Source organism: Aptenodytes patagonicus, chromosome 6 (genome assembly GCF_965638725.1).
Source record: "Aptenodytes patagonicus chromosome 6, bAptPat1.pri.cur, whole genome shotgun sequence".
NCBI classification, from domain to species: Eukaryota; Metazoa; Chordata; class Aves; order Sphenisciformes; family Spheniscidae; genus Aptenodytes; species Aptenodytes patagonicus.
This window is the reverse complement of record NC_134954.1, coordinates 30,281,691-30,556,617: the sequence shown is the minus strand read 5'-3', so window position 1 is coordinate 30,556,617 and position 274,927 is coordinate 30,281,691. Positions and strand designations below refer to the sequence as shown.

The window sequence follows — 274,927 nt, the reverse complement described above, 5'->3', positions numbered from 1 at the left end:
AGAGCAGGGTTTTCTGTGTATCATCGGGGTGACAGAGATTGGTGTGGGGTGGGCTCAGCCCTGTGGACATGCAGCACCTTCCTCAGCTGGCCACGGACGGGCCACCTCACCTGCCTCTCTGCTTGCTTCATCCCCAGTGCCCTGGACTGGGAGTTCTTCTCAGTGGGAGATGACTCTTTTCTGGTGGTAGCAAACTCCTTTGATGGCTTCACCTTCTCCGTTAACAGTATTATCTACAGGTACTGCTGTGGGAGGAGGGCAGGGTTGGGTGGTTGGGTGGTTGTTCCCAGCAGGAATGACCCTGCTGGGAGCCCAGCGCAGGGGCAACCTCTGCAGATACGGGTGCATCTGCCCAGGAGGACAGATAGGACTGCTCCCTGTTTCTGGAGAGGTTTCTGGGCAGGAATGAGAAGCCCCAGTGAGGGACATCCCACCCTGAACCACAGTGGGGAGGTGGGAGATGCCAGCCCCATGGCTCGGCTTTCCTGCCCCCTTTCAGGTGCCCAGCTTGTGCCCCAAGAGCTAACTGCCCTCCCCGTGCAGGTGGCAAGGCTATGAAGGCTTCGTAGCAGCTCACCACCTCCCCACTGTTGGCTGTAGAGACTGGGAGGCATTTCACACCGCCGAGGGCTCCTACCTCCTCTACTCTAGTGCCAAGGAGCCGCTTTCCAAGGTGCTCAAGCTGAAAACGACCTGAGGTGGCTGAGACACGCTCAGCTCATCACCAGGATTGGGGTGAGCTGGGCATCGAAGTGAAGATGGACCACAGAGCCCAGGAACGGCTGCAGCATCAGCCCTGCAGCTGGCTGGTTGTGCGGTCCACAGGAGGGGGAGGAGGAGGAGGGGAGCTCCAGGGCTCCCTGCAGCCTTGTCTGGGGGCTGGCAAAGGGGCTGCGACCCTGCTTTAGTGCTGTTTCTCCTGGGCAAGCTCTCCTGCCACGCTCCAGAGCCACATCCTACCCAGGGTGCCTGGCGCCCAAGCGCTTCCCTGGGCTCACTGGGACTGCAGCGCTTGGCAGTCTCCAGCCAGGAAGGACCCAGAGCTGCCACTGGTTGTGGCCAGAGCTTGCACAAAGCCAGGGAAGAAAGAGACTGAGCAGACCGTGTGCTGCCAGGGTGGGTACGTGGCAGGGGCAGGAAATGGTATGTGAGAAATTGGGGAAAAAGATTACTTCAGGCTTGGGTCTGGCTGCCCAGCGCCTGGGGCTGCGATGCTGAGGACCCATCTGGTCTGACATTGCATGCCATGCTTCGTGTCCGTCTTTGGTGGCCTCGCCACCCCATCCCACTGCTGTAGGTGCCTGCCCACCCTCCCACTCCGCCGTGGATGGTTTTGATCATCCTTGCCAAGTGACGTGTATATTGTACAAATCCATAGATGTGCACAAGGACCAATGCTGGTCCTTGCACCCCGTTGCATGAGGTTAGTGACTCCCAAGCAAACCTGCTGTGCATTGGGACCAATCCAGCTACCATGGGCATTGGAAAGACCCAAAACTGCTCCAGGTGAAACTGTGGCCTCTTTTCTTTTTCTTGCCTTTGTCTGGGGGACTCTTTTGCTTAACTAGACCTCTAATAAACTGTGCACCCAGCCTTCGTCCCATGTGCAAGCTGCAGGTACCTGAGCTGCTCTGCCCATGGCAGAGGCTTCCCTCCACTCAACAAGTCACCCCCGAGCGAGACGGGGCCATGTCCGTGGCCATAGGTGGCCCACGAGGACGAGGTGGCCCTGAGCACAGCTGGGTGCTGGAGTGAGGGTGCCTCTCCACCTCCCCCCACCTGGGACCCTCTGCCTCTCCCGACTGGCCCAGAGCATCGCTCAGCCTTCCCTGGCCCTGGGTTTCTTGCTGGAGCTGGGCCACCCACCCTCGCACTGGGGAGCCCACAGGAGATGCCAGCCCCCCAAGAAGGGGGGGACATGGCCTGAGCCTCCCCGGGGTCCAGGTCCAGGAGAGCCACCGCAGGCAGCCCCTGCAGACCTCCCTCCTCCCCCGGCCCAGACGTGGCTGCAGCTGGCTCTGCCGGGAAGGACCATTTCTTGCTTGTGAAACAAGGCAGAACTCAATTTGCTTCTGTCGCTGAGCCACAAGCACCATCTCTAATTTGGCCCCGAGGAAAGGCAAGATAAGGTGAGACATACCAGACAAGATGCGGAGGCACCATTTGGCCAGCTGGCCTCTGCTCGAGGCAGGCTGGGGTGAGGATGGAGGGGATGTAACCTAATGGGAGTTGCGCTGGTACATTGAATTTAGGCTTGTCTGGTTTGGGAGAGATTGAATTAGGACAAGCGCAACCCCCTTGAGCACCACCACCCTCCCCGGACGCCCGGCTCCTAGTGCAGTGCAAACCCTGAGGGCTTTTCCTACATGCAGGGCTTTATTGAGAAATCAAAGGTTTGGGAGATCACCCCCAGGTTGCTGGTGGCAGGAAGAAGCTGCTGCGATACCGCACGGGGGCTGGGGCCGATGTCCTGCTCTCTGCAAGACCAGTCCCTCACTGGAGCCAGGGTGGGGTGACCCGGCTTGCACAGAGCGACCCATCCCTCTGCACCCCAGGCTCCAGGGACCTCCTGGCCCCACAAGAGCCCCCACCCTCATCTGTCTCCCCCCCAGGGGTTTGCTCTCTCCAAACCACGTGGACTGAGAGCATGTGGCTGGGGCTGCTTTCCCTGCGAGCCCAGCTCTGGCAGGGGAGAAGAGGTCTGGGGGGGGGGTTCCTCCCCGGGAACCTGGGCTCCATAGACAAGTCTGCGTGGGATGTCCCCGGCATCCCTTCCCCATGTCGTTTGCTCACACTCAGTCCAGCATCGCTGGGGAGGGGTGAAGTCAGTGCCACTCATTTGCAGGACCAGAGCAAGCACTGGAAAATCCCATGAAGAAGCTTTGAAGCCCACCAGGTTGCCACTGGCTCCCTGCAAAGAAGCTGGGAACAGGATGCCCCAATCCTGCACTACAGGGCAGTGCTGGTGGTCTCTGCATGGCCCTGGGTGCTCGGCAGTGACTTCAGGTACTCCACGTGCTTGCAAGTGTCCTCTCGATTGTGCCGGACATAGCAGATCACGTAGACAATGACCATGGCGAACCAGCCGAACATGGTGATGAACATGGCCACGTCTGTGGTCCTCTGACGCACGCTGCAGAAGTTGACGCCAGCATCCAGGACCTGGAGCAGTGGCTTGCCCACGTACTCCTCGCGCGGGGCTGTGTGGCAGGTGATGTCCTGGACGGAATCAGGGTCCAGCCGTGCCTCCCACAACACCTCCTGCAAGGCACACTCACAGTGCCAGGGGTTGTTGGCCAGGCGGAGCTTGGCATTGAGCGCCAGCAAGGCCTCCTTGGGGATGCTGCGGATGCGGTTGCTGGAGAGGTCGAGGGTACGCAGCCCGGCAGCCACCCCTTTGAAAGCTGCCCTGTCGATCTTCTCAATGGCATTCCTGGAGAGATCGAGTTCCTCCAGGTGGGAGAGGTGCCTGAAGGCATTGCTTGGGATCCTGGTGATGCTGTTGGCATCCAGCTTGAGGAATACTGCATCTTTGGGGATGTCCTTGGGGATCTCCTCCAAGTGCCGGGAGCTGCAGAGGACGGCCTTCGCCCCTGCCCGCTCTGTGCACTGGCAGCTCGGGGGGCAGGAGCTGCCCCAGGGGACACACAGCAGGAGGCAAAAGAAAGCCTGGGCGACGCTGGCTGCCGGTGTGGTCGTGAGGGTCATCTTGCACCTGGCCAGCTCGGCATGGCTGCTGGTGATTCCCCGGTGGCTGCAGCAGCTCCTGGGCAGCAGGGCGGCTCCTCTGCACTCCTGCAGAGCCGCTCCCATTGCTGGAGGAAAGTGGTGGGTGGAAGGGATATGACACAGCATTATTTCCTGGAACGCCACTTTTGTGTAATGTGCCCTGGCGAAGTGGTGAGAGGCTCGGCTCAGGAGCCCGGAAAACAAGGGCAGAATGATACTGGCTACCATCTTTTCCAGGACAGCTTAATTTGTCTTAAGATTAATTACACATAGACATAGAGCTGCAGAGGTTAAAAACCCTTCCCCCTGCCCCCATCTCTGCACAGACCACCCAGGCAGGCAAAGGGTGCTGCAGGATGAGGGTGTCGCGCCGGGTGCGGCCCAGGAGCCTCTGCCCCAGCCTGCTGCCAATTTCCATGTGGGATGTGGTGATTTGCTGCTGGAGAACAGCAGCAGTAAATTCCTATCTCACTAACCCCGAGTGTTAAAAAAAATGATGAGTCAGACTCCCCGGATCATCAGAGTGGCTTAATCACCACCGGGTTTTTAAATAACAAGATGTGGAGTTCTTTTGCTTTCCCCATCTGGTCCATGAGCTGATATAAGTCACGTTTCCAAGGGTTTTGCCAAAGCAGGGGTTTGGAGGTGACTTCATTTTTTAAAGTAAACAAAGAGTATGGTTTAATAGCCTGACTCTGGAAGCTGGAGCTTAGAAGAGGAGCCACTGACTATCACAGTAAAGGAGGTGATCTGGAAACCCCAAGGGCCACCCCAGCCTTGCTGGGGATGAGACAGGAGGTGAAGCAGGTGGGACTTCTTTCTTCTGCCCTTGGTACTACTCACACCTCTCCTGCTGCCTTGGTTAGGCTCGGGGGGGAGATATGCCCATGGAGGGGAAAGTTGGGGGGTTGGGCCCTGGCAGGCCCGGGCACCCTTTCACCCGGGAATGAAATTGTCCATGGTGATCTCATTAGAAGACCAGCTGGGCACCAAGTCATTATCCCTCTGGTACCAGCATCCTTCTGATAATGGCATCCCTCTGGTAACAGCATCCTTTAAGTACCAGCATCTCTCAGGTATGAGCATCCTCAGGGTACCCCCCGGGGGATGCTCATACCTGAGGGATACTGCCAGTGGACCTGCCCATGGACCTGCCCAGGGGTGTGGGACTGTGCAGTGGACTCTTCCAGGGGAGATTAAGTCACACTGCCCGGGAATCCCTCTGGCCCTACAAATGCTACCAGGGTCTGCCAGCCCTGTCTCTCCGGGGGTCTCCAAGGATGCACTTTGCGATGCTGGTTGCTACTGCTTACCCGAGCCTGCTCCCGTACCTAGAAGGGCTCTGAGGGGCCGCAGCCGCCCCGTCCCGCTGCCCCAGCCGGACCCACCGCTGATGCCCAGCCCCGACCAGCGGTCATGCCCTGGCCAGGGGCCAGGGAGCCGGACCTGCCCGGGCGAGGGGCTTGGGGAGCCGGGGCCCTGCCGAGCTCTGCGCAGCAGAACTGCCTCCCGCCGCCCCCCGCCGCCACGGAGTCCCGGGGGTCCCTTACCGGCTCGGCCGGAGACGGCTCTGCTTCGGTTCGGCTCCGGCTCCAGCTGCGGCTGCGGCTGCGGTGCGCGGCGGCTCGGCCGCGATCGGGCTCCGCTGCGGCCCCGGCGCCGGCAGCGGGCGAAGCGCCGTCCCCACCTGTTGCTGCGGCTGCTCCCGCCGGGGCCTCCGGGATGGACGGTCCCCGCCTCGGTGGCACCGGGTGGTGGCAGGGGCGGTGCGGGTGGGGGGGGCCGGGGCGGTGCGGGGGAGGCGGGGGGGATTGGGGGGATCGGGGAGTGCCCTGTGGCAGCGCGGGGGGTCCGGACAAGGAGACTGATGGACCAGGGTGGTGAGGACACCCAGGCAGCACAGCCACGGGTGCTGTGGGTGAGTGGCTGCGTGGAGCCCTTTTGTGCTGTAATTGAGTGATGCTAATTAGGTTTCAGCAATTCTTCTTAGGCTGTGGTTGCTGCTCGCCAGTTTGGGGCTGCGGGTCTAGAAGCTTTATCAGCTGCTGTAAGGCACGATTGCCTCTTCCCTCTCCAGCCATGCCCCCGGCCTGGCCCTCCCTTGCGCCTGCGCTGGCTCTTGGCAGAGCAGAGTGATGGGAGACCACAAGCAGACATCGAGCGGGCCAAGAGCAATGGGAGAAGGTATTGTGCCACCGCCTTGGCACACAGCTTCCTTTCCAGCAGCTCCCCACACTGACTCCAAATGTGTCGTCATCACTGCAGCCAGCATTGGGGGGAGAGTCTGCAAGCAAAGTGAGTTTGTGCAACAAGATTGGGGGTGGGAACGCTCAAACTGGGCTCATCCTGGAAGTGCGCTCCAAGCATGGCCTCCAGGAATGGCCCCTGGCTAAATAGCCATAACAGACCACCAGCCTTTAGTTATTTAATACATGGTTTATTGAGCTGGGTTGACTAAATTGCCAGTCTGACCCACTCCCCCTCGCCAAGCCCCAATGCATCACTGGTGAAACTGCAGTTGTGCTGTAGTGGCCACCAGTGTGGGAAGAGTAGCCCTGGCTGGCCAGCGTCTGATCCATCGAGAGAGGGTGGGGGAACTGAAATCCCTCCTTGAGCAGTCCCAGGCATAATAAGCCACCATGGGGTGTTCTGGGCTATCGAGAAATGGCTCCACTGTGCCTTGTTCTCCCCATGGCAGGCAACAGAAAAGGTGCATGAAGGACCCCGTAAGAGCAGAGATGTCTGGGATGGACACACTGATGTCCTCTCTCTTGTCCCTACCTGCCCAAGGGACCACAGAGCATGGATCACCTGGGTCCCAGCAAGCTGCCCCTTTCCGTCCATGTGCATAAGGGGATGGGGGCAGCCAGGTAACATTTAGCTGGTGCCTTGGCTCAGAGGGAAGGAGGTCAGCTACAAGATGGTGCTCAGCATACACACGCAGGATCACATAACAGTATGGGACATGGGGGGGTGGACCTGGGCGGAGCTATGAAACCATAGGTATATAAGCTAAGAGCTGCTCACAACTTCAGAAGTGCTGGATCACAGCTCAGGACCATGTTGTTGGGTCTGAGGCAACCAGAGATATGGGGACAGCTGCCATAGGAGCGACTTGCAAGACAGTCAGGAGCTTTAGGTGCAAAAGACCCCAAGCCTTCTCCAGAGCAATCCTCTGGGAACTGTGGCAGTGGAGCTGCCAGGGCTCAGGGCAGGAGTTGTGGAGCAGAGGTGCCTGATGGATATCCTGGGTGGAGAGGTGGCTGGGGCTGGCAAGTCCCCAGTGTCCACACCAAAGCAAAGAGCAGGTGGGAGCTGAGAGAAGGAACACCTTGCAGGAACAGCCCTGTGGCTCTGCTTGGCCCAAGCCCTGGCCTAGTGCTGCGGCTGATGTGGAAGCACTGAGAGACAAGGTGGAGTTGAGCTTGGTGGCTCAGGTGACCAGGCAGCCCCTGCCCCCGGCTGCTGGGGAGGGGACAGTTTTCCTCCCAGAGACCTGCAATGTACATTCACAGAGGCAACCAAAGTACCTAGTCTCTAGTAGCTGCCCATGGTCTCACAGGTGAGCTGTGGTAGAGCTGCAGGTCCCAACCAGTAGCTGGTCTGGTGCAGCAGGAGCCCTGGCCTGTGATTGAGGACTCAGTAGTAGGTGCTGAGGAGGGTTGAGACCTTGTGCAGGAGCTCCTTGTGGTTGGCATGCAGGGGGATTCTCCTGTCCAGCACCTGCCAGCGGATGCACAGCTCCGGATCGCAGCCCTGGAGGAACTGGAAGGGGACCAGAGACATCATGTACGTGCTGCTGGCGAGGCGCCGTGCCAGCCATGCTCAACAGCACCTCCAGTCCCCAGCCTCCTGCCCTTTCTTTTTGGGGCCCCCGGCGCAGTGCCACCCCATGTTCATCCCCATGTTCTTCCTCCACTGCATGCAGCTGGAGAAACCCACTCCTGATGAGGGCAAGATCTGGGTCTGGAGATCTGGCTCCCCTGCCCCATGCCCGCTGAGAGCCAGGTCAGGGAGCTGTGGAGGCAGGGGGCCCATACCGAATTCAGCCGCTTCATCTCCACATCGTTCTGGTTGTCGAAGTGCACGTTGATGGCGACCGTCTCGACCCAGGCGTTATCTGTGTTGCGGGGATCATCAAGGTACCCCTTGTGTATCTGTGTATGGTGAAGGAATGCCACATTAGCAGAGCCCTCACCACCTCTGAGGGCACTGAGAGGCCCCGGGGGTGGTGGGGCATCACCCCACAGCTCCTCTGCCCCGCTGGAGACCAGCGCCCTGTTCCCACTGCAGCTGGAGCCATAGAGAGCAATCGCAGTAGGCACAGACACCGGTGTGTGCAGCCCACCCCAGGTCCCTGGGCTGCCTCCCAGACCCCTGCACGGTGCAAGGCCATTATGGCGTCTCCATCTCCCCTAGCCATTTCTCCCCAGTGGGAGTAGTGACCAAGGGGTATGACCACCATGCACCCTGCCTCTGTACCCTGGGGACACCCACGTGCCCCTGTGCCACCATGATGTCCACATGTCCCTGTACTGTGGTGATGCCCCCATGTGCCTGTACTGCCGTGACACCTGTGTGCCCCTGTACTGGGGTGATGCCTGCATGCCCCTGTACTGCTGTAACACCCGCATGCCCCTGTACCACTGGGACACCTGTGTGCCCCCCACCTCAGTGCCTTGTTTCAGCAAGTTCTGGAACTGGGGCCAGAACTCTCGGCGCAGGATCCACTTGAGCTTCAGTGGCAGCATCTCACCCGGCTCCAGTGACCCCTGCGCCAAAGCAGATATCAGCCATGGGGCCTGCCATCAGCCCAGCCCAGCCTCCGTCACTGCCACCAGCTTGGCCCTTGGGCAGTTGCCACCACTGCAGAAGATGCCACAAGCTCTGGTGGGGGGAGCAAGCAGTGGTGGTACCTCCCTCCCTCCCTCCCTCCCTCTCCTGCCAGAAGTTGTCAGCTGTGCCCAAGCATGTATCTGAGTTTGCCTGATTCAATGTCTGGACCTCTCTGTCAAAGGACGCTATGCCAATGGTTTATGTCATGAAAGACATGTGAGAACTGAAGATGTGGAGGAGGAAGAGGAGGAGGAGGAGGAGGAGGGAGAAGCAGGAGACAGGGAGTAAGGGTGGGTGGGGGTATGTAACCTCACCACTGCTCCCCCAGCAGTCTTGGCAGCAGAGCCCCCACCCCCAGATGCTCTGTGGGAGGGGGCAGAGGTACCTCCTTGGAGAAGGCTGTGACACCCATCTGTGTTTCTCCCTTTTCTGCAGGGCATCCAGCCATTGGGTTGGGCCAGCCCTGCCTCCCCAGACCCTTCTGCGCCAGCTGGTTTCCACCAGCTCTTACCCCGGGCAGAGCCCAGACATCCGACAGCGGGTACTGGGCTACTAGGACTTCCAACATCTTCTTCAGGTTCTTCCTTATAATGGACCCATCCAAATTCCTCCTCCAGCTGTGAGAGAGGCCCCTGTTATGCTGCAGCTGGACTCAGCTCCCCCCTACCCAGCAGTGGTTGAATGGGCAGGGGTGGGTTTTGCCAGGTCCCAGTGTCTCTGAGATGGCTTCGTGCCCCCTTTTCCATTCCACCTCCCCAGCCCCGTCCTGGAGGAAGGACATCTGTCTGTCCCCACACACTCACCGGGTCACAATGGGGTGCAGGGCATGGTTGGGCCCAAAGCAGTGCAGCCTCCCACGGCCTCGCAGCCCTGTCCTGCCCATCGGGTTCCTGGCAGGAAAAGAGCAAGCAGGCTGGGATGGTGCCAGGGTCCCTCTGCGCACCCCATCATGCTGATCAAAGCCCTATACTGCTTCCCCAGATTTTCCACCACTGCACTGCACCTCTTCTGGGGTTATGGATTTTTGGAGGGAGGACAGCTCTGAGGACGATGTGTGCCATTATCCCTGCCCCACCATTAGCCGCAGGGAAGTGGGAAGGGGATGGATGCACCCAGGCCCCCCTGGATTCTCTGTCTCCATGGTGCTTTGCCTACAGCCAGGCACCCCAGCTCCCACTGAGCCCGTCTGCCCCTGTGGCAGATGCACTCACAGCGGTAGCCCGTCCTGCACGGCATAGAGGCCGTGGAAGCTCTGCCGGTTGATCAGCCCATCCATGGTGTTGTAGTTGATCTTCAGGAGAGACTCCAAGGAGCTGAGGGGTGGGAGGCAGCCCAGCAGGGAGGCTTGGCTGTGCCACCCAGGGGAAGGGGCAGAGGAGTGGGGAACCACAGGGAGACACTCACGGGCTGAACGGGTCCTGCACAGCCATGTCCTTGTGGTCGGCCGAGTAGGCAGGAGGGTCGTAGAGTGGGAAGTCCACCTGCCGAGCACATAGCCATGTCAGGCCCCGCCTTGCATCCCTGCTCTCGCAGCAGGCAGGGACTGGGACCCCCGGGGACAGTTTCTGCCCCAGTCCCTTCCTCTGCCCAGCTCATAGCATCATTCCCCAAGGCACGTAGGGCTCCGGGCCCTGCTCGGGGGCTGAGCTCAGGGTCTCGGCTGGAGGGTTGGTGTCTCTCACTCATGCCCCCATGGAAGCCAGTGCCAGATCCTGTCCCTGACCCTGAGCCAGCCCTGATTCAGGAAATGCGGAGGCGGGTGTTTGTTCCCTCTGTCTCCCAACCGAGCATCCCCAGGCATTCCTAGCACTGCAGATCCTAGCAAGAACAATGCCTGTTCACCTCTCCTTGTCCCTGGGAGGGCCTCGGAGCAGCTGCTCCAGGAAGCCACTTGTCCGAGGGCTGGGAAAAACAGGAGCTCCCAAGTGTGACATGGGTGCGATGATGGGTCTGTTCCTCTTCCCACTGCCATCGGGATCTGCCCCACGGCCCCCCTCCCAGCCCTGCTGCCCAGGATCACAGCTCCTACCTCCCAGGGCACCTTCTCATCCGGCACAGGGAAGCGGAGGGTGTGAGACCCTGGGTACAGGAGGTTTCGGGCAAGTACGTGGTACGGAGGCTGGCTCTCCTCGGGTTTCCCCTCCAGGTCAACCTCCTTCATCTCTGAGGCTTTGCTGGAGCCTGTGAGGCAGACACAGACAGCGAGGCCCCACAAAGCAGGGTGCTGAGTCCGGTGCTGCGGACCGTGGCTCTGCTGAGGGGGCTGGCTGGGTCTCTCCATGGGGATGCTGATGTCCCCTGGGGGCCTGGCCCCCGGCATCCCTTCCAGCAGGCCATGGAGGAACTCCCCCAGGGATGCTGCAGTGGAAAGCCTCAGCCATGGGCTCCAGGGAGGGCTCTGGAGTGGAGGGTGGGAATGGCTGCAGGAGTGGCTGGACGGCCTCTCAGAGCCCCCAGACCTCCCGGGGCCAAAGGGGCCTCTGCCTCTGTCTTGCTGCTTAACAAAGGGGTGCGAGGGGCTGCTCAGCCCTGGTCTGCAGCCCTGCGGGTGCCAGTGTAGGGCTCCAGGTTTCCCAGGTGCTGCTGGGGTGGAGTTGGGCTCCGCTTACCCATGGGTGGCATGTCCTCTCCTGAGCTGAAGCCATTGCCCTGCAGTGCCTCCATTATCCACCTCAGGGCCTGGGCACTCTGATGCACCTGTGTGGGACAGGAGAGGGTCAGCCCTGCCGGACCCCAGCTGCCCCCTGGGCTGCCTTGCTCAAGTACTGCAGGATACAGCCCTGGCAGGAGGCACTGCTGCCCTTGGCTCCTGGCTGCTCACCCCCCAGGGCAGCAGCAATCCTTGCTTGGAAAACCATCTCCAGGGAAACATTTTTTCAAAGTGGGTGGAAATAGAAGTGGAAACAGCAGCCATGCTGCAGCCGTCTCAGAGAGGAGATGCCAGGGCCCGGTCTGGCTCCCCGGGCACCCCACTGCTCATGCAGGATGTGGAACAGCTTCACGGGGAGGGGGCGGAGAGTCCCCCATCTCCAGAAGGTCTGGAGGGTTCTCTTGGGCCAAGGAGAAGAGCTGGGTCAGACCTAACTGCTTGGGTGACCAGTGGAGGCAGGGACTCATCCCGCCACTTCCCATCTTCATCCTATTCACTTTGGAGTCAAACAGAACATTTCCCATAAACCTTTTCCTCTCGGATGCTATTGTTTTGACAAGGAAACTCAAACTGTTTGAGGGGGGATTGATTCAGAGGGGCTTTCTCTTGTGCTCTGGTTCCGTTGACTCAGCCCCTGGAAAACCTCATCTTTCTTAGGTAGTTGCTCAGCTTTTGTCTCACCTGGTCTTCCAGAGAGGCCAGCCTCTGCTCCACCAGCCTTGTCCTCTTCACCCTGTCCAAGTCCAGCAGCTCTGCCAGTACATCAACCCTGGAGGGACAGTGCAGAGAGGAACCCCCTCAGCAGCCACCCCTGCACTAATCCCAACTCTTCGCCACCCAGGACACTGGAGGACAGAAGGATGTCCCTGTCTCAGGAGTGCTGGTACCTCTGTGCAATGTCTCGGATCTGCTGCTCCGTGTTCTGCTTCTGCTGGCACTGCTGGTGCTGCAGGTAGTTCTCCTTCAGGTACGTCTCCCAAGAGAGGAGGGCAGCTTCTTCATTCTTCTCCAGCTTCTCTTCTGCCAGAGGAAGGGGATGGCAATGCTGTCAGATCCTTGAGCATCCCAAACCCTGGTACTGCAGCCCAGATGCCAAGCCTCGTGTCTCGGTGCACAGTGCCATGCCCCGGGGAGGGGGCAAAGGGCAGGAGGGGAAATGCTGGTCCTCACTGAGCTGTTTGTGGTGTGTGGCCGGCCTGCGGAGCAAGCCTCGACGGACCAGGATCTGCAGGTGGTTGAGGAGGATGAAGGGTGGAGGTGCAGGTGGGCGGCCGTGGTACTCCTCGATCAGGTCGTGACGCTGGAACTTCCAGATCTGGTCTGTGTGCTCCTGGACCTGCTGGAAGGTGTAGCTGGGGCAGAGCCCAGGTGTCAGCTGCGCCGTGGGGATGAGGGAGCACATCATGTCTGTATGGTGCCTCAGCTCCTACCCATCTCCCTGCTCAGCCCTGGCCTGCACCCGCTACTTCCACCATATCTATAACCCCCCCCAAAGCGCCCCTGTGGTCTGGTCAGCATGTGTCCCAGGACCCTCCTTGCACTTTCTCAGTGTGGGGTGCCCTGGCCACGGCCAAGCCTGCAAGCAAAGCCAGCTTGATTCACTCTCAGGACCATGGGGCTAGATCAAACTCACTTGAACATGGCAATGAGGAGGTTGAGGAGGAGGATGTTGGTGAAGAGCAGGTACAGGCACAGTAAGATAACTGTCAGCCACTCTGGGAAGATGGGTTTCTTGTTGTCCTCATTTGTCTCTGGGCACTTGGGCTTGTAGGGGTCAGTCCCATTGGGGCTACACTGGTCGATGTTGAAGTTGACCCCTGCAAGAAGGCACGGCATGACTCCACTGCAGCCAAACCTCGCCCGTGTCTCAGGGAGCACGTTGTGCTCTCTGAAAGCAGCCAGCAACAAGGGAGCTTAGCACCGGGCAGGGATTTGACCTTAATCTGTATCATCCCAGGTGCTCTGCTCACTGCCACCAGCTTTGCAGCTGTGGCACTGAGCTGGATCGACTCATGCTCCTATGCCTTTGCTAATGTGCTTTCTTGACTACTTGGGCAGGTGCAGTCCCTAGGTTTGCATTGGTGGCAACGCTCCCAATGTGCCAGAGCAGGGTTCCATCCCCATGCCCTGTCATTGCTCACTCCTGGCCTTACGCTGTGCTTGGAGAGGAGCCCTGTGCGGGACTTCCACAGGCCAACATGACAGGAGCTAGGCAAACTATGGCATGAGCTTGGCACCCCTCAGCCTTGTCACAGCCACTCTGATCATGCCACGCGCTGTCACAGGCCAGTGTCCCTTACCATCGATGTAGGAGGGAATCTGCCCAAAGATGGTCAGGTAGGAGTGGTAGACCACACCACGGAAAAGCCACTCCACACGTTCCTCGTTGTGGATCAGGATGGCCTGCTTGGCAACCCCAAAGGACACCACCCACACTGCTAGCAGGAAGAGGAAGAAGAAGACATCCTTCATCTGCAAAGAGAGAGGGGAAGCAAAATTGTGTCCTGGAGGCGACCCCACTCCAGGATAGGATAACACGGGTGGCACATCCATCCCATGCAGGCATCTGGCTGCTCTAGCTGATCATCCTGGCAGGATGGAGGGGAGCTCTCACCATGCGCTTCACAATGATGATCTTGGGCCCCAGCGTTTTACTGACTGTGAAAATGTGCATCAGACGCAGGCAGAAAATTATAAAAGCCAGTGACAGTATGATGCGCCCAGGATATAAAGTTGACGGGATCAGCCTGGGCACAGAAGAGAGGAAAAGAAATATCTCAGTGCCACCAGTGTGGGTTTTTTTCTGACCTTGCAGCATTACATTTCTGCAATATCAGTGAGCTTCCTCAGAGTGCTGTGTGAGAGTTGCGGCATGAAAAACATCTCTCCTAAAAGCAGCTGAAAGCAGAGGCAAATTGGTCAGAATTAATCACATGACCACAAAAATCTTCATTGGCCTTTGGAAGAAAAAATTGCAATTAAAAAACCTGCACAATTCTCACACTAGTTTTGTAGCCTACAGCTGTGGCTTGAGCCAGCACAGTGCCAGGCAAGTGGCTCTGCAACTCACCTGCAAGTCAGCCCTGTGATAAAGACTAGGATGGCACAGATATCCAACTTATTCCAGAAGTCCTTGAAGTACAGGGAAGCCATTTTCACAACCCCAAACCCATCTGGATCATACAACAGCTGTTGGGAAGAGAAGAGGGGTTGTTATTTCAGTGAAAGCCTTGTAAGATACTCATGTGCCTTGTAGAAGGCGGGGACCGCACAGACCTGCTGGCCATCACTGGACCCTCTTGCTTACCCAAAGTTAACCTGAGCCTACAGGGCATGGAAGGAGCATGGGGAGAGATACCTGAGACATGGGGCTCTTTGGTGAAGAAAGGTGCTGAGATGTTGAAGCAAAAGCTGAAAAAAATCAAATGTCAAGCAAAGCCTAGAAATGCTTCTGGGAATAAATGCCCAAGGAAGGAGGTGGTCCCTCCATCTCCTGATGTTTTCAGCTCAAAACAGCATGTCTTTCTGCAAGTACCTGGGGCCAGGCCAGACACAACCAAGAAGGTTCTCCGGCCTCAGAGGCAGGGGGATCTGGCAGTCCCTTGTGCTGGGACCTCTCCAAATGGACGGTGACGTGAGAAGCAGCATGGGAACGTGAGCTATGCAGGACCTTCCAGGAGCACCCAGAAGGGTGTCTCTCCCTCCTCTCACCTCCTCCCAGCTTCTGCTCTGCCTGCCCCGTACCTGGCGGGTCTCCTCGCACACCAGGGAGAAGAGCCAGAAGTAGATGAGGTACTCCCGCCAGGACGGCAATGGCTGGAAGTCAACCATCAGGACGTAGGCGAAGAGCAGGAGGAAGGTGAAGTAAGAGAGGATGTTCATGTGGAAGATGACAACAGGTGCTGTGAAGAAGGCTTGGAGGCGCGTCAGGCAGCCCACAGGCTGCAGCCTCTTCTCCCTGCAGGGAGCAGGGGTGGAAGCAGGGCTCAGCTGCCCAGGGAGATACAACGGCAGCTTCTCCCAGCCAGCCTAGGTGCATACATGCCCCAGCTGCAAGAAATACCTGAAGGTGATGAGGCTGGTGTAAAGAAGTGGGAAGAACAGCATGCACACGATCACCCGCCAAAGCCCATTGTCCACGCACATCTTCCCCCACCAGACTTTGGTTAGAAAGGCCTGTGAGGAAGGAGGAAGAGGAGCACTGGTTACAGAAGACCCCCCCCATCAGAGCGGGGCTGCAGGGCAGAGCTGCACTGCTGCCAACAAGGAACCCTGCATCTGGGGCAGGGGACACTTGGGCACTTCCCCTCCAAGCACCACTGCTGGGAACCCACCTGGACACCCCCATGGGACACAAAATTCATGTTCTTGGCCTCCAACGCCAACTGCAGACAGGTTGTCTTCCCCCAGGCCTCAGAGACACGGGTGAGGAGCTTCTGGGCTCTCTCTTCATCCTTGCGATAGCAGTCTGTGAACACACCTGGCCAGACAGGGACCAGGGAGATAAGGCTGAACTCCGGGGCCAGCTTGGTGCTCAGCAAGGCGCCTGCAGAGTCACCCTTTGCAGCAGGATCTGGACATTGCACCATGCAGTGGCACCCTCTGCACTCCCACCACCACCCGGGCAGTCCTTGCAGCACCATGACCCCAACTGTGACAAGAGGACCCCTGTTTGGCCCCACCCATCACCCCCCAGACACCTCCTGGGCAAAGCTAGCCAGCCCTGCAGGGTGTGAGAGCAGTTCTGGGTTGCTGGTCCCCTCCCACTCACCGATCGCCTTGTGCTCGTACTGCTCAGCCAGCGCCAGCATGTCATCAGTGGTGTCGGTGTCGTCCTCCTCCTTGGCGAGCTCCTTCAGGATTTTGCTGCAGGCCAGCGCAGCTGCCATGCAATCCTGGCTCTGGAGCAGAAGAGGTCAGAGAGAGCATGGGGCTCTGCGCCTTATCCTGCAAGTCCCGGCAGTCCTGCCAAGCCCTCCATGGCTCTCATGGGAGGGAAGGAGGGTGTCCCAAGCAGACTGCTGCTCAGGATGAACAGCTTGCTGTGACAAGGGCTGAGCTGTGCTGCTCTCTGGGTGCAGGGGCAGTAGGTAACCCACTGCCATGGGGAATCCAGGGGCACCCCTGCTCTTCTACTGGGAAGCCTTGGGTGGCAGGACGGTGTGACTCCACGGCTCTGCATGGCATGCTGACCATGCTGACAGCCACACTGTCTCTTGCCCTGGAGATGCTGTTTATGGGTGGAAGCCTTCTCCACCACAGCTGCCATGCCCCTGTGTCCTGCCTGTGGTGTGCTGAGCCGCCTCTCAGCCTTTGCAAGGAAGAGCACACTTCTGACCCAGCACATCATCTCTGCCTGCAGCATGCATTTTGGCTGGGAAGGGAGGGATCTGGCATGATGGTGCATGTCTGGGGATGAACATCAAGTGTCCACAGGCTCACTAGCTGGCTCCCATTTGGCTGGGGGTCAGGTTCAGGCACTGCCATGGGCCAGATTGCCTGCTGTCCCAAATGACAGCAGGTGCAATCTTTCCTCTTGGGGCTGGGAGGTTTGGCTCCATCTGAGCCTCTCAGCTGGGACTAATACCTCTGGGCTGTGATACCTGGGCCCAGATGATTTCTGCCAGCTCCTTGCGGTTCTGGACCACAGCCCAGATAAGCAGGTCGCGGACTGGGTCCATGGTGAAGGTGGCTCGGCCAGCAGAGCGCTTGTAGAGGGACCGGAGACTTGACCCCTGAACCTGCAAGGCATGTGATGGTCAGACCCATTCCCCTGCCAAGATGCTGCAGAAAGCAGACAGCCCCTCAGCACAAAGCCACCCCCGAACCCTGGGTGCCTGCCTCCACCACACATGGAAGGGCTTTTGCTGCAGATAGCGGGGTGGCCAAGACAGGACTCATCCTGGAAATGCTACTTTTTCTAGGGCCAGGATCATGTGGGGATGTGCCCATCCTGCCTAGTGCACCCACCCTGGGTCCTGCCCACCAGAGTCACGCAACCATGTGGTGCTGTGGGTGTAGGATGGTGGCAGTCACACCTTGAATGTGTGGCAGATGACTTGGGCAGGTCTTTAAGGGACTTTAAGTGGGATTCTTGAACAGGCAAGAGGACAGAGACCCAGCTGCAACCTCCAGGAGGGTTTTTTGAGCCAGCATCCCCATCCCTAATGCAACCCTACCACCACATAACCTGGAGATGCGTACATTCAGCTTGATGTGAGGGACGGGGATGGAGAGCCGGGGCCGCTCCGTGTGCTTGGGCTTGGGGTAGAGAGGCTGTGTGGAGCAGCCCAGGAGCTCTCGCAGCACCTGGGAGACGTGGTGCAGTTGGGTTCTTGGCATTTTGGAGCCAGCTGTGTGCTCTCTCTCCTCCAGCAGGACCTTCTGCAGCTTGCTGTGGAACAGGCAGGATGGTGCCATGTTGTCGTAGAGGTAAACCAGAGTGTCCCAGGTGACAAACTCCTTGAGACGTACTCCCTGCTCCAGGAACAGCTTCACAAACTCTGGCTTGTTAGAGATCAGGGCGGCTGCCATCACAGGGTGGAGATCTGTGGGCTGGCAGGCCAGAGGCAGATGTGAGGGGCTCTATGGCCCCGGAGCAGGGCCCCACCATGCTCCTCACTCAGATGGGGGGAAGATTTTATCCCTGAGCACACAAGGAGTTTCTGGGTGTGAGAGAGAAGCTGGGAGGTACTGGGACTTGTGGGACATCCCCCAGAGACACACTTCTGGGTTAGTATGCCCTCTCCTCTGGCAATGAAGCCCTCTGCTCCCTTGGCTGCTGGGTGGAGGGATAGGGTAGGGTAAAGGGTAGACCCTCTTTCCTCAGCTCACAAGGATGCACCATACTAATGAACAGGACCTCACAGGCTTGTTCTCTGTGCACAACTCTTCAACTGAAGGATCATGGTGCTGTCAGCTGGATCTCAGCCATGGGGAGACTGGCTGCTCCTGATGGCCACCCAGTTCAGCCTTTGTGGGGTTTTCCTTTCCAAGGCAATCTTTACATGTGCTCAGAAGTGAAAACAAAGCCCGTGGGTAAGGGGGTACATGTCTGTCCTGGCAGGAAGGTACCTGCTGACCCTTCTGCCACAGCTTGCTTTCAGCCTCAGTTTTTCATACCAGCCACATTGGTCCAGGGCTGCAGCACCTTGTTACAGCCCTGGCCTGCACTGGCTAATCTGAGAGCCTGCCTCATCCTCCCTTCCCAACAAAGGTGTAGATCTTGTTCAGGCTGTGCATTTTCACACCATCAAATATTTCTTCTTCGGGATCCTGGTTCCCACCAGCCCTTCCCAGTCCCATGAAAGGTATGTGAGCTGGGGGAATCCAAACTGTCAAACGAAATCAGAAAATCCTTTCCAAGTCCCACAGCCCCAGCAGAAAGGACAGAGAACCCTGCTCAGCTTCGACTCCTCAACAGCTGGATCAGGCATGGGACAGCAGAGCTGGCTTGTGCTGCTCCCTGCCCCACTCTGCAGTAAAGTTTAAGCAGGGAAGTGCCAGGCTGGGTGAGGTGAGTTTAGAGACAAGTTGCCATTTGACAACGTGGCATGAGCAGTGACCACAGGGCGGAGCTGGCAAGAGGTATTTTTGGCTCTAGGTTGGTGGATTGTCTTTAAAAGACATATTGGTTTTGAACAAAATACCAATCAATCACCTTTGTAAACAATTATAAGCCAAACAGGACCTTTACAAGCAATGAATTGCAGGGTGTGCTCGCCTCTGCTCTGGGTGTTTGAGTGCACTTTTGAAAGGCAGGACAGATGAAGAGCCCCTGGCAATGTGGTGGGAGTTTAAGGTCCAAGAGAAATGTCCTCAAAAACTCTCCCTAAGCACAGTCGAGGTGAACAGTGCCCTCAATATCCACAGTCTTCAAGTGGGACCTGACAAGCAGTAAGCCTGACCAGACAAGCAGCACAGGTACTCCCTTACCTTCCACTCGTGGTCGTCTGTGAAGATCTCACTCCGAGCAATGTCCACCCTGTTCCAGGCCACAGCTAACTTCAGCTGGTGGTCCCAGTTCTCACGACCAAAGTGGTCCTGGTTTCGGGATGCTGGATGCAAAGTGCATGTGTTAGAATAGAGGACCATTTATGTGGCGAGAAGATACCACCTGGAAGCCCACTTGGAGGCCTGGCCCTTTGGGAGAAACATCTCTCCCTGATCAGCTCAGCATCATGAGGTTTAGGGACCCCTTTGGTGACCCCATAAGTCAAGCAGCTGCAGGAGGTAACTTGTGACCCCCATCCCATTCATCTCTCCCCATCCTCCCAAGCAGCTCCCCACCCCTCACCTTTGAACAGGGCCTGGAGGATGGCCACATCCACGTCCTGCTGGCCATATTTGCCCTCTCTGAAAATGGTCAGGAGCTGCCGGCTCCGCACTATGTCTTGGATCTACAAGGAGAGCCGTGGGCAAGCAATCAGCAGCAGCATCTCCTCCCTGCCACTTCCTGCAGCCCCCTGTCCTGTGTGGGGTAATTCCTTGCTCCCCTTGGGTTGCCTGCAGACCCCCTGTGCTGTGTCTCCCAGCCCAGCTGGGGTTGGTCCCAAATGGTACCTCTCTGCCCAAAGGGAGCAGGCAGTGGAGAAGCAGAGCTCAAGCCCTCGGGGTGCCTACCAGGACAATGCTGAGCATGCTGGGAGGGAGATGGACGGTTGGCAGAAGATAAGCCTTAATCTTGATGCTGGGAGCCTTGCTGCTCATGGGCAAGGACCCCTGGGGACCCCTTTGGTCTCCACAAGCTCAGTGCGAGGAGCTGTCTGCCTGCAAAAGGCTCACCTTCTTGGTCCACTCCACCAGCTTGCCCTCAGTGAAGAGCTCATAGGTGTCATGGAAGAACACGCTCAGCTTCTTCTGGATCAAGGCAATGGTTATCTTGGGCACAGACAGGCTGGCCACCTGTGCAATTACATCAGCCACACGCCCAGACCCTTCCACAATCACACAGGGGATCCCGTTGGTGATGGCGTTGTAGATGGTCTGCAACAGAGCAGAGAGGCTGGTCCTAATCCCACCCAGAGGCCAGCAGACCCTCTCTGAGCCTGAGACCCACACCGCTGCTCCGCGGTGCTTCCATTCGGCTGCATTTCAGCTAGTGTGGCACAATGCTTACACCGACACCAGAGGGCAGCACCCCGGGCAAGGAACTGTTCCCTCCCACCACCACCCCCTCTCAGCTCTACTGGGAATTGGTAGGAGCACTTCCTTACGTCGAGTGTCCCGGGGCCTCCTTCTAGCACCACACATACGATGGGGATCTTGATGGCGACACCTGTGGGGAAGCAGAGCCCAGGGTCACCTCCCTGTGGGGCAGCGCCCCCCCTCCATGCAGCTGAATGCGGACCCCTCTGAGCGGTGGGGTGTGAAAAGCAAGGTGGGACCACTGCCCCTGACATGCCAGGCTCTAGGAGAGAGGGGAGACGATCTCCTGGCAGTCATGCTGCTGGAGCATGTGTGTGCATGTGTTAGAATAGAAGATCATTTGCACAGTGAGAAGATACCACCTGGAAGCCCACTTGGAGGCCTGGCCCTTTGGGAGAAACAACTCTCCCTGATCAGCTCAGCATCACAAGGTTTGGGGACCCCTTTGGTGACCAGTCAAGCAGCTGGCAGAGAAAGGTTCTTTGATTTGTGTCACTGAGGAACCAGGTTCCACATTTATCATGATAATCCTCTCAAACCCGTTGCCTGGATCCTCCAGGGAAGCCACAGCCTCCCCTCTCACCAGAGGCCAGGATGGGCACCCCTTATCAATGGATGGTCCATCCTGCCTTGTGCCCTCCCCTGCCTCAGGCCTGGCTATGTGTTGCCATTACCTCCTTTCACCTTGGTCTGCTCCGAAATGAACTTCTCCAGTCTGGTCCTCAGGGGGATTTCCACCCCATACCTCCCGTGGGTCCCATCGTCCACCAGGATGAAGTGGGAGTGGTTGCTGTCCAGGCATGACAGGCTGCCTTGGTTCTCCTCATCCAGTATGTACTCAGCTGGAAAGCCACCCTGTAACATGCGGGAGGACAGACTCTGGGAAAAGCCTGGCAGGTTTGCAGAGGAGCACCAGATGCCCAAAGCAACCAGCATGCAGGACAGGAACAGGCCAGCCAAAGAACAGTCTGGCCAAAGAGCCATCCCTGCCCCCCCTGCAGTCCTCATGTCAGCCTTGCCCCATGCTCCTCTGTCTCTGCTCCACCTGCCCTCACACCCACAAGGGTCCTCCCAGAAGAAGCACAGCACCTACGCAAGACACTGGGTAGCACAGAGGGGCTTCTCAGCAAACATCAGCCTGGGACCATCACTCCTTCTGGTGCAGCTGGGTTTTACCAGGCCTGCCAGCCACAGGCATGTCTTGAAGCACCCATTCCCACCACGGTCCTTGGCAGGACTTCCCCAGCAGTCCAGGCATAGGCAAAGCAAACGCATCTCCAACTCTGCCTGGCTCACCATGGGGCAGATGAGGCTCTCCCGGTTGTACACGGTCCCCCAGGTGGCTATACCAATGGTGACAATCTCACTCTCCTTGTGGCTGCAGCTCAGGATGAAGTCTCGCACTGCCTCTCCCACCTGTTTCATCACACCAGTGTGGGATCCCCCTGTGATGATCCAGGCCCCTGGGGGTCAGAGAAGGGCTTGGGAAGGGAGAGGATCTGTTCACAGCAATCTCCTAGCATCCCCCTATACGGCTGCAGGAACACCTGGTCCTCGGAGGTGCTCCATCCCCCCAAAGATGTCTTCCCTGCCCACTACATCAAGCCCTGGCAGCACAGGAGATGCCTTCTTCAGCACAGTGTTGCATCTCTCAGTCCAGCTCCCCATGAGCCTGTTTGCAGTGATTGAGCAAGAACAGTCCATCCCTGGTGGTGGTAGTCCAGACAGGGACCTACAGGCCTTCTGGGCCAGCTCGGCATCTCCACAGCAGCCCAACTCACTAAACCTGGCATGGGCAGATGACAGGCCCCTCTCCCACTGCAATCACAGGGAGAGCCTCTGCATCTCTTACCAGTGGTCTGGGCCACTTTGACTAGCCCTTGCCGGAAGATGTTCTTCAGCCTTGGCTTCATGATGAAGTTTTTGGCTCCCCCAGTGACTGAGATGAGCAGGTTGGGTGCATCGAGGCCCCAGTGCTGTGTCATGAGGTGGTAGATGACCCGTGGAGGAGTATCCGAGGAAACGCGCACATACTGCAAAAAAGGGAGCATACATGCATTTTGGGTAAAAACAACAGGGTCAGGGTAACAGGGCACCTCCACCACAATTTGTCCTGTCCCAGCAAAGAACCAGGGGCTTCCCATGCCATTTCCCAGCAGAGTCCTGTTGCTGCTGCCCCAGGTCTTTGTGCATGACTCTGTTCCCATTCACTTCCCTGGGACCGAGCATTCCCAAGACGAACCTAAGGATGAGGACACGGAACAGCCACTCCTTGAAGCATGGGCCTCACAGCATGAAGATCAGTCTCGTGGTTTCAGAAAGGGACTAGGTACAGGGCTGGGAGAGAGGAGGGATCCTGTCCCACCCACCTTCCTCTGCTTGGGTCAGTGTTGCCTTTGGGACATTTCCACGCTTTCCTAACCTCCTCTCATTCAGGAGGGAAATACTCGTATTTCATCTGCTATGGCAAGACCTGAACACTGGCTCCTTGTGCACCACAGATGGGAAAACCAGATCACCTTCCCCATCTTCTGTCCCAGGCCCGTGAAGTGGATATCACCGAAGGCATCTGTTGGCATTTCCTGGATGTGCCTGCTGGGATCCCATTCCTTCCCCAGGAAGATGGGAGGTTTGGCAGCATCTTCCAGGTGCTGTTCCCTGATATAGCCGCACTTGCACACAATCCTCCTGAAACACACACCACCAACTTTGCCGAAAACAATCTAAACCCAAAAGGCAAAACCCAGCTGGCCCACTTGCCTCAGCCCAGGCAGGAGATGTTGGCATTCTTATTAAGAACACCACAAGCACTGGCATCTCCCACCCAGCTCACCCTCCAGCTCAGAACTTGTGCAGAAACAAAGGCACTGTTTGGGGGAAAATTTAGCAAAAATTTGGTATTTCCAACTGTAGAGGTTTAGGACAAAAATGTTAAAGTTGCTCTGGATGAAGTACAGATGGAAATGACTGCATACGAAAGCATTGGAAAGGTTCCTCACTGGCACATAGGACATCAGCCATGTGGTGACACACAGCAGGGTGAAGAACCAGTCAAAAAGGAATTTGTGAATCCCCTTGACACCAGCTCCCTTGACGGAAAGGTGGGATTTTCTGGTGCTGTAGCTTTGTCAACAAACACCCCTTCTGCTTTCCTGGCAGGGGAGGGGAATGAGGGACTGTCTGACTTACCCAGAATCTGATGTCTGGGAGCTTTCAACAAAGTAGGTGCACTCTTTCTTCCGGATGTTTTCAGGAATCCATGAGATGAGATTTTCCTGAGGGAGCAGGAAAAGCAGCAAGGGGTCAGGGTTTCTGCAAAGGGCCAGAAGTTATGCCAGGGACCAGACACCCTGGTACTTGGAGCATATCTGGGTGCTTCTTCTGATGCAAAGGAAGAAAGCGCCATGGCTATCTGCAAGGACAAAGCCAGGTGTACTCCAAGGAGAGGAGATATGAATGCTGGACATGACCTCAGATGTTTGGGGTTTTTCTGTCTGTCCCTAAAACTAAAGTGATCTGTTATTAATACTCCCGTTAATGAGTCACCGGATAACTCATTAACACTCTTCCATCGTGTGTGGCCCTCTTCCAGCACCTCCTGAACTTGCCTTTTCATTGCTGCCAGTGGGGAAATGTGCCTTCCGCCTGCTCTTCGAGACACTGCTACTGCTCTGCTGGAGGTTGGGGACCACCTCGAAGTCGCTCATCTTCCTGGGGTGCGTGGTGAGGTCGTCTCGTCTCTCGGGGCACACCTTGTTCAGTTCAGAGGGGAGCACCTTGGTGTGCTGGCCACGCATGGCCATGGCTGCTGTGTCTTGCCTCGCTTGGTCTCTTCTCTCCTGTTCCTAGGCTGGGAGGTCCTGAACATCTCCATCCTGAGTGCAGCAGAAAAGAAGAAGGATGCCCATGGACTTAAAGCACTGGGGCGTCCTGTCCATCATTCCCTGGGTTGAGAGATGTCCACAGGAAACCTGCTGGACCCTCACCACGGTCCACGGACCCACCAGGGGCCATGTGGGTGGTGAACCAGCTTCAGCATGCACCATGCTGCCCCAGGCAGCCTGTTAGCCTCCGAAAATTGACCCTGCCACACTCTGCCTGCCAGCACAGCTGCTGGCCTGCCTGCTCTGCTGCCTGGCCGTCCACCAGCCCACAGCTCTCCTCACTTGCTCTCCCACTGCAGGCAGCTGGGATATTTCTGGCAGCAGGGAGAGGAGAAACCAGGTCTCTTGTGCAAGCAGCCCAAGCATGGCCCTGCATGGAAAACCTGTATCAACACACTGGCTGCAGAGACAGGTCACTCCTCCGTAGGGGGGGGGTCTCGTGCCCCCTGCAAAAGTCCCCTGAAAGCCCAGAGCTAAAACTGAGGTGCATACAGGCATGCGGCACAGCAGGGTCTGCAAAACTCCTGAGTCCTCCCAAACACTCACAGGCCCCATTGCTGAGCTCCTGAACTGCTGAGACTGGAGAGCTGCTGGAGCAAGGATGGAAAAGCTCCTGGGTGTCTCTGGAGCCCAAAGGGGGAATGGTGTCCTCTCAGGGGAGCTGTGATTAGGTAATGGAGGAAGCACAGCACTCAGGTAAGGCACTAGCGAAGCTGTGGGGACAGCAGGCCTGTGTTTAAGGAGGATTTTGACTGCCTTTCTGCAAGCCAAACACTGCATTACACCCAAGGGTGGGGGAACCCTTAGGGGGGACAAGGAGTGATGGAGTAAAATCATGGCTACCACTGTATTTCCTTCACTGTGTCTCCTTCCCCAGGCTCAGTGCTGCTGCAGGCAGGGAGCAGCGAGGAAAAGCCTTTTTGTCAGTCTCATAGAATCATAGAATCAGAATCATTTAGGTTGGAAAAGACCTTTAAGATCATCCCTCCCAGGCTCCCTCTGGCAAGTACACAGCCCCACCGACCTGACCTTAGGAGCCAGATTTTTGACAGCCCGGCTTTCTGCATCAGAAAAACCTATGGCAGATCTAATTGCTTGAGAAAGAGCTGTCTAAATAAGGTCAAACACACCCTTAATTCTTGTTCCTGGCCCCCAAAGGGCAGGCAGGCTGGTGGGGGTTTGGGGCATGGCCACAAGCAGCTCATGCAGGAAGGGCTCTCACACCGGGTCCTCCATGGGCACCCCTGCAGTGAACAACCATGCTGAGAAAACACCCAGAATACCTGTCCTTAAGGGTGCTGGGGCCAAGGGCAGAGCCTCTCCGGCAACACAAGCTGCCTGCCCCCCCCAGCTTGGCAAGTACCGCGGGAGGGGGGCTGCACCCCCAAGGGGCATGCCTGGCAGCCTGCCCCACTGCAGGCAGCAAAGGACCCCTCACCCCGGGGGTAAGGTCACCTCTCGGCTGCACAATGTGGTCACAGCACCCATTGGGACAGGGGTGCAAAGCCCTGACTGCAGGCACTGAACACTACCTATGAACCATGCCCACACACCCTGCCCCTTCACCAGCATGACCATACCTTCCCTCCAGCATCCTCTGGCCGCATCACTGGCTCCTCTGCTCCGTGCCTGTCATAGGGATTCAGCCCCACGTCCCTCTCCTCCGGCGGGTCATTTTGTTACTCATTGGAGACACAGACAATGAGCACAGAATAGGGCAGAGCTGCCTGCGAGCTGCCTGCAGAGAGGAGGAGATGGCAGGGTGGCTGGCAGCCTCCCAGCAAATCAGGCTGCGGAAGAGGTCCCTGCCGAGAAGCTGCAGCGCCCAGGCAAGCCCCGAGTTTGCTCGAGCGGCTGAGTCACGCTCCCCGCTGCCCGCAGCAGCGATTTCCACCTGCAGCCTCTAAGTGCACAGCCTCCTGCTGCCGTCAGCCCCACGCAGGGTGAGACACTCGCACCTGAGCCCCTCTTGGCAGATGTCATGAGCAGGGGCTGCTCGGGGGACAGTGGGGCCCCGGCACACAGATGCTGCCAGAAAGGAGTGGCAGCCTGAAGGCTCTGATGGAGGCTTGGATGCATCACAGGCTTGGCAAGTGTGATGAAAAATCATTTCCCTAACTATCAATTCAATCGTTCTTTATAGTATGAAAGTGTATTAACTTTATTTATATATACATATATATAATATACATATTAGTTATACACCGTGATGTGATGAGGTAGTGGAATTTTACTGGAGGCTTTGGAATTGTTCATGCTTAAGTAAAACAAACTAAAGGACAGCCCGGCCCTGAAAAGAAGGACTTTGCTTCTGGGAAGCTTAGAGTGGTCCATGAAGGATAAAGAACAGCTTTATCCCTGGGACAACCATGATAACGCCAGCATCCCAGCACCTCTGACACATCTTTGAAACCCTCCCAGCATCGTCTGACATCACAGATCAGTAACTCGAGCAAGACTGACTCCAGGGACGCCTGGATCAATAGACAAGCAGCAAGAATGCTGCAGAAATAGAGTGGCTTTGCAAAGTTTTACTGTGATTAGCAATTGGTAGCGTGGGTGTTAGTGATTAGTCCAATCGTGTTGTACCTGAACGTTTGAAGGGTGTAAGAACCCTGTGTAAAACCACATTCGGGGTGCCCCGGTTTGGCTGGGACACTGCATACACATGAATAAATATTCATCGTTGTAATTCTATGCTTTGCATCCCAGCCTCTCTCCTCGGTCAGCACAAGCCAGGTGCAAATTTTCATAACACAAGCCCTGGGTGGGGAACCTCACTGTCACACCACAGGCGCCAAATACCTTTTGGCTGGTGCTTCCCACCTCCCTGTTTCAGATGGTCTCCTCCTCCTGTTATGCTCCATGCCCTAAATGAACTGGCTTCTCCACTGGATTTACAGCCACTTAGCTTGCATTTGCCACAAAATTTGCTTAACAAAACCATCATTCATCTTCCTCAGGAAATGTGCTAAGCAGCAAAGCAAGGCCAGGAAGGCAGCCAAGGCAGTGGATGCTGCAGCACTGAGCAATTTGGCCTGCAGCACCAGGACCCACCTATCCCCTACGGCTTTTGCTGGAGAAGACTGTAAAAGATCATGGGGCAGTGCCAGGAGACAGCTGGGAAGAGAGATGTTGCTGGTTCTCAAATGCAGGCAGGTCCTTCAAGTATGGGGCTAGAGCCCTGTGGCCTCCTTCCTGTTGTGATGGGCTCAGGTGCTGGGGCAATGCATTAAACAAACAAGTAGGGGTCCAAAGGAAAACACAGTGGTGTGATCAAGGCCTTTAGCTTGCTTTCCGGACAAAGCATGTAAGTTAGCTTGGGCCATCTATGCAATGAGTTCTTCTAGTTTCCTTGAACAAGAGCAAACAGCTGAGACATTTCGCTGGGAGAACAGATGCCACTAATAAGGCAGTAAATAAAATCCATGTGCAATGCTTTACAGTTCAGTTGTAATTAACTCTGCACTGCCAAAAGAACTGAAGCCAGAACTGCATATTAATTACACATTAATGTGAACGTTCATCCGCTCTCAGCTGGCTAGCTCTCTGGAGACCATGGCTTTTATTTCACTTTTGCATGTGCCAAAACCACCGTGGCCTGGTGGGACCTGCGTGGAGCCAGCACGCTGGGGCGGTTCCCACTGCTCCTCCTAAAAGCCCAGATAAAATCCAGCAAGGCTGAAAGCAAATCCTGGCAAGTTAAAATCCATTTCCAACAGCAGGAGGAATGAGGTGAGAGCATGAAGGACCCTGGCCACTCTCTGAGGGCTGTGCCTGCACACATGTCCATACCCCAGGTCAAGTTCAGCCAGATTGGTGTTTGTGAACTGGAATGCTTTTTCCTGCCAAAGAGCAGCAAACCTCCAGCCAGCACCGCGGAGCCTCTGCTGGGATCAGCCCCTTACTCTGGCTCTCCCCCAGTGGTGACTCCTGCTCAGCGGGAGCTCCCTCTCCTGCCGGGGCTTGGTCCTCCCAGAAGCCATCGTGGTGCTGCCCTGGCGTGGCTGCTGCTGCTGCAGGTGCCGGAGGCTGTCCCGTGCCGGCTCGCTGCAGAGCGGGGAGGATGCCTCCCTCCTTGGGTGGGAAGGCATTCAAATGACCTGGCGAGGGAGGACACGTGCCCTGGTCTGCCAGGCAAAGGGGGTCCCTCCCGCATCTTCCCCCCACGCCCCAAAAGCATCGTTTGGGCCCGTTTCTCCAAGGAGTTCCCGTGAAGGATGCCTCCTTCCAAGGGCCTTTCCTGAAGCGATGCCTCTTGCCCGGTGGAGACAGAGGCCAGCAGCAGCTGGGAGGGAGGGAGCATCTGTGGTGGAGGCACTGCAGCCACCAGCCCTTCCCTGGGCAGGGCCGGGAGCGCATCCCCGCAGGGGCGAGCAAACTGGCACGGAAGAAACCAGGCATGGCCCCTCTCAGCATCCCCGGTGCTTTTATTTCAGAGGGAGTCCGGGGCCCCGCTCAGAAGCGGAGCCAGGGGAGGCGGTTCGCGTGGTCCCCTGAGCCCGGCTCTTCCTCCCGGACCCTCCGCAGCCACGATGGATCTTCACTGGTCTCTGGCGGGTAGCGGAGCCGGCTGCGCCCGTCACTGTCCCACTGCCAGGACAGGCTCCGGACACGCTGGCGGGGCATGGGGGGGCTGCGCTCCCCACCCTCAGCGGAGAGTCTCTGGCGCTGGGGACCTCTGGGGCCCCGCTGCTGCTGCTGCCGCCGCCCCTGCCGCCACGGCCCCATGTAGGGACAGAAGCGGCCGCGGCGACGGCGGGCCACCCCAGCACGCTCATCCTCTACCTGCAGGCGGCGGATGGCCATGATGGGCCCCCGGCAGAGCGGGCAGGTGGCAGCGACGGCGGTGGCAGCCCAGCGCTGGATGCAGGCATGGCAGAACGCATGCCAGCACGGGTCCACGCCAGCGGGGCCTTCGAGGGGACCCAAGCAGATGGGGCAGGTGTCCCCCCACGGGGAGCTCCTGGCGGCTCCCGGCGCTGCCGGCTCATGCCTGGACGCCTCCAGTGCTGCTGCTGGGACTTGGTGTCCTCTCAGCTGCTGGTGGGTCTTGATGTCTTGTCTGCTGCTGGCAGGACTTGATGGGTGCCGCTGGCAGGACTCGGTGGCTCCTTGGCTGCTGGCAGGTCACAACGTCTGGCGTGCCGTTGGCAGGACTCGATGGCTCGGGTGCTGCCCACAGGACTCGACGTCTCGTGTGCCGCTGGCAGTACGTGGCACTGGCATATAGAGCTGCCCATCGCAAGTGACATCATGAGGTGACTGTGACTCTCTGGTGACATCACAAGGCTCTCGGGGGCACACCCGGGGGCACACCTGGGGGCACACCCAGCCTCAGAGACAGACCCTGTGATGCAAAGCCCATCTGGCAGCGTGCTTCACACCTCCGCGTTTCCTCAGGCCCCTTCCAAGTGGTCCCTGTTGCTGTTGGTTGTTGTGCTAGCATCACACACTCACAGTGTTGGGGTTGGCAGGGACCTCCGGAGGTCATCTGGTGCAAGGCCCTGCTGAAGGACCCTTCCTGGTTAACGGGGGAGGTCCCAGACAACTGGAGGCTTGCCAACGTGACACCCATCTACAAGAAGGGCCGGAAGGAGGATCCGGGGAACTACAGGCCTGTCAGCCTGACCTGGGTGCCGGGGAAGATTATGGAGCAGTTCATCTTGAGGGCGCTCACAAGGCATGAGCGGGACAACCAGGGAATCAGGCCCAGCCAGCACGGGTTCATGAGAGGCAGGTCCTGCTTGACCAACCTGATCTCCTTCTATAACCAGGTGACCCGCCTAGTGGATGAGGGAAAGGCTGTGGATGTGGTCTACCTGGACTTCAGTAGGGCCTTTGACGCTGTCTCCCACAGCATTCTCCTAGAGAAGCTGGTGGCTCACGGCTTAGACAGGTGTACTCTGCACTGGGTAAAAAACTGGCTGGACGGCTGGGCCCAGAGAGTTGTGGTGAATGGAGTTAGATCCAGTTGGCGGCCGGTCACGAGCAGTGTTCCCCAGGGCTGTTTTGGGGCTGGTCTTGTTCAATATCAATGATCTGGATGAGGGGATTGAGTGCACCCTCAGTAAGTTTGCAGACGACACCAAGTTGGGCAGGAGTGTTGATCTGCTCGAGGGTAGGAAGGCTCTGCAGAGGGACCTGGGCCGAGGCCAACTGTATGAGATTTAACAAAGCCAAGTGCCAGGTCCTGCACTTCGGCCACAACAACCCCATGCAGCACTACAGGCTTGGGGAAGAGTGGCTGGAAAGCTGCCTGTCGGAAAAGGACCTGGGGGTGCTGGTCGACAGCCGGCTGAACATGAGCCGGCAGTGTGCCCAGGCGGCCAAGAAGGCCAATGGCATCCTGGCCTGTATCAGAAATAGCGTGGCCAGCAGGAGTAGGGAAGTGATCGTGCCCCTGTACTCGGCACTGGTGAGGCCGCACCTCGAATACTGTGTTCAGTTTTGGGCCCCTCACTACAAGAAGGACATCGAGGTGCTGGAGCGTGTCCAGAGAAGGGCAACGAAGCTGGTGAAGGGTCTGGAGAACAAGTCCGGTGTGGAGCAGATGAGGGAACTGGGGTTGTTTAGCCTGGGGAAAAGGAGGCTGAGGGGAGACCTCATCGCTCTCTACAACTACCTGAAAGGAGGTTGTAGCGAGGTGGGTGTCGGTCTCTTTTCCCAAGTAACTAGCGATAGGACAAGAGGAAATGGCCTCAAATTGCGCCAGGGGAGGTTTAGATTGGACGTGAGGAAAAATTTCTTTACTGAAGGAGTGGTTAAACATTGGAACAGGCTGCCCAGGGAAGTGGTTGAGTCCCCATCCCTGGAAGTATTTAAAAGACGTGTAGATGTGGTGCTTAGGGACATGGTTTAGTAGGCATGGTGGTGTTGGATTGACGGTTGGACTTGATGATCTTAGAGGTCTTTTCCAACGTTAATGATTCTATGATTCTAAGGAGGGCCAGCCTCAGCCGGACGGACCCTGGGCACCACTGAAAAGAGCTAGGCTCCATCTTCTTTGCACCCTCCCTTCAGATAGTTATATATATGGAGAAGATCCCCCGAGCCTTCTCTTCTCCAGGCTGAACAGTCCCAGCTCTCTCAGCCCCTCCTCACTGGAGAGACGTTCCAGCCCCTTCCCCATCTCAGTGGCCCTTCACTGGACTCTCTCCAGCCTGTCCTTGTCTCTCTTGTCCTGGGGAGCGCAGTACTGGACACAGCCCTCCAGGGGTGGCCTCACCAGTGCTGAGCAGAGGGGAAGGATCTCCTCCCTCGCCCTGCTGGCAACGCTCCTCCTCGTGCAGCCCAGGACACCGTTGGCCGCCTTTGCTGGCTCAGCTTCAACGTGGTGTCCACCAGGACCTTCTCTGCAGAGCTGCTTTCCAGACGGGCGCCCCCAGCGTGTCCTGGTGCCTGGGGCTGTTCCTCCCCAGGGGCAGGACTTTGCGTGTCCCTTGGTTGAACTTCAGGAGGTTCCCATCAGCTCATTTCTCCAGCCTGTCGAGGTCCCTCTGGGTGGCAGCGCGATCTCCTGGTGTCTCAGCCACTCCTCCCACTGTGGGATTGCCAGCAAACTTGCCGAGGGTGCACTGTGCCCCATCATCCGGATCACTAGTGAAGAGGAAGAGGATCAGACCCAGTACTGACCCTTGGGTTACACCGCAAATGATCGGCCTCCACCTAGGCTTCGTGCCACTGACCAACACCCTTTACTTAAAGACCTAGAGCATCAACTTTCAAAATCACTTCTTCACAGAGCAGAGACTATTTGCAAAGTTCTGCCTCCCCCAAGCCTTCTGCTGTCTCCAAAACCATGAGAAGTTTCCGTGCTATCGTTCATTGGCCCCAGTTAGCATTTTCATCTTCAAATACAGGACCTCTGGAATATAACGTAGGATCTGTTGAATTGTTTGCCGCCTCCTCCACTTTTCCTGAAAATACCGTTGCAGCACTACGTGCTGAAACCGCCTGTCTGAATCATTTTGCGCTCCCTGCAAACACACTGAGGACGCCGCCGCGAAGCTCAGAGAAGCTTGGGGAGCCACCAGAGCAGAGATTTCCAAAGCCGCAAAGGTTTTAAATCCCTTTGGCCGAGGTGGGTCTTGGGTCCCAAAGGAAGCTACAGGTGCAAACCAGAGCCATCGTGCCATCACGCAGTTTCTGCACAATGGTTGGCGTCAGAAAGCTTGTGAGAAAGAAATGTCACCGCCAAGGCCTTCCCTAGAGCCGCACACCCACCACAGAAAGCCTTTGGAGACAATCGATGGAGAAACGCAGCCACAACCGTCGCTCCTGCCTCTGCTGTAGACCAGAAGCAGAGACCTTTGCCTCCCTCACCGCGGAGGGACTCGATGACAGATTTCATGAAGGTCAAAGACTGCATCATGACTCCCGAGTCAGAAAAAAGAACTGCCGAGAGCGATCCCCACTGTTCGCAGTGTCTCTTGCTGCCCGTTGGCTCACAGTTGTCACCCAAACTCTTGTGGTACTCTGCACTGAAGCTAGGTGAGGTCTGGTCCTGACCTCCAGGACTGCCCCAAATGCTTTCAGGTCAGCTGGACGGCACCATCAGGATTGGGTCCTGCGACAGTTCTCTCCGTCCCACCACAAGAGGTAGGTGCTCGCTCCAAATATCTAAGCTGAGTTTCATTAGGCGGGAGCTGGAGTTCTCGGGGTCTGTCCCTGCCGTGCAAATCCATTCCTGATCCTGCTGCTTCCGCGGCATTATTCAGGCTGCAGAGAAGGGTCCAGGAGGTTGGATCTGCAACCCAACGCCTGCTAAGAAACAGGCATCAAAAAGCCCCTCTCTAAACACTGCCAGAGCAGAGGGACGCGCTGACCACTCTGCAATCACGCCCAAAGACACAGCCATAAAAATAAAAGCTATTTATTTATTTATTAATATACCATTACAGAAACATCTGAGTAACATTCTCACAACAGGACGGGCAGCTCCGCGGCCCTGGGGGCGAGCGCAGGCAGCCAGCTCCGGGGTCTGCCATGCCGTGCTCCCGAGCTGCCGTTGCTCTCGGTGCACGACGCCCCGCTCCTCACCCTCGGCGGGGAGACCCAGCCCTCCCGGTGTCAGGGCGTCACCTTTTTGTAGGTAATGTGGAGGTGTTGAGTCATGGGCTGCGTAGTGGTTGCCATCGAGACAGTTTGTTCGAGTTTCCCATCGGAATTGAGCCTGAATTTTCTGGTAGTCTAAAAAGGAGGGGAAGAAAAGAAATAACAAAATCAAGCAAACAGCAACCACAGGCTAAATTCCTTACCCGCGCTTTCTACCTTCCCATGCCATCCTTCTGTTTGCTGTCAATGCACCGCAGATGGAAGGGTATGCTCACTACAGCCATGCGAGTAAACGAGGAGAAATTTTCTCTCCTAAAGAAGTCAGCCCTTTCCAAGCCCCAAGACCATTATCCACAGAGCAATGCAGTGTCCTGGCACTACTACTGACATCACCTCAGCACGGACAGGCCAACACCCCTCCACCAGAAGAGCGGCTCCTGGCTGGCGGCTCAGGGAGTTGCTCTGCGCTGGACGACATCCCCAAGGCAGCTCTCAAAACCACTCGGGCTCTCTGCAGGTCACCACACCGTGCCAGACTAAGGCCTTGCTCACGCTACATAGGGAGATGGGAGCCTGCCGAGCCTCGGCTTGCACCTGCAGCCAGGCAGGGGTTCAGCCCCGGGGCAGGAGGGAAGAGCACTGCCATCCTTCAAGAGGGTTCGACAGGCAACATCGTCCCCATCCCTCCTCCCGAGCAGGCTGCAAGTCTCTCTGTGCTGCACCAAACCTCAGGAGAGGCAATCAGGGGTTGCCCTGTGGAGCTGGACCACTTAGGTCCCGTGCAAGCAGACGCTTGAACCCAGGCTTCAGCGGCTTCCAAACCGGAGGAGGGAGTGGCTAAGCGTCCACAGTGTTCAGCCCAGGTTGTAGGTCTGCTCCTCGGTGTTGCCAAAAGAAAGGAGAAAAGTGGGACCATCCTTTTTGAACCTCAGCTCCTGTTCCGGAGTAACGCTCTGGCGGGCGTCACTCCAGCTGCCCGGCCCGGCAGAAGAAGGGCCACGTAACCGTGTGGATGACACCAGGGCACGGGCAGCCCCCCGAGTGGGCGCTGCTGTAAGGAGGCAGCTTGGCACAGACCCCGCGCACCCAGCACTTTGGCCCTTTGCGCGATTTCAGCACAGAAGTTGCTCCACATCATCCAGAAGAGCTGTTTATACTGCCTGGTGGCCACTTGCTGCTTCCCATGCCAAACACAACCCCAGGGGTGAACAGAAACAAAGTCCTGGGGACAGCAGGATAACCTGCAAGCACGATTAATGTGCAGTCACTTAAACCAGCCCCATTTAGAAATTCCTAAAATGCAGAGGCTTTTGCAAATGCATTCGTTTCCAGTGAAGGTCACTCAACGGCACGTCCACGAGCTAGCGCCAGTCTGCGTGCTCTGAGACAGCGTCCTCGCCGTTAACACATCTGTTCCTACGCCGCAGTGTGCCCTTAATGCCAATATCCAACACGTCCTCCTTCCGGGAGGTTATTGCCAGCTGAGAGCGAAGCTACGCAGGGCTGTGGGGGACGCACCGCTGTTCTGACGTTCACGGGGGCAGCAGCAGGAACAGGGTCATAAGCAAATGATGTTTTGACTGATATCTGCTGATCGGATGGGGCTTTCTTTGTAATGCATGACAGTGTTCCTCAAATACCCTAAGCAGGAAAAGGCAATTAAAAGGAATACGGCAGACGCTCATCTTTAACAAGAAATTATCTCACAACGTGTGACCTTAGCTCAAGGTTCCTGAACGGCCCATTTTCTTCTGAATGGACCACTGCAGGTCAGGCAACGAAGTCTGAATGCCAAGAGGAGGAAACGAAATGAACTGGGCAAAAAGAAGAGGGGGAGTTTCCCTTAAAAGCGAGCTTCAGCCAAAGGCTGGCTGATGGTACCGTGGGAGGGCAAGCTCTGTGTACACCTGAGACGCACAGGCAGCCTGCCACTTCCCACACAGGAGAAGAAACATGAAGCACTGGGAAAGGGCTGTGGGAAATTGCTGAATTCAAGGTAAGTGACATCCACGGCTCGCCCCTCCTCCACAAATCCAGTCATTTTATCACAGAAGACAACGAGGTCCACCAGGCACCATTTACCCATAGTAAAACCATACTGACTGTGCCTAATCACCTTCTCCTTCATATGTGCAGAAATCTCCAGGTGCTGAAGTGAGGCTGACCAGCTTGTAGGTCTCCAGGCTGACCTTCAGGCACTTTCTGAAGACGGGTGACCCACCTGCCACGGGTCTCCAGTCACCGGGAAATTCCGCTGATCTCCATCACCTTTCAAATATAACACAGCAGCCTTGCAGCCACATCAGCCAGTTCCCTCAGTAACCACATACTGCGAGGACAGTCTTGAAGTCTAAAAGTATTTTAAAACGTGCCTGTTCTCCAGACACTCACAGGGGAACATGAGCAGGGTGTTTGAAAACAAACCCGGTCTAAGAGTGCTCCTCCGCTCCCTGCAGAGCATCTCTTATCTATACACACAGAGTGGGAGCTGAGAGCCACTCGCTCCTCAGAGAGGTAAACAGAGTCTGCTTTATGCTGCAATTGTGCCTTACGTCCCACCAGCATCGCCTCTAGCAGGGACAGACCCCCAGGGACTGCTCCTCTCTGTCCATGCGGGGAGCTCCTCCCATCTCAGCAGGGCCACGCCAGTGAGTGCCTGCAACACAGCCCTGACCCAGGGAACAGGTCTTCCTGCCTGAATTATGGCCTGGCCAAGCCACAGCCATCCCAAATAACTTTTCAGCGGGAACACAACATTATGGTGAAGTTTTCTCAGAATGAGCAACTAAAGCAGCAGCACATGTGCCCGTCTCACAACACTTGTAGTCTCTTCATTTCCATGGGCAATTTACGCTGTTCTTGGTGAAGGTGAAAACGCGCTGGGAGTTGGTTACTTGCCATACCCTCCCATTCCACATCCTCCTTCACCAGCAAGGGCCTCCCAGATACTATGACCAGTACCTGGACCTGAACTGCCCTCAGGTGCCAGATGAGCATGGTCCTTCTGCTCGGAAAGTTCCCTCTTCCAGCCCTCAGCCAAAGCCAGCCTTGCAGCCATCAACCAGTAAGACATCCGCTCGCTTTCTGTTGCTTTCCCCCTCTCCTCCTGCCAGTATATCTGCTCACGTTTCAGGCAGTGACTCTGAGAGGGCAGTCCATTTTATTTAAATGTTTGTAATTAAGAGCTCCGCTGCCTTGGTGATATCCATAGTATTTAATGGCTTTATTTCCCCTGCTATAGAAAGGAGGCAATACAGCTGTTCCTGGGAAAGGAGAAACCCAACAACTTATAACATGCATCTGAAGGCAGGGGAGTTAGGACTGCCTTTCCGGAGTTAGAACATTGTTTGTGTAGGCACATACAGTTTTTGGCACATCGGTGAATTTAGGGAGCACTCTTATGACACTGGCTGCATCTGCATAAAGTTGTGCTCTCAGTTATCTATGGGTCGGTTTTATAGCGCATAAAAACTAGGTTGCAAAATTAAGCCTTAAAGTCCAGAAGAAGACAATACTGTATTTGCTGCAAAGTAGCGTCTTCTCTCCCGAGAGCCACACCTCACTTGTCACCCTTCAAAAATTGCACTCGGTCACTTGGTTCACATGTTATCAGAGAAAACAAAACAGATGCAAGAACATGCCAGTATCTACTCTTCCTGAGAGCTTGTTCAACCTCGCTGTCTTTCTCAGCTGCTAGTCAACCAAGACAACTTCATATGTGACAGCTAGGATTCCAGCGGTGACCTCAGTATGCCACACTAACTCCAGCAGTGCCATCTTACTCAGAGCTGGTTGTACCCCATCCAGCTGTGTCAACAACAAATCGCCGCTACACAAAAAAAAAAAACCCAACAGTCTAAAACCAAGAAGCAGTCAACCAAGACTGGAGCTGACAGCAAGTGCCAGCCCTGCCAAGCAGCCACAGATGGCAAGAGAGCCCACAGCAACTTGTGAATGCCCTGAAAAGCAAGCAAGCAAGATTTGCAAAGACAAGGTGGAGCTCCAGTGAAAGGCAGGCGTTCCTAAAATATCCTGATGAGGCCTAATACCGGCCATACCTTACGTGTGCACCCTCATACTGTAAGTAATCCAGAAGACCAGCATTAAGAAGTAAAGGTGCAATACCCTGCCGTGCAAGGGTATTTAGGCAAGACTTTCCTGTTCTCTTCCCTAAGTACCTGCTACTGGCCACTGCTGGAGACAGGATTCTGGGTTGGCTAGTCTGATTCAGCACATCAGTTCTTATCTTAACAATCCCTCTGAGTCTTGTAATGTACGAAATATCTTCTGAAGGCCGTTACAGAAAGGATAAGCCAGGATGCCATGCAATATTTCCAAGAACTCCTGATGGCAGTCTGTAATTAAAGCATGCTAATCAACCTATCCTCCCAACTAGACGCCTTCTGGGGCTAGCAATACTATGTGAATTGCTCACCCCATGTGCACTCACCTGCTCTACGTGGGGCTTCTTGGCAAAGGAGATCCTGGCTATGGAGTGAGAAGCTATAGACAGCTCTTGTCCATTCACCTCCCCTTCCTCCACCTCCACCAGACCTAGTGAGAAGCAAGGTCATATATATTATTAGGCTACAAAGGTTACTTAATGATGTCACAGTTATTAGGCTATGTAATAAACCACCACTCTCCCTGAAGAACGATTCTATTTGACCTAGCACATATCGACAACTGTAAATCCACGCAACCTCAGGCATGTAATGCTGCTGAGAAAAATCTAGCCAGACTGACTGACTTACCCGTGTGGGATGACTATCACATTGCAACTGGCAGTTTTCCCTTCAGCACCTGCTCTGGAGTTTTACATGCAAATTTAAGCATCAACTGGGTTTTAACACTCTTTCACTTACAATAATTTAGATGGGGTTCTCTCTCTCATTCAGTCCCTGTAAGGTGTGTAACAAGTGCCAAGGCACATCCAAACAGTGGGAGATTCTCCTAGTTTAGGAGCTAAGAAAGAAGACTGCACTGAGATTACTCTCCAAGATTGTTAAGGGAACAGCAGGAGAGAAGCTCCCCTGCTACAGTGCTGCAGAGGCTCTTGGTAGTGCCACAGCCCGGGCAGGGTCTCTAACAGGGAACCTGCTGTATCGGTCACACCAAACACTCCTGGACGGAGGGGCTGCAAAGCACCACAGCCCCACCTTGCCAGGGCCACAAGCTCTACCCTGCACTGCAGAATCAAATACAGCGAGCGTTGACATTGGTAACAGTTTAAGTGGGTTGTTAAATCCGACCCTCTTTAGAAGGAGCAGCTGGCCAAATATGACACTACCAATAGAAGGAGGACTCTAGACACAGGAGCTCATGAACCAAGGCATGCACCTCTCTACTGCTACCACAGGGTCAACTGTGGCCAATCCACAGGAGCAGCGGGAACTGAAGCATCTTATCTGTACACGTTCCCCCTGCCTCCCCACAAAAAAAAAAGACTAGGATGCTACAAAGGCATCAAGAATGTCGCTGGCCACTTATCACCTGCCATCGTTAAGGCTCAGACTGCAATTCTTGTTACAGAGGCAGGGGTTCTTTTGGTTTACAAAGCTACGTCTGCAAATACCAACATATCATTTGAGGAAAGGATACCCCTCGAGTCTCCTGCATGAGCGGTATTTCGACTTGCAGTCCTTTCCTGTCACAGAGAGCTAGAAAGCCACGCCGTCTGGGCAAAGCCACATGGCCAGTCCTAGAAACTCAGTGCTTTTGACACAAGCTCATTTATTAATTTGTTTTCACTGCGGGTTCAGCGCCAAAGAGCAGTGATGCTGCTCTTTGGCGCTGAACCCGCAGTGAAAATAAATTAAATGAAACTGTGAGAGGTGCAATAATTTTCTGGAAAAGTGATGAAATGGCACAGCAGGGTAAGGACCTCTTCTTTTCCCCAGCGTGGCTATCAGGTGTGTACCTGTGTTCTGGGCACTGATGAAGGCCACCTTATTAGTGTCAGGTTTGAGGCGGATGAATCCACATTCTCGGTGCATGGGCTTCCTAGTGTCCGGATGAAAGGCGTTGAACCTGAGGGGAAATCAGAATACAAAAGCTGCTGTTTGTTGCACTGAAAATACAGTGTTTGGCCTGGTATCGTCTCAGAGGAAACGGTATTTTATCTAACCACATGATTGCCTGCAGCATTATTTGAAGAGTAAAAGACTGACAACGCTTCACGGTTGGGAGATGTAAACGTGTAAAAATATAGTTACTTTACGGGCACAGCTTTTTCTCAGAGCTTCAGTTAGTTATTTAAGTTCAAGCTTCAGATTTTCCACAGCTCCAGGGTCTTTCTAAGAGCTAGCTCAGAAACCCCCTCAGGAAGTCAGACATTTCACAGATGCTGAAGCCATACTCTGTCTCAGATAGTTCCTTTTCTCAAATAAATATCTGAAATTACAGTATAATCTTTATTTAGCTTTTAAACCTGGCAAGTTGGGTTTTTTGTGTATTACATGCTGCAGGCAGTAACAGAGCAGACTTATTTCTCCCACCACCCCCTTCAAAAAGAAAAAAGTTCAGCTCAGATTCTTCTTTATTCTTCATGAGGTCTTAGAGTTGTATGTTTGGTCACCCATAATGTGGGTGCTTACATATATCATGCACATTCATATGTTGTGTTAGTGCTACAGCATTCCTGAGTCTACACAGGTAAGTGAATTAAACAGCAGCTTAAATACAATGGCAAGCTAGGTATCTATATAATGTAGTGGACTATCCTATTGGTGTTTCTTTATTCTAGACTAATCTCTTTCTTTTCATACTCTTTTTCATAGGATTTCCCATTCTGCATCCTTCTACAGGAAAGGAGACAGAGGCAACCTGGGAGCTGCTGCTGCTAAGTCTGCACCCAGAACTCCCTCACACGACAGCAGTTTCCACACGTGCCTCTGCTGTGCAACTGGGATGTGCCTGCTGGGAACGGCCAACACCAGTCGCCTCGGCCACCATGACCTGTCCTGGGACTGGAGACATGCTGTATCACCAGCTGCCACCCCAAAGGTAACAGGGCAAGTATGCAAGAAGAGCTTGACCAAGGGGCTTGTCCAGGCACTGGCACGTGGCAAGCTGGAATAGTTATTTATTAAAGAAGCACTGAGAGCTGAAAAGTCCAAAGCAAGAGTTTCCTATGTGAAGTAAAATATAATTAATCACGCAGAGTCGACATTTCCTAGAAGACCAGCAGCACAAGGTGCAGCACATGGCACCCCTACACATGGTACAAGAAATCTGTGGGCTTCAAGGAACTGGAGACGAGGACAGGGGAGCACAGCTAAGACATGCAGTTAGGGAGGAGTTTGGGTGCCTTGCAGCTGCTTCTGGCTCCCCGGTGTCCTCTGGGTACAAATACACAAATTACTCCTCTTGTTTGGCTTTGTCTCTGTATAAAGGATGTCTCCTTTTAACCATGTCATTATAGGAGGAACCAGGAATGACTTCTATTGGTGGTGCAGGGCTGCATCCCTGCTGAGGCATGTGCTAGCATCACAGCCCCTGTGCTCTGCAGCCAGGAAGCCAGGTACCCTACACAATCGTGCCTCATGGTGGGATTATCTACAATCAAAGGAGGAACGAACTTAAATCAGGCTTCTTTCAGTGCTTGGAGTATTGAAGAGACATATGGACTGCCTTGTAACAGTCAAGTGGCACTGCTCCAGGAGCCAGGGAGGCACAGGGTCTCTGTCCTCCAAGCCTGCTGCCTATTTTCCTGACACTTCCCAGAGCTCAACAGCTCTGAGCTGTTTATCTCCTTGGCAAAAAAAAAAAAAAAAAAAAAAGGGACTCAAATCAGCAACTGTTCAAAAGTTGGAGAGGGAGATGTAGACAGAGCATGACTGTTGGAGCTTTGTTTCTTTTGGAAACTGGACTAAAAATGCCACATGCTGAGCTGGCAGCTCTATCACAATGAATGGCCATCGTGGTGCTGCCCTGGCGTGGCTGCTGCTGCTGCAGGTGCCGGAGGCTGTCCCGTGCCGGCTCGCTGCAGAGCGGGGAGGATGCCTCCCTCCTTGGGTGGGAAGGCATTCAAATGACCTGGCGAGGGAGGACACGTGCCCTGGTCTGCCAGGCAAAGGGAGTCCCTCCCGCATCTTCCCCCCACGCCCCAAAAGCATCGTTTGGGCCCGTTTCTCCAAGGAGTTCCCGTGAAGGATGCCTCCTTCCAAGGGGCCTTTCCTGAAGCGATGCCTCTTGCCCGGTGGAGACAGAGGCCAGCAGCAGCTGGGAGGGAGGGAGCATCTGTGGTGGAGGCACTGCAGCCACCAGCCCTTCCCTGGGCAGGGCCGGGAGCGCATCCCCGCAGGGGCGAGCAAACTGGCACGGAAGAAACCAGGCATGGCCCCTCTCAGCATCCCCGGTGCTTTTATTTCAGAGGGAGTCCGGGGCCCCGCTCAGAAGCGGAGCCAGGGGAGGCGGTTCGCGTGGTCCCCTGAGCCCGGCTCTTCCTCCCGGACCCTCCGCAGCCACGATGGATCTTCACTGGTCTCTGGCGGGTAGCGGAGCCGGCTGCGCCCGTCACTGTCCCACTGCCAGGACAGGCTCCGGACACGCTGGCGGGGCATGGGGGGGCTGCGCTCCCCACCCTCAGCGGAGAGTCTCTGGCGCTGGGGACCTCTGGGGCCCCGCTGCTGCTGCTGCCGCCGCCCCTGCCGCCACGGCCCCATGTAGGGACAGAAGCGGCCGCGGCGACGGCGGGCCACCCCAGCACGCTCATCCTCTACCTGCAGGCGGCGGATGGCCATGATGGGCCCCCGGCAGAGCGGGCAGGTGGCAGCGACGGCGGTGGCAGCCCAGCGCTGGATGCAGGCATGGCAGAACGCATGCCAGCACGGGTCCACGCCAGCGGGGCCTTCGAGGGGACCCAAGCAGATGGGGCAGGTGTCCCCCCACGGGGAGCTCCTGGCGGCTCCCGGCGCTGCCGGCTCATGCCTGGACGCCTCCAGTGCTGCTGCTGGGACTTGGTGTCCTCTCAGCTGCTGGTGGGTCTTGATGTCTTGTCTGCTGCTGGCAGGACTTGATGGGTGCCGCTGGCAGGACTCGGTGGCTCCTTGGCTGCTGGCAGGTCACAACGTCTGGCGTGCCGTTGGCAGGACTCGATGGCTCGGGTGCTGCCCACAGGACTCGACGTCTCGTGTGCCGCTGGCAGTACGTGGCACTGGCATATAGAGCTGCCCATCGCAAGTGACATCATGAGGTGACTGTGACTCTCTGGTGACATCACAAGGCTCTCGGGGGCACACCCGGGGGCACACCTGGGGGCACACCCAGCCTCAGAGACAGACCCTGTGATGCAAAGCCCATCTGGCAGTGTGCTTCACACCTCCGCGTTTCCTCAGGCCCCTTCCAAGTGGTCCCTGTTGCTGTTGGTTGTTGTGCCAGCATCACACACTCACAGTGTTGGGGTTGGCAGGGACCTCCGGAGGTCATCTGGTGCAAGGCCCTGCTGAAGGAGGGCCACCCTCAGCCGGACGGACCCTGGGCACCACTGAAAAGAGTGCCTTCAGATAGTTATATATATGGAGAAGATCCCCCGAGCCTTCTCTTCTCCAGGCTGAACAGTCCCAGCTCTCTCAGCCCCTCCTCACTGGAGAGACGTTCCAGCCCCTTCCCCATCTCAGTGGCCCTTCACTGGACTCTCTCCAGCCTGTCCTTGTCTCTCTTGTCCTGGGGAGCGCAGTACTGGACACAGCCCTCCAGGGGTGGCCTCACCAGTGCTGAGCAGAGGGGAAGGATCTCCTCCCTCGCCCTGCTGGCAACGCTCCTCCTCGTGCAGCCCAGGACACCGTTGGCCGCCTTTGCTGGCTCAGCTTCAACGTGGTGTCCACCAGGACCTTCTCTGCAGAGCTGCTTTCCAGACGGGCGCCCCCAGCGTGTCCTGGTGCCTGGGGCTGTTCCTCCCCAGGGGCAGGACTTTGCGTGTCCCTTGGTTGAACTTCAGGAGGTTCCCATCAGCTCATTTCTCCAGCCTGTCGAGGTCCCTCTGGGTGGCAGCGCGATCTCCTGGTGTCTCAGCCACTCCTCCCACTGTGGGATTGCCAGCAAACTTGCCGAGGGTGCACTGTGCCCCATCATCCGGATCACTAGTGAAGAGGAAGAGGATCAGACCCAGTACTGACCCTTGGGTTACACCGCAAATGATCGGCCTCCACCTAGGCTTCGTGCCACTGACCAACACCCTTTACTTAAAGACCTAGAGCATCAACTTTCAAAATCACTTCTTCACAGAGCAGAGACTATTTGCAAAGTTCTGCCTCCCCCAAGCCTTCTGCTGTCTCCAAAACCATGAGAAGTTTCCGTGCTATCGTTCATTGGCCCCAGTTAGCATTTTCATCTTCAAATACAGGACCTCTGGAATATAACGTAGGATCTGTTGAATTGTTTGCCGCCTCCTCCACTTTTCCTGAAAATACCGTTGCAGCACTACGTGCTGAAACCGCCTGTCTGAATCATTTTGCGCTCCCTGCAAACACACTGAGGACGCCGCCGCGAAGCTCAGAGAAGCTTGGGGAGCCACCAGAGCAGAGATTTCCAAAGCCGCAAAGGTTTTAAATCCCTTTGGCCGAGGTGGGTCTTGGGTCCCAAAGGAAGCTACAGGTGCAAACCAGAGCCATCGTGCCATCACGCAGTTTCTGCACAATGGTTGGCGTCAGAAAGCTTGTGAGAAAGAAATGTCACCGCCAAGGCCTTCCCTAGAGCCGCACACCCACCACAGAAAGCCTTTGGAGACAATCGATGGAGAAACGCAGCCACAACCGTCGCTCCTGCCTCTGCTGTAGACCAGAAGCAGTGCTAGACCTTTGCCTCCCTCACCGCGGAGGGACTCGATGACAGATTTCATGAAGGTCAAAGACTGCATCATGACTCCCGAGTCAGAAAAAAGAACTGCCGAGAGCGATCCCCACTGTTCGCAGTGTCTCTTGCTGCCCGTTGGCTCACAGTTGTCACCCAAACTCTTGTGGTACTCTGCACTGAAGCTAGGTGAGGTCTGGTCCTGACCTCCAGGACTGCCCCAAATGCTTTCAGGTCAGCTGGACGGCACCATCAGGATTGGGTCCTGCGACAGTTCTCTCCGTCCCACCGCAAGAGGTAGGTGCTCGCTCCAAATATCTAAGCTGAGTTTCATTAGGCGGGAGCTGGAGTTCTCGGGGTCTGTCCCTGCCGTGCAAATCCATTCCTGATCCTGCTGCTTCCGCGGCATTATTCAGGCTGCAGAGAAGGGTCCAGGAGGTTGGATCTGCAACCCAACGCCTGCTAAGAAACAGGCATCAAAAAGCCCCTCTCTAAACACTGCCAGAGCAGAGGGACGCGCTGACCACTCTGCAATCACGCCCAAAGACACAGCCATAAAAATAAAAGCTATTTATTTATTTTTTAATATACCATTACAGAAACATCTGAGTAACATTCTCACAACAGGACGGGCAGCTCCGCGGCCCTGGGGGCGAGCGCAGGCAGCCAGCTCCGGGGTCTGCCATGCCGTGCTCCCGAGCTGCCGTTGCTCTCGGTGCACGACGCCCCGCTCCTCACCCTCGGCGGGGAGACCCAGCCCTCCCGGTGTCAGGGCGTCACCTTTTTGTAGGTAATGTGGAGGTGTTGAGTCATGGGCTGCGTAGTGGTTGCCATCGAGACAGTTTGTTCGAGTTTCCCATCGGAATTGAGCCTGAATTTTCTGGTAATCTAAAAAGGAGGGGAAGAAAAGAAATAACAAAATCAAGCAAACAGCAACCACAGGCTAAATTCCTTACCCGCGCTTTCTACCTTCCCATGCCATCCTTCTGTTTGCTGTCAATGCACCGCAGATGGAAGGGTATGCTCACTACAGCCATGCGAGTAAACGAGGAGAAATTTTCTCTCCTAAAGAAGTCAGCCCTTTCCAAGCCCCAAGACCATTATCCACAGAGCAATGCAGTGTCCTGGCACTACTACTGACATCACCTCAGCACGGACAGGCCAACACCCCTCCACCAGAAGAGCGGCTCCTGGCTGGCGGCTCAGGGAGTTGCTCTGCGCTGGACGACATCCCCAAGGCAGCTCTCAAAACCACTCGGGCTCTCTGCAGGTCACCACACCGTGCCAGACTAAGGCCTTGCTCACGCTACATAGGGAGATGGGAGCCTGCCGAGCCTCGGCTTGCACCTGCAGCCAGGCAGGGGTTCAGCCCCGGGGCAGGAGGGAAGAGCACTGCCATCCTTCAAGAGGGTTCGACAGGCAACATCGTCCCCATCCCTCCTCCCGAGCAGGCTGCAAGTCTCTCTGTGCTGCACCAAACCTCAGGAGAGGCAATCAGGGGTTGCCCTGTGGAGCTGGACCACTTAGGTCCCGTGCAAGCAGACGCTTGAACCCAGGCTTCAGCGGCTTCCAAACCGGAGGAGGGAGTGGCTAAGCGTCCACAGTGTTCAGCCCAGGTTGTAGGTCTGCTCCTCGGTGTTGCCAAAAGAAAGGAGAAAAGTGGGACCATCCTTTTTGAACCTCAGCTCCTGTTCCGGAGTAACGCTCTGGCGGGCGTCACTCCAGCTGCCCGGCCCGGCAGAAGAAGGGCCACGTAACCGTGTGGATGACACCAGGGCACGGGCAGCCCCCCGAGTGGGCGCTGCTGTAAGGAGGCAGCTTGGCACAGACCCCGCGCACCCAGCACTTTGGCCCTTTGCGCGATTTCAGCACAGAAGTTGCTCCACATCATCCAGAAGAGCTGTTTATACTGCCTGGTGGCCACTTGCTGCTTCCCATGCCAAACACAACCCCAGGGGTGAACAGAAACAAAGTCCTGGGGACAGCAGGATAACCTGCAAGCACGATTAATGTGCAGTCACTTAAACCAGCCCCATTTAGAAATTCCTAAAATGCAGAGGCTTTTGCAAATGCATTCGTTTCCAGTGAAGGTCACTCAACGGCACGTCCACGAGCTAGCGCCAGTCTGCGTGCTCTGAGACAGCGTCCTCGCCGTTAACACATCTGTTCCTACGCCGCAGTGTGCCCTTAATGCCAATATCCAACACGTCCTCCTTCCGGGAGGTTATTGCCAGCTGAGAGCGAAGCTACGCAGGGCTGTGGGGGACGCACCGCTGTTCTGACGTTCACGGGGGCAGCAGCAGGAACAGGGTCATAAGCAAATGATGTTTTGACTGATATCTGCTGATCGGATGGGGCTTTCTTTGTAATGCATGACAGTGTTCCTCAAATACCCTAAGCAGGAAAAGGCAATTAAAAGGAATACGGCAGACGCTCATCTTTAACAAGAAATTATCTCACAACGTGTGACCTTAGCTCAAGGTTCCTGAACGGCCCATTTTCTTCTGAATGGACCACTGCAGGTCAGGCAACGAAGTCTGAATGCCAAGAGGAGGAAACGAAATGAACTGGGCAAAAAGAAGAGGGGGAGTTTCCCTTAAAAGCGAGCTTCAGCCAAAGGCTGGCTGATGGTACCGTGGGAGGGCAAGCTCTGTGTACACCTGAGACGCACAGGCAGCCTGCCACTTCCCACACAGGAGAAGAAACATGAAGCACTGGGAAAGGGCTGTGGGAAATTGCTGAATTCAAGGTAAGTGACATCCACGGCTCGCCCCTCCTCCACAAATCCAGTCATTTTATCACAGAAGACAACGAGGTCCACCAGGCACCATTTACCCATAGTAAAACCATACTGACTGTGCCTAATCACCTTCTCCTTCATATGTGCAGAAATCTCCAGGTGCTGAAGTGAGGCTGACCAGCTTGTAGGTCTCCAGGCTGACCTTCAGGCACTTTCTGAAGACGGGTGACCCACCTGCCACGGGTCTCCAGTCACCGGGAAATTCCGCTGATCTCCATCACCTTTCAAATATAACACAGCAGCCTTGCAGCCACATCAGCCAGTTCCCTCAGTAACCACATACTGCGAGGACAGTCTTGAAGTCTAAAAGTATTTTAAAACGTGCCTGTTCTCCAGACACTCACAGGGGAACATGAGCAGGGTGTTTGAAAACAAACCCGGTCTAAGAGTGCTCCTCCGCTCCCTGCAGAGCATCTCTTATCTATACACACAGAGTGGGAGCTGAGAGCCACTCGCTCCTCAGAGAGGTAAACAGAGTCTGCTTTATGCTGCAATTGTGCCTTACGTCCCACCAGCATCGCCTCTAGCAGGGACAGACCCCCAGGGACTGCTCCTCTCTGTCCATGCGGGGAGCTCCTCCCATCTCAGCAGGGCCACGCCAGTGAGTGCCTGCAACACAGCCCTGACCCAGGGAACAGGTCTTCCTGCCTGAATTATGGCCTGGCCAAGCCACAGCCATCCCAAATAACTTTTCAGCGGGAACACAACATTATGGTGAAGTTTTCTCAGAATGAGCAACTAAAGCAGCAGCACATGTGCCCGTCTCACAACACTTGTAGTCTCTTCATTTCCATGGGCAATTTACGCTGTTCTTGGTGAAGGTGAAAACGCGCTGGGAGTTGGTTACTTGCCATACCCTCCCATTCCACATCCTCCTTCACCAGCAAGGGCCTCCCAGATACTATGACCAGTACCTGGACCTGAACTGCCCTCAGGTGCCAGATGAGCATGGTCCTTCTGCTCGGAAAGTTCCCTCTTCCAGCCCTCAGCCAAAGCCAGCCTTGCAGCCATCAACCAGTAAGACATCCGCTCGCTTTCTGTTGCTTTCCCCCTCTCCTCCTGCCAGTATATCTGCTCACGTTTCAGGCAGTGACTCTGAGAGGGCAGTCCATTTTATTTAAATGTTTGTAATTAAGAGCTCCGCTGCCTTGGTGATATCCATAGTATTTAATGGCTTTATTTCCCCTGCTATAGAAAGGAGGCAATACAGCTGTTCCTGGGAAAGGAGAAACCCAACAACTTATAACATGCATCTGAAGGCAGGGGAGTTAGGACTGCCTTTCCGGAGTTAGAACATTGTTTGTGTAGGCACATACAGTTTTTGGCACATCGGTGAATTTAGGGAGCACTCTTATGACACTGGCTGCATCTGCATAAAGTTGTGCTCTCAGTTATCTATGGGTCGGTTTTATAGCGCATAAAAACTAGGTTGCAAAATTAAGCCTTAAAGTCCAGAAGAAGACAATACTGTATTTGCTGCAAAGTAGCGTCTTCTCTCCCGAGAGCCACACCTCACTTGTCACCCTTCAAAAATTGCACTCGGTCACTTGGTTCACATGTTATCAGAGAAAACAAAACAGATGCAAGAACATGCCAGTATCTACTCTTCCTGAGAGCTTGTTCAACCTCGCTGTCTTTCTCAGCTGCTAGTCAACCAAGACAACTTCATATGTGACAGCTAGGATTCCAGCGGTGACCTCAGTATGCCACACTAACTCCAGCAGTGCCATCTTACTCAGAGCTGGTTGTACCCCATCCAGCTGTGTCAACAACAAATCGCCGCTACACAAAAAAAAAAAACCCAACAGTCTAAAACCAAGAAGCAGTCAACCAAGACTGGAGCTGACAGCAAGTGCCAGCCCTGCCAAGCAGCCACAGATGGCAAGAGAGCCCACAGCAACTTGTGAATGCCCTGAAAAGCAAGCAAGCAAGATTTGCAAAGACAAGGTGGAGCTCCAGTGAAAGGCAGGCGTTCCTAAAATATCCTGATGAGGCCTAATACCGGCCATACCTTACGTGTGCACCCTCATACTGTAAGTAATCCAGAAGACCAGCATTAAGAAGTAAAGGTGCAATACCCTGCCGTGCAAGGGTATTTAGGCAAGACTTTCCTGTTCTCTTCCCTAAGTACCTGCTACTGGCCACTGCTGGAGACAGGATTCTGGGTTGGCTAGTCTGATTCAGCACATCAGTTCTTATCTTAACAATCCCTCTGAGTCTTGTAATGTACGAAATATCTTCTGAAGGCCGTTACAGAAAGGATAAGCCAGGATGCCATGCAATATTTCCAAGAACTCCTGATGGCAGTCTGTAATTAAAGCATGCTAATCAACCTATCCTCCCAACTAGACGCCTTCTGGGGCTAGCAATACTATGTGAATTGCTCACCCCATGTGCACTCACCTGCTCTACGTGGGGCTTCTTGGCAAAGGAGATCCTGGCTATGGAGTGAGAAGCTATAGACAGCTCTTGTCCATTCACCTCCCCTTCCTCCACCTCCACCAGACCTAGTGAGAAGCAAGGTCATATATATTATTAGGCTACAAAGGTTACTTAATGATGTCACAGTTATTAGGCTATGTAATAAACCACCACTCTCCCTGAAGAACGATTCTATTTGACCTAGCACATATCGACAACTGTAAATCCACGCAACCTCAGGCATGTAATGCTGCTGAGAAAAATCTAGCCAGACTGACTGACTTACCCGTGTGGGATGACTATCACATTGCAACTGGCAGTTTTCCCTTCAGCACCTGCTCTGGAGTTTTACATGCAAATTTAAGCATCAACTGGGTTTTAACACTCTTTCACTTACAATAATTTAGATGGGGTTCTCTCTCTCATTCAGTCCCTGTAAGGTGTGTAACAAGTGCCAAGGCACATCCAAACAGTGGGAGATTCTCCTAGTTTAGGAGCTAAGAAAGAAGACTGCACTGAGATTACTCTCCAAGATTGTTAAGGGAACAGCAGGAGAGAAGCTCCCCTGCTACAGTGCTGCAGAGGCTCTTGGTAGTGCCACAGCCCGGGCAGGGTCTCTAACAGGGAACCTGCTGTATCGGTCACACCAAACACTCCTGGACGGAGGGGCTGCAAAGCACCACAGCCCCACCTTGCCAGGGCCACAAGCTCTACCCTGCACTGCAGAATCAAATACAGCGAGCGTTGACATTGGTAACAGTTTAAGTGGGTTGTTAAATCCGACCCTCTTTAGAAGGAGCAGCTGGCCAAATATGACACTACCAATAGAAGGAGGACTCTAGACACAGGAGCTCATGAACCAAGGCATGCACCTCTCTACTGCTACCACAGGGTCAACTGTGGCCAATCCACAGGAGCAGCGGGAACTGAAGCATCTTATCTGTACACGTTCCCTCTGCCTCCCCACAAAAAAAAAAGACTAGGATGCTACAAAGGCATCAAGAATGTCGCTGGCCACTTATCACCTGCCATCGTTAAGGCTCAGACTGCAATTCTTGTTACAGAGGCAGGGGTTCTTTTGGTTTACAAAGCTACGTCTGCAAATACCAACATATCATTTGAGGAAAGGATACCCCTCGAGTCTCCTGCATGAGCGGTATTTCGACTTGCAGTCCTTTCCTGTCACAGAGAGCTAGAAAGCCACGCCGTCTGGGCAAAGCCACATGGCCAGTCCTAGAAACTCAGTGCTTTTGACACAAGCTCATTTATTAATTTGTTTTCACTGCGGGTTCAGCGCCAAAGAGCAGTGATGCTGCTCTTTGGCGCTGAACCCGCAGTGAAAATAAATTAAATGAAACTGTGAGAGGTGCAATAATTTTCTGGAAAAGTGATGAAATGGCACAGCAGGGTAAGGACCTCTTCTTTTCCCCAGCGTGGCTATCAGGTGTGTACCTGTGTTCTGGGCACTGATGAAGGCCACCTTATTAGTGTCAGGTTTGAGGCGGATGAATCCACATTCTCGGTGCATGGGCTTCCTAGTGTCCGGATGAAAGGCGTTGAACCTGAGGGGAAATCAGAATACAAAAGCTGCTGTTTGTTGCACTGAAAATACAGTGTTTGGCCTGGTATCGTCTCAGAGGAAACGGTATTTTATCTAACCACATGATTGCCTGCAGCATTATTTGAAGAGTAAAAGACTGACAACGCTTCACGGTTGGGAGATGTAAACGTGTAAAAATATAGTTACTTTACGGGCACAGCTTTTTCTCAGAGCTTCAGTTAGTTATTTAAGTTCAAGCTTCAGATTTTCCACAGCTCCAGGGTCTTTCTAAGAGCTAGCTCAGAAACCCCCTCAGGAAGTCAGACATTTCACAGATGCTGAAGCCATACTCTGTCTCAGATAGTTCCTTTTCTCAAATAAATATCTGAAATTACAGTATAATCTTTATTTAGCTTTTAAACCTGGCAAGTTGGGTTTTTTGTGTATTACATGCTGCAGGCAGTAACAGAGCAGACTTATTTCTCCCACCACCCCCTTCAAAAAGAAAAAAGTTCAGCTCAGATTCTTCTTTATTCTTCATGAGGTCTTAGAGTTGTATGTTTGGTCACCCATAATGTGGGTGCTTACATATATCATGCACATTCATATGTTGTGTTAGTGCTACAGCATTCCTGAGTCTACACAGGTAAGTGAATTAAACAGCAGCTTAAATACAATGGCAAGCTAGGTATCTATATAATGTAGTGGACTATCCTATTGGTGTTTCTTTATTCTAGACTAATCTCTTTCTTTTCATACTCTTTTTCATAGGATTTCCCATTCTGCATCCTTCTACAGGAAAGGAGACAGAGGCAACCTGGGAGCTGCTGCTGCTAAGTCTGCACCCAGAACTCCCTCACACGACAGCAGTTTCCACACGTGCCTCTGCTGTGCAACTGGGATGTGCCTGCTGGGAACGGCCAACACCAGTCGCCTCGGCCACCATGACCTGTCCTGGGACTGGAGACATGCTGTATCACCAGCTGCCACCCCAAAGGTAACAGGGCAAGTATGCAAGAAGAGCTTGACCAAGGGGCTTGTCCAGGCACTGGCACGTGGCAAGCTGGAATAGTTATTTATTAAAGAAGCACTGAGAGCTGAAAAGTCCAAAGCAAGAGTTTCCTATGTGAAGTAAAATATAATTAATCACGCAGAGTCGACATTTCCTAGAAGACCAGCAGCACAAGGTGCAGCACATGGCACCCCTACACATGGTACAAGAAATCTGTGGGCTTCAAGGAACTGGAGACGAGGACAGGGGAGCACAGCTAAGACATGCAGTTAGGGAGGAGTTTGGGTGCCTTGCAGCTGCTTCTGGCTCCCCAGTGTCCTCTGGGTACAAATACACAAATTACTCCTCTTGTTTGGCTTTGTCTCTATATAAAGGATGTCTCCTTTTAACCATGTCATTATAGGAGGAACCAGGAATGACTTCTATTGGTGGTGCAGGGCTGCATCCCTGCTGAGGCATGTGCTAGCATCACAGCCCCTGTGCTCTGCAGCCAGGAAGCCAGGTACCCTACACAATCGTGCCTCATGGTGGGATTATCTACAATCAAAGGAGGAACGAACTTAAATCAGGCTTCTTTCAGTGCTTGGAGTATTGAAGAGACATATGGACTGCCTTGTAACAGTCAAGTGGCACTGCTCCAGGAGCCAGGGAGGCACAGGGTCTCTGTCCTCCAAGCCTGCTGCCTATTTTCCTGACACTTCCCAGAGCTCAACAGCTCTGAGCTGTTTATCTCCTTGGCAAAAAAAAAAAAAAAAAAAAAAGGGACTCAAATCAGCAACTGTTCAAAAGTTGGAGAGGGAGATGTAGACAGAGCATGACTGTTGGAGCTTTGTTTCTTTTGGAAACTGGACTAAAAATGCCACATGCTGAGCTGGCAGCTCTATCACAATGAATGGCCATCGTGGTGCTGCCCTGGCGTGGCTGCTGCTGCTGCAGGTGCCGGAGGCTGTCCCGTGCCGGCTCGCTGCAGAGCGGGGAGGATGCCTCCCTCCTTGGGTGGGAAGGCATTCAAATGACCTGGCGAGGGAGGACACGTGCCCTGGTCTGCCAGGCAAAGGGGGTCCCTCCCGCATCTTCCCCCCACGCCCCAAAAGCATCGTTTGGGCCCGTTTCTCCAAGGAGTTCCCGTGAAGGATGCCTCCTTCCAAGGGGCCTTTCCTGAAGCGATGCCTCTTGCCCGGTGGAGACAGAGGCCAGCAGCAGCTGGGAGGGAGGGAGCATCTGTGGTGGAGGCACTGCAGCCACCAGCCCTTCCCTGGGCAGGGCCGGGAGCGCATCCCCGCAGGGGCGAGCAAACTGGCACGGAAGAAACCAGGCATGGCCCCTCTCAGCATCCCCGGTGCTTTTATTTCAGAGGGAGTCCGGGGCCCCGCTCAGAAGCGGAGCCAGGGGAGGCGGTTCGCGTGGTCCCCTGAGCCCGGCTCTTCCTCCCGGACCCTCCGCAGCCACGATGGATCTTCACTGGTCTCTGGCGGGTAGCGGAGCCGGCTGCGCCCGTCACTGTCCCACTGCCAGGACAGGCTCCGGACACGCTGGCGGGGCATGGGGGGGCTGCGCTCCCCACCCTCAGCGGAGAGTCTCTGGCGCTGGGGACCTCTGGGGCCCCGCTGCTGCTGCTGCCGCCGCCCCTGCCGCCACGGCCCCATGTAGGGACAGAAGCGGCCGCGGCGACGGCGGGCCACCCCAGCACGCTCATCCTCTACCTGCAGGCGGCGGATGGCCATGATGGGCCCCCGGCAGAGCGGGCAGGTGGCAGCGACGGCGGTGGCAGCCCAGCGCTGGATGCAGGCATGGCAGAACGCATGCCAGCACGGGTCCACGCCAGCGGGGCCTTCGAGGGGACCCAAGCAGATGGGGCAGGTGTCCCCCCACGGGGAGCTCCTGGCGGCTCCCGGCGCTGCCGGCTCATGCCTGGACGCCTCCAGTGCTGCTGCTGGGACTTGGTGTCCTCTCAGCTGCTGGTGGGTCTTGATGTCTTGTCTGCTGCTGGCAGGACTTGATGGGTGCCGCTGGCAGGACTCGGTGGCTCCTTGGCTGCTGGCAGGTCACAACGTCTGGCGTGCCGTTGGCAGGACTCGATGGCTCGGGTGCTGCCCACAGGACTCGACGTCTCGTGTGCCGCTGGCAGTACGTGGCACTGGCATATAGAGCTGCCCATCGCAAGTGACATCATGAGGTGACTGTGACTCTCTGGTGACATCACAAGGCTCTCGGGGGCACACCCGGGGGCACACCTGGGGGCACACCCAGCCTCAGAGACAGACCCTGTGATGCAAAGCCCATCTGGCAGCGTGCTTCACACCTCCGCGTTTCCTCAGGCCCCTTCCAAGTGGTCCCTGTTGCTGTTGGTTGTTGTGCTAGCATCACACACTCACAGTGTTGGGGTTGGCAGGGACCTCCGGAGGTCATCTGGTGCAAGGCCCTGCTGAAGGACCCTTCCTGGTTAACGGGGGAGGTCCCAGACAACTGGAGGCTTGCCAACGTGACACCCATCTACAAGAAGGGCCGGAAGGAGGATCCGGGGAACTACAGGCCTGTCAGCCTGACCTGGGTGCCGGGGAAGATTATGGAGCAGTTCATCTTGAGGGCGCTCACAAGGCATGAGCGGGACAACCAGGGAATCAGGCCCAGCCAGCACGGGTTCATGAGAGGCAGGTCCTGCTTGACCAACCTGATCTCCTTCTATAACCAGGTGACCCGCCTAGTGGATGAGGGAAAGGCTGTGGATGTGGTCTACCTGGACTTCAGTAGGGCCTTTGACGCTGTCTCCCACAGCATTCTCCTAGAGAAGCTGGTGGCTCACGGCTTAGACAGGTGTACTCTGCACTGGGTAAAAAACTGGCTGGACGGCTGGGCCCAGAGAGTTGTGGTGAATGGAGTTAGATCCAGTTGGCGGCCGGTCACGAGCAGTGTTCCCCAGGGCTGTTTTGGGGCTGGTCTTGTTCAATATCAATGATCTGGATGAGGGGATTGAGTGCACCCTCAGTAAGTTTGCAGACGACACCAAGTTGGGCAGGAGTGTTGATCTGCTCGAGGGTAGGAAGGCTCTGCAGAGGGACCTGGGCCGAGGCCAACTGTATGAGATTTAACAAAGCCAAGTGCCAGGTCCTGCACTTCGGCCACAACAACCCCATGCAGCACTACAGGCTTGGGGAAGAGTGGCTGGAAAGCTGCCTGTCGGAAAAGGACCTGGGGGTGCTGGTCGACAGCCGGCTGAACATGAGCCGGCAGTGTGCCCAGGCGGCCAAGAAGGCCAATGGCATCCTGGCCTGTATCAGAAATAGCGTGGCCAGCAGGAGTAGGGAAGTGATCGTGCCCCTGTACTCGGCACTGGTGAGGCCGCACCTCGAATACTGTGTTCAGTTTTGGGCCCCTCACTACAAGAAGGACATCGAGGTGCTGGAGCGTGTCCAGAGAAGGGCAACGAAGCTGGTGAAGGGTCTGGAGAACAAGTCCGGTGTGGAGCAGATGAGGGAACTGGGGTTGTTTAGCCTGGGGAAAAGGAGGCTGAGGGGAGACCTCATCGCTCTCTACAACTACCTGAAAGGAGGTTGTAGCGAGGTGGGTGTCGGTCTCTTTTCCCAAGTAACTAGCGATAGGACAAGAGGAAATGGCCTCAAATTGCGCCAGGGGAGGTTTAGATTGGACGTGAGGAAAAATTTCTTTACTGAAGGAGTGGTTAAACATTGGAACAGGCTGCCCAGGGAAGTGGTTGAGTCCCCATCCCTGGAAGTATTTAAAAGACGTGTAGATGTGGTGCTTAGGGACATGGTTTAGTAGGCATGGTGGTGTTGGATTGACGGTTGGACTTGATGATCTTAGAGGTCTTTTCCAACGTTAATGATTCTATGATTCTAAGGAGGGCCAGCCTCAGCCGGACGGACCCTGGGCACCACTGAAAAGAGCTAGGCTCCATCTTCTTTGCACCCTCCCTTCAGATAGTTATATATATGGAGAAGATCCCCCGAGCCTTCTCTTCTCCAGGCTGAACAGTCCCAGCTCTCTCAGCCCCTCCTCACTGGAGAGACGTTCCAGCCCCTTCCCCATCTCAGTGGCCCTTCACTGGACTCTCTCCAGCCTGTCCTTGTCTCTCTTGTCCTGGGGAGCGCAGTACTGGACACAGCCCTCCAGGGGTGGCCTCACCAGTGCTGAGCAGAGGGGAAGGATCTCCTCCCTCGCCCTGCTGGCAACGCTCCTCCTCGTGCAGCCCAGGACACCGTTGGCCGCCTTTGCTGGCTCAGCTTCAACGTGGTGTCCACCAGGACCTTCTCTGCAGAGCTGCTTTCCAGACGGGCGCCCCCAGCGTGTCCTGGTGCCTGGGGCTGTTCCTCCCCAGGGGCAGGACTTTGCGTGTCCCTTGGTTGAACTTCAGGAGGTTCCCATCAGCTCATTTCTCCAGCCTGTCGAGGTCCCTCTGGGTGGCAGCGCGATCTCCTGGTGTCTCAGCCACTCCTCCCACTGTGGGATTGCCAGCAAACTTGCCGAGGGTGCACTGTGCCCCATCATCCGGATCACTAGTGAAGAGGAAGAGGATCAGACCCAGTACTGACCCTTGGGTTACACCGCAAATGATCGGCCTCCACCTAGGCTTCGTGCCACTGACCAACACCCTTTACTTAAAGACCTAGAGCATCAACTTTCAAAATCACTTCTTCACAGAGCAGAGACTATTTGCAAAGTTCTGCCTCCCCCAAGCCTTCTGCTGTCTCCAAAACCATGAGAAGTTTCCGTGCTATCGTTCATTGGCCCCAGTTAGCATTTTCATCTTCAAATACAGGACCTCTGGAATATAACGTAGGATCTGTTGAATTGTTTGCCGCCTCCTCCACTTTTCCTGAAAATACCGTTGCAGCACTACGTGCTGAAACCGCCTGTCTGAATCATTTTGCGCTCCCTGCAAACACACTGAGGACGCCGCCGCGAAGCTCAGAGAAGCTTGGGGAGCCACCAGAGCAGAGATTTCCAAAGCCGCAAAGGTTTTAAATCCCTTTGGCCGAGGTGGGTCTTGGGTCCCAAAGGAAGCTACAGGTGCAAACCAGAGCCATCGTGCCATCACGCAGTTTCTGCACAATGGTTGGCGTCAGAAAGCTTGTGAGAAAGAAATGTCACCGCCAAGGCCTTCCCTAGAGCCGCACACCCACCACAGAAAGCCTTTGGAGACAATCGATGGAGAAACGCAGCCACAACCGTCGCTCCTGCCTCTGCTGTAGACCAGAAGCAGTGCTAGACCTTTGCCTCCCTCACCGCGGAGGGACTCGATGACAGATTTCATGAAGGTCAAAGACTGCATCATGACTCCCGAGTCAGAAAAAAGAACTGCCGAGAGCGATCCCCACTGTTCGCAGTGTCTCTTGCTGCCCGTTGGCTCACAGTTGTCACCCAAACTCTTGTGGTACTCTGCACTGAAGCTAGGTGAGGTCTGGTCCTGACCTCCAGGACTGCCCCAAATGCTTTCAGGTCAGCTGGACGGCACCATCAGGATTGGGTCCTGCGACAGTTCTCTCCGTCCCACCACAAGAGGTAGGTGCTCGCTCCAAATATCTAAGCTGAGTTTCATTAGGCGGGAGCTGGAGTTCTCGGGGTCTGTCCCTGCCGTGCAAATCCATTCCTGATCCTGCTGCTTCCGCGGCATTATTCAGGCTGCAGAGAAGGGTCCAGGAGGTTGGATCTGCAACCCAACGCCTGCTAAGAAACAGGCATCAAAAAGCCCCTCTCTAAACACTGCCAGAGCAGAGGGACGCGCTGACCACTCTGCAATCACGCCCAAAGACACAGCCATAAAAATAAAAGCTATTTATTTATTTATTAATATACCATTACAGAAACATCTGAGTAACATTCTCACAACAGGACGGGCAGCTCCGCGGCCCTGGGGGCGAGCGCAGGCAGCCAGCTCCGGGGTCTGCCATGCCGTGCTCCCGAGCTGCCGTTGCTCTCGGTGCACGACGCCCCGCTCCTCACCCTCGGCGGGGAGACCCAGCCCTCCCGGTGTCAGGGCGTCACCTTTTTGTAGGTAATGTGGAGGTGTTGAGTCATGGGCTGCGTAGTGGTTGCCATCGAGACAGTTTGTTCGAGTTTCCCATCGGAATTGAGCCTGAATTTTCTGGTAATCTAAAAAGGAGGGGAAGAAAAGAAATAACAAAATCAAGCAAACAGCAACCACAGGCTAAATTCCTTACCCGCGCTTTCTACCTTCCCATGCCATCCTTCTGTTTGCTGTCAATGCACCGCAGATGGAAGGGTATGCTCACTACAGCCATGCGAGTAAACGAGGAGAAATTTTCTCTCCTAAAGAAGTCAGCCCTTTCCAAGCCCCAAGACCATTATCCACAGAGCAATGCAGTGTCCTGGCACTACTACTGACATCACCTCAGCACGGACAGGCCAACACCCCTCCACCAGAAGAGCGGCTCCTGGCTGGCGGCTCAGGGAGTTGCTCTGCGCTGGACGACATCCCCAAGGCAGCTCTCAAAACCACTCGGGCTCTCTGCAGGTCACCACACCGTGCCAGACTAAGGCCTTGCTCACGCTACATAGGGAGATGGGAGCCTGCCGAGCCTCGGCTTGCACCTGCAGCCAGGCAGGGGTTCAGCCCCGGGGCAGGAGGGAAGAGCACTGCCATCCTTCAAGAGGGTTCGACAGGCAACATCGTCCCCATCCCTCCTCCCGAGCAGGCTGCAAGTCTCTCTGTGCTGCACCAAACCTCAGGAGAGGCAATCAGGGGTTGCCCTGTGGAGCTGGACCACTTAGGTCCCGTGCAAGCAGACGCTTGAACCCAGGCTTCAGCGGCTTCCAAACCGGAGGAGGGAGTGGCTAAGCGTCCACAGTGTTCAGCCCAGGTTGTAGGTCTGCTCCTCGGTGTTGCCAAAAGAAAGGAGAAAAGTGGGACCATCCTTTTTGAACCTCAGCTCCTGTTCCGGAGTAACGCTCTGGCGGGCGTCACTCCAGCTGCCCGGCCCGGCAGAAGAAGGGCCACGTAACCGTGTGGATGACACCAGGGCACGGGCAGCCCCCCGAGTGGGCGCTGCTGTAAGGAGGCAGCTTGGCACAGACCCCGCGCACCCAGCACTTTGGCCCTTTGCGCGATTTCAGCACAGAAGTTGCTCCACATCATCCAGAAGAGCTGTTTATACTGCCTGGTGGCCACTTGCTGCTTCCCATGCCAAACACAACCCCAGGGGTGAACAGAAACAAAGTCCTGGGGACAGCAGGATAACCTGCAAGCACGATTAATGTGCAGTCACTTAAACCAGCCCCATTTAGAAATTCCTAAAATGCAGAGGCTTTTGCAAATGCATTCGTTTCCAGTGAAGGTCACTCAACGGCACGTCCACGAGCTAGCGCCAGTCTGCGTGCTCTGAGACAGCGTCCTCGCCGTTAACACATCTGTTCCTACGCCGCAGTGTGCCCTTAATGCCAATATCCAACACGTCCTCCTTCCGGGAGGTTATTGCCAGCTGAGAGCGAAGCTACACAGGGCTGTGGGGGACGCACCGCTGTTCTGACGTTCACGGGGGCAGCAGCAGGAACAGGGTCATAAGCAAATGATGTTTTGACTGATATCTGCTGATCGGATGGGGCTTTCTTTGTAATGCATGACAGTGTTCCTCAAATACCCTAAGCAGGAAAAGGCAATTAAAAGGAATACGGCAGACGCTCATCTTTAACAAGAAATTATCTCACAACGTGTGACCTTAGCTCAAGGTTCCTGAACGGCCCATTTTCTTCTGAATGGACCACTGCAGGTCAGGCAACGAAGTCTGAATGCCAAGAGGAGGAAACGAAATGAACTGGGCAAAAAGAAGAGGGGGAGTTTCCCTTAAAAGCGAGCTTCAGCCAAAGGCTGGCTGATGGTACCGTGGGAGGGCAAGCTCTGTGTACACCTGAGACGCACAGGCAGCCTGCCACTTCCCACACAGGAGAAGAAACATGAAGCACTGGGAAAGGGCTGTGGGAAATTGCTGAATTCAAGGTAAGTGACATCCACGGCTCGCCCCTCCTCCACAAATCCAGTCATTTTATCACAGAAGACAACGAGGTCCACCAGGCACCATTTACCCATAGTAAAACCATACTGACTGTGCCTAATCACCTTCTCCTTCATATGTGCAGAAATCTCCAGGTGCTGAAGTGAGGCTGACCAGCTTGTAGGTCTCCAGGCTGACCTTCAGGCACTTTCTGAAGACGGGTGACCCACCTGCCACGGGTCTCCAGTCACCGGGAAATTCCGCTGATCTCCATCACCTTTCAAATATAACACAGCAGCCTTGCAGCCACATCAGCCAGTTCCCTCAGTAACCACATACTGCGAGGACAGTCTTGAAGTCTAAAAGTATTTTAAAACGTGCCTGTTCTCCAGACACTCACAGGGGAACATGAGCAGGGTGTTTGAAAACAAACCCGGTCTAAGAGTGCTCCTCCGCTCCCTGCAGAGCATCTCTTATCTATACACACAGAGTGGGAGCTGAGAGCCACTCGCTCCTCAGAGAGGTAAACAGAGTCTGCTTTATGCTGCAATTGTGCCTTACGTCCCACCAGCATCGCCTCTAGCAGGGACAGACCCCCAGGGACTGCTCCTCTCTGTCCATGCGGGGAGCTCCTCCCATCTCAGCAGGGCCACGCCAGTGAGTGCCTGCAACACAGCCCTGACCCAGGGAACAGGTCTTCCTGCCTGAATTATGGCCTGGCCAAGCCACAGCCATCCCAAATAACTTTTCAGCGGGAACACAACATTATGGTGAAGTTTTCTCAGAATGAGCAACTAAAGCAGCAGCACATGTGCCCGTCTCACAACACTTGTAGTCTCTTCATTTCCATGGGCAATTTACGCTGTTCTTGGTGAAGGTGAAAACGCGCTGGGAGTTGGTTACTTGCCATACCCTCCCATTCCACATCCTCCTTCACCAGCAAGGGCCTCCCAGATACTATGACCAGTACCTGGACCTGAACTGCCCTCAGGTGCCAGATGAGCATGGTCCTTCTGCTCGGAAAGTTCCCTCTTCCAGCCCTCAGCCAAAGCCAGCCTTGCAGCCATCAACCAGTAAGACATCCGCTCGCTTTCTGTTGCTTTCCCCCTCTCCTCCTGCCAGTATATCTGCTCACGTTTCAGGCAGTGACTCTGAGAGGGCAGTCCATTTTATTTAAATGTTTGTAATTAAGAGCTCCGCTGCCTTGGTGATATCCATAGTATTTAATGGCTTTATTTCCCCTGCTATAGAAAGGAGGCAATACAGCTGTTCCTGGGAAAGGAGAAACCCAACAACTTATAACATGCATCTGAAGGCAGGGGAGTTAGGACTGCCTTTCCGGAGTTAGAACATTGTTTGTGTAGGCACATACAGTTTTTGGCACATCGGTGAATTTAGGGAGCACTCTTATGACACTGGCTGCATCTGCATAAAGTTGTGCTCTCAGTTATCTATGGGTCGGTTTTATAGCGCATAAAAACTAGGTTGCAAAATTAAGCCTTAAAGTCCAGAAGAAGACAATACTGTATTTGCTGCAAAGTAGCGTCTTCTCTCCCGAGAGCCACACCTCACTTGTCACCCTTCAAAAATTGCACTCGGTCACTTGGTTCACATGTTATCAGAGAAAACAAAACAGATGCAAGAACATGCCAGTATCTACTCTTCCTGAGAGCTTGTTCAACCTCGCTGTCTTTCTCAGCTGCTAGTCAACCAAGACAACTTCATATGTGACAGCTAGGATTCCAGCGGTGACCTCAGTATGCCACACTAACTCCAGCAGTGCCATCTTACTCAGAGCTGGTTGTACCCCATCCAGCTGTGTCAACAACAAATCGCCGCTACACAAAAAAAAAAAACCCAACAGTCTAAAACCAAGAAGCAGTCAACCAAGACTGGAGCTGACAGCAAGTGCCAGCCCTGCCAAGCAGCCACAGATGGCAAGAGAGCCCACAGCAACTTGTGAATGCCCTGAAAAGCAAGCAAGCAAGATTTGCAAAGACAAGGTGGAGCTCCAGTGAAAGGCAGGCGTTCCTAAAATATCCTGATGAGGCCTAATACCGGCCATACCTTACGTGTGCACCCTCATACTGTAAGTAATCCAGAAGACCAGCATTAAGAAGTAAAGGTGCAATACCCTGCCGTGCAAGGGTATTTAGGCAAGACTTTCCTGTTCTCTTCCCTAAGTACCTGCTACTGGCCACTGCTGGAGACAGGATTCTGGGTTGGCTAGTCTGATTCAGCACATCAGTTCTTATCTTAACAATCCCTCTGAGTCTTGTAATGTACGAAATATCTTCTGAAGGCCGTTACAGAAAGGATAAGCCAGGATGCCATGCAATATTTCCAAGAACTCCTGATGGCAGTCTGTAATTAAAGCATGCTAATCAACCTATCCTCCCAACTAGACGCCTTCTGGGGCTAGCAATACTATGTGAATTGCTCACCCCATGTGCACTCACCTGCTCTACGTGGGGCTTCTTGGCAAAGGAGATCCTGGCTATGGAGTGAGAAGCTATAGACAGCTCTTGTCCATTCACCTCCCCTTCCTCCACCTCCACCAGACCTAGTGAGAAGCAAGGTCATATATATTATTAGGCTACAAAGGTTACTTAATGATGTCACAGTTATTAGGCTATGTAATAAACCACCACTCTCCCTGAAGAACGATTCTATTTGACCTAGCACATATCGACAACTGTAAATCCACGCAACCTCAGGCATGTAATGCTGCTGAGAAAAATCTAGCCAGACTGACTGACTTACCCGTGTGGGATGACTATCACATTGCAACTGGCAGTTTTCCCTTCAGCACCTGCTCTGGAGTTTTACATGCAAATTTAAGCATCAACTGGGTTTTAACACTCTTTCACTTACAATAATTTAGATGGGGTTCTCTCTCTCATTCAGTCCCTGTAAGGTGTGTAACAAGTGCCAAGGCACATCCAAACAGTGGGAGATTCTCCTAGTTTAGGAGCTAAGAAAGAAGACTGCACTGAGATTACTCTCCAAGATTGTTAAGGGAACAGCAGGAGAGAAGCTCCCCTGCTACAGTGCTGCAGAGGCTCTTGGTAGTGCCACAGCCCGGGCAGGGTCTCTAACAGGGAACCTGCTGTATCGGTCACACCAAACACTCCTGGACGGAGGGGCTGCAAAGCACCACAGCCCCACCTTGCCAGGGCCACAAGCTCTACCCTGCACTGCAGAATCAAATACAGCGAGCGTTGACATTGGTAACAGTTTAAGTGGGTTGTTAAATCCGACCCTCTTTAGAAGGAGCAGCTGGCCAAATATGACACTACCAATAGAAGGAGGACTCTAGACACAGGAGCTCATGAACCAAGGCATGCACCTCTCTACTGCTACCACAGGGTCAACTGTGGCCAATCCACAGGAGCAGCGGGAACTGAAGCATCTTATCTGTACACGTTCCCCCTGCCTCCCCACAAAAAAAAAAGACTAGGATGCTACAAAGGCATCAAGAATGTCGCTGGCCACTTATCACCTGCCATCGTTAAGGCTCAGACTGCAATTCTTGTTACAGAGGCAGGGGTTCTTTTGGTTTACAAAGCTACGTCTGCAAATACCAACATATCATTTGAGGAAAGGATACCCCTCGAGTCTCCTGCATGAGCGGTATTTCGACTTGCAGTCCTTTCCTGTCACAGAGAGCTAGAAAGCCACGCCGTCTGGGCAAAGCCACATGGCCAGTCCTAGAAACTCAGTGCTTTTGACACAAGCTCATTTATTAATTTGTTTTCACTGCGGGTTCAGCGCCAAAGAGCAGTGATGCTGCTCTTTGGCGCTGAACCCGCAGTGAAAATAAATTAAATGAAACTGTGAGAGGTGCAATAATTTTCTGGAAAAGTGATGAAATGGCACAGCAGGGTAAGGACCTCTTCTTTTCCCCAGCGTGGCTATCAGGTGTGTACCTGTGTTCTGGGCACTGATGAAGGCCACCTTATTAGTGTCAGGTTTGAGGCGGATGAATCCACATTCTCGGTGCATGGGCTTCCTAGTGTCCGGATGAAAGGCGTTGAACCTGAGGGGAAATCAGAATACAAAAGCTGCTGTTTGTTGCACTGAAAATACAGTGTTTGGCCTGGTATCGTCTCAGAGGAAACGGTATTTTATCTAACCACATGATTGCCTGCAGCATTATTTGAAGAGTAAAAGACTGACAACGCTTCACGGTTGGGAGATGTAAACGTGTAAAAATATAGTTACTTTACGGGCACAGCTTTTTCTCAGAGCTTCAGTTAGTTATTTAAGTTCAAGCTTCAGATTTTCCACAGCTCCAGGGTCTTTCTAAGAGCTAGCTCAGAAACCCCCTCAGGAAGTCAGACATTTCACAGATGCTGAAGCCATACTCTGTCTCAGATAGTTCCTTTTCTCAAATAAATATCTGAAATTACAGTATAATCTTTATTTAGCTTTTAAACCTGGCAAGTTGGGTTTTTTGTGTATTACATGCTGCAGGCAGTAACAGAGCAGACTTATTTCTCCCACCACCCCCTTCAAAAAGAAAAAAGTTCAGCTCAGATTCTTCTTTATTCTTCATGAGGTCTTAGAGTTGTATGTTTGGTCACCCATAATGTGGGTGCTTACATATATCATGCACATTCATATGTTGTGTTAGTGCTACAGCATTCCTGAGTCTACACAGGTAAGTGAATTAAACAGCAGCTTAAATACAATGGCAAGCTAGGTATCTATATAATGTAGTGGACTATCCTATTGGTGTTTCTTTATTCTAGACTAATCTCTTTCTTTTCATACTCTTTTTCATAGGATTTCCCATTCTGCATCCTTCTACAGGAAAGGAGACAGAGGCAACCTGGGAGCTGCTGCTGCTAAGTCTGCACCCAGAACTCCCTCACACGACAGCAGTTTCCACACGTGCCTCTGCTGTGCAACTGGGATGTGCCTGCTGGGAACGGCCAACACCAGTCGCCTCGGCCACCATGACCTGTCCTGGGACTGGAGACATGCTGTATCACCAGCTGCCACCCCAAAGGTAACAGGGCAAGTATGCAAGAAGAGCTTGACCAAGGGGCTTGTCCAGGCACTGGCACGTGGCAAGCTGGAATAGTTATTTATTAAAGAAGCACTGAGAGCTGAAAAGTCCAAAGCAAGAGTTTCCTATGTGAAGTAAAATATAATTAATCACGCAGAGTCGACATTTCCTAGAAGACCAGCAGCACAAGGTGCAGCACATGGCACCCCTACACATGGTACAAGAAATCTGTGGGCTTCAAGGAACTGGAGACGAGGACAGGGGAGCACAGCTAAGACATGCAGTTAGGGAGGAGTTTGGGTGCCTTGCAGCTGCTTCTGGCTCCCCGGTGTCCTCTGGGTACAAATACACAAATTACTCCTCTTGTTTGGCTTTGTCTCTGTATAAAGGATGTCTCCTTTTAACCATGTCATTATAGGAGGAACCAGGAATGACTTCTATTGGTGGTGCAGGGCTGCATCCCTGCTGAGGCATGTGCTAGCATCACAGCCCCTGTGCTCTGCAGCCAGGAAGCCAGGTACCCTACACAATCGTGCCTCATGGTGGGATTATCTACAATCAAAGGAGGAACGAACTTAAATCAGGCTTCTTTCAGTGCTTGGAGTATTGAAGAGACATATGGACTGCCTTGTAACAGTCAAGTGGCACTGCTCCAGGAGCCAGGGAGGCACAGGGTCTCTGTCCTCCAAGCCTGCTGCCTATTTTCCTGACACTTCCCAGAGCTCAACAGCTCTGAGCTGTTTATCTCCTTGGCAAAAAAAAAAAAAAAAAAAAAAAGGGACTCAAATCAGCAACTGTTCAAAAGTTGGAGAGGGAGATGTAGACAGAGCATGACTGTTGGAGCTTTGTTTCTTTTGGAAACTGGACTAAAAATGCCACATGCTGAGCTGGCAGCTCTATCACAATGAATGGCCATCGTGGTGCTGCCCTGGCGTGGCTGCTGCTGCTGCAGGTGCCGGAGGCTGTCCCGTGCCGGCTCGCTGCAGAGCGGGGAGGATGCCTCCCTCCTTGGGTGGGAAGGCATTCAAATGACCTGGCGAGGGAGGACACGTGCCCTGGTCTGCCAGGCAAAGGGAGTCCCTCCCGCATCTTCCCCCCACGCCCCAAAAGCATCGTTTGGGCCCGTTTCTCCAAGGAGTTCCCGTGAAGGATGCCTCCTTCCAAGGGGCCTTTCCTGAAGCGATGCCTCTTGCCCGGTGGAGACAGAGGCCAGCAGCAGCTGGGAGGGAGGGAGCATCTGTGGTGGAGGCACTGCAGCCACCAGCCCTTCCCTGGGCAGGGCCGGGAGCGCATCCCCGCAGGGGCGAGCAAACTGGCACGGAAGAAACCAGGCATGGCCCCTCTCAGCATCCCCGGTGCTTTTATTTCAGAGGGAGTCCGGGGCCCCGCTCAGAAGCGGAGCCAGGGGAGGCGGTTCGCGTGGTCCCCTGAGCCCGGCTCTTCCTCCCGGACCCTCCGCAGCCACGATGGATCTTCACTGGTCTCTGGCGGGTAGCGGAGCCGGCTGCGCCCGTCACTGTCCCACTGCCAGGACAGGCTCCGGACACGCTGGCGGGGCATGGGGGGGCTGCGCTCCCCACCCTCAGCGGAGAGTCTCTGGCGCTGGGGACCTCTGGGGCCCCGCTGCTGCTGCTGCCGCCGCCCCTGCCGCCACGGCCCCATGTAGGGACAGAAGCGGCCGCGGCGACGGCGGGCCACCCCAGCACGCTCATCCTCTACCTGCAGGCGGCGGATGGCCATGATGGGCCCCCGGCAGAGCGGGCAGGTGGCAGCGACGGCGGTGGCAGCCCAGCGCTGGATGCAGGCATGGCAGAACGCATGCCAGCACGGGTCCACGCCAGCGGGGCCTTCGAGGGGACCCAAGCAGATGGGGCAGGTGTCCCCCCACGGGGAGCTCCTGGCGGCTCCCGGCGCTGCCGGCTCATGCCTGGACGCCTCCAGTGCTGCTGCTGGGACTTGGTGTCCTCTCAGCTGCTGGTGGGTCTTGATGTCTTGTCTGCTGCTGGCAGGACTTGATGGGTGCCGCTGGCAGGACTCGGTGGCTCCTTGGCTGCTGGCAGGTCACAACGTCTGGCGTGCCGTTGGCAGGACTCGATGGCTCGGGTGCTGCCCACAGGACTCGACGTCTCGTGTGCCGCTGGCAGTACGTGGCACTGGCATATAGAGCTGCCCATCGCAAGTGACATCATGAGGTGACTGTGACTCTCTGGTGACATCACAAGGCTCTCGGGGGCACACCCGGGGGCACACCTGGGGGCACACCCAGCCTCAGAGACAGACCCTGTGATGCAAAGCCCATCTGGCAGTGTGCTTCACACCTCCGCGTTTGCTCAGGCCCCTTCCAAGTGGTCCCTGTTGCTGTTGGTTGTTGTGCCAGCATCACACACTCACAGTGTTGGGGTTGGCAGGGACCTCCGGAGGTCATCTGGTGCAAGGCCCTGCTGAAGGAGGGCCACCCTCAGCCGGACGGACCCTGGGCACCACTGAAAAGAGTGCCTTCAGATAGTTATATATATGGAGAAGATCCCCCGAGCCTTCTCTTCTCCAGGCTGAACAGTCCCAGCTCTCTCAGCCCCTCCTCACTGGAGAGACGTTCCAGCCCCTTCCCCATCTCAGTGGCCCTTCACTGGACTCTCTCCAGCCTGTCCTTGTCTCTCTTGTCCTGGGGAGCGCAGTACTGGACACAGCCCTCCAGGGGTGGCCTCACCAGTGCTGAGCAGAGGGGAAGGATCTCCTCCCTCGCCCTGCTGGCAACGCTCCTCCTCGTGCAGCCCAGGACACCGTTGGCCGCCTTTGCTGGCTCAGCTTCAACGTGGTGTCCACCAGGACCTTCTCTGCAGAGCTGCTTTCCAGACGGGCGCCCCCAGCGTGTCCTGGTGCCTGGGGCTGTTCCTCCCCAGGGGCAGGACTTTGCGTGTCCCTTGGTTGAACTTCAGGAGGTTCCCATCAGCTCATTTCTCCAGCCTGTCGAGGTCCCTCTGGGTGGCAGCGCGATCTCCTGGTGTCTCAGCCACTCCTCCCACTGTGGGATTGCCAGCAAACTTGCCGAGGGTGCACTGTGCCCCATCATCCGGATCACTAGTGAAGAGGAAGAGGATCAGACCCAGTACTGACCCTTGGGTTACACCGCAAATGATCGGCCTCCACCTAGGCTTCGTGCCACTGACCAACACCCTTTACTTAAAGACCTAGAGCATCAACTTTCAAAATCACTTCTTCACAGAGCAGAGACTATTTGCAAAGTTCTGCCTCCCCCAAGCCTTCTGCTGTCTCCAAAACCATGAGAAGTTTCCGTGCTATCGTTCATTGGCCCCAGTTAGCATTTTCATCTTCAAATACAGGACCTCTGGAATATAACATAGGATCTGTTGAATTGTTTGCCGCCTCCTCCACTTTTCCTGAAAATACCGTTGCAGCACTACGTGCTGAAACCGCCTGTCTGAATCATTTTGCGCTCCCTGCAAACACACTGAGGACGCCGCCGCGAAGCTCAGAGAAGCTCGGGGAGCCACCAGAGCAGAGATTTCCAAAGCCGCAAAGGTTTTAAATCCCTTTGGCCGAGGTGGGTCTTGGGTCCCAAAGGAAGCTACAGGTGCAAACCAGAGCCATCGTGCCATCACGCAGTTTCTGCACAATGGTTGGCGTCAGAAAGCTTGTGAGAAAGAAATGTCACCGCCAAGGCCTTCCCTAGAGCCGCACACCCACCACAGAAAGCCTTTGGAGACAATCGATGGAGAAACGCAGCCACAACCGTCGCTCCTGCCTCTGCTGTAGACCAGAAGCAGTGCTAGACCTTTGCCTCCCTCACCGCGGAGGGACTCGATGACAGATTTCATGAAGGTCAAAGACTGCATCATGACTCCCGAGTCAGAAAAAAGAACTGCCGAGAGCGATCCCCACTGTTCGCAGTGTCTCTTGCTGCCCGTTGGCTCACAGTTGTCACCCAAACTCTTGTGGTACTCTGCACTGAAGCTAGGTGAGGTCTGGTCCTGACCTCCAGGACTGCCCCAAATGCTTTCAGGTCAGCTGGACGGCACCATCAGGATTGGGTCCTGCGACAGTTCTCTCCGTCCCACCGCAAGAGGTAGGTGCTCGCTCCAAATATCTAAGCTGAGTTTCATTAGGCGGGAGCTGGAGTTCTCGGGGTCTGTCCCTGCCGTGCAAATCCATTCCTGATCCTGCTGCTTCCGCGGCATTATTCAGGCTGCAGAGAAGGGTCCAGGAGGTTGGATCTGCAACCCAACGCCTGCTAAGAAACAGGCATCAAAAAGCCCCTCTCTAAACACTGCCAGAGCAGAGGGACGCGCTGACCACTCTGCAATCACGCCCAAAGACACAGCCATAAAAATAAAAGCTATTTATTTATTTTTTAATATACCATTACAGAAACATCTGAGTAACATTCTCACAACAGGACGGGCAGCTCCGCGGCCCTGGGGGCGAGCGCAGGCAGCCAGCTCCGGGGTCTGCCATGCCGTGCTCCCGAGCTGCCGTTGCTCTCGGTGCACGACGCCCCGCTCCTCACCCTCGGCGGGGAGACCCAGCCCTCCCGGTGTCAGGGCGTCACCTTTTTGTAGGTAATGTGGAGGTGTTGAGTCATGGGCTGCGTAGTGGTTGCCATCGAGACAGTTTGTTCGAGTTTCCCATCGGAATTGAGCCTGAATTTTCTGGTAATCTAAAAAGGAGGGGAAGAAAAGAAATAACAAAATCAAGCAAACAGCAACCACAGGCTAAATTCCTTACCCGCGCTTTCTACCTTCCCATGCCATCCTTCTGTTTGCTGTCAATGCACCGCAGATGGAAGGGTATGCTCACTACAGCCATGCGAGTAAACGAGGAGAAATTTTCTCTCCTAAAGAAGTCAGCCCTTTCCAAGCCCCAAGACCATTATCCACAGAGCAATGCAGTGTCCTGGCACTACTACTGACATCACCTCAGCACGGACAGGCCAACACCCCTCCACCAGAAGAGCGGCTCCTGGCTGGCGGCTCAGGGAGTTGCTCTGCGCTGGACGACATCCCCAAGGCAGCTCTCAAAACCACTCGGGCTCTCTGCAGGTCACCACACCGTGCCAGACTAAGGCCTTGCTCACGCTACATAGGGAGATGGGAGCCTGCCGAGCCTCGGCTTGCACCTGCAGCCAGGCAGGGGTTCAGCCCCGGGGCAGGAGGGAAGAGCACTGCCATCCTTCAAGAGGGTTCGACAGGCAACATCGTCCCCATCCCTCCTCCCGAGCAGGCTGCAAGTCTCTCTGTGCTGCACCAAACCTCAGGAGAGGCAATCAGGGGTTGCCCTGTGGAGCTGGACCACTTAGGTCCCGTGCAAGCAGACGCTTGAACCCAGGCTTCAGCGGCTTCCAAACCGGAGGAGGGAGTGGCTAAGCGTCCACAGTGTTCAGCCCAGGTTGTAGGTCTGCTCCTCGGTGTTGCCAAAAGAAAGGAGAAAAGTGGGACCATCCTTTTTGAACCTCAGCTCCTGTTCCGGAGTAACGCTCTGGCGGGCGTCACTCCAGCTGCCCGGCCCGGCAGAAGAAGGGCCACGTAACCGTGTGGATGACACCAGGGCACGGGCAGCCCCCCAAGTGGGCGCTGCTGTAAGGAGGCAGCTTGGCACAGACCCCGCGCACCCAGCACTTTGGCCCTTTGCGCGATTTCAGCACAGAAGTTGCTCCACATCATCCAGAAGAGCTGTTTATACTGCCTGGTGGCCACTTGCTGCTTCCCATGCCAAACACAACCCCAGGGGTGAACAGAAACAAAGTCCTGGGGACAGCAGGATAACCTGCAAGCACGATTAATGTGCAGTCACTTAAACCAGCCCCATTTAGAAATTCCTAAAATGCAGAGGCTTTTGCAAATGCATTCGTTTCCAGTGAAGGTCACTCAACGGCACGTCCACGAGCTAGCGCCAGTCTGCGTGCTCTGAGACAGCGTCCTCGCCGTTAACACATCTGTTCCTACGCCGCAGTGTGCCCTTAATGCCAATATCCAACACGTCCTCCTTCCGGGAGGTTATTGCCAGCTGAGAGCGAAGCTACGCAGGGCTGTGGGGGACGCACCGCTGTTCTGACGTTCACGGGGGCAGCAGCAGGAACAGGGTCATAAGCAAATGATGTTTTGACTGATATCTGCTGATCGGATGGGGCTTTCTTTGTAATGCATGACAGTGTTCCTCAAATACCCTAAGCAGGAAAAGGCAATTAAAAGGAATACGGCAGACGCTCATCTTTAACAAGAAATTATCTCACAACGTGTGACCTTAGCTCAAGGTTCCTGAACGGCCCATTTTCTTCTGAATGGACCACTGCAGGTCAGGCAATGAAGTCTGAATGCCAAGAGGAGGAAACGAAATGAACTGGGCAAAAAGAAGAGGGGGAGTTTCCCTTAAAAGCGAGCTTCAGCCAAAGGCTGGCTGATGGTACCGTGGGAGGGCAAGCTCTGTGTACACCTGAGACACACAGGCAGCCTGCCACTTCCCACACAGGAGAAGAAACATGAAGCACTGGGAAAGGGCTGTGGGAAATTGCTGAATTCAAGGTAAGTGACATCCACGGCTCGCCCCTCCTCCACAAATCCAGTCATTTTATCACAGAAGACAACGAGGTCCACCAGGCACCATTTACCCATAGTAAAACCATACTGACTGTGCCTAATCACCTTCTCCTTCATATGTGCAGAAATCTCCAGGTGCTGAAGTGAGGCTGACCAGCTTGTAGGTCTCCAGGCTGACCTTCAGGCACTTTCTGAAGACGGGTGACCCACCTGCCACGGGTCTCCAGTCACCGGGAAATTCCGCTGATCTCCATCACCTTTCAAATATAACACAGCAGCCTTGCAGCCACATCAGCCAGTTCCCTCAGTAACCACATACTGCGAGGACAGTCTTGAAGTCTAAAAGTATTTTAAAACGTGCCTGTTCTCCAGACACTCACAGGGGAACATGAGCAGGGTGTTTGAAAACAAACCCGGTCTAAGAGTGCTCCTCCGCTCCCTGCAGAGCATCTCTTATCTATACACACAGAGTGGGAGCTGAGAGCCACTCGCTCCTCAGAGAGGTAAACAGAGTCTGCTTTATGCTGCAATTGTGCCTTACGTCCCACCAGCATCGCCTCTAGCAGGGACAGACCCCCAGGGACTGCTCCTCTCTGTCCATGCGGGGAGCTCCTCCCATCTCAGCAGGGCCACGCCAGTGAGTGCCTGCAACACAGCCCTGACCCAGGGAACAGGTCTTCCTGCCTGAATTATGGCCTGGCCAAGCCACAGCCATCCCAAATAACTTTTCAGCGGGAACACAACATTATGGTGAAGTTTTCTCAGAATGAGCAACTAAAGCAGCAGCACATGTGCCCGTCTCACAACACTTGTAGTCTCTTCATTTCCATGGGCAATTTACGCTGTTCTTGGTGAAGGTGAAAACGCGCTGGGAGTTGGTTACTTGCCATACCCTCCCATTCCACATCCTCCTTCACCAGCAAGGGCCTCCCAGATACTATGACCAGTACCTGGACCTGAACTGCCCTCAGGTGCCAGATGAGCATGGTCCTTCTGCTCGGAAAGTTCCCTCTTCCAGCCCTCAGCCAAAGCCAGCCTTGCAGCCATCAACCAGTAAGACATCCGCTCGCTTTCTGTTGCTTTCCCCCTCTCCTCCTGCCAGTATATCTGCTCACGTTTCAGGCAGTGACTCTGAGAGGGCAGTCCATTTTATTTAAATGTTTGTAATTAAGAGCTCCGCTGCCTTGGTGATATCCATAGTATTTAATGGCTTTATTTCCCCTGCTATAGAAAGGAGGCAATACAGCTGTTCCTGGGAAAGGAGAAACCCAACAACTTATAACATGCATCTGAAGGCAGGGGAGTTAGGACTGCCTTTCCGGAGTTAGAACATTGTTTGTGTAGGCACATACAGTTTTTGGCACATCGGTGAATTTAGGGAGCACTCTTATGACACTGGCTGCATCTGCATAAAGTTGTGCTCTCAGTTATCTATGGGTCGGTTTTATAGCGCATAAAAACTAGGTTGCAAAATTAAGCCTTAAAGTCCAGAAGAAGACAATACTGTATTTGCTGCAAAGTAGCGTCTTCTCTCCCGAGAGCCACACCTCACTTGTCACCCTTCAAAAATTGCACTCGGTCACTTGGTTCACATGTTATCAGAGAAAACAAAACAGATGCAAGAACATGCCAGTATCTACTCTTCCTGAGAGCTTGTTCAACCTCGCTGTCTTTCTCAGCTGCTAGTCAACCAAGACAACTTCATATGTGACAGCTAGGATTCCAGCGGTGACCTCAGTATGCCACACTAACTCCAGCAGTGCCATCTTACTCAGAGCTGGTTGTACCCCATCCAGCTGTGTCAACAACAAATCGCCGCTACACAAAAAAAAAAAACCCAACAGTCTAAAACCAAGAAGCAGTCAACCAAGACTGGAGCTGACAGCAAGTGCCAGCCCTGCCAAGCAGCCACAGATGGCAAGAGAGCCCACAGCAACTTGTGAATGCCCTGAAAAGCAAGCAAGCAAGATTTGCAAAGACAAGGTGGAGCTCCAGTGAAAGGCAGGCGTTCCTAAAATATCCTGATGAGGCCTAATACCGGCCATACCTTACGTGTGCACCCTCATACTGTAAGTAATCCAGAAGACCAGCATTAAGAAGTAAAGGTGCAATACCCTGCCGTGCAAGGGTATTTAGGCAAGACTTTCCTGTTCTCTTCCCTAAGTACCTGCTACTGGCCACTGCTGGAGACAGGATTCTGGGTTGGCTAGTCTGATTCAGCACATCAGTTCTTATCTTAACAATCCCTCTGAGTCTTGTAATGTACGAAATATCTTCTGAAGGCCGTTACAGAAAGGATAAGCCAGGATGCCATGCAATATTTCCAAGAACTCCTGATGGCAGTCTGTAATTAAAGCATGCTAATCAACCTATCCTCCCAACTAGACGCCTTCTGGGGCTAGCAATACTATGTGAATTGCTCACCCCATGTGCACTCACCTGCTCTACGTGGGGCTTCTTGGCAAAGGAGATCCTGGCTATGGAGTGAGAAGCTATAGACAGCTCTTGTCCATTCACCTCCCCTTCCTCCACCTCCACCAGACCTAGTGAGAAGCAAGGTCATATATATTATTAGGCTACAAAGGTTACTTAATGATGTCACAGTTATTAGGCTATGTAATAAACCACCACTCTCCCTGAAGAACGATTCTATTTGACCTAGCACATATCGACAACTGTAAATCCACGCAACCTCAGGCATGTAATGCTGCTGAGAAAAATCTAGCCAGACTGACTGACTTACCCGTGTGGGATGACTATCACATTGCAACTGGCAGTTTTCCCTTCAGCACCTGCTCTGGAGTTTTACATGCAAATTTAAGCATCAACTGGGTTTTAACACTCTTTCACTTACAATAATTTAGATGGGGTTCTCTCTCTCATTCAGTCCCTGTAAGGTGTGTAACAAGTGCCAAGGCACATCCAAACAGTGGGAGATTCTCCTAGTTTAGGAGCTAAGAAAGAAGACTGCACTGAGATTACTCTCCAAGATTGTTAAGGGAACAGCAGGAGAGAAGCTCCCCTGCTACAGTGCTGCAGAGGCTCTTGGTAGTGCCACAGCCCGGGCAGGGTCTCTAACAGGGAACCTGCTGTATCGGTCACACCAAACACTCCTGGACGGAGGGGCTGCAAAGCACCACAGCCCCACCTTGCCAGGGCCACAAGCTCTACCCTGCACTGCAGAATCAAATACAGCGAGCGTTGACATTGGTAACAGTTTAAGTGGGTTGTTAAATCCGACCCTCTTTAGAAGGAGCAGCTGGCCAAATATGACACTACCAATAGAAGGAGGACTCTAGACACAGGAGCTCATGAACCAAGGCATGCACCTCTCTACTGCTACCACAGGGTCAACTGTGGCCAATCCACAGGAGCAGCGGGAACTGAAGCATCTTATCTGTACACGTTCCCCCTGCCTCCCCACAAAAAAAAAAGACTAGGATGCTACAAAGGCATCAAGAATGTCGCTGGCCACTTATCACCTGCCATCGTTAAGGCTCAGACTGCAATTCTTGTTACAGAGGCAGGGGTTCTTTTGGTTTACAAAGCTACGTCTGCAAATACCAACATATCATTTGAGGAAAGGATACCCCTCGAGTCTCCTGCATGAGCGGTATTTCGACTTGCAGTCCTTTCCTGTCACAGAGAGCTAGAAAGCCACGCCGTCTGGGCAAAGCCACATGGCCAGTCCTAGAAACTCAGTGCTTTTGACACAAGCTCATTTATTAATTTGTTTTCACTGCGGGTTCAGCGCCAAAGAGCAGTGATGCTGCTCTTTGGCGCTGAACCCGCAGTGAAAATAAATTAAATGAAACTGTGAGAGGTGCAATAATTTTCTGGAAAAGTGATGAAATGGCACAGCAGGGTAAGGACCTCTTCTTTTCCCCAGCGTGGCTATCAGGTGTGTACCTGTGTTCTGGGCACTGATGAAGGCCACCTTATTAGTGTCAGGTTTGAGGCGGATGAATCCACATTCTCGGTGCATGGGCTTCCTAGTGTCCGGATGAAAGGCGTTGAACCTGAGGGGAAATCAGAATACAAAAGCTGCTGTTTGTTGCACTGAAAATACAGTGTTTGGCCTGGTATCGTCTCAGAGGAAACGGTATTTTATCTAACCACATGATTGCCTGCAGCATTATTTGAAGAGTAAAAGACTGACAACGCTTCACGGTTGGGAGATGTAAACGTGTAAAAATATAGTTACTTTACGGGCACAGCTTTTTCTCAGAGCTTCAGTTAGTTATTTAAGTTCAAGCTTCAGATTTTCCACAGCTCCAGGGTCTTTCTAAGAGCTAGCTCAGAAACCCCCTCAGGAAGTCAGACATTTCACAGATGCTGAAGCCATACTCTGTCTCAGATAGTTCCTTTTCTCAAATAAATATCTGAAATTACAGTATAATCTTTATTTAGCTTTTAAACCTGGCAAGTTGGGTTTTTTGTGTATTACATGCTGCAGGCAGTAACAGAGCAGACTTATTTCTCCCACCACCCCCTTCAAAAAGAAAAAAGTTCAGCTCAGATTCTTCTTTATTCTTCATGAGGTCTTAGAGTTGTATGTTTGGTCACCCATAATGTGGGTGCTTACATATATCATGCACATTCATATGTTGTGTTAGTGCTACAGCATTCCTGAGTCTACACAGGTAAGTGAATTAAACAGCAGCTTAAATACAATGGCAAGCTAGGTATCTATATAATGTAGTGGACTATCCTATTGGTGTTTCTTTATTCTAGACTAATCTCTTTCTTTTCATACTCTTTTTCATAGGATTTCCCATTCTGCATCCTTCTACAGGAAAGGAGACAGAGGCAACCTGGGAGCTGCTGCTGCTAAGTCTGCACCCAGAACTCCCTCACACGACAGCAGTTTCCACACGTGCCTCTGCTGTGCAACTGGGATGTGCCTGCTGGGAACGGCCAACACCAGTCGCCTCGGCCACCATGACCTGTCCTGGGACTGGAGACATGCTGTATCACCAGCTGCCACCCCAAAGGTAACAGGGCAAGTATGCAAGAAGAGCTTGACCAAGGGGCTTGTCCAGGCACTGGCACGTGGCAAGCTGGAATAGTTATTTATTAAAGAAGCACTGAGAGCTGAAAAGTCCAAAGCAAGAGTTTCCTATGTGAAGTAAAATATAATTAATCACGCAGAGTCGACATTTCCTAGAAGACCAGCAGCACAAGGTGCAGCACATGGCACCCCTACACATGGTACAAGAAATCTGTGGGCTTCAAGGAACTGGAGACGAGGACAGGGGAGCACAGCTAAGACATGCAGTTAGGGAGGAGTTTGGGTGCCTTGCAGCTGCTTCTGGCTCCCCAGTGTCCTCTGGGTACAAATACACAAATTACTCCTCTTGTTTGGCTTTGTCTCTATATAAAGGATGTCTCCTTTTAACCATGTCATTATAGGAGGAACCAGGAATGACTTCTATTGGTGGTGCAGGGCTGCATCCCTGCTGAGGCATGTGCTAGCATCACAGCCCCTGTGCTCTGCAGCCAGGAAGCCAGGTACCCTACACAATCGTGCCTCATGGTGGGATTATCTACAATCAAAGGAGGAACGAACTTAAATCAGGCTTCTTTCAGTGCTTGGAGTATTGAAGAGACATATGGACTGCCTTGTAACAGTCAAGTGGCACTGCTCCAGGAGCCAGGGAGGCACAGGGTCTCTGTCCTCCAAGCCTGCTGCCTATTTTCCTGACACTTCCCAGAGCTCAACAGCTCTGAGCTGTTTATCTCCTTGGCAAAAAAAAAAAAAAAAAAAAAAGGGACTCAAATCAGCAACTGTTCAAAAGTTGGAGAGGGAGATGTAGACAGAGCATGACTGTTGGAGCTTTGTTTCTTTTGGAAACTGGACTAAAAATGCCACATGCTGAGCTGGCAGCTCTATCACAATGAATGGCCATCGTGGTGCTGCCCTGGCGTGGCTGCTGCTGCTGCAGGTGCCGGAGGCTGTCCCGTGCCGGCTCGCTGCAGAGCGGGGAGGATGCCTCCCTCCTTGGGTGGGAAGGCATTCAAATGACCTGGCGAGGGAGGACACGTGCCCTGGTCTGCCAGGCAAAGGGAGTCCCTCCCGCATCTTCCCCCCACGCCCCAAAAGCATCGTTTGGGCCCGTTTCTCCAAGGAGTTCCCGTGAAGGATGCCTCCTTCCAAGGGGCCTTTCCTGAAGCGATGCCTCTTGCCCGGTGGAGACAGAGGCCAGCAGCAGCTGGGAGGGAGGGAGCATCTGTGGTGGAGGCACTGCAGCCACCAGCCCTTCCCTGGGCAGGGCCGGGAGCGCATCCCCGCAGGGGCGAGCAAACTGGCACGGAAGAAACCAGGCATGGCCCCTCTCAGCATCCCCGGTGCTTTTATTTCAGAGGGAGTCCGGGGCCCCGCTCAGAAGCGGAGCCAGGGGAGGCGGTTCGCGTGGTCCCCTGAGCCCGGCTCTTCCTCCCGGACCCTCCGCAGCCACGATGGATCTTCACTGGTCTCTGGCGGGTAGCGGAGCCGGCTGCGCCCGTCACTGTCCCACTGCCAGGACAGGCTCCGGACACGCTGGCGGGGCATGGGGGGGCTGCGCTCCCCACCCTCAGCGGAGAGTCTCTGGCGCTGGGGACCTCTGGGGCCCCGCTGCTGCTGCTGCTGCCGCCCCTGCCGCCACGGCCCCATGTAGGGACAGAAGCGGCCGCGGCGACGGCGGGCCACCCCAGCACGCTCATCCTCTACCTGCAGGCGGCGGATGGCCATGATGGGCCCCCGGCAGAGCGGGCAGGTGGCAGCGACGGCGGTGGCAGCCCAGCGCTGGATGCAGGCATGGCAGAACGCATGCCAGCACGGGTCCACGCCAGCGGGGCCTTCGAGGGGACCCAAGCAGATGGGGCAGGTGTCCCCCCACGGGGAGCTCCTGGCGGCTCCCGGCGCTGCCGGCTCATGCCTGGACGCCTCCAGTGCTGCTGCTGGGACTTGGTGTCCTCTCAGCTGCTGGTGGGTCTTGATGTCTTGTCTGCTGCTGGCAGGACTTGATGGGTGCCGCTGGCAGGACTCGGTGGCTCCTTGGCTGCTGGCAGGTCACAACGTCTGGCGTGCCGTTGGCAGGACTCGATGGCTCGGGTGCTGCCCACAGGACTCGACGTCTCGTGTGCCGCTGGCAGTACGTGGCACTGGCATATAGAGCTGCCCATCGCAAGTGACATCATGAGGTGACTGTGACTCTCTGGTGACATCACAAGGCTCTCGGGGGCACACCCAGCCTCAGAGACAGACCCTGTGATGCAAAGCCCATCTGGCAGTGTGCTTCACACCTCCGCGTTTGCTCAGGCCCCTTCCAAGTGGTCCCTGTTGCTGTTGGTTGTTGTGCCAGCATCACACACTCACAGTGTTGGGGTTGGCAGGGACCTCCGGAGGTCATCTGGTGCAAGGCCCTGCTGAAGGAGGGCCACCCTCAGCCGGACGGACCCTGGGCACCACTGAAAAGAGCTAGGCTCCATCTTCTTTGCACCCTCCCTTCAGATAGTTATATATATGGAGAAGATCCCCCGAGCCTTCTCTTCTCCAGGCTGAACAGTCCCAGCTCTCTCAGCCCCTCCTCACTGGAGAGACGTTCCAGCCCCTTCCCCATCTCAGTGGCCCTTCACTGGACTCTCTCCAGCCTGTCCTTGTCTCTCTTGTCCTGGGGAGCGCAGTACTGGACACAGCCCTCCAGGGGTGGCCTCACCAGTGCTGAGCAGAGGGGAAGGATCTCCTCCCTCGCCCTGCTGGCAACGCTCCTCCTCGTGCAGCCCAGGACACCGTTGGCCGCCTTTGCTGGCTCAGCTTCAACGTGGTGTCCACCAGGACCTTCTCTGCAGAGCTGCTTTCCAGACGGGTGCCCCCAGCGTGTCCTGGTGCCTGGGGCTGTTCCTCCCCAGGGGCAGGACTTTGCGTGTCCCTTGGTTGAACTTCAGGAGGTTCCCATCAGCTCATTTCTCCAGCCTGTCGAGGTCCCTCTGGGTGGCAGCGCGATCTCCTGGTGTCTCAGCCACTCCTCCCACTGTGGGATTGCCAGCAAACTTGCCGAGGGTGCACTGTGCCCCATCATCCGGATCACTAGTGAAGAGGAAGAGGATCAGACCCAGTACTGACCCTTGGGTTACACCGCAAATGATCGGCCTCCACCTAGGCTTCGTGCCACTGACCAACACCCTTTACTTAAAGACCTAGAGCATCAACTTTCAAAATCACTTCTTCACAGAGCAGAGACTATTTGCAAAGTTCTGCCTCCCCCAAGCCTTCTGCTGTCTCCAAAACCATGAGAAGTTTCCGTGCTATCGTTCATTGGCCCCAGTTAGCATTTTCATCTTCAAATACAGGACCTCTGGAATATAACGTAGGATCTGTTGAATTGTTTGCCGCCTCCTCCACTTTTCCTGAAAATACCGTTGCAGCACTACGTGCTGAAACCGCCTGTCTGAATCATTTTGCGCTCCCTGCAAACACACTGAGGACGCCGCCGCGAAGCTCAGAGAAGCTCGGGGAGCCACCAGAGCAGAGATTTCCAAAGCCGCAAAGGTTTTAAATCCCTTTGGCCGAGGTGGGTCTTGGGTCCCAAAGGAAGCTACAGGTGCAAACCAGAGCCATCGTGCCATCACGCAGTTTCTGCACAATGGTTGGCGTCAGAAAGCTTGTGAGAAAGAAATGTCACCGCCAAGGCCTTCCCTAGAGCCGCACACCCACCACAGAAAGCCTTTGGAGACAATCGATGGAGAAACGCAGCCACAACCGTCGCTCCTGCCTCTGCTGTAGACCAGAAGCAGTGCTAGACCTTTGCCTCCCTCACCGCGGAGGGACTCGATGACAGATTTCATGAAGGTCAAAGACTGCATCATGACTCCTGAGTCAGAAAAAAGAACTGCCGAGAGCGATCCCCACTGTTCGCAGTGTCTCTTGCTGCCCGTTGGCTCACAGTTGTCACCCAAACTCTTGTGGTACTCTGCACTGAAGCTAGGTGAGGTCTGGTCCTGACCTCCAGGACTGCCCCAAATGCTTTCAGGTCAGCTGGACGGCACCATCAGGATTGGGTCCTGCGACAGTTCTCTCCGTCCCACCACAAGAGGTAGGTGCTCGCTCCAAATATCTAAGCTGAGTTTCATTAGGCGGGAGCTGGAGTTCTCGGGGTCTGTCCCTGCCGTGCAAATCCATTCCTGATCCTGCTGCTTCCGCGGCATTATTCAGGCTGCAGAGAAGGGTCCAGGAGGTTGGATCTGCAACCCAACGCCTGCTAAGAAACAGGCATCAAAAAGCCCCTCTCTAAACACTGCCAGAGCAGAGGGACGCGCTGACCACTCTGCAATCACGCCCAAAGACACAGCCATAAAAATAAAAGCTATTTATTTATTTTTTAATATACCATTACAGAAACATCTGAGTAACATTCTCACAACAGGACGGGCAGCTCCGCGGCCCTGGGGGCGAGCGCAGGCAGCCAGCTCCGGGGTCTGCCATGCCGTGCTCCCGAGCTGCCGTTGCTCTCGGTGCACGACGCCCCGCTCCTCACCCTCGGCGGGGAGACCCAGCCCTCCCGGTGTCAGGGCGTCACCTTTTTGTAGGTAATGTGGAGGTGTTGAGTCATGGGCTGCGTAGTGGTTGCCATCGAGACAGTTTGTTCGAGTTTCCCATCGGAATTGAGCCTGAATTTTCTGGTAATCTAAAAAGGAGGGGAAGAAAAGAAATAACAAAATCAAGCAAACAGCAACCACAGGCTAAATTCCTTACCCGCGCTTTCTACCTTCCCATGCCATCCTTCTGTTTGCTGTCAATGCACCGCAGATGGAAGGGTATGCTCACTACAGCCATGCGAGTAAACGAGGAGAAATTTTCTCTCCTAAAGAAGTCAGCCCTTTCCAAGCCCCAAGACCATTATCCACAGAGCAATGCAGTGTCCTGGCACTACTACTGACATCACCTCAGCACGGACAGGCCAACACCCCTCCACCAGAAGAGCGGCTCCTGGCTGGCGGCTCAGGGAGTTGCTCTGCGCTGGACGACATCCCCAAGGCAGCTCTCAAAACCACTCGGGCTCTCTGCAGGTCACCACACCGTGCCAGACTAAGGCCTTGCTCACGCTACATAGGGAGATGGGAGCCTGCCGAGCCTCGGCTTGCACCTGCAGCCAGGCAGGGGTTCAGCCCCGGGGCAGGAGGGAAGAGCACTGCCATCCTTCAAGAGGGTTCGACAGGCAACATCGTCCCCATCCCTCCTCCCGAGCAGGCTGCAAGTCTCTCTGTGCTGCACCAAACCTCAGGAGAGGCAATCAGGGGTTGCCCTGTGGAGCTGGACCACTTAGGTCCCGTGCAAGCAGACGCTTGAACCCAGGCTTCAGCGGCTTCCAAACCGGAGGAGGGAGTGGCTAAGCGTCCACAGTGTTCAGCCCAGGTTGTAGGTCTGCTCCTCGGTGTTGCCAAAAGAAAGGAGAAAAGTGGGACCATCCTTTTTGAACCTCAGCTCCTGTTCCGGAGTAACGCTCTGGCGGGCGTCACTCCAGCTGCCCGGCCCGGCAGAAGAAGGGCCACGTAACCGTGTGGATGACACCAGGGCACGGGCAGCCCCCCGAGTGGGCGCTGCTGTAAGGAGGCAGCTTGGCACAGACCCCGCGCACCCAGCACTTTGGCCCTTTGCGCGATTTCAGCACAGAAGTTGCTCCACATCATCCAGAAGAGCTGTTTATACTGCCTGGTGGCCACTTGCTGCTTCCCATGCCAAACACAACCCCAGGGGTGAACAGAAACAAAGTCCTGGGGACAGCAGGATAACCTGCAAGCACGATTAATGTGCAGTCACTTAAACCAGCCCCATTTAGAAATTCCTAAAATGCAGAGGCTTTTGCAAATGCATTCGTTTCCAGTGAAGGTCACTCAACGGCACGTCCACGAGCTAGCGCCAGTCTGCGTGCTCTGAGACAGCGTCCTCGCCGTTAACACATCTGTTCCTACGCCGCAGTGTGCCCTTAATGCCAATATCCAACACGTCCTCCTTCCGGGAGGTTATTGCCAGCTGAGAGCGAAGCTACGCAGGGCTGTGGGGGACGCACCGCTGTTCTGACGTTCACGGGGGCAGCAGCAGGAACAGGGTCATAAGCAAATGATGTTTTGACTGATATCTGCTGATCAGATGGGGCTTTCTTTGTAATGCATGACAGTGTTCCTCAAATACCCTAAGCAGGAAAAGGCAATTAAAAGGAATACGGCAGACGCTCATCTTTAACAAGAAATTATCTCACAACGTGTGACCTTAGCTCAAGGTTCCTGAACGGCCCATTTTCTTCTGAATGGACCACTGCAGGTCAGGCAACGAAGTCTGAATGCCAAGAGGAGGAAACGAAATGAACTGGGCAAAAAGAAGAGGGGGAGTTTCCCTTAAAAGCGAGCTTCAGCCAAAGGCTGGCTGATGGTACCGTGGGAGGGCAAGCTCTGTGTACACCTGAGACGCACAGGCAGCCTGCCACTTCCCACACAGGAGAAGAAACATGAAGCACTGGGAAAGGGCTGTGGGAAATTGCTGAATTCAAGGTAAGTGACATCCACGGCTCGCCCCTCCTCCACAAATCCAGTCATTTTATCACAGAAGACAACGAGGTCCACCAGGCACCATTTACCCATAGTAAAACCATACTGACTGTGCCTAATCACCTTCTCCTTCATATGTGCAGAAATCTCCAGGTGCTGAAGTGAGGCTGACCAGCTTGTAGGTCTCCAGGCTGACCTTCAGGCACTTTCTGAAGACGGGTGACCCACCTGCCACGGGTCTCCAGTCACCGGGAAATTCTACTGATCTCCATCACCTTTCAAATATAACACAGCAGCCTTGCAGCCGCATCAGCCAGTTCCCTCAGTAACCACATACTGCGAGGACAGTCTTGAAGTCTAAAAGTATTTTAAAACGTGCCTGTTCTCCAGACACTCACAGGGGAACATGAGCAGGGTGTTTGAAAACAAACCCGGTCTAAGAGTGCTCCTCCGCTCCCTGCAGAGCATCTCTTATCTATACACACAGAGTGGGAGCTGAGAGCCACTCGCTCCTCAGAGAGGTAAACAGAGTCTGCTTTATGCTGCAATTGTGCCTTACGTCCCACCAGCATCGCCTCTAGCAGGGACAGACCCCCAGGGACTGCTCCTCTCTGTCCATGCGGGGAGCTCCTCCCATCTCAGCAGGGCCACGCCAGTGAGTGCCTGCAACACAGCCCTGACCCAGGGAACAGGTCTTCCTGCCTGAATTATGGCCTGGCCAAGCCACAGCCATCCCAAATAACTTTTCAGCGGGAACACAACATTATGGTGAAGTTTTCTCAGAATGAGCAACTAAAGCAGCAGCACATGTGCCCGTCTCACAACACTTGTAGTCTCTTCATTTCCATGGGCAATTTACGCTGTTCTTGGTGAAGGTGAAAACGCGCTGGGAGTTGGTTACTTGCCATACCCTCCCATTCCACATCCTCCTTCACCAGCAAGGGCCTCCCAGATACTATGACCAGTACCTGGACCTGAACTGCCCTCAGGTGCCAGATGAGCATGGTCCTTCTGCTCGGAAAGTTCCCTCTTCCAGCCCTCAGCCAAAGCCAGCCTTGCAGCCATCAACCAGTAAGACATCCGCTCGCTTTCTGTTGCTTTCCCCCTCTCCTCCTGCCAGTATATCTGCTCACGTTTCAGGCAGTGACTCTGAGAGGGCAGTCCATTTTATTTAAATGTTTGTAATTAAGAGCTCCGCTGCCTTGGTGATATCCATAGTATTTAATGGCTTTATTTCCCCTGCTATAGAAAGGAGGCAATACAGCTGTTCCTGGGAAAGGAGAAACCCAACAACTTATAACATGCATCTGAAGGCAGGGGAGTTAGGACTGCCTTTCCGGAGTTAGAACATTGTTTGTGTAGGCACATACAGTTTTTGGCACATCGGTGAATTTAGGGAGCACTCTTATGACACTGGCTGCATCTGCATAAAGTTGTGCTCTCAGTTATCTATGGGTCGGTTTTATAGCGCATAAAAACTAGGTTGCAAAATTAAGCCTTAAAGTCCAGAAGAAGACAATACTGTATTTGCTGCAAAGTAGCGTCTTCTCTCCCGAGAGCCACACCTCACTTGTCACCCTTCAAAAATTGCACTCGGTCACTTGGTTCACATGTTATCAGAGAAAACAAAACAGATGCAAGAACATGCCAGTATCTACTCTTCCTGAGAGCTTGTTCAACCTCGCTGTCTTTCTCAGCTGCTAGTCAACCAAGACAACTTCATATGTGACAGCTAGGATTCCAGCGGTGACCTCAGTATGCCACACTAACTCCAGCAGTGCCATCTTACTCAGAGCTGGTTGTACCCCATCCAGCTGTGTCAACAACAAATCGCCGCTACACAAAAAAAAAAAACCCAACAGTCTAAAACCAAGAAGCAGTCAACCAAGACTGGAGCTGACAGCAAGTGCCAGCCCTGCCAAGCAGCCACAGATGGCAAGAGAGCCCACAGCAACTTGTGAATGCCCTGAAAAGCAAGCAAGCAAGATTTGCAAAGACAAGGTGGAGCTCCAGTGAAAGGCAGGCGTTCCTAAAATATCCTGATGAGGCCTAATACCGGCCATACCTTACGTGTGCACCCTCATACTGTAAGTAATCCAGAAGACCAGCATTAAGAAGTAAAGGTGCAATACCCTGCCGTGCAAGGGTATTTAGGCAAGACTTTCCTGTTCTCTTCCCTAAGTACCTGCTACTGGCCACTGCTGGAGACAGGATTCTGGGTTGGCTAGTCTGATTCAGCACATCAGTTCTTATCTTAACAATCCCTCTGAGTCTTGTAATGTACGAAATATCTTCTGAAGGCCGTTACAGAAAGGATAAGCCAGGATGCCATGCAATATTTCCAAGAACTCCTGATGGCAGTCTGTAATTAAAGCATGCTAATCAACCTATCCTCCCAACTAGACGCCTTCTGGGGCTAGCAATACTATGTGAATTGCTCACCCCATGTGCACTCACCTGCTCTACGTGGGGCTTCTTGGCAAAGGAGATCCTGGCTATGGAGTGAGAAGCTATAGACAGCTCTTGTCCATTCACCTCCCCTTCCTCCACCTCCACCAGACCTAGTGAGAAGCAAGGTCATATATATTATTAGGCTACAAAGGTTACTTAATGATGTCACAGTTATTAGGCTATGTAATAAACCACCACTCTCCCTGAAGAACGATTCTATTTGACCTAGCACATATCGACAACTGTAAATCCACGCAACCTCAGGCATGTAATGCTGCTGAGAAAAATCTAGCCAGACTGACTGACTTACCCGTGTGGGATGACTATCACATTGCAACTGGCAGTTTTCCCTTCAGCACCTGCTCTGGAGTTTTACATGCAAATTTAAGCATCAACTGGGTTTTAACACTCTTTCACTTACAATAATTTAGATGGGGTTCTCTCTCTCATTCAGTCCCTGTAAGGTGTGTAACAAGTGCCAAGGCACATCCAAACAGTGGGAGATTCTCCTAGTTTAGGAGCTAAGAAAGAAGACTGCACTGAGATTACTCTCCAAGATTGTTAAGGGAACAGCAGGAGAGAAGCTCCCCTGCTACAGTGCTGCAGAGGCTCTTGGTAGTGCCACAGCCCGGGCAGGGTCTCTAACAGGGAACCTGCTGTATCGGTCACACCAAACACTCCTGGACGGAGGGGCTGCAAAGCACCACAGCCCCACCTTGCCAGGGCCACAAGCTCTACCCTGCACTGCAGAATCAAATACAGCGAGCGTTGACATTGGTAACAGTTTAAGTGGGTTGTTAAATCCGACCCTCTTTAGAAGGAGCAGCTGGCCAAATATGACACTACCAATAGAAGGAGGACTCTAGACACAGGAGCTCATGAACCAAGGCATGCACCTCTCTACTGCTACCACAGGGTCAACTGTGGCCAATCCACAGGAGCAGCGGGAACTGAAGCATCTTATCTGTACACGTTCCCCCTGCCTCCCCACAAAAAAAAAAGACTAGGATGCTACAAAGGCATCAAGAATGTCGCTGGCCACTTATCACCTGCCATCGTTAAGGCTCAGACTGCAATTCTTGTTACAGAGGCAGGGGTTCTTTTGGTTTACAAAGCTACGTCTGCAAATACCAACATATCATTTGAGGAAAGGATACCCCTCGAGTCTCCTGCATGAGCGGTATTTCGACTTGCAGTCCTTTCCTGTCACAGAGAGCTAGAAAGCCACGCCGTCTGGGCAAAGCCACATGGCCAGTCCTAGAAACTCAGTGCTTTTGACACAAGCTCATTTATTAATTTGTTTTCACTGCGGGTTCAGCGCCAAAGAGCAGTGATGCTGCTCTTTGGCGCTGAACCCGCAGTGAAAATAAATTAAATGAAACTGTGAGAGGTGCAATAATTTTCTGGAAAAGTGATGAAATGGCACAGCAGGGTAAGGACCTCTTCTTTTCCCCAGCGTGGCTATCAGGTGTGTACCTGTGTTCTGGGCACTGATGAAGGCCACCTTATTAGTGTCAGGTTTGAGGCGGATGAATCCACATTCTCGGTGCATGGGCTTCCTAGTGTCCGGATGAAAGGCGTTGAACCTGAGGGGAAATCAGAATACAAAAGCTGCTGTTTGTTGCACTGAAAATACAGTGTTTGGCCTGGTATCGTCTCAGAGGAAACGGTATTTTATCTAACCACATGATTGCCTGCAGCATTATTTGAAGAGTAAAAGACTGACAACGCTTCACGGTTGGGAGATGTAAACGTGTAAAAATATAGTTACTTTACGGGCACAGCTTTTTCTCAGAGCTTCAGTTAGTTATTTAAGTTCAAGCTTCAGATTTTCCACAGCTCCAGGGTCTTTCTAAGAGCTAGCTCAGAAACCCCCTCAGGAAGTCAGACATTTCACAGATGCTGAAGCCATACTCTGTCTCAGATAGTTCCTTTTCTCAAATAAATATCTGAAATTACAGTATAATCTTTATTTAGCTTTTAAACCTGGCAAGTTGGGTTTTTTGTGTATTACATGCTGCAGGCAGTAACAGAGCAGACTTATTTCTCCCACCACCCCCTTCAAAAAGAAAAAAGTTCAGCTCAGATTCTTCTTTATTCTTCATGAGGTCTTAGAGTTGTATGTTTGGTCACCCATAATGTGGGTGCTTACATATATCATGCACATTCATATGTTGTGTTAGTGCTACAGCATTCCTGAGTCTACACAGGTAAGTGAATTAAACAGCAGCTTAAATACAATGGCAAGCTAGGTATCTATATAATGTAGTGGACTATCCTATTGGTGTTTCTTTATTCTAGACTAATCTCTTTCTTTTCATACTCTTTTTCATAGGATTTCCCATTCTGCATCCTTCTACAGGAAAGGAGACAGAGGCAACCTGGGAGCTGCTGCTGCTAAGTCTGCACCCAGAACTCCCTCACACGACAGCAGTTTCCACACGTGCCTCTGCTGTGCAACTGGGATGTGCCTGCTGGGAACGGCCAACACCAGTCGCCTCGGCCACCATGACCTGTCCTGGGACTGGAGACATGCTGTATCACCAGCTGCCACCCCAAAGGTAACAGGGCAAGTATGCAAGAAGAGCTTGACCAAGGGGCTTGTCCAGGCACTGGCACGTGGCAAGCTGGAATAGTTATTTATTAAAGAAGCACTGAGAGCTGAAAAGTCCAAAGCAAGAGTTTCCTATGTGAAGTAAAATATAATTAATCACGCAGAGTCGACATTTCCTAGAAGACCAGCAGCACAAGGTGCAGCACATGGCACCCCTACACATGGTACAAGAAATCTGTGGGCTTCAAGGAACTGGAGACGAGGACAGGGGAGCACAGCTAAGACATGCAGTTAGGGAGGAGTTTGGGTGCCTTGCAGCTGCTTCTGGCTCCCCAGTGTCCTCTGGGTACAAATACACAAATTACTCCTCTTGTTTGGCTTTGTCTCTATATAAAGGATGTCTCCTTTTAACCATGTCATTATAGGAGGAACCAGGAATGACTTCTATTGGTGGTGCAGGGCTGCATCCCTGCTGAGGCATGTGCTAGCATCACAGCCCCTGTGCTCTGCAGCCAGGAAGCCAGGTACCCTACACAATCGTGCCTCATGGTGGGATTATCTACAATCAAAGGAGGAACGAACTTAAATCAGGCTTCTTTCAGTGCTTGGAGTATTGAAGAGACATATGGACTGCCTTGTAACAGTCAAGTGGCACTGCTCCAGGAGCCAGGGAGGCACAGGGTCTCTGTCCTCCAAGCCTGCTGCCTATTTTCCTGACACTTCCCAGAGCTCAACAGCTCTGAGCTGTTTATCTCCTTGGCAAAAAAAAAAAAAAAAAAAAAAGGGACTCAAATCAGCAACTGTTCAAAAGTTGGAGAGGGAGATGTAGACAGAGCATGACTGTTGGAGCTTTGTTTCTTTTGGAAACTGGACTAAAAATGCCACATGCTGAGCTGGCAGCTCTATCACAATGAATGGCCATCGTGGTGCTGCCCTGGCGTGGCTGCTGCTGCTGCAGGTGCCGGAGGCTGTCCCGTGCCGGCTCGCTGCAGAGCGGGGAGGATGCCTCCCTCCTTGGGTGGGAAGGCATTCAAATGACCTGGCGAGGGAGGACACGTGCCCTGGTCTGCCAGGCAAAGGGGGTCCCTCCCGCATCTTCCCCCCACGCCCCAAAAGCATCGTTTGGGCCCGTTTCTCCAAGGAGTTCCCGTGAAGGATGCCTCCTTCCAAGGGGCCTTTCCTGAAGCGATGCCTCTTGCCCGGTGGAGACAGAGGCCAGCAGCAGCTGGGAGGGAGGGAGCATCTGTGGTGGAGGCACTGCAGCCACCAGCCCTTCCCTGGGCAGGGCCGGGAGCGCATCCCCGCAGGGGCGAGCAAACTGGCACGGAAGAAACCAGGCATGGCCCCTCTCAGCATCCCCGGTGCTTTTATTTCAGAGGGAGTCCGGGGCCCCGCTCAGAAGCGGAGCCAGGGGAGGCGGTTCGCGTGGTCCCCTGAGCCCGGCTCTTCCTCCCGGACCCTCCGCAGCCACGATGGATCTTCACTGGTCTCTGGCGGGTAGCGGAGCCGGCTGCGCCCGTCACTGTCCCACTGCCAGGACAGGCTCCGGACACGCTGGCGGGGCATGGGGGGGCTGCGCTCCCCACCCTCAGCGGAGAGTCTCTGGCGCTGGGGACCTCTGGGGCCCCGCTGCTGCTGCTGCTGCCGCCCCTGCCGCCACGGCCCCATGTAGGGACAGAAGCGGCCGCGGCGACGGCGGGCCACCCCAGCACGCTCATCCTCTACCTGCAGGCGGCGGATGGCCATGATGGGCCCCCGGCAGAGCGGGCAGGTGGCAGCGACGGCGGTGGCAGCCCAGCGCTGGATGCAGGCATGGCAGAACGCATGCCAGCACGGGTCCACGCCAGCGGGGCCTTCGAGGGGACCCAAGCAGATGGGGCAGGTGTCCCCCCACGGGGAGCTCCTGGCGGCTCCCGGCGCTGCCGGCTCATGCCTGGACGCCTCCAGTGCTGCTGCTGGGACTTGGTGTCCTCTCAGCTGCTGGTGGGTCTTGATGTCTTGTCTGCTGCTGGCAGGACTTGATGGGTGCCGCTGGCAGGACTCGGTGGCTCCTTGGCTGCTGGCAGGTCACAACGTCTGGCGTGCCGTTGGCAGGACTCGATGGCTCGGGTGCTGCCCACAGGACTCGACGTCTCGTGTGCCGCTGGCAGTACGTGGCACTGGCATATAGAGCTGCCCATCGCAAGTGACATCATGAGGTGACTGTGACTCTCTGGTGACATCACAAGGCTCTCGGGGGCACACCCAGCCTCAGAGACAGACCCTGTGATGCAAAGCCCATCTGGCAGTGTGCTTCACACCTCCGCGTTTGCTCAGGCCCCTTCCAAGTGGTCCCTGTTGCTGTTGGTTGTTGTGCCAGCATCACACACTCACAGTGTTGGGGTTGGCAGGGACCTCCGGAGGTCATCTGGTGCAAGGCCCTGCTGAAGGAGGGCCACCCTCAGCCGGACGGACCCTGGGCACCACTGAAAAGAGCTAGGCTCCATCTTCTTTGCACCCTCCCTTCAGATAGTTATATATATGGAGAAGATCCCCCGAGCCTTCTCTTCTCCAGGCTGAACAGTCCCAGCTCTCTCAGCCCCTCCTCACTGGAGAGACGTTCCAGCCCCTTCCCCATCTCAGTGGCCCTTCACTGGACTCTCTCCAGCCTGTCCTTGTCTCTCTTGTCCTGGGGAGCGCAGTACTGGACACAGCCCTCCAGGGGTGGCCTCACCAGTGCTGAGCAGAGGGGAAGGATCTCCTCCCTCGCCCTGCTGGCAACGCTCCTCCTCGTGCAGCCCAGGACACCGTTGGCCGCCTTTGCTGGCTCAGCTTCAACGTGGTGTCCACCAGGACCTTCTCTGCAGAGCTGCTTTCCAGACGGGTGCCCCCAGCGTGTCCTGGTGCCTGGGGCTGTTCCTCCCCAGGGGCAGGACTTTGCGTGTCCCTTGGTTGAACTTCAGGAGGTTCCCATCAGCTCATTTCTCCAGCCTGTCGAGGTCCCTCTGGGTGGCAGCGCGATCTCCTGGTGTCTCAGCCACTCCTCCCACTGTGGGATTGCCAGCAAACTTGCCGAGGGTGCACTGTGCCCCATCATCCGGATCACTAGTGAAGAGGAAGAGGATCAGACCCAGTACTGACCCTTGGGTTACACCGCAAATGATCGGCCTCCACCTAGGCTTCGTGCCACTGACCAACACCCTTTACTTAAAGACCTAGAGCATCAACTTTCAAAATCACTTCTTCACAGAGCAGAGACTATTTGCAAAGTTCTGCCTCCCCCAAGCCTTCTGCTGTCTCCAAAACCATGAGAAGTTTCCGTGCTATCGTTCATTGGCCCCAGTTAGCATTTTCATCTTCAAATACAGGACCTCTGGAATATAACGTAGGATCTGTTGAATTGTTTGCCGCCTCCTCCACTTTTCCTGAAAATACCGTTGCAGCACTACGTGCTGAAACCGCCTGTCTGAATCATTTTGCGCTCCCTGCAAACACACTGAGGACGCCGCCGCGAAGCTCAGAGAAGCTCGGGGAGCCACCAGAGCAGAGATTTCCAAAGCCGCAAAGGTTTTAAATCCCTTTGGCCGAGGTGGGTCTTGGGTCCCAAAGGAAGCTACAGGTGCAAACCAGAGCCATCGTGCCATCACGCAGTTTCTGCACAATGGTTGGCGTCAGAAAGCTTGTGAGAAAGAAATGTCACCGCCAAGGCCTTCCCTAGAGCCGCACACCCACCACAGAAAGCCTTTGGAGACAATCGATGGAGAAACGCAGCCACAACCGTCGCTCCTGCCTCTGCTGTAGACCAGAAGCAGTGCTAGACCTTTGCCTCCCTCACCGCGGAGGGACTCGATGACAGATTTCATGAAGGTCAAAGACTGCATCATGACTCCTGAGTCAGAAAAAAGAACTGCCGAGAGCGATCCCCACTGTTCGCAGTGTCTCTTGCTGCCCGTTGGCTCACAGTTGTCACCCAAACTCTTGTGGTACTCTGCACTGAAGCTAGGTGAGGTCTGGTCCTGACCTCCAGGACTGCCCCAAATGCTTTCAGGTCAGCTGGACGGCACCATCAGGATTGGGTCCTGCGACAGTTCTCTCCGTCCCACCACAAGAGGTAGGTGCTCGCTCCAAATATCTAAGCTGAGTTTCATTAGGCGGGAGCTGGAGTTCTCGGGGTCTGTCCCTGCCGTGCAAATCCATTCCTGATCCTGCTGCTTCCGCGGCATTATTCAGGCTGCAGAGAAGGGTCCAGGAGGTTGGATCTGCAACCCAACGCCTGCTAAGAAACAGGCATCAAAAAGCCCCTCTCTAAACACTGCCAGAGCAGAGGGACGCGCTGACCACTCTGCAATCACGCCCAAAGACACAGCCATAAAAATAAAAGCTATTTATTTATTTTTTAATATACCATTACAGAAACATCTGAGTAACATTCTCACAACAGGACGGGCAGCTCCGCGGCCCTGGGGGCGAGCGCAGGCAGCCAGCTCCGGGGTCTGCCATGCCGTGCTCCCGAGCTGCCGTTGCTCTCGGTGCACGACGCCCCGCTCCTCACCCTCGGCGGGGAGACCCAGCCCTCCCGGTGTCAGGGCGTCACCTTTTTGTAGGTAATGTGGAGGTGTTGAGTCATGGGCTGCGTAGTGGTTGCCATCGAGACAGTTTGTTCGAGTTTCCCATCGGAATTGAGCCTGAATTTTCTGGTAATCTAAAAAGGAGGGGAAGAAAAGAAATAACAAAATCAAGCAAACAGCAACCACAGGCTAAATTCCTTACCCGCGCTTTCTACCTTCCCATGCCATCCTTCTGTTTGCTGTCAATGCACCGCAGATGGAAGGGTATGCTCACTACAGCCATGCGAGTAAACGAGGAGAAATTTTCTCTCCTAAAGAAGTCAGCCCTTTCCAAGCCCCAAGACCATTATCCACAGAGCAATGCAGTGTCCTGGCACTACTACTGACATCACCTCAGCACAGACAGGCCAACACCCCTCCACCAGAAGAGCGGCTCCTGGCTGGCGGCTCAGGGAGTTGCTCTGCGCTGGACGACATCCCCAAGGCAGCTCTCAAAACCACTCGGGCTCTCTGCAGGTCACCACACCGTGCCAGACTAAGGCCTTGCTCACGCTACATAGGGAGATGGGAGCCTGCCGAGCCTCGGCTTGCACCTGCAGCCAGGCAGGGGTTCAGCCCCGGGGCAGGAGGGAAGAGCACTGCCATCCTTCAAGAGGGTTCGACAGGCAACATCGTCCCCATCCCTCCTCCCGAGCAGGCTGCAAGTCTCTCTGTGCTGCACCAAACCTCAGGAGAGGCAATCAGGGGTTGCCCTGTGGAGCTGGACCACTTAGGTCCCGTGCAAGCAGACGCTTGAACCCAGGCTTCAGCGGCTTCCAAACCGGAGGAGGGAGTGGCTAAGCGTCCACAGTGTTCAGCCCAGGTTGTAGGTCTGCTCCTCGGTGTTGCCAAAAGAAAGGAGAAAAGTGGGACCATCCTTTTTGAACCTCAGCTCCTGTTCCGGAGTAACGCTCTGGCGGGCGTCACTCCAGCTGCCCGGCCCGGCAGAAGAAGGGCCACGTAACCGTGTGGATGACACCAGGGCACGGGCAGCCCCCCGAGTGGGCGCTGCTGTAAGGAGGCAGCTTGGCACAGACCCCGCGCACCCAGCACTTTGGCCCTTTGCGCGATTTCAGCACAGAAGTTGCTCCACATCATCCAGAAGAGCTGTTTATACTGCCTGGTGGCCACTTGCTGCTTCCCATGCCAAACACAACCCCAGGGGTGAACAGAAACAAAGTCCTGGGGACAGCAGGATAACCTGCAAGCACGATTAATGTGCAGTCACTTAAACCAGCCCCATTTAGAAATTCCTAAAATGCAGAGGCTTTTGCAAATGCATTCGTTTCCAGTGAAGGTCACTCAACGGCACGTCCACGAGCTAGCGCCAGTCTGCGTGCTCTGAGACAGCGTCCTCGCCGTTAACACATCTGTTCCTACGCCGCAGTGTGCCCTTAATGCCAATATCCAACACGTCCTCCTTCCGGGAGGTTATTGCCAGCTGAGAGCGAAGCTACGCAGGGCTGTGGGGGACGCACCGCTGTTCTGACGTTCACGGGGGCAGCAGCAGGAACAGGGTCATAAGCAAATGATGTTTTGACTGATATCTGCTGATCAGATGGGGCTTTCTTTGTAATGCATGACAGTGTTCCTCAAATACCCTAAGCAGGAAAAGGCAATTAAAAGGAATACGGCAGACGCTCATCTTTAACAAGAAATTATCTCACAACGTGTGACCTTAGCTCAAGGTTCCTGAACGGCCCATTTTCTTCTGAATGGACCACTGCAGGTCAGGCAACGAAGTCTGAATGCCAAGAGGAGGAAACGAAATGAACTGGGCAAAAAGAAGAGGGGGAGTTTCCCTTAAAAGCGAGCTTCAGCCAAAGGCTGGCTGATGGTACCGTGGGAGGGCAAGCTCTGTGTACACCTGAGACGCACAGGCAGCCTGCCACTTCCCACACAGGAGAAGAAACATGAAGCACTGGGAAAGGGCTGTGGGAAATTGCTGAATTCAAGGTAAGTGACATCCACGGCTCGCCCCTCCTCCACAAATCCAGTCATTTTATCACAGAAGACAACGAGGTCCACCAGGCACCATTTACCCATAGTAAAACCATACTGACTGTGCCTAATCACCTTCTCCTTCATATGTGCAGAAATCTCCAGGTGCTGAAGTGAGGCTGACCAGCTTGTAGGTCTCCAGGCTGACCTTCAGGCACTTTCTGAAGACGGGTGACCCACCTGCCACGGGTCTCCAGTCACCGGGAAATTCTACTGATCTCCATCACCTTTCAAATATAACACAGCAGCCTTGCAGCCGCATCAGCCAGTTCCCTCAGTAACCACATACTGCGAGGACAGTCTTGAAGTCTAAAAGTATTTTAAAACGTGCCTGTTCTCCAGACACTCACAGGGGAACATGAGCAGGGTGTTTGAAAACAAACCCGGTCTAAGAGTGCTCCTCCGCTCCCTGCAGAGCATCTCTTATCTATACACACACAGTGGGAGCTGAGAGCCACTCGCTCCTCAGAGAGGTAAACAGAGTCTGCTTTATGCTGCAATTGTGCCTTACGTCCCACCAGCATCGCCTCTAGCAGGGACAGACCCCCAGGGACTGCTCCTCTCTGTCCATGCGGGGAGCTCCTCCCATCTCAGCAGGGCCACGCCAGTGAGTGCCTGCAACACAGCCCTGACCCAGGGAACAGGTCTTCCTGCCTGAATTATGGCCTGGCCAAGCCACAGCCATCCCAAATAACTTTTCAGCGGGAACACAACATTATGGTGAAGTTTTCTCAGAATGAGCAACTAAAGCAGCAGCACATGTGCCCGTCTCACAACACTTGTAGTCTCTTCATTTCCATGGGCAATTTACGCTGTTCTTGGTGAAGGTGAAAACGCGCTGGGAGTTGGTTACTTGCCATACCCTCCCATTCCACATCCTCCTTCACCAGCAAGGGCCTCCCAGATACTATGACCAGTACCTGGACCTGAACTGCCCTCAGGTGCCAGATGAGCATGGTCCTTCTGCTCGGAAAGTTCCCTCTTCCAGCCCTCAGCCAAAGCCAGCCTTGCAGCCATCAACCAGTAAGACATCCGCTCGCTTTCTGTTGCTTTCCCCCTCTCCTCCTGCCAGTATATCTGCTCACGTTTCAGGCAGTGACTCTGAGAGGGCAGTCCATTTTATTTAAATGTTTGTAATTAAGAGCTCCGCTGCCTTGGTGATATCCATAGTATTTAATGGCTTTATTTCCCCTGCTATAGAAAGGAGGCAATACAGCTGTTCCTGGGAAAGGAGAAACCCAACAACTTATAACATGCATCTGAAGGCAGGGGAGTTAGGACTGCCTTTCCGGAGTTAGAACATTGTTTGTGTAGGCACATACAGTTTTTGGCACATCGGTGAATTTAGGGAGCACTCTTATGACACTGGCTGCATCTGCATAAAGTTGTGCTCTCAGTTATCTATGGGTCGGTTTTATAGCGCATAAAAACTAGGTTGCAAAATTAAGCCTTAAAGTCCAGAAGAAGACAATACTGTATTTGCTGCAAAGTAGCGTCTTCTCTCCCGAGAGCCACACCTCACTTGTCACCCTTCAAAAATTGCACTCGGTCACTTGGTTCACATGTTATCAGAGAAAACAAAACAGATGCAAGAACATGCCAGTATCTACTCTTCCTGAGAGCTTGTTCAACCTCGCTGTCTTTCTCAGCTGCTAGTCAACCAAGACAACTTCATATGTGACAGCTAGGATTCCAGCGGTGACCTCAGTATGCCACACTAACTCCAGCAGTGCCATCTTACTCAGAGCTGGTTGTACCCCATCCAGCTGTGTCAACAACAAATCGCCGCTACACAAAAAAAAAAAACCCAACAGTCTAAAACCAAGAAGCAGTCAACCAAGACTGGAGCTGACAGCAAGTGCCAGCCCTGCCAAGCAGCCACAGATGGCAAGAGAGCCCACAGCAACTTGTGAATGCCCTGAAAAGCAAGCAAGCAAGATTTGCAAAGACAAGGTGGAGCTCCAGTGAAAGGCAGGCGTTCCTAAAATATCCTGATGAGGCCTAATACCGGCCATACCTTACGTGTGCACCCTCATACTGTAAGTAATCCAGAAGACCAGCATTAAGAAGTAAAGGTGCAATACCCTGCCGTGCAAGGGTATTTAGGCAAGACTTTCCTGTTCTCTTCCCTAAGTACCTGCTACTGGCCACTGCTGGAGACAGGATTCTGGGTTGGCTAGTCTGATTCAGCACATCAGTTCTTATCTTAACAATCCCTCTGAGTCTTGTAATGTACGAAATATCTTCTGAAGGCCGTTACAGAAAGGATAAGCCAGGATGCCATGCAATATTTCCAAGAACTCCTGATGGCAGTCTGTAATTAAAGCATGCTAATCAACCTATCCTCCCAACTAGACGCCTTCTGGGGCTAGCAATACTATGTGAATTGCTCACCCCATGTGCACTCACCTGCTCTACGTGGGGCTTCTTGGCAAAGGAGATCCTGGCTATGGAGTGAGAAGCTATAGACAGCTCTTGTCCATTCACCTCCCCTTCCTCCACCTCCACCAGACCTAGTGAGAAGCAAGGTCATATATATTATTAGGCTACAAAGGTTACTTAATGATGTCACAGTTATTAGGCTATGTAATAAACCACCACTCTCCCTGAAGAACGATTCTATTTGACCTAGCACATATCGACAACTGTAAATCCACGCAACCTCAGGCATGTAATGCTGCTGAGAAAAATCTAGCCAGACTGACTGACTTACCCGTGTGGGATGACTATCACATTGCAACTGGCAGTTTTCCCTTCAGCACCTGCTCTGGAGTTTTACATGCAAATTTAAGCATCAACTGGGTTTTAACACTCTTTCACTTACAATAATTTAGATGGGGTTCTCTCTCTCATTCAGTCCCTGTAAGGTGTGTAACAAGTGCCAAGGCACATCCAAACAGTGGGAGATTCTCCTAGTTTAGGAGCTAAGAAAGAAGACTGCACTGAGATTACTCTCCAAGATTGTTAAGGGAACAGCAGGAGAGAAGCTCCCCTGCTACAGTGCTGCAGAGGCTCTTGGTAGTGCCACAGCCCGGGCAGGGTCTCTAACAGGGAACCTGCTGTATCGGTCACACCAAACACTCCTGGACGGAGGGGCTGCAAAGCACCACAGCCCCACCTTGCCAGGGCCACAAGCTCTACCCTGCACTGCAGAATCAAATACAGCGAGCGTTGACATTGGTAACAGTTTAAGTGGGTTGTTAAATCCGACCCTCTTTAGAAGGAGCAGCTGGCCAAATATGACACTACCAATAGAAGGAGGACTCTAGACACAGGAGCTCATGAACCAAGGCATGCACCTCTCTACTGCTACCACAGGGTCAACTGTGGCCAATCCACAGGAGCAGCGGGAACTGAAGCATCTTATCTGTACACGTTCCCCCTGCCTCCCCACAAAAAAAAAAGACTAGGATGCTACAAAGGCATCAAGAATGTCGCTGGCCACTTATCACCTGCCATCGTTAAGGCTCAGACTGCAATTCTTGTTACAGAGGCAGGGGTTCTTTTGGTTTACAAAGCTACGTCTGCAAATACCAACATATCATTTGAGGAAAGGATACCCCTCGAGTCTCCTGCATGAGCGGTATTTCGACTTGCAGTCCTTTCCTGTCACAGAGAGCTAGAAAGCCACGCCGTCTGGGCAAAGCCACATGGCCAGTCCTAGAAACTCAGTGCTTTTGACACAAGCTCATTTATTAATTTGTTTTCACTGCGGGTTCAGCGCCAAAGAGCAGTGATGCTGCTCTTTGGCGCTGAACCCGCAGTGAAAATAAATTAAATGAAACTGTGAGAGGTGCAATAATTTTCTGGAAAAGTGATGAAATGGCACAGCAGGGTAAGGACCTCTTCTTTTCCCCAGCGTGGCTATCAGGTGTGTACCTGTGTTCTGGGCACTGATGAAGGCCACCTTATTAGTGTCAGGTTTGAGGCGGATGAATCCACATTCTCGGTGCATGGGCTTCCTAGTGTCCGGATGAAAGGCGTTGAACCTGAGGGGAAATCAGAATACAAAAGCTGCTGTTTGTTGCACTGAAAATACAGTGTTTGGCCTGGTATCGTCTCAGAGGAAACGGTATTTTATCTAACCACATGATTGCCTGCAGCATTATTTGAAGAGTAAAAGACTGACAACGCTTCACGGTTGGGAGATGTAAACGTGTAAAAATATAGTTACTTTACGGGCACAGCTTTTTCTCAGAGCTTCAGTTAGTTATTTAAGTTCAAGCTTCAGATTTTCCACAGCTCCAGGGTCTTTCTAAGAGCTAGCTCAGAAACCCCCTCAGGAAGTCAGACATTTCACAGATGCTGAAGCCATACTCTGTCTCAGATAGTTCCTTTTCTCAAATAAATATCTGAAATTACAGTATAATCTTTATTTAGCTTTTAAACCTGGCAAGTTGGGTTTTTTGTGTATTACATGCTGCAGGCAGTAACAGAGCAGACTTATTTCTCCCACCACCCCCTTCAAAAAGAAAAAAGTTCAGCTCAGATTCTTCTTTATTCTTCATGAGGTCTTAGAGTTGTATGTTTGGTCACCCATAATGTGGGTGCTTACATATATCATGCACATTCATATGTTGTGTTAGTGCTACAGCATTCCTGAGTCTACACAGGTAAGTGAATTAAACAGCAGCTTAAATACAATGGCAAGCTAGGTATCTATATAATGTAGTGGACTATCCTATTGGTGTTTCTTTATTCTAGACTAATCTCTTTCTTTTCATACTCTTTTTCATAGGATTTCCCATTCTGCATCCTTCTACAGGAAAGGAGACAGAGGCAACCTGGGAGCTGCTGCTGCTAAGTCTGCACCCAGAACTCCCTCACACGACAGCAGTTTCCACACGTGCCTCTGCTGTGCAACTGGGATGTGCCTGCTGGGAACGGCCAACACCAGTCGCCTCGGCCACCATGACCTGTCCTGGGACTGGAGACATGCTGTATCACCAGCTGCCACCCCAAAGGTAACAGGGCAAGTATGCAAGAAGAGCTTGACCAAGGGGCTTGTCCAGGCACTGGCACGTGGCAAGCTGGAATAGTTATTTATTAAAGAAGCACTGAGAGCTGAAAAGTCCAAAGCAAGAGTTTCCTATGTGAAGTAAAATATAATTAATCACGCAGAGTCGACATTTCCTAGAAGACCAGCAGCACAAGGTGCAGCACATGGCACCCCTACACATGGTACAAGAAATCTGTGGGCTTCAAGGAACTGGAGACGAGGACAGGGGAGCACAGCTAAGACATGCAGTTAGGGAGGAGTTTGGGTGCCTTGCAGCTGCTTCTGGCTCCCCGGTGTCCTCTGGGTACAAATACACAAATTACTCCTCTTGTTTGGCTTTGTCTCTGTATAAAGGATGTCTCCTTTTAACCATGTCATTATAGGAGGAACCAGGAATGACTTCTATTGGTGGTGCAGGGCTGCATCCCTGCTGAGGCATGTGCTAGCATCACAGCCCCTGTGCTCTGCAGCCAGGAAGCCAGGTACCCTACACAATCGTGCCTCATGGTGGGATTATCTACAATCAAAGGAGGAACGAACTTAAATCAGGCTTCTTTCAGTGCTTGGAGTATTGAAGAGACATATGGACTGCCTTGTAACAGTCAAGTGGCACTGCTCCAGGAGCCAGGGAGGCACAGGGTCTCTGTCCTCCAAGCCTGCTGCCTATTTTCCTGACACTTCCCAGAGCTCAACAGCTCTGAGCTGTTTATCTCCTTGGCAAAAAAAAAAAAAAAAAAAAAAGGGACTCAAATCAGCAACTGTTCAAAAGTTGGAGAGGGAGATGTAGACAGAGCATGACTGTTGGAGCTTTGTTTCTTTTGGAAACTGGACTAAAAATGCCACATGCTGAGCTGGCAGCTCTATCACAATGAATGGCCATCGTGGTGCTGCCCTGGCGTGGCTGCTGCTGCTGCAGGTGCCGGAGGCTGTCCCGTGCCGGCTCGCTGCAGAGCGGGGAGGATGCCTCCCTCCTTGGGTGGGAAGGCATTCAAATGACCTGGCGAGGGAGGACACGTGCCCTGGTCTGCCAGGCAAAGGGAGTCCCTCCCGCATCTTCCCCCCACGCCCCAAAAGCATCGTTTGGGCCCGTTTCTCCAAGGAGTTCCCGTGAAGGATGCCTCCTTCCAAGGGGCCTTTCCTGAAGCGATGCCTCTTGCCCGGTGGAGACAGAGGCCAGCAGCAGCTGGGAGGGAGGGAGCATCTGTGGTGGAGGCACTGCAGCCACCAGCCCTTCCCTGGGCAGGGCCGGGAGCGCATCCCCGCAGGGGCGAGCAAACTGGCACGGAAGAAACCAGGCATGGCCCCTCTCAGCATCCCCGGTGCTTTTATTTCAGAGGGAGTCCGGGGCCCCGCTCAGAAGCGGAGCCAGGGGAGGCGGTTCGCGTGGTCCCCTGAGCCCGGCTCTTCCTCCCGGACCCTCCGCAGCCACGATGGATCTTCACTGGTCTCTGGCGGGTAGCGGAGCCGGCTGCGCCCGTCACTGTCCCACTGCCAGGACAGGCTCCGGACACGCTGGCGGGGCATGGGGGGGCTGCGCTCCCCACCCTCAGCGGAGAGTCTCTGGCGCTGGGGACCTCTGGGGCCCCGCTGCTGCTGCTGCCGCCGCCCCTGCCGCCACGGCCCCATGTAGGGACAGAAGCGGCCGCGGCGACGGCGGGCCACCCCAGCACGCTCATCCTCTACCTGCAGGCGGCGGATGGCCATGATGGGCCCCCGGCAGAGCGGGCAGGTGGCAGCGACGGCGGTGGCAGCCCAGCGCTGGATGCAGGCATGGCAGAACGCATGCCAGCACGGGTCCACGCCAGCGGGGCCTTCGAGGGGACCCAAGCAGATGGGGCAGGTGTCCCCCCACGGGGAGCTCCTGGCGGCTCCCGGCGCTGCCGGCTCATGCCTGGACGCCTCCAGTGCTGCTGCTGGGACTTGGTGTCCTCTCAGCTGCTGGTGGGTCTTGATGTCTTGTCTGCTGCTGGCAGGACTTGATGGGTGCCGCTGGCAGGACTCGGTGGCTCCTTGGCTGCTGGCAGGTCACAACGTCTGGCGTGCCGTTGGCAGGACTCGATGGCTCGGGTGCTGCCCACAGGACTCGACGTCTCGTGTGCCGCTGGCAGTACGTGGCACTGGCATATAGAGCTGCCCATCGCAAGTGACATCATGAGGTGACTGTGACTCTCTGGTGACATCACAAGGCTCTCGGGGGCACACCCGGGGGCACACCTGGGGGCACACCCAGCCTCAGAGACAGACCCTGTGATGCAAAGCCCATCTGGCAGCGTGCTTCACACCTCCGCGTTTGCTCAGGCCCCTTCCAAGTGGTCCCTGTTGCTGTTGGTTGTTGTGCCAGCATCACACACTCACAGTGTTGGGGTTGGCAGGGACCTCCGGAGGTCATCTGGTGCAAGGCCCTGCTGAAGGAGGGCCACCCTCAGCCGGACGGACCCTGGGCACCACTGAAAAGAGTGCCTTCAGATAGTTATATATATGGAGAAGATCCCCCGAGCCTTCTCTTCTCCAGGCTGAACAGTCCCAGCTCTCTCAGCCCCTCCTCACTGGAGAGACGTTCCAGCCCCTTCCCCATCTCAGTGGCCCTTCACTGGACTCTCTCCAGCCTGTCCTTGTCTCTCTTGTCCTGGGGAGCGCAGTACTGGACACAGCCCTCCAGGGGTGGCCTCACCAGTGCTGAGCAGAGGGGAAGGATCTCCTCCCTCGCCCTGCTGGCAACGCTCCTCCTCGTGCAACCCAGGACACCGTTGGCCGCCTTTGCTGGCTCAGCTTCAACGTGGTGTCCACCAGGACCTTCTCTGCAGAGCTGCTTTCCAGACGGGCGCCCCCAGCGTGTCCTGGTGCCTGGGGCTGTTCCTCCCCAGGGGCAGGACTTTGCGTGTCCCTTGGTTGAACTTCAGGAGGTTCCCATCAGCTCATTTCTCCAGCCTGTCGAGGTCCCTCTGGGTGGCAGCGCGATCTCCTGGTGTCTCAGCCACTCCTCCCACTGTGGGATTGCCAGCAAACTTGCCGAGGGTGCACTGTGCCCCATCATCCGGATCACTAGTGAAGAGGAAGAGGATCAGACCCAGTACTGACCCTTGGGTTACACCGCAAATGATCGGCCTCCACCTAGGCTTCGTGCCACTGACCAACACCCTTTACTTAAAGACCTAGAGCATCAACTTTCAAAATCACTTCTTCACAGAGCAGAGACTATTTGCAAAGTTCTGCCTCCCCCAAGCCTTCTGCTGTCTCCAAAACCATGAGAAGTTTCCGTGCTATCGTTCATTGGCCCCAGTTAGCATTTTCATCTTCAAATACAGGACCTCTGGAATATAACGTAGGATCTGTTGAATTGTTTGCCGCCTCCTCCACTTTTCCTGAAAATACCGTTGCAGCACTACGTGCTGAAACCGCCTGTCTGAATCATTTTGCGCTCCCTGCAAACACACTGAGGACGCCGCCGCGAAGCTCAGAGAAGCTCGGGGAGCCACCAGAGCAGAGATTTCCAAAGCCGCAAAGGTTTTAAATCCCTTTGGCCGAGGTGGGTCTTGGGTCCCAAAGGAAGCTACAGGTGCAAACCAGAGCCATCGTGCCATCACGCAGTTTCTGCACAATGGTTGGCGTCAGAAAGCTTGTGAGAAAGAAATGTCACCGCCAAGGCCTTCCCTAGAGCCGCACACCCACCACAGAAAGCCTTTGGAGACAATCGATGGAGAAACGCAGCCACAACCGTCGCTCCTGCCTCTGCTGTAGACCAGAAGCAGTGCTAGACCTTTGCCTCCCTCACCGCGGAGGGACTCGATGACAGATTTCATGAAGGTCAAAGACTGCATCATGACTCCCGAGTCAGAAAAAAGAACTGCCGAGAGCGATCCCCACTGTTCGCAGTGTCTCTTGCTGCCCGTTGGCTCACAGTTGTCACCCAAACTCTTGTGGTACTCTGCACTGAAGCTAGGTGAGGTCTGGTCCTGACCTCCAGGACTGCCCCAAATGCTTTCAGGTCAGCTGGACGGCACCATCAGGATTGGGTCCTGCGACAGTTCTCTCCGTCCCACCGCAAGAGGTAGGTGCTCGCTCCAAATATCTAAGCTGAGTTTCATTAGGCGGGAGCTGGAGTTCTCGGGGTCTGTCCCTGCCGTGCAAATCCATTCCTGATCCTGCTGCTTCCGCGGCATTATTCAGGCTGCAGAGAAGGGTCCAGGAGGTTGGATCTGCAACCCAACGCCTGCTAAGAAACAGGCATCAAAAAGCCCCTCTCTAAACACTGCCAGAGCAGAGGGACGCGCTGACCACTCTGCAATCACGCCCAAAGACACAGCCATAAAAATAAAAGCTATTTATTTATTTTTTAATATACCATTACAGAAACATCTGAGTAACATTCTCACAACAGGACGGGCAGCTCCGCGGCCCTGGGGGCGAGCGCAGGCAGCCAGCTCCGGGGTCTGCCATGCCGTGCTCCCGAGCTGCCGTTGCTCTCGGTGCACGACGCCCCGCTCCTCACCCTCGGCGGGGAGACCCAGCCCTCCCGGTGTCAGGGCGTCACCTTTTTGTAGGTAATGTGGAGGTGTTGAGTCATGGGCTGCGTAGTGGTTGCCATCGAGACAGTTTGTTCGAGTTTCCCATCGGAATTGAGCCTGAATTTTCTGGTAATCTAAAAAGGAGGGGAAGAAAAGAAATAACAAAATCAAGCAAACAGCAACCACAGGCTAAATTCCTTACCCGCGCTTTCTACCTTCCCATGCCATCCTTCTGTTTGCTGTCAATGCACCGCAGATGGAAGGGTATGCTCACTACAGCCATGCGAGTAAACGAGGAGAAATTTTCTCTCCTAAAGAAGTCAGCCCTTTCCAAGCCCCAAGACCATTATCCACAGAGCAATGCAGTGTCCTGGCACTACTACTGACATCACCTCAGCACGGACAGGCCAACACCCCTCCACCAGAAGAGCGGCTCCTGGCTGGCGGCTCAGGGAGTTGCTCTGCGCTGGACGACATCCCCAAGGCAGCTCTCAAAACCACTCGGGCTCTCTGCAGGTCACCACACCGTGCCAGACTAAGGCCTTGCTCACGCTACATAGGGAGATGGGAGCCTGCCGAGCCTCAGCTTGCACCTGCAGCCAGGCAGGGGTTCAGCCCCGGGGCAGGAGGGAAGAGCACTGCCATCCTTCAAGAGGGTTCGACAGGCAACATCGTCCCCATCCCTCCTCCCGAGCAGGCTGCAAGTCTCTCTGTGCTGCACCAAACCTCAGGAGAGGCAATCAGGGGTTGCCCTGTGGAGCTGGACCACTTAGGTCCCGTGCAAGCAGACGCTTGAACCCAGGCTTCAGCGGCTTCCAAACCGGAGGAGGGAGTGGCTAAGCGTCCACAGTGTTCAGCCCAGGTTGTAGGTCTGCTCCTCGGTGTTGCCGAAAGAAAGGAGAAAAGTGGGACCATCCTTTTTGAACCTCAGCTCCTGTTCCGGAGTAACGCTCTGGCGGGCGTCACTCCAGCTGCCCGGCCCGGCAGAAGAAGGGCCACGTAACCGTGTGGATGACACCAGGGCACGGGCAGCCCCCCGAGTGGGCGCTGCTGTAAGGAGGCAGCTTGGCACAGACCCCGCGCACCCAGCACTTTGGCCCTTTGCGCGATTTCAGCACAGAAGTTGCTCCACATCATCCAGAAGAGCTGTTTATACTGCCTGGTGGCCACTTGCTGCTTCCCATGCCAAACACAACCCCAGGGGTGAACAGAAACAAAGTCCTGGGGACAGCAGGATAACCTGCAAGCACGATTAATGTGCAGTCACTTAAACCAGCCCCATTTAGAAATTCCTAAAATGCAGAGGCTTTTGCAAATGCATTCGTTTCCAGTGAAGGTCACTCAACGGCACGTCCACGAGCTAGCGCCAGTCTGCGTGCTCTGAGACAGCGTCCTCGCCGTTAACACATCTGTTCCTACGCCGCAGTGTGCCCTTAATGCCAATATCCAACACGTCCTCCTTCCGGGAGGTTATTGCCAGCTGAGAGCGAAGCTACGCAGGGCTGTGGGGGACGCACCGCTGTTCTGACGTTCACGGGGGCAGCAGCAGGAACAGGGTCATAAGCAAATGATGTTTTGACTGATATCTGCTGATCGGATGGGGCTTTCTTTGTAATGCATGACAGTGTTCCTCAAATACCCTAAGCAGGAAAAGGCAATTAAAAGGAATACGGCAGACGCTCATCTTTAACAAGAAATTATCTCACAACGTGTGACCTTAGCTCAAGGTTCCTGAACGGCCCATTTTCTTCTGAATGGACCACTGCAGGTCAGGCAACGAGGTCTGAATGCCAAGAGGAGGAAACGAAATGAACTGGGCAAAAAGAAGAGGGGGAGTTTCCCTTAAAAGCGAGCTTCAGCCAAAGGCTGGCTGATGGTACCGTGGGAGGGCAAGCTCTGTGTACACCTGAGACGCACAGGCAGCCTGCCACTTCCCACACAGGAGAAGAAACATGAAGCACTGGGAAAGGGCTGTGGGAAATTGCTGAATTCAAGGTAAGTGACATCCACGGCTCGCCCCTCCTCCACAAATCCAGTCATTTTATCACAGAAGACAACGAGGTCCACCAGGCACCATTTACCCATAGTAAAACCATACTGACTGTGCCTAATCACCTTCTCCTTCATATGTGCAGAAATCTCCAGGTGCTGAAGTGAGGCTGACCAGCTTGTAGGTCTCCAGGCTGACCTTCAGGCACTTTCTGAAGACGGGTGACCCACCTGCCACGGGTCTCCAGTCACCGGGAAATTCCGCTGATCTCCATCACCTTTCAAATATAACACAGCAGCCTTGCAGCCGCATCAGCCAGTTCCCTCAGTAACCACATACTGCGAGGACAGTCTTGAAGTCTAAAAGTATTTTAAAACGTGCCTGTTCTCCAGACACTCACAGGGGAACATGAGCAGGGTGTTTGAAAACAAACCCGGTCTAAGAGTGCTCCTCCGCTCCCTGCAGAGCATCTCTTATCTATACACACAGAGTGGGAGCTGAGAGCCACTCGCTCCTCAGAGAGGTAAACAGAGTCTGCTTTATGCTGCAATTGTGCCTTACGTCCCACCAGCATCGCCTCTAGCAGGGACAGACCCCCAGGGACTGCTCCTCTCTGTCCATGCGGGGAGCTCCTCCCATCTCAGCAGGGCCACGCCAGTGAGTGCCTGCAACACAGCCCTGACCCAGGGAACAGGTCTTCCTGCCTGAATTATGGCCTGGCCAAGCCACAGCCATCCCAAATAACTTTTCAGCGGGAACACAACATTATGGTGAAGTTTTCTCAGAATGAGCAACTAAAGCAGCAGCACATGTGCCCGTCTCACAACACTTGTAGTCTCTTCATTTCCATGGGCAATTTACGCTGTTCTTGGTGAAGGTGAAAACGCGCTGGGAGTTGGTTACTTGCCATACCCTCCCATTCCACATCCTCCTTCACCAGCAAGGGCCTCCCAGATACTATGACCAGTACCTGGACCTGAACTGCCCTCAGGTGCCAGATGAGCATGGTCCTTCTGCTCGGAAAGTTCCCTCTTCCAGCCCTCAGCCAAAGCCAGCCTTGCAGCCATCAACCAGTAAGACATCCGCTCGCTTTCTGTTGCTTTCCCCCTCTCCTCCTGCCAGTATATCTGCTCACGTTTCAGGCAGTGACTCTGAGAGGGCAGTCCATTTTATTTAAATGTTTGTAATTAAGAGCTCCGCTGCCTTGGTGATATCCATAGTATTTAATGGCTTTATTTCCCCTGCTATAGAAAGGAGGCAATACAGCTGTTCCTGGGAAAGGAGAAACCCAACAACTTATAACATGCATCTGAAGGCAGGGGAGTTAGGACTGCCTTTCCGGAGTTAGAACATTGTTTGTGTAGGCACATACAGTTTTTGGCACATCGGTGAATTTAGGGAGCACTCTTATGACACTGGCTGCATCTGCATAAAGTTGTGCTCTCAGTTATCTATGGGTCGGTTTTATAGCGCATAAAAACTAGGTTGCAAAATTAAGCCTTAAAGTCCAGAAGAAGACAATACTGTATTTGCTGCAAAGTAGCGTCTTCTCTCCCGAGAGCCACACCTCACTTGTCACCCTTCAAAAATTGCACTCGGTCACTTGGTTCACATGTTATCAGAGAAAACAAAACAGATGCAAGAACATGCCAGTATCTACTCTTCCTGAGAGCTTGTTCAACCTCGCTGTCTTTCTCAGCTGCTAGTCAACCAAGACAACTTCATATGTGACAGCTAGGATTCCAGCGGTGACCTCAGTATGCCACACTAACTCCAGCAGTGCCATCTTACTCAGAGCTGGTTGTACCCCATCCAGCTGTGTCAACAACAAATCGCCGCTACACAAAAAAAAAAAACCCAACAGTCTAAAACCAAGAAGCAGTCAACCAAGACTGGAGCTGACAGCAAGTGCCAGCCCTGCCAAGCAGCCACAGATGGCAAGAGAGCCCACAGCAACTTGTGAATGCCCTGAAAAGCAAGCAAGCAAGATTTGCAAAGACAAGGTGGAGCTCCAGTGAAAGGCAGGCGTTCCTAAAATATCCTGATGAGGCCTAATACCGGCCATACCTTACGTGTGCACCCTCATACTGTAAGTAATCCAGAAGACCAGCATTAAGAAGTAAAGGTGCAATACCCTGCCGTGCAAGGGTATTTAGGCAAGACTTTCCTGTTCTCTTCCCTAAGTACCTGCTACTGGCCACTGCTGGAGACAGGATTCTGGGTTGGCTAGTCTGATTCAGCACATCAGTTCTTATCTTAACAATCCCTCTGAGTCTTGTAATGTACGAAATATCTTCTGAAGGCCGTTACAGAAAGGATAAGCCAGGATGCCATGCAATATTTCCAAGAACTCCTGATGGCAGTCTGTAATTAAAGCATGCTAATCAACCTATCCTCCCAACTAGACGCCTTCTGGGGCTAGCAATACTATGTGAATTGCTCACCCCATGTGCACTCACCTGCTCTACGTGGGGCTTCTTGGCAAAGGAGATCCTGGCTATGGAGTGAGAAGCTATAGACAGCTCTTGTCCATTCACCTCCCCTTCCTCCACCTCCACCAGACCTAGTGAGAAGCAAGGTCATATATATTATTAGGCTACAAAGGTTACTTAATGATGTCACAGTTATTAGGCTATGTAATAAACCACCACTCTCCCTGAAGAACGATTCTATTTGACCTAGCACATATCGACAACTGTAAATCCACGCAACCTCAGGCATGTAATGCTGCTGAGAAAAATCTAGCCAGACTGACTGACTTACCCGTGTGGGATGACTATCACATTGCAACTGGCAGTTTTCCCTTCAGCACCTGCTCTGGAGTTTTACATGCAAATTTAAGCATCAACTGGGTTTTAACACTCTTTCACTTACAATAATTTAGATGGGGTTCTCTCTCTCATTCAGTCCCTGTAAGGTGTGTAACAAGTGCCAAGGCACATCCAAACAGTGGGAGATTCTCCTAGTTTAGGAGCTAAGAAAGAAGACTGCACTGAGATTACTCTCCAAGATTGTTAAGGGAACAGCAGGAGAGAAGCTCCCCTGCTACAGTGCTGCAGAGGCTCTTGGTAGTGCCACAGCCCGGGCAGGGTCTCTAACAGGGAACCTGCTGTATCGGTCACACCAAACACTCCTGGACGGAGGGGCTGCAAAGCACCACAGCCCCACCTTGCCAGGGCCACAAGCTCTACCCTGCACTGCAGAATCAAATACAGCGAGCGTTGACATTGGTAACAGTTTAAGTGGGTTGTTAAATCCGACCCTCTTTAGAAGGAGCAGCTGGCCAAATATGACACTACCAATAGAAGGAGGACTCTAGACACAGGAGCTCATGAACCAAGGCATGCACCTCTCTACTGCTACCACAGGGTCAACTGTGGCCAATCCACAGGAGCAGCGGGAACTGAAGCATCTTATCTGTACACGTTCCCCCTGCCTCCCCACAAAAAAAAAAAGACTAGGATGCTACAAAGGCATCAAGAATGTCGCTGGCCACTTATCACCTGCCATCGTTAAGGCTCAGACTGCAATTCTTGTTACAGAGGCAGGGGTTCTTTTGGTTTACAAAGCTACGTCTGCAAATACCAACATATCATTTGAGGAAAGGATACCCCTCGAGTCTCCTGCATGAGCGGTATTTCGACTTGCAGTCCTTTCCTGTCACAGAGAGCTAGAAAGCCACGCCGTCTGGGCAAAGCCACATGGCCAGTCCTAGAAACTCAGTGCTTTTGACACAAGCTCATTTATTAATTTGTTTTCACTGCGGGTTCAGCGCCAAAGAGCAGTGATGCTGCTCTTTGGCGCTGAACCCGCAGTGAAAATAAATTAAATGAAACTGTGAGAGGTGCAATAATTTTCTGGAAAAGTGATGAAATGGCACAGCAGGGTAAGGACCTCTTCTTTTCCCCAGCGTGGCTATCAGGTGTGTACCTGTGTTCTGGGCACTGATGAAGGCCACCTTATTAGTGTCAGGTTTGAGGCGGATGAATCCACATTCTCGGTGCATGGGCTTCCTAGTGTCCGGATGAAAGGCGTTGAACCTGAGGGGAAATCAGAATACAAAAGCTGCTGTTTGTTGCACTGAAAATACAGTGTTTGGCCTGGTATCGTCTCAGAGGAAACGGTATTTTATCTAACCACATGATTGCCTGCAGCATTATTTGAAGAGTAAAAGACTGACAACGCTTCACGGTTGGGAGATGTAAACGTGTAAAAATATAGTTACTTTACGGGCACAGCTTTTTCTCAGAGCTTCAGTTAGTTATTTAAGTTCAAGCTTCAGATTTTCCACAGCTCCAGGGTCTTTCTAAGAGCTAGCTCAGAAACCCCCTCAGGAAGTCAGACATTTCACAGATGCTGAAGCCATACTCTGTCTCAGATAGTTCCTTTTCTCAAATAAATATCTGAAATTACAGTATAATCTTTATTTAGCTTTTAAACCTGGCAAGTTGGGTTTTTTGTGTATTACATGCTGCAGGCAGTAACAGAGCAGACTTATTTCTCCCACCACCCCCTTCAAAAAGAAAAAAGTTCAGCTCAGATTCTTCTTTATTCTTCATGAGGTCTTAGAGTTGTATGTTTGGTCACCCATAATGTGGGTGCTTACATATATCATGCACATTCATATGTTGTGTTAGTGCTACAGCATTCCTGAGTCTACACAGGTAAGTGAATTAAACAGCAGCTTATTACAATGGCAAGCTAGGTATCTATATAATGTAGTGGACTATCCTATTGGTGTTTCTTTATTCTAGACTAATCTCTTTCTTTTCATACTCTTTTTCATAGGATTTCCCATTCTGCATCCTTCTACAGGAAAGGAGACAGAGGCAACCTGGGAGCTGCTGCTGCTAAGTCTGCACCCAGAACTCCCTCACACGACAGCAGTTTCCACACGTGCCTCTGCTGTGCAACTGGGATGTGCCTGCTGGGAACGGCCAACACCAGTCGCCTCGGCCACCATGACCTGTCCTGGGACTGGAGACATGCTGTATCACCAGCTGCCACCCCAAAGGTAACAGGGCAAGTATGCAAGAAGAGCTTGACCAAGGGGCTTGTCCAGGCACTGGCACGTGGCAAGCTGGAATAGTTATTTATTAAAGAAGCACTGAGAGCTGAAAAGTCCAAAGCAAGAGTTTCCTATGTGAAGTAAAATATAATTAATCACGCAGAGTCGACATTTCCTAGAAGACCAGCAGCACAAGGTGCAGCACATGGCACCCCTACACATGGTACAAGAAATCTGTGGGCTTCAAGGAACTGGAGACGAGGACAGGGGAGCACAGCTAAGACATGCAGTTAGGGAGGAGTTTGGGTGCCTTGCAGCTGCTTCTGGCTCCCCGGTGTCCTCTGGGTACAAATACACAAATTACTCCTCTTGTTTGGCTTTGTCTCTGTATAAAGGATGTCTCCTTTTAACCATGTCATTATAGGAGGAACCAGGAATGACTTCTATTGGTGGTGCAGGGCTGCATCCCTGCTGAGGCATGTGCTAGCATCACAGCCCCTGTGCTCTGCAGTCAGGAAGCCAGGTACCCTACACAATCGTGCCTTATGGTGGGATTATCTACAATCAAAGGAGGAACGAACTTAAATCAGGCTTCTTTCAGTGCTTGGAGTATTGAAGAGACATATGGACTGCCTTGTAACAGTCAAGTGGCACTGCTCCAGGAGCCAGGGAGGCACAGGGTCTCTGTCCTCCAAGCCTGCTGCCTATTTTCCTGACACTTCCCAGAGCTCAACAGCTCTGAGCTGTTTATCTCCTTGGCAAAAAAAAAAAAAAAAAAAAAAAAGGGACTCAAATCAGCAACTGTTCAAAAGTTGGAGAGGGAGATGTAGACAGAGCATGACTGTTGGAGCTTTGTTTCTTTTGGAAACTGGACTAAAAATGCCACATGCTGAGCTGGCAGCTCTATCACAATGAATGGCGTACACCAGGAACACAGGACATCTTTCACACAGCATTGGCATCTTGTAATTATTCTTGTCTCTGGTTTTCAAAGCGACAAACTTTCCAGCTCACCCCTCCTAAATGAGTATTGGAGCAGCACTGAACAGTTAGCTAACATGTTAGGGAAGTGATCGTGCCCCTGTACTCGGCGCTGGTGAGGCCGCACCTCGAATACTGTGTTCAGTTTTGGGCCCCTCACTACAAGAAGGACATCGAGGTGCTGGAGCGTGTCCAGAGAAGGGCAACGAGGCTGGTGAGGGGTCTGGAGAACAAGTCTTATGAGGAGCGGCTGAGGGAACTGGGGTTGTTTAGCCTGGGGAAAAGGAGGCTGAGGGGAGACCTCATCGCTCTCTACAACTACCTGAAAGGAGGTTGTAGCGAGGTGGGTGTCGGTCTCTTCTCCCAAGTAACTAGCGATAGGACGAGAGGAAATGGCCTCAAGTTGCACCAGGGGAGGTTTAGATTGGACGTGAGGAAAAATTTCTTTACTGAAAGAGTGGTGAAACATTGGAACAGGCTGCCCAGGGAAGTGGTGGAGTCCCCATCCCTGGAGGTATTTAAAAGACGAGTAGATGAGGCACTTAGGGACACGGTTTAGTGGGCATGGTGGTGTTGGGTCGATGGTTGGACTCGATGATCTTAGAGGTCTTTTCCAACCTCAATGATGCTATGATTCTATGTCACTTCTCTTCTTCCAGATTTCTTTTTGATTTCTTAGAATAATTACTTGCAGCCAACGCAGCTAAGCTATCTGCCTCCTACCCCATATAGTTTGTTAAACACTTGAATTTTTCTCAGATTTTCACAGTGGTGAAGACTAAAGACCACAGTTTAAAATGGACAAACTTGGCAGCTGTGCCATAGCTCCTTCATTTATTATATCTGTAAGTGGGAATTTCACAAAGCAGAACGATAGCAGTTGTAACGCTATTACCTCAAGATTCGTGTCTAATTAGACAGCTACTGCCAGCAAGAAGAATGGTGGGGTTTTTTCTGGCCATGAGGACAGTACATCTTTTGGCTAACATATATACCCAGTGCACATCACGTTAAAGTGGAAGGATCACTGGTCTTTCAAAGGCAGGTACAGAAATTGCACAAACAATAGTGATGTCCATGCTGGGGCCATTCTTGGTACCCTAAGTTACTCTCACTATTCTAAGTTACAGTCACATTCGCAGTACCCTGAGTTACTTCTCACTATGTAACCCTCAAGACTGGTGGGCCACAAGAACTGTACACTGCACCATGGCCACAGTCCTGATCCTGTACATGTGTGCTTCTGCACGAGTTCACAGCTGTGAACTCACTTTTGAAAAGCTCTGTAGAAGTGCACTGTACTCTTGGGCTAGTGAATCTTCAGTGATTGCAGGTGTGCAGCTCTGCGTATGTTGCAACAGCATGCCAATTATCACAAGTTTTAAAGGAAAACGAAGTCAGACCATGCAGTCACATATCATTACATCGTCTCATTTGGTAGGTGAAAAATTGTTTACTTTGCCACTGGAAAAGAAACAAAACCAACAAATCTCACTGGAGCCATGCCTGCTCCGATCCAAAAGCTGCTGCAAACACAGATAAACCCCTAGACTTACGAGAAGTTGAGCATGGGCTGCCCCACGTGAGAGATGTGCACTTCTTCCAGGTACTGGAAGGGCTTCATTGTAGGGAAGGTGCCATCTCCTGGCGGATCTGAGAGCCAGGTGCCCAGCATCCAGGACAGGGGCTCCATCACAGGATTCAGCTGGGGAGTCTCTGTGGAGGAAGAAGAAAGAATGAAGAAAGAAAATTCAGGGATCTGTGCTCTGCAGCTTGCTGTAAGCTGCTTACAGCTGAGTGGAGGTGAACACCAAACACCTCAGAAATGGTCCAACGCAGCAGCAATGCTTTTCTCTAGAGCAGCGTCAGCTCCAAGGTGCAAGCGGAGACAGGGAACAACGAACAGTCACGGAAAGTACATCTGTTTTCAAACCTGCTCTTGGCCTTACATAGAGCACTCTTCCAGGTGGTCCATTTCTGACTCCTCTCTGTAGCTTGATCTGAAGAGAAAGCCCCCTCCCATCTACACGCAAGGAAGGAGAAGACTGAAATCTCAGTGTAAAGAATTATCACCAAATGATAATTAAATCTCTAATGACCTGGCCTGATTTTTCTCAAGCACTGAGTACGTACCATTCCTGTTTGTTTCAGAGACCAAGGAAATGAGTCCTCACTTCAGAGGAAAAAGGCTGCATACGTATTCAAAATCAAAGACTGGCTGTAATTTTTTTTGAAGAGGTTAACAACGACCTGCACTTGTACAAAGAGACAGGGATCGTTCAGAAGTTGTTCTGCTTAGGCTCTGGACTAAGGCTAAGGTTTTAAAAAGACCAGGGTGCCTGCAAGTTAAAGCATAAATGGAAGAGAAAGCTACTTTCCTTTGTCATTGCATTTATTAAGAAGCAACCAAGGTCTGTTTCACAAAGTTAAAACTTCTTTAACAAACCACTTTAGAGTACCTTTGATAAACAACAGTTTTGCATTTTGCTGTGATTTCAGAGGGTGTGACCTGAAAAAAAAAATAAATCGGAGAAATGCAGACAGACAATTTAAAGCCACGTGAACAGCAAAGCAGATCCATTCCTAAGGTGCAAGCATGGAAAGTGATACGGCACCCACATGACCTCAGGAAAGACCAATACCAATAGAAATTAGGTGCCCACTACTCTAGGTTAGCTATGTTATGCAGACAAGTATGACTGAAGTATACTTAAAGCATGTCCTCCTCCCACTCACATGATAAATGACTCATACTGGCAGGGTGGGAGTTGAAGGGGGTTCTCTTCCACACCTAGTGATACTGCCTAATACAAGAACAAGCTACCTGTCCGGCTGGTCTAAAAGGCACGGACTCTGCTGCAGGGAGAAATTATGATCTAAAAATTGATGCTGTGGGTAAAAATTTGCTTGATCAGTCTGAGTTTCACTGTGCTCAGTCCCAAACGTCAGGCTAAAAAGACTGAGTGAGGAAGAAGAATGGAGTGTCCACACCTGGAATGTCAAAGCAGGGGGAACAGAAAGTTTCCCGGGTAAAAGAGAATTACCACTTTTGTTATTTATTCTCCCACACATAGCAGGTTTAGAAAGCCAGCCGGCATGTCAGCAAGATGTTGCTAATTACTCTTCTTTATCCTGAAGTATTTTGCAAGTGAAGCAACATGAGAAAACATGAGAGCTCACTATGAAGTGATAAAAATCTACGGCATCAGAGCCAGCCTTTGCAAAGACCGTCCTGCCAGCCTGTGCATTCTCACCACCAGCTTACCAAAGGTGTTAAAAAGGGGTCCCCACAATACATACAGCAGTGTTAGTGTACCAGACAGTATTTCATTGTACTTACCTTCCACCAGCAACCAAAGCAACAGAACATTATTTTCTGGTGCAGCAAAGACCTTAATACAGTGATGACTGATAACAAAAGTCCAAAATTATTGCTACAAGAAACTCCATACTTCTACACTGCTTCTTAGGAACCAGTTTCCCTCTCTACTTTCATGTTGAGAGCAAGCATTTTTGCAAGTAAGGAGAGTATCGCTACCTCATCCAACTCGTATTTGCTTTTCACTTGCTACTGCATACACTGCATTTCTTTCCAAGCTTTTTGCAGGCTCAAATTCCCACCATGGAAGGGAAGAGCAAAGCTTTGGAAAGGCTAGAAGAGACTGCAGCCTGGGCTGCTGCTGCCCTCTCCTGGATCAGGAGGTGGCAACAAAGCCTAGGAGTGGGATGCTTTCTGTCACTAGAGTGCTTGTAATAGAGCACTTCATTTTCCTCTGCTTATGAACCTTGCAGCATTTCAGGAAAAAGCATCAAAATGACAGATGAAAGAAATTGCTTTAGCTATTTCCACTCTTTAGACTCGGTTATAAACCAAAAGAAGCCAACCGATCATTTCCAGCACCCACAGCTTGACCCCACTGCCTTGCTGTGCAGCGTCCAGCGTGGCTGGAGGTGCTTGACCAGGCAAGCTAGTCTCACTTCCAAAGAGCTGGACTTCTCATCCAGCTGAAAAGTGAAGATGTAACCGTATATCCTGAAGTCTACGGCATCTGGGCAAATAACATGGCCAAGCGACCAGTATTATTACTTTTCCAAACTACCTGGATGGCAGCGAAGCCAACATGAGTTTTTTAGTTCTTATGTCGCTTGGAAAAGCCAGGAGCAACAGAAGTGCTGGTGGGAATAAGGACCAGAGACTCAGTGAAGTGCAGAAGATTAAACACATCCTGATCACATCCTATGCAGTGCTCTTCTTACTTTCGGTATTGGTCTCTGACTAGTGGACTAAGTCCTTTTTTCTCCCTGGCAGCCTTCTGTACCAGAAGGCTGAGCTGAGAGAGTGGAAAAGCAAGAGTGGGGAGGCAGACAGGAAAGAGGCTGATTGAGTCCATCAGAAAAAAAAAGTGGTGATTCGAAAAGAAATTTGCTTCTTATGTTGTGGTTGGGATGGGTAAATGGAAGAGTATCGTAGCAACAAAAAGTAGAGTTTAAAGAGGAAAATATTTTTTTCTGCTGAGCTGCTTTGTTTCAAACAGGTTTATAGACGCAGTCACTGTCAAGATGAATTTCACTGATGAAGGAGCATGTACTTCCCTTTTTAAAGATCTAAACTCTTGGCGCATCACTTTTACAAAAAACCTGCTACTATGGATTAAAAAGTAAGTGTGTGACGAAATCAAGAATACGAACCTCATCTGAGAATTTGCAGTGCAAGAGATACTGGCCACCCTTCTGCATGTTTAAAGCTTCAGACTCAGATGAGGTCCTCTTAATGCCAGTTCTCTTGCATCCACATGCAGAGTTTCTCTTTTATCTAATAACAGGGAAGCTCACACTACAGCCTCTTTCTTAACAAGGACATTCCTGGAGTCACTTTCCCTTACCAGATGATACACTTTTTTGAAGCCATTAGGGACCCAGCATCTTTGAGACCTCCATTCCTCTACAAAACCCAGCTGAAATCAGCCACAACGCTCACAAGTTGCAACAACTTGGGAAACAAAAGCCACAGGCACATAAGCAACCTGACAACCTAGATCTCTTTTCCTCAGGAAGCCACTCAGGCCGAAACTGCTGTGCCCAGGTGCTGGGCACACAAGTCAGCTCTGTTTCACCATCTGACCCCGCTTCATCCCTCTCAACTGGCAGATGTGTTTCCACATCTTTCCCATCCACAGAGGGTTTAGAATTCAAATCCCTCCCTGTGCTGTAACAAAGTCAGACTGTAATCGGCTGTCCACGCTTTGCAGTGGGAGACGGCACGCTCTCCCTGCCATGAGACAAACCAGACAAAGCAGCTGGGCAGCCCCCTCGGGCCATGTCTACACAGGCTTCAGCCAGCATGGCTCTCAAGTGGGATCCCTGGCACAGAAAGCTACGCTGGCACAAATTCCTACGCAGCTTTATCAGCAAAACTGTGGCATAAGCAGCCAGCTGGTTGCTAACAAGACAGCTAACCTATTTCCCCTAAGCTGGAGAATACTTGCAGCAGGAAACTTAAGGAAAAAAAAAAAAACCACAAACCAAAACCCCAAACAAAAACCAAACCAACTCACACAGCACCTTCTCAGTCTTCAAAGGGCAGGGTCTACAGCAACAGCTGGGCAGCCTCCTGCAGTCCTTTCTTCAGCTGAGTTGCTTACTGGATTTAAATCATCATCATCAAGGTTCTGGCAATTAAGGAGCAGCCTTGTTCAGCATACTTTTTCCATCTCTAAGTACAGAAGGTGGCTTTGTACTCTGCTGCCCTTCCCTGAGTGTTGCACCACTTTATGCACTTTGCTGATGCTCCCCCCAGTAAACCAGTAAAGCATTCCTAGCACTGACATGCTCTAGTTCCATCTCTGCTCTAAAAGCTGGGAACGTGGTTATATTCACAAATTTTCATCTTACAGCCTATTCTAGTAATTAATTTCATGACCAAGCACCAATGTGTTGTTGCCTCTATTTCTAACCTCTATGGTAAAATGCTCCAGTGCCTGTAGTCACTGTCAAGAGTTCTCCTGCACTACAAAATACAGAGAAAACATTCTTAAAATGATACACTATTATGAGAAACCCGAACATCCTACCTGAGCTTACCTCAATATGTTTTACTTTCTCTCAAGTTTTCCTTAGTTAGTGTTTTCATTGCTTCCTAGTTGCAAGCTGTTTTTTTGTTGTGAGTCATTGCCGACTCACTGCAGAATTAAGTTTAATGCACAAGCTGTATAGGCTATTAGGAAAAAACCCTAGAAAAAAAAAGACCATTCCACTGAAAAAAGAAGCAACAGCAGAGCAAAAAGTCTTGTTTCCCCCCTTCCAACCACCCTTCTCTCCAAGGGGGCAGTAAAAGAGCCATCTCCCTGATCAACCAAGTCCCAAACCTGCTGCATGTCAGGTCGGTGCCTGCACACTGGTTGCTCCCATGCAGAGCACGAGGCAGCTTACAGCACGTGCTCGGGCCATAGGTGCTGTGAAGTCTCACCTAGCTTCTCTCATGATGCCTTCTGCCACAGATTCAGCCCCACTCTTAACCTATGCACACATATTCCTACTCCTTATCTCGCTCTTAGCTTACTTTATAGCTCCCTTGTTCTTTGTAACACCCACTTACCCTATTCACCAGCCTTCTACCCTGGCCATTCCCATCCCAGACAAGGAAGAAAAGTGACAAGCAGCATCTGCCATCTCAGAATAAAAGCATTTTTCTTCCAAAATCTAGCTCCAAGGTAACGTACAGCCGCCAGATTAGCAGTGCCTGCCCTGGTAGAGGCAATTTTTCTGACAGCAGATCTCTGCAATCCATTATAAGTGTTTCATTTTCAAGCTAAACTGGACAGGGACCCATTGCTGTTCAAGTCCTGCTCAGACAGATGAAAGTAAAACATCTCGCATCCTTGCACAACCACACTTCTCTTCTCACTGCCACTGAGGAACATGATTTTGCTATTTGTTTCTGCAACACAAACGAAAACCTTTTTGGGAAACACCACCTCAGGCCCCACAGACCAGGCATCAGGACTCCATCTCGGCACAAAACCAGACATTTAATGTTCAGGTCCTTCTGCCTGTCCCCAAAGTTCACCAACTATGCTTCATTCACATGTAAAAAGTATTATAAACGACCTCATTTCTATGCTGGCGTTGTACAAATATTTAAAGACAAATCTAAGCTGGAAGGAAATATTATTTCCTACCAATTCCTAGCAAAATTCTAACCATTTTTCACATGGACTTATTTTGCAAACTCTCCTGCCTTTAATATGACCTTCATGAAAGCAGACATGCAGTGTGGAAGAGGCTCCACACACGCTCAAATGTCTGAATTCTAACAGCTTTACCTTTCTGATAAATAGACACTTCAATCCCATTGAATCATACCTGCTTTTGCTCCATTGCCAGCCATAGTTTGCAAAGTTATTTTTCTATTGCTTGGTCTAGCTCTCTAACCACCTTTGCTCACCAGCAAGCGTTTTGCGCAGGGTTGGTAAGATGGCTATAAGGGAAGTGAGCTCATGATTATGTACGAGAGTTATCCCGGTGCCTGCTGGGAGATGTAGTTTTACAAAATGACCAAACCTGAGCACGTAAGATGAGGTGATCTTGTGAAAGGAGCATTTCAGATCTCCTGTCTGTGCTAGCATTGGGGGAGTATGATGCAGCAGAGCTCCGAAACCTTCAAGCAGAACAAGATGGCCAGATAGTACTTGTGTATCAGAGGACAGTGCTGTTAGAATAGTCTCCCCTTCCCCAGGACACTGGATCCGTATTTGCTCGCTGGCTCTCCCTAATTTCTCCCAGTGTATCCTGTTGTTCTCCAGAAGACGCATCTAACCTCGTTCTGCCTGGTGCACTGTGCCTAACTGCACTCCTCTGCTGGAAGTATTCCTCAACCTTTGGTCCGTGGACCTCAGAAGTGGCCCACGAAACAGAAGGAAACATTTTCCTACCGAACAAGCAAGCAAATTCAAAGTTTAGGTGGAAAAGGTCACTGTGGCAGCTGTGCAGGAAACAGCCCAGGGCTTCTCCTAAAACCAGTCAGTCAATCCCCCTGTTAAGACAGGTTGGGAAACACCACTTGAGCACATCGTGACAGTTCGATGTGTGACACTGTGAGCCAAACTCACCCAGACTGAGTCACCAATCCTCAAGTGTGGCTGGCAGGGACTGCGTGTGCAGCAGTTTTGCAGAAATCTGCTCTTTCCAGCCAGTTGTAGTTTGGATACAGTCAGCAGAAATTTCTTTGTCTCATTGGAGGAAAATATCAGTTGAGAACTAGTACCAAAATGAAGATCTGCTTAATGGGTGCGGGCCTAAAGCTTGTTTTTCTGCTCACGATTTTGTGGAAGCGGCTGAACGTCAGGCAGCAGCAAAGAGAGGTCCCGCAGCGTGTGGAGCTGGGATGCAGACGCGTAACAACCTGCACGGTCAGTCCAGTCGGTTACTTTACTTACACTCCCCATCCCCAAGGCACTGCCTTTAGAAGAAAAAAATATGCAGGCTCAGATTCACAGCTAATAACATCACCTCAACTACACATCAGATGATTTAGGACAACTGAAATGTAGCTACTAACAAAGACTACAATTATTATTAACCTAATATGTTACCTGACTGTATTTTTATGAATACCAAAAAGCCCTTCTTCAATTCAGCTTTGCATTACAGTAAGACTTAGTGTCTAGGCATAAACCAGACTACCCAGCAGCAGTCAGCTGCACTTAATCAGGTATTTTGACTGCCATAAACTACTACTATGAGCACAAAAAAAACCAATGCAAGGCAGATGAGCACCAAGATTAAACTAAAAAAAAAAAAAAAAAAAAGCCAGCTAGCCCCCAATAAGCACTTTAAAAAAATCACTAGCCAAAGGATTCCGTAAGAACTTCCCATTGCACTGAGCTGTAATAGCTGAAGTAATTCATTTTCACATACTGATCTCCAGTTTTTTTGGTAAGAGACAGCAGAACAGATAAGAATAAAGAAAAACATCCTTCAGGACACTCTTTTTGCAATTAGTATCTCACTGAAGGTATTCCAACAAAGCTAGACACCCTTTTTTCATATATATATTTTATATTTTTTTTTTATATATATATATAAAATATATATATATATATGAAAAAATGACAATTATGGAACCTTAAAATTGTATTTAGTTATTTTCTTTAGTTTGACACCAAAACAATACAAAAATACAGACCAGAATGTACAAATAAGACTATGTTGATTTCCCATGGGGGAAAAAAATTCTTTTCCCCCCTCTACCCAAACCAAAGTGTGAGTTTCCCCACACTTCAGAAAATTAAAAACACATGGAAAAAGTAACATTAGGTATCAACCTTCAAGAATTTTGTCGGGATTTATTTTCTTGCACTTGAATGAGGAAACAGGCCATGCTATAATAGTCTGGAGAATGTGTCTTTCTCTGCCAGTATCATGTTTCTGACCGTGTCTAATACTACATGGCTCTAGAAGACAACATTTTTTTCTTCTCCTAAAGAAGAAACCTCATAATGGGTGCAAGAATTACCATGAGGCAATACCTAACCATCCATGGGTGACGACTTCTTCAAGAAAGCCTCAAGTCATGCATCCTTCACAAAGCAACCCAACATTTTCTCAGCATCCACACGAACATAAAACATCATTAGATGCTCCTAAACTCTTCCCCCAAATTGTATCTTGCAACTAGAATCATTGTGCGAAAGTTTTATCAGCTATATATTAAAGCACTCTTTTTCTTGGAAGAGAAAGGGTTATGGCCCAATTTGACTTCTCCACAACAACCTTTTTACACAATCTCGTCTCTCACTGAGTTTCTCTACGTTTTCAGGTGTCTCAAACTGTTTTTTAATTTATAGAGAAGTCATTCTCCATCTCTTCCCACTTTATTATCCGTTTCCTGACTTCTTCTGTCTTCCAAGGGAGGAAATGATCAAACCAAACACAGACATTCAGTCATTAAAAGTAACCTCACTGTGTATCATGACATTGTCATATTTGATACCTACCACCTCACTTAGATTTCATGTATCCCGAGTACTGAGCACAGTATATGGAATCTAAGATCAGAGGTACTTCTTACATCACTGGAGAAGACTACAACAGCTTTCCCAGATACCTGCTGCCCGTGACAGCTCATTAACACACCAAAAAAAATTCACAGGCACACTCCAAAGGAAGGCAAATCCTAACAGGTGCTACTGAGTCACAAACAAGTTAAAATAATCCAGGAAGGGAAAAAAAAAAATTAATTAAGAGAGCTGTCTGCAACACCATGACCTAACTTCCCACTCCACACCAGGAATCACCTCGGAAACTTTTGGGATATAAGAAATAGCTCATGTGCCCAAAAACCTAATTCTTTCACTTCTATCTGTTGGTCTAACACAAGCTGATACTTCTCCTTCCAAAAATGTACCTCTCATATTTTTTTCCTATCACATCTTTAGGACCTCTAACTCAAACAGCCTCTTATTGCTAAGAAAATGGTGAATTCTGCCTCAACACAAAACCACTGGGAATACTGACCACAGTCCTGGGATAGCAGGCTGTTCAAGTAAGGGAAACTGATCCTCTTCAGCTCATCTAGCTTCTCCTTCAGCTTCCTGACTTGACTGTCAGAGCGACTGATCCTTTGCCTCAAAAGTTTCAACTCTCCGTTCTTCTTTTCTACCTGCTCACGCAAGCAGCACACCTGACTTTTGCTCTGCCTGGAGGAGAAGCAGTATGAGTGGAGGGAGTCGATGAGCTTGCAAGCTCCCGAGGCCGACATGATGACCTCGTTGATTGACATAGGGTTAGCATCTGTGTCACCCTTCCGCCCCACCACAGCCTCAGCAGCAGGCTGAGGGGTAAGGTCTGCTGGGGATGCCGACAAACCCTGGGAAGGTTTCTGAGGGGTTGCAGTGAGGGATGAAGTAGGGGAGCCTTCCGCTACAGCCTTATTGTGTCCCATAAGATGGCTGCTGCAGCTTGGTTCCACGTCTCTCTTTGGCCTTTTCCTTTCTAGCTGCTCTTTTGGGAAAGACGGCCTCTCTCTGGCATGCTTAGAGGAAAAGCTGTAAGAATGAAGGGAGCCGATGAACTTGCAAGCACCAGAGGCAGGAGGCGTGAAGTCGTCAACTGACACACCACTTCTGTCTGCTACCCAGCTCCCCATCCAGGTGGCTTCAGGACAGTCCTCCACAGAAGATCTCTCAGGCTTTTTCTGAGGTCCAGGCTTTGCAACCAAATTATCACCTAACATCCTTCTCCGAGGGCCGTCCAGCTGGCTCTGGAGGAGGTTCTCTTCCTCCTCGGACATCGATCCGATTTCCGCTTGCAAAGTCGCCTCCTCCATCTCTTTCGTCCCTTGCATCACCATGAAGTCCTGGCCAGAAGACGAGGTCCTCTGAACTACCTCACAGCCTCCTTCCCTTGGGTCTTCTCCATCCTGCAGTGGCACCTGGCTTGCTATTTTTCTTCTGCTTCTGACATAATCCAGGTTGTCGTGTTTTTTCTCTGCAAGCTGGAAGATAGTAGGGACAGCAGTGGGCTTCAGCAACCGGTGCTGGTCTTCCAGACGCTTAGAAAAACTGTCTTTGGTGAAATGCTCGCTGCAAAGAAATGAATACTTGGTGGGAGTCCAGTTGTCTCTCTGAACAGCTTTTAGCCACTGGATCAGACGCTTTGAATCCTTCAGAGGGAATCTAAAAAACAAACAGATAAAAACCATGAAAAAATAAGTTGCATTTTGGAAACCAGGAAAGTTGGTACTCTTAGGTTTAGGAAATTCTCGTGAAAGCTGTATTTTAACAGGTTACACACGTTTGAGGATTATTTCACTTTGGGCCTAAACACTTAATATTCATTCCCTCTGTTAACAGCCCCACTTCACAAACAGCACAGAACTAAAAAGCGCTGTTTCCCTTTTCATCAGCAACTGACCAATTATTTAGCTGCTCATCTACCCTACAACAAATGCAGCAGCCTGTCCACAAATGAGGAGAAACAGAAAACGCGATAAACATCGAAACACCCTGGCTCGGCCAACGCGTTGTCCACCTGCTGCCTCTGCAACCCTGTTGATGTTTACACCAGGTATATTTAATAAGGTGTAAAAATGCCCGGACTGAAAAAAGACCCAGAGTAGTTGAACAAGGTGCCTTTTCTAAACGGGCTCGCATCGGTCGCCTGAGATAACGACCTTCCCTTGGGGACTCACCTATGGCAGCATCCCCAACGAGGCTCCTGGTGCGGGCAGAGGCAGGGGGACAGGCCGAGGCGGGGCGGGGGACAGGCCAAGGCGTGAACCTAGGGCCCAGGCCCTGCGGCGGCGAGGGGCAGGGGAGAACTCCCGGCTGCCAAGCCGATTTCTGGAGCCGTTGAGGAGCCCAAAACCGGTCCCCGGCACTGAGGGAAACAAAGGGCGGCCGCCGCCGCTCGGGCCCGGAGGCGCCGAGGAGGGACGGGCAGGCACGGCGGGGGAAGCGCCGCGGGGGCACGCAGCCGCCCCCAGCCCGGCGGCCAGGCCGGAGCGGAGCCGGGGGATGGAGGAGGCCCGGCCGCGGCACCTGCGGAGGGCCGGGGGCGGCAGGGCTGAAGCGGGCCGGGCGGCCGCCCTTACCTATGGAAGGAGACGGCGCCCCGGTGCGCCTTCCCCTGCCGGTTGGAGCAGTTGGCGGCGGCGCAGCAGATCACCATCTCCGGCCGCCACCGGCCGGGTCCGCCCCGGCCCCCGCCCGCCGGCCCGGGTCGCCGCCAGCCGTACAGCAAGATGGCGGATCCAGGTCACCCCGGCCGCCCCTCCGCCGTTGGGGAAGGGGTTTCTGTACGGCACTGCCGTCAACCAAGATGGCGGCCGCCACACGGCCGCCGCCATTTTGGCCGAGGAGCCGCCGTACAGCGTCAATGCTTGGGGCGGGTGGGGAAGGGGGAGAATCGCTCCCGGCGCCGCTCGCTTGCCTCCTCGGCGCTGCAGGGCGTCCGCCTCCCAACGAGACGCTCGGTCCGCGGCGGCCGAGCTGCCAAAGGCGTTCCTGAGAGGGGCGGGCGTGGGGGGTTACCCTTCTGGGGAAAGAGGGGCGGGGCTCAGCCGGCTCCGTACAGCACGATGGTCGCGCCCGTATGTCAGAACTTTCCCGGGCGTACGTGTCATGGGCTGCTCCCGCCGGCGTCGTGCGGAACGAGCGCAGCCCTTAGGCGCCGCCGCGCCGCCTCCCCTCGGCCCCAGCTCCGCGGCCGACCTGGAGCCTCTCCGCGCCGCCTCTCCGTACGGCAAAATGGCAGCTCCCAGTGCGCGGAGGAAGCCTCGCGGCGCACCGAACCATGACGAGCTCCACCGCCAGCCAGCCAACCGCCGCGGAGGCCGGCGGCGACCGGCGCTCCTATTGGGCGGGCGCCGCGCCCGCGCCAGCAGCCGCGCAGGGCTGTGCCGGGGCGTATGTGTCGGCGGGGACGGCAGCGGCCGCAGCCCTCGGCGGGGCCGCCGCCATGGACGCAGGTGGGTGGCGGCGGGGCGGGCCCCTTCCCGCGCCGCGGCGGGGTGAGAGCGGCTGTTTTCCCCCTCAGGAGCCCGCGGCCCGGTCCGGCGGCCGTTTGAGGCCTGCGGCTTCCTGGGGCGGCCCAGGCTTGGGCGGCCTGGAGCGGTGCGGCCTCCCCCGGCGCTCTGAGGTGCGGCTCCTGCCCGGCTGCTGGCGGCAGAAGTCACCGCTCCCCGGCCCGGTCGCCGCCCCGGAGCACGGCCCTGGAAACGGCGTCCCCCGCCCTGCGGGGCCCTAAGGGGCCCGGCCGCCTCCCCTGCGGGGGAAGGCGGTGGCTCAGGGCGGCCCAGCGATGGCTCCGATACCGCCGGTGTCCGCCGCCGGTAGGCCAGAGCCGAGAAGGAGCCCTCTCAGCAGGGAGGTGAATCCCTCCTGCTCTTCCTAGCCTGGCTTTTGCCGTCGTTCCTAAAAAGCATTGAGCTCTTCTGCGTTGTTTGGCGGCGTGGCCTGGATGGGACTGCCCGGGAAGGGAACCGGAGGGCGAAAGTGGTGGCAGGGCAGGTGTCCCTGTGCTCCGCTCCTGAGGCGCTGCAGCCACCTTCTGCTGCGTTGAGGGGTAAGGTGACTCGGCCACTTGTCATGACCACTCATCACCTTTGCTGAGAGTGCCGGCAAAGCCGTTTGTGATAGGGATTTTGTTTTCATACAGGGGGAGAAAAAAAGAATTGTGTTGGCACTTGGGTTGAGACTCACTTCCTTCCAGCCTTCATGTAGTAACAGCTTTCATCCACCCTCTGCAGAGATAAGTGTTGTTCCACAACAACGAACACTTTCCTGTGCGGTGTGGGCTCCTCCTCCATGTTGGGTGAGCGTGTGTATGCAGAGGGAATCCGTAGCTCTCGTCCCTCCGGACTGCTGTCTTGACTTGTTTTTGTCCTTGATGCAGGCGCTGCTGTTGTCAGTGTAGTCTGGTTGATAGCATCCCGACGTTATGCCTGGTGCATCCTTGCACGTCATTGCATCCAGTCTCTCGTGCCTGGGAACAAAACACATTCCAGCAAGTGAAATTACACAACCTGAGCCGGGAGATATGTTTGCTTTTCCTTTGTGTAAGCGTTACAAGGCTTGTCAAGAGAAGGAAAATGTCGCTGTGATAGACAGTAGGGCTGGTTCTCCTCTATGCAAAGAGGAGGTCGGTCTCTGGGCTTTGGAGCAATGAGAGCTTAAGCCCCTTCATGTCCAGTCCTGCTCCCGAGACAATCAGGGACCTGACGGGCAGACTTTGAACTGTTTGCTCTGGGCCTCCAAGAAGGCATCGCTCTCCAGTTGACTGACTTTCCTCCCTGGCTGTCTCTTAACTCCTCATTGTTGCTTAGACAATTGGGATTTGTCTTGTCTGAAAGAGCTTAGGGGAAAGAAAATCTTTCTTTTGCAAAGGCCAGAAATAAGGGTTCAGGCTGTTCTTCAGTTTTCTGTTTTCTAGGCATTTTTCAGCAATGAGCTTTACTACCAAAACAATTACCTTCTCTTCTTAACTCTCTTTTTGAAACATCCTACATCCAGTAGCATTCCTCCTCTCCACTGTCTTAGGTGATGTACCTTTATCAGCTGAGGGAGATGATAGTCCACCCCATTTCTGACTTGTTTGTGGCAGTGTTACTTGGAGGCTGAAGGACTCAGGGAAAATGTCTCTAAGCTGTTGCAGGTGCTGCCTGAGGAGCGTTACTGTGTCAGAGGGAGAGGCCTCACTAGAGACTGGTGGGAAGCCCAAGAAGCAATTTGGGACGGGAGGTATTGCAAAGCCTGGTTTTCCTTCAGTGTGCTGCTCCATATCTCTGCTTCAGTATTTTGTATAAAAGTTTTTTGATAAAACATCTAAGCTGTGCAGGCAAACTGTAACCAAGATGATTGATGCTGGAGTGAACCTCAGCTGTTTTGCTGTGCAAACCACAGGGAAAATCACTTGCCATATTTCTATTTGAGTCATCAAAGTTTTGACTTGTTATTTGTTCCCAAAGTTGATAGAAAAACAAATAGTTTTGGTAAAGCAGCTAGAGTAAGTGGCTGTCAAGGACTTGATACTTGCTGTAAGCACATGTCTTGCCTTCAGCACCTTTGCAAACTGACATAACCAGTCAGGGTCTGTTCCCCGGTGCCTGGATGTGCTTCTGTGTTTGTATATGTGGGAGCTTATTACAAGTTGGGATAACATTTTTAGCTCGGCTTTTTCGTTGTACAGCTTAAGAATCTAAGAAAGGAGGTAAGATTTCACCCTCTGCCCTAATTCTATGTATTGATACAGTTTTTCTTGGTCTATGTCAAGATCATAGAATAGAATCATTGAGGTTGGAAAAGACCTCTAAGATCATCAAGTCCAACCGTCAACCCAACACCACCATGCCCACTAAACCATGTCCCTAAGCGCCTCATCTACACGTCTTTTAAATACCTCCAGGGATGGGGACTCCACCACTTCCCTGGGCAGCCTGTTCCAATGTTTCACCACTCTTTCAGTAAAGAAATTTTTCCTCACGTCCAATCTAAACCTCCCCTGCCACAACTTGAGGCCATTTCCTCTCGTCCTATCGCTTGTTACTTCGGAGAAAAGACCAACACCCACCTCGCTACAACCTCCTTTCAGGTATTGTAGAGAGCGATGAGGTCTCCCCTCAGCCTCCTTTTCTCCAGGCTGAACAACCCCAGTTCCCTCAGCCGCTCCTCATAAGACTTGTTCTCCAGACCCCTCACCAGCCTCGTTGCCCTTCTCTGGACACGCTCCAGCTTCTTGTAGTGAGGGGCCCAAAACTGAACACAGTATTCGAGGTGCGGCCTCACCAGTGCCGAGTACAGGGGCACGATCACTTCCCTACTCCTACTGGCCACACTATTTCTGATACAGGCCAGGATGCCATTGGCCTTCTTGGCCGCCTGGGCACACTGCTGGCTCATGTTCAGCCGGCTGTCGACCAACACCCCCAGGTCCTTCTCTGCTGGGCAGCTTTCCAGCCACTCTTCCCCAAGCCTGTAGCGCTGCATGGGGTTGTTGTGGCCGAAGTGCAGGACCCGGCACTTGTCCTTGTTGAACCTCATACAGTTGGCCTGGGCCCATCGATCCAGCCTGTCCAGGTCCCTCTGCAGAGCCTTCCTACCCTCGAGCAGATCAACACTCCCACCCAACTTGGTGTCGTCTGCAAACTTACTGAGGGTGCACTCAATCCCCTCATCCAGATCATCGATAAAGATATTAAACAAGACCGGCCCCAGTACTGAGCCCTGGGGAACACTGCTCGTGACCGGCCGCCAACTGGATTTAACTCCATTCACCACAACTCTCTGGGCCCGGCCATCCAGCCAGTTTTCGACCCAGCGCAGAGTCCACCTGTCTAAGCCGTGAGCCGCCAGCTTCTCGAGGAGAATGCTGTGGGAGACAGTGTCAAAGGCCTTGCTGAAGTCCAGGTAGACCACATCCACAGCCTTTCCCTCATCCACTAAGTGGGTCACCTGGTCATAGAAGGAGATCAGGTTGGTCAAGCAGGACCTGCCTTTCATGAATCCGTGCTGGCTAGGCCGGATCCCCTGGTTGTCCCGCTCATGCCTTGTGAGCGCCCTCAAGATGAACCGCTCCATAATCTTCCCCGGCACCCATGTCAGGCTGACAGGCCTGTAGTTCCCCGGATCCTCCTTCCGGCCCTTCTTGTGGATGGGCGTCACATTGGCAAGCCTCCAGTCTTCCGGGACCTCCCCCGTTAACCAGGACTGCTGATAAATGATGGAGAGCGGCTTGGCGAGCACCTCTGCCAGCTCCCTCAGCACTCTTGGGTGGATCCCATCCGGCCCCATAGACTTGTGAGCATCCAGGTGGCATAGCAGGTCATTGACTGCTTCCTCCTGGATTACGGGGGGTTCATCCTGCTCGCCGTCCCCGTCTTCCAGCTCGGGGGGCCGAGTACCCTGAGGATAACTGGTCTGCCTGTTAAAGACTGAGGCAAAGAAGGCATTGAGTACCTCAGCCTTTTCCTCATCCTCAGTGACAATGTTCCCCCTTGCATCCAATAAAGGATGGAGATTCTCCTTGGCTCTCTTCTTGTCATTAATATATTTGTAAAAACTTTTTTTGTTGTCTTTAACGACAGCGGCCAGATTGCATTCTAGCTGGGCTTTTGCCTTTCTCATTTCTTCTCTGCACGACCTAACAAGATCCCTGTACTCTTCTTGAGTCGCCTGCCCCTTCTTCCACAAGCGGTAAACTCTCCTTTTTTTCCTGAGTCCCAGCAAGAGCTCCCCGTTCAGCCAGGCCGGTCGTCTTCCCCGCCCATTCTTCTTACGGCGTACAGGGAATGATGATGCTGTATAGCTTTTCAATAACCTTGCACATACTCATGTTTAGTAAAGTGATATTGAAAGTCGCTGATACTGCAGGCACGTGCTGGGTGTGTCAAGGGTTGGTTCCTTGCACTTCATACAAGGCAGGCTCTTGTGATGTGGCCTGTTATCTTTTAACTAAGTAGATCTAACCATGTGCACAAAAGTGGAAGAGAACTCAAACGTTCACACTTAATGCTGGTATTTAATGTGGTTTTAGTTTGAATGCCTTTACCTAGGTTGTTTAATATAGGTGTTTTCTGTAGTGGCATGTACAAAGCTTTGCCTTTTCTGTCAGGGCTTTCTAGGGAGGGTGTGGGATGAGAAGGTGTTCTGGGACACTACAGCAGACCCCGTGGAAGGTGTGCCCATGGGGCAGAGATCCAGCCAACCTAGCATGCCTGAGGCTCCTGGAAAGCGAGGCCGCCTTTCTGAGGGTGTGCTTTGCAGGGCTGACACTCTTGGCTTTTTAGCTATAAATCCACTGGGCACGGAAAGAAGTTGAACTATCGTATTTGATGTGCACTCAGATTTTCTGCAGAGGCTGCTGCTCTGCTGTCCTGGATGCTCAGAGGTTGGTATTTAAAATAGATTGAGGGCTTCTTGAAGGTGAAGTTTTGGAGTGCTGACTGAGAAATTTGCTGATCTCACCTGTCTTTTGCAGCTCTGAAAGGAGCATCTTCAAATGGGATTTCTGCTTGGTGAATTTCCAGTTTTATTTGTTTTCAGACTCTTTGCCTCTAACTCTAAGGGGGAGAGAAAGGCTCCTGTGCAAGCTGTGACACTCTTTGTACCCCTGCCTGAATTGTTTGGGTCCCACCTGCCCAGATGAGCTAAATATGAGCAACAGCACAATGGATGTAGTTTTGAAAAAGTGCCAGAGTGTATGAAGGTAGGTGTTTGTAAAGGAAACACTTAGTGGCTTCAAACCTTGTGGGGAGTTCATTGCTCCCATTATAAAATTGTTGATACTAACTCAGAGCAATCACTTGAATTTTCTTCCCTGTGAAGATGAAACCTTAACTCCTGCATTTAGCGGTTGTGCCTTTTCAGATGGTGGCAAGTGTTTTCTTCCAGAAAATCAATGTACGCACTAATGTCTGACCGCATCTTTCAGATGCGCAGTTGGACCTACAGGACCTTTGCACAGAGCCCAGATGTCGGGCATTCAGCTGAAGGACTGCAAGTCTGGGACTCTCCCCCCGAATGCGCAGTGTCATGGCACTTGCAGTTTGCATGTGCTGCGTTCTTTGAATCAGGGAGGGAATCCTTCCTGCCTGCTGACCCCTTCCTCTCCTAGCTTTGATCAAAGGGGAAAGACTCCAGCAGCCCCTTTCCAGCAGATCCTTGCCGTGAAGCTGCCAGTTGCAAATCCTGTGCTTGCTAAGGACCTGGTGCCCTGTGAAATGTGGAGCTGCAGACGGTGTGACATTTGAGAAGGCAAGGAATTGCTGCTAGGAAGGGGAGAGAGGGATGGTGGGTAGCTTGATAGTTTAGTTTCTGTGTAGCATCCTTGTTTCAGTCATTTTATTTAAGCTATTTGAGACTCTTTGACAGAGAGCTGGATTCATGGCAAGCTTGAGAACTGACAAAATAAACTACAAAATATTCCTTAGAGCTTTAAAACCTATCTGAGAACTTCAGTTTTTATGTTAAGATCGTATCTGGTAACGCACTGAATTTTAAAAAATCCTAACGACTAGCCTCCTTTTGAGCTGTCAGAATAAACTTGTAATGTCTCATCCCAAAGGGAAACTTCTGAAAATTAAGAGAGAAGTAGAAAGTGATGCACGCTTGAAAACATTTGCAGAAGTCACGTTGCTTTCTTCCCTGGAAAGAAATCTCCAATATTGAGCAAGAAAGGGGTGAAAGCAAGCCAAGCTATTAAGATAGACACAGAAAGCATGGACTGCTGGACTTTTGTAAAGTTTGGCTAGTATACAATAAAGAAATTCTTAATATCCCTGCTAAAGTTTGTTAGAGGAAAAGACTACGTTAGTTTGCTGGTACTTTTCTGCGCAAGCAGAATTGCTTTGCTTAGCTTGCTGTTGAGAAGTCGCATCACGGGATGGGAATAGGAACGTGTGGCCCATGCTATCCTAAATGTGCCTGAAACAGTCTATAGACTAATTCACACAAGGAACATGCTTTAAATCTTTTGGGCTAGGTTAGGTCCAGAGCCTAATTCAAAATTTGATTTAGGAGCCTATTTTCATCTTTATTGACAGGGTTCCTGTTTAAACAGTAGTTGGTCTTGGTGATGGTGTCTTGCTGCTGCTACGTACTTTGACATTTGGAATTGGAATTTCAGGTCAGAGAGCCCAGGGGCAGAAGGCTGATGAGGTACCTACAGGAGGCCAAAATGTCTTGCATAGCTTGTTTGCCCAAGCACAACATGGAATATCCTAGATGTCTGGAAGGAGGGGGAACGGAACCTTGTGGTGACTTTCTGGAGCTATCGTTGATGCAAATCAGCCAAGTTGTTATTTACTGGTGCTCCAGATGATGCTTTGGGAAGCTAAGCAGGGAATGATTGGGAGGAAAGCTCATCTATGAACGTTTTCTACTTGTGAGAAGGATGAGGTCTGCTACATAGGCAGCACCAGAGAAAAGCAGCAGGTGACTCTCCTGGGAAGCAAGAAGTGAGGTGTGCACCACGGAGGGTAGTGGCTTTCACAGAAAACAGCGCTGAGAGGAGCTTGTGGTCATTTAGTCCGTTGCCCTGTTTTAAACTCATGTCACGTTATTTCAGATTTTATTGCATTTGCTGTGAGAGATATTTTCAATAATCACTTTAACAGTTACAGAACAGTCTGGCTTAGTTCTGCTTTAAATTTTACAGGCAGTTTCTTAAAGAATTGACACCTACAAAATTAGATGGTACATTTCCAGGGTTCCAAGACTATTTGAAAGTGCCTTATTTCCAAATACAGACCTAGTGGAGCACAGTTCATCCAACTCTCCTTTTTTTTTCCTCCCCATTGTCTGTGTCTTTTGCATGAAAGTTTAAGCTGCCCTGATCCAAGGGCAGCCTGTGCTGCTGAGTTGTTCTGTAGTGGTCGTGTAAGAGGAGGTGGATATCTAGGCACTGATGGATGCTATGCTGTGAAGGGAGGCAGTAAAATAGACATAAGGTTTGCCTATCGCCTGTGAACGAGTACATCTCTACACAGCTCTGTGCTCCTCAGATTTTAGCGTGACATCTGTAAAGGCAGTGCTGCTCCCTAAGCTGTTTTCGCTGCAGGTGATGACTTCTGCTGGATTCATTGCCTCTTGAGGAGGGACTGACTTGCGGACCAAGGTTTAGTTCCCATCTTAATGCAATCTGTGCTTTTTGTGTTCCACCACCAAAAATCATATTCTCTGGAAGTAGGATTTTAATCACTTTGCTCACTTGAAAAGAGGACCTTGACATCGTTACTGATAACTGTTCTAGCATGCACAATGGTGCCTGTTGTAGGAAGCAGAGTGCAGCTGTTGGATGAAGCCCTAGATGTTTTCTTGACCGTTTTCTGCACCGGGCAGGACCTGGAGCCAGCCTAATGTGGAAATCCCTCTGCTCTTCTGCTTGTGGAGCAGCCAGGAGTGAGCCAGGGCTGCGTCAGCTCTCTGCCTTCCAGAGTTGGTGGTTGCAGGGGGAGTCGTACCGTTTCTTACTAGCTAAAGCCAGGTGCTCTGGGTGTGTAAGTTGCTGGTCCACAGCAGCTCTGATTCTGTAGTTTTGTATGACTTTTTTAAAACACAAGGAAAAGCTATGAAAGGTATGTAACTTCTTCTCTCTCTTTCTAGCTACTCTTACCTATGACACTCTCAGGTTCGAATATGAAGACTTCCCTGACACCAAAGAACCCGTTTGGATCCTCGGCCGGAAATACAGTGTTTTTACAGGTATTTTGCATGCACGGTGCAACATGCTTTAATGCTCCAGAGGACTTTGTCAGTGTTGCACTTTGCTTTCTGAGCAGCAAGGTGACTGCAAACCTTAAAAGCACACTGCAGAGTGTGTCTGTTTGCTGGCAGAGCATGCAGACTGTAAGTACTGTGCTTCTCTCTGGCTGGCCATCTCTGTGGACTCTGGGATATATTTGTGCAGAAAGTTACCATTTAGTAGTTATGGGGACTTGTGTCATGAGGCCAGGATGGTTGAGGCAAGGGAACAGCTTGGGGGAAAGGCAAGAAAATGGTTTACTGCTTCATAATTTGCCTATGGCCATGGCATCTTTAGGTTGATTGCAGCTATTTTGGGGGAAAAAGAAAGTTTCTTCTGCACAGCAGCACTGTCCTGTTCCTCAGTCAGATTTGCCTCTCTGGGCACACAGACTGAGTGAGGAGCAGAATGCTGTTGTCATTAGGGAAGGTGGGTGAGAGATGGATTTAGCTGTGTTTGGTGCTACCCTCATGTGCGTGCCTTTCCATGCTGAAAAATTTTCAGAGAAAGAAGAGATCCTGTTGGATGTGACCTCTCGGCTTTGGTTCACCTACAGAAAGAACTTCCCTGCTATCGGTACGTACTGTGGATGAGTCTAAGTATATCCTGGAAATGTTGATAATCCGGTTATGTCTGCCTAATAAAACAGTCCCCACAAGCATAACATTAATTCTCTTCCAATTATAGGAATCTGAAATGCACTTCATTTAATTGATAGGATAGACTTTTTTGTTTATCTGATAATGAGAATTCCTCATCCCCTTGGGTATGAGGGATAACAGTGATTTTAAAAAGGACACAAGAATGAGTTTGGGAAGCCTACCTAGAAATATCCTTTCTTTGAGGAACATGGGAAGATTTTTGTACTTCATTAAGTCCTACATAAGTCTAACATGAAATATTATTTAATGATGGTCTTGGGCTTGAAGTGTATTAAATACATGAAAGCTAGAGATATGGTACAGAAATTACTGCCTTTGTGCATCTGCTCTGGACTATGTTGGGGGGGTTGGTTTGTTTGTGTGGGGTTTTTTTAAATGCCTGAAGTGGCTGTTACACACAGGAACTGTAGTAATATGGGGAACATTTCCCAGTGAACTCGGAGGAGGACGCCTTGGTTTCTTAAGATATTCTGCATGGTCACTTCTGTGGTGTGGTTTTGTGTACTGGGTGGAAAGGGTATCAGAAGAGATCTGAGAGCAGGTAAATGGGATTCCAAGCCCCATCCGTGTCCCCACTGTCAGCGTCATCCCCAGCAGTTGATGGGGAAAATGGCTTAGATTTGGAAAAGAGACTTCTTGGTAGCTGATCCTTCTGGCTTGTTCTGTTTTTTCCATACTGGGAAACCTTTTGCCTAACAAGGCATAAGACATCTTTGATGCTGTTTAATCCCTTTAAATTCACATTTGTTGAGCCATAGTTAAACACATGTTTGAAATTGAAGGGTTAGTGTGTGTTTAACTATGGCTCACAAACATGATTGGGGTTTCTGTGTGAGTTATTAAAGGGCGGGGGGCAGGAAGAAATCCCATTTTCTGAGTCATTTCCCATTTACAGTATAGATACGGTTTGCATGTCATACAGTAAACCTTCTCCTTTTTCAGTCTGTCTTCTCCCAGTCATCCCTTTTATTGTTGGCCACTTCTTTCTGTGCTTGCCCACTTAAATATTGTAAGCTCTTCAGAGGGTAAGGGGAATGTCTTATGCTAATTTTTTTAGGTATTATTAATTTTGGATGTTGTATATGTTATAAATTGCTGGCAAAATTATAGAAGATAGCTGCTGACCATCCAGAAGTTGATTAAATAGTTCTCTTGGGAGATTTTTCTCCCTGTGCTTTTTGTGCAAAGTAGTTGCATGGGATCGAAAGAAAAAAGCAGCATTATAAAGAAACTACTTCTACCAGCTGTGCTAAGGCACAGCTGTCTGCATGCTTGTAAGACAGCTCACTTGCTGTGGTCACACTAAACATTTTATCTGTGAAGCTTGTAATAATAGCCAGAGCTTCAGTGGAGGAGCAGCAGTTTCCTTCTGAAGTTCTGTCAGGGAAATGCTTCCAGCCTTGAGGCCTTTGTCTCAGGCTTTCCAGCGTGAGCTAATATCCAGCTTATTCTCCGATATTATGTAGGATGTGGGGGCTTTTTGTTTCTGGGGTGGTTTTTTTTTGCTGGTGGGGTTTTTTTGGCTGTTGTTCACTTTGGAATCTCATCCAGTCATAGCTGCTTATGGTGTGGGAATTCCTTGGGACTGATTTGTTTTGCATGATGAGTTGCTTTCTCAAGATGAGGATTACAAGAAGTCGCCTGTAACAAGCACTTCTGTGTAGAAATGTGTCTCTGAATTGGGCTGGGAGTCTGCAACCAGGCTCAAGGGCTGTTGTGCTCCTGAGAAATTCAGCTCTCTAGCTGAGTTGTTTGAATTTCCCTTTGAATTTTTTTTCCCCTTTCAGTTAGTGTTAGTTTGTTTGTTTGTTTTTAAGGGATGCCATTAAATTACTCACTGATAACTACGTTTTTGTTTCTCAGCCTTGGGTATGGGAGCTAAGGTAGTCCTTATTCCCTGCCTGATTTCTTGGGTGAACCTGCTACCTGTGCAGACCTACTGTGCTTTCATTTCTTCTCCCTCTTGGCACTGTTTTACTATTCATTACATATTTATTTTATGTCCTTGTTTACAGGAGGAACCGGTCCCACATCTGATACTGGCTGGGGCTGTATGTTGCGCTGTGGCCAGATGATCTTTGCTCAGGCCTTGGTCTGCAGGCATTTGGGAAGAGGTAAACCAGTGCATAGCCCATACTGACTTCCAGAGCCATGTGCTCCCACAAGGACAATATTCGTAAGGACAGCAGATAACAAAGGCACAGCTGGGAATTGCTGAAGGCTCTATACCTTTTTCTTTAGTCTTCTCAAGGTCAGGACTGTTGAGAGAAAAGTCTACTGGAAACCCTCCAGCAAGTGTTTTCCCTGCTGTCTGCAACTCTACATAGATATAGTTGTCCAAGCCTTAAAACAAAGCAGAGCCCTGTAACGTGCTAGATAAATCCACTGAAGCCGAGCGAGTACTAGATTTTTCTTGAAGGGTTTTGTATATAGCTGAAGTTTAAAACAACTTAGTGATTGATTCTTGTTTATAGTTCAGTTTTATCACAAAGCCCTCACTTACGGAGTGTGGTCTCCTCTCCCTGAATACTTCTGTTCTTGCACTTGACCCATGCTTGGTCTGTGAGCAGCTATACCAGAGGGGTTTTTTGACAGTTGTTGATGGCCTTTGAATTTGGGGGGGATGATTTTTGTAGTGAGGTCATCTGTTTTTCCACAGAATAAAAAGGCGTGTAGCTCACGCCTGTCAATAAGAAATTGTAATCCTATTTCCCATCTGTGGGATAGAGGTACAATTTGTGCTTTCTGTTTGATTGTTTGTTTTTCTGTGGGTGATATTCCTTTATCCCAGCTGTGAAAATGCTTACTTTTCTCTTAAAATTAATCCTTTAGTGTTGGGAATGCCTCAGATACCTAGTAATAAGAGCGACATGAAAATCGGGTCAGTTGATTGATGCACAGGGAAGAGAGTTTGTAGCTTGCAGTCTCTAGTTACTAATAAATATCATGTTTTGTTTCATGTATTCCTTTGTCTGTCTTAGACTGGAGGTGGATAAAAGGGAAGAGGCAGATGGATAATTACTTCAATGTTCTTAATGCCTTCATTGACAAAAAAGACAGCTACTACTCCATTCACCAAATAGGTAAGAGTGCTGTGTGCTGGAGAGTGTGGGGATACTCAGTCTGGGTTTCCCATGCATGTAGAACATCATTCCATGTTTATCTTAGTAGCTTAGCCCCAAAAAAACCCAAGCAGGTCAGCTAGAACATGATACCATGCTGCTTGTTTTCTGACATGATATAAAACTACCACTCTTTATTATGGATTATGATGGTTTTTTCTTGTTGACTCCATTAAGGTCTTCAGGTTTGCCTAATGCTTTAGGTTATATTCAGCATCACTTTCCATATCCTAGCTAGCTAAGGTGAGAGCAAAGTATGTGGGTTGTTCTCGCTAAGACCTTGTAATATGAGACGATTGCTGGGTGAAGAAATTCTCAGAAGTTGCAAATGGACTAAGGAAGGATCTCACTTTGATATAAACTTCCTTGGCAAATAAAAGAGAAGCAGTCTGTTCCATTTTTTCCTGTAGGGTGTTAAGGCACCTATAGCTTCAGTGAACAGAACTTCAGATTAGAGGGGTGGTCCTGGTAATCAAACACTCTAAAATTTCTTCTGAGGTAACATTGCCTTTTGAACTTCTGTGTTATTGCATTTTGGGAAAGGATTTGCTTTACAGTCCTTCAGGATATGCTTCTCTCGCCTGTCTACACTAAGATACCCCATGAAAGGGTAGATTCTGCTGACTCAAAAATGTCTCCAAGTGAGATTTCTTCCCTATTAAATACAAACTCTGATTAGGAAGGGGTGCAGTGTAGGTGAAACTATTTGCTAAATTATTTTGTTTTTTTCTTGTGATGCAGCCCAGATGGGAGTTGGAGAGGGAAAATCCATAGGTCAGTGGTATGGACCAAACACAGTTGCACAAGTGCTCAAGTAAGTGCTGCGTTTTTTCCTTTATATCTTTCGAACCAAGCAGTGGGGTCATTTGGTTTATAGCACCTCCTAGCTTACAGGTTTCTGCCTATTGACTGAAGTGCAACTGTATGTTTTAATGCTGTTAGCAGGCAACCTGCTTGACCTTATCGACCTGCTTGGGCAGGAACTTGAAAGGAGCCCTTCTGTCATTCAGATGCTGGCAGGATGTAAGGGAAAACAGATTTCAAGTTGAGGACAACCCCCAAAATTCTCTCTCCACGTCCCACAAGTAATGTGCTTGCCACTAGAACTGAGTGCAATGCCCTTGCAGCAGACCAGAAGCAAGTGTCAGAGTAGATAGATGATCATTGGCCGTCGTTTGGATCTCTGCTAGTACCTGAGTTGCCTCTGCTGACCTGGCAATAGTGTCATCATTATGAAAAAGCTACCAACGAGCCACCGAGTCACTAATGCATTAGCAGAGGAAAGCTGCCTGGGTTCCATGGTGACAGGCAGAGGATCAGAGTGGTGCTGGAGCATGGATTGTCTTTAATAACTGGGGCACACTGTATTTTGAGAAGCAGTCTCCTTCCTGTCACCATTCTTCCCTCACTTTGATTAGATGAGGAGGCGGCTTCCTGGAATAGGCTAGGATTGCCTAAAAGCAGCTTTCCCAGATCAGACCATATGCCGAATTAGCCTAGGATCTGGTATAGGTGATCAGGAGATACGTAGGGAAAGTAAAAGTGATTTTTTTTTTAATTTATTATTGTTTATTATTTACACTGTCTCGCTTTCTGGTAACCAGCAGTTATGGGATTTGAGTTAGAGGTTGTATCGGGGCTCTTGTACTTAGTAGCTGCTGAGGGACAAATTCCCAGGTGTGGTCCCATTTGCAATCTTGTTTATTCTTCTGGCCATAATAACTAGTGGCAATGAAGTCTATAACTCTGATACATGTATAAAAGCATACTTTACAGCATAATTGATGAAAGCCAATCTCTCCTAATCTAGTTTCTCCTCTTTGATACAACACCATCTCTACCTTGTAGCTGTAACCTTGCTTACTTTGGTTTATTTTCCTTTCCTATAGAAAACTTGCAACTTTTGATACATGGAGTTCACTGGCAGTCCATATAGCCATGGACAACACAGTAGTGATGGAAGAAATCCGTAAGTATCACGTGGAGGTAGAATGTGGTATATCCTCCGGCAGCAAGAAGCCAGAAGAAAGCTGGAGAACATATAGCAGTACAACACAACAAGCATGAAGTAAATGTTCTGTCTTAAAGCTGTGGCCAAGCATGCTAAAACCAGATGAGAATTGATGTTCTAGGGCAAGGAAGCCCCTTGTTTTGACTTTTGCTTCATCTGATAAAGCCTCTGACTTAGCACTGTGGCCTCTGGATCTGGAGAGAAGGTCTGCTGACCTCCAGACAATAGGTGGGAGCTGCTTGGAAGGTAGTGTCAAACTTGTTTATGGCCACAGGTAGCAAGCAGTAAATGGCTGCTTCCTCTCTCATATAATGACTCTGCTATTAGGCAGAGTAAGAAAACTAGAACAGATCGCTGAAGAGGAAAATGAACAAAATTGGCGGGGGAGGGAGAAGAAGGGAATCCATCTCCAGAGTGGATCTTTTAAGGAGTGCTCACTGGTTGTTTCTTTTTTTTTTTTCTTTTTTTTGTTTTTTTCTTTGGTGCATCCTGACAATAAGATGGCTCTGGAGGCTGAGCAGCTGTGTGATGTGTTCATCCTTAGCATGCTTGCTCAGGCTGCAGTGCCACAGTAACCAAGCTGAATGCCTGCATCGCTGGTTGCTGCAGTCCTGCATGGTCCTGGCCACACAAGTCTTCCCTCCACTTGCTTTAGTCTAACTCATGGGGCAGTGTGCTTACACAGCACAAAACCATGCAATGTTTTCTGCCAGGTTAGTGTTCTGAAACGGCACGTAGAACAGTCCAGTGAGTGCTGGAGCTGGTGCAAGGTTACAGGCGAGATCATGGCATGCATCATTTAGGCTGGCTTCGGCTGCCATGGAGCCAAAATCAATTAACAGGCAATTTGTCCCTAGAGTGCAGGACAGTCACTTTACAAAGTCACATCTTTTATCAGGTAGTCTCAATTGAGAGGCCAAGAAACGTAGGATCTGATTGAGAAGTGCCTGTCTAACATTAGGTACATGTAGTCCTGTGAAGGTATGTGCTGATGCCCTTGGCTTAAACAAGGGCCAGCGTGACGACAGAAATTGGATTTATCTTTCATCTTTAGCCTGAAAACATTACTTCTGGAACTGAAGCGTGCTGGCTGCAAGGCTTGGGTATGCTGCAGGCTCTTGTCTGTGTGGCACTGACTGTTCGCCACTGACACCGCTTCAAGTAACACATCCATACAGCTTGTAATGTGCAGGGGGTGTTTGTTTATTTTCCTCAAATGTGAATCATAATGTACCCGTTCAGGGCCTGAAAGTCACTGTATGAGTGGGTCAGATGTGTTATATGTCTGTAGGTATGTGTTATATATCTTGTGCCCCAAACATCTGTTGATAGTGAAGCATTCAGAAGTTAATGCTGTTTCATATATCTGTTAAATTTGGTCACTAATACTGTTCAGCCTAAGGTTCATAGGAAATGTCTTTTGCTACAGCAGTGAAGAAACATCCATCTTTTTCCCTTCTGAGTCAGTCTATTGTATCAGAAAGGGGCTCTTAGTTGGGCATTGGAGGATCCTGTGCATCAGAAAGGTGGTGAGAAACCAAGACAGTAAAGCCAGTACCTGACAGCAGCAGCTGCAGCAGGAGAGATGTTGTGTCAAATCCATTGGAATACATTTGCAATAAATGATTTGGATCCAGCTGGGAAGCTTTAGGCAGGTTCCACTATGCTGTAGCACCATAGCGCTGCAAAGCCTGCCAAAGAAGTAAGGTGAATTTACTCTGTGCCTAGCTCCCTACTGCTTAAACTTGGGTTAAATATGTTCATACCATGGCGCAGGATTGCCAGTTGCTTTGCCCGATAGGAAACCTGCAGTGACACCCCGTTCAGCAACAGCCCTGGCTTGGCAGCTGATTTCAGATCATCAGAACAGGCAGGCTACTGCAACAAAAAACCCCATGATCTTTACTATAAATCACTACGAATAATGACTTTCAGTTTTCTCAGGACCTCCAGTAACTATAATATGTCTGTGCATGAGAGATGCACATATACACCTTCTCCCTCCTTGAGGGACAGTACAGGGAGCAACTGCAAACTCTTCAGTGCGGGTTGTCTCTCATACCGAGGCTTTAGATCAAAGTCGTATTTCTTCTAACCTTGGGTGTAACGTTCTCCTTGTTCAGCTGGGTTCAAAGCTCTTAGTAAGTGAGCAAACACCCTGCTGAAATGGCTGATGATGAAGGTGTTTGTTTACATTGTGTCCTACCTGCTAGAGTGTCCTGGCATTCAGCTTAGGCCAGGAATGAATTAAATGAGCCTCTGGCATTTTCTCTAATTGCCTTGGCTTCGTGATTAAAATGCTGTGGGTTTCTTTGGGGTTTGGGTTTTTTCTTCACACACCCAGCAAGCGATGAAATTGGCCAGTGAGACAGGTATGCTTGGAGATGTTTCTGTACCAGAATTTACATAATCTGGTTGCATTACAGCCTGGCTGTGTGTTTGTCAAGCCTGTTAGTCAGGAAAATGTAGAATGAGGATGCATAGTGCTTATGTCATGCGTATGCCCTAAGGAGTTTTACTGCCCCATATCTTACAGGCAAAGCTCATGCTGAAATTGCAGAGTTTAATGATCATCCTGCTTTAGGTCTCTAAAGTAGCTTCTGAATGATCCCCGATTAAAATTTGTGAAGGCTTTAGTGAACTTTAGGAAAATTACAACTACTCTAGACAGACACTATGTTTGTATCTTGTTACAGTGCTAATTACAGGTGAATGTTTCCTGTATTTAAGGAATAAGCTATATGCTTTCCTCATTCAGTTCAACTGTCATCATATCCTCCATTAACTCCTCTGGAGTTGAACACTCCAGATTTTTCTCTTTCTGCCTACACGCTTCCTGAATTCAGGACTCTCACCTGACTTCCTAATCAACTGCTTCAACCTTGTTGGCACAGGTTGTTGCTTAGCTGCTCACCTGCTGGAAAAATTTGCATTTTAACAGCCCACCAGATGGTGGCTGTGAGTACAGCATGCTTTGGCATAATCTTGATGTAAGCTTAGATGAAATGCTAAGCCCTACCAGAAGCCCTGCAGGGAGTACCTACATCACATGATCCCAGCACTGGACCTCTTTAAGCTTTTCTTTTTATTCTTTTTAATAAGTGCTGTAGGCTTTTAGTAAGTAGCAATTGTTGATCAGAGCTCGAATAGAATTACTCAAGGTCTAGAAACGGAGGTTATTTCTGATGCTTTCTGCTCATGTTCCCTTTCTGTAGGGCGGTTGTGCCAGTCCAACTTCCCGTGTGCTGGAGCTGCAGCATGCCCTGCTGTGGAGTCAGATGTACTCTATAACGGGTACCCAGAGGAAGCAGGGGTTAGAGATAGGCTCTCACTGTGGAAACCATTGGTGCTGCTGATACCTCTCCGCCTTGGGCTCACAGAGATCAATGAAGCCTATATTGAAACACTAAAGGTAGGGGACCTGGAGCTGAATTCTTGGTGTTCTGATGCTTAAGGACCCTGTTGTGAATTAAGTCATTTCTGGAATTTGGTTTTGGGGGAAAAATACTCAGAAATAATTGTCCTATTTTCAAAAGAAAAACGTGTTTAGAGACAATCCTTGTCAGAGGTCAGGATATGGGTTCTTGCAGGCTTTAGTCAGGAAAATGTGTGAGGCTTTTGGGGGGTTGTGGTTTTTGGTGTTTGGGGGTTTTTTTGAGGATCTTACTTCACAACTTAATCTCAGTCCCTCTTTGTGTTTAGATGGTACCAACCTGCTGAAGCGTTTGTTCAGCACAACTGTATTGTGCTTGGTGGCAACCAGAGCATTAATGAATGTAGTGTTGCAAACTCCCTGTGGTTCTGATGCTGGAGCTTGTACTGCAGGCTGAGGCTAGAATTTGGCTGACGGTTGCAGTGTGGAGTATCAGGAGGCTGCAGAATTTAGGGTGTGCAGAGTATATGCACAAGACAGGGTGCACATTGTCTTGCTGTACTAATGCTAGCAAGCTCTGAGCTGCATGGGTAAAAGCTCCAAATTCACGCAAAGTTACTTGCCCTTAACTCAGTAGATGTTGCCTGGATACTGCAGCTGGATAAGGAATTTAAACTGTCTCCTGAATGATCGTTTCCTCCCGAGAGCACTGTTGCAGCCTGATGACAACACCAGGGTATCTTGCCACTGACTGCAGCAGAGCCAGGACTCACCTGGACTGGGTCCTGGACTAGTGCTCCTTCTTCCATTTGGTCCACCTGTGTGTTCCTGTCAGCAGTTAAAGGTGGTTTTTTGCTGCTTCTGTGTTTCTTGAAGGCCCTGTGTTGCAGCCTTCAGCCTTCCTGTCGGAGCTTCTCTCCAGAAATGGCTGTTTCTGCTGATTTTCAGTGTCCCCATCTTTCCCACTGCATTTTTGGATGTTTGCCTTTGTTACCACCTGCTGTCTCACTGTCTGTCAGCTGTGTGTTTTCTGTATTGCTTTTCCAGCACTGCTTCATGATGCCCCAGTCCCTGGGAGTGATTGGAGGGAAACCAAACAGTGCTCACTACTTCATTGGCTATGTAGGTGAGTGCCCAGAGTACTGCAAAGACTTTCCAAGCATCTCCCCCCAGCTAAAAAATGCTTGTGGAATGGTACAGCTCTTCTGCTTGGTCTGTGGTGCATGCTGCAGGGTTCTTCTTTCCTGCTGGAAGTGTGGAAGGCTGCCGTGGACTGAACTTCTTTGCAAGGCCCTGAGTGATGTAGCTTTGAACAGTGGCCATGGTACGGGCATAAACCTCCACTGCATAATGCTAAATCCTGTCTGTAAAGAGGCATGCATAGAGACTTTTCCTACGTTCAGAGCTGACCTCCCTTTAGAGACTTGGCTGGATTCAGTTGTCCCCTTCCTGAAACCCTACAAACTGTTGTCCTTTTACTCTCCTCCTTCCCTCTGATTTTCTCTCTCTGCCCGAGACCTCAATCCGGTTGTGCTTTGGATTTCTGGGGCCGACTTGAGCTTACACAGGAACCTGGAAGGCATGTGCAGGAACAGTATCCAAATAGTGCCTGTGCCTTGAGTCCAGGGTGTTGCTGTGGAGTGGGCACTGTGGTTCTGCTGGCAGCTGGCTTTTTGCGTGGATGAGAAGCATTTGGGAAAGTTGCTGAAAGCAAGTTGCCCCTATAGAATGTGGGTTCCTATGTGGGGTTTCGAGAGCTGGCTCTGTCATCACTCTTCCTCCTCTTTGTATCTCACCGTTTGCTTCTCAGAAGACCAGTTTCTGGCATGGTTCTTCCTCTTCATGTCTCCTTGCCTGTCTGTCCAGGTGAGGAACTCATTTACCTGGATCCCCACACTACGCAGCCTGCAGTGGAGTCCAATGACAGCGGCTGTCTCCCCGATGAAAGCTTCCACTGCCAGCACCCTCCCTGCAGAATGAGCATTGCCGAGCTCGACCCCTCCATTGCGGTGGTGCGTTCCTGCTGCTTGTTTCTGAACACACGAAGGAGCAGTGTTGTGGTCCCTGTTTCACAGCTGTCCCTTTCCCCAGGGAACTGGCAAAGGCAGTGGTGATGGGCTGGGTACTCCACAGGCATGCTGTGCTCTGGGCAAGTGCTGCCGTGGGTTTCAGTAATGTTGGTAAAGAAGCTCCTCATGCAAGAAGTGGTTTAGTACAGGGAAGTCCCCCCTGCATGGCAATTAAATGCCATTCTTCATGGGGCCGTAGTCTTCTCTCAGGTTTAGTTTAGGCTTTGATTCCTGCCTTTTGATGGGCAGATCTGAATCCATATTATGATTCAGGGTGGCTTGTTTTCTGTTGAACCTGAGATGCCTGCCTGTTGTTTTGTTGTTTCTGCCCGATTTTCCTTCTGCAGTAAAGCAGACCATTACATTGATGCTTCCAGCACTTGGATAGTCTGGTCACATCAAGCATATGGGGAGCGTTCAGTTTAACGGGGCAGTGTAAGCCATAGTTTAAAAGCAAGGCAGTTAGGTTGTGTAACCGCTCGCAGTCCTGGTCGTGTTGCTTGGCACTACTACAAGGCCTTAAGACCAAAATGATCAATCTACAATATATAAATATTTTTTTTTCCAGGGCTTTTTCTGCAATGCAGAGGAGGACTTTAATGATTGGTGCCAGCAAATCAAAAAGGTTTGTGTTTATATCACCGGGAAGGGAATATATGTCTTGTTTCCAAACCGCTGCACAGAGAGCATGTTCTCTACAGCATGATCCCATTTTAAAGCATATGAAAATAATTTATTAAACTACCAAAAAGAGCATAGCTCTGAAATTCTGTTGATGATGCGAGTCAAAGATTTGAGAAATGTTTTTTCAGCTGCAGTGAAGTCCCAACAGATCATTATTACCCCTCAAAGACCCAGAGCACCATGAGTACAAAGTTACTGGTTCTCATGGCTCTACTCTTGCTCCACAGCTGTCCCTGGTAAGAGGAGCGCTGCCAATGTTCGAACTGGTTGAACGCCAGCCGTCGCATTTCTCCAACCCCGACGTCCTGAATCTCACACCAGGTAAGGCCACGCAGGAGAGAGGTAGAGCTAAGGGTGAGCTGGTCTCTTTGGTTTTCTGGAAATTGTGTGGAATTGCATGGTGACTTCTAGTATGTTCCTGTTCCACCTGGAGTTTGATCTGGAGCTCTTAGGTCAATTGATCTAGTTCTTTGGCTTTCAACTAGCGGTTTGCAGATCCCACAGTGTCTCAGGACAATTTTTAGAATGAGTCTGTGAACGGTAATGATGACTGAGGGGAAGAAAAAACAAGTTCATAGGCTATCACAGCAACATGAACCTATGATTTGTAAAGGGATGCTTGGAGGAATCAAAAGGGTCCATTGAAAAGGCTGAAAATGAGTTTCTAGGTAATGAAAATGGTCAAAGATGGGGCTGGTCAAACTTAGTTCCAGTGTAAGGCACTCCTTCTCTGTGCATGTGCCACTACCAATGCAAAAAGGAACAAGTGCTGGGCAGTATCTTGGCTGTCAGGCTCTGCTTATTATGTTAATAATGTGTACAAACATTGCAGGAGATAAAGAGCCATTGTCAGCTTCTGCCAAGAGGAGTGAGTATGCGTGGACAAACTTACCCTGTCACCAGGCATTGGACCATGTCCTGTCACTTGCATCCTGCACCCTGTGCTTCCTTGCGCGCTCGCTCTCTCCTTAGCATGAACTTTCAAAGCCTTTCTTATCTCACTGTCCTTTTCTGTAAGAATGCTTGATTTATTACACTGTCAGTTGCTCCTTGCCTGTATTAAATTGTCCCTAATTGCTGCCTTTCTTACTCTTAAAAATGTTTTTGCAATGGGCTACTTGTCCTTTTACTTCTCCCTCTTCCCTAGTTTGTAGAGCCTCTCCCATCTGCTCTGGCCATTCTGTTTCTCTTACAGTCCTACCCCTCACTAGAAGGATTAATCACGCTCTCATGAATGTCCAGCCCCCAGCCAGTTGGGTTCTCTGCTGTGTTACTGAAGTGAAGGGGGCCGCTCCTCTGAGGAGCACCTCTGGAAGTTGTGCTGCCAGCACCCATGGACACTGCAGTTTGATCAAGAACAGTGACATTAGGCATTTGCACATGCTACTGGGGGATTAAAGCTTGTCACAAAATGTTTGGGGGGAGGCAGGTCTGCAGCCTTGCACTTCTCTGTCCCCAACCATCGGTTATTGCAGTTTAGCTTTTGGCTGGCTGTTCTGCCAAGTCCAGTGTGTGCTTTCTTGAAGCCCGAGTTAATGTAGGTTTCTCCTTTACTTCCCGTTTGTCCATGTGTTCTCACCTGAATTTCCCCTATGGTAAAGTTGCTTCCCCTTTAGGTATGTGCTCCCTCCTCACCACAGAGTTGGAAAGATGGACAGGAGTGATCAAGTACATTACCCTTCCTCACAAAATGGACTGTACTAATTGCATTTGGGAGCGTGCATGTTGTGTAATTACATTCCCCAGTAGTAAGGGAATGTAAGGCAACAAAGGCAACTATAGCAGAAAACAAGTCTTTAATACATGGGGGAAAAGGTGTTCCCATATCAATTAATTGGGCCAGAGATCTTCATGGATATTAGTCCAGATCTGGGCCAGTTCTCCTATTCTGAGCCTCTTGAGGCAGAACTGTCTCCTGCTAATACTGAGCTGCTGCACAGGAAGGTTGTACAAAACAGTCACAGCACAGAGTTCCACTGCAACTGTGTCAGGATCTGTGAAATGTAGTGCACCTTCTGTGCACCATATAATTCTCTCCAGTGCATTTTCTGTGCTATTGATATATGCTATTTCTCATCCCTCCTCAGAACCTTCACTCAGGTGTGTCACAGAGTCTCTTGGAACTTGTGGGCCCCTGACACTCAAATTCTGCTGCCCTCCAGTTGCTGGTCTCACTGATGCCGAGCAGTCAGTGCGTCCCACAGAGGTAGTGCTTTCTTTTTCTCTTGCAGACTCCTCTGATGCCGACAGATTGGAAAGGTTTTTTGACTCGGAAGATGAAGACTTTGAAATCCTATCCCTTTGAAAACAAATAGGAAACTGACTCTGCAAATTTGTGTTATGTGTGGGGAGAAGGGGGGGAGGGAAGCTCCTTCGAGAGCCTGGGGCTACCGGTTTTCATAGGTGCTTGCTGCCATCCCCACCTCTTGTCCATCCTGGCATTCTGTGCAGCCTCTGAGCGGAGCACGCATTGTCTGCGTTGGGATGAAGAACCAAGTGGGTGTTACAGCCTTACTGGCTGGAGTCAGAATTTCTCAGCAGGAAACAGTTGCTGGAAGTGGATGCAGTGGTGCTTAGGAGTTCAAAGCCTATCTGTTAAATCAGCAGGTCAGTTGGCCTTCTGGGGGAGGCATAGAAATCGTTAGAGCACTAAATCCTTATATGGGGACTCCCCTCTGAAGCTTAAATAGAGCCACCTGTCATTTAGCAGGTGAAATGTACAGTTAATTCCTTGAGCAGCTTCTCTTCTCACTGGCCAGCTGCAGCTCACAATGCAAATGAACAGTAGACATGTCCCAACAAGACAGCTGTGAAGCCCCTGGAGTGCAGGTGGCTGGGCTTCCTACAGTACAACTCCTGTTCATGCTTTACAGTACACAGTGCTTCCTTGCAGGTGTAGTACCCCTCTCCTGCTCACATCCTATGAAAAGGAAGTTGAGGGAACTTACAAGTGGCTGGTAATTCAATAAGCAAAAGGCTGTCTGGGAAAGTGTGGAGCAGACCCGTGCTGCTGGGGAGGACCATCTTAATCTCAGTTTAAATAACAGCAGAAAGAAGGGAAGGAGAATAGAAAATGTGCATATTCTTGCTTGGTGAGTCAATAAAGCATTGTGCTTCTACAATGGATTAATGTCTACAGCAGCTATCTTCAGGAATGCTGCTTCGAGCAGAGAACTGGATTCCATAGCCCTGAGGAAAAAAAAAAGTCCACAGCTGGGAGAGGTGAAACAGGACAACTGAGATCTGCGAGTCATGTGCCTGCTTGTGCCTGCGCCCCAGTGTGCTGGCATGGCATCTAGGGAATTAATCCTGACAGTACCAAAAATGTGAGCTATAAATTCCTCAAGGTATTCTCAGTGGGTTGTTCAGCAGTTCCTCCAACTAATCCTGTTAGACATTCCCTCTCCAAATCAGAAAAGGTGCCTGAAGGTCAAGTAGGCTTCCTGGCTGCATCGGTACCTTTCCTCTCATCTTCTGCCAGCTCCCCCTCCCTGCAGAGTATGCACAAAGGTACTGTAGGAGCTAACCCAGAGAAACCCATTTCAAGTAATCATCCCAAAGAGGGCAGTAAAGACAGAATGCCTTCAGAAGGTCCAATTATACTGGAAATTTTAGCTACTTTGATAGCTCTGCCTGGGGCCCTTCTCCACACAGAATTCGGAGAAAGGTAAACTGTGGAGGAGAGTCGTCTTAATGCAAACTGCAACAGAAGTTGCTGAAGTAGTTTCCTTAGTGCATGCTGCAGATTGCAAACCTGTTACAAGGCTTTGTTTTGTACATTTAGGATTGGAACGTGTCAGTTGATGCTTTTGTGCCCAAGGGTGGTGACAGCTGGCTAGAAATGACCCATTTCCCCTGTGACTGACCTACTGATGCTCTAACTGTCCCTGTGCTATCCAAAAGCAGAGGTTTGAACTGGGAACCACAATGCTTCTGTCACTAAATTATTATTTGCTGCTTTCTGCCTGCTTCTCCTCTTCTCTCTTGTAGTTAGGGGAAGAGGCAGCAGAGGGAAGTGGGGCTGTGCTCCATTCATCTGCTTTCAATTTGTATCTGAATAAACAGATCTAAAATCTTTGCCTGTCCTAATGTTCTTGCACATGAATTTAAGGTGGTGGCAGGTGGTATCTACTAACCCTGCAGTGCGGTTGGAAACGCTGTCAAAACACTTGCAGTTTTTACCCTTTTAGGGCAATGAAGGCAAATGGAAGCGAAAGTTGAGCTATGTGCAATGGTGACTTTATCTTCCTTTTGGTGTATCTGATAGAATAGAAGCTGGCTGCTTGGGACTGCCAAGTTGTTGCTCCTGCCCCAGAGGGTGAGCACCTGCAGACATGCTGGCAGAAAAGGAAAAAACACTTCCATAGCAATTCTGCTACTTGAATTTTAAGTTGTATGAACGTGAGGCAACAAAACAATACTTGAAGGCTGTCCCTTCTGAGTGGTGCAGCATCTCTCTGCTTCTAAAACAGTGTAAGCCCTTCCAAGACTGGACATGCTTTTTTGCTGAGTCTCTGCCATGTGTGCTTTTGAGGTAGAGGGGAAGGAGCCAAGCAGAGTCTCAAAAGTAGGTGGAAAGTGAAACTTGTTTCCTTTAAGATTGTGTGCCCACTGTTTAGCTATTTAACTGATAGCTTTTTATAGCTTCATTGTCCAGGTAGCCTTTTAAACCCCAGCTCTGCAGTAGTCAATGTTACAGAAGTAAGAGTAGTCATTTCAACAAACATTTTTCCTGTTTTGCTGTGCAATGGCAAGACATGGCACTTGAATTGGAAGGCTGCACCCTCTGTTGCCATTGGCAGGTCCTTTTTGTTGAGGGCTAGTCACTTGGAACGCATCTCCCTCTTGATCTGTACATATGAAGAGTTACTACTGATTTCATGTTCATGCTTTTATGGTTAAGGACAGCTCAGCCAGACAAGATTTTACCTGAGTGTTAACACAACCCCAATAACAGAGCTAAGCTCAGCTTTCTTAGATCTTTAAACAGGTATTTCTGGCTTTTTAGTCAGGAGCCTAAAGCTAATATGAATAAAATTACTTCTCTGTGTGTTGTCTTCTTCCAGTGTTGCTGGAAGGGCCTGATTCAGTGTTACAGGTGCTCACCTCCTTCCCGAGTGTTTCTGCTACCAGCTGTAGAATTTCAGCTAATTTCAGCTGATGCTTGCATTAGCAATTTTGTTTTAAACATTTACCACCTTCTCCCTGCTAGTGGTCAGTTCAATCGGCCTCTCTCTCTCTGAGTTAGAGCAGGATTTAGTCTCTGTATCGGCCAGTTTGGAGATCAGTCCAGTCCACACTGCTAGAAGGTGAGTTAACTGTCCAGCAGATAGACGTTAACTCTTCTGGTCATCCCCGTATCTCAGTGCACCTTGCAAATGATTGGATTTAACATGCCATTTTTTTGTAGTTTGCTGGTCATTACTGATGACTTAGATGAATTCATAGCTGATCTGGTTTGGCAGCCTGTGCTGGGCTGTTTAAATTGCACTGGGGCCTGTGTAGGAGTCACAGGTGACTACTCCTCTGATCTTAGCCACAGGACTAACTTGACCAGTCTAAAATAATTTATGTGCCACTCGCCCTTCAAACTGGCCTTGCTATGAGCTAATACATTTATTTCAGACTCTTACCTGCTCATAGCAGTTCAGTTTCTGTGTCGTTCTCACTGAACAGCTGGGGAGCAGACTTGAATTCATCTCTCCATTTCACAGCTCTAGCAAACCGCTCTCTGGATTTAGTGCCTGAACCGCAGTACCTTCACCTCCTATATATCCTTCTAGAAGATAAATGATCATACTGAAAAAAAAAATATGCCCTGTGCAAAATGTTTAAAAGAATAATTTATTAGAAAGTCCTCTACAAACTGGTTTCAGCACAGGGGATGCATTTACTAGAGGCAGAAGAATCAGAAACATGGCAGTTCCCCGAAACTGGGAAGGCTGTTGCCTGCCTGTTGCTGCTGTCCGTGTCCAGGGACAGCCCTGGGCTCCATACCCACATCTGCACTACAGGACTGGGGCTAGAACAAGAGCTCCTACTTGAGGTAAGGAGGCTTTTATAAGGAATTTGTTACATGTTCATCGCATGTTCATTTATAAAATACAGATGGGACTATGCAGGATGGTGGGGAGGAGCAGATAAAATCACAAGGACATCAGCACCATGCTGGACCCAAAAGAATACATGGGATCTAAGCTGTAGTTACTGGAGGGTGATGTAGGGGAGTTATCCAAGCGAGGAAGATCCAAAAGGTGAGTTTTCCCTTAGGTCTAAAAGAATAACCTGTATAAAGTTTTATTTCCAGAGTTCTCCCAAAGGTTTATTCTGAACCTCCTGCATGGTTTCCTCTGCAACGGACTTGATTTCTCTGTGCAAGTCTTCTACGCTCTTTGAAGCATCCATTGTCTGTTTCCAAGACAAAAAATACAGAAATGTGTTCCTCAATTACCAATACCAAATGAGAAAAACTCACCTCACTGTTATATTTGCTCCCCCTGTTACTCAATATTGTTACTATTCATGAGCAGTGAAAGGAGCAAATTACACCTCCTGTGCACTATTTCTGGAGTGGAATTGGAAAAATATTTCATTTAGGAATAGACATTTAAGAAGTAGATGTGGAGCTGGATGAAGGGAAACAGAAGAAGCTGCTGCTGCTGCTGCATGTTGTTTGCTGACAGTCTTTAGGGCATATGACCTAAAGGCAGTGATCAAAAGGGACTTCACGGCACTGGGGCGATTGGTTGAAGGAGCAGGAGCACAGGTAGTGTTTTCCTCAATCCCTACAGTGGCAGGGAAGAATACTGAAAGGAACAGGAAAACACACCTGATCAACCCGTGGCTCAGGGGCTGGTGCCATCAGCGGAATTTTGGCTTTTTTGATCATGGGGAGGTTTACACAGCACCGGGCCTGCTGGCGACAGATGGAGTTCAGCTGTCTCACAGGGGAAAAAGGATTCTCACTCATGAATTGGCAGGGCGCATCAAGAGGGCTTTAAACTAGGTTCAAAGGGGGAAGGGGATAAAACCAGGCTCACTAGAGATGAGCCTAGGGGTGGCATGCCAATGCTGGGGGCGAAATCAATAGCCCAGCTCAAGCGCATCTACACCAATGCACGCAGCATGGGCGGCAAACAGGAGGAGCTGGAAGCCATTGTGCAGCGGGATAGATAGGACTTAGTCGCCATCACAGAAACACAGTGGGGTGACTCTCACGATTGGAGTGCTGCAACGGATGGCTATAAACTCTTCAGAAGGGACAGGCGAGGAAGGAGAGGCGGTGGGGTGGCCCTGTATGTTAGGGAGTGTTTCAATTGTCTAGAGCTCAACGATTGTGAGGATGATAAGGTTGAGTGTTTATGGGTAAGGATGAGGGGGAAGGTCAACAAGGCAGATATCCTGCTGGGAGTCTGTTATAGACCACCCAGCCAGGATGAAGGGGCGGATGAAGCATTCTACAAGCGGCTGGCAGAAGTCTCTCAATCGCTAGCCCTTGTTCTTGTGGGGGACTTCGACTTCCTGGACGTCTGCTGGAAATACAACATGGCAGAGAGGAAACAGTCTAGGAGGTTCCTGGAGTGTGTGGAAGACAACTTCCTGACACAGCTGGTAAGTGAGCCTACCAGGGGAGGTGCCTCACTCGACCTGCTGTTTACAAACAGAAGGACTGGTGGGAGATGTGGTGGTCGGGGGCCGTCTTGGGCTTAGCGACCATGAAACAGTAGAATTCTCCATTCTTGGTGAAGTAAGGAGGGGGGCCAGCAAAACCGCAACCATGGACTTCCGGAGGGTGGACTTTGGCCTGTTCAGGACACTGGTTGAGAGTGTCCCTTGGGAGACAGTCCTGAAGGGCAAAGGGGTCCAGGAAGGCTGGACGTTCTTCAAGAAGGAAGTCTTAAAGGTGCAGGAGCAGGCTGTCCCCACGTGCCGTAAGAAGAACGGGTGGGGAAGACGACCGGCCTGGCTGAACGGGGAGCTCTTGCTGGGACTCAGGAAAAAAAGGAGAGTTTACCACTTGTGGAAGAAGGGGCAGGCGACTCAAGAAGAGTACGGGGATCTCGTTAGGTCATGCAGAGAGGAAATGAGAAAGGCAAAAGCCCAGCTAGAACATAATCTGGCCGCTGTCATTAAAGACAACAAAAATGTTTTTACAAATATATTAATGGCAAAAAGAGAGCCAAGGAGAATCTCCATCCTTTATTGGATGTGGGGGGGAACGTTGTCACTGAGGATAAGGAAAAGGCTGAGGTACTTAATGCCTTCTTTGCCTCAGTCTTTAATAGTCAGACCAGTTATTCTCAGGGTACTCAGCTCCCTGAGCTGGAAGACAGGGACGGCGAGCAGGATGAACCCCCCATAATCCAAGAGGAAGCAGTTAACAACCTGCTACGCCACCTGGATGCTCACAAGTCTATGGGGCCGGATGGGATCCACCCAAGAGTGCTGAGGGAGCTGGCGGAGGAGCTTGCCAAGCCACTCTCCATCATTTATCAGCAGTCCTGGTTAACGGGGGAGTTCCCGGACAACTGGAGGCTTGCCAATGTGACGCCCATCTACAAGAATCCAGGGAACTACAGGCCTGTCAGCCTGACCTGGGTGCCAGGGAAGATTATGGAGCAGTTCATCTTGAGGGCGCTCACAAGGCATGTGTGGGACAACCAGGGAATCAGGCCCAGCCAGCACGGGTTCATGAGAGGCAGGTCCTGCTTGACCAACCTGATCTCCTTCTATGACCAGGTGACCCGCCTAGTGGATGAGGGAAAGGCTGTGGATGTGGTCTACCTGGACTTCAGTAAGGCCTCTGATGCTGTCTCCCACAGCATTCTCCTAGAGAAGCTGGCGGCTCACGGCTTAGACAGGTGTTCTCTGCACTGGGTAAAAAACTGGCTGGACGGCCGGGCCCAGAGAGTTGTGGTGAATGGAGTTAAATCCAGTTGGCGGCCGGTCACGAGCAGTGTTCCCCAGGGCTCAGTTTTGGCGCTGGTCTTGTTCAATATCAATGATCTGGATGAGGGGATTGGGTGCACCCTCAGTAAGTTTGCAGACGACACCAAGTTGGGCAGGAGTGTTGATCTGCTCGAGGGTAGGAAGGCTCTGCAGAGGGACCTGGACAGGCTGGATCAATGGGCCGAGGCCAACTGTATGAGATTCAACAAGGCCAAGTGCCGGGTCCTGCACTTCGGCCACAACAACCCCATGCAGCACTACAGGCTTGGGGAAGAGTGGCTGGAAAGCTGCCTGTCGGAAAAGGACCTGGGGGTGTTGGTCGACAGCTGGCTGAACATGAGCCGGCAGTGTGCCCAGGCGGCCAAGAAGGCCAATGGCATCCTGGCCTGTATCAGCAATAGTGTGGCCAGCAGGAGTAGGGAAGTGATCGTGCCCCTGTACTCGGCACTGGTGAGGCCGCACCTCGAATACTGTGTTCAGTTTTGGGCCCCTCACTACAAGAAGGACGTTGAGGTGCTGGAGCGTGTCCAGAGAAGGGCAACGAAGCTGGTGAAGGGTCTGGAGAACAAGTCCTGTGTGGAGCAGCTGAGGGAACTGAGACTGTTTAGTCTGGAGAATAAGAGGCTCAGGGGAGACCTTATTGCTCTCTACAACTACCTGAAGGGAGGTACTAGTGAGGTGGGTGTCGGTCTCTTTTCCCAAGTAACTAGCGATAGGATGAGAGGAAATGGCCTCAAGTTGCACCAGGGGAGGTTTAGATTGGACATGAGGAAAAATTTCTTCACCGAAAGGGTTGTCAAGCACTGGAACAGGCTGCCCAGGGAAGTGGTTGAGTCCCCATCCCTGGAAGTATTTAAAAGACGTACAGATGAGGCACTTAGGGACATGGTTTAGTGGGCGTGGTGGTGTTGGGTTGACAGTTGGACTCGATGATCTTAGAGGTCTTTTCCAACCTTAATGATTCTATGATTCTATTAAATGTTCTTCATCCTGTACTGTAGTCCCCCAGAAACATCAGTGTATTGATCCTTCAGTGGTTCTTCAAAATAAACTCCACCCATGATAGTAGGAACCTCTAAAAATCGATCATGTGATGTTCCAGTTTCAGCTTTGTTGCGGTTTTCTTTAAATACTGCAAGCTGAGGTCAGTAAAGGTGGTAGAGATATACAATGCTGGTGTTCCTCAGCTTGACGTTTCAAAAATAGCAGCATCGCTCCTGTGTAGTTGAGGGAGTGACCAAAGTGAAGAAAGGATTTGGTGAAAAGATGTAGAGGTGCAGATTTATCACAGTGACCTATGCAACACTGGCCCACACACCATTGCTGAGAAAGATCAGGCTGTGAGGATATGCAATAAAGAGACTTCATGATTAAATGTTAGCCTCTTCATTACAGCACAGCCAGCACCCCACCTTTGTGCTCACACAATATCCTCAAGCAGCCTGCTGATCTCAATTTATTTGTGTAACCAATGGTATCGAGCTGCATTTCCTGCCTTGGACTAAATAGTTCTTTGGCAATGTTTGATGTCTGTTATTCTAGCCGATACTGAAGGGCAAAGAGACAGGAATGCTAACTATACCTTTAATGTGTACTGAAACTGGATTTCCGTGCTCATTTCAGGGACACCTGTCATCTCTTCATCATCTATTTTGATATATAGCTGTTTGATAGTTGTGCACTTTGGAGTATTTTAAACAGACATATTGCTGATACTTTAAGTGAAAACCCCTTTCAAGCAAGGGATAGAAGACAAATAACAGAAAACAAGTAATAGAAATGTGTTCCACTGCTGGAATCTCTGGAAAAAAATCAGGGTTTACAGACTACACACAAATTCCATATTGTCTTTCATGACAGCATACTTATTTTTGTTAAATGAATGCTTTTGGGGTTTTGTGCTATGGTACATGTTTTCTGTCAGCCTATTTTTCCAGTCATTATGATGTAGGAAAGGCAATTTCCTAGCATAACTTTTACTGGAATAAAAGTCCTAATTTGGTGACTGTTGTACATTTAGGTCCTTTAGGTTCTGACAGTACACAAAAAAACTTTTACAGAATCATGTTTACCTGAAACAGGCTGTGAAGAATTTTGTTTACCTTACGCAGTCTGATCATTTGGCAAATCTGTGTACGTCTCCAGCTTCTGGAGATTTACCCATAATCTGTGTCCTCCTATGTCTGTGTGAAAGCTACAGAATAAATAGAAGATGCTGCCTATATCTCATGATTGAGCACTGACATGGTGATGGAGATGATAAACAGGATGCCTGCACTAGAAAACCTCAGCCTAGGTGATCTACACAGGATAAATGGGGAATGCTTCCTCTTCTGGGATAAAGCTGCTGACTCTGCAGCCCTCTGCAAACAGCTCCAAGGGATGAACAAGAGGGAAAAGTGATGCAGCAGAGTAGAACAAAAAAGATCATGTATTTGGAGAGAATTCTGGTAGCAGTAAGATAGCAAAAGCTGATGGAAACTGGCCATGTGAGAAGGAAGGTGATCATCAGTAAGGGAGACACAAGCTGCAGGAGGGGCCCCAAAAAACCTCCAAGGATTCCAGAATCCTTGGCAGATGCTGCAGGATGCCAAGGAAACAGGCAGAAGAGCATGGGTGTGTCCCACTGCTTCTTACCCAGGTTTGTCAGTTTGTCTTTAAGAAAGAGAATGCCAGAAAACTCTTCTGCAAAACCAACCAACCAACCAAAAATCTTACCCCCACCCTAATGGGGCCCCATAGGGTGTCCTGGAACGGGGAGGTGTCCTCTCTTCTACAGGCCATGCTGCCCTTAGCTCGTCCCCAACGTGTCCCCCTGAGCAGGAGCAGGAAGGGGGAGCAGAGGGATGCGATGGGCACAATGTGGGAGCTCTCATGAGAGACCCCCACCCTGGTCTGTGACAGACCCGTTAGGGTTATTTCCTCACCTTCCAGTTTAATGTCTTGTCCTTCATCAGATGATAGAAGGACTGTAGAACTTTCTCTTGGAAGGAGCTGTTCTCATAACGTTCATTTCCAAAGTTCCCTCGTTCTGCTGCTTCCTCCGGACTTAACTGGAGAAACAGAATCAGATCTGGCTTTGGGAGTCCAACGTCAGGCTGTTTGCACCAGTCCAGGCGGAAGTTCTGTCCCAAACAAAGACAACCGAGTTTGAGGTGAAAGAAAGTAATGCGAAGAAGGGAAAGAAGTCAGTTAGCTGGAGAGAGAAGTGGGGAAGGAACAGCCAGAGAAGAGATGCAGCCCAAAACACTAAGCACAGGCCTACAAACTGAAAAGGAGATATCCCAGCTTATCATGTGAGAATTCAGTCCTGGTAGTTGTGGGGGGCCAGATTTTGCTAGGTGCTGTGCACCTCGTGCTCACTGAAGTCAAAGAGAGCTAAAGATTTTAACATCTCTTCTGCAGAGCCCATCAGAGCTAAATACCGAGTCATGTTCTGAGTCTCCATACAGCTGTTATCAGTCCAAAACTGTGATCAGTCCAAAAGAAAGCTGCTCCCAAATACAAACACCATGCAGCTTTAGTGTGGATCTTTCTGGGCCCATGGAGACTCCTTTTCAAATACCTACCCTTTGCTTTCTCAGCCTACCCAGGAATTTCAGTCCAGACACAAGAGACAAAGCTTTCCAACTTTTGAATCTTACTGACTTCCATCAGGGCATGTGAATCCACAATATTGTGGAGAGACCACTGAAGCTTGTCCACTTACTGCTCATCCACAGGGGCACCAGTGATACTATCACGGTGATCTTAAATGTATCAAGAGTGACTGGAGGTGAGGGTGCAGGACACAGGGGGCCAGGATCTCCTCAGTCCTTCCAGGAAGGGGGGAAAGACTTGGGCAGGAATGAACGTAGGTCAATTCTCAGCTGCACAGCTGGTGTTGCAGGCAGGCTTCAGCTTCTACAACCACAGGACACTCTTTGAGGATCGAAGGCTACTGAGCAGGAATGGGATACATCTGTCGAAGTGGGACAGGAGTATCTATGGAAACAGACTTGCTAAGCCAGTGAAGAGCGCGTTAAACTAGGTGTGTCAGGGCAAGGTTTGCAATCTGTAGAGAACTGAAGATGGGAGGCCAGGAGGAAACATCTGGGGGATGATACAATAATGGAGGCTCACCTGAAAGCAGCACAACTGAGGCAGAGTAACACAGGTGATGTTGGGGTGGGGCCTGCTACCGACTGCCTGGCTGAAGAGAGGGTGTTGAGGAACCTTTTTTAGACAGCTGGAAGAAGGATCACAATTGCAGGTCCTCATACTCATGGAGGATCTCAACCACCTGCCTATCTGCTGGGCACAAGCAATCCAGGTTTCTGGAGCATGCTGAAGAAATTCTTGATGCGGTGATCGATAAGCCAGCAAGGGGAGGTGCCCTGCTGAATTTGTTACTCACAAGCAAGAAAGAATTGCTTGAAGATGTGAAGGTCAAGGGCAGCCTTAGCTGCAGTGAACATGAGACTCTGGTTTAAAATTGAGAGGAGTCAACAAGACAAACAGAATCGCCAGTGTGGACTTCAGGAGAGCAGGTTTCTGTTTATTAGGGACCTCTTAGCAGGATGCCCTGGGAAACTCGCATAGAGGCAAAGAGGCCCAGGAGAGCTGGTTGATCTTCCAGGACAGCCTCCTCAGAGCACAAGACTCAGGAGGAGGCCGACAGAGGGAGGCTGACAGAGCTGACTTGTCTTGAAAGCAGAGACAGGCCAAAAGGCACAAGTGGGGACGTGCAAAGTTCAGGCTAAATGAAGAAAATAGTTTTTACCATGAGGGTGGGCAAACACTGAAAAAAGAGCCCAGAAAAGTTGTGGATCTACATCCCTGGAGATACTCAAACCTTGGCTGAATGTGGCCCTGAGCAGCCTGCCTGACGTTAGACCTACTTTTGAGCAGGAGGTTGGTCTTCATGACTTCCACAGGTCCCTTCCAACGTATGTGGTTGTTATTCTTTGCAAATTTATGGGCCAGCAGCCAGAGCAAGTGTGGAGAATCTCAAGTAAACTCGCATAATCATTCTCCAGAATCAAATGGGCCAGCTTCCCCACAGCCAGGATTCTGTTCAGATTTACAAAAAGTAACCAAATGAGTTTCTCTGCTCTTTCTGGGGAAGGGGTAGACCCAAGCAAACAGACCATGTCAATACCTGAGCTGAAACTTCCATCCCTCAATTTCAATCCACATTTCCCCAGTCCTCTGGGGCCTTGGCCATGCACACCAACATCTGTATCAGGCCTCTAACTGGAGCTGCTTCCCCAAATACAGAGAGAGGCAGGGGCTGCTGTAGGTCTCACTCACCTCTTTGGCACTTGTGAAGGCCGCTCCAGAAAAGGCATATCTGTCAACCACAAGTGTGATCCCTTGATGTAGTTTCTCTTTCATCAACGGTCTGAAAACCACGTGGAAGAAAAAAAAAAATAGTTACACTTCTTTATAGCAGAATCAGCAAAGCTTTTTTTTTTAAATGAAAACATTTTGCAATATAGATTTCCAGGTAAAAACAACAGCTGACACCGATTTCCCTAGCTCCACACGCGAAGACTCAGGGGCTAAAAGCAAGGACAGCCACTTACAGCTGAATGCAGCCTTAAGCTAGAGGGGAAGTTTGGACACAATTCCTTAACCACTCTGTCACTCACATGGACTTCCTTGCAAAGCAACATCTCTTCATTCAGGAAAGAAAGTAAATTCACAGTCTAGGCTGGTACAGTCTCAGCTCCCCAGTTCTTGAATCCAGTACGGCACAGGGATTGGAAATACTACACACCTAATGATTTCAAAAAACCAAACTGTGGGATTTGATCTAAGACTAAATCCAAAGCTGTAGGAGTCCTTGAGACATTGCTTCCAGCCATGTTTCCCTTGCTAAACAGGATCACACTCTTGTACCTACTGTACCCACTGCAAGCTAAAACCCCAGGAGGATTCAGTGCCACGCATTTTTCTTTTACAACTTAACAAACATTATCTTTACACGTGTTCCCAGCGGTTAGCGGAGAAGAGCAGGTGAACAGTGTGGTCCTCCAGGTTCTTCTCCTTCATCAGGTAGGAGCTGATCAGCTGCCCGATCTCCGTTGTTCTATCTGTAGGAAAGAGGGGAAGAAGGAGTGAATGCTGCCCCACGCTGCTCTTGCCGAAGGGGTGTCCATCTGTCCTGGGGGGCATGTCAGTCTGGGTCTGTCTGTCAGTCTGTCTGTCACGGGTGGGAGGTTGGTCTGTCCAGGGGTGGGAGGAGATCAGTCTGTCCAGGGATGGGGGTCTATCTGCCTGTCACGGGCGGGAGGAGGTCGGTCTGTCCAGTGCCGGGGTTTATCTGTCTGTCGCAGGTGGGAGGAGGTCGGTCTGTCCGGGGTAGGGGTATGTCTGTTTGTCACGGGCGAGAGGAGGTCGGTCCACCCAGGGAAGGGGGTCCACCCGCCTGTCACGGGTTGGGAGGAGGTCGGTCTGTCCGAGGCTGGGGGTCAATCTGTCACGGGCGGGAGGAGGTCAGAGGCCGGATGTGCCACCAGAGCCCTCGGATGGCGCCCCCGCACCCCCCCGGGGGCCACACCGGGCGCCGCGGCCCGGCCTAGCGGGACTCCCTCGCCTCCCCCCCGTTCCCTCCGGGCGTCAGCAGGCCCCGTACCCGGGAAGCGGAGGAGGTCGGCGCGGTGGCCGGCGGCCCGCAGCGCCTCCACCAGCCGGCGGCCCTGCGTGCTCTTCCCGGCGCGGTCCACCCCTTCCAGCACGATCAGCGCACCGCGCCGGCCAGCCATAACGCGCGCGCGTTCCGCCCGCCCCGCCACCGCCCGGCCAATCCCGGCGAGCGCCCCCCCCCCGGCCGCTCTAGGCGGCGGAAGGGCACAGAGGCGCCGAGGTCCTCCAGGGAGGCGGTGAGGCGGGAAAGGAGGCACCGCCCCCCGCCCGCCCTGCCCCTCATGAATATGCAGCAGGAGCGTCCCCGACGACCAATGGGCGCCGGGCGGACTATGAATATGGGATGAGGCTGGGGCCGCGGCCCTTGTCATGCGGGCCCGGCAGGCGGCGGGAAGCGGCGGCAGCGGTGGCGCGGCGCGGGCCGCAAGATGGCGACCGCCATGTACCTGGAGCACTACCTGGACAGTGAGCGCGGGGGCCCGCGCGAGCGGGGAGCGGGGGGGCGACGGAGGCGGGGGGGGGGAGCGCGGGCGGCGGCCAGGGCGGGGGCGGGGGCGGTGGCGGCGCGGAAATTAGAACTGCGCCACGGGCTGGGGCGCGGGGGGCGGTGACGCGGTGCGTCAGCAGCAGCAGCCGCCGCCGCCGCCGCCGCAGTGCGTCATCGCTGCGCGCCGGAGAGCGGGGCGGTTGAGGCGATGGCCGGCTGCGCGGCTCCGCCTGCCCCGCCTGGCAGGCCGCTCTGCTCCCCCCACCCCGGGCCGTCACACGCCGCCCCGCCGTCTGTGGCGTTGGTAACGGCCGTCCGCCCGCCCGCCCGCCCAAGGCGCGGAGGGCTCGGGGTTCTGCGCTCCCGACAGGCGGCTCCGGCCCTCACGGCGCGGGCAGCGGCGCCGCTCGGTTCCTCTCACGGCCGTGCGCGACCGGCTCGCTAATAAACAGCGGGAGTAACGCGGCTGCCGGGTAAGTGTCAGTCCCACGAAGGCCTGTGTGCGTGCGTACGTGTACCTAAGCTCTCCTGATGTAAATGGACGGTTTACAGTACGTCAGACTAAGCGTGTGTTCAAGTGCTGGCCTCCTGTTGCAAAGGCTTCGTTCTTGGAGCGCTTCTAGCCAAGAACAGGGGCCGCATGCTGCTTCTGCGTGTGTATGTTTAGCATAGCTGTGGGTAATCCAGCTGCTGGCCCTGTAAGGCAGTGGTGTTTGTAGCTCTGCTGAGTTGGTTCAGTGCTGCATGTCAGAGGCTGCTATGAGGAGAACAGGCTGTAGTATTTCTTGGCCTTTATGTTCCAGGTATTGAAAACCTGCCTTGTGAGCTGCAGAGGAACTTCCAGCTGATGCGGGAGTTGGATCAGAGAACAGAAGGTGTGTTTGGGTATTTTGGTAAGCGAAGTCCAATAGAGAGCCTCAACCTGAAGGACAGGAAGAGCCCTGTGGAGACTCAGCTTTACAGGACGTATCTCCCCTCTAATGCTTTTTCTTTTCTCAACCTGAGCACTGTGCAGCGTTTGTTTCTTTTCTGTGAGGGCTCCAGCTCACAGGACTAGGTATTTTTTCAGCAGTTGCCAGTTAACTTCCAGCTGTGTGATCGCAGTACCTGATGGCCCCTTGGATGGCCTTACTTGCACACACTTCTACATCTACCGAATTGTAGGTTGCTGTGTGTCTTGCAAGACCAATTTTTTTTGTTTTTTGAGGTTTGTGTGGTATCTGGCTGCACATTAATGATTTTTAATTTGAACCATTAGAATGGTAAATGGCTGTGTAGCAAATACAATGTTTTGCCTGTGGGAAGAGAGGCTGAAGTTTGTGAAGCCATTGGTTCAGTTTCTGATCTTAACCATGAGCCCCTCCTCTGAATTAACTGTAAAACTCTTGAGAAATCGGAATCACACCACAAGTGTTGAAAAGTGAATACCTTTAACTTCATTTTTTTTTAAAAAGGTAAATACATTAAGGGATCGGGGAAGTCAGAAAACTGTCAGGAGAGGTCTTCTAAATACCGTAAAGAGGTAGAAGAAAAAACTACTTGCTTGGGCAGACAGCTTTCTCATGTGTATATGCTTTGCTGTTCAGATAAGAAAGCAGAAATTGACAGTCTTGCAGCAGAATACGTTGAATCAGTGAAGAACATGTTACCCGAGGAGCGAGTGGAACACCTGAAGAAAATCCAGATTGCCTACAGCAAATGTAAAGAGTACAGCGACGATAAAGTCCAGCTGGCCATGCAGACGTACGAGATGGTGAGGATCACAAGCAGTGAGACTTCTGTTAAAAACGGTCATACTCTGGAATGGGGCTGCTGGTGGACACGGAAGACATTTCCACAGTGTCCGTTTTCCCTGACGTATTCATGTTTTGGGTTAAACATCTTACCAAAATAAGTTATTAGTTCTCAAGCTTATTTTTCTTACTGCTGCTCTCCCTTGTGTTAGCAGGTTTTGCGTCAAGTAGGCATCTCTTCTGGTGAAAGGTTAAATGAGTTTATCCCACTTGGAGATTGCTTGATTGGTAGTACTCCTCTGCTGTGTAATAATGCCAGCAAATTTATCCTGCTCCCTCCGCCCCAGCAGCTCCCCTGTCACCCGATAATTTATTTAGGGCTGGTCTTAGTCATAAACAACATGTTTTGAAGTCAACTTCAGTACTATATTGTGGAGGAATTAAGGGAAATCTGCCCAATTACCTTCATTTCCAAGTGACAAAAGAAAGCAGACCTGTCAGCTCCACTATTCTGGTTGTATATTGGACACCAAACTTTCCTCGATAGACCTGATGGGAAAAATCTCACTTATAAGATGCAGCTTTCCACTTTTCTGCTTCTAATCCTGTGTCCATTTAGCTGTCCCTTGAATAATTGTTATCTTTGTGTGTTTTATCCCATAGATAAAACTTGAGTGAGGGGAATCCTTTTGACTGTACTTAAGCGTGTTTTGTCCAGCTTCTAGAGATGCTCTGGGTTCTGCTACATCTGCAGCTGCAGTACTGCCATCAAATACTGCAGAAAAGTAAATTATTTCACAGGGATTGAAAAATGTCCTAGATAACCACTAATTTGAGGACTAGGTATTGCAGCAACACAGTTTGGGGGTGGTGGCTTAAAATACCTTTGCTACATCTTTGTTCTGTAAGCCACATTATTGCAACCAGGGTAGTACCAAGGTAAACATGTATGGACTTGATCTTGGACATAGTCAGCAGAAGCATGTATTTATTACCAAATTTCTTCGAATAGCGTGCCAGTGAAATGCCGGAAAAAATAGACTGATCTACTCAACACATTTCACGGACATTAGTTGAATAATGTATTTTGAAAATTGCAGGGAGAAAACAATTCTCTTTAATAACTCTCACCGTCTTGTTTTGTTCTGCAAACCATTAGTCTGAGTTGCTTTGACTCTCCTTTATGCCACCTCCTTCCCCCTTTTCCTTCCTTTCTCTTTGCCTGTATTGGGATTAGGTCCTCTTGCTTTTTCCTGTTTTCCTTTGGCTTTTTTTTTTTCCTCTCCACTTTAATTCCCTTTGTGTGTACCGTTTCCCTTTTTCCAGTTTCATACCCTTTTCATGACTTGCTCTAAAGTATTATACTCCTGTTCATGCTGATAACAGCCTTAGACCTTCCTGTTTTCATTTGAGGATTTTTTTTTTTAATTCAGTTTGTGGTTTCCTCTTCTGTGCAGGTGGATAAGCATATCCGCCGGCTGGATGCAGATTTGGCGCGGTTTGAAGCAGATCTGAAAGATAAACTGGAAGGCAGTGACTTTGAAAACCCTGGATCTCGAAGCCTGAAAAGTGCGTAAATTTTGTATGTTTGACAGCCTTTTCCAGCACTGAGCATATCTAACCAGAAAGCCTAAGATATAAAGTAGGCTGCTATTTCTGGAGGAAGAAAAGAAGTACACCGTACTGTACTTCTCTACTTCTTTTTAATGCTCTTCAAATATTTACAGTGTTCTGGTGGGCAATAAACAAATGAAGAAAAATCTAGTGCTGGGATCTAACTTACTGTCTCTGCTTGCCAGATCACCCTGAGGTGGCCCGTGGTTACTGGTTGTAAGGAGGCTACTGGCCAAGGGGGAGCTAACTGTGACAAAAATGAACTGATGTTCTTGAGTGTAACAGTTTTAGTTTCAGGCTTGATCTGTTACCAAGTTCTAAGATCTTTTTGAGGAGAGATTTGTTTATTTTCCTCCCTTTACCAGAATTTGAATACTAATCAAGCTGAGAACAGCAGGAAAAATTAGAAGTTAAAGGAAGGTACCAGTTTCTGTAATGTGTACTGGAAATCTCGTATGATTACAGTGACATTTGAGCATGGTTAACAGCAGTACAGCTTTATGCCTTTGAACTATGAAATAAGGGGTAAGATCAGGGATGTGGAGATAAAAGTTACATTAGTTATTGAGTAACCAATTAACTGGCTGAGTGTTTATGAGATTTAAAAAAAAAAAACCTACTACAGCATGTCTAATCAAATATGATGCTGTTTGTATCTTGTGCAACGATACGGGCTAACATTGTACTGCAGTGATTTAATTGCCAAAACTGTGAACGCAAGAGTTTGGTGCTCAGTCATACTACTTGCCAATTTCACATGTTTGTGGCATAAAAATGTAATTCAGAATCAGCATTCATATTCTATTACATATGAAAGAAGGTTTTCAAAACAATAAATGCATCAAAAGAAAAACATCTGGGGATTTTTCTGGTATTCAAATAAATTGAAATGATGGGTTTTTTTCCTTTATAGAGGGACAAAGTCAGAAAGACAAAAGAGGCTCTCGTGGTCGAGGCAGGCGAATGTCTGAAGAAGATACACCAAAGAAGAAGAAACTGAAAGGAGGGTAAGGCATATCCAGTCACAGGTCTGGTGACTTTGGCTTGACGCTTCATGAATTTTCCGCAAGCTCATGTTACCCTATTTATGACTCGTGTCTGGATGGTGAGCGGTGTTAGAGTGTTCTGGTCTTACTCCATTTCATTAGTGTCCTGCTTAGGACAAGTCAGCTTTGTTAATTAACTCCTTGGTTGGCATGTGGAAACTCAGCATGCTTGGAATGCCCTCTGTCTGGAAAGACAAGATCAGTGTCTCTGTTGCTGTTGGCAAGCTGGGAGAAAATAGCTTTTGATTTTTGTCATGCGGCTATTTTTAACAGTTGCTTGTGGTCTTGACTGTAAAAAGAAACACTTGCCCATTGAGAGGAAAACTGATGTTTTATTGTTGTTCTAGACATCTTGGAGAATTTTGGGGGTTGTTTTCAAACAATCATGTCCTAAATAGTCTTGAGTAATCTAATTTGGTTTTGTGAAGCAAGGAAGAAAGCATGTCCCCTCTCTATCATATGATTTATAGAAGAGGGGCCCTGTTAATTCTAATTTTCCAACTGGCTAAATGGAGGGGCAGAAAAGAAAAAAATAGTTTCCACTGAGTGTTACTGACAGGTCAACTTAATACACTCCTATCAGAGCAAGGGGGTTCACTCATACCTGGCAAGGAGAAAAGAATATATGTATTAAAACTGATAGGGGGGAAAAAAGTCAGATTCTTCTGTCCGCAAGCAGAAGTGATCTGTATGTTAATTTTGTTACTGTAGTCATGGCATCTACAAATCATTGTCTTAATCCTTTATAGTCAAGCTTATGTTTTGTGTTTGATCAAACCTACGTTATGATTTTGATTATTGGATAATATGCGATAATGTAATCTAAACTCTGAAGTAGGGTCAGTGTGCTTTAGGGAAGATATTGTTAAAAACTAATTTTCCCAAGTGGGATTTAGCTCTTGGAAACATGGTGTTGCCTACAACTGAAAAGTGTTTTATCCTCAATCTGTCCTTGTCCACAGATCTGAGTTTGCTGATACCATCCTGTCGGTGCATCCCTCAGATGTCCTAGACATGCCAGTGGACCCTAACGAACCTACCTACTGCCTGTGTCACCAGGTGTCCTATGGAGAAATGATTGGCTGTGACAACCCAGATGTAAGCACTTGAGATGATTTATTTTCAGGTGTTTGCTACATCACAACACTGTGAAATGGGGGGGGAGGGGGGAGGAGGGTACTTGCCCAATTAGATCATACAAAATGAAAATAACATTTGTGAAACACTAAGTGTCTTCTCTGTGGGTTTTTCCTTTCTGTTTTGCAGTGCCCAATTGAATGGTTCCACTTTGCTTGCGTGGATCTCACCACCAAGCCGAAAGGGAAATGGTAAGTATGACAACATACAGCTTTTTTATTTTTATCAGGCTACAATTTGTCTTAAGAAGATTCACAATGAGAATTAAAACCCCGTTGTGACCCTTCCTGACAGAGGACCTTTGCTCTTGTCATCAGAGGGTTTGCATCCTCTATGGATTGGGATTGGGTTTGTGTGAACGTAGAAGGTACAAGCGGAACCTTCTTCCTAAAGTCTACTTCAACGGGCATCTTTAGATTCTGGTGGGAGCAAAACAAGGACCCAGGCATATGCAAAATGACGTGATAAACAGAGCAGTTTTTGATCTGAGGCTTGTGTAAACATGTACATGTTACATCTCAGGTTTGCTGTATTGTCGCGTAGTTGTGGCTGTGGTTAAAATTGAGAAGAGACGTATTTATTTTTTTCACTTCTGGAAGCAAAGTTTGAAGACTGCTCTAGGTTTTGCTTATATATGTGCTCATCTTCGAAAGAATCATAGGCTTGTTCTGTACTTAGTTTCCATTTAATGGACTGCTCTCATCTAATAAGATGCCTATGAGAAACAGGCTTAAGTGAAAGTGAACTGCAATCATTGGAAGGAGAGGAAGGAATGAATTGGAGGAACGAAGCTTTTTTCTTTTGCCTGTAGAGGAAGCTTGTGTGACAAACTTGGAAAAGTTGGAGTAACTTCTAGGTGAATGAAATAAGGTGAATCACAGCTGTGAGGGGCTGATGAGCCCTGGAAGCCTTCTAGTGCTATCTGTCACTTCTGCCCACCTGAGTTGGTAGAGTTCCTTTCCTATTTGCTCAGGCTTCCTGCATGTCATAAAAATTATTGCAATTACTTAAATTGGCTGCTTTTAAACCACCCTACCACCCACTCATTCCCAAATAATAAAAAGAGTTCTTGGGCTATGTGTGCTTAACTTCAGGAACTAATTACTGCCTTTCTTTCCCTGCAGGTTTTGTCCTCGTTGTGTTCAGGAAAGAAAGAAAAAGAAGTAACAAGTAGAGGGGAATACATCCTCTGAGGCAAGAAGAATTTAATATATTCCTTCATTCATGTTGCAATATTATCTTTGATTATTTTTTTTTTTTTTAACCTACCCTCCTTCTTTTTCTGGTATGATATTTAATTGTCCAGTGGCCAGTTTTAATTCCTGTTCTTTCATAAGAAAATGGCTTTGGGAGGGAGTCCCAAATCCCTTTGCCACAGGGATTTTATTTATGTTACACTTGCACAGCACTGAAATCGGTATTACTATGAAGTGCTAGGGTAGCCAGTAGCTGTAGTCTGTGCTAGTTTATAGGAGTCTGGGAAACCACGTAAGACATTGCAGGAGAAAAAAATACCTGTATCTTCAGCATGGTGCATTGCCATCATGGAAATAGTTTAGGCCTGGAGCTTGGTGTAGCAGAGAAGAAGGAATTTTCTCCGATGTAGCCTGCATGAAAGAAATAGGCTCCATTGTTTAGGTGTCAGGCTAAAGTAAGCTCCATGTTAGGTCCATTTGTTGTGCAGTTCTTTAGTACAGAAAGGAACAGGAAAGCTGGTTAACTGTTTCTGGTGTCCGTTTCCTCAAAGCAAAGTACCATGCTTAGTTTTGACAGGGCAGGGATGGGAGAGAGGTATGATGGTATCTTCTCTTTTGGGGAATTTCTTCTGCCTACCTTTGCACTGCCTTTATTTTACTTGATCTTGCCCCCATTCACATGAACCTTAACAGAAGCAAACCATTAGACTTTTCACCTCCTTCTAGAAAAGGTTTGTCTCTTTTGGGAGAAAACCTTTAAATAGCGAAGGAATTTCCTGCAGTGTTTCTTAGTGACAGTAATACTGAGAGAGGGGTTACCTTTCCTGGCTGTTTCCATTTCTCTGAAGATCCTTTTAAGTACATTACTGTGAAGATGAAACCTACAGTATTCTTGTAGAGATAGAAGGTCGGATTTATTCATAAAATAAGATGAAGGTCTGATTTTTGTTACTTGTGTTTGCCTGTGTTGCACCTGGGTAAATCAGGAAAACAAGCTTTAAGGGGAGGCTCCCTAACGACAATGTGTACATTCCTATGATGGCGCCGCAAAGCTGAAAGGCAGCCATGCGGTAGCTTGGTGGGGGGTTTTGAATAGCATTTGCTATGAAGCACTGCTATTGAAGAATGCCATTCAGCAGGAATGTTTTAAAATTACTTCTTGTCTTTTTTTAGTGGGGGCACATTTACATGTTCTTGGCTTCTTTAAGCTGCCTTTCAGATTACGAATGTGAATCCTTGCTGTCATCACAGTGTCAGTTGCTGCAGCAGCAGGACAGAAGGAAATCAGGAGTAGGAAAACAAAAGTCTGTCTGTTTTTTCCTTCCTCTGAGTTACAGTGCATGCAGAAGTTGAGGGAAGAGCGCAGATAACTTTTGTCTTCATATATATCCCCTGTATTATGGGACTTACCCACCTACCAAAAAAGATGTTGTGGGAAAGGTGGTTCTGCTGGCGGAGGGGGGGGAAGCTCCAAAACCCCCTGCAGCAGCATGCACCAGGGTTCATGAACTTTGCTGGCTGTGATCCCTGATGGCTGTTGATGGCAGCTCTGTGCAGGGCTGTGTACTACTTTGCATACCATTGTGCAGGAGCTCTTGGTATAGACTGCTGGAAAGGCATTAAGAAACTTCCAGATATGCTTTTGTTCTGCTGTAAAAACAATCTGAATAAACAGTGCAGAAGAAAAAACCACTTCTAGTCAGATTTTGGCACTTGTTTCCAAAAGCAAAAAGTCTTTTTCCTTGTTACACTGACCCTCTTACTTGTATTTTGCAATGAAAGAAAGTAGAACACAGCTCTTGCCAATTTTCCTTCCCCGCTTTGCTCTGTTGGGCTTTGTAGATGCTGCAGGTATGTCAAGACTGACATAGAAGAAACCTCTTGATACTGAGACAGCTTTTCTGTGAACATTTTGATTCATTGCATCTGCTATGGGGAAAAAAAAAAACAAACCCTGTCTCCAGGGTCCTTTCATTTAAAGTGTGATGTTGCATGTGTCTTCGCTGTGTTGCATCACTCCATATGTTGTATATGAAGTTTCCATAGTTACGTTTACAAGATGATGCGCATTTGTCATTGTTGCCATTGTAATAGCACCCAGAAAGCACACAGACAAATTAAAAGCAGATTGCTGGAGGGAAGGAGGAGGAGGAAAAGCACAGTCACACAAACCTGAGCTTAGAAATAGTCAGCTCTCTTTTCTTTCTGCCTCTTTTTTTGAGAGCAAATTTAATCATGATACCTCATGAGCCAGCCTGTAATTCAGTAACCAGTGAGTAAGACCTATATCTCATTGACCTGCTACACTGGATTAATGCAGGAGTGTTACTGCATCCTGAAGACTAGTCTTGATGCTGTTTCAGGTTTTATTTTCCCCTTCCATCCAATGGTATTATATACAACTTCCCCCCTCCCCCCCCCCCCCCCCCGGCTTTATTAGTAGTGGTATCACCATAGATTAAGCATTTGATTTGAACCAATCTCACAATTCCACTGCACCTCTCTGGAGGTCTTGTTGGAAACATGCCCTTATGGAAGTGCACAGCTATGGATGAGTAAGTGCGAAGCTGACCACCCTCAGCTCAGAAGAGACGGTCAGGTAGGACAGCAAAATGCATTTCGTTAGCAAGTGCTTTCTGGGGCTCGGAAGAGCAGGCTTTCCATTTTAACCAGCAAAGCAAAAAGAAAAATAAGCTCTAGAAGTTAGCATCAGCCCTCAAAAGGAAAGATACTTGGCTAGGAATCGTGAACAGTGTGAGGAACAACATACTCCTCCTCTTTACGATGTAACATCTCTAATGTGTCAGAACGTCTGATACCAGCAATAAACTGTCCCCCTCGGAACATATCAGCACAGGGGCTCTGACAGGCTCAAGAGCATCTCTTGGGTGCTTACACCTGGCTTTAGAGATTTTTTTTAAACTCTGTATAGACAGAAATACCAGTAGCCTTCATTTTTGCTTACTAAAGGATTTAAATCTTTCTCCTGAATTTTGAATGTACAGTGTTAAATATACTTTTCTGGAGAAGGGTGAACAAGACTGTGATACGTAAACAAGTGTTCCACTAAAGATTGTCGAAACGCCCAAATACCCTGCGGGGTTCAGCTTTATTGCAGCTCATCCAAACTGGAGGTGAAATGACTTTAACCCGATTGTTCTATTTTTTAAAGGAATTAGATCTATGTTCCCTTTGTAAATGGAAGAGAATATAAATCTTTTTATTAAAAAAAAAAAAAAGGAATGTAAAGTAAAAATGTATATCTGTATTTTTGGATCATGTTATGGATATATTGTTATAAATAAAGTATTTTTGGGAACAAAGACGTACGCGTGAGTGTTGCGGCAGCACAGGAGTGCTTGTGGCGGTGACTTGTGGGTGGCTGTACCCTGGGGATGAGTGCCCGGTGCTCTGGCTGTGCTGCCGCGGCGGGCAGGCTCTGTGCGAGGCTGTGCTGTAGAGGAGGACGTGGGCATGCCCTGCGTGGGGCAGTGTCGGACAGGAGGGGGCGTGCACGTGAGGCGTGGGCCGCGCGGATGAGCCCTGCAAGGGCACGCCGGGGCGGGCGGCTGCCGGCGGGCGCCGGGACCCAGGCGGCTCCGCGGGGCGGGCGGGCGCTGGGGGTGCTGCGGCGGCCTCCTGCCGCCAGGCGGCGCTGCCGCCCGCCTGTGCTGAGCGCGTGCGCCGTGCGCGGCGGCAGAGACACCCCCCACCCCCACCCCCCGGCCTGACCGCGTCAGGGGGGCCGGGGCCGGGCCCGGCCGCAGCAGTGCCTCGCAGCCGCCCAACCTCCATTGCTGCCTGCAGCTGCCGGGCCCAGAAGCGGTGGCGGGCGGGCCGGGTTTGCCGCCCCCGAGGGGTGCGTGAGACTGCCGTGTCCCGGCTGGGGTTTGGCGGGTGGTTGGTCACGGCTGAAGGGAGAGCTTCTGCCTGAGGTGCTATGCGATGGGTATCCCCTCATCCCCCACCCCCGGGGTATCACTTGGCCGAGGGGTTGTCACACATAGAGGGGCCCGTTCCCAGCTCCTCACAAACTGGGAGAGTGCCTAGGTTGCTTCCTCTGGGATAAGAACTCCCAGAGCTGGGGCAGTGTGGAGGGGAGCTTGCACATGAGCTAGGCCTCTGCTTTCCAGGGTGATCATGGGGATTTCCTCTGCGGTCCCCCGCTGCTCTGTGTGGAGTCGCTGGACTTGGCTAAGATGGCTGACGAGCTTCCACAGGAGGATCTTGGCACAGCAGAGCGTGACTTCTGCCCCAGGGACACTTCAACAGAGGAAACCATCAGGTGCACCCACGAGTGTGGTTTCCATGCTGTGGGGCATGAGGCCTCGGGGCAGGAGAGCGCTCCACACAGCCTCCTCCAGCTTCCAGGAGGTCATGCTGACTAGTGAGCGTTACAAAGTGCAGCGGCTGCCCTTCTCCCATGTGTCCGACAGCGATGTGGCTTTCTTTGAGCGCATAATGCCAGGTAGAGTTATCACAAATCCAGAGGAATTGAAACCATTTAATGTGGACTGGCTTAAATCAGTCCGAGGTAAGTGAGCTTGTTTATTTTTCAGTTTTGGTAAAGCCTCCTCTCTGCTTCCATTAAGGTATCGGAATGAAAAGTCTGCCAAAGAAAATCTCATTTCTGTTTATAGCAGACCATGTTTCTACAGACCAGGCAAAATGAGTTTTCCTCACAGAATATATTCCTTTGAGAATTACCTAATTTCTGGTAATCTTTCAGGCTTTTGTTAAAGAAAAAAATCTAAGCCCTGTTAACTTACTAATTTTTTCCTGAAACAAATTGGTTCAGTTAACAGTTCCTGAAGTTTTGGCTGAACCTCAGAAAACAAGTGGTGTGAATTTTCTGTTACTTTTGTCAAAGATTTCATGAGAATATAAAACATTTCCCATCGCCCCCACTGGCAACCAAGTCTACGTATAGAGATAAAGCTTTTACAGTGCTTTAAGGGAAAGCCCGCTATTGAAAATACTTGTTTTAAAAGTGGTTAACAGCAGAGGGAGTGTTGTTATTTCAGACATCATTCTTTACCACCTTTTTCTTTCTGACCTCTGTAGAGCCCACAACTTGTCTTGAGAGTCCCTTGCTTTCATTGCAGGCTGTAGCAAGCTGATGTTGAAGCCACAGACAACAGCAGAGGTGTCTCAAGCTCTCAGGTAACGTGCACCTTTTCTGCTGGACTTTGTGATGAGGAAACTCATGTTTAATCTGAGAGGGTCCAACAGGTGAAGGGGAACTTCTAGATGTTCAGGCACTAATTGCTCAACCATTGGAATTACTGAAGCTGTTTTCTTCTTGACTGCATGTCTTGTGGTTGAGCTCTGGTGACTTCAGCTCTCCCTTCTGCTCTTTATATCCCCATATCCCCACTGCCCTTGGGCTGCCCACTGTTTCCTGACATACCTTTTGTTCCAGCTGCTCCCAGGACAGGAGAAACTGCATGCTGTTGCTAGTCTGGGGGCGTGCATGTGCTGGTAGGTAGGCAGTGTCACTCATCTAAAAAAACCTACAGGTTCCTAATTAGGAATGTTTTCACATAGGGAGCTGAAATTTTTCAAGGCAGAAAGGGGCTTGAACCTGTGCCTTGTATTTCCCAGGCCCAGTGCTCTCCCCGGCCCTTGGCTTTTCTAGGGTGATGGTGTCGTGTCAGTATTAGGCAGAAACAAAGGCCAAACTTCCATTTGTTTTACAAAATAAAATTCATCTTTCCTGGCCAGATGTCCTTACAAAGGCAAAGTGGGCAGCAGCAGACTTCTCAAATCAATGTTGATGGCTTTGAGTAGAAGGGTCGTAAGAGTGCTTAGTGTGGAGGAGAGAAATGGCGGGGAGAGATTAGCAAGTGGATTCAGTATTGATGACTTTTCTGCTCTACTAAATTGTCAAAATTAGACACTGTACCAGTGCTCAAGAGGAGCAGTTGTGTTGACGGATTCAGGAGGGTCCATCTGAAAAGGTAAAGAAGGTTAGACCAGAATCAGGCAGTTTGAGGAGCTAATGTTTTGTCCACTAAATCAGTAAGAACACTTCCCTGGTTCGCTGGTGTAGGCGTGGCTCCAGTTGGGCATCAGTATGCAGGATCACCATTTGGCTGAAGAGCTAAAAGCTGCATGAACCTGCTCCTAGCTCTGTTAAAACAGATATATAGAGCACAGTAAAATCAGGGCTTCTGAAGTAACTGCTGGTGCAGTGCAGCTTTGTGCTATCTGTTTGGAGAGGATGTGCTGGGTGGTGCTTTGCAGGGATATGGCAGGCTGGAAGGTGAAGCAGCTGAGGCATAGATGTACATGGTTTGTTGCCTACAGGGCATTAATTTCTTGAGGGGAGGAGGAGGGCAGTAATGTCTTAAACCACTGCCAGAGGTCATCTGTCAGAGCCCACTGAGGAAGTCAAGTTGTTAACAGACTGCTACATAAATAGCTTAAATGTAAACAGAGTGAGCTGTGATTTCCAGGCAGATGTTGTGTGGCAGATCTGTAGAGATGCGTGGGGGTAACCCCAAGTGTTCGTTCCTTTGCTCAGTGCTGGGTGAGTTTAGTGAGGGGTTGTGCTTTCTCACTTTAGCAGTGAAACTGTCCCTTTGTATCAATTTAATCTTTAGGCTAAATGCTGCTTAATTTTAAGGAGCATTGAGCATTCACACAACAGTAGACGTTTGTGTGTGTCCTGGTTTCGGCAGGGATAGAGTTAATTGCCAATTGCTGAAAATGATGTGTATCATCATTCACAGAAGTGAACTTCTTCTGATAGACTGGATTATGGCCATAAGACTTCAGAAACCTTTTTCCTTCCAGGTACTGCTATGAGAGGAACCTGGCAGTGAACCCACAGGGGGGTAACACGGGCCTTGTTGGGGGCAGCGTTCCTGTCTTTGATGAGATCATTCTCTCCACTGTCCTCATGAACCAGATCATCAGCTTTGACAAGGTGTCTGGTAAATATCGTAGAGATGTGAGGCACAGAAACGAGTCTCAGGCCCTCAACCAGCCATTTTCCTGGGAGACAATAAATGCTGGATCAGCAAGGTTCAGCCCAGCAGCATCATAAGGAGCATCACAGGTTTGTTTCATCCAGGCTCCTGCTGCTGATGTAATGCTTAGGTTATAACAGTAGCGGATGTAAAAATACATCTGGTGGCAGAAAGAGGAAGAAAGAGAGAAGAGAAACATGGACATCCTATTACCTCTTTATAAATCTAGATGAGAAACCCAGCAGGTGGAGCAGGATGATAGTGTTGAAGAAGGCACGTGGTAACTACACTGGCAGAGGGAAGGGAAGGATGGGAAAAACTTACAGGTTGTTTGGATTTGGAGAGTTAGGAACCAGGCTGGATTGAGTATTTCAGTTCTTAGACAGAGAGAGAGAGAACAACAGGCAGAGATATACCTAATCTCATTGTGTTTTACCAGTCCAGAGTTGTGGATGACCAGATGTTAAGGCAATGGCAAAGCTCCCCTCGGCTTGAGGGGTTGGACAATGCCCTGTAGCATGCATGGACTTCTTGTGCGTTTACATTGAACCCCAGAAAATTTTGGAGGAAGAGGTGATTGCATCTGCTTGTACTTATCCCGCCTCTTTAGGAGGCGCTGCCTTCTTGGGCATCAGCTTGTAGCAGAACATTTATGTTTCAGGAATCCTTATGTGCCAAGCTGGTTGCATCTTAGAGAAACTCAACGAGTACTTGGAGGAACAGGGGTTTATCATGCCACTTGACTTGGGAGCGAAAGGTAGCTGTCACATCGGTGGTAATGTGGCCACAAATGCTGGAGGCTTACGGCTCTTGAGATACGGCTCTCTCCGAGGGACAGTGCTAGGACTGGAAGTGGTAAGGCGAGTACCTGGCAGTTCCCTTCTGTGCTTGAACCTCTACTTCTTACCCCGTTCCCTGCTATTCTAGCCCTTAGCTATCCATTATGCAAACACGTTCCTCTCCAGGCTTCCACTCTTAACTTTTCCTCGTATGGCTCTTTTGAGAAGGGTCAACAAGTGTCTTCATGCGTGTAGCATGTTACTGCTACTGCAGTTTCCAGCTTTCACCTCTGTGCTTACTGACAGAAGTGATATTAGGTGGTTTTCTAATCCGGAGAAGAAGGTAGGGAGAGATTTGGTGATCCCAAGTTACCTGCATGAGGTTGGTTCCTCTGTGGAGCGGTGGGTCTCTGGAACGCTCTGCTAAATCCATCCTACGGCACTCTTATAGTGGCTGCTCACTCGACTTTTAATAGAGCTGTCCGCTTTGGGTTTGTTTGGCTGCTGGCTTTCTCCTAGAGTCTTCCCTGTTCCTCAGCCTGCTTCTGCCCTACAGGCCTGTGCTTCTGTGTGTAAAGGCTGGGATTAGTGGTTCTAAAAAAAATTTGTGGGTTGGGAGCAGAGAGCTAATAGGAAATAAATTGGGTAGGTTGCAAAAGCCTGGTTTGGTTTTATTGTGTAGGCCCAGAAAGGAGAGCTTTTGTCTCTCAGGTTAGTCCCTCTAGCATCAAAACAGCCTTTAATAACATGTCTTAGAGACATTCAGCCTTGATTTAAGGCTTAAGTGGTGGAGGGCTTACTTCATTCTGGTTAACTGTGTTCACTGTTTCAAATAGTGTTCCTTGTTTCTGTTGAATAATGGGAGCTAGGGCTGCAAAGAATGGCTGATCTTGTCCACCTCTGGTAAGAAAAGGAGAGCAAACTCTATCTTCTGTTATTACTTGTCCTGCTGGAACATGTGCAAACAGCACCGTATAAAAAGAAGCAGAAAAGTTTGGGGGAAGACTCAGGTAGAATATAGAGGGAAGGAAGAGCTGGGAATGGAGCAACAGTGACGAGACTGTGGGAACGGGCTGAAGCTGGTGTCCACTGCTCAAGGCTAGTGGCAGCTTTTCATCAGCTTGCTAGTAGACAAGCTTATGACCGCAGATTTCTACGTAGGTGCTTTGACTGGGTCTCCATATTCCTACAGGTGCTGGCTGATGGCTCAGCTCTGAACTGCTTGGCATCTCTGCGCAAAGATAACACTGGCTATGATTTGAAGCAGCTTTTCATCGGATCTGAGGGGACCTTGGGAATTATCACTGCTGTCTCCATACTCTGTCCTCAGAAACCTAAGGCTGTGAATCTGGCATTCCTAGGTAGGAGCTGATATTAATAATTGCACACCTGAATTCAGAGGCTGGGAAGGGAATAGGAATGGAGAGAAGAAAGCACTGATTAGCCTGCTGAGCTAGCCTACCAGCATCAGCTTGTTTCTGAGAAATAGTAGGATGCTGTATGTTAAAATACCTGTGCAGATATTTTATATCTGTGGTGTAAATGTGTAAAATACCTGCAAGGGCCGATCACTCTGCAAGGGAAGGGGAGCCAGGAGCTTATCAGGATGGAGAGGCAGGCAGGACAGTGCTCTCACTGACAAGGGCCCGGTCTGACAGTATCCGAGTGAGGTGAGCAGGGCCCAAGTGAGGTGAGCAGGGCAAGTCTGGTGACAGTAGGCAGAGGCAGCCGCAATCCAGCGGTCACCATGTGAGTCCATAGTGACAAGGCAAGGCTGGGAAGTCAAGTCTGCAGGCCAGGATCTGGATCAGCCTGGTACATGGCCAAGCACAGCTGCTTAAAAGCGGCTTCTGAGCGAGCCTCAGCAGGGGTGTCCCCGCTGAGGCTTTTTAACAGAGTTGTTTGTGGGGAGCCTTCACTGAGACTGTTTTTTTTCTCAAAAATCTCCAAGGCCAGTAGGGGCTTCTCAAACAGCTTGTTTGTATCAGATGAGAGCAGAGAGCTAAACTCCTAGGAGAGGACGAGTAGACTCCAAGTGCTGACAGACTTGTGGAATATGTGCAGTGGACACCAGAATTTGCCTGGACTCTCACAGTGGCCTTTAAATTTCTCTTGGGTCGCCGCCTTGCCTGTGCTGAGAACTGAGGGTGGGGCAGACATTTTGGTATGAACTGTCTTAGAGTGTTCAAGAGGTCTTTGCCACAACAAAGACTAATTGCTATATCCTCCTGCTGTTCTGCTCTGAAACCTTTCCCAGCTCAAACCATTACAGGAACTGCTGATCTAAACCCACACAGGGTAGCAGTTTACATTTTCTAGAGATGGGAAAGATGACTTGAAGCCTGATAGACTTTAAAACTTTTTACAAGGTGTTGGGGGGCTGTTTTTTGTTCCTGATTCCTCTCTGTGTTCTGTCTGAAGGGTGCCAGAGTTTCACTAAGGTTCTGGAAACATTTACAACCTGCAGAGCCATGCTGGGAGAGATCCTGTCTGCCTATGAGTTCATGGATGAGAAGTGCATGGAATTGGTTGAGAGACATCTCAAGCTGTCCAGCCCAGTGGCAGGTAACAGTGTCATTTGTGCTGTAGAAAGAGGCATTGTACAGCTTAGGGATTTTTAGCCTAGGTTTTTTTTTTTTTATATATTTGTGTGTGTGTGTCAGTGAGTGTGTGGGCATCCCTCATAATTTTTGTACCCAGTATTCAATTCCAAACACATACGACTTTTTATTTCTGTTTGTTTCCACAAAACTGCTAGGTTTCTGAAAAGCAGTGGCTAGGTAAAGGATAGAGCATGTAAAAGTGCCCTACAGATAAAAGATTGCCACTTAAGCTACCCTTCCGCATGGCACCAGAGAATCTGGGCAGTAGAGCAACTTTATGAAATGTGCTAAGCTTGGGAAAAGCACCAGAACCTGCACTAAATTCCTGTGCTTTTATCCCAGAGCATCTGCTTATTCTGTTCTCCCTCACTTTCAGGCAGCCCTTTTTATGTTTTAATTGAAACTTCAGGCTCCAACTCGACCCATGATGAAGAAAAATTGAACAACTTCCTAGAACAGGCCATGAATTCTGGTTTGGTCACTGATGGAACTGTGGCAACAGATGATAAGAAAATAAAGGCAAGTCATCGTTTCCTCTTGTGCAAATCTCTTTGACATGATTCTCTATTTGGATTTGTATTTTTAATAGGGAAATATTCAGACTGATGTTTGGTATAAACGTTCCTGAGTGATCTAGTAGCTTATTTGGCATATTGAGTAAGAACGCTAAGAGAGAATACTTACCACTGCTGATTCTTCCCAGAAAGCCTGAATATTTGGAGTTTCAGTGGATGTTTTCTCTTCTAAAAAGATCAGAATAATGAATAACATCTTTCAGTAGTTGCTGGGGTAGGACCCAAACTGCCTGAAAACTATCGAAACCAGAAGCTGAGTTGTCAGCAAGGCCAGGAGTGAGCAAAGTCTGTAGGCCAGCATGACAATGTGTTAGAGCCAGGGACTGTGGTCCCAGGGAACAAGACAGACACATAGTATCTCAGTGAGGAGAGTGATTTGTGTCTGCCCAGTGAACATGAGTCTTTTACACTGACCCATGTTTCTTCCAGTCCCAGTTCCCAAACCTACCCTTGCAGTACTAAACTGGAGGAGGCACATCCCCACTTCTTGGGAAACCCAGAACAACTTTGGAGAGAATGCCCATGCCTGTGTTCTTTCTATGTGGGGTGCTGTCAAGCTTGAAGAGTTGGTGTATCACTTTACTGTATGATGCTGCCAAGAAAGCATTATTACTAGCTTCCAAGAGATAGAGGATATTGAGGGAAATCAGAAGTTGATGTTATGTGTGAAGCATCAAGGCTTTTTTTTCCTCCATGCCACAAAGCACAGAACCCAAGAGGTGCATGGTTTATTTGGATTTCTTTGATCTTTGATTCATCAGACACTGTGGAGCCTGCGGGAGAGGATCACAGAGGCCCTCACTCACGATGGCTATGTCTACAAATACGACATTTCTCTCCCTGTGGGAAAGCTGTATGATCTCGTGACTGACACAAGGGCTCGGCTGGGCCAGTGTGCCAAAAACGTGGTGGGCTACGGCCACTTGGGTAAGTGTAGATGCTGGGAAAGGAGGTGATTGCTCTTTTGTGCTCCAGGTTTTGCTGTGCACCTTCCTAGTAGTTTTAAAGGTTGTTTTTAGATTAATGAGAGGCATAGACTAAATAGCTGAGAGCTGTCAGAAGCGGAGGATGCGTAAGGATCTTCGTGTTTGAATTTCATTGCTTTCAGGCTGCATTCCATATATTAATGGCAGGTTGCTAGCCAGCCAGCCACTGAAGTGGTCATTTGTACCTTCTTGCTCTGTACTTTCTATTTAAGTATGTAGGTTGTTTAATTGGACCATCAATTTGATTAATGTACTTAGACAAATTTGGTAGATAAATGCTTTCTTGTCCAAAGTGATTAGTCGTATTGGAAATCAATTATGTCTGAGCCATTAACCCTCCAAAAGAGAGTGATAAAAGTAATGCACAGAAAGGCTGGTACATTTGTTAGAATGCTTTGAAACTCATTTGATTTTACATACAGGTAAATGGGTAGCTTAGCAGAGCTGTTCTGTTAAAAAAAAAAAAAAGAGAATACTGTTCAGCACACTTGATTTGAGATTATTTGAAGGACATGCAAACACAAGTTTGCATAACAAAGGCTGCCTCTGGTAGCTCTTGGTATTGAGGATTAAGCTGTGTACTGTGAGGGTTTGCTGGGGTGCAGGAAGAGGTTTCAGAGTGAGAATGAGTTAAGTTGTGTTTATCTTTGTGTGCTTTGTCTTCTGAATACCCAGCAACTATGTGCTTAATCAAATACCATCACACGCAAGTGGCAAAAGGAGAAAATGTTCTGCTTGCTTTGTTTCTGTTGACACAGTGCCAAAGTGCATTTAGAACATTGCACAAACATAATAGGGAGAGAGAAAGTGATGAAGGGCCATATTAAAATCTAATGATCATTATGAAATACCATTGGGGAAGTCTTTGGCATGCCATCTCAATAGTGGGACAATAATTAATGCAGCACAGTTGTTTGAATTTTAAAATCACAAGTGGGAATTTGAAAGTAGCTTAACTCAGAACACTTCCTCAAATATTTTACTGAAAGCATGTAAAAACAAAGATCCTATTTGAATTATTTGCACATGGAGAGGCTGATGTTTGTAGAAGGACAGTGAACTTGTCCTTTTTCGCACAGTTTGGAGACTAACAAAGGCACCATTGTTTGAGTACATGGAGGAGACAGTAATGAGTCTCTGTTGCAGGGCCACTGAGTTTTTCTTACAGACCCACCTCTGCAATGTTTTCTTCCAGGAGACGGAAACTTGCACTTGAACATCACGGCGGAGTCCTATAGCTATTCCCTGCTGGATGCCATTGAGCCATTTGTGTACGAGTGGACTGCAAGATACAATGGCAGTATCAGTGCAGAGCACGGACTGGGCTTCAAGAAAAAGCAGTTCATTCAGTACAGCAAACCCAATGAGGCAGTCTTTCTAATGCAGCGTTTCAAAGCCATCTTAGACCCCAAAGGGATCCTCAATCCGTACAAGACGCTGCCCTCAAGTTCTTGAGAGCAATACGCGCTGAGAAGCGAGCAGATACCATCACGCAAGGATGGCATCTCTAGCTCAGTAACTGCACTTTAGCCATAAACAAACTGGTGGATCAAGCAAGCATGTGGAATGCTCCTTGTTTTATTTTCTTAGTGTGATGGAACAAGTAAAGGAACGTCGTTGCTCTTTTCAGGGGTGCCTGCTCTTTCTGAAGAAGAGCACATTATTGGTTTTGACCATGTAGGTTTCCTATTTAATCTGAACACTGAAACCAAGCATGCAGATACTGTGTGTGGATATTCCAGCTCTCTCGCCCCTTAGTTTGCTCTGATTTATTAGTGGAGTGACACCAGCCAGAGGAGGCATTTTCTCACTTGGGGTGTACACGTGAAGCATCAGAGGCACAGGAGAACCACCTGTGGATGCTATACCACCATCTCCAAGTGAAAATGTTGCTCTTCCTCTCTTGTTTTGATCTAATATGCTTGTCCAAAAGCCCACAATAGCATCAGGTTATGGCCTCTTTAGTGATGCCACCTGCAGGATGTCCTCAGTAAGCATCAGCGTTGGCCCACATACAGCATGCAGGTACAGGTTTGCAGTCCTGGAGCTGGCTTGAGGAAGCTGTGATTTAAAAAGAAATGCTGTATATTTGGGCACTCTGAAGACTTAGCAACGTACGTGAAGGATACCAGAATGCTGAGGATGTGGCTCTTGGTGTGGCAGGTTGGGCCACCAGCATACGAGGTTTAGAAAGGTGGCACTGTGGGTGGGGAGGGAAAGGGGACCATGTCAGGGGGTGCATGGGAAGTGGCATGGCCGTAAAAGACCAAAAGCAGCAGCTTAATCCCCTGTTCCAGGCTGGGAGACGTGGGTGAGCTTTTTGTTGCCCAAATGAGGAGAGCATCGACTTCACCCCCAGCGTGGGGAGCGGGGAGATTACCCCACCTCCAGACTTGCAAGGCAAATCCTGCTCTCGCGGGGCAATTTGCAACCATCAAACCCAGTTTGTGAAGTGCTGGCGTACAGGAGCCTTGGTGGAGTCTCAAATTCCTGTGTAATGCAAGTTGTAATGGTTGTAATGACCAGAAAGTCACTTTGTAGAGGAACCATAATATAACACCCGTTTAGGGGCAGGAGCTCTCTCTCCCAAGGCCTAGATACAGCAAAGTCTCTAAGCCTTTAACCTCCAGCTACAATAATTGCATTTTCACTGGGAAAGAGTTTGAAGTCTAAATGCTTTAAGGGAAATTCCTGATAGGTGAACACGGTTCCTGTTTTGCTGTTGTCCCTAATTTCCTGTTGCCAAATGTGTCTGGCAGAGAATTACAGCCCTAAACCACCGAGCAAGAAGTGGAGGAAAGGCACGGCAGGCACTGACCACGGCACCAAGCGGCGTGGCGGTGTGCAGGGAAGGGGCGCTGAACAAGTGATGTGACGGTGTGCAGGGTGACGAAGGGGCCAATGGTGCCCTCCTCCAGCCCCCTGCTGGCACGGCACCCTGCCCGGATCCTGCTGTGAGCCCCCCACGCCTCCCTGCCACAGCCAGGAGAGAACGGGGTCCCTGCTAAGGGGTCCCCGCTAATTCCTTACTTCCCTGAAAAAGTTGCAAACCCCGTCTCCCGAGGCAGCTCTTTGTACCTGTGTTTATGTCATGCCATACCAGCGCTTTTCATGGCTTATTAATTAACTTCCACCAACTCCTGGGAACACCTAGCCACTCCCTTTTTGTTCTCACCTATCCCAGCCATTTATAGCACCGGTGGGATGCTAGAAATAGCGATGCGTACAGTAAGAGCCGGAGGAGCCCGTAGACAAAAGGAGTATTGGAGTCAATTTGCAAAGGAGATATTTTCTAGCTCGCAGCAGTGAGGCAGCATGAAAGGCCCTGGGTGCACTTCAAGGTAAGGGGAGAGGGAGGTGCACGCTACGGGTGCAGAATTAAAACACGGTTTGTAGAAAGGTCTGGTCCAGGTAATCCCTGTAAATTGTTCATAACCTATAGAGTTAGTTATGGTTTGCTCCAGGGTAGAGATTAATTTCGCCGCGAATGCTTCTTTCCTGTATTCCAGGTCTTTTAATTTGAAAGAACCTTGTTAGGTCGACACAGAGGTCTGTTACTTTCAGCTTAAGCCAAATGAACAAGAAGGTTGTCCCAAGCCTTAAAGCATCTGTAGCAGCACCTCCAAGTGCGACCTGAGAGGTAGTTTTCCGTGTTTTCTTCCTGGCTGGGAGATGGCAACGGCGCAGGTCGGAAAGCAAGCTGAAAGGCGAGCCGAACCTCTGGCACCAGCCCTGCTGACAGCTCCGCAAGTTTTTTGGCTTCTTAGGAGAATGTTGTGTCTTAGCAATCGGCTCCCAAGTGCTTCCTCAAAGGGCTCCCAGGCTGGTTGCACGTCTTGCGTGCTTAGGTAACTATCGTGTGACGTTTGAATCGTGGCTTTCTCTCTCGCACTTTGCTTTGCAAAAGACTGTATTAATGGGGTGAAAAAGTAGATGATGGCTCTGATCGTACCCTGCGACTCTCGGCTACGTCGGGCTTCATGCATCCCAGGTGAAATGCTTCCTCGCTGTCATGCAAGGAAGGAGGAAATCACTGCAGCCATGATCCCATGTGTCGTGCCCACCACACTCGCATTGATACACTGGATGGTTGTGAAATCCCTCTGCTTATGGCTGTAACTGTCTGTATAAAGATCATCTCTGTCTTCTTGTTCATGTTTGCAGTCCTGGCAGGACTGGCCAGAGAAGAGAGGGTGCCCGGAGACCTAGCTTCTGCGTAGTATCAATTGGAGGGGAAATGCCAGCAGCCAGACTGAGGGAAAGTACCCAGGACATCTGTCTGGCAGGGTCAGGCTTTGGGCATGCCATTATTTCCTGCTTCCTTCTGTTCCAGTCTGTCCTTGACGCCAAGTCCTGATTTGCTCTCGGAGAGGGCAAGAGCCATTATCCTGATGATTTACACAGATATGTAAAATCTGTATCCCTCCCAATCAGCAAACTAGATTAGGCTGGGTGGATATAATGACAGTGATGTTAAAAGTGCCCAGAGTTTTCTCTGCACTGTGCCTGTGGTGCCTTAAGGCAAAAGAGATTTCTGTGCATACTAGTACTGATTTATTTTCCCAGGGTGCCTCCTTACCCTGGCAGAGGTGGTTCTGAGGCTGCCTGGCCAGTGGGCAGACTGGTGCCTGCATCCAGCACCCTGCTTGAGTTGGTGAGGCCACAGAATGGTTCAGGCAGCTGTTACCCAAAAGCAGCTTGGAAGATCTGGCAATAGTCAGGAAAATAGAAGAGGAGGAAAATAAAATCAGCCTGGTTGGCAATCAGGAGGATCCCTGATTGCAAAAGATGCGTAAAAAAATAGGCTTACTCAAGCAGGAGGGTGAGAGAAGATGGTGGTTTAGGAAAGTATCAGAAGTCAGCACAAGACCTAACGGAAGAGGAGGGTGATCTTATTTTTAAAGTAGGCTGATTTTACTCATGTTCATTCTCTCATCACTTTTGCATGCCCTCTCACAAGCATGTGTCACCTGTGCTGCATGTCCATATGGTCTGGCCAGGGACACTTGTGGGAGGATAAGGGATGTTTGGACATGTCTTTTATACCTCTTAGGAGTCACTGATTATTATGGAACAATCCTTTTGACTTGGGATCTTGCTTGATCCTTCACAAATCCCAGGCACTGTCTCTGTTTCCTCAGTTTGAGTATTTTTTTAGTAAAGATTTTAGTAAGGCTTTTGATACTGTCCCTCACAGCATCCTTCTGGATAAGTTGTCCAACTGGAAGATGAGCGGGTTCATGGTGTGCTGGGTGAAGAACTGGCTGAAGGGCAGAGCTCAAAGGGTTGTAGTGAATGGGGCTACATCTGGCTGGCAACCGGTCACCGGTGGTGTTCCTCAGGGCTCAGACCTAGGGCCAGTGCTGTTCAATATTTGTATCAGTGATCTGGATGCAGGAGTTGAATGCACCATTAGAAAGTCTGCTGACGATACTAAGCTGGGAGTGCTGTTGACTCTCTGGAGGGACAAGAGGCCTTTGCAGAGGGATCTAGATAGATTGGAGCATCAGGCAATCATCAATGGCGTGAAATTTAACAAATCCAAGTGCCAGATTCTGCGCCTGGGATGGAATAACACCGGGCACAAGTCTAACCTGGGAGAGGAGTGGCTGGAGAGCAGCCCTGCAGAAAGCGATCTGGGGGTGCTGGTTGGCAGCAGGCTCAATAGGAGCCTGCAGTGTGCCCTGGCAGCCAAGAGGGCAAACCGCATCCTGGGGTGCATCAAACACAGCATGACCAGCTGGTCAAGAGAGTCCCGCTGTATTTAGCATTGGTGCGGCCTCACCTGGAGTACTGTGTGCAGTTCTGGGCCCCACCATTTAAGAAGGATGTTAAGGTACTTGAATGCATCCAGAAGAGGGCAACAAAGCTGGTGGCAGGGCTGGAAGGCATGTCCTATGAGGAGCAGCTGAGGAGTCTGGGTTTGTCTAGTTTGGAGAAAAGGAGGCTGAGGGGCAACCTCATTGCTCTCTACAGCTTCCTGAGGAGGGGACGTGGAGAGAGAGGTGCTGATCTCTTCTCACTGGTATCCAGTGATAGGATGCGTGGGAATGGTTCAAAGCTGCGGCAGGGGAGGTTCAGACTGGACATGAGGAAGCATTTCTTTACCGAGAGGGTGGTCAAACACTGCAACAGGCTTCCTAGAGAGGTGGTCGATGCCCCAAGCCTGTCAGTGTTGGAGGCATTTGGACAATGCCCTTAATATGCTTTAACTTTTGGTCAGCCCTGAAGTGGACAGCTCATCAGTTGGACTAGGTGATCACTGTAGGTCCCTTCCAACTGGACTATTCTATTCTAAGATGGGGCTTTTTGTTGGGTTTTTTTTTGCTACAGTCTGTCTATGTTTTGAGATGACAGGCGAGATTGTCATTTTCAGTTTGGTGTACAAAACCACATTGTTACCCTTCTGTTATCAGGGCAGGCCAAGCCATCTGCCAGTGAGTCATCTTCTGGTCTACTCAGTGTTTGCTAGTCACATCCATATTTACCAATACATGTCACTCTCTTAACCCAGGCTCTGTTGTATCCAAATGAAGCAGGTGATTGGGAAAAGCCCAGGGATTTGCCAAAGGTAAACCGTGTCATGCTAACCTGACCACCTTCTACAACAAAATAACATTTTCTGTTGACATGGGGAGAGCAGTGGATGTTGTTTGCCTGGGTGCCAGCAAAGCATTCAACACTGTTTCCCACAGCCTCAGAATCATAGAATCATAGAATAGTTTGGGTTGGAAAGGACCTCTAAAGGTCATCTAGTCCAACCCCCCTGCCGTGGGCAGGGACATCTTCAACTAGATCAGGTTGCTCAGAGCCCCGTCCAGCCTGACCTTGAATGTTTCCAGGGATGGGGCGTCCACCACCTCTCTGGGCAACCTGTGACAGTGTTTCACCACCCTTAGCATAAAAAATGTCTTCCTTATATCTAGTCTAAATCTACCCCCCTTTAGTTTAAAGCCATTCCCCCTTGATCTGTCGCAACAGGCCCTGCTAAAAAGTCTGCCGCCATCTTTTTTATAAGCCCCCTTTAAGTACTGATAGGCTGCAAGAAGGTGTCCCCGAAGCCTTCTCTTCTCTAGGCTGAACAACCCCAACTCTCTCAGCCTTTCTTCATAGGAGAGGTGTTCCATCCCCCTGATCATTTTCGTGGCCCTCCTCTGGACCCGCTCCAACAGGTCCGTGTCTTTCTTATGCTGAGGGCTCCAGAGCTGGACGCAGTACTCCAGGTGGGGTCTCCCCAGAGCAGAGCAGAGCAGAGGGACAGAATCACCTCCCTCGACCTGCTGGCCACGCTTCTTTTGATGCAGCCCAGGGTACAGTTGGCCTTCTGGGCTGCAAGCGCACATTGCTGGCTCGTGTCCAGCTTTTCATCCAGCAGTACCCCCAAGCCCTTCTCGGCAGGGCTGCTCTCAATCCCTTCATCCCCCAGCCTGTATTGATACCGGGGGTTGCCCTGACCCAGGTGCAGGATCTTGCACTTGGCCTTGTTAAACCTCATGAGGTTCACACGGGCCCACTTCTCCAGCTTGTCCAGGTCCCTCTGGATGGCATCCCATCCCTCTGGCGTGTCGACCGCACCACTCAGCTTGGTGTCATCTGCAAACTTGCTGAGGGTGCACTCGATCCCACTGTCCATGTCATTGATGAAGGTATTAAACAGTACCGGTCCCAATACGGACCCCTGCGGGACGCCACTCGTCATCAATCTCCATCTGGACATTGAGCTGTTGACCACTACCCTCTGGATGCGACCATCTAACCAATTCCTCACCCACCGGACAGTCCACCCATCAAATCCATACCTCTCCAGTTTAGAGAGAAGGATGTTGTGGGGGACTGTGTCAAAGGCCTTACAGAGGTCCAGATAGACAACATCTATAGCCTTCCCATGTCCGCTGATGTAGTCATTCCATCATAGAAGGCCACTAGGTTAGTCAGGCAGGACTTGCCCTGAAGCCATGCTGGCTGTCTCAAATCTCCTCCCTGTCCTCCATGTGCCTTAGCATAGCTTCCAGGAGGATCTGTTCCACGATCTTCCCAGGCACAGACGTGAGGCTGACTGGCCTGTAGTTCTCTGGGTCTTCCTTTTTTCCCTTTTTAAAAATGGGGGTTATGTTTCCCCTTTTCCAGTCAGTGGGAACTTCACCACACTGCCATGACTTCTCAAATACGATGGATAGTGGCTTAGCAACTTCATCCGCCAGTTCCTTCAGGACCCGCGGATGGATCTCATCGGGTCCCATGGACTTGTGCACCCTCAGGTGCCTTAGATGGTCTCGTACCTGATGTTCTCCCACAGTGGGCGGCTCTTCATTCTCCCAGTCCCCACCTTTGCCTTCTGCGGCTTGGGCAGTGAGGCTCGAGCACTTGCCGGTGAAGACCGAGGCAAAAAAGTGATTGAGTACCTCCGCCTTCTCCGTGTCCCGGGTAACCAGGTCTCCCATTTCATTCCAGAGAGGGCCCACATTTTCCCTTGTCTTCCTTTTATCCCTGAGGTATCTATAGAATCTTTTCTTGTTGCCCTTGATGTCCCTATAGAATCTTTTCTTGTTGCCCTTGATGTCCCTGGCCAGATTTAATTCTATCAGGGCTTTAGCTTTCCTAACCTGACCCCTGGCTGCTTGGACAATTTCTCTGTATTCCTCCCAGGCTACCTGTCCTTGCTTCCACCCTCTGTAGGCTTCCTTTTTGTGTTTGAGTTTGTCCAGGAGCTCCTTGTTTGTCCATGCAGGCCTCCTGGTATTTTTGCCTGACTTCCTCTTTGTTGGGATGCATCACTCCTGAGCTTGAAGGAGGTGATCCTTGAATATTAACCAGCTTTCTTGGGCCCCTCTTCCCTCCAGGGCTTTGTCCCATGGCACTCTGCCAAGCAGATCCCTGAAGAGGCCAAAGTCTGCTCTCCTGAAGTCCAGGGTAGTGAGCTTGCTGTGTGCCCTCCTCGGTGCCCTAAGGATCTTGAACTCCACCATTTCGTGGTCACTGCAGCCCAGGCTGCCCTTGAGCTTCACATTCCCCACCAGCCCCTCCTTGTTGGTGAGAACAAGGTCCAGCATAGCACCTCTCCTCGTTGGCTTCTCTACCACTTGGAGAAGGAAGTTATTATCGATGCATTCCAGGAACCTCCTGGATTGCTTTATGCCCTGCCACATTGTCCCTCCAACAGATGTCGGGGTGCTTGAAGTCCCCCATGAGGACCAGGGCTTGTGAGCGTGAGGCTGCTCCTATCTGCCTATAGAGGGCCTCATCCGCTCGGTCTTCCTGGTCAGGTGGCCTGTAGCAGACCCCCACTGTAATGTCACCTGTCCCTGCCTTCCCTTTAATCCTGACCCATAAGCTCTCAGTTGGCTCCTCATCCATCCCCAGGCAGAGCTCCATGCTCTCCAGCTGGTCATTGACATAAAGGGCATCACCCCCTCCTCACCTCCCCTGCCTGTCCTTCCTAAAGAGCCTGTATCCCTCCATCCCAACACTCCAATCACAGGAGCCATCCCACCACCTCTCCGTGATGCCAATAAGTTCATAGCCCTGCAGGTGTGTGCATGTCTAACTGCTCTTGTTTATTCCCCATGCTACGTACGTTTGCATAGAGGCATTTCAGTTGGGCCCCCGATGAAGCTGTCTTACTGGCTGGAGTTCCTTTGTGCTGCTAGTTCCTTTGTGCTGCTGGACAAGCTAGCAAGGCACAGACCAGATGGGTGGTCTGCAAGATGGGTAGGAAACTGGCTCACAGGCTGTGCTCAGAGGGTGGTGGTCAATGGTTTTTACTGAGGTCTACTGGTTTGGGAGGTCTCACCGGACTCCATGAGACTAGGAAAGGTGGTTGTCTTACCCAGTAGCTGTCTTCTCCATTAGCTGCTTTTCAGTGATTTCTGCTCTTCCACAGTGCAGTGAAATAGATGTTCCATCCAGAGCCTTTTTCTTGGAAGAAAATCATCCTACAGTCTTTTTTCTTCTGGTTTTAACCAGAACACTGTCTCTGCAAGGTTGCAAGCTGTTGAATTGCATTAAGGATGATGGCTTACACTCAGCACTGTGTTGCAACACCCTTCACGATACAATTCTAAGGTCACAACTCTCTCAACTTGGTTGCATGGATGCTTTTAACAGAAATACCTCCATATGTTATGCGACCTGCAGTGCCAATATCTAGGCCTGCCCTCTGGTCTCTTCCCTTCAACTCCCTCTTTCTCTCTGCTATCAGTGCACTCACCACCTCTCCCTTCATTCCTCAGGACCACTGAGAGAGGAGCTGATCGTCGTCTTCTGGGGTTAAGCAGAGTGAACGATGCTGTCATTAGCAAAGAGAAGACAGAATGTGAAATGCAGTCAGCCTGTGCTGTTTGTGTATCAGGTGATGCAAAAATATGGAAAATCCATGATGTTGTTAGAGAAGAAATTTACAGGATCTGCTTTCTGCCAAGTTAAGCTGATGCAGCTCGTTCTTTCCGGATCAGGCTGTTTATATTCTCTGCCTTTTTCCTATGCCATTCTTTCTCTTTTTTTCCCCCAAACCACTGACCATAATTGTTTAAAATACAGGTTTTACACGTGAATGGTTCTTTTAGGGAAGCGGAACTTTCCATACTGCTTTTTTTCAGCTACATATGGAGGGAGTGCTAGGGAGGGAGTCAGGGCTGACAGACTTAGTGCTGTGGCCAGGGAAGTTCTGGCACAGCTACATTTAGCCATCTTCTTTACCCATGAAGATCCTTAAGCTCAATGTAAGTTTACAGTTTCAGCTAAACAACAGAGCAATTACCCTGAGGGAATAGAAGGGAGGAGTTACCGTAGGGTTATTTTATAGTGTATTTCCTAGATCTTAAACACCAGTATTATCCTCCTCTTCCACATTCTCAGTGACGCTTTCAAATATTCATTCACTGTTGTATATAGGAGGGAGAGACAGGGTGGGTACATATATGCATGTGTGGGTATTTTTATAAAGAATCATTGTGGTAGGAATTTCTTGTCCAAAATTCTATTTTTTCTGGGACAGACTTAAATATTAGAATGCTAATAGAATGCTCAGCACTTTGAAGCAGTGGTCTTCTGGCACAATGAGGAAGCACTTGACTCTCTGTACTGGTTTTGGCTGGGATAGAGTTAATTTTCTTCATACTAGCTGGTATGGCACTGTGTTTTGGATCTGAGACCAGTGTTGATAGCACAGGGATGTTGTAGCTGTTGCTGAGCAGTGCTTGCACAGCGTCAAGGTCTTTTCTGCTTCTCACCCTGCCCCACCAGTGAGTAGGCTGGGGTTGTGCAAGAAGCTGGGAGGGGATGCAGCTGGGACAATTGACCCCAGCTGACCTAAGGCATATCCCACACCATACGATGCTGTGCTCAGCAATAAAAGCTGGGGGGAAGAAGGAGGAAGGGGGGCACTCAGAGTTATGGTGTCTGTCTTCCCAAGTCACTGTTATGCTAACTCTATGTTATATTAACTCTACCACAGCCAAAACCAGCAGAGTGTGATGAAGCCCTGCTTTCCTGGGGACGGCTGAATGCCTGCCTGCAGTGGGAAGCAGTGAATGAATTCCTTTTTCTTTGCTTGTGCATGCAGCTTTTGCTTTACCTGTTAAACTGCCTTTATCTCAACCTGCGAGTTTTTGCACTTTTACCCTTCTGATTCTTCTCCCCATCCTGCTGCGGGGGCGTGAGCGAGTGGCTCCGTGGGGCTGAGCTACCCACGGAGGCTGACCCACAACACTCTCCCCTAAGCAAGCAGGCACATGAAGTGGAGGCAGTATGGAACTATTAATTCAGCATCCTGCCCAGCTAACTAATTCTGCATCAGCTGGCTGACCTTCACTGCTTCCAGTCTCAGAGCAGCCCAGCCCCACATGAAGCCAAGTATTTCTGCATGGCACTGTATTTTTCTGCGTAACCAAAGCTGACGATTTGTGTACAACACCCCAGGGGAGAGCAATGAATCAATTGTAAAAGTGTAAAAAATGGTCTTTTGTGATTCATGGGCTCTACCAGCTTCTGAACAAGAAATTGCACAGCTGACATGTATAATGTAACAGGAGAAAGAAATCTGTTAAACGTGACCCCCTGCCAGCAGCAACTGACACTGTGCCAAGAGTAACCTTAGAAATTCTTCGTAAAACAGCACGTTGGCTCACGTTCCACCAAGAAACTCAAGGAAAGCAACCCTATCCCTTGCTAATCTCTGAATCTTGATAAATACTGGACCTGGAGCTGGCTTGAGGAAGCTGTGATTTAAAAAGAAATGCTGTATATTTGGGCACTCTGAAGACTTAGCAACGTACGTGAAGGATACCAGAATGCTGAGGATGTGGCTCTTGGTGTGGCAGGTTGGGCCACCAGCATACGAGGTTTAGAAAGGTGGCACTGTGGGTGGGGAGGGAAAGGGGACCATGTCAGGGGGTGCATGGGAAGTGGCATGGCCGTAAAAGACCAAAAGCAGCAGCTTAATCCCCTGTTCCAGGCTGGGAGACGTGGGTGAGCTTTTTGTTGCCCAAATGAGGAGAGCATCGACTTCACCCCCAGCGTGGGGAGCGGGGAGATTACCCCACCTCCAGACTTGCAAGGCAAATCCTGCTCTCGCGGGGCAATTTGCAACCATCAAACCCAGTTTGTGAAGTGCTGGCGTACAGGAGCCTTGGTGGAGTCTCAAATTCCTGTGTAATGCAAGTTGTAATGGTTGTAATGACCAGAAAGTCACTTTGTAGAGGAACCATAATATAACACCCGTTTAGGGGCAGGAGCTCTCTCTCCCAAGGCCTAGATACAGCAAAGTCTCTAAGCCTTTAACCTCCAGCTACAATAATTGCATTTTCACTGGGAAAGAGTTTGAAGTCTAAATGCTTTAAGGGAAATTCCTGATAGGTGAACACGGTTCCTGTTTTGCTGTTGTCCCTAATTTCCTGTTGCCAAATGTGTCTGGCAGAGAATTACAGCCCTAAACCACCGAGCAAGAAGTGGAGGAAAGGCACGGCAGGCACTGACCACGGCACCAAGCGGCGTGGCGGTGTGCAGGGAAGGGGCGCTGAACAAGTGATGTGACGGTGTGCAGGGTGACGAAGGGGCCAATGGTGCCCTCCTCCAGCCCCCTGCTGGCACGGCACCCTGCCCGGATCCTGCTGTGAGCCCCCCACACCTCCCTGCCACAGCCAGGAGAGAACGGGGTCCCTGCTAAGGGGTCCCCGCTAATTCCTTACTTCCCTGAAAAAGTTGCAAACCCCGTCTCCCGAGGCAGCTCTTTGTACCTGTGTTTATGTCATGCCATACCAGCGCTTTTCATGGCTTATTAATTAACTTCCACCAACTCCTGGGAACACCTAGCCACTCCCTTTTTGTTCTCACCTATCCCAGCCATTTATAGCACCGGTGGGATGCTAGAAATAGCGATGCGTACAGTAAGAGCCGGAGGAGCCCGTAGACAAAAGGAGTATTGGAGTCAATTTGCAAAGGAGATATTTTCTAGCTCGCAGCAGTGAGGCAGCATGAAAGGCCCTGGGTGCACTTCAAGGTAAGGGGAGAGGGAGGTGCACGCTACGGGTGCAGAATTAAAACACGGTTTGTAGAAAGGTCTGGTCCAGGTAATCCCTGTAAATTGTTCATAACCTATAGAGTTAGTTATGGTTTGCTCCAGGGTAGAGATTAATTTCGCCGCGAATGCTTCTTTCCTGTATTCCAGGTCTTTTAATTTGAAAGAACCTTGTTAGGTCGACACAGAGGTCTGTTACTTTCAGCTTAAGCCAAATGAACAAGAAGGTTGTCCCAAGCCTTAAAGCATCTGTAGCAGCACCTCCAAGTGCGACCTGAGAGGTAGTTTTCCGTGTTTTCTTCCTGGCTGGGAGATGGCAACGGCGCAGGTCGGAAAGCAAGCTGAAAGGCGAGCCGAACCTCTGGCACCAGCCCTGCTGACAGCTCCGCAAGTTTTTTGGCTTCTTAGGAGAATGTTGTGTCTTAGCAATCGGCTCCCAAGTGCTTCCTCAAAGGGCTCCCAGGCTGGTTGCACGTCTTGCGTGCTTAGGTAACTATCGTGTGACGTTTGAATCGTGGCTTTCTCTCTCGCACTTTGCTTTGCAAAAGACTGTATTAATGGGGTGAAAAAGTAGATGATGGCTCTGATCGTACCCTGCGACTCTCGGCTACGTCGGGCTTCATGCATCCCAGGTGAAATGCTTCCTCGCTGTCATGCAAGGAAGGAGGAAATCACTGCAGCCATGATCCCATGTGTCATGCCCGCCACACTCGCATTGATACGCTGGGTGGTTACAAAGTGGTTTCAGGCAGGTTTGCATGGCGAACAAAGTCAAACGCTTATCTGCAGTGCCATGACAGTGCTGCAACATTGCTGCCTGTCTCCACACTTCCACTGTGTTTACATTCGGTTCATGGCTCCCCAATCCCACCTTGCGCAGCTGGCTATGATGGCTATGTTTTTATGTGCAGCTCTTCATGTTCTGTTGGACTTTGCTCCCATCCTCTCTCCAATTTTCCATGGTTGGATCCAGTCTGTCACAGCCTGGCTTGTCATACTGTGGCCACTCAGTGGGAGGCTGTAGACCATGCCAGATAAAGCTGGTGTTTGCATTCTCATAAGGCCAGCTGGAACGAGCAATTCAGTGTCTTTCACGTTGTACAAGCTGGAGGCTACAAAAGCCACCACCTTGTGCAGCAGGACCATGCATGAGGACCCCTTGGCCAGCAGGACAGTAGAAAGGACAACCAGGTCCAGCCCACAGCAATCTATGTGCCCCCATCGACTCTCAGACTGGGCAGGCTTGGAGCCTTCCTTGCTCGCTTGGGAGAGTGGGAACCATGAGTGTGACCATCGCATGCTGTAAATGGGACTATATCTTCCCAAAACAACTTAAAACCAAAGCCAGATCCGCTGCATTTTGGAAATGGCGGCTGAAAACATGTTCAGACTGAGTTAAAAAAGCTTTTAAGATCAGAGAAGTCAGATCAAGCTTGGTGATGAAAAGTTCTTTTCTGTTGGGCATCAAACCTCCAAAAGATCCTGTACGCGTCCCAGCTAGAATGCACTGCTGATGATACATGGTGGTTGTCTGATTAGTGCTGGAAAAGACTCACCCCTCATCATTATTCAGGCAAAGCACAGGTAGATGAGGTGCTTGGTCCAAAGGTCCAAGGAAGATCTGATGAAAGGGAGACCTGGGTGAGGCTGAGCACGAGGGCTGGGCTGGGAGGAGGAGCTGTCGCAGTGGAGAAGCACTCCTCTTGTTTGAAAGCGGAGCATAATTAGTCTGTTACAGGTGCTGTTGGGTTTCTGTATTGAAAAATCTCAGTTATATCGAAAAAAGATCAGTTTAGTGTTTCTTTGAGATCCCCATCTTCTGGAGTGATGTGATTACAGGAGGTGCTCAGCTTTCTTACCAAGGAAATCCTTATACCATTACAAAGGGCTCATTTTCTAGCTCTTGGTGGTTGCTGAGAAAAGCTTGAAGTGAATAGGCTCTAAAGCCCCAGAAAACTGAAAGAAAAGCAAAATAAAAGGCAGCAGAGCAGAGCGGGAGGCTGTTGGAAGAGCTTAGCAGGCTCTGCCTGAAGTAGGCTGTGTCTTGCCAAAGGCCAAAATTAGGAGAGTCATAGTGAAAGTGCAATTTCTCACTGTCGTGCCTCTAATGCCAGAGCTGCTGACATAGCTGGGGGAGCCAAAGATGGCTGGCACCACGGAGGCATAAAATTGTGCTCCCGGTGATAAAAATTCCCAAGGGCTATATGCAAAGTTTGGTGGTTCATGTTTGGGGAAGGACTATCAGATAAAAGTCCACTGAAACTCTACTTTCTTTCTAGGCATATCAAATGTCTCATCATTTTCAGTCTTTGCCTGGGAGTCATCTTCCTGTCAGGATTGTGCCATATGAAGAATAAAAATGACATGTAAGTGAATCAGAAGTCAGGTTGCATGACTTCGTCTGCCCAGGGCAGCAAGGATCTGACCTGTGACACTTGATTTAACTCTTACGGGGTTTAGGCTAATATTGGAAGGACAGCAGCCCAAAATTAGGTCCTAGATCCACATTTGGGCAGGCAAGGGATCAAATTAACTAAAAAGTGCAGCTCTTTGGGGCAAAATCAGCCTTATGGAAAAAGAAAAGGGGATCGAGCTGAAGCCTTTGGGTAAGTGAGAACCTGGAAAAGCAGAAAACCATCCAACATCTATGCCTGAGGGACGGAGCTTGTTTGGGTTGGTGCCTTGCACCAGTTGCAGGTGTGGTACCAGAAGGAGAACCTGCTGGGGTTTGGCTTTGCCAGGTCTCAGAGATGGGGAATGACACTGGAGAGGCTGTTTTCCCCATCAGTTGCCTTCCTGCAGAATCTCAAAGAGCCATGAGGAGCTGCTGATACCTTCCACGCCTTGCCGTGCCAAGACTAATGTCATGTTCCTCAAGACCCACAAGACGGCCAGCAGCACTGTCCTGAATATCATGTTCAGGTTTGCAGAGAGATGCAACCTCACCGTCGCCCTCCCAGCTGGCCAGCTTGTCCACCTGGGCTACCCGAAGACCTTCCTGGCCAGCTTTGTGGAAGAATTTCAAGCCATAGGGCAAAACTACAACATCATGTGCAACCACCTGCGGTTTAACCCCTCAGAGGTAAGAGCCATGACACCTGCGGAGAGACCTGGTTGAACAAGCAGTGCCTCCAGACTAAAACAGCCTCTCTTCTTCCTCCCTGCAAATAGGTGCGAAAGGTGATGGCAGCAAACGCTTTCTACTTCTCCATCCTGAGGAACCCCATTCCTCTGCTGGAGTCTTCCTACGTCTACTACAAGGACAGTGTCCCTGCCTTCAGGATCTCCAAGGACGTGAACGAGTACCTGGCATCACCCATGAAGTATTACCATCCAGAGGATTACAAGCAAAACATCTATGCCAGGAATATCATGTGGTTTGACTTTGGCTACAATAACAACGCAGAGGACAACAAAAAGTACATCCAGGCGGTTTTGAAGGAGATTGAACAGAACTTTCACCTGATCTTGATAGCAGACTACTTTGATGAGTCCATGATCCTCCTGAAGCACACTTTGTGCTGGGATCTGGATGACGTGATTTACTTTAAGCTCAATTCCAGAAGCCAGGACACTGTCCAGACCTTGACTCTAAAAAGCAAGGAGCGGATAAAAGCATGGTGCTCACTAGACTGGAAGCTCTACCTGCACTTCAACCAGAGCTTCTGGAGGAGAATTGAGGAGACCATAGGATTTGAGAAGCTGGAGAAGGAGGTGAATCACCTGCGAACAAGACAGAAGGAGCTTATGGAGACCTGTCTCTCGGACCAGGAGGCAGTGGGGAAGGATCACATCAAGAACAAAGCTCTCCTGCCTTTCCAGTCAGGGGCTACAGATATCCTTGGGTACAACCTCAAACAAGACTTAGACAACAGGACTCTCAGAATCTGCCAGAAAATGGTTATGCCAGAGCTCCAGTACACATCCTATCTTTACGCTGTTCAACACCCACACAAGAAGAGGAAACAGTTAGGCTTGCCCTTGCTGTGGACCAGTTTCCAGGAGAAGATGCAGCTCCCAACTCCCAACTAGGGCACGCAACAACCGACTGCAGTTTCCCACCGCTTTGCATCACCCCATGTCTGGCACATGACTGGCGCACAGGACTCTTGTGTACAAGGGGGAGGTGGGGGGGGGGGGCTTTGTTCAGGGCCACTGAGCTTCTGGTGGGTCCCTTTTTGGGGACCTTGAGCCAAAGGCTCTGCATTGGCCAGATCCTGCATGATCCCTCTTCCCTGCTCCCAGGCAGGGGGACAGCCCGCTGCTGCTGAGCACTGGGCAGGCTTTCAGCTGGCTTAGACGTTCCTGCCTCTTAATCATTAATCACAGGCTTAATTATTTTGTTTGCATTCGACTTTATTTAATAGCCGTCATTATGTCCAGGCTGGTCACAGCTCACTAGAGCAAGTCCTGATTTTCAGCATTTAGAGGAAAAAAGGGGAGGGAGAGGGAAACGAGGAGGAGAGCACAACAAGGGGACACAGCACTCAAAGGAGTAGGAGAGATGTTGGGCCTCCCATCCAGCAGCACCTGTGCTCGACAACATCTAACTACCGTGCAATGCCAGGGCCGCTTTTCAGATGGGAATCCCAAGCATTGTGCCCAAAGCTGAGAGCACTGGCTGGCAGCCTTTCCCCACTGGCACATGAAACGTCCCTCTCATGCATGTCATGAGGTGCAGGGGGCCTCTGCACCACTTGGGACAGCTTGGCGCTCCCCTGGGAGGGCCCGTTTTGTGGTTTCACCCCTCTCTCTTAGGTGAGGGTCCCCAGTCCCTGGACATGGATGGTCCCTTGGGCTCAGGATCCCTGAAGCCCTTTATCAGCAGGGGCTTCATCGGGCACCCTTGCTGTGTTGGCCAAACTCTCCAACACCAGTTAGGAGAGGGGTGGAGGGGAGGCACAGCCACTGCTTGTTTAGGGCATGACCTTGTTATTGAAGAAGGTAATTAAACCTGCTTGGGATGCCTTTGCTCATTTTCCAGCTCCCCGCTGCCGCGCCGGTGCTGGGAAGGTTTTTCAGAAGGACGGCAGCGTCAAGCCCAATGGCTGTGGCGTCACAGCCGTTAATGAGTGCCCATTGCCAGTTTCCAACGCACCCACCATCCCCGATGGTGCAGTATTTCTATGCTTAGCCAGCGTCTCCTCCCGCTTGCGCTGGTCGGGGCGGTGGCAGGGACCCAGATGGCACAATTGGGATGATGGATCCGGGATCACTTGGCTTGCAGCTTCACCTTGGGGGGGCAAAGCAGCCTAGCAGCATCTCAGCCCAGGGAGCAGGAGAGATGCTGTCGGAGGGGAGCAGAGCTGGGATTTTTCCTTGGCTATGTTTAAACCCGGCAGGTAGCCAGGGAAGCCAGCTGAGGCAAGGGTTAACTTCCTGCAATGCAACCTGTGGTCCTCCACAACCCATGTGTTGTACAATGGGAGCAACACAGAGATTACCAGCACCCACACGGTTTTCTGCTCCAGCAACCCTAGCTAAAATTAACCAGGCTTAGGAGGCATTTGTAATGAGCCGGCGCGGAGGACATGGCAGCTGCACATGTTCAGCCTGGGCAATCCCCAGGGGCCTTTCCTGGCCAATTCTGCAGCCTGAGCCTGGGCTTTCACCTTGGAGCTTCTGATCCGTATGAATTTTGTCAAGCCCCTTTAGCTAAGCTGATGCCAGGGATGGAATATAAGTATAAAAATAATTTCTTACAGCTGACCTGTGTGCGGGTGAGGGTCCTGGGAAGGCTGGGACCCTCCAGACCACAGCCCATGGGCTAAGGAGCTCACAGCTGGGTTGCAGCACCTGGGCAGGGAGGTCTGGCCTCTCCCAGCCTGCGGGAGGAGGGAAACTGAGGCAGGAGATGCAAACCACCACCTCACCCCCTTCCCAACACAGCTCCCTTTGCATCCCCTCCTGGGGGGGTCTGAGCAAGGCGGCTTGGCAGCCGTGGGGCCCCTGGCTCTGCCCAGGCTGATAACAGTGCCTTTGTGCCGCCCGGTGCTGCACGAGCGGCTGCCGCTGCTGACTCAGGGCTTTTTCCCAGCCACCACTGCTGCGGGAGCCCCGTGACCCATCGGTGGGGGGGACCCTGCAAGGGGGAGGTGGGGTGGCAGCAAAGCAGCGAGGCAACGGCTCTGCGGAAAGCTGGCGGCTGCAGGAGCTGGCGTTACCCCTTGGCAGGGGCAAGGGACAGAGGGGACACCCTGAGCTGAGCAGGATCCGGTGAGTGCCTTCGCTTTCTCCGTGTGGTGTTTGATCAGCAAAAGCTCCTAATTAAAACAGGTGAAAGTCATCCTCGGCCACTCTGGCTGCACCCCAGAGCAGGTTACCCATCTCCTCCCACAGTGATAACCTGGGACATGTAGGGACATGTAACCTGGGGACAGCTGACCCTGGTGGCACTCCTGCTGTCCCCAAAGGAAAGGTGATCAGGGATCACGCACACCCCGCTGCCGCAGGGACAGCCTGGCTGGGGACCCCACAGTTTGTGTTGTGCACCGCAGGTTTCCCCTGCAGGGCAGGGGGAAAGGAGGATCCGGCTGGGTCCGCTGCGCTGGAGGCACCAGAAACGCAGGACAAAATGCTCCCTGACCCCCTCAGAGGACCCTGGGCTGGTCCCGGGGTCTTGGACATGTGGAGACAGGCTCTGCCCCCGGCAACACCCGCTTGACGATGGGAGCAGGGAACTGCAGGTCTCACCCTGCCCTTTGCTGACTGGCCTCAATTTACCAGAAACCCCTTTTGAAGAGCATCTTGAAGATCAATTTAATTTTATTTAATTTTATTTCAGAGTAGCCCAAGTCAGCCTCTTTGGTGTTACCCAAAATCCTGTCCTACTTTTGACCGACGGTGACTTGCCACCACAGCAGCACATATTCAGCTCCTCTCAACCCCAACCCTGCCCATAGTGACCTGCCCTCCAGCCTGGGCTCCCGGGATGGTCCCCAAACCCAAGCCCACCAAGTTAAACCCCAAACCCCTCCAAGGACAATCCAGCTCCCAGCCCACACCCCTAGCCGTGCCCAGCAGCTGGTCCCCCCTGCTTCATCAACCCACTAGGGTGGGACTGCAACTTTCTGCTGCAGATGCCATGGGCTCCCGGCACTTCCCCGCCCGGACCGTGCTCTTCGAGAAGGAGTCCAACGGCGTCACGTACCGTGTGCCCGCCCTGCTTTACCTGCCCTGTGTGGCCAAGCTGCTGGCTTTCGCGGAGGAGCGGCTGAGCGCCGACGATGCCCATGCCAACCTGCTGGTGCTGCGCCGTGGCACCATCTACAGGAGTTACGTGGAGGTGGGACAAGGGATGCACCCGGGGTTGGGGGGACATGCTGGGCTGCAGGCACGGAACAGCCAGGTGGTTGTCCTCCACTGCTTGTGCATGGCACAGCTGAGCTCCTGAAGGCACTCACACGGGAAAGGAACACTGCGTTGGGTGAAGTGGGGTAGTCCTCACCCCTCTCCATCCTCTCCTCCCGGGGCAGTGGGAAGACATGCGCGTGCTGGAGACGGCGACACTGCAGCACCACCGGTCGATGAACCCCTGCCCGCTCTATGACGAGTTCACTGGCACCCTCTTCCTTTTCTTCATCACGGTGCTGGGCAGGACACCTGAAGCCTACCAGATTGTCACCGGCCAAAACGTCACCCGCCTCTGCTGCGTCACCAGCGCTGACCAGGGCCTGAGCTGGAGCATGGCCACAGACCTGACGCAGCAGGTCATTGGCGGGGCCATCAAAGGTAGCCCACTGGAGAGGGGTGAGGAGGGAGGAGGACAGCCAGCAGGGAAGGCAACCATGGGTTTTGGCCTCCTGGAGCCACCTATGGTGCTGCCAGAGGTGGCCTCGGGGTAGGGAGCCCACAAGCATCCAAGAGCAGAGATGGGGGGGAGAGGACCCCAAACAGAGGGGAGAGCAGATGGAAGGAGTATCTGCGTTGCTTGCACAGGGAGAGAGGAGATGGAGAGGCCCCGTAGCTATGGGTAGGACCATGCGCAAGGACAACCAGGCAGCACTGGGCTCTGCTGCCCTCCCACCCCACCACTTTGCTTGGCTAGGCTGGGGGGATGCTCTAGAGACCCATCCACATTGGGCATGGTGGGGGCACCATGGAGGCCACTCTTCACCCCCATCCGTCCTCTGCTTCCCAGACTGGGCGACATTTGCGCTGGGCCCTGGGCATGGCATCCAGCTGCGGTCCGGCCGGCTGCTGGTGCCTGCCTACAGCTACCACATTGACTGCAAGGAGTGCTTCGGGCAGCTCTGCAGGACCACCCCTCACTCCTTCGCCTTCTACAGCGATGACCATGGCCGAGGCTGGCGCTTTGGGGAGTTCATCCCCAACCTGCAGACGGGTGAGTGCCAACTGGTCTCAGTGGACGAGGAGGATGGCTCCAACGTCCTCTACTGCAACGCCCGCAGCCCCTTGGGCTTCAGGGTCCAGGCACTCAGCACGGACGACGGGGCTGTCTTCCACGGGGGGCAGCTGGTCCAGCGGCTGGTCGAGCCCCCCCATGGCTGTCACGGCAGTGTTGTCGGCTTCCCTGCACCTTTTGTCTATGTTCCTGATGCCTCCCGGGACACCGTGATGCCCCTCCAGGGCTCAGCTCACCGGCTGCTCCCCAGGATGCTCCCCAGGTTTCGCTACCTGCCCATCCAGCGAGCAGCAGGTGATGAGCTGCCTGCCTTGGCCACTGGCAGCCACCACGAGCCAGCTGAGCCCGAGGAGGGCTGTCCTACCTCAGGGCATCACGGCCATGCCCACGGCAGCACCTCGGTCCGAGGGGACCCCAGGGCAACTCCCAGCCCCGCTGCCCTCTTCCAAGCGCCAACATGGGTCCTCTACTCCCACCCCACCAGCCCCATGTCACGGGTCAACATGGGGGTTCACCTGAGCACCTTCCCCAGGGACGCGGAGAGCTGGACCGAGCCGTGGGTCATCTATGAGGGCCCAAGCGCTTACTCAGACCTGGCTTACATGGAGCTGCCCTACAACGAGGCCTCCATCTCTGGTGGCCCAGCCATCGCTTTTGCCTGCCTCTACGAGAACGGGACACGGTCACCCTATGAGCAGATCTCCTTCAGCATGTTCACACTGCATGATGTGCTCCAGAACATCCCCCTGACAGCCACTGCTCCCTGGAGGGACAGTGGTCCCCCACGCCGCAGAAAGCGGGGGCGAAGGAGCTGCCTCGTCTCCTAGTGCCCCCCCAGGTCGGCTCCCCCTGGTCGCCCAGTGTCAGGCCCCAGGGCACCAACCCAGAGCCCAGCACACCAGGATGCTCACAGCCTGGGGTCCTGCCACGGGCCAGCATGGCCATATCACAGAAAAGGTATGTGCTACTGTCCCAAAATTGGGTTTTATCTCATTTTTATTGCTATTTTTTAATTATATAGTTGGTTGGGCATGGAGGCTTGTGCCACCAGCCCCAGGCTCCTTTCCAAGCACATGAGCCAACCCATGAAATACATAATGGGAGGCAACAGCAGCAATGCAGGGGAGAAAGCAGTCAGGGGCACCCCATGCCACCTGTGTGTGCCAGGTCGGGGGGACATAATGCTCCGGCTGTGCCATACCTGGTACTACCACCCTGCTCCAAGGGTTTTCCTCCTATGGTCATAAATATTTATGTTCCTTTTTTTATTGCTCCTTTTTAATCATCCTGTTCAAGCCAATTCCTCTTTTTCTCAACAGTCTCTCCAAAATCACCCAGTTGCTGTTTAATCTGGCTGATTGATTGTTTTGGGTTTTTTTAAGCTACCACGGACATTGCTACTTTCCTCTGAACCTTATCAGTTTTGGGGCAAACATCCTCCCAGCACAGGCAGGTTCAGGCCTGTACCCACACTCAGTCCCTGTATCCCCACGTGGGGATGGGGGATGCGCTGAAGCCAGTGACACCCCCTGCGAGTGCAGCGGCAGGTGGTGCGATGAGGTCCTGGGCCAGTGGGGATGTGATGCTGCTCCTAACATTTGCTGCATGCATGTGTGTGTGTGTATGGGTGAACTTTGGGGGACTACACCTCATTTCCAGCACTACCTCCTTCAGCACGACTCCATCCAAGTCCCCCAGCCTCAGCCGGAGCCCGGCTCGGCTCCTCCAGTCTCCTTCGTCCCTCCTGCCCTGCGTGGGAGACAAACAGCAACACAAGCTGCCCTAAATACAGATTGATTAACGAAAATAAGTTAGTGTTCCAGCTCTTATCTCTATAAATACCACCGTGTCACATTTTGCACTCGGGTGGGTGGAGGCTGATGAGGAGTGGCCGGGGAAGCTGTTGGGCTCATGCCGGGATGCCAGGAGCCAAGTCCTTACCTCTATCGCTCACCGGGCTGGTTTCCAACGCCAAATGGCTGCCAGCTCCAAAGGCATCCACTCCAGGGTGGAGGAAGAGGTATCGCACGGGCAGAGGACTCTGTACGGAGGCAGCCCTTTGCACACCGACCCAACACACGTCACTTCAACATCTCGTGCGGGCCGGCGTGTCTGTCCCCCATGGGGGAGTCTGTCTGTCTGTTTTGCACCGGGCTGGTATCACAGCTTGTGCTGTATCCCCGCCACGGCATTTGCCACTGGCAGAGGGACACCCGGGGATGACACCTCCTCCAAGCACCAGCCTCCTGGCACCATCACAGGTCCTTACTTCCCCTCGCAAAAGCCGCAGAGGCACCCAAGGCAGCCATTGAGGATCTGGAGGGAGGCCAGCACCATTTCAGTGGCGCTGACAAGCAGCAGGAGGGAGAAGAGGATGACGTTCCAGGCCACGACACCTGCTGGCTCCAGACAGATGCTCCAGGTGTGACGATCATGCAGGTAGTTCTCTGTCCTGCACGATGGGGAGAGGAGGAGATGCAAGATGCTGCCCTGCAGCAGGTCAGGAATTGCATCACTTTCCACCATGGAGGTGTGCCCCAGACACCCTGTCCTTCATCCCAAGGATGAGCAGGGTCAGCAGGGTGATGGGGATGGGAAGCACCACGTAGAAAACTGTGGAAGGTGGACCTCTTGAGCTACCGGGGTCTTGCACCACCACCAGCAAGCCCACCCACCATAAATAACACCAACTTAATTAGCAATAAGCTGATGAGGCGGCACTGGCGACTCAACCCCACTGCCTCACCTGGCATCAGGCTCCTGGCTGCCGGCATCCAGGAAGGGGTAACCCCAGAGGGTGCCATGCCCGTGGCCGTGCTCCGAGGCGTTGTAGAAGCAGAGGGGTCCATTGGTCAAACCCACCCCGGAGAGGACAAAGCAGGCAGCAGCACCCAGGAGCGCCAGCTTGGAGAGCACGGCAGAGATGAAAGCCTGTAGGCAGCACCCGGGAAGGGCAGGGACCGAAAGTCAGGCGGGCTCCAAAACATGTCTGTGTGTTAGCAGCGGAGTTTGGTAAGGGGGCAGAACTCCACTCCCCTTCACCCCAAGGGGCTCCAGCCCCGGGGAGCCGAGGCTGAGGATGAGTTGTCAAGCTGGGCAGAAGCGGGCAGGGAGTGGGGACAGGCAGGGACCTGCCACATGGAGCCTGGTGGGGCAGAACCCATGCCAGCATGCACAGGAAGCCCTGTCCTCTGGGGAGGTGGCACCATGCAGCATCTTGCCACGGGAGAGGGGACACCCTGCCACATCCTACCGTGGGGCCATAGGAGAGGGGGATCCATGCCACGTCCCACCATAGGGCCACAGGAGAGGTGGCACCCTGCCGTGACCTAGCATGGGAGAGGGGGCACCATACCATGTCCCACCACAGGACCAGGGGAGAGGGGGATCTGTGCCATGTCCCACCATGGGGCCATGGGAGAGGTAGCACCCTGCCACGTCCCACCACATGCCGCTTGGGACTGCTTTGGCATGGGGGTCCCAATGCTGCCTTACGTTGCGACGGGTGCCGCAGTCGGAGCAGCCGGTGCATCGCCACCCCACCGCTGTGATGTGGGTCGCTGCCAGCAGCACCTGTGGGAAGGAAAAAGTGGATGGGGGATGAAGGGGAGCCACCTGCTCCATCCCTTCCTCCCTGCTCCACAGACACGCAAGGAAGGACGCGGTGGAAACTGCGGTACTCACGGCGATGCCGCCTCCCCAGATGCCCGGCATGGCCTTGGCATGCTTGCTGATGTGCCCCTCTGCCAGGTACTTCGACGCCCCGCCGGGGAAGAGCAGGAGGATGTTGGCTGCCACAGAGAGCGTGCCCAGCACCAGCAGGCAGGGACCCACAATCCGGCTGCATTTCCCCACACACATGGCCACCCTGCACAGGGATGGGGAGGAAGAGGAGGAGAGGAAGGGGCTGCCTTCAGCCCTGCAATGCCCCACGGCTCCCCCACCCCGAGCCCATCTCACAGCTGCGCGTGGACAGGAGTTTGCTGGTTTGTGCTTTTGGGTCCCAGCCTACCCCACCAGCACTGCCCTTACTTGAGAGCAATTTCCAACGGAAATCCTATTTTCCCCACACCATCTGATTAATTAAATATTAAAAATAAATTCAGTGTTAATACTGATCTACTGCTACCAAACAGTTTTCTTGAGGTTGAGCTATTTTATCATAGAAGGAGAAGCCCAACTTCAGACCTGCTAATATTTCTTTGCCAAATGGGCAAGGGAGTTTAAGAAACCTTGAAACCTGTGCGACCCGCAGGGTCGGCTCCTCCAAAATGTTACTGCAGGAAGGAGACCAACCACTGTGGCTCGGTTTGAATTTGAGTGCTTACAATGAGCAGGAGGGAGCCAGGAAAGGGGCAAAATCTTTGGACAAGGACTTGTGAAAGCACATCAGTCTCCAATCAAATCCAACAGCAACTCCATCCCCATCACACACTAGTCTTAGCATAGGTCTGAATATGCTGAAACCAATTACAGTTAATTAAGGAAAGGTTATCACCTATCCTCAGGCAAGCCATCCAGCTCTGCTGGCATTTTATTAAGTTATCAGTTCACCTAGAAAGTGCCTGCCCATCTCCAGGTGATACCTTGTCAAAAATTAGCTCTCCCTCTTCTCTACCTGGCAAGAGGGGGGATGTCCATTGGTCGCTCTGGGACTGCTGAAAACAATCTGGTTTGCTGTTGTCCCAGCTTCCCAGGTTTCTTCTACCCTGTGTTCATTTTTGCTTCAGGTTGGTTTTATGTATTTTCCCCTTTCCCAGTGGCTTGCAACCCGTTTTGCACAAGCTCCCTGAATCAAGCTGCTTCTCACAGTGGCTAATCTATTTCAGGCTCGCTCTGGCTTTGCAAAAGCAGAAGCGAACAGGCGCCACATGGTTGTTTCCATGGGAAGAGCTGCCTCAGCCCCCCTCACATGAGCAATGGGGAGGAGCAGCTCAGGCTGTGCGTCCAGCCCCTGAATGGCCAGAGAGGCCGGGGGGCACCAGCCCAACAGGGCTTCACATCGCTGTGACCTGCTAGAGACCAGCCACGCCAGCCCCGGCAGGCTGCTGGGGGCCAGGGAGGGCTGAATGTGGAGGAACAGGGCTGCAAAACCCTGCTGCATGGAGAGGATGCAAAGCCAAGAAGCCTAAGGTGGACCACCAGCTCCACCCACCCTGGAGCTTCGCTTCCCCTCTGCTTTCTATCCTCCCTGCCTTGGTTATAAGGAATTTAGGGCCTCTCGCCCTCACTGCGGTCCCACCTGCAGTCCAGGGATTGTGCGTGGTTGTCTCCCCAGAGCCATGAGCATCCAGTGCTGAGTCCCACCTCCCCACTTTGGTGGACCTTCCAGCTCTTGCTCCTCTGGAGCTCAGAGCATGGGCTGCTCTCACCAGCCAGAGGCTTTTGTGGTCTTCTGCAATCTCTCCTTAACCTCGCGCCAAGGACACTCCTTCCCCTCCACTGCTGCCCTCTCCCTAGGGCAGAGGTCTCCTTCCCTCAGCAAGATCTCCACAGCTTGCTGTCCCCCCAACACTCCCCTTGAGCAAGAAGCAAGTTTGCATTAGCTGCTTTCTTCTACCTCAGCCAATACAGACAGACAAACCCCTCTGTAAGGGGAGGTAAAGCAAAAGTGCAGCTGAACCAGTCTCTGTTAGGACACTCGAAAGAAAGACTCCCTTCCTGCCAGCATGTCTCCATGGCCAAAAGCAAGAGGATTCAAGCAAAGCCCAGGGAACCTGTCCTCCCGCCTTCCCAGCTTACCTGGGAGCGATGCCACATGGAGCCAGCAGCGTCCACCCCTCAGATGAGCCCTGTCATGGAGACATCACCCATGGGTGACTATTTATGATGTCCCAGCGTGTGCTCCACATCTTCCTCCTCCACCCCAAGGTCCACCCACCGCATCAGTCACGATCCTTCCCTCTCCCACACAACCAGCGGCTCAAAAGGAAGAATGACTGTCCTGTCTGAATGAGGCAGCCTCTGCCGGCATTGTGGCTGATCCTTCTGTTCGATTATGCCCCCTTTCACTGGCAGAAGCCACAAGTCCACCAAAATAAGCACAACTTCAGATTTTAAGGCTTCTACCAGGTCTGCCCTAAATGCCTTGACCATTGCCTGAGTAGCAAACACCGTTTCTCCTAGAACAACCTGCAACGTAGGGAGAACATTTTCCTCTCTCCTCTGCAGCCCACTCCAAACACTATTGTTCTGTCACCATGAGTCCACATCCTCTACCAAGGGCTTCTTCCATCACATTTCACCTTATTCCCTCGTTGTGCAAGAGCTTTGTGCATGGATGCTGAACAGTTCAGGTTTGCCTCTTCTCATTTTTACCCACGGGGGGAGCACACTAATATTTTAATAAAAGCTTCTAAACAAATATTCTCGTGTCTAAGCTGGTTCCTGTCTCCTGCCCTTTGCTTCCTTGCAGATGGCCCAGCTTTTCCTCCAGGTGTTGAGCATGTCCCCATTACATATGTATCTCTCACCTTGGTGATAACATTGAGAGAGAAAGGTTATTTCTGGATCTTAATTATTGCAAGTCATCAGACACCAGCATTTCAAAGTCCCATCCGGGGTGCCCGTGGCTGACAGCGTGCAATGGGGAAGCTCCTCTTCTGTCCCCATAGAGAAGGTCTGACAGTAGCAGCTCCAAGACGGGAACAGAACCAGGAGAACATGACCTCTGTGTCTGAGAACAGGAGACAGGGAAACTGAAGTACAAAAAATGGCAAAAATAGGGCAGTTTTTCTGGCAGAGGAGTTGCAGGCAGCACAAGCAAAGAGGAGAATTGCTCATGGGCTGTGCAGGCAAAAGGAAGAATCCTCTTCATTCATTATGAGAACCCGAGGCACATCAGCTGCTTGGGATATGGGCTTCCCCATCTGCAACAGCCACAGGACACAGAGTGTAAGTGCAGCTATCTTATAGACCTGATACAGTTTTGCTCCAATATAGTAAATAAAAAAAAGCAACTACAGTGCTACCTTTTGGTTTATAACCCAACTTGCTCTACCTAGGGTAACACACCCAAGTAGCATGTTTCAAAGTGGCTTCTCCTGCTTTCAAATCAATGAGTACGGGACTGTCGAGAATATAAAACCTGCTCTAAGTACAGCGTGCCACTGTTTGTTGAAAGAAATAGAAAATGGAGTTGGAGCCCTTGAGTGCCACATGGAAAAAGATGAACTGGTGAGGCTGGGTTACATCAGCCAATTCTGTTTTTCTAGGAAAAATAAGGTGAGAGGAGCACATTATCTGAATAATGATAGTTCCTCTGAAAGGAAAATCAGAGTTTGCACCAGCACATAAATCCCCGTTTTATTCTTAAGTAAGATGAATTGATCTCTAAAAAGCAGACAACAGCAAAGGCAAAACATGTAGGACAGCAGACTGCTGAGAACAATCTAATTTTTCCTTCCTCTCTTTTTTTTGCTTAGAAAGAGAGGAAGCTTTTTTTACTCCACTGGAAGAAAATGTGTTGCAACCTCATCTTGTGCCCTTTTCTACGTCATGGCAATCTGAGCTTCCTACGTTGCCACACACATGATCTGGTCAATCATCTCCCACAGAAAAACCCATGCCATTCAGCGTGAAGCGTCAGGGTGAATCTTTTCCCCAGGACCACTGATCTTCCCCTTACACCCACTCCAGCCCAAGTCCGTAATAGTAACAATAATAATAATAAAAGGCTAATTTTAGCCCTGCACAGCTTCCCAAGCACCATGAGTGGCTGCATGCCTCCCTTTCTCGCGTGGGAACTTAATTATGAAAGCGTCAGCACGGCAATTACGGGCAAGTAACTTGCTGCCAAGTCACCCAGCCACGGCGCTGTCAAACATGGTCCCACGCAAAGCGATTCTGACTCAGCAAGGTCCTCCTGCTAACTCCTTCACTGACACCAGATTGCAGCTGAAGAGATGCCAGCTGCTTTCATCCTAGTTGTTTTGTGTCGCTTTATCCCATCACACTTAGAGGGCTCTGCCTCTCCAGTCCATGGTTTGCAGGTCACGTTCGGCAACGGTTCTTTCTGAACTTTAAGGTCTGTGAGCTTTTTATAACCATTGCATCCACCCTCTTAAGCACGCTCCCCTGCTCTTTGCTTCCCCAGACTCCTCTGGGGCTGTGGAAATTGCACAGCAGGTTGGGTTTCAAGAGTGGTTTGGCTTCAAGGAGAATCAAAGAGGCTGAGTTGAGTTTGAATCGGCGAGATCGAACCATTCTGTGCCAAACTAACCTCCACCTCGGTCCTGTCCAGAGGATGCTCAGCACAATTCAGTGGTCTCTCCCACTCCTCTCAGTAGCATCTGCAAATCTATTTCTGCCACTAGCTAGCTAAGACTTTTCTGAACTCAGGTGCAGGCACGTTTACTGCCAACCGCGATCCCCTTAGACAGGCCCTGCATGGAGTTTGTGGCTAGAACTCAGACTGAAGAAATACCAACATGATGCTGCTAAACAATATGGCATTTGCTTTAGCTTCCTTATGAATTTCACCTGATTTAATACTTCAGATGAGATAAACCAACCCAGTTAAAAGTTGGAAGGAGTCTGCAGAAAGGAAAAATAAATAAATTAAAACCAAGAGCTATCTTGAGTCTATCCTGTAGTTCCTTGACCTGCAGACTGTGATGAAAAAATATTTCCGACTCAGTTGGAACAGGAAATATTTTCCTAAGCTGCATGAAAAGATCAGGCTGTTTTCCAGCCTTGGGAGGCGCACAAGCAAGTCTTCATCACAGAAACCAGAATTGTCCAGTTAACATAGTGAGAAGGAGAGGTGCACATGCCGAAAACTAAAGAGCAAGTCACTTCCAAGACAGCCCTGGAAAGGCAGCTAGACCAACAGCCTTCTCCTGGGCTCCTCCGGAGGCCAGTGCCTCCCAGAAGGGTGTTAACCACGCAACTTGGACATCATCTCTTGAGAAACCTTTGGGTTTGAATAAGCCAAGCCCATTTGCCCTCCTCTCCAAGGCATGCTGGAAATGAGTCACGATGAACACTGGTTGAAGGTTTTAGCATGACTGTTGGCACAGTCAGTCACCCTATTCCATAACTTTTTGGAGGGTTCAAACAGGGCAAGACTGGGGGCAGTGGCTAAGTTACTGTTTCAGTGAAGACCCACCTACGGTCAGGAACATGAGGATGACCAGAGATCAGTTTCTTAAGCTTTAGCAGGTACAGTGGGGAAGCAAAGTACTTGTCCAGAAGGGACTCTGCTCATCGGCATTTCACATGAGGCCTTTACAGGAACGTCCCAAGAAGCCCAAACGACAGTTGCAGAAGTTAGAGGCTCCGTCTTGACAACACCTGTACCAGGAGAACATTGCTGGTTCAGAATAGAAAGCCACATTTTCTCTGTTCTTCCATTGGGAAAGACAGAAAATCCTAGCCCTGCCTCTTTTTATTCATTTTCATAAGGGTATTTTTCCTATCAAGGTACCAAAAGTTTGTCTCACTTAAAGATTTTGTGACCGCTAGAATGGGATGAAGCTTTCTCGGTCTAAGCAAGCAGCTCGCTGTAATCAACAATTCCTTATCAGCAGGAACCAGATGCTTTCTACTGAAGTCAGCTACTTTGTCATATTGATTATCAGACACCATATTGCAAACAGGCTTCAAATTCAGGCAAGCCCTGTCCTTGCTGGCTGGGCAGACCTGGAGCTAGTATCTAAAATTACACACATTCGGACTTCTTCAGCTGAGCTGCAGCTTCTGCTGCTTATTTTGTAAAGAGAGACAACGCCAATGAAAGCTGCTACAGCCAGGGTAGGAAAATTGTAAACTTCCCAGAGGTTCAACAGAAGCTATGGCACCTGGACCTATTCTGCCAAGTCGAGATTCACAGACCAGGAGGCAAAGGAAAAAGAAAAGCACCCAATCTGACAGTTTTACTAAAAAGTCAGATACACACACATAGGGAACTTGGCTTGATTTTCTTTCCTTCTACCCCAATAACCTTAAGGAAAAACTCAGAAATTCTCCATATAATGCAGGGACAGACTTTCATTAGAACAACAACAAAAACCCCAAACCCAAAAACTGAGATATGAAGAAAGCTACTGAAAACAGTTTGTTTTATTTCCAGGATCAAATATTACAATAGGACATTTACATATATTTATAAAAAAACGCAGCAGTTGTGTATATAGATCAGAGGTTTCCTTGAGTTTGGTCCCTCCCAGCACAGTGAGCTGAAATCTTCTACATTAATCCTCTCCCTCCTCCCACATGAAGTCGCCATCATTGAAGAAAAAAGTGACCACTGTAAAAACTGACAGGCAAAGTCACAATTTTGAAACTGTAAGTTCACCAATTAGAGGAAACAGCCTCATTTAAAAAAATCATCTATCCTATAGTCTGGTGTCTCTGGTGAGGCACCACGTCTCTGAGTTGAGTTTTACCCAGATGTTCTTCATATAAATCTGTTCTATAAAATAGCACCTCGCCCCCCTGCTCCATGTACTTTTACTATCTATCCTTCTATACCTTAAAGTCTCAGCACCATTTAACAAGCAGTTACAAAATGACTTTTCTCTGTACTGCAGACACTCATGGTAATTAAAGACAGTGACCAAATCCCAATTCTGCAATCGCTCATAATATACCCATGTAAAACAACAGAAGATAAAACTGAGGCAAGTTGAGGCACTGATGTTAAGTGCCGCATTCTCCGATTAAAAACACGTGTGTGTGTGCATATGTGTGTGTGTGTATATACATATGGCTATATTTATTGGGAGTAGACAGACACTAAGCATCTCATGGACAAGAGGAGACTGGAGTAAAAGTCATCCTGTACAACATCACAGAAAGGGTATCCATTAACCTCACCGGTTCAGGAGCAGATAGCAGAGTATAACCGAACTGCAGTAAGATCTTGGGCTCGGACAGAGAAAACCTTGGCAAGACTGTCTTTGCAGAACGTAAACCAACAGACCTCAACAGCCGGTCGTCAAATGTGTTCAGATCAACTCCAAACATGCGACTGCGGGTATTTCCAACAACGCAGATGGCCAATATAGGGCTCAAAACATGACCTTTGTTTTGCCTTTAAAACAATAGCTGTTCCATTTATAGAAAATAGTTTCTGTTAAAATAAATATAGAAAGGGTGGGGGAGAGGAGAGGCTGCACTCAAACCTATTAAAACAGCTAGACAAGGCACACCCAGTCTTTATGGGACTGACACTTTACACTTCACCCATCTAAAGCACATCTCTGCTAACCCTCCCTCCTCTTGGAATACAGGACTACCTATTTTTTACTAACTTGACTAAAAAGAGATTAAACAAGAAGTAGTGACATTTACTAAAAAATCAGAAGGCATAAAAATTCAGTGGTAAGTTCCTGAAATGACATGCGTCTTCCCATTCGCACACAGGTCTCTATGTTATCTGTTTCTTCACATGGTTTAGGAAAAAAACCACAAACACCGTATTTTATGCATCTCCGCAGCATTTGGTACCTGACAAAACACAGCCCAAGTGATGCCTTGCCCCCAAAAGAAAATTGCTTTTAGTTTAGGCCTTGTTGCTCTCCAATCCCTGCGAACAAGCTCCGTGCTCCAGCAAGAACAGACTCAAAGCCAGGATTCAGCATCCTAGCACCCCAGCTCCTCCCAGAGGCGAGGAGCGTGTTCTCAGTTCTGGCTGTCATTAGCTAACCGCACAAGCTGCAAACCGCATGTCGTGCCCTCTGCTACAGGGCAGCTGTGTTCAAAGACCTCCTGCACAGAGACAAGACTTTTAATTTTGGAGGATGCTGGCTCTTCTTTCTAGTTCTTTGAAGAAACTTTTCCACTTAGCCATCAAGGACTCAAGTATACTTAATGAAAAAGTTTTCAGTAGTCCAAAGATGTTGGACTATTGAAACAGCAAAGCACACAATTACGTGGAAGTTTTCTAAAAAGTGTATTTGAGAACTCAGGCCCTTCAGCAGTGAGATTTATTTATTAAAACACATACTAAAACCAGCTGCCAGTTTCTGCAAGGGTACAAACCGTAGCACCAGTAAAAGTGGAAGCTGGTATAAGCTGGTGCAGATGAGTATATAAATTTGGTAGTCTTTAAAGAATGCATCTATGAAAGTAGTGGACCACATGAAACACAAGCTGTTTGCGGCAGCAAACAACGGACGTGCTTTACAGACGAGAGGTGTTATTCTCCTGTAATAGCAAGGCAGCAGATCTAGTGAGCTCTGGAAAGTATGCTGATGCAAAATTGCTGTTTAAATCTACTTAGGAACAATGGTACCTTTGGCTGCCTTTTTATAGACAACTACGTTTTACAAGGCTATTACGCACATACATGCACATTCTTTTAATATTGATGTAGTCAACTTATCTGATTTATCAGGAAGGGCAACATACTTCAGTCCATGAATGTCAGAAATGTAAAAATCGCAGACCTTAATTCAAAGCCTAACAAAAATAATGCAAGAATGCCCAGAAATGTTTGGCACCGTCTTTATCTGCCCTTTTTATGTCAGTAGGGAATGCTGTTAAGGTTGAAACTTCACTTAGAGCACATATCATCAGAAGACCTGAAATCCTTCTCTGGGCCTCTGAAGGATCACAAGTGGGAAGCCAACAGTAAATGTGTCAACAGCACCTGGCAGGGAAAGCCAGTACTCATTTTGCCTTCTGAATACTGGTTGAGATTGTGACTATGAGCTGCAATTAGACACTAAATGTCAAACCAAAGCACTGTTAGATGAAAAGCACATGCAAAGGAAACTTATCCACAAGCAGCAAGAAGCTACAGCTTGAAACACGTTAGCTCTGTTCAGTTCTCTACCCAGAAAGACTTCCACTGTCTACATGCACTTCTGCTCCTCCAAACTCATAGCAGTCCTTGCAACACAACACGCAAATTATGGCCAAGCAACACCCATAGGAAGCCACAAACCACAGCCTTTGAAGGACTTTTTTCCTTTGTCCTTCACATTTCAACATCTTATTTTGCAATCAGATTTAAGGCATTTTTTCCAACCTTGTCAAAAGCAATTTGAATTTCAGATTTAACACCTAGAAGCAATTGTGACAAAGGCTCTTTAAAATTAGAGCCCAACTAGCTTACACCTTCACTGCTACAAGCTGTTGCAGGCATGACTTGGTTAATGTTTTCAGCCACGTTCCTCAGGCCAGCAAAACACATTCCTCCAAAGTCCAAAGGGCTTCAACATGAATGAAGATCTGAAGAGGTTGTATCCTGGTTGGTGCTGTTTCTGAACAGCTTTCAGCCACCACAGCACAGCCGATTGACATGTGTGCTGCAGCACTGTTTTTATTTGGGCTGGGAAGAAGGGGGAAAGAGGGGAAAGAAGAGCCACATGCAGGAACGCATATTTCTTAGATTTTTTTTTTTTCCTCTGCCTCCTGCTCACAGACCAAAGCAAAAGAAAACTGGAAGGAAAAACACATCGTGCCAGAGAAACGAAACAAAACAAACAGGCTCATCATTTCTTGGAGCAGAACAAATTACTAGGAACTGCAACACAGAAGAAAAATGCCATTTTCAATGTAAATCTTCAACTTCACATTCTTCTTTCCCTGTTAGGTTATAAAAAGATTAGTATTTTTCTAAATAGAACCTCAAGAAAGAAAAAAAGAAGCGAGAGCATAAGCACTCCTGGTCCCGCTACACCAGCAGGCAAAACCATTCACTGTGCTTGAGGCATGTTTCTTGATGGTTTAAAAATAAACTTGCAGCAGCCAAGTGCAACATTTGCTTCCTCGCAAGAGAGGTGACTGAGCTGCTCTTGGCATAACAAAATCAATGAAAAGCTAACCATGGGCTCCCAGTTTTGTTTTTGATAGCAAGATGATGAGTGTAAGGTTACTCCTTTCCTTACGGCTGAGCAGAGAAGAAAGTTAGTTGCCAGCTGCCCGCTGCCCTGCAGCTCAGGCGCTGAGCTCTGAAAGAGGGGGTAAGAAAGGAAGGTTCACAGTATGGGACCACACAGTGTACAATCTCTCCAGCAGCAGAACTGATGCAAGAAGCTCATGCTCTTGCCTGCAATGCAGTTTCCCCTCTTCCCCGCTGCTGATAAAGCTGTTAGTTATTTTACATCAGATTGCTTCAACATATCACAGCCTAACCCCACGTACATTAGTACGACTGGGGAGGGGCAAGGGGGAAGAAGAGAAGCTACCAATAAAACAGAGCTAGGACTGAAAAGGCAGCGTCAATTTTGTATGTTTAACTCAACTGCTAGAAAAGTTGATGTGGAACAATGTTCCCAGAGCAGACACAAACCCAAGCCTGTCCAAAATGAGTTGGCCCTCCAACCAGCAAACACAGCCAACCAGCAACAACTCAAAAGAGAAATCAGTGGAACCGCAAAGGCTCCCTGCCTTACACTGGCAGGAACAGGCAGGAGAGCAGGAAAGGTCAACATGCTCCCATCCCAGCCTGCGTAAGGGACTCAAAAGGAATATACACACGTGTTGGGTACTGCATCCTGTTGGCAGACCGCCTTAATTTTCTTGTGGGTAACCACAGAAGAGGTAATGAGTTTCAAGGCAACAAATGTCAGAGTGAGTTATTTCAACTAGACAGCTGAAGCTACTTAGGGAGGCATCAGACCTACACAGAAAGGGTTTCCTTCTGTCCCGCTCTCTCATCTGTCCAAGTCTGAGTTATGAATTTGGATATCCTAGAAACACAAAAGATCCTTCAGTCTAGAGGTGCCACTGCTGCTTCACAGGCCAAAAACCAACACCCCCCCCCTCCTCTGCTAGCCTTGCAATTCACTTTCTAATGCTGGGAAGCAACCTCCACGACAGGATCTCTTTACAAACCAAAAATGACATCCGATGTCATATCAACCATTGATCAGGAAACTGTGGTCAGATTTTGCTTTCCTGATACTGCATCTTGCAGTAGAATGCAAAATAGTTTTTGTGTAGAAGGGAAATCAATTTATACAATTCTGTGATTACATGCAAAACCTCAATTATGAGCAGAGGACAGCTGTGAGCTAATATTAGCACAGGGAATGCAAGACATTTTCTGTGATTTCCTACATTTAAAGACTCCGAAGTATGCAGGCTAGTATGAAATTAAAGGCAAAATATCTTGAAAAGTTTTAGTCTACAGTAAATTTGTGACCACTAAAGTATTTTTCTTTAACAAGTATAATCATCTGACAGTTGCAGAAAAAGTTAGCTGTTATGGTAGGTCTCACATGCCTTATTCCTCACTGATGAATAGCACACTAAACTGAGTTCTTAGTTGTAAATACACAAATTCAACATCCACCCTGAGGATGGCTTGTGTTAGTTAACTTTTATCCCACTGTAATACCTACTGTAACACCAATTGATCAACACCTTAATGTCTAGAGAAGACACTGGAAAAAGAGGGCACTCTGCACAGCCCAGTGTACACACCGGATACACCTGCATGACTTCTGGTGCCAGCTTCCAGAGCTGAAAAGAAAGCCTGAATAAAGGAGTAGCTTTCCATACAGCCTTCCAGATTTAGAGGTAAGTGACAGTAGTTGAACATGAAAACAGAATAAAAAGCAGCCTAGAACATTCAAGCCACCAGGCTGTGAAGTCTTTTATAAAGCATTAATTCATTCCACAGTTTGACAAGGCTGTGTATGTTTTTAATTAATGAAAGAAAACCTGCCTAGGACTTGCTGTCCTGCTCAATCACAGTCAGTGCTCTAAAGCCCCTGCAAAGCAAGTTGCTCCTGGGGAAAACAAAACAAAACACCATGCAAAGAAAAAAAGCCAACTAACTGTCAAAATTTTATGACAGGTTTTTTCCAGAGAGTCCAAGATCTTTACAGTATCCTGCCACCTTCCATCACCATTTGGAAAATCCTGAGAGAACGTAAAAAAGGAGACACTTAGGGGATATTGGGGAGAAAACAAATGGAAACCCCACCTACTTCTACCAAGGAGTCAGTTCTGCTCCAACACCAGACACACAGCTTTCCCTCTGGGCCAAGCAGTCAACCCCATATAGAGTATAGTTGGGTTTTTTTTCTTTTTGGTTGGCTGTTTTTTTTTTACCATGTTCGCTGGCAGCATTTAAAGCAGGAGGAAAACATGCATGCAATCTAGAAGCCTTTAAATTAGATGGAGGCAAAGTATCTCACCACAGCTCAACCCAACTCCTTCCCAAAAACGAAGTTGTCACAGAGCGTTACATAAGTGAATCCTTAAGAAGGCTGTAAGGTTAATGGAGACCTTTCGTGTAGAGAATCAAAACAAAGGAAAGACTGTACTGAAGATTACACTCTCTCCTCACAGAGATATGACTCAGTGCCTTATCACACACTATTTTCAAAAATAAATTAAACAAAACAGATTTAAGAATAGCAGCAAGAAGGGTATGTGTATTATGGCCACTCCAAGCTCCAGCATACTGGATACACAGATCACCGTTTTACTTAATTCCATGAAAACAAAGGCAAGATTTTCTTCCCAATGCTCTCCGCAGGGCCCAGGCTGAGGAAGAAAATAAAACTCTGAACACTCTCATTTGGTCACTAGAGCAGGAGAAGGGAAGAAGAGAGAGAAGGGCCAGCCAGCTGCCTGCCTGATTTCAGCACTGCAATCCTATGACCCTCAACTGCATATTTATGAATTGGTGTCCCAGGCAAAGAGGAGAGGGGAGGAAGGCTGGGAGAACTCAGGCCACGGTGCTAATTCCTTTCCTGCACAAAGACAGTCTCTTGAGGACACAGGCCTGCCTCCTGTAACGTGATCTCATAGTCCAGGTGGGAGAGTTTCCTTCGAGGGAAGTTGGTGAGAAGTTCAAAGCGTTCATTGGGGTATCCTTTTGACTGGACATGTTTCACCAGAGCCTGGAGAGAAAGAAAGGCAAAGAAGTGTCATATAACTCAAAACAACACAGAAGAATGTAAAAAAAAATCCTGTTTTCCTTTAGAAAAGGAAGTTTGTAATCACAGTCAAAGGAAATTTGGAAATTTTGCACATAGTATAGACCCTCTTTTACTTCAATATCTAATTTGACCCACACACGGTAAGAATAATCATAAAAACTAATTACCAAGTGATCCTTTACCTAACTGATTCTTTAAACAGAAGACATACATAATAGTACTTTAATTCAAGCAAGCCGAATTCCACATCACACAATCAAATCACAGTAAAAGAAGATTCGCAAAAAAAAAAAAAAATCCTTAAGTGCCCCAAACAGAAGCCCCCTCACTTGTTTATCAGATATTACCCTTACATTAAACCTAAAAGCCACCAAAGAAGCATTTTTGTCAGGTAATGTTGACAAAAATAAATGCAGTATTTTTACTAAAAATGTATTTTCCTGCCTTCAAGAAGCATGAGGATTTGGGTAGGTTTTTTTCTTTTTTTTTTTTTTTAAAGTTCTTTTCAATTCATTGACTTCTCTGCCTACAATAGCAATTGGGGCAGGAAACAGAGGGCATTGGGATGAAGGGGTATCAGCCTCACAACCCAACAAGCAGACATATCAAGAAGAGCTAATGTCCATGCTACAATGAGAAATTTCCCAAGTTCATCAGGAAACACAGCAGATGAGAATGTAAAGTACAAATAGACAGGGACAGAGAAATGGAGATTGGCAGAACAGTAGGGGCTACAGCAACAGAACAGGACTCGGGCAGAATGAAAAGTCATAGCTTTTTTAAGAGGGGAAAAAAGACAATATCTAATAAAACAGAAAGTATGAAGAAATAAGGGGGTCCCAACAATACTGTTCACATAGTTTTGGTGGGCAACTTATGCCAGTATATTAAGTGCAAGGAGGTAAGCTAGCAGTATTAAGCTTCTACTAGTACTAATTATTCCAGTAGCTTCCCCTTGCTATTTAGCTGCCACTTCAGGACCACAGCGACCCAGCACTCAGAAGAAAGTGGTAGCAAACAAGCACTTGGCAGTTACTGCCACAGCTCACAGGCAAGTGGCTCGGGAGATCACTTGGGTGGCTGTTCATTTTAGTGTGTGTTCCAGTAGGAAAGCTGTTGGTCATATGGTGCTGACATGACACAGGACGTGGTCTCCCACAACAGCCCGTAGCACTCTTCCTAGTATTTCAGGGGCATCAATGCAGATGGAGCACGAGGTCAAGGAGCTGCAGGAAGACATCAGGATGTTCTGCTGCATCAGGGAAGACGAGCAGGAAAGCAGCAGGATGCTGGCAGCAACACTGCAAGGGCTTGCGGTACAGACAGAATGGGATGACCAGAAGCAAGACTCAAACGCAGGGAGGACAGCAACTTGCAGGACAAGGCACCCTGGAGACTCACAACCTGTGGCAGCAAAACAGCAGCTCTCCCCTCATTTGGAAAAATTAAAAAAAAAAAAAAAAAAATAAGTTGAAAAAACAATATAAAGTCTTGGCAATAAATGGGGAGGACAAACAAGTTCCACTGGGAGACACAACTGGACCCACTGGTCCTACTCAACAGGTCAAAACCAGCAGGGAGAAGCAGCAGTGCACACTGGTGGAGGGGACTCCTTCTGCAGGGGGCTGAGGGACCCAACTGCTGACCTAACTCCGAGTCTCGCAAGCCTGCTGCTTGCCTAGAGTCAAGATCCAGGTTCTCATGGAAAGATTGTCAAAACTCATCAACAAAGCTCAACACGTGTCTGCAGTGCACCCTTGCAGCAGTGACAGCAAACCTGGGCTGCACCAACAAGAGTATGGCCAGCAGATCAAGGGATGTGATTATGCCACTCTGCTGGGCCACACTTGGAATACTGTGTTCAGTTTTGGTCTCTCCACATTCAGGAGGGACAAGGAAAAACTGTCGACGATCCAGTGGAGGGCCATCAAAATTACTAAAGTATAGGTCACGCCTTGGTACATGAAGAAAGGTTGAAGGACTTGGTTTTGTTCAGCCTAGAAAGCAAAAGGCTTGGTGGGAATATCATCACAGTGTTCCAATACAGAGAAGATGAAGGCATTTCTTTCACAAAGATGCACGGTGACAAGAGAAAACGCACACAGTTGCTCCAGGGGAAATTTCATCTGGATATAACAAAGGAATTCTTTACTGTGAGAGAAATTAAACTTTGGAGTAAGTTGCCCAGAGAAGTGGTAGAATGTCCCTTGCTGGAAGTATTCTAAACTCAGCTTGAGAGGGCCCTGGATAACCCCATCTACAGCCCTGCTTTCAGCAGGGGGTTAGACCACATGATGTCCAAGGATCCTTTTCAACCTGGACTTTTCCAAGATTTTATGACTGCAGAACAGCCAGGAAAGCAGCTGCATGGAGATTTCTTCTGGATTCATCAAAATCACACACAAACCTTTGGTATGAGACTATTGCCCCAACCTCCTCTTTTACCTGGACTGTTCTCCAACAGGCTTTGCAGATTACAATGCCTGTGTCTGATGAGGAATACAAGTAAGTGGCTTTGACTTCTTTTTCAGGCAACAAGGATGATCAAAATTCCTTTACAAACTACTGTATTTAAAAACTCAATTAAGTTTACCGCCCACATCTCTCCCCTGCCCCGTTTAAAGGCCAACCTTTCCTGCACACCTTACAACAATTGGTAGACAACAAGTTATTCAGGCAACCAGTCAGCAATGCAGATGAAGGGCTGAGCTGCTGAACAGAGTGAAGTCAGCTACTTAATTGCACACAACGAGCAATCGCTTCGATAAAAAGGCAGTGTTGCCTTTTTTTTTTCTTTTGGCCTGGGGGGGAAAAAAGGGGTTACGGTAATATTGGAAGCATAAGCACATTCTGGAGATAACAGAGTGTAAAGAGGCCGCTCTTAATCGACAACAATGCAATGATTAAAAAACATGTTTTTAAAAACAGCCAGTGTTCATGGGAGAGCAACATCATATCATCAGTTAAAAATTCTAAAGTGCAACTGCCTCCTTAAACAATTTCTTTTTATAGTCCTGGACAGCTTTAAAATGGAAGCAACTAAGGGCTGAAAAAAATCAGCACAGAAATGATGCTCACAAAGAAACATCTGAGACTCAATCTTGATCTGACTGAAATGACTTTAAAAGATCACATGACACGAGCACAAAAGCTGCCTGTTCAGCTCTGCAATAAAAAGGTACCTTTACCCACAAACCTTGACTCACCTAAATTCCTCTGCTGAGTGTAGAGCAGGAGGCAGCAAAGGAAATCACATGCTAAGATTAACTTCCTTTAACTACCACAGTCCATATAAGGAGTCAAACCAGAAGTCAGGATTATCAGCAATATATCAGTATTTCACCTATGTATCACCTAAATAAATTAAGTATTCAGAAGTGCTACATGTTTAATAATACACACAACTTTATGTAACAGACTGCTTTCAAAAAGCAATTAAGATATAAAAGAGTACTTGGAAAAAGATTATACACCGATGAATGCTATGACAAAGCAAGAATGAAGGTCTGAAAGTAAAGGTGGTTCCTACAGTAAGAGTGATGCTCTGACAGTGTTCCTCAGTCTTTATATTTCAGTCCCAGGACTCCACGTGTAGTACTGCAGGCAGTCTACAACCTTACGTTTACACTTGGGTTTTGAGAGATGATGGTATAACAAAGGCAATTTCCCCCCCCCCCCCTTGTATTTTCAAGCAAAACAGTTAAGGATGAGAATATGAGCTTGAGACACTGTATGTTTCCAGAGTGCTGCAGACTTGGTTATAGTCTCATTTTCTGTAAGAGATGTGACACTTTTCTTCTAAATCTGCATGAGATCCTTTTGGAGAGGTGTGCTTTTGCCTCCCTAAGACTTCAATACAGAGCTTTTAGGTTGATTACATTAAAATGAGCTTAACTGGCCACTGTGTCATGAAAACTCATGGCTAATAGGAATATAGTGTCCTCTTCACACACTGCTTCCAGATAAGCACCTGCAAAATTTTGATGGAAACGCCATCCACATCGACTTCTCCAAGGTAAACAAGCCCAAAGCATAGCTGAGACACACACCTGAAGCACAGTAATTAAATAATATTGTAACAAATTTGGTTTGGGAGAACTTCCTCCAAAGCCTGTTCTGTCATCCACATCCAGAAGGGAGTGTGGAAGTACAGTGAAAGAGATGGAGAAAAAGAATGAAGAGTTTTGCCTTTGATTTTACCATTATCTGACCACGGGCAACGACTGAACTTTTCCATTTAGGGGGAAAAAAAAAAACCAACACAAAAATGAGTGAGCTGAGAGTATTTTACAGTAATTTAATGATTAACGCAAAAGCCATTTAGAGTCATTTTAGAAAGGAAACTAGCAGTTTTGGGACTAAGGAAGACACTGGAGTGTACATGCAACCCAAGCAGCAATGGAAACATACAGAGCCAGCAGAGTCTGTTGATCGGAAGAGAGGAATGACGCGGAAGAAACACAACAGAATGACAATGCAAACATTCCCTGGATATACCACTTTCACTAGATCTAATGTCAATAGTGCCACTACAGGAAAAGAAGTTCTCCAGTTTCAACTCTGCTGTACTCAAACAAGGATTCTGATTAACTCTACTCACCAGAAGTTTAGCTTGTTCAGGCAGTGAAATTTGTTCCCTCTTTCCATCTGGATACCTTAGCATCAGCTGTGCCTTTGGTCCTAGCATAAAGGAAGTTACTACAAGTTAACAAACAACAAGGCAGCTGAATTGAGCTCTTCTGTAGATTTTAGGTGGCACGCTTTACTGCACAGCATAGCAGGGTTACGGACTGGAGACAAATACAAGGTTCCAGTCTATGAAGATATATTTCTACCACATGTGTTTAAAATATACACATCAAACTCGGGACTCTTTCAAGAGTTAATAGTAGTGACTGAAAAAGGTCAGCGTTCCCAGAGCAAAGCACACTGTGCTACCCCTGCCTTTGAGACCACCCCACTCTGCTGCACCCCAGCTCAGGCACTGCAGCAAGGAACAGAGACTCTGAGGAATCGTTTGTATTAGCCAAAGTTGCAATACTAAAACTCAGCCCAGACTCAAGGCAGCCAAGCTAACGGAGCACAAGGTGGGGCTGATGTTATTCTGCTTCTCCCTACCATACTGGTAGAAGCCCTGTCATATGCACCTGCATTACACTAATGCATACTTTATTTGTGGACAAGGTCTCAAACTAAGAAACTTGAGCTCAGTGACTAACACAACTCTGCAGTTTGTGACATCGCTATGCCAAAGTGGTGCTGCTGGCAAGGTGAATTGCTCAAACGTCTGGTGTCAAGGAGGGACAGGACAGAAGAAAAGATTAGCTTTTCAAAACAAGGGATAAAACCATTCTTGTCAGCTTATTAAGATTTTCAGGAAAAAAAAAAAACAAAACACAGGTCACTATAAAAAAAAAAAAGTGACAACTTACCATTCACATCTAGGCCCTGAAACGTACTTTCAGGCTTGTCAGTTGACTCCTCCAGTATCCCTGCATCAATACAGGGCAGTATTCTGTGATTTGATGTAGTCCCAGGCTCAGTCCTTGCAGGGGGCTCAGGCTGAGGCCTCCGGCTCTCCTCTTTTTTATACCCCAAGTCCTTGTGTGGAGACTTCCTCAACTTGGCAGGATTCTCCGATTCCTCCTCCTCCTCAGACCCGCAAACCGAAATAAACTCTTCACTTCCAGAAAAAAGCTCCGACTCGGACTCCTCATCTGACCGACTCTCCTGCTTGGTCTGCGAGGAATCAAAATGCGTCTCCTGTAATGAGGCTCTGATAGCAGCTTCCAATTGGCTGTCCTCACTGGCATCAATGAGACTCTCCTGTTGAATACAGACATAAACACAAATACATAAAAATCACTTTTAAATATGTACTGAAAATCAAGAGGACATCAGTCTTCCAAAGAGAAGCTACTAAAACAAACAGCATGGAAAGCTAGTCATGCTATGACTATTTAATGACTTCTCCTTGGAGTTTCGCATGGAGTAATATATGTTCCTTCCACACATGCACAATTCTGTGACTGCTAGATCCAAAACAAACACTAAAAGCACAAACTGCAGAACAAAAGTAGTTATCATGGGAGAAGGCACTCCCTGGTACACCATATTTTTGCATGCTCTTGCACTAACTCATTAAGTCTGTTTATACTACTGAATGGGAAATCAGTACAGCTAGATGAAGACAGACTAGCATGCTCCTTCAGGTTTCTCCAGTCCTCCTAGAGGGCCTCATACTTACTGAACGAGAGCACTTTTGGGGAGGGCTGGTAGAATGGCCATCCAGCTGTCCATGCTCACTCAGGAACCCAGTCACTTGGTCCAAGAAAGAAGACACATCTAGCTGGTGCCACTCCACTAGTTTCTGGCCTAGGGAACAAAAGGTGTCATGAAACATAATTTCAGCAAAAGATGGCAGCTTAGCAGTCAAACACACCAATTCACTGCCATGCATGCACTCTTCAAGAGTCCATATTTGTGGAACTGCAGCTTCCTACAGGCTACCACCTGATAATTATGAAGCTTCCTCCTTCCACTCCCTTGAAAAGGTTTCACTCATGGACAGACATAAATACAGACCCTGTTTATTTCCGTTCTTTTCTTTTTATCTGTGGGAACGTGTGCACAGAATGGTGAATTAAGCTTCAAAATGAAAAAAGCCAAACCACTAAGTTTATGAAGAAGCACTTCTACATTCTTGCCTGCTTTGATTCTACACCTTGGCAAACAGCACAGTAAAGTGCTAAGAAGAGTATCCTAACTTCAGTTTCAACATTAAAAAAAAAAAAAAAAAAAAAGGTTTTGGGTGGTTTAAGTCAAATATCAAGAAATCTCAGCTCTGATTACAGACACTATTACTTCAGTCCTGAGAAGCAGGAGACCAGACCATTAATATAGTTGCATTATATGATGATAAAAGAAGAAAGGGTGTTGGGATACAGAAGAAAAAGTTACAATTTCAAAAGAGCTGGAAGGGGAGGTAGAAGTTTGATTGTTCAGGTAAAAAAAGAAACCAAAACTAAAGCCAAAATGGTATTTCAAAATTAAGATGCAATTTAATAAGTCATCGCTGAGCCTCACAAAGCTACTGTGCAAGGAGCAGGAAGCAGATTCATGTAATGCTTATAAATATTGTAGTTTATTCATCACATGATTTCAAGCAGTTTTTAAAAGGACACTTAAAAAAAATTAATTTCAGAGTTTTACCACCAGGTGGTACTATTTTCACTTTCTAAGCAAAGTACTCGCTAAGCTATACCAAGTACGATAACCAAATACACAAAATTCCAGCAAGCCTTGGGAGTTTTATTCCCTTAGTTCCTCCAAAACATACCGCTTCACTTCTTCAGGGACAACAAGGTCTCTCAGAGAGCAAAACAATGTAACTGAAATTCTTCAGCTGAATGTAACACATACTGCAAAAGATGGTATTCTAGCCTACAACTGTCAGTCCTTCTCACGGGATATATAAACTGCAGGTTACCAACTGTCACTTCTCTTACCTGTCCTGGGATCCAGGATGGAGACATAAGGGAAGTCTGCTAATTTATAAAACTGTATGTACCTCTGTCCTTCCTCACTGTCATGGTATACCTACAAAATACCACATTGGAAGCAAATTACTGGGTGGAAAGGGAACACAAACAAACTGTACCTTGAAAATGTAGTTTTTCTCTATTTTACAGTATACGCTACAAATGGTACATAGAGTTCTCAGTAACTCTGCCAAGCTGAAAGTACGCCTCTAACACTCCATGTATTAGAAGCTACGTGGTAACATCTTGAATGCACAAGTGAAAGGCAAGTTTATGCATTCAAATGCATATCCATGAACTACATCTACATCCATAAACTACATCTCCATGAACTACTGCACCTTTTCTGCAAGTTCACCAAGAGAACTGCAGCAATGCCACTTTATTTGAAGAAGTCTGTTTTTTTCACTGCCCCATCTACCAGGACACCAAGTTACCCACACGGCCCCATTAAATTTCTCACCTGCCAAAAAATGAAATGTTCCCGGATTATGTTCTTCACAGCCTCATTGCTCCAGACATCGCGGTTGAGACACTGACAGGCAAAATCTTGCACATTCTGAATGTTTATCATGAGCCATTTGTTCTGCATCTGACCACACTCCTTGGCCTGTAAGTAGAGAGAAAAGCTTCATTAGCTAAAACTGAAGAGCCAGACATAACCAATGCCAGCAATGATCAGTGATGGCTTCTAACACTGTCAGATTTTTTCACCAAAACCCTTTCACAGTGAGAAAGATGGACAGTGCTAGTGAAAAGGCATCCACAAAACAGAAGGCAGGGCTGAAAGATCTGCTTTAAATGAGACTGGTTGAATTACAGAATCACATCGATGAACAGAGCTGCTGGATTTCAACAAGCCAAGCACAGAGTGGGGACAGCAACTTGGGGGGGGGACACAGGGACACTGAATAAAGTATTTGTTCGGGAAAGAGTGTAGTCAATCACACTGATCTGACAACAAAGGAAAGACCTGCTCATTCTAAAGATAAACCTGTGGATCATCTTCTATTTAAGTAGGTTGCATAATTGACAGAGGACTTGCATTAATTCAACAGGACCCCCTCTCTCCGTGTTTTGTTTTTTCTCTCCAAGTTTTGAGTTACTCTATTACTGTGCAACTGCCGAACTAGGCATCCTTTTTTGATGCTCGGTTATCCAGACTGCAAGTGGGGAGGAAGACAGGAAGGCGCAGGAAGAAATCTTACTGGTTTGAGTCACAAAGCAGGCATTGTCTGATTGCTTGGTTGCAAGTTAATGGTAGGAGTTTGATCAAGAATGTAATTCTGATCGCTGAACTGTCATACCTGTTGAAAAAAAGAGGGCTATATCAACAGCAGGAATGCTCTTACCACCTGGAAAGACTGGAACTAGCATATGAACTCCCTTTCCTTTTAAAAAAGAAAAAAGGATTTATAAGTGTGTTCACCATCCTGCTGGTAATGCACTTAACAGCAAATTCAAGGAATTAGGATGTTATGCAAGATTTTGCTGTTTTGGGCAATATTTTGTTCCCCAAACCAAAGTTTTTACTTCTAAAATTAATTTTAGCCAGTGCACTTTCGAATAGTCTGCCTATCCAATGTGTGATAGACAGACACATGAACCCCACACACTTAGCTTCACGAAGTGAAGAATCTCAGTCTACAAAATTAATCTGAATGGCCAAGTGACCTGCAGAGCCGATTTTTATTTTACTCAAAGGAAAAAAATGAATGTAGAAGCATGGAACAGTCCTCCTATTCTCGCAAGGGACCTCACGCTAACTACTTACCACTAATATTACCATGTCAGAATCCAGTGCTTGGTCACCAGGAGAGAGAAAAGTGGGGCAGGTGACACCTAAGTAACTGGTAAGGATCTTAAGTATAGTCATTACGCTTTTATTTAAAAGACTTGGTTTGAGCTAACTGTGGATTTTGAGAACTAATTCTAGGAAATCAGTTTAAGACGAGGCCTAGAGGTACTGCCCAAGTTTAAAGGCAACAAAAATCTTTATGTTATTTGAGTCAATTGGATTGCCTTAGTCCTGTGTTCTAATGTAATCCATATTGGATTAAAAGAACAAACTCAAAAATATACAACTAGAAAGCTGGAAAGTGCATGTTGCTCTTCTACACTTACTTTGCATATTTTTCAATATTAGTGAAAACCTGGCTCTACCTCTCCTCTGTCCAGCTAAGGTCCTAGAAAGGATGCAAGTAGGAAATTCCACACAGAACATTTGCAAAGATGAGTTTTCACCTGTAGAGCAGGTATAGGTTTTGAAACTACTTTTAACTTCCTTCTAAAACCAACAGGCTTCACATTTAACATTTAAAAGGACACAGTTAAATTGCTACCATCTCACACACACACACCTCTGCTCTTACACAGCTACTGGGGTTTTTCTGAGGGGGTGGCGGTGGGTGGAAGGAGAAAAGGGTGGGGGGAAGAAACACGGTGGGTTTGGAGATTATATTGGTGGGTCATTTTGGTAAGTGACAAAAGAACAAGGGAAGGCTTAAGAACTGGCTTGCATATTCCAAAAGCTATGTCTGATGGCTTTAGATCCACTGTTTCCAACATCAGCTGCCCCCCATTTCTCCTCCTCCTTCTAGGTATAAAGGCCAGCGCCAGGCACTTAAATAGCACACAGATAGGGTAAGTACAGAACCACCACTCTTTGCAAACATCTCTGTTCAGGATTCAGCAATCAGCAGAGTATGAACTTTCAAAGACAGAGGCAATGGATCTCAGATACAACCAGCCAGACGCAAAAACCAAAACAAAACAAAACCAATTTGTCCTAAGTTTACCTTTACCTGTTCTACCCATTCACATTTTTCATCACTATGACAACTTATAGCAACAAACCAGCAATCTGGTTAGACAATATGTGAAAGAAGTCTTGTTTTACACCCAGTACTGGATCTCACTGGATAACCTCTAGCTCTTGCACTACGAACAATAACATGTTTTCCTCTCATCTGACTTTTCTGAACCATGTATGGTTTATAAATGTTGTGGTGGTTCTTCCTTTCTCAGCTTTGTTGAAATGCACTGCTCCTTTAAGTCAGCAGAGAGAAACAAGTAAGTGGAGCCAGCATCTTGAGACCTTCTGGACATCTGCTAATTAAGCATGATTCAGTTTGGATGATACAGGTGACAAAGTCAGAGCACGAGATTATCTAACAAGAAATATCCTATCTGCTACACTTACTCTTCTTGTCTGGGTGAGGGCATACATCCTTTCATCAACCAGCCATTGCTGTGCCAAAGGTGCATCTGCAGGCTATGCTTATGCAAACAGCCAGTCTAGAAGCACCTTATGCAAAGACAGTTGCACCATTTGAGTGCAATGACTAGATTAGCTTCCAAACTATTGCTGCTTGCTACCTACAAAGAAAAAAATTCAGTATCAGCTGTAAAGCAGGGAGCAGCTAGAAAAGGTTTAACTTGTAAAATGAGGAAACTTCATATAGACAGACTTGAAACTCTGCAACATTACATACGGTCACTTCACAGAAGTACTAAAATCCTAATGAGTGTTAAGCACAGAATTGCACACACCAGAACTATCTCCTCCCTAAACAAGAAATGTAAACTAAGTCAATTTGGTGTATACGCCCCACAAATTATCTCACATCATATGCATGAAGAGATGAACACCTGCAATTCTTGAAAGCAGTCTTTGAGATTAGAACAAAACCATGCTGTTCTTTACAAAGCATGTTTGGTGTGCAATTTATTTATTTATTATACTCTAATGATTTATTCCTAGAAGACTCTACATTAAGGACATAACTCTGAAGCTTAATACACATTAAAGCTCAATATTACAGTCAGGAAACAACAGTTACAAATCCTTTGTGCAATCTTAACTGACAACAGCTTAATCGTATAATCACGCAACACTACTCAAATACAGACTTTTTAGTGACAATGTGTATTTAAGCTCTGAAAGTTTCTCTGAAATTTTCTAGTAGAAAAAAAAAGGCAATTCAGGTCAGTATCTCGCTGGCCCATCCGTTGTTTGCCTCTGGTTTATATAGCCCCATTCTACCAGTCACTAGGTAACTAACATCTAGTGGCTCATGTTCAAAAAGCCTGCAGGATTAAAAGAAAGTCTTTTACAGATTTTCTGTATCAAATCTTTTTCACCACATTTTTATGGTGTAATTTAGCTAATCACGCACTTAACTTTACAAGTATAGTGATCATAAGTTGTTCTGTATGTGAAGCACACCGCTTTTTCACAGATCACAAGTTAAAAAAAAAAAAATCAATGCCATTCAACACTTGAAAATTTCTCTTCAATGAAGTTAATTTTCACCTACTCTTAAAAGCTAGTATTACTGAGTTAAAATGAAATGGCAACTTACTGCACCTTACTGATAACAAAGTTTCTTTGTAATTGAAGAAAAATGAGATTTCTCGGGGAAAACCAGAGATAACTAAATCTACTTACTATCAAAATCAACCTTAAGAGTACCCAAAGAGGAGCAACAAAAGATGAGCAACAAAGATACATGAAAACCTTAGTAAGACCAGATGCCACCACTCTTGCTAAGCCTGAATAAAGTTATAAATTCTAAATGATTCTATGACAAATGTACATGGCACAACACTGGCAGAATGTTCTTGCACACCCCTCCAGAGGTTAGAATATACCACACAACAGTAATAATAAGAAAACCCCACTTAGATTAACACTAAACTACAAGAGCATCAAAATGACAGTATTTAGTCTTTAGTACTTTGGAATGTGATACAGGTCTCTGGTTTATTATATAGTTTATATATGTTTGTCTAAGAGTACAGAGAAGGGAGAAGCTAACAGCAGCTTGCTAGACATGAATTTTGAGAGACTCTGGTCACTGGATTCACAGGAGGCTGACATTGTCCCAGGCTGAAGCAGAACAGCAGTCTACAGTCATAAAAGGTAAAATGGAAGGGGTAATGGTCAACAAATTGAGAAGCTGAAGGTTTTTATTGCAATGAGGTTGAGGAGCATCAGTTTGAAATGAAGGGTATCCCATGGGACAAGGAACTGTACAAGAACACAAAAAGGTGAATACCAACACCAGAAAGTGTACATGTCTTTAGATGTGAGTTACTGCAAAGAACAGAACAAGGTGTGTATATACAAACCCCTCTCCACCCCTTTTTTTATTTACAAGACTGAATAAGAATGCAGACACTTTAGGACAATCAAATCTATCAATCAGTTATTTCACCCTCTGAAACTACTTTTGACTGTGGCGGATGCCACAATCAACGTTGCTCAAGTCTTGATATGTTTTCAGCAAGACAGGAGGAAAGACTAGCACACATCTCAAATTCCACAGCAGAGGTCAGAGGGCACTCGCTGACTGTGTATGTTCCAGTCTGGAGCACAACTGGCTGTTTTCATGTGAATTCCCTTTACTGTTGCCTTTAACCACACATTCGCTTGGCTCACAAACATCTCTGAACCACAGACCCAGTAGGTATCATCAGTTGGAGGACCTGACACAACCTTGTTTGAAACAAACCCTGAACCACATATCACAAGGCAGGGATACCTCAGCACCAACTACTTCAGTCCGCTCGTCTGCTTCCATTGCACGAAATTACTTGCTGAGGCAGACAGCTATTCTCCATCAGTGTCCTTGAAAGGACATAGTGTTAACCTGGAATTTTGTTAGATTAAACATATGGAGAGCACTGTCAGAACACAGGAATTAGTGACGAGCCAACTGATCCCTGGTGATTTGGGAAGCATAAAAAGAGAGATGAGGCCAACAGGATGACAGCTGGAGACCCAATAAAGGCACACAGCATTTCTCCAAAAATTCTCCAGCAGTGCTCTAGTATTTGTGCACAGCAGTAGAGGGAAATGTGAAAAGAATGTAAATAATATTTCTATTCAGCTCATGGAGTCAGATCTCCAGCACTGTTAGCAGCATCTGTATTGCACCATTTGATCGTTAGTTTGCATTCTCATGAAACCATCACATAATAATCAACCTCAGCTACTTAAAGATGACCAGGTAGAAGTTCAGTAGTAACTGCAACTTCTGAAGAATATCTAGAAATTATGGACTCAAAAAAATAAAAATATATACCAATTTGCATATTCTCTAATCATTAGTTAAGTCACTGATTCATATCATAACAACTTATGACTAGACCCACACATGCCTACACAGACAGGAAAGGTGACACCTAAAATTATTTGAAGCTAACAGTCCCCTTCTCAGGCAGACAATCTCTTGGATACTTTTTCCACCACTACCAGATGCAAAAGAGAACCGCTGTGATTTTATACAAGAGCAAGACCTCTACTGAAGGTAACATCGTGCCTTCATGACAAAGCCACACTCAAATACTTCTACTAGCTCAGGTATCAGAAACCACTTAACCTATAACTCCGCCTGAGCTTCTTAGCAGGGCCGTACTGCAAACTATATAGCCCCTTGCAAAGTACTTGCTCACCTATCAAAAGCAATCTTACTTCAGCTTTTCCTGTATCGTGCTATACAGAGATACTTCAAGGGATGCAATTTTTCCATTTTGACCAGCCTTCTTGTGCACTAAAGTCTTTCATCAAGTGTGATTTGCCACACTGACACTGAAACATAAACAACCTGGTCTATCATCATTACTTAAGTCCTTCAGTAAGTCATCAACATTTCCATATGCAGTCCATCAAATATTTATCACTATATGGTCCTTTGTAACTTTCTGATCATCCGACAAATGGATCCATACATGCCAGCAGCCTAACACGAGGCTTCCACACTGTACACAGTCATCACATAAGGAATTGCACCAAAATTCCAAAACTTACCGTTTCAAAGCTGCCTTTGTGCATCAGATCAATGGGAGGCCTGAAGAGGTCTGCTAGAGTAGTGAGTTTCTTATCTACTGCTCCTCCATTTCGTAGCTCCTGTTCCTGTCGAACTGCACAGCCCCAAGAGGAAAGGAAGCTGAATTAGACAAAATACTCACAAGATGGATTTATTATTGGCTATACACTCATACACAAAACTTTGGCACTAGAGTCACAAGGTTAGACCACACTGAACAAGATTAGCTGCTATATAAGGTAAGAACCCCGCTTGCCTCAGCTTTCTCAAGCACTGGGCTTTTATTTCACTTTTAAAAAACATCTTAATAATGTGAGTATCAGCAGAGGGGGTCACATGCCAGTATTTGAAAACAAACGAGCAAGAAAAAGCCATGACTTGTCCCCAGTGATGCTTCTAAAAGGGGAAACTGAGCTAGATTGTAGCATCATAACTTCTACTTGGAATATTTCTATTCCACTGTTTCTATTTCTTGACTGTAAGGCAATTCCACAGAAAAAAAAAAAAACCACAACAGACTTAGTTTACACAGAGAAATATCTTTGGATGTTTACATTAAATATCTACTCTTCCCACAATCAGCTCAGGATACCGCTGTCTCTTTCAGGTGAATGGGTTTTCAGACTTGTTTATCCCCAAGTACCACACTTTGAGCATGTTTCTTTTAGTGGTATCAATTCCATTCAAAATAATACAGAACTTATTTCCTACATACACATGACCATACACAATAAAGGTAAATCACAGCACTTGCTCACCTAAAAATGCAGCAATACAATATATTTTATGGACCCAAGTCAGCTGAAATGGGCAATAACTATCCCATGACCAAAAACTTTCCAGTAGTGAAAGGAGCTGTCAATGGGCCATAGTGTACAAACCATTTTTGAGCAGACACTGGATCCCCACAGGGAAAAAAGCATCCCTGTGGAGCAGGCCTAGGAGTCAGGAAATAATCTGGACTTTCATGGCCAGGGCCACTTTTTCAGAGATAGCCAGACAGTGATATTCATCTATTAAGTTTTACCAAAAAGCATGATAAAGTTTCATCATAAACCCTCACAATGGTTTTACATATGTGCATCTCTAAATTTCTTACAACAGAGTGGAGATGATGAGAAAAAATGTAAGGGTATGATGCTACTATAAATGGTGTATTTTCATTTACTCAGCTGCCAGTGACTTCAGTGCTTGACAAGTTCATTATTATTGGAAAACCCTGATCAAACCTGTCAGGGGAAAGGAAATGATTATGAATACTTTCAGCTGAGCAGCCAACAGCACCTAACTACATGGGAACCTGGTCCACAGTTAAACATCTTGAACACTCCAGCAACATTAGCAATAACAACTGCACAACAGCTCTAACTCAGCTGTGAAATACCTGGTGTTCTGCTGTCAAAGAATCCTATCCTATAAAACTTAATGGCTTAAATAACAGCCAATGCTTTGTCATTTAGAGATTCTGCATATGAACAGATAGACAGTGGCGAACAGCAATTAAATTCATGAGAACCTTGTGTGTGGCCAAGGAAGAAGTCTCAGGGCTACTCAAATTAATTCAAGTGCCAGCACGACCACTGGCTAGCCAAGAAAAATCCAGTGGATGAACTTAATTTCTACATGGGTATTAGATTCTTCCCCCTTTCCAATTCCCCCTAGAGCAGAAAAAGGTGGTTTTTTGAGAGTTATCAAGAAAATATTTGCCATACCAAAGCAGATAGAATATACTGTCTGCAGGTTTTATTTATGTCACACGGGCAAGTGTTTGGACCAGCATCCTCACTACCTGTTTCATATATCCATTACTCAGCACTCTCCCTTCAGCCATCCCAGAACAAACTAACAACCTTAACTGCACCACAAATGTGGAAGACACATATTAGCAAACAGTACTGACACTACAACAATGAACAGCCTAATAATGTTATTAAAAAACCCAAACTTTTGCTATAAAGTAGGCAATTTAAAACCATTCAATGACTGAAAGCTGTCATAGCCTACAATGGAAACTATTTTTCAATCTTACTTGCATTAAAAAAAAAATAGAACCTCCAGCTTACTGATCTGTAGACACTTACTGGTTTCTGTTTGAAAATCCCGAAAGCCATCAAATATTGAGCGCGCAGGTCTGCGTCTTTTAGGAGCTTAAAAAAGAAATTCAAGAATTATTTCAAAAGTATACTATCAAAAGAATTACATATTAGTACTTTCCATCACACGTGTGGGAAAACAGAATAGGAACCCAAAGCATGAATGATGTGGGAGTAAGGTCATTAGGAAGGGCTGGAGGATGGGAGGATGGAAACAGGTAGTTTGTAAGACCCATTTCCTAACACATCCTCCCTCCAGCAAACCTTACCCGAGAAACAAAACATGTATCAACAATACACAGAAGTTTAAAATTAGCCCTTTCTGATGGGCTCACTGAGGCCCATCAGTATGTAGTGGAAGTGCTGTCACAGCATCAACATAGCACAATTCCAGTCAAGATTTTTACAAAAGGCCTTCAAGTAGATGAAAAACTTCAAAGGATTAAACCCCATGGGAGAATATTTTATTTTTGAGGAACCATATTTGTTTTTTCCACAATGCATTTCTATTCTTTGCTAATCCCTTCTCCAGATCCCGTCCCAACTTCTTGGCTGGACTGGCAACAGCCACACTCTTCCATTGGATCCAGTATCACTATCTGCAAGGAAACCTTCAGAATAGATTATTTGCAGCTGACAGAGACGGCAGCCCAGGCAGATAATTGGAATAGTACCTAAAAGTACCACTGAAGTCCTATGGTACAGCACAACCACTGTACTTGGGATACAAACCAAAATTGCCTGCCAAGACTTATTCCAACTATTTATCTGCATTACTATTAATTGAAAGCAGAACAATTTTAAGATAGAACTTTCAAAGCCTAATTGTTACAAGACATGATAAATAATAAACAAATTAAACAGAGTAATATAAATACAACATATACCCACCAGAAACCTGTAATAAGAAAAATCATTCACGGTGAGAAAGCACGACCTCCGCACATGTCACAAAACAAGTACCTCCAAAATCTGATTTTAGAGACCCTTCCGATTTTGCACCCATAGTGCATGCAGCATCTTTCATCTTTCACCGTGTGACACACCAAGGGCATAAAGAATGGTACACAGTTCTTGTTCCTTGCATTTTTCTCATACAGAGTAAGAAGAAAAGAATCAGTGTATCCCGTACAGAATATCATGGAAAAAGAAAGTAAGCCTTAATGAAGACATGCTTGTGAATAATGCCTCTCTAACTCCAGTAAGTAACATCTCTTTCACCTCTGAATGCTTAGGCATAAGCACAACCCATTCAAGCCAACTTCAGAGCAACTTAAACTGCAGCTAAGAATAGCAACTGAAGGACCACTTCAGCAAAAGCAGCATTTCCCTTGCCAGGCTTAGTTACAGCCTGGCAGCGCTGGTAAAGATGTTCACAGCAGTCCAGGTAGATGTTTTTCTGATGTCCTTTGTACTGCAAGATGGGACCCATGTATCTGGCAGAGTACAAATAGACAGGGGCATCTCTTCAACTGGAAGAAAACCTAAGCTCATACAACCACCTCAATATGACACTGTTAAAAACAGAAACCGGCACATCCCCTGCTCTGAGGTTAGAGCTGAAAAGGCCAAATGAAGTATCTCTCTGGTTTCAGCTAGCTTGTCAGGCTGGTTCGTGTTAAACAGAAGTGGCATTAGTGAGCATATGAGCACTGGTGGACCAGACAGTGCCAGGAGGGTATTGCTGATCCACAGATCACCTCAGGAGGGCAGTCAGTGACAGCGCGTCTGAGTGTGTGACAGGTGGGTAGAACAGGACCAAGCACTAGGGTCAGCAGATCTTACGCTTGCACTTCTTCAATTCTTGAACCCATAGGAGTCTACAGACATTGTCAAAAACTCTGTTGGGCCACAGAGAAAGCAAGAGGAACAAGCTGGTGCAGTGTCTTCAGAAAGCACTCAGCAGGACATCTTCCTCTGGAATCACCTCTCAGCTTGTGCATCCTGGCTAAAGACCTCTCTGATGTTGAAAAACAGGATCAACAGAAAACCAGTTCCAGAGTAAACCTGGAGCTTGGCCTCCTCCTCCTTTCTAGCACAGGAACTAAACAACAGAAAAGTGCATTTCCTATGGGTATGAGACCACTTTAAAGATGAGCACTTGCATGCTCTTCCTCAATAAAAAGGGGAAGACACTCAATTCACTTGACATGGCAAAATCCATACAGACAGCTAGAAATAGCCTGGTCAACATGAGAAGGACAGAGCCTCACAAGGCTAGAGGAAGTAAGCGTAAAAAGAGGGAGCCCTAGATCTCCATACAGACATGGACACTATACAGAAGGAGAGGATAATGCACCAGGTAAACCAGTCCTGCTACAGAAGTTCCACCCCTGTGCCGCTGTAAAAGAACCACAACAGCTGAGGTTTGAGATTGAGGTTTTGAGATTCAGAACGTTAGTGTATTACGTGAGTACTAAACAATGTTTTAGAAAAGCACCCAAAAGAAAACAGCACTTCCATCACTTGTTTCCTTAGAGCAAAAAAATGTTTCAAAAGCAAAAGTGATAACAGCTTCAGAAAACAAACTAGAAAACGAGCTGCATGGTGTGGCTTAAAGAGCAAATTAAATTCCTAAATGAGAAATGGAGAAAATGATGAGTAACCATACAGTTCAGCCCTTTCTGATCTATCATCTCCCTGAGAAGCATGCATTTGTCCTCTTCATTTTCACTCGTCAGTCAAAGCTCAAGCTTTTATCCCACCACCTTGAACACTTTCACAGCAGTATCACACGGTTCTGAACCCCCAGAACACAGATGTATACTTATCATAGCTAATTGGCTGTTGCCTCACAAAGTCTCATGAAACTGGAGTTAGCAAATTAGTACCACTGGGAACATAGCATCTCTAATGTGCGAGGTTTTCAATAACACTGGTGTATTTCCACGTATGCAATCATGTTACATGGCAGTAGAGTTGCAGCAGGAAAAAAAAAGAATAAAAATACATACAATGCTTTCTTCATATTCAGCAAGTTCTGTTTTTCTTTTGTCGCTTAGCTCATCTCAAAGTAAAGAAAACAAAAAAGCAAAATAAGAACACAAGCCTACCTCCAAACAAGGGCTCAGGCTCTACTAAAATTTCCTGTTTTTGAGGAATTGGAGCTCGTACTTCATCCCTACCAAAGAGGAAGGAAAAAAAAAAAATCAGAGAGATGATAACATTCCAAGTACTACATTAACCACATCCCATTGTGCTCCAAAGGCTCCTGCAACTTGAACCAGCTAAGGATGCTGCTGTACCGTTGCACAGAATCAAGAGATTTGGGGTCAAAAGGGACCTCAAGAGACCATCCATTCCCACTCATGGCACTGAAGCAGGTCTTAGTACACTCTGCATTAAGATCTGGCATGGATGACCTTTCTAAGTCTTGGTAGAAGATTACACAGATCCCTGTGTGACTTGATCCCAGGCTTTGTCAATCTACTATTCAAACATTTTTCTTCTTTAATAACTGTCTTAAAATTTGGAAAAGTTTCTTAAAACTTATCAAAGGCTGCTAATTAATCCACTTGCCACCCTCCTCCCCTGATTATCTACACAGAGGGAAAAAAAAGGTTATCTTCCTTATTACAACCTTTCTTCTGTTGAAAGACTTTTTGCTTCCACTTGAAACTCACAGCCCTCTCTTTTCCAGAGGAAGGAAAACAAGATGGTCAAAATGGCCATTTCCCCCCATTTCTGAAGCAATTCTTTGCTTACATAGCTGGGCTCCCTGACACATCAACAGCTTAGTTACGCTTGCAGAGACTGCCAGATAATCTGAAATTATGACTAGGAGAAGAAAGGAAATCACAAGGACTCTGACACAGTATCACTTACTCAGTGGTGTCACCTGGCCCATAGGTCTACGTGAAGGAGGGCATGGGCTCACCCAAGGAAATCCATTGCTATATCCTGCCTATGAACTACTCCTGAAGTGCCCTCTTCCCTCAGACTCTTTGAATTTGTAAAGTGTGCAGTTTGTGGCTCTTGGCCATGCAGTTTTCAAAAAGTAACTCATAATGTCAGCAAGATGCACTAACCTTGCTATTAACCTCCACATCTTTGATTGCTGTTGTGAAGCTAGTTATTCTCCATTTTGCATTTGCATATTTATTGTTCTCTCTTCCTAGAAGTAACACTAAGCTGACCAGCACCTGGAGGGTGTCAAGTATAAAAAAGAAAGTATTCCAGTAAAAACTTGAATCTTAAGTCACTGATGTGCCAGAAGTTGTCTAGAAATAAGAACTCTAACACCTATAGATACAGAGTTTTAACTTCATTACCTGTCAAAGGTTCAAGCAGGAAGGCACTTGATATCAACTATAAAGGTTAGTACTAGAACAGTTGTTTAAATTTATACATGTGCTTCAGAAGTATGAGTGGCAAGAATTTTCTTTAAAAGTTAGTTGTCTTTTTCCTGAAGACTTTCATAAAGACAAAAGCATGGCTAGGTTTAATTTAGAACATTTAATGAACGTGACTTATACCAGTTAGCTTCCACTCAAAATATTCCATTTATCCCAAGCAGACACATTAACAGGCAGCACTGAAAGAGACTCTGCGATGCTCGAGTGGAACAACTCTCTTTTATTGGCATCTGATGTGTAAGACACTGATGCAGATTTTGTAGTTGCTTATTCTTCTGCATACTAGTGTACACAATCTAGCCTTTCCAGTGCCAAATCTGGTTACACTTAACACAATAAAACCCTTACAAATGGGACTAAGGCCACTACATTTATAAGAACCAAAACAACAGAACTCTCTAACTGCCAAATTAACGTAAAGCAAGATTGCTGGAGCAATTTAAAAGAATCTCTTACTACTGGATCCCCACTTTAATGTCTTGAGCTCTGTTTGCAAAAAAGGGTATGTATAACCTACAGAAAACTTCTGAAGTACATGCAAGAGAGACTAACTTATGTTGGTCTACATACCAACTTAAGTAATAAGAACTTATTACCCAGAACAATATTGGAGCAATCAATTTAACAAGATCATCAAAGAAGCATGTATTACATTGAGTTCACAGCAGGTCAGAAGTGACAATTGTCTTATTTGTTCTGCCTTACACTATTAAATTCTTCAGACAGACTACTCATTTATACAGACATGTTCATCAGGTACATACTCAGTGTGCGGTCGAACAGCAGACACCCCTGCAGAACTGGTGCTAGGCTCCTCTGCTATGCCTCCACCATCCAGAAACATGGTGACAGCCATCTCCAGATTGTTGTTGCATGCTTCAAGCATATGCTTTCCCACGCTTTCACTGGCACCTGTAATACCAAAGAAAAACTAAAGCATTCTTCAGAAAGCATTTTGATTGGAAATGCTAGGAACAGCTAACCAGCAAGCTTTCTCTCTCAAAGCATTAATAATTAGAAAGAACAGTTCATCAGTTGCCATTTATCTCTGAAGTACAACTATGAAATGAGACAAACATACGTATCTCACAGCGGAAGGGAATGCCCGCATACAGGACAGACAGACTTCTACCTTCCATCAAGAGAAAACTTAGTGGAAGCCATCTGAGGGGTTTTAGCATGGTTTTTCTTTTTTCCTAGAGGTCAGACCTTTTCCTGGTAGCCATAGTAGGCATACACAAAAATTGAAAACTTGATTTAACATTTTAACAGGGAGAATACTAAATCAGCTGGCTAGAGTTTTTTTACCCACTTATAACAGATATTTAGAGATGGAAGAAAAGATATCCTGTTTTACTGATTGCACTCAAAGGCAAAAACAAACCAGCAGAAGCTCAGTTCACATAAGAGGGGAAAAAAAAAGCCAAGAGGGAGAAAGTAGTACTTGTCTACACAGTTATTTGTATAATGACTAACATTTATTAAAATCTCTCCTAAATCCAGTCTTACTCTTGCTGCTCGGGATGCAACAGTAGTTCTTAGCATCACTTGTAACTCTTTCCTCCAAGGGTCAGCCTCGACCTCCCAGCTTCTCCTCAAAAACCATACCATCAACAGAAGCACCCTCATCAGTGGAAGCTCTCCTGCACCTAACCCTTTAAATGTCTACTTACTACAGCATCTGTCTCTATAGGTGGTGGACAGCCAAAGAGTTTATTTTCATATGGGAAGGCTGGTAGAGAGGAAGAGTGGCAAAATGCAGCTGAACCAGTTTGAGAGTAGCTTTTGGATCTGTAGTAATTCTTACTAGGTTCACTGCAGGTCATCAAAATGAAGAAAACACTTTCCGCAGCATCAGAATCACAGATAACATCAGTTTGGATGAAATGCATTTGGACGTTTCTCAGATTTTCTGGGGAAGACTCAAGAAGCTCTAGTTTGAACAGACTAGTAAGAGAGAGTACACTTTGAAACTGTTGAGTTCATTCAGTCCTAAGTGATCTGTACCACTACATTAAATCAGGGAGAAAGCCAAACTGTCCGAGGGAACTGGTTTCCCAAAAAAACAACCTGTCTTCACAAGCATACTCAGATGGCAGTCAGCTGTATTTTAAGACCTTAATCGAGGTGAAGAAAGTGCAAAATAAAAACTAGTGACATCTCAAAAAATTATGTGAGAGCATCAAGTTCGCATTCTTCAAACAAACTGCTCTTTGGTATTTTCAGCTCAGGAGTGACAGGAGTGATTTTGTACACTTACAACTCAAAGCTGAAAGTTGCTAACACAAACCACTGAGGGTGTGTGCTTCTGAGCACCTGTCAAATCATGCCAGTATTGGCAAGACAAGCTCCATGACAACACGCTTTTAGATATAACCTTAAATTCTGTTAAAATGGAAAAACAAAACCTCAAAACTCTACTTTAATAGTGGATGTGTGAAGCCCAGCAGGTTTTTTTTCCTTTGTGAAAGCATAATAGAGGTGCTGTTACATTTAACATAAACCATCTGTATAAGCACAAAAAGCTGTCAGGAAGAGCAAACTAGCATGACTCGGCCTATTCTGGTTCATTTTTTAGGAAGTATCTCAGGCACTACTGAAAAGAAAACACAAGGCACACACGGGCACATACGATAATGAAAACCTATTTGCTGCAGGTTCTTTTTATTTGGAGGGTTTATTCTAAAAGGCTTCTTTAAGGACAGCTGAGTGATCAATAATTTCCCAGTGTACCCTACCGGCATGTTCACAGTGTACTAAACACCGTCAACATCCCTGTTCAGGATTTGAGTGCATCCAAGCTTAAGTACAGGGACACAACCTGAAATTGAGCTGGTTAGAATTACCAAATTAAAAGCAGTTTCACTTATATCAACTAAAAAGCCAAAGATGTTTTATTAAGCACTCCTTCAGTATTTGATATGCAATGCTGTAAGCAAGGTGGAACTACAGTGAAGCAGATTAAACGCGAAGTGGGTCAAGTGCTCCAAGTACACGAGCTAAAGCAGGAATTATCACCTGCTGTAAACTTCAATTTAAAAGCGACTTACTATTTTCGTTAGCAAACTAAATTCTCAGTAAGTCGACCGTACTTTAAGATACTTATGGGTTTTTTTAAATGCGGACTCAGGGTTCAGCTCCAGTCTCCCTCCCGGCCGTGAGCTTTATTTGCAGGAGCAAGACGCGGTTCCCGGGCCGGACCGGACCGAACCGCGGGGAGGGAGGGCACGAGAAGCTCGGCCGACCGGGGACAACCGAGAAGCGCTTCCAAGCCGCCGCTAAAAGCGAGGGGGACCCCACAACGTACAAGGCGGAGGCACCGCGGGTGCCCGGCCCGGGCCTCGGGCACCACCCGCCGCGCCGGGCCCGGGCCCCGGAGCGCGCCCGCTGACAGGCCCGGGCGCCGCCAGCGCCTCTCGCCTCGAGGGAGGCCGCGGGCGGCAGCGGGAGGGCCTCCCGGGAGACGGGGGGAGCGTGTCCGCCGCTCCGCCTCGTCCCGCGCAGCGCCTCACGCCGCGGCCCGCTCCTCCCGCCCGGCCTCCCGCCCCCGGCCCGCCGGGGCGGCCGCCCCCTGACGCGGCGGCGGGGGCCGGACGGGAGCCGCCCGCTAAGCACGCAGCGGCGGCGGCGGCCTCGGCCGAGTTCGGCGGGCCCCGGCTTCCGTGTGCCTCACCCGTGATGGCGGTGAACTGCTGGATTAACCCCTTCAGCGCCGAGGAGGCCGCAGAGCCCCCGTGCGCCGCCATCTTGCCGCCGCCGCACAACAACACGCACGCCACCGGCCCGCGCGCTCTACGCAGGCGCGACGCCCGCCCGCGCCCTTCCTCTGCCCGCCGCCGGGGAGGCGCCTCGCCGGGCCGCCGCGGGCGGGGCGGGACGGGAGTTGCCGTGGCAACGCGGCCAGCCCTGCTCTGTCGCCTCAGCGGCCCGGAGAGGCGGGAGTTGCCGTGGCAACGCGTCCCGCCTCGCCGCCTCAGCGGCTTTTCAAATGCTATCGCCGCTGGCAAGTTTCCCCTCTACGTTTCAGACCCTCCGCTATCATTAATCATGGGACTCGAAGAGCAGAGGCCTTAGCGGTGATACTGAAATGCTCACGACACGAGGCCAGAGCTTCCACGCGGATTTGCCTCGTCACAGATACCTATGCTGAAGTAAGGGGTCTGGCAGGCCTTTGCCCTCGCACAGATGCATGTACAGGGGCCTCAGGTGCCGCAAGGGAGGAGGTAGGACCTGAGGTGGCCAAGAAACGGTGTTGCTGCTCCTGTCAAGGGAGCTCATTGCAGGGCAGCCCTTGCTATTGGGATACTTTCGCTGTCAGTTCTTCAAAGTCAGAAGAGAAACAGCCTCAACAACAAGCACACCGGGTGTTTTCGATCCCTATGCTACCTACAGAAATTGCACACGTAGAAAAGGAACATGTTACTACTTTCAGTTGTTTTACAACATAGCATGGCATGTGGCTGGCTTGCTGCCAACACTGTCAGCAGGCTGGAGTGCTGAAGAGCGCCTTGTCAACCAAAGTGAGTACCACAGAAAGCAGAGGTTTCCTTAGAAGTCTAAGACCATTTAAAAACTTGCTGCCATGAAAGCAGGTAGATCTGTTCTCTCTCTTGCTCCTCTCCCTCCACACCTCCCATCCCCACACCAGTTCTGGCTCTCAGGGAAGCAACCAAGCCTGTCTAAGTATTTGGGTTTTTTGGTACTTGCTTTGTTTTCCTGGCAGTTGGATGAGCTGAACTTGTTCACAAAGGGGACAAATAAATCACTAGAGCTAGCTGAAGGTAGAAGGTGAGCTCACCCTTTTGAGCAGCAGTGAACCATTACACCAGCTCAGATAGATAGCCTAAGTACAGACTCTTGCTTCACAAACACCATTAAACCGGTCAAAGTTGATTTCACCTGCTTCAAAGTTCCCGGATCGTAGCAATGGAAACAGGGTGCTGGTGCAACCAAAATGCACTCAGCAGTGGCCATATTCCACCCTCCAACAAGAAAAATCCAAAAGGACAGGCTGAAGAGGTGCCCGGTGAGGAATATTATGCCATGCATGCAATGAGGAATATGATAATCTTTTGGGACCTGAGGGCTTGCAGTACCCCACCTCGGATGGGGCTGCTGGACTGGCCTTCTGGTATAGGTTATAGGTTTTGTGTATTTTGCAGTTAAGGTTGCGTTTTAGCTAATAATTGACTTTTTAGTCTTGCTTTTTTTCCATCCTGCTTAAAAAAATGATTCTTATGTGAGAGGTCATTATTACACTGAGAACAAAATCCAGTAAGTTGGAAAAACACAAATAACCCCCAAATACACCGCCCCCCATATATATACACACCAATGTATTGTACTATTGTATCTGTACTATTTAGACATTTAAAATTGTTAATTTCTGTAATTTTTGTATTTATTTTCAATGAATCACAGCAGCAGGATTTGCTATTGATGGCAAGGAAGTAAGTCCATGCGAGACTGAAGAGTAAGATGCAAAAAATCCCGTCCGCCCTCCCCCCCCCCCCATCAAACTTCTAAGTGGGATTAGTTTAGTGCATTTCATAAACCTTATATGGAAGAGACACATAACTGACACATTAAAACAGAAAAGAAAGAATCCACAAAACAGCTTGTGGAGGAAAAGGGAATGAAACTGGTGTTACATGCAGCAATCCCATACACATGGGACATGGTTTCATGTGCAGCTGAGCTAGTTGCACAAGGTGCATTGCTGCCCAAAAGGGAAATTATCCCTTTTCCCTTGCCCTGTCCCCCCTCAATGCTTCCCCTACCCCTTTAACATCTGGAACTAGATTGTGGAGAGTCCCTGAATGCCAAAGCTGGCACAAGCGTAGGAACCCTGTTATTGTCAGTGAGCTGTTATGGCAGCTCACTCCATGTTGTTGAGGTGTACTCAGCTAGACTGCATGATCCTGTGGAATTAGCGAGCTCTCATACTGTGTTTTTTAAGCAAAATGACTCCTATCTTATGACTAAGTGTATGTTACTGAGTGTCAGCCTGCTACAGGGACAGAGCTAGCCCCAAAACAATGAGAGCAGTAGGTTAAGTTTAACTCTAATGAAGATTAAGGCTGTTGGGGGATATATATTGCATTTCTAGCTTCATTCTTTTCAGCTCTTTAGTGTTTATCTGGATATATACCTGTATGACCACACATGCTTCCCTTCCTTTTTCACCAAGTATCTATCAAACATTAGGACCTGGCTGTAAAAGCAACTCCAAAGCCAGCACTGCTGTACTGGAGTATAATGATGGTTGATCTGAGAAAAAAACAGCAATTAACCAGGGTCAGAATTTCTAATACATGCAAGATTATTTCTTACATATGAATGGCCAGCTGTTCAAAATGCTTGAGATTCAGACTCTTTCAGTGCTAGATGTTAAAGGCAGTGATTGAGAAGAACAGGGCAGACATTCAAACCCCTTAGAAGGGTACAGCAGTACTGTCAGGACCATAGAAACCAAGTATCTCAAACTGCAGAGACAGTTGCATCAGGCATAAATTTTAGGGGTTTGGCAGCAGGTGGCTGCAGAGGTGACCTGTGCAGGAAGAGACCAGGAACTGCTCTGCACCACTCCAAACCATTTCCAACCTGCTCTGAAATCCTAAACAACCCATTACACCAAAACATCAATAAATCAGAGGAGCACATGGTGCCTCTGCTCAGGCATACTTTGGGCAGCAGTTGTTGGGAGAGGTGATCTTGGAAGGAGAAGCTCCATGCAGAGCACGGACCATCTTTCAAGCAAGTTAAAAATAAACATCAGACTTTAGAAATTCATTGTAAAAGGAGGCTGAATAGACTTAAAAAACAAAACTCCTTCTCCTCATCTGTTCTGAAAATTGAGAGTATACTTCTCACGTACTTAACTAGAAAGGCCGAGCATCACTAGCATAAAACAGTCAATATCTCTGCCTTAAAGAACGCTTTTAATTAATGAAGGATGATACTTAACTGCCTGGGTAAGACAGAAAACAACCCATACAAAGGTAAGGATTAAACAGAAACAGATCTATATTGAAGGCAGGCTTCCAGCACAATGGTTGAGGCAGCAAGAGGAACAGTGAATGATTTGCAACTGGTCACCTGTTGTAACTTTCTCAAAAAGCATCTTAGAATAGATCATTTATTTATGCGAAACCCACCATTAAGAGAGACACGCAGGCAATGAAAAAAAACAGTTCACATTTTTGGCTTGGTGTGCTGTTCATGCTTTCAATAACATTTCAGGTTGTGGGGGTGTTTTTTTTTTTGTAAACTTAAAACATCAGAAGATACTGATTTGAAGTATTTTGTTACAAATTTCCCAGAACTGAGTTAAAGTCTATAGATCATCAATGAGGTTCAAAAATAGTACGCATTTAAAACATCTGCAAACTTTGGTGATTAACACACACACTTCAGCAATGTAGATTGGTGCTCTGCTCTCTTTCAAACAGGTACAGTGGAAAAGTATCTCATTACAAGCAAAGAAAGGCCAAAAGATGGTTTCATAATAGCAACAGATAAAACAATCTAGCAAGAATACTTCCTCTGCTGAGAGGCAGCTGGTCAACTCTTCACGAGCCTCAACCTCCTACAGGCCTCAACTTCCCCACGTCTAAATTGTAATTCTTTTGAATGATGTTAGTTTTTAAACCCAACTGGAAGGCAGTATTTGGTAGTTCCTCTAAAAATGGGGGGGGGGGGGCAGTTACAGCCCGGCATGGTAGTTATGTGAATCTTTAATTATAGTTGCATCATGACTAACAACTCCAGTTTTCAGGTGCTTTTCCCCCTTTTGGTTTAACTTTCTCCATCGTAACTGTCTTCTGGACTAACTATTTTTTTAATATTATGTGGTTTTAATCAGGCTCAAACCAGTTTTGAGTATGAAAATTAAATAGTACTAAAGATAAGTAATATTCTCATACAAGAATAAAGTTGCAGAACACTAGCAATAAAAAACCAAAAGTATATTTTTCCTAATGACAGTGAAAGTCAGATCTGCAGAAGTGACCTCTATGACAGAGGTAAATACAAGCCCACAACCACTTACACTATTGGCACCTATGAAAGATCCTTGGCTTTGGCAGTGGGAGAATGACCTGGTTTTTCCCTCTTTGTCTAAGAAAGGAGTTAGTATATGAGAGGGAGAGGGAAAAAGTGTGTCTGCAAGACTGGCTGTCCAGTTATACTCTTGTTAACTGTCACGTGAACAATGCAATTCAACAAGTAAACTGAAACATGTTACTGGGATTTAGGCTAACGGAACAGTGGTTGTGCCATGTAAAGCTTCAATCTTGCAGTTGGCAGACAACTGGAAATACAGACTCATTTTTTTGCTTGTTTCCTCCGTGGAATGTGCATCCTTTCCATAAAAGGCTCTGAATTCTCATTCTAAGATAAGACCATCAGTTATTTTTGGTTTTAAACACTAACAGTATTCACATTCAAAATTATGTAAATGGAAGTGCTAGAAAATAACCTGTAGTCAAGAAAAGACCAATTAAAATTTTTTAAAGTCTGGGGGTGTACATTATTAAAACTTCTCAGAATACACAACTTTGTGACTCAAAGCAATCCCCCTCAAAACCAACAACTTCAAAACTGTTTACAGGAAGCTTTGCCTAACACAGGAGAAAACATTACCACGGTTTTAATTCTCTTTCCACCATGTGATCTACTCTGCAACAGAGCTTTTAAACATCTGAAGGATCGTCTTTTGCTTATTCTTAGGTAGTGAACAAATATCACTTGCGTCACTGGTATTAACCACACAATTCAAAACTTTTCCTCCCTTGATGCTGGGCGATTTCATTCGGACTCTGGTAGGGGACTGCCAGTTTTCATTGCAAGAACCTTTCCGAGTCTTGCGGTGATTTGTTTCAGCCTGGTTTTTTGGTACCTTTGAGTCTTTTGCCATCTTAGAACTTCCCTTTCTAGCAGGAGAGTCTTTCACAGACTGAGGTGGTTTGGTGCGAAGTAGGTACTCATCTGGAGAGCCCTTTTGTCGATTAAGTGTCCTTTCCTCCTTGTTGATCTGTTTTTGTAGCTGCAGAGCCAGAAGCCTGTCCTGCTCCTCTTGCATACGCCTTTCATAGAACTCCTGCTCAAAGGCTTTCTGCATTTGCAAGTTAAAATCATTTATCTGCTCCCCTTGGTCCTCTAAACTTTCAGGAGAAGTTCTTCTCCTTTTACCAAGCACGCACAAGTCAACCACTGCTTCAGCTGGTGACTCCAGCGACTTTCTTTTTGGAATCTCCTTAGTGTTCTGCAGTCTCTCTGGTTTCTCTTCATCTGAGTGTCTAGCCACCTTTATGAGATCACATGTTACACTTTTGCTGTCAGACACCACAGAATTTGTTGCTGACTGAATACAGGTACAAGTTTCAGCAGAGTTTTCAAGGTTTATGCTTTCTACATGTGTTAAACTGCCACTGTCTGACGACTCAATTCCATCATCTTCTCCTTTGGATCTACGAAGAGGTGTTCTAGACCCTTCCCCTTTTGCGATTCCATGAAGCGCATCTGGAACATCTCCTAGACCATTTGGTTCTGGTGTTTTTTCCTGCTTGACAGTGGCGGTCTCCCCTGAAGCTGAGGCACTGAAATAGTTCATGCATGATTCCAAAAACGAATCCTTAGCACTGGAATCTTTAATCACACCGGTCAGCTGTGGAGACAGTGTTGGCATTTCCTCTTGCTCATCTTGCCACGCAGAACTGCTGCCTTCATTGCTATTGGTCTCCTGAAGAAAAAGGAGAGACCACTAATAAAGTAAATTTATCAAAAGCTAGTGGGTATGAATAAAATGCAAATCTCACTTCTCAGAGCTGCACTGCTCATAACTACTCTGGGATATTAACTTGGATTCTTCTCATAATTGTTTAATAATAATGAAAATATTTAAAACAACCTACAAAAGCCTAGCTAAAGGACGGAAAACACAGCTGCAGCATTCTCCTCTTATCAATGACTCAAATCAACTGTTCAAGGTATTAGCCTGCTCATCTTCTTTTGAAACTTAACAGGAAAGATCAGACAGACAGACATATGGAATGATGAAAATCAGAGTGCAACCTCCTCCAGTGAGCTCCAGAACCATCATGTTAGTTTTATACACCATCGGTTGCAATCCAGAGCTTGCTGAAGGCATTCAGGTAAGGTACTTGTAAGGCTACACAAGGTGATTATCGAACTAAGCCATAGGTGTGCATCTGCGGACTGTCAAGCACGGTTTCTTCTCTTTCCACTTTGGGGAATCATGAATATTGAAGGTAGTTCAAGAAGGGCGAGATAAACTGTCCAGTGCTGATGTGCAAGGGGAATATAGGATTATCGGCAATCCTATAGGCAAGGAGAAAATAACCCATAATTACTAACACTGAGATTTATAACAAAATGATTCTAGTTACCACAGAGCCAGAGTCACTCCTGCCTCTTTCTGTTGTTCTAGAGAATGATGCTGATCCCAATGTATGAAGCAGCTTTGTAGACAGATACCTTAAAGGGGGGGGAAAAAAAAAAAATACCTTTTTAAACTTTTTTTTCTTGAATTGTCAGTCTTTTGCATTAATGAAGATCTTCAGGTTCATTCTGACAAACGAAAATAAGAGAAGGGCAAGTGTTTCCCTTCTCCTCCATATTATCCTACGAGGAGACGTTTTAACATTCAACAGTTTACATTTGCCCCAGATTATCCAAGGAAGTTGGATTACAGGATTCCAAAGAAGCAAATAGAGCAGAGGGACACTATACCAACAAACAGACCAATAATTAAAGAAGAAAAACTTGAATTACTTACTTCTGAATGTCTCCAGAGTTGCTTGGTTTGTTCTTCATCTTACACAAATTAGCTGGGGATGTTTCAGATGAGAGACTGCGTGCTGGTGAAGGACTGCTGAGCACATGTCCTTTGGAATCGTCATTCTCCGATGACAAGTAAAAATAGCATTATATAAAACAAAACATAACAGAAACTGGAAAAAGCCCAGAGAACTACTTTGTTTCTGCTGCAGAATTAGTTACTTTTGTCCAAAGAATTCTAGAACTGTAAGTAATGGATAGTTATGGAATAAGAAAAGTTACATGTTCTGTACACTTTCCTGCACCTGGCATTAAGGGACAAGAGGTTTTGCTCAACTAAGTACACAGGTTTCATCATTAGGACTATTATCAGGTAGCAAAAACCAACCAACCACAACCCCAAAACAAATTAACAAAACAAACAGAAAAACCCCAAAACATAAGGTAAACTTCCATCGTATGTTCCTTTTTTTCAGTATAGGTTATAGACATCAGTTTCTTCCAAAGAAATATTTTTAAAATCATGGGGAAAAAGAAGTGTTGAGAAGAAAACCAATGTTTTAAAATGTTTCGCAATGAAAACATCCAGCACACATTTCAAGTGCATATTACACAGGTAGAAATGTTTGGGGTACTTCATCCTCCCGCTGGTTCTTCAAAAGTTAATGGTCAATCAAGGATCTAAAGTACTGGGGGCTGACAACAGCTTCCAACTACAATTAAAATAAATCTAAATTATTCAAAATGTTAACTTTTGCTCTGTAAAGTCTAAGTTGCTTGCACTATATCAATGTTTTCTACTGTCCCCCTTGATCCTAACTCACCAGACTGTTACTCAGCTGCCATGCCAACTCTTCATCTTGTTTCAGCTGTTTCTCCATCTCCCTCCGTCTCTCTTCTGCCAATCTGTGTTCCTCCTCCTCTTCTGCTAGAAGCCGTTGAATGTATTCCTCACTTGCCTTGTTCTCCTCTTGTTCATGTGCTCGCCTTTCTGCCTCCACCTAAAAAAGATTTTTTTTTAAGGTTACTACTATAGAACCACACTTTACACCAGAACCTCTCAGCTGACGCTTCTTAAATGTGAACAATCCACTATTCACAAAGATGCTCTGCACACTTCAAAGCCAGTATTTAACTACACAACTCTGCAAAGATGTAAGAATCAAACTGATACTGCGTGTAGAGTCTTCAGTTTGATAAGTGACCTACCTTTTGGTTTCTGTAAGAGTACACCATTAACCGTGGTAGCATGCGAGGTTAAAATTCATTTACTCACCTTTGAAAATGTTAGTAACAAAAACTAAGATCTCCAAATACATGGATCTATAGAGAAACTCAAATTAAGATTCTTTGTAAGGCTGGATGCCAGCTAGACCACAGCGTTTGCTCAACCTGCTTGTATCATCGTAATGTCAATATTAGCACAAGATGCCTAAAAGACAGCACATCTCTCTCCTGAGTCCTTCTGCTCTCTTGAAACACACAAAACCCAAAGCAGCAGACCAAGAATTTTAAATCTGCCTTCTTTACAGCAGACATCCACTCTTGGTAAATCAGTTATCAGTAACTCCACAAGAACAGCAAAGTACTTCAAGAATGAATAAAGCTTTCTTAACTGGGTAACGGAATTTGGAAATCTGCTTTACAGAAAAGTGTCAAGCTGTAATACTGCACAAGCTATGTTAAGTCTGAGTTTGTTTCAAATCATGTATTGATGACTTATGATTGGCACTAGACACCATTACATATTTCACTGGCACCATCTCCATTAACCATCAATACTATTGCTGCCAATCAATCTTATCCCGTAACTACCATAAAAGAGAATCCCACAGTCCTCTGTTTCATGTACTCCCCCTGCTCCTGTAACAACCAGCAATGGGGCTGTCAGGGAAAGGAGCACTCCGATACTACTTCCAACTATAATTCTTACTACTGATGTGTCTGAATTGGAGGAAGAAGGATCCTTTAGATGCTCAGACAAACATTAAGACTTCTTATCTTTTCTCAAACCAAATGAACGCAGATAACACGGGGAGTGAGCAAATAGGAAAGAAAATGCTGTATGTTCATTACCCAAGTTCATCTCATTGTGGTATATTACTTAGGGAAGGAAATCAGGAAGGCAAGTACAAGACCAAAGCCAAAACTTGCAAATTTTTACATTTGCTAGCCTGAAATACTTCACGTGCATCTGAGGACCTAAAAAAGGCATTTTAGTATGTGCAGGCAGGGATGCAGACAGTGAAAGGTGACACCCTAACCCTGAAAGAACTCTTCTGCAGAGTTTTGGGAAATGCGAGGTATTGACTAATAGAGACCTGCCTGGGCATTCTGCTGTGTCTGTACCTCTATGTGTTTCCTAGCCTGCAAAGCACACCTACTTGCAGGGACAACAAGACGGCATATGTTACTGGACCGATTGATAGGGTGAGGTAGGAGGTATAGATAAACTAGCACAAGAAAACTTGAGACATGTCACCTTCTGTCAAACGCAAGAAAGTCTCTCCTCTTCCATAAAGGATAAAAATTTAATTCATGCTTCAGGAATGACCAGTGTGTTCTTGCAGCAGCAATGCCTTTTTAAGTATCTTTTTTTTTGTTAAATAACATTACAACTGTTTGTGAGAACAAACAAAATAACTAGATAACTAAAGCATTTATGCTTTTAAATATATTTTTAGACTTACCTTGCTAATCTCTGCTTCATATTCCTGCCTCAGTTCCCCAGGTTTGCTCAGCTGGTGTTGCGGATGGGGGACACATACTAAATGAGAGGAAAGAAAAAAAGAAGCGAGGAAAAAAGCAAGACCATGACAGTCAACAATGAAAGATTTTAACAAAAGATCACTTCCACACCCTGTCACAGGAATGATTTGACTTAAATCAAGTGCTGTGAAAAAAAAGCACTTTGTGTTACAAAGGAACAAAATAAAAAAGCACTGTGTAACAGAGTGGCAGGAACAGTCAGTGTTTTCCAAGCACTGTAGGCAGAGCAAGTATGTATGCTGACCATAACTTATGTCTTTCACTTTTTGTGATTAAAAAGACTTCATAACACTGCAAGTGTAACAACATGTCATAGAGCCAACCTACCAATTAGCCTCCCCCAACAGAGCTTACAACATAATAAACCCCAAAATCCTTCTTCAGAGTTAATCAGATTTCACTTCCTTTTCTTTGACACCACAATTTTAGGCTCAGAGACTCCTGCATAGACTGAAGCCCTGGCATTTCTAACCAAACAAATTAACAGCATCTAAGAGTTGAAAAACTTTTAACCGCTTCACTTACTTGCTAGTGATAAACAAACACACACACTCTCCACTTACAGATTTTACAGCTAGAGTAGTACCAGTAATGAATTACTGCCTTTGCAAGGACAGGCAGCCATACACCAATGCTTTGTGCAAAATGCATGAACAAATATCCACTTAAACGATCAGACAATATAACCTACCCTCTGTACTACAAACAGAACAGGCACGGACGGCCATTTCTCTGCCTTCCAAGCCCCTTTCACAGGAGAGCTCTGACATTGCATTTTCTAGCAGTAACACAGCCTGACTATGCACAGTTTCTTATTTCACAACATCCAAAGTCCACCAACAGTAATTACTTTGGTAAAGCAGAGACATCCCAGGACAAGTGACATTTCACTTACTTTCCTCTTCCAAATCCTGTCCATTAATCCTATGCTCACACTCCTTCGGGTAATTCTTCTGAATCTTCTCCCAGAGTTCCCAGTTGATAAGAGTATTTCTGCGGGCATTATAGCGTGCCCAAGAAGAGACTCGACGCCGACAAAAAGGGCAACAAAGACTGGCCTTTTCAACGGTCAGCTGGAAACAAGAATTACAGAGGGTATGGTTGCATGGCAGCGTGACGGGCTCCACAAAGATCTCCATGCAAATTTGGCAGAGGCAGTCAGACAAGGAAAGTGGAGTCTCCGATTTCTTCGACATGCTGGCTCGAAGTAGAGGAGCAACACTAGTACAACATCAGTACCTGAAAGCAAAAAGAAACATGTATTTTACTTCCTGTAATGAATATAAAAGAAAATAGAAAATGCTCAGTTTTACAGCTACTTTATGAAAGCATTAGTGGATTTAAGAAGTCTGCTTAAGTGGTTACTTTTGCTCATGATCCGAGAGATTCTCGGCTTTCAGAGGAAGACGCAGGTCTTTCCAGAAGACACGGAGAAACTGTAGCAGGTTTTCCTACTGCAGTTTCCTGTGAGTCGTAACAGGTGCTTCGGGGATAGCAAGGAGGTAGTAAGGAGAGTGGGAAAGAAGGTGAGAGTTCTTCCAGCATTTACTCTCTATTAGCGACAAGCTATGCTCACGTTTGGTGGATATGTTATCACAGTTACCTTAACCTTCCATTCAGCCAATTTTTCAGTATATGCGCGTCCTTCAAAAGCTGCTTCTGGTACAGACTTGGTTCCAGCATATTCTCAGGGTGAAAAACAACATCCCTATGCATCAGAGAGGAGATTCTTCCTCGTTCATTCATTTGTTTAAGCTGGGACTAAAAAGTCAAAATACTTTTTGTTAATATAAGCAAAGAACTAACCAATGCGTTCAACACTTCAGCATCTTCTTGTACAGCTTAAAATGGTGGGGATCATCCAGCCTTTCTATCACCAACCCTCCTCACAGGCTTTTTCCACTTGGCCCAGAAATACTGTGGAACAGAAAATAAAAATAAAAGACACATACAGCAAAAAGGATAAAAATACTGTTTTTTAAGTTACAGGAACTTAAGAAAGTTCTTACAAGCTTCTTAGAAACAGCCAGCTTCACAGAGACTTCACTCAGAGGTCCTTCTTAGAGAAAGACTGCAATTTCAGTCACACAGGAACTCAACATGGCAACAAATATACTTCGAGTTTTATTGTTATCAACAAAGGGAGAGCAGAAACACAAAGCCTTTAATTTTTTTAAACAAGGATGCTAGATAACATGAAAACACCCAGTTTTACAGGTGGTTTGTTAAAAAGATCTAGTAAGTCTATGTATACTTGTTCTCGACTAATTTCAATTTGTATATAGACAGAAAAAATAACGCTTACTAAGCCCCTAAGATGTGGATGCCCAGAGGAAAGGGCAGGACGGCGGGGCAGCCCCACATCCCATCGCCGGGGCCCAGCACACAGGGACGCCGCTCCACGGCGACGGACGCGCCGGCGGGAAGAGGCTGGGTCCCCCGCCCGGCGGCTGCCCCCGCACATCCCCGGCCCCCGAGCGGTCAAAGCAAGGAGTCAGCACCCACCGAGCTGCAGCTCCACGGCGGGGACGCGGCGGCCCTCAGGCCTGGCGGCAGGCAGGGCCGCGGCCTCCCGCAATGGCCGCCGCCGTGGCGCTGCCCGCCCGCCGGCCGCTCCGCCCCGTCCCTCGCTGACGGGCCTTTCCCGCCGCCCAGCCTCTCGCTCCTCCTCCTCCAAGCCGAGCCTGCCGGGAGACAGAGACCGAGGGCCCTCAGGCGGGGCAGCCGGGGGGAGGCAGGCCCACCCCGGGTCTACCGGCCCTCCTCCGCCTCACCCAGCCCCCGGAGCCCGCGGCGGGCCCTGGGGCGCGCGTCCGTCTCCTCGCGGTGCTGCAGTATTATTGTCTAAACAAGTATTTCAGCCATAAATCGTTTCCAACAGATCTTGCTGAAAGGCAGCCTGACTAGAGCCTGTTGCCCTGGGTGTGCGGAAAGGAAGAGCTGCTCCAGAAACTCTCAGTTGGAAGATGGAAAGACTAAATATGTGTATTAACAAAGCCTAGCCTGGGTGCTAAAAATGTGAATCTTCTAGCCTTATTTAACTGGAGAAAGTAATCATAGTGTTAATGAGTTGGAGTTTTTTCTTCCTTCGCTTACTGTGGGACAGAGCTATGCAAACAGACTTGATGTCCCTGCTATCTTGGAAGCGGCATGGCTGTTTTTAAACCACATAAATATTTCATAGGCTGTGTTTTGTTTTTTAAAGAAACAATGATCAAAGGAACTGTACTTTTTCCTCATATTGCCCATTTCTGCAGTAAATAGCAATCCCAACTGGGAAAGGTATGTATGTCAGTATGGGTTGCACAGCCTCACATTGGAGTCCACCCACAGTTACACCAGTGTCACCTGCGCGTGCAGGACGAGGACTGACCCATCCCTCCCTTGTGCTCACCTCTCCCCTGGCGCCCACGGCCACGGAGCGTCCTGGCTCATCTCCTTCTCCAGCATCTTGGCCTGCAGCTCAAACTTCTGCGCCAGTTTCTGCAAGCTTGAGTCCAGGCCTGTGAACTGAGCCTCCAAGGTTTGCAGCTTGGTTTCTACTCTGAAGGATGGAAAACAAGGGCATTTCATAAGGACTTGGGCATCAATGGTGGTGCCTTCTGCCGTGACGGTGGGTGACACGTTGCACTGTGAACAGCTCCAGAACCCATTCTGACGCTCCTCCCAAGCTGTATGAGAACATACACCACTAGAAATTAAGGTTTTTTGACATGGCCCAGGTCTTTTTGGCCCCTCCCTGGTGCAGAGGTCTTGTAACTTGTAAATACAGATGCAAGGTTTGTATTTAGATAGGTCTGCAGGTCAACCATTTGCATCAATGTTGGTGGCGTAGTTTTTTTCTCTAATACACTCTGAGGTGATTTGTGCTTTTACTCGTAGTATGATCTTTTGAACCGTTTTCATTTGACATTGAGCAGAACTTCTTGTTCTTCCTCAAATTAAAAATTATGCAAATAACAAACAAGCCACCCGCAGTGTTCCTCTTCTCCCGTCAGCTCGTCCTGCTCTGGTTTTCCCTTTTATAGGACTGTCCTTCCACAGAACAACTGTGTGATAAGAAGACCTTAGTGAAACAGCAGTGAGAAAACTGTTTCGTAGCTGGTATTTATTAGCTGCTTTTTCGTTACTTTCATCTATTGCATTTCTTCTTAAAAAAAAAAAAGGGGCAAAAAGAAAACAAGGTGCCTTTTTGTACTCTCTTAAATTATAATCCTAAAGACAAGTTTTTGAGTTTGAGCTACTCCACTCCACTTTTGCTTAAGAAAACTGCCCAGTTTAAAAGAACTTACAGTGTTTAGGGACGAAGTATGAGGGAATGAAAGTATTTATGCTTTGTACCCGTTTGTTGCTCTTTACTCAAGAAGTAGGGTATGCTGGGCTTCTGTCCTTCTGGGGGTGGTTTTCATAAAGGCAGTTTTCTTTAAGTTTGCCTCAGTTAGCTGATTTACGTCAAGGCATGTTCCTGAGAATCCTGAGGGTCTCAAAGCTATCAAAATATGAATCATTCAAAGTTCCTTCCTAATTACCGAACAAACACCTCAGTACTGTGTACTTGACAAGCGATTTACTACTTGAACATCAGCTACTCCTTATAGACTTTTGTAATTTTTTTCTGCATTTTACTGGCAGAACTTCAGGCTGTTTCAGTTAAACGAAAACCATGCCATCAGTAAATTTTATTATGGGCAAGACCCTACATTTTTTTCTTTAGACTCTCTTCCTTCATCCCCAGTTTGCTCCACTACTTCGGTTACTATTGTTATTGTATTGTTCTAATGTTTAGGGAATTGGATTCTGAATTGTGACCTTCCTGTGTTAAACACTGTATTAAGGTCTTTACCTTGTTGTGGTACTATTTTGTTTATCTTTGGCTGAACTTTTTTATAAGGACAAAATACACAGTAGCTTTCAGGTGATGACATTAAAAAAAAAAAAACAAAACAAAACCCACAAAAAAACCCTCCAAACAAACAGAGGTAAACTTTAGGTTGTATAAATGGCAGATTACATAATTTACCAATAGTTTTCCCTTCTTTCATGCATACTCCACAGTATTTTAAAGCCTGTTGTTTTAAGAGAAGGACCAAGAACACCATTGCTTTGCTAACAGTAGCTCCCCCCTCTACTTGCCTTCCTCTTCTGCTTTGGGTACTGTCTGCAGTTGACCTGAACAAGGAGGAAATAAAAAGGCATAAACTGTGGCATATTTTTCTAAGTCTCCCTGACCTTAATTCATTATCTGTCTGGCAGCTTGTGCAGATCCTTGTCTAATGATTTTCTGTTGTTTCCTGAGGCTAGGAGACTCCTGTATGATCTTGTGAAAGCTGCTTACATCCTGATCTTACTTTGGTAGGACTTCTCTTGCTTCAGCAAGATTTTTATTTCTCAGAGCCTCCTGTCACCTGCTGGGTCACAGTAGAGATTCTGAAACTGGGTGTAGTTGTTACTGGGTGTTGGATTTCAACTAATTATCGTCCATCGTGTTGCACATCATTCCTGGACTAACTTTCGTGGGGGCTTCACCCATTCAAATGTATTTATGTGTGCATGCTTGCCATGAGAATTTTAGGACTAAAATAGGACTTAAATTGGAAAATTGAGCTTGTGTGATGTAGAAATGCAGATAGCTCAGAATAATTGGAAGAGCTGATATGTCATAACAGGATCGAGTCTGTCAACACAGAGAGAGCAAGTGCATAAGCTGAGGTGAGGTGGGTTGGTATTTGCTGTGAATAAGTTTCAGATCCACTTCATACCTATAGCTGCACAAGCAGAGAACAACAATGTAATAGGATAATACAATGTGGCAGTGCAGAAACCCCAATAGTAAAAGTTTTAGGAATAACACGGTGCAAGCACTCTTTGAGAGAGAGGGGGGAATTGTCAGAAAATGCGTGTATTCTGGAAGGTTTGCTGGGTGGACAATGAGTGCTGTCCTGGGGGAAAGACTTGCCTGAGAATTGCTCCCCGATTGCAGCTTTTTATCAGGGTAAATAAGCTTCCTAATGGCCCATTCCTGCGAGCTTTCTCCTCTACAAGTAATAGTAAAAGTTCTCAAAGATCTCATCATTAACGCTACTGTCAGGGCTGTAGTTGTTTTTCAGCAGCCGTTAGTTCAATGCTTTAGAATTTGACCAGTTTTATCTTCCCAGCACTTTTTTAATATGGGGTATATTGCCTGTCTGTAAATTATGCTTGCGTATTTTTAAGCATCTATAGCAAACATTTCAGCATTTGCTAATGTGTGTTCTAAAAGCACCTGTTCAGTTACACCATGGCATGACCCATCTCCATAACAAATCTTCTACAGCTTTTTGTAAATGCTGATAGAATCAGCGCTGCTGTCTCTTGATCCAAGTTCTGAATGAAACGAGGAAGAATGGATTAAACCTCCTGCTTTCATTTCAGTCACAACCTCTAAACGCTTCTTCCTTCAATGTAAGTGAAATTACCATAGAGTGGATGACCTCTGATGTCTGTCTAGCATATGCACAAACCACATCCCCACATTCTTTACCAGAAAGCTTTTCAAGTTCTTCTCTTCTTGTTAGCATACAGAACTGTACTTGTAAGATTTGCAGTAAGAGCTCTAGCACTCCCACTTTTCTGAAAGCGTGGTTGTAAGCGTAACCTTATTTCCGTGGTTCAGGCATTTACAGAAAATAACATTTTTCATTACTTTAGAGCTGTCGCATCGGTTTTATTTTCCAGGCCAACGCAGAGCCCCACACTTCTCCACAGCTCTTCCTGTACACTCACTTCATGGTACCAGTTAGATGCACACTTCTTCAATCAGTTTCCCACAGACTTAGTTTTCACTTTTCCTTTCAGGGGTGGTTCCCGTGTTTGTTTCTCTCTCTGGTCAGGTCTCTAGTTTTTGTGGTTACCGTTCTGTGAGTCGGGAGTTATAAAACCCGTTGGTGAACAACGGTAGTATCTTGACGAGAGGAGCAGTCTCTTACCAAGTCTATCAGCCGGTGCTTGATACCATTTGCACAGTACCTTTAAGGTAGTATATGAAAAGCCATATGTGAAAGTGCACTGAGAGGGAACACTGTCTTACCGTGCTCATGGCTTGCATTTGATCCCACGATTGTTGTCTGCCCGGCTGGTTAGAGACACCATCTACCAGCGACTGTGCTGTCGCACTGCAGCTGAACACGTGGACTGGTGCCAGTGGGGGCAGCTTGGGCTGGATTATTTTACATGAAGCCAATGAACCTGTCGGCCAAGCTTTCCTCTTCCGAGTACAGGCTTTGAAAATGGAAGGTGAGTCAGCGTCACCTATGTCCCAATTCCTCAGTGACAGTGATTTTCTTTCTTTAAACTTACAAGAAAGGTCTGTTCTCATTTTGTTTTTTTTTTGTTAATGATAGCCACTTACCTCCTACCTTTGAACCCTCCAGACTCCGAGGCATTTTCCCAAATTCAGTTCATCCCAAATCTCCCATTTACAACAGTAGCAGAGTGCGAACCCGAACTTCCCGTTACCCATAATCACCCAGCAACACTTCACGCAGTGACACGCCTTTGCTGATGGAGTAATTGCACAAATCCTGCAGCAAACTGCCAGGACTAGCAGTTTGCAGGCTGGCCAGAACGGCGTTCACGAAACAGTGCAGCTTGGGGCTCTATCCCCCTTCCCTCCCCAATGAGTAAAGGAGAAACAGAAGATTGCTCATGAACCGCTCCCTTCCCACATACACACAATGTATATTTACATCCTCCCTATTACCTCCGAAAATTTCCAAGGAAGCAGAGGTTTGTTGCGCTAAGATAGTCCTGTCTCCTCTCCCCGCCCCAGTCCTCTACACCCGTCGTCCTTCCCTGACCCTTAGCGCAGTCCTAGCACAACCCTTCAATGACCTGTTTAACGTCTCGTTCAGGGAGCGCAGAGAGATGCGGGCTTTAGCCATCCTCCTGGAGAGCACGAAGAGAAGAAATAAAAGCCAGAGTGGGCTTGATCCTCCCTCCTGAAGCAGGCAGCAACAACAGGGACAGGGGATCTGACTCCTGCTGGAGGTTGTTTGTATCAAGGCTTTTTATAGACTGTATATCCAAATATAGGTCATAGATGCACAGACACATGCTTGTGAACATATCACATATGGAACTATGCATCTGGACCGCTTCCTGGACCCACTGATCCTGTCTGTCCTCATACAAAATTAATTTAGAGGTGACAGGAAAGGGGGTACCTACACTATTCTGCTTTTTTTTCTGTGTTTTGGCTTCATTTTGCTGTTGTGCCCACCAGTTCATGCCTTGGGCCAAAGTCTTCTGCTGTTAAAGGCTGTACAAGCAGATTACTTTTTTGGCTTTTTTTTTTTTTCTGTTTAAAAGGTATGATGGTAAAATCAGATTTGGGTGAGAATGAGTTGTATTTGGTTGCAGGGAGCTCCTTTGAGGATGAAGGATAGCTAAACCAAGACGGCTGGAATCTCTTCCATAAAGGATGGACAGCCAGGCTAATGATTTTCAGGAGCTGGGTATGCAAAAAAAGAGCTGGTAGTTTTTCCATCAGAAAGAAAAAAAGAAGGCAGATAGGTAATGTGTGTCTGGTAATAGCACAGCTAGTGAAACAAGACAGCACAAACCCCACATCAGTGAAGCAGGTCTTCAGCCAGTACCAGGCATTCAGTTTTGTGAAAACTTAAGGACAGCCTGAGAAAAAAACTTTCAATTATTTGCCCATTCCATGAGAAGGCCAGCATGAATTGAACATGTCAAGAGCTGCAGCATTCCCACTTAGTTACATTCTCCCCACCTTCAACTTGCAAATTAAGAGATCCTTCTAGCAAGCCATAATGGCCAAGTTCTGCTTGTTGTGTTTCTAAAGCTTTGGGAAGACAGTGGGAGTATTTGGGTAAGGAGGAGCAGTGCCTTTGGCCCTTTGTATTCCCCCTGTGATGGGGGGATACCCTTCTTGACACAATTTTGCACGGCACATAAGTTCGGCAGTATTAGAGTGAGTATAAGCACAAGGGAGCAGTGAGAGGAAAGCATTTATTCAGACAAGTCTAATAGTTATTTTTCCGTGGGGTAAACAACTAAATGCGTAAGACAGCTGACCCATTAAACTGATGTTAACATTTTCCCCTGCTCTTTCACTTACTGCAGTGTGAAAAAAATCCAATTGACAACAACTGTTTAAGTAATTTGATTACTCATTAGTTAGTTGATGCTTCTCTAGTCTTATATGCAGCTGCTGACAAACTAATGAAAAATATATTTCCACTATGGCCAGTTTATGCTAACTGTGACACAGTTTAATGGGGAGAGTAAAGTAAAGCACTGGAATAGTTCAAAATGCAAGGAGCTCAGCCAATGACTGCTCAGCATCCTCATTTAGCATTGTAGGTGTCCCCGTTAGTGTGAATTTCTTCCTTCAACCTTAATTATGTCAGCTTAGTCATGAACTAATATTATCCCTAAATCTATTGAAACCCATTTCACTTAAATTCAAGAAGCAAACTGCCAACCCTGCAAGAAACAGCTGCAGTGAATACCAACAGCCGCCAGAAAATGTAAGGTGAGGCCAGTTACATCATGAGTACTTGTGTGAGTACACAGCAAATCCCTTCCCCTTCCGAAGGACGCAGCAGGTTTCACCGTTCAGTTCACTGTCAGCGGATGTAGCTGGACTCATTTCAAACGCTCTGAGAAGTGGTTTTTCCCCACAAATTTCTTTAAACATCTCAGTGTCTAAGGTTCTGGCAATGGATACACAGAGACAGAACTACTCTGGTCAGCAACTAATACTCTCTTGGAGCCTTTGAGCTCTGCGCATGAGATCCAGTTCACCTTCTCTCCGTGCTCAATGGTCAGCTTTGGTGAAACTCTAGCATGTTCATTTGAAGCCACTTTGTTGAGCTTTCCATCTTTTCTGGTAGAAGCAGGTGCTTGGGCCTTCCTCCTCTGGACAGATTTTGCTGGACTTTTCTGCTGCTTTCCAACATCACTGCTGACATCCCAGAGCAAGACTTTCCCATCATTTCCTCCAGTCAACAACCAGTATGCTTCTGGCATAAAGAGGACCTGTGATACTCCCAAGCTGTGACCTTGAAACTCCAGCTCACGTTCAAACTTGACACCGGTGACTCTGAATATTCTGACTTTACCATCTTGAGCTCCGCAGCCAAAGATGTTGCCGCATGCTGCGACAGACAGGGAATGTGCAAGCGGCGGGTTAAAGAACTGGCCAGCTGACTGTAGACCGTCTTCCTCCATTTCACACTCCTGCAGGTTTGTGGTCCACAGGGGGCGAGCTTTCTGCAGGTTCCACAGCATAACCTTGGAAAAAAAGTATGAATCAATAATTCACCCAGTTCTGATTTTAAGTAAAATCAGATCTTTCACTAACAGTAAAAAAAACCAACTACACTTCTTGCTCTAGCAGAGCAAAGACTATGAATAAGTGCAAGAGATGCAAGATGTGTTGTGAGGAGTGGTTGAACTTCACCTGATAAATATGGCAAATCTTTATGGCACGCTTTCCAAACCCTCATACTGCCTACTGCAGAGTCAATGACTCAGACCTTTAGACCACGAAATGGATGCAAAAAGCTGTTCTAAATGCTTTTGCATTCATCTCAGTAGTAGTAATCATGATAACACTGCACATCAATTATTTACAAGGAAGGACACGGAAACGCCAGCAGTAAATAGAGATCATTACCATTCTGAATTTTAGTTCTGTCTCTGCTACATACTTGTCCTAAAATAACCACTTCTGTGAACGTGTTTGAAAAATGGAACAGCAAAAGGCAAACAGTAGTTCAGGCCCTCAGTTTTAAACAGCCATATATGTATTTTTTTTATATCCAATGAGTAGATCTGGTTTGTGCTATTACCATATCGAAGTAGGGCATGCTTTTCCTGATGAGATGGGGGGGAGGTTGTGCTTTTAGCCTTGCTTTTAAAATGCCACCCCAACCTCAAGCCCCTCATGAAGCAATAACTGTGCCTTCAAATGAATCCTGTGTCTCTCATACAGCAATTCAAGTACTATAGATTTATATCTAATTCTCTCAATACTTTTGTAGTATTTGAATTGATGATAAGCATTTTCAAGGCCAACAGATATGAAAGCACAAGTCAGTCTAATGCAGTACTGGTGTGCTGTTTACTTTTTTAATCAAAGTTTTAATTTGTTATTAATAAAGATATTCCTCCACTAGTCATCTCCAGTAGAACATACAGAAGTCTTTAAATTTGGGCCACAAAAGAGTTGTCACATTGGCTCTGTGTTTCTGGAAACCAAATCACACTAAGACATCCAAAATACGTTGTTTCCTGTCACTTTTCTGTTTTAATGACTGCTGTTGCTGCTACATTAAAACTACTTTGCTACCGATGAAAGGGACAACTTTCCATGATGACTGTGCAGAGCAGAGTAAATCAGAGAGGCTGTGTCTTAATGCTTAAGGCAAATACTCCCGTTTTCATCCCAGACAGCACTGCATAAGCTTTATGAATTCATCAAGTGCTAACAAGTTTTCTGCAAACTAAGTATTTTCTGTCCTCATTGCATTTTCCCTGCTTCCATGGCACTCCCGAAGAAACACCAGCAACCTAAATTTCAGTTCTCATCAGCTACTGGCTTCACTGAGGGTTTGACATGTGAGCTGAGAACACATTTTGATGCCCGTAGAGCTTGTAACTTGTCCAAAGACATGCTGCAGCACAGCATTTTGGAGTATTGCAGCTCAGCTTCTCTTTGTGAAATGATGTATCTTAAAGCCAGCCTCGATGCGGAAAAATGCTCTTTTCATTGTACAAAACCACACTAATGAATTCCTACGATTTTGGGGTACTGACTTTCACCTAAAAAACTCCTTGCCAAGCTACAGTAAAACATACTAAAACTAAAAAAGTCACAAAAAATAACCAGTTCACTTGCACAGAAGTGGTATATAAATGGTTACAATTCTGATAAAAAAATCTGCATTTTAGGGACCTGAAATTAAACCAGCTAAGGTGCTGAGCATTTACTCCTCTCGGACCGATGCTTCAGTACCTCTGCAAAGAAGTTTCTCACAGTAATTAATTCAAAATCCTACATCCATCTTTTAGTCAACGTAAGGAAAAAAAAAAAAAGAATTTGGAAGATTTCCAAAAATTTGACAAAGTTTAAACCTGGCAGACTTCTATCAATCAGCCCCTATTTGGATATATATACTTACTGAATTTATATGACCCATGGCTTTAATACAGAAAAATAACGCTTATACTAAATATCAAAATATATTTGTTCTAATGGGTGTTAGATGCACTTTGGTTTTAAGAACATAGGGTGAAACTGCTCAACGCTGTCAAAGCAAACTTCACCCTAATACCACTAGAACCACGGAAACCTTTGTAGAAGTGATAGTTTTTATCTTGGGCTAAACCAGGAATGTGGTCAGATCTCAACCACTGGAAAGAAATTACTGAAAAACATCTGTTCTGGGTGGTCAACTCTGGCAACGTAACTCAAGACTCCATTAACTCCTAGCACTGTTTTGCTCGGAAGGCTTCCACAAGAGGTGTGCAAAGGACAAAGTTTCCTCTTGACGAGGACAGAGAAGCGTAAAAGGCAAAGAACATTTAACGCTTCCAAGAGGTTAATCAGAACAAAGGATAAATTTATAAAAATGACTTGTCCTTACAGTGGTACATACCACCTGGATAGATATTTATCTACCTGGTATAAAGTATTCTTGCTAGCATACTGTCTGCTTCAAGCATTTCGCATTTTCCTATCATCTGCATTTTGTCTGCAGCCATAATTAGTGACAACTTCTGGTTTTGGGTCCAAGAGAGAGCTAATGTGCCCAGAGCATGCTTTGCACCATCTTCTCATTTCCCCCCACCCCACCCATTTCTATAATGTAACTATTAATGAAGATAAAAATAGGGAGAGGAACTGCTGAGTAGAAAATGGCACAAACAGCCTCGACACTGTTAGCTTCTCTGCCAAAACTACTTTAGAAAAGCTAAGGAGCTTTCCGGGGACTGCAGGCTGTACATCCTCAGTCTTAATGGAAGTCTGTTGGTGCCTCGCCTCACTACACAGGTGGGTAGTTACTGTTTCGCTTCTCTAATAACCATCTACTTGTATGCAAATCACCTGCATGTCCAGTCCACAGGAAACAAGGCTTTGAGGCCTCTGAGGTCGAAAGACAACAGAGGAGCAGATGTTTGAGTGTCTCAAGGACCGGCTGACTTTCTTGTTTTCCAAGTCCATAACCTTTATTGCCCCCGAGTCATCTGCCGCAGCCAAGAAATTGTCAGTCTCGTTCACTGAGAGGCAGTTGATCTCCTCCTCGTTCACATGGAAGCGTTCAACGGGCTCCTTGAGGGATCGAACATCCAACAAGCTGACAGTTTCTCCGTGGGAGGTGTACAGCCTGGTGGGACAGCGAGGAGAGAACACCACGGAGGTCACGTCGTCTGCCGTGGGGAGCTGGAGCTGTCCTGCTGGAGTGCCTCCCCCATCCCAGAGAGTGAGCTCGCCTCTCTCCGCGCCTGAAACCACCAGCCCTTCCGTGTTTACGTTCAAGCACAATATAGAGGACGAATGTCCACCAATCCATTTGACTGCCATATTTCAGGGACACCTCTGAAACAAAAAAACCAAAACCCTGAATTGAGCTGGTGTTCGTCGCATTACAGCAGAGAGCTTATTTAAGCAACAAGATCATCGCGTTGACTGTAATGCACACTACTTGAAACTTGAAACTCTAGCATCCAATTAAAACAGGCACCTCTGATCAGTATCCAAATGATGCTGTTTGAGCCAAAGCTTCAATGTCGGCCATGACAGTGTGGAACGGCAGCAGTGCTGGCATGCGTACCTATGCAGTTCATGCTGCTCTGATGTGGCTGCCCAGGTGAGAGCTGCTTCCTTTGCTGCTTCCTTGCAGCGTGTAAGGAGATAGCGTGCCTGACAAAACAGGGGCATGGTTCCTAATGGGACGTACTGGAAAGGAACAAGGGGAAAACAGCAAACTGGTAATTTTCTCATGACTGGTAAACACTAAAGCAGTTTGCATAAAATGATAAACAATGGCATATTTTAAAAAAAGCATTACCATTTTAAAGCAGGTAGTTACAAGGTTCACAACAGGTTTAATCGGGCCTCAAAGCAGCTCAAAGCATGCCCATCTAGCTTACCGTGCTCCTGGCCCTTTGCTTGGCATGACTGCCCACAGCAGCCTGTGCAACGGGTCCGTTTAGGGGACCAAATCAGCGGAAAATGAAGTGAGGGAAAAAAATGAGCAACACAAAAGCAGAACAGGTTTTGGAAAGACTAGCATGCTGTGGGGGAAAAAGAGAGCTAATACCAGGGTAGGGGCGCAGATGGCAACGTGGGGTTTGCGGGACGGAGCTATGGCTGTCCCAGCACCAGCTTCAGCAACCGCAGCGCTGTCTTAACGTCTATGGTTTTATGGCATTATTGGGCAATAAAGGGTTTTTTTTGTTTTTTTTTTTAACCATGTTATGTTTTGCATGTGAATTTTGTTGAGCCTGGTCTAAAGAGCAGCTAGAATTTGTTCAACCCACCAGAAAAATTTCAGTCTCATCGGTTAAATAAAATTACAGAAGGCACCGGATAACCTACCCGCAACTCGGGTCGCAAATTCGCGGCCAGCCGCTCGCCCGCACTTCGGGAACTGAGGTAACTTTTTCCCGGCTGCCCCCTCCCGCCCCGCAACCGCTCGCACCGGTAGGCCCGACTCCCGGCTTTTAGTAAGACAACCACGCCAGCGCCGAGGAAGCCAGCGCCTCAGGGGAGCTGACGCAGCTTTGACGGCTGTCCCATGGCGGGGGAGCCCCCTGTCCGTCCCCTGCGGCCCTCGGGGGCGGCGGGCTCGCACCGGACACCGACGACAGCAGCGGGGGGGAGTGAAGCCGAGCCCGCCCCGCCCCCGCCGGGCTCCTCGGCGCCGCGCGCGCCGCCTCACCTCACCTCCGCCGGCCGCTCCCGCGCGCCGCCCGCCCCCAGCCCCCCTCCCTCCCCCCCCGCGCATGCGCGTCGGGCGGGGCGGGCTGCCCGCGGCTGTGATGGCGGCGCCGGGCGCGCGCGCCCCCTCGCTGTGAGGGCCTTGGGCGGGCGGCCGGGCAGGGAGCGCGCTCGGCCCGGGGCCCGCCGCCACCGCTGTCGCCGGCGGGGGGAGGGGCAGCGCGGCCCCCGCGTCCCGGCCCGCCGCCTGCGGGGCACTCGGGGAGGGGGAGGGAGGCGATGGCGGCGGGCCCCGGCGGCGGCGGCGGCAGCAGCAGCAGCAGCGGGGGGGCGGCGGCGGCGGCGGGAGGGCCGGGCTGGCGGTTGCCGGGGCGGGTGCTGGAGCTGGTCTTCTCCTACCTGGAGCTGCGGGAGCTGAGGAGCTGCGCGCTGGTCTGTAAGCTGTGGCATCGCGTCCTGCACGGCGACGAGAACAGCGAGGTGTGGCGCAGCTTGGCGGCCCGCTGCCTGGCGGAGGAGGCCCTGCGCACTGACATCCTCTGCAACGTGCCCACCTACAAGGGCAAGGTGAGCCCGGGACCCCCCCCAGCCCTTCGGGAATACCCCTCCCCAGCTTCTCAGCAGCCCCCCCAGGTGCTCGGGGACACCCGCCTAGCTGCTTGGCCTACCCGCCATTGGAAACCAAGGGGGGGGCCTGAAAAACATGACAGGATTTTATCTCCCCCACCCTCCTCCTCCCCTAGGTCCGTGCCTTCCACCACGCCTTCAGCACCAACGATTGCTCACGGAATGTCTACATCAAGAAGAACGGCTTCACGCTGCACCGCAACCCCATCGCCCAGAGCACGGATGGGGCACGGACCAAGATAGGCTTCAGTGAGGGCCGCCACGCCTGGGAGGTGTGGTGGGAGGGCCCGCTGGGCACTGTGGCCGTCATCGGCATTGCCACGAAGCGGGCGGCCATGCAGTGCCAGGGTTATGTGGCCCTGCTGGGGAGTGACGACCAGAGCTGGGGCTGGAACCTGGTGGACAATAACTTGCTGCATAACGGAGAGGTGAACGGCAGTTTCCCCCAGTGCAATAACGCGCCCAAATACCAGGTGAGCGGGGCTTGGTGTGGGCTGGAAGTTCCACTGTGTCTGACGGCTGGCCATCAAGAACCTCTTCCCTCGCGTGTTCTGGCTGTCTACTGAATTGGTCCTAAATGCCCACCTAAGGGTCTCTCTCTGCCTTCCCTGCAGAAAGCAAATGATTCTGCCTTGTGAGCCTTTTCCCCCTTCATTTACTGCTTCCTCAGGCTACACCTGTGTGTAGTGTTCAATGCACCTGACCCTCAGTTATTTCCCCAGTTTTATTTCAAATACTGAGTGCGAAGCATGTTCCATGGGTGTCTGTTTAGACAGTATGTTGCTTTTTGAAATAAAAGCTGTTGTAGTCTTCTGAAGTAACGACTTGGCCCACAGCAAGGTCAACATCTGTGGTATTTTACCCTTCGGTTGTATGGCAGTGCGAGCCGAGGTTAGTGCTTAGGTAAGAGTCTTCCTGCAAAAACCTGCAACAGTGCTGAGTGCTGCTTGTTTGCTCGCTGGCAGCATTCCCATAGGTGACATCCCTTAGCTGGGATGCTGGGACGTGATGTTCAAATACTTTCAGGTTATTAAAGAGCAAGTGCTGTTCCACCTTTTTGTCCCTATATCTTTGTTTATCTTTGTTCTTCTGGCTGCTCACACAACTACCTTTTGACTGCTGGATTTCCTTATGTTACAACTTAAGTTGCATGCGTTATAATTTCCATCTCATAATGCTGTGGCTTTGTATGCGTATTGGCTTATGTTTCAGTTGTGGGCGAAGATCTGTGTAGTAACTTGTATCTGATATTCCTAAATTTTATGTAAAAGTTCACCACCAAGCACTTAATTCTGTCTGAAGGTTATACCTGCTGGTTTTGGGAGTAATACCTAAAATTAGTGTAATTACAGAGATTTGCACACATGTTCCCTAGCGTGCAAATTGGTTCAGCACTTTCCAGACTCTACCCTTTGTGGTCGCTTTCTTCTGACCTTGTCTAGGCCTTTCTGCAGCAACAGGGTGAGGAAAGGTTTTGAAGCTGAGAGTCCCCAGCTCCTGTGGGGACTCAAGGGTGAATGCAGTCGCTGCTTTCTCTGTAAAAACTGTTGAGAGCTCAAATCAGTGATCCTTTGGAGTATTTTGTGTTTAGTAAGATGTGTACAGTGATCTACTCATAGAAAATATACTTCAAGGAAACACGTGTTTGTTAGTGTTGGTTAGAAGAAAAATGTGTTGGCTGGAAGAAATCCCCAGCATTGGGGCTGGCTGGTGAAGAATCAGAAGTTTGTGTGGCGTCCTGCTGTGCTTGCTGCTGGTGTCTGGGACTTCTATTTATGTCTAAAATAACGTGTACTAGATAAATGCAGGGAGCACCATGCATGCCTAGATCTGAGTCTCTTGCTGTGTTCAGTGTTGGTTTCACTCGTGTGTGTGTGTGTGTATATATATATATATTAGGTTTTTCACGCTTATTTTGCCTAAGCTTTGCTGTGGAATTTCTTTCTGCCTTGGTGAGGGAATACCTCTGTCAGCGACAGCACCTGCATCGTAGTGTATTCTGGTATATTTTGTATGTGGCACTTACCTTTCTAAAACAAGTTCATCATCTTTAAAATTGCTCTTCACAGAGCAATTACTGCTCAGTGATAGCAACAGCTAAACACAGAGTTCAGGTAACTTGGAGGCCATTACAAAGTTTCCAAAACTCTGCAGTATCTTGAAGCACGTGGCACATAGTATGCTCATTCTTGGTGCTCTCACAAGGTTCATATGAGAAGGGTTACGTTTATTATCATGTAGGTGGTTAGATACAGGCTGCCCACTGGAAACAGGCAACAGAGGTACTTGGGATCCTAGTGCATTTGAGCGAAATTGAGAAATTCCCATCATAAAAGTAATGCAATCGTGAGAAACAGGAAAGCCTTGCTTCAAAATTACCTGCTGCATTATACGTGGGCTATGCTTTATTTTTGTGTCTCCATTTGAATATGCTGACTCTATGTATTTTTTTTTATTCCCCCCTCCCGTCTCTGTTTCCAGATAGGTGAAAGGATTCGAGTTATCCTGGACATGGAAGACAAAACATTAGCGTTTGAGAGGGGCTATGAGTTCTTGGGAGTTGCCTTCAGAGGACTGCCAAAAGTTTGCCTGTATCCAGCAGTGTCTGCTGTGTATGGTAACACAGAAGTGACTTTGGTCTACCTGGGAAAACCTCTGGATGGATGACGTGGATTGTTTCGTTGGGACATCGAGATGTGGATGATTGGGAGGAGAAATCTGCATGTTGGTTAGAGGGAAACGTGTATTAGAGGAAAAACAAAAAAGTGTGGGTGTGTGTCCTAGAACCATCGAGGGAATCACACAGAGTTTTGAAATGGAGGACCAGCCATACTTCAGGAATTGTGTTACATTTCCTCTTTCTACCAGGCCAGAAAAATCCTCAGGGTTGCAGTTGGTTGAGTGGGAAGCTGACACATGCATGTTGCAACAGATTTCATTGTTAAGATGGCAGTGGGTGACCTCAAATATTTAAGAAAGGATTTGATACAAAACTGCTTGAGGAAATTAACCTGAGATTTGTAAGTAGCGTGTTTTGTGAAAGACTCCCATTTTAAAACTGCTTGTTCCTTCCCTTCCCTCCTTTGGGCCAATGTGGGTACCGGAGGAGAGCGAGTCTGGTTGGGTTTTATTTACAATTTTTAACATACTGAGAAGCATGGTCTGTCTGGACTGCCCTTCTCCAGTATAATGATACAAAATGTGTGCAGCTATTTTTAAGTGTATTTTAAGGGTTGTATATATAGAACATGTTGAAAAGAACAGTTAAGAGAAAGGGTTTGCTTTATTCTAACTGGGACATAATTTCTTAACGGGAAAAAAAAAAACCCCACTACGTGGCACCAGAAAATATACCTTGGACAGGTATATAACGTTCATGTAAGTGTACTTCTTCTGTTGTATTGTAAAGCATTTTGGGATGCTCTTGTGGAGTATGGTGCTACATTGGGTCATTTTCTGTGAAAGTTTCCATAGCTTTAGCACAGTTTTGTTCTCTGTAGGAAACGCAAAACGTTTTCCCCATGAGTTTCCTTTCATCAAAATTTGCAGTCCCCTTTAGGAAAGGAAGGCTCAACACAGCAGTGAGCTTGTCTTCCTTTTGACATCAAAAATACAAACTTTTAAAGCATTCTTACACTTTCGAATCACTGTTGCAAAATGTTTCAAAATAATGAGGAAGGAGCATTCAGTTTCTGAATCCAGACCTTGTTTTCAGCTTAAATGGCTTTATAAGGCTGTAAGACTTGGCTGAACCTTTCTTTAATTAAATAAAATCACCCAGTACCCAAGTATTCACCTGCCCCTGGTGAGTAAAACTCTCACCAGCCCTTTGATGGGGTTCTGGATCAGGTTCAGTGTTCAGGCTTTTTTCACTTGTACCGGTTTTCTAAAGACCCATGTATAAACCCCCCGGTGTGTCGGCATGCTGGCATATGCAGGCTGGGGTGGCTGTGAAGCTGAGAGGTGTAGTAAGGAGGGACTTTCTGGTGAAACCGCTCTCCTCTGAGGTTGAAAGGTCTGTAGGGAGCCCCAGAAGGGCTTCTTTTAATAGGGCATTAAAATCTGTAAGCCCTGCGGCTAGCTCCTGGCTCTCGTTTCTTGTTGGTTGGTGTTTCCCAGAGCTGTCTGAACTATTTCAGAGCTGGGCATGCTTTTCAGAGAGGGAGAAGGAAATGTTTATACAACCTCTTTTTGCTTTCTTTGCGCTAGAGAATGTGAATTGCTTAATATCGGACACTGGCAATTCTCTGAGCATGGAAGAGAGGAATTCCTCTTAGGCTGTTGCTCATTTCCCCCCCCCCAATTACTCGAGTAATACGAGGAGAGTGGTGCAAGCCAGGTGAGTGAGGCTCCTAGTCTGCTGCTGAAGAGCTATCCTTGGAGTGCTTTTTACCTAGTAGATAACCAAGTTCTGCACTGGAACAGAGTACGTATGTCATTACCATTTAAAAGGATTTTAAAGTATTTATTTGTTTTGTGTGTTGTTTATTGCTTAAAGGCAATATCGAGGTCCATTCCTCTTGGCTGCGTTAAAGAAACAAAATACACAGTGAGAAGTGAAGGTGTTTTAAGTGGTGCTGAGAACAACCGAATAAATGAAGTGGGACAGGCATACGAGCACCTTTTGGAAAAATCCGTTACAAGCATTGATTGTACTAGACTGTAAAGTACGTATCTGCGTAGCAGAACTGTGGGGCATGAGGTGGGGAAAAAAAGGAAGGAAAACCCTGTCCAATTTCAGAAACTAAAATTGTCCCCGAGATGAATGTGTTCTCAGTACAGTCCTGAAAGATGTGACCTCTGCACTTGTTCATGAATCCAATTAGATGCAAGTAAACCCTGAGAACTTCCGAGGAGTTTTATTCACAAATTAAGATTGATTTCCATTCTTCAGACTGTGTCTTACCCTATAAATAATTTCCCTCTGAATTAGAAATACTGAAAGTTGAACATTCCTTAAGGGTGGGTTTGGGGGGGACTCACTTGTGTAAGATTATAACTTATTCCTGGAGACCAATGCTGGCTGTACAAAATATTAAAATAAACTCTGCTGTAATTCAGAAGGATATATTGGTGTGGATTGTTGTAATGACATCCGTTGTGTGCTGATAGGAAAAATGGAGTAGCAGTTTGGTGCACCGAGAAGATGGAGGTGTTGGGACTCTGATTTGCTGCGTGACTGCTTGAAAAGAGAGAATCTGATGAGTGGTTAACGAGGTCTTGAAAACTCAGTGCTCTAATAGCAGTGCTTGGGAAATTGCATCCTTGAAACAGGGATGCTTGCATGTGACAGTGTGGGAAAAGGCTTTCCTGACCGCTGGAGGTCTCTTGATTTGAATTGAGGTGGTGTGCTCACTGCTGAGGCTGCCCTGCCCTGCTGCTGTACCGAGGCGCCTCCTCCCCAGGTCAGCTTCTTGGCTTCTCTCTGTTTCTTTAGTTTTCCCTATAAAAGTTCAATATTTTGCAGTGCTTTTAGGAAGAATTAGATGATTTTAGGAAGAAGTAGGAGACTCTGTTGTGGTTGTGAGCTCCGAGGCACTTTCCAAACTCTTGGCATCAAGAATTTGCTTTTAAGTGGTGAACTTCTGGCTAACATCTCTGTGAGCTTCTTCAGGAGTGAAGAGGTTTGATGCTGGCTTGCCAAAAATGTAGAATCACTTTTTCTAGCCTGAGGTACTTCAGAGTTGGCTAAACAGCTGTTTGAAGTATTTTCCCTAACCCGACTAGTGATTTAACTGCTTTGGGCCAGGAGGAACACCAACTGTTCATAGCTCCCATAGCAGATATCAGTCAGATTCACAGGTCTTGGCTTCAGAATCCTGCAGGACATCCAGAATTTTTTGATAAGTGAGCATTTTTGAATAAA

At 49.3% G+C, this 274,927-nt stretch overlaps 20 protein-coding genes across 45 annotated transcripts in view; 7 read left to right on the top strand and 13 right to left on the bottom strand.

Moving 5' to 3' along the window:
* TSPEAR (thrombospondin type laminin G domain and EAR repeats) overlaps positions 1 to 697 on the top strand; it is a 13,549-nt gene extending 12,852 nt beyond the window's left edge. Inside the window, exons 11-12 of the mRNA XM_076340708.1 lie at positions 138 to 239; positions 544 to 697. Of these exons, the coding sequence (XP_076196823.1) occupies positions 138 to 239; positions 544 to 697 (256 nt within the window). The remainder of the gene's footprint in view (positions 1 to 137; positions 240 to 543) is intronic.
* A 1,670-nt stretch (positions 698 to 2,367) lies between these two features.
* LOC143161615 (leucine-rich repeat-containing protein 3-like) lies at positions 2,368 to 3,855 on the bottom strand. Its single transcript, XM_076340707.1, has one exon. It carries the CDS (start codon positions 3,853 to 3,855, stop codon positions 2,950 to 2,952), a length of 906 nt encoding a protein of 301 aa, XP_076196822.1. The 3' UTR covers positions 2,368 to 2,949.
* Positions 3,856 to 6,155: 2,300 nt separating this feature from the next.
* TRPM2 (transient receptor potential cation channel subfamily M member 2) lies at positions 6,156 to 26,009 on the bottom strand. Of its 2 annotated transcripts, XM_076341853.1 has the most exons (33): positions 25,827 to 26,009; positions 23,971 to 24,237; positions 23,552 to 23,637; positions 22,882 to 23,050; positions 22,215 to 22,395; positions 21,659 to 21,825; positions 21,037 to 21,217; positions 20,431 to 20,492; positions 20,000 to 20,200; positions 19,512 to 19,614; positions 19,151 to 19,272; positions 17,420 to 17,770; positions 16,819 to 16,956; positions 15,987 to 16,116; positions 15,550 to 15,695; positions 15,279 to 15,391; positions 14,960 to 15,173; positions 14,286 to 14,404; positions 13,830 to 13,962; positions 13,516 to 13,687; positions 12,849 to 13,032; positions 12,386 to 12,567; positions 12,103 to 12,235; positions 11,897 to 11,984; positions 11,175 to 11,262; positions 10,595 to 10,746; positions 9,970 to 10,046; positions 9,777 to 9,878; positions 9,369 to 9,455; positions 9,077 to 9,182; positions 8,400 to 8,501; positions 7,770 to 7,886; positions 6,156 to 7,494 (listed from the first exon to the last, which is right to left on the bottom strand). In XM_076341853.1, the coding sequence occupies exons 2-33, from the start codon at positions 24,163 to 24,165 to the stop codon at positions 7,369 to 7,371; spliced, it is 4,527 nt and encodes a 1,508-aa protein (XP_076197968.1). In that variant the 5' UTR covers positions 24,166 to 24,237; positions 25,827 to 26,009; the 3' UTR covers positions 6,156 to 7,368. The 2 variants fall into 2 exon arrangements, with proteins under 2 accessions (XP_076197968.1, XP_076197969.1); XM_076341854.1 differs by lacking the exons at positions 16,819 to 16,956; positions 17,420 to 17,770.
* An 18,640-nt stretch (positions 26,010 to 44,649) lies between these two features.
* On the bottom strand, positions 44,650 to 51,825 carry LOC143161499 (peroxynitrite isomerase THAP4-like). The gene is made up of 4 exons (XM_076340586.1): positions 51,716 to 51,825; positions 50,768 to 50,877; positions 49,298 to 49,401; positions 44,650 to 44,982 (listed from the first exon to the last, which is right to left on the bottom strand). Exons 1-4 carry the CDS (start codon positions 51,823 to 51,825, stop codon positions 44,863 to 44,865), a joined length of 444 nt encoding a protein of 147 aa, XP_076196701.1. The 3' UTR covers positions 44,650 to 44,862.
* Positions 51,826 to 57,678: 5,853 nt separating this feature from the next.
* LOC143161498 (peroxynitrite isomerase THAP4-like) lies at positions 57,679 to 64,821 on the bottom strand. The gene is made up of 4 exons (XM_076340584.1): positions 64,712 to 64,821; positions 63,764 to 63,873; positions 62,294 to 62,397; positions 57,679 to 57,978 (listed from the first exon to the last, which is right to left on the bottom strand). Exons 1-4 carry the CDS (start codon positions 64,819 to 64,821, stop codon positions 57,859 to 57,861), a joined length of 444 nt encoding a protein of 147 aa, XP_076196699.1. The 3' UTR covers positions 57,679 to 57,858.
* A 4,369-nt stretch (positions 64,822 to 69,190) lies between these two features.
* LOC143161497 (peroxynitrite isomerase THAP4-like) lies at positions 69,191 to 76,366 on the bottom strand. Its single transcript, XM_076340583.1, has 4 exons — positions 76,257 to 76,366; positions 75,309 to 75,418; positions 73,839 to 73,942; positions 69,191 to 69,523 (listed from the first exon to the last, which is right to left on the bottom strand). Exons 1-4 carry the CDS (start codon positions 76,364 to 76,366, stop codon positions 69,404 to 69,406), a joined length of 444 nt encoding a protein of 147 aa, XP_076196698.1. The 3' UTR covers positions 69,191 to 69,403.
* A 4,368-nt stretch (positions 76,367 to 80,734) lies between these two features.
* On the bottom strand, positions 80,735 to 87,910 carry LOC143161496 (peroxynitrite isomerase THAP4-like). The gene is made up of 4 exons (XM_076340582.1): positions 87,801 to 87,910; positions 86,853 to 86,962; positions 85,383 to 85,486; positions 80,735 to 81,067 (listed from the first exon to the last, which is right to left on the bottom strand). The coding sequence occupies exons 1-4, from the start codon at positions 87,908 to 87,910 to the stop codon at positions 80,948 to 80,950; spliced, it is 444 nt and encodes a 147-aa protein (XP_076196697.1). The 3' UTR covers positions 80,735 to 80,947.
* Positions 87,911 to 92,278: 4,368 nt separating this feature from the next.
* On the bottom strand, positions 92,279 to 99,454 carry LOC143161495 (peroxynitrite isomerase THAP4-like). Its single transcript, XM_076340581.1, has 4 exons — positions 99,345 to 99,454; positions 98,397 to 98,506; positions 96,927 to 97,030; positions 92,279 to 92,611 (listed from the first exon to the last, which is right to left on the bottom strand). Exons 1-4 carry the CDS (start codon positions 99,452 to 99,454, stop codon positions 92,492 to 92,494), a joined length of 444 nt encoding a protein of 147 aa, XP_076196696.1. The 3' UTR covers positions 92,279 to 92,491.
* Positions 99,455 to 103,822: 4,368 nt separating this feature from the next.
* THAP4 (THAP domain containing 4) lies at positions 103,823 to 124,718 on the bottom strand. Of its 3 annotated transcripts, XM_076341851.1 has the most exons (6): positions 124,593 to 124,718; positions 122,516 to 123,675; positions 113,557 to 113,716; positions 109,942 to 110,051; positions 108,471 to 108,574; positions 103,823 to 104,155 (listed from the first exon to the last, which is right to left on the bottom strand). In XM_076341851.1, the coding sequence occupies exons 1-6, from the start codon at positions 124,667 to 124,669 to the stop codon at positions 104,036 to 104,038; spliced, it is 1,731 nt and encodes a 576-aa protein (XP_076197966.1). In that variant the 5' UTR covers positions 124,670 to 124,718; the 3' UTR covers positions 103,823 to 104,035. The 3 variants fall into 3 exon arrangements, 2 of the variants coding, with proteins under 2 accessions (XP_076197966.1, XP_076197967.1); XM_076341852.1 differs by lacking the exons at positions 122,516 to 123,675; positions 124,593 to 124,718 and adding an exon at positions 119,363 to 119,440; XR_012995641.1 differs by lacking the exons at positions 103,823 to 104,155; positions 108,471 to 108,574; positions 109,942 to 110,051 and adding an exon at positions 120,109 to 120,458 and having other exon boundaries at positions 113,663 to 113,716.
* A 683-nt stretch (positions 124,719 to 125,401) lies between these two features.
* Positions 125,402 to 149,736, top strand: ATG4B (autophagy related 4B cysteine peptidase). 4 transcript variants are annotated; one of them, XM_076341850.1, is made up of 14 exons: positions 125,402 to 125,468; positions 133,600 to 133,698; positions 134,243 to 134,314; positions 136,416 to 136,514; positions 137,382 to 137,483; positions 138,264 to 138,336; positions 139,412 to 139,491; positions 142,749 to 142,945; positions 143,954 to 144,032; positions 144,773 to 144,918; positions 145,544 to 145,600; positions 145,887 to 145,980; positions 146,492 to 146,527; positions 147,891 to 149,736. In XM_076341850.1, the coding sequence occupies exons 1-14, from the start codon at positions 125,459 to 125,461 to the stop codon at positions 147,962 to 147,964; spliced, it is 1,218 nt and encodes a 405-aa protein (XP_076197965.1). In that variant the 5' UTR covers positions 125,402 to 125,458; the 3' UTR covers positions 147,965 to 149,736. The 4 variants fall into 4 exon arrangements, with proteins under 4 accessions (XP_076197965.1, XP_076197963.1, XP_076197962.1 ...); XM_076341848.1 differs by lacking the exon at positions 146,492 to 146,527; XM_076341847.1 differs by having other exon boundaries at positions 146,492 to 147,983.
* Positions 149,737 to 151,484: 1,748 nt separating this feature from the next.
* DTYMK (deoxythymidylate kinase) lies at positions 151,485 to 161,357 on the bottom strand. The gene is made up of 5 exons (XM_076340705.1): positions 161,228 to 161,357; positions 160,577 to 160,685; positions 159,901 to 159,991; positions 157,536 to 157,733; positions 151,485 to 152,067 (listed from the first exon to the last, which is right to left on the bottom strand). The coding sequence occupies exons 1-5, from the start codon at positions 161,355 to 161,357 to the stop codon at positions 151,957 to 151,959; spliced, it is 639 nt and encodes a 212-aa protein (XP_076196820.1). The 3' UTR covers positions 151,485 to 151,956.
* A 263-nt stretch (positions 161,358 to 161,620) lies between these two features.
* ING5 (inhibitor of growth family member 5) lies at positions 161,621 to 171,776 on the top strand. Of its 3 annotated transcripts, XM_076341843.1 has the most exons (9): positions 161,621 to 161,703; positions 162,529 to 162,600; positions 163,312 to 163,478; positions 164,916 to 165,027; positions 165,986 to 166,079; positions 167,081 to 167,216; positions 167,385 to 167,446; positions 168,380 to 168,449; positions 171,457 to 171,776. In XM_076341843.1, exons 1-8 carry the CDS (start codon positions 161,667 to 161,669, stop codon positions 168,420 to 168,422), a joined length of 723 nt encoding a protein of 240 aa, XP_076197958.1. In that variant the 5' UTR covers positions 161,621 to 161,666; the 3' UTR covers positions 168,423 to 168,449; positions 171,457 to 171,776. The 3 variants fall into 3 exon arrangements, with proteins under 3 accessions (XP_076197958.1, XP_076197957.1, XP_076197959.1); XM_076341842.1 differs by having other exon boundaries at positions 168,380 to 171,776; XM_076341844.1 differs by lacking the exon at positions 161,621 to 161,703 and adding an exon at positions 162,097 to 162,198 and having other exon boundaries at positions 168,380 to 171,776.
* Positions 171,777 to 172,177: 401 nt separating this feature from the next.
* Positions 172,178 to 182,044, top strand: D2HGDH (D-2-hydroxyglutarate dehydrogenase). Of its 2 annotated transcripts, XM_076341831.1 has the most exons (10): positions 172,178 to 172,310; positions 172,585 to 172,985; positions 173,557 to 173,614; positions 175,250 to 175,389; positions 176,087 to 176,280; positions 177,397 to 177,565; positions 178,626 to 178,769; positions 179,184 to 179,326; positions 180,144 to 180,309; positions 181,564 to 182,044. In XM_076341831.1, the coding sequence occupies exons 2-10, from the start codon at positions 172,592 to 172,594 to the stop codon at positions 181,821 to 181,823; spliced, it is 1,668 nt and encodes a 555-aa protein (XP_076197946.1). In that variant the 5' UTR covers positions 172,178 to 172,310; positions 172,585 to 172,591; the 3' UTR covers positions 181,824 to 182,044. The 2 variants fall into 2 exon arrangements, with proteins under 2 accessions (XP_076197946.1, XP_076197947.1); XM_076341832.1 differs by lacking the exons at positions 172,178 to 172,310; positions 172,585 to 172,985; positions 173,557 to 173,614; positions 175,250 to 175,389 and adding an exon at positions 175,402 to 175,998.
* A 207-nt stretch (positions 182,045 to 182,251) lies between these two features.
* GAL3ST2 (galactose-3-O-sulfotransferase 2) lies at positions 182,252 to 198,219 on the top strand. Of its 6 annotated transcripts, none has more exons than XM_076341840.1 (6): positions 182,252 to 182,482; positions 183,933 to 184,216; positions 190,598 to 190,716; positions 196,161 to 196,247; positions 196,684 to 196,963; positions 197,053 to 198,219. In XM_076341840.1, the coding sequence occupies exons 4-6, from the start codon at positions 196,228 to 196,230 to the stop codon at positions 197,911 to 197,913; spliced, it is 1,161 nt and encodes a 386-aa protein (XP_076197955.1). In that variant the 5' UTR covers positions 182,252 to 182,482; positions 183,933 to 184,216; positions 190,598 to 190,716; positions 196,161 to 196,227; the 3' UTR covers positions 197,914 to 198,219. The 6 variants fall into 6 exon arrangements, with proteins under 6 accessions (XP_076197955.1, XP_076197954.1, XP_076197956.1 ...); XM_076341839.1 differs by lacking the exon at positions 182,252 to 182,482 and adding an exon at positions 182,633 to 183,709 and having other exon boundaries at positions 183,878 to 184,216; XM_076341841.1 differs by lacking the exons at positions 182,252 to 182,482; positions 183,933 to 184,216 and adding an exon at positions 182,633 to 183,709.
* An 80-nt stretch (positions 198,220 to 198,299) lies between these two features.
* Positions 198,300 to 204,571, top strand: NEU4 (neuraminidase 4). 2 transcript variants are annotated; one of them, XM_076341834.1, is made up of 4 exons: positions 198,300 to 200,097; positions 200,961 to 201,166; positions 201,357 to 201,612; positions 202,022 to 204,571. In XM_076341834.1, the coding sequence occupies exons 2-4, from the start codon at positions 200,966 to 200,968 to the stop codon at positions 203,071 to 203,073; spliced, it is 1,509 nt and encodes a 502-aa protein (XP_076197949.1). In that variant the 5' UTR covers positions 198,300 to 200,097; positions 200,961 to 200,965; the 3' UTR covers positions 203,074 to 204,571. The 2 variants fall into 2 exon arrangements, with proteins under 2 accessions (XP_076197949.1, XP_076197948.1); XM_076341833.1 differs by having other exon boundaries at positions 200,666 to 201,166.
* TM4SF19 (transmembrane 4 L six family member 19) lies at positions 204,512 to 206,122 on the bottom strand. The gene is made up of 4 exons (XM_076341846.1): positions 205,931 to 206,122; positions 205,742 to 205,819; positions 204,993 to 205,177; positions 204,512 to 204,698 (listed from the first exon to the last, which is right to left on the bottom strand). Exons 1-4 carry the CDS (start codon positions 206,105 to 206,107, stop codon positions 204,512 to 204,514), a joined length of 627 nt encoding a protein of 208 aa, XP_076197961.1. The 5' UTR covers positions 206,108 to 206,122.
* Positions 206,123 to 212,290: 6,168 nt separating this feature from the next.
* UBXN7 (UBX domain protein 7) lies at positions 212,291 to 243,677 on the bottom strand. The gene is made up of 11 exons (XM_076341829.1): positions 243,589 to 243,677; positions 240,680 to 240,827; positions 238,614 to 238,681; positions 235,549 to 235,614; positions 233,449 to 233,561; positions 227,098 to 227,244; positions 226,602 to 226,692; positions 225,341 to 225,468; positions 224,526 to 224,919; positions 223,694 to 223,773; positions 212,291 to 219,054 (listed from the first exon to the last, which is right to left on the bottom strand). The coding sequence occupies exons 1-11, from the start codon at positions 243,659 to 243,661 to the stop codon at positions 218,893 to 218,895; spliced, it is 1,470 nt and encodes a 489-aa protein (XP_076197944.1). The 5' UTR covers positions 243,662 to 243,677; the 3' UTR covers positions 212,291 to 218,892.
* Positions 243,678 to 246,840: 3,163 nt separating this feature from the next.
* Positions 246,841 to 261,515, bottom strand: RNF168 (ring finger protein 168). Of its 5 annotated transcripts, none has more exons than XM_076341824.1 (10): positions 261,354 to 261,515; positions 256,879 to 257,028; positions 255,990 to 256,168; positions 255,291 to 255,401; positions 254,380 to 254,723; positions 253,406 to 253,482; positions 251,540 to 251,716; positions 250,714 to 250,838; positions 250,325 to 250,412; positions 246,841 to 249,657 (listed from the first exon to the last, which is right to left on the bottom strand). In XM_076341824.1, the coding sequence occupies exons 5-10, from the start codon at positions 254,678 to 254,680 to the stop codon at positions 248,590 to 248,592; spliced, it is 1,836 nt and encodes a 611-aa protein (XP_076197939.1). In that variant the 5' UTR covers positions 254,681 to 254,723; positions 255,291 to 255,401; positions 255,990 to 256,168; positions 256,879 to 257,028; positions 261,354 to 261,515; the 3' UTR covers positions 246,841 to 248,589. The 5 variants fall into 5 exon arrangements, with proteins under 5 accessions (XP_076197939.1, XP_076197942.1, XP_076197940.1 ...); XM_076341827.1 differs by lacking the exon at positions 255,291 to 255,401 and adding an exon at positions 255,088 to 255,245; XM_076341825.1 differs by lacking the exon at positions 261,354 to 261,515 and adding an exon at positions 260,872 to 261,282.
* Positions 261,516 to 262,476: 961 nt separating this feature from the next.
* WDR53 (WD repeat domain 53) lies at positions 262,477 to 268,903 on the bottom strand. 7 transcript variants are annotated; one of them, XM_076341818.1, is made up of 4 exons: positions 268,834 to 268,903; positions 267,236 to 267,450; positions 266,599 to 267,090; positions 262,477 to 263,780 (listed from the first exon to the last, which is right to left on the bottom strand). In XM_076341818.1, the coding sequence occupies exons 3-4, from the start codon at positions 267,073 to 267,075 to the stop codon at positions 263,193 to 263,195; spliced, it is 1,065 nt and encodes a 354-aa protein (XP_076197933.1). In that variant the 5' UTR covers positions 267,076 to 267,090; positions 267,236 to 267,450; positions 268,834 to 268,903; the 3' UTR covers positions 262,477 to 263,192. The 7 variants fall into 7 exon arrangements, with proteins under 7 accessions (XP_076197933.1, XP_076197934.1, XP_076197930.1 ...); XM_076341819.1 differs by lacking the exon at positions 268,834 to 268,903 and adding an exon at positions 268,436 to 268,458; XM_076341815.1 differs by lacking the exon at positions 268,834 to 268,903 and adding an exon at positions 268,093 to 268,343.
* On the top strand, positions 268,714 to 274,129 carry FBXO45 (F-box protein 45). Its single transcript, XM_076341823.1, has 3 exons — positions 268,714 to 269,001; positions 269,178 to 269,534; positions 271,543 to 274,129. Exons 1-3 carry the CDS (start codon positions 268,714 to 268,716, stop codon positions 271,726 to 271,728), a joined length of 831 nt encoding a protein of 276 aa, XP_076197938.1. The 3' UTR covers positions 271,729 to 274,129.
* Positions 274,130 to 274,927: the final 798 nt, after the last annotated feature.

Coding starts and splice junctions, on each gene's coding strand:
- LOC143161615 (XM_076340707.1), bottom strand. CDS start 3,855: ATGCTGTGTCATATCCCTTCCACCCACCACTTTCCTCCAGCAATGGGA.
- TRPM2 (XM_076341853.1), bottom strand. CDS start 24,165: ATGGCCATGCGTGGCCAGCACACCAAGGTGCTCCCCTCTGAACTGAAC. Junction 22,396..22,881: donor TGGGACAGAAGATGGGGAAG/GTGATCTGGTTT, acceptor CCTTTTTTGCAG/TATGTGCGCGTTTCCTCGGA. Junction 15,696..15,986: donor GTACGAGCACAAGGCGATCG/GTGAGTGGGAGG, acceptor CTGTCTGGCCAG/GTGTGTTCACAGACTGCTAT.
- LOC143161499 (XM_076340586.1), bottom strand. CDS start 51,825: ATGTCTCCAGTCCCAGGACAGGTCATGGTGGCCGAGGCGACTGGTGTT. Junction 50,878..51,715: donor CGTGTGGAAACTGCTGTCGT/GTGAGGGAGTTC, acceptor ATTTCCCCTCAG/GTTCAACGCCTTTCATCCGG. Junction 44,983..49,297: donor AGAAGCCCCACGTAGAGCAG/GTGAGTGCACAT, acceptor CCTCCTTTTTAG/ATTACCAGAAAATTCAGGCT.
- LOC143161498 (XM_076340584.1), bottom strand. CDS start 64,821: ATGTCTCCAGTCCCAGGACAGGTCATGGTGGCCGAGGCGACTGGTGTT. Junction 63,874..64,711: donor CGTGTGGAAACTGCTGTCGT/GTGAGGGAGTTC, acceptor ATTTCCCCTCAG/GTTCAACGCCTTTCATCCGG. Junction 57,979..62,293: donor AGAAGCCCCACGTAGAGCAG/GTGAGTGCACAT, acceptor CCTCCTTTTTAG/ATTACCAGAAAATTCAGGCT.
- LOC143161497 (XM_076340583.1), bottom strand. CDS start 76,366: ATGTCTCCAGTCCCAGGACAGGTCATGGTGGCCGAGGCGACTGGTGTT. Junction 75,419..76,256: donor CGTGTGGAAACTGCTGTCGT/GTGAGGGAGTTC, acceptor ATTTCCCCTCAG/GTTCAACGCCTTTCATCCGG. Junction 73,943..75,308: donor CATCAGTGCCCAGAACACAG/GTACACACCTGA, acceptor GCTTCTCACTAG/GTCTGGTGGAGGTGGAGGAA.
- LOC143161496 (XM_076340582.1), bottom strand. CDS start 87,910: ATGTCTCCAGTCCCAGGACAGGTCATGGTGGCCGAGGCGACTGGTGTT. Junction 86,963..87,800: donor CGTGTGGAAACTGCTGTCGT/GTGAGGGAGTTC, acceptor ATTTCCCCTCAG/GTTCAACGCCTTTCATCCGG. Junction 85,487..86,852: donor CATCAGTGCCCAGAACACAG/GTACACACCTGA, acceptor GCTTCTCACTAG/GTCTGGTGGAGGTGGAGGAA.
- LOC143161495 (XM_076340581.1), bottom strand. CDS start 99,454: ATGTCTCCAGTCCCAGGACAGGTCATGGTGGCCGAGGCGACTGGTGTT. Junction 98,507..99,344: donor CGTGTGGAAACTGCTGTCGT/GTGAGGGAGTTC, acceptor ATTTCCCCTCAG/GTTCAACGCCTTTCATCCGG. Junction 92,612..96,926: donor AGAAGCCCCACGTAGAGCAG/GTGAGTGCACAT, acceptor CCTCCTTTTTAG/ATTACCAGAAAATTCAGGCT.
- THAP4 (XM_076341851.1), bottom strand. CDS start 124,669: ATGGTGATCTGCTGCGCCGCCGCCAACTGCTCCAACCGGCAGGGGAAG. Junction 113,717..122,515: donor CCTGCTATCCCAGGACTGTG/GTCAGTATTCCC, acceptor CTTCCTCCACAG/AGACTCCCCAGCTGAATCCT. Junction 104,156..108,470: donor AGAAGCCCCACGTAGAGCAG/GTGAGTGCACAT, acceptor CCTCCTTTTTAG/ATTACCAGAAAATTCAGGCT.
- ATG4B (XM_076341847.1), top strand. Junction 136,515..137,381: donor CTGCAGGCATTTGGGAAGAG/GTAAACCAGTGC, acceptor TGTCTGTCTTAG/ACTGGAGGTGGATAAAAGGG. Junction 139,492..142,748: donor AGTAGTGATGGAAGAAATCC/GTAAGTATCACG, acceptor CCCTTTCTGTAG/GGCGGTTGTGCCAGTCCAAC.
- DTYMK (XM_076340705.1), bottom strand. CDS start 161,357: ATGGCTGGCCGGCGCGGTGCGCTGATCGTGCTGGAAGGGGTGGACCGC. Junction 160,686..161,227: donor CGACCTCCTCCGCTTCCCGG/GTACGGGGCCTG, acceptor TCTTTCCTACAG/ATAGAACAACGGAGATCGGG. Junction 157,734..159,900: donor CCTTCACAAGTGCCAAAGAG/GTGAGTGAGACC, acceptor TGTTTGGGACAG/AACTTCCGCCTGGACTGGTG.
- ING5 (XM_076341843.1), top strand. CDS start 161,667: ATGGCGACCGCCATGTACCTGGAGCACTACCTGGACA. Junction 161,704..162,528: donor CCTGGAGCACTACCTGGACA/GTGAGCGCGGGG, acceptor TTTATGTTCCAG/GTATTGAAAACCTGCCTTGT. Junction 167,217..167,384: donor TTGGCTGTGACAACCCAGAT/GTAAGCACTTGA, acceptor TCTGTTTTGCAG/TGCCCAATTGAATGGTTCCA.
- D2HGDH (XM_076341831.1), top strand. CDS start 172,592: ATGGGGATTTCCTCTGCGGTCCCCCGCTGCTCTGTGTGGAGTCGCTGG. Junction 177,566..178,625: donor TGTGAATCTGGCATTCCTAG/GTAGGAGCTGAT, acceptor TTCTGTCTGAAG/GGTGCCAGAGTTTCACTAAG. Junction 178,770..179,183: donor GCTGTCCAGCCCAGTGGCAG/GTAACAGTGTCA, acceptor CCTCACTTTCAG/GCAGCCCTTTTTATGTTTTA.
- GAL3ST2 (XM_076341837.1), top strand. CDS start 194,195: ATGGCAACGGCGCAGGTCGGAAAGCAAGCTGAAAGGCGAGCCGAACCT. Junction 194,371..196,160: donor TGCACGTCTTGCGTGCTTAG/GTAACTATCGTG, acceptor CTTTCTTTCTAG/GCATATCAAATGTCTCATCA. Junction 196,248..196,683: donor ATGAAGAATAAAAATGACAT/GTAAGTGAATCA, acceptor GCCTTCCTGCAG/AATCTCAAAGAGCCATGAGG.
- NEU4 (XM_076341833.1), top strand. CDS start 200,813: ATGGTCCCCAAACCCAAGCCCACCAAGTTAAACCCCAAACCCCTCCAA. Junction 201,167..201,356: donor TCTACAGGAGTTACGTGGAG/GTGGGACAAGGG, acceptor CTCCCGGGGCAG/TGGGAAGACATGCGCGTGCT. Junction 201,613..202,021: donor CATTGGCGGGGCCATCAAAG/GTAGCCCACTGG, acceptor TCTGCTTCCCAG/ACTGGGCGACATTTGCGCTG.
- TM4SF19 (XM_076341846.1), bottom strand. CDS start 206,107: ATGTGTGTGGGGAAATGCAGCCGGATTGTGGGTCCCTGCCTGCTGGTG. Junction 205,820..205,930: donor TCTGGGGAGGCGGCATCGCC/GTGAGTACCGCA, acceptor TCCTTCCCACAG/GTGCTGCTGGCAGCGACCCA. Junction 205,178..205,741: donor ACTGCGGCACCCGTCGCAAC/GTAAGGCAGCAT, acceptor TGCTGCCTACAG/GCTTTCATCTCTGCCGTGCT.
- UBXN7 (XM_076341829.1), bottom strand. CDS start 243,661: ATGGCGGCGCACGGGGGCTCTGCGGCCTCCTCGGCGCTGAAGGGGTTA. Junction 223,774..224,525: donor TCAGGGCCTAGATGTGAATG/GTAAGTTGTCAC, acceptor CCTTTATGCTAG/GACCAAAGGCACAGCTGATG. Junction 219,055..223,693: donor CTGAACAAGCTAAACTTCTG/GTGAGTAGAGTT, acceptor CTTTCTCTCCAG/GCTCTGGTGAAACATGTCCA.
- RNF168 (XM_076341824.1), bottom strand. CDS start 254,680: ATGTCGAAGAAATCGGAGACTCCACTTTCCTTGTCTGACTGCCTCTGC. Junction 250,839..251,539: donor GGCAGCTGAGTAACAGTCTG/GTGAGTTAGGAT, acceptor TTGTCATCGGAG/AATGACGATTCCAAAGGACA. Junction 250,413..250,713: donor AACTCTGGAGACATTCAGAA/GTAAGTAATTCA, acceptor CCCCCCTTTAAG/GTATCTGTCTACAAAGCTGC.
- WDR53 (XM_076341818.1), bottom strand. CDS start 267,075: ATGGCAGTCAAATGGATTGGTGGACATTCGTCCTCTATATTGTGCTTG. Junction 263,781..266,598: donor CCTGTGGACTGGACATGCAG/GTGATTTGCATA, acceptor TTTTTTTCCAAG/GTTATGCTGTGGAACCTGCA.
- FBXO45 (XM_076341823.1), top strand. CDS start 268,714: ATGGCGGCGGGCCCCGGCGGCGGCGGCGGCAGCAGCAGCAGCAGCGGG. Junction 269,002..269,177: donor TGCCCACCTACAAGGGCAAG/GTGAGCCCGGGA, acceptor CTCCTCCCCTAG/GTCCGTGCCTTCCACCACGC. Junction 269,535..271,542: donor ATAACGCGCCCAAATACCAG/GTGAGCGGGGCT, acceptor CTCTGTTTCCAG/ATAGGTGAAAGGATTCGAGT.